General features: G+C 35.8%; 1 protein-coding gene across 4 annotated transcripts; it reads left to right on the top strand.

The window, feature by feature from the left end:
- The first annotated feature begins 14,136 nt into the window (after nt 1-14,136).
- Nucleotides 14,137-170,791, top strand: LOC116585046 (cytochrome c oxidase subunit 7B2, mitochondrial). 4 transcript variants are annotated; one of them, XM_032334216.1, is made up of 4 exons: nt 14,137-14,282; nt 77,690-77,745; nt 161,922-162,026; nt 170,362-170,791. In XM_032334216.1, exon 4 carries the CDS (start codon nt 170,424-170,426, stop codon nt 170,664-170,666), a length of 243 nt encoding a protein of 80 aa, XP_032190107.1. In that variant the 5' UTR covers nt 14,137-14,282; nt 77,690-77,745; nt 161,922-162,026; nt 170,362-170,423; the 3' UTR covers nt 170,667-170,791. The 4 variants fall into 4 exon arrangements, with proteins under 4 accessions (XP_032190107.1, XP_032190106.1, XP_032190108.1 ...); XM_032334215.1 differs by lacking the exon at nt 161,922-162,026; XM_032334217.1 differs by lacking the exons at nt 14,137-14,282; nt 77,690-77,745 and adding an exon at nt 126,196-126,304.
- The last annotated feature ends 63,861 nt before the right edge of the window (nt 170,792-234,652 follow it).

Genomic DNA, 234,652 nt, shown 5'->3' with positions numbered 1-234,652 from the left:
CAGTTTTCCTTTCTCAGTGTTGTTCGCGCTGTAGTGATTTTCTGCCCTTCTTCCTGTCTCTTGCATTCACACTAGTCACCTGCTTTACCCAGCACGCTATTTTACAGCTATCAAATACAATCTATCAGCAAACTTTTTCCTTATACCCATATTCCACCATTTGTGTTTATGTAACTAGAATTCTATAAAGACAGATTTTGTTTTTCTCTTGCCTGTCCATTGTCCATCTCATGGTGGCTTCGAACAGTCTTTGAAGAATGTCAGAGGACCATGACCCTGAGTGAAATCTATATCTTATCCAAGATATGTGCCAGTGAATGTCCTTTCTTCCATCAGGGCAAAATGTGACCCTGTTTGAAAGCTATTTATCACTGTTTGTTGCCAATTCCTTATAATTACAGATGTGGTTTCGTTTTTTTTTTTTTTTTTTTTTTTTCCAATTCTTCATTATTTATTTTTGGAAGGATTTCCTAGAAAAACAGTGAATTGTAAGTGCTTTTATTTCACCTTCTTCAACTGAATCACCATCTATCATTTGTATTTCTGTTTGGCTGGGGGGTTGACCAGAGTATCTTTTCTAACAGCCAGAGCTTTGTGGTTTTTCCCTTTTGTGTATCAGGCGTTACTGGAATCAGGGAAGAAAACTGGATTAAATCTGTGACAACACAGTTGATAGAATATACTTCCCTTTAAGGGGAGAAAAAGAAATTACAATAGTAGGAAATAAATATTATTACAATTAACCTTTGACTGACATATTCTTTTTCACTCTTGTATTTGTGAATGGTATGGTTTATTCCATTCTTGGAGATGTTTGCTGATAGAGTGGGGCATGTTTGTAATCATTTTACTGATTATGTATATCGTTTCCTACTTCAAATACACAATAAATCAGAACTTTCATTTTTTTTAGGTATGTAAAATGATTGTGGTTGATGAAGTAGAGTTTTATAATTCTAAGGGAGTTTTATTCAAAAATGAATCAAAATCCAGTTTTCAGCTAAAGCCATATTTTATGCTATAAGACATTGAATGGTCATAGTAAATAAGAACTTAAATTTTCCACTGGTTTCTTTTTAATGATGAAAACTCCTTTACAATTTTATGCTAGAAATGTTGAGAATTGAAGAAGGAATAAAGTATTCTGTTAGGTTTTTCAATTGTAATGTTGCACGAACTGAGGAATAAAAACTTACCTGCCTGCTCTTTGAATAATTTTAAATTCTTTGTTTAATTGCACAATTAAAACTATTCCTCATTATGGGAGTAAAGAAAAATATTAATACATATTTCATCATATCATGAAAATTAAATTTGTTATCCTTTGAGCTTTATTATTCTTGCTCAATCAGAATAGCAAATAATAAAGCACTTTATTTTAAACAGTATAAAATTTGGAGGAGACACAAGTGTTTTGATTTCATGGGAAGACAGTTTTCCTACAACGTAGACACTTCCTGAGCTTATACAAATCATATCTGATTCCCTGAGAATGATGATTTTTTTATTTAATATATTATAGTAAAGAATACACCGTCATGCTTTTCTTTTTGCAAATTTGTTTTTTCATTTTATTTACTTTTCCATCATGATCAGTATACTCTTTAATCCCCATGTTTTTGCAATTTGTTTAAAAAAAAGAGGGAAATACAAGTTTAGGAGTTGATTTTATTTTTTTTTTTAAAGATTTTATTTATTTGTTTGACAGAGATCACAAGTGGGCAGACAGGCAGGCAGAGAGAGAGGAAGGGAAGCAGGCTCCTCACTGAGCAGAGAGCCCGATGCAGAGCTGGATGTGGGGCTCGATTCCAGGACCCTGGGATCATGACCTGAGCCGAAGGCAGAGGCTTTAACCCACTGAGCCACCCAGGTACCCCAATACTGGTTTAGTATTTTAAAATAATTCATCAGAAAATGATTTTTAATGCCCTTAAAGCAAACTTCTCTTGCTTTCAAAGCTAAACCTAGTTATGATAATAAACTTCCTTTGCTTCTTAAAAAAGTACGTGTGTGTGGGTATGTGTGTGTGTGTGTGTGTGTGTGTGTGTGTGTGTGTGTGTGTATGAGCATAACATTCTGGAGTATTCAAGCTTCAGTTCTTCATTAATGGATGATTATTTATTTATTTATAAAAATATTTTATTTATTTATTTGACAGCAAAAGAGAGAGACAGCGAGAGAGGGATTACCAGTGGGGGAGTGAGAGAGGGAAAAACCAGGCTTCCCCCGAGCAGGGAGTCTGATGTGGGGCTCAATCCCAGGACTCTGGGATCATGATCTGAGCCGAAGGCAGATACTTAACAACTGAGCCACCCAGACACCTCTGTGGATGAGTATTTAAAATAAAAAGGACTTAAATTTCTATAAAATTTTATCATAGATACTTATATTTTAAGATTAATGTGTTGTAGCTAAACTCTAGAATTATTAAAATATAACTATTGTATTTAATGAATATTTTTCTATTTAAATTTAAAACAATAAACATAAATATCTTTGGAATTTTTTAGTTGAAGAACTTTTTTTGTTTGTAAATATAGTTCCTTTAAATTCGTCACAGTATTGTTTTGGACATGATATTTCCTTTTTTTTTAAAAAAAAATCTTACTTATTGACTGTGGACTTTGAGAAACAAGCTGAGGGTTTTAGAGGGGAGGGGAGTGGGGGATGGGTGAACCTGGTGGTGGGTATTAAGGAGGGCACGTATTGAACGGCACACTGGTTGTGGTTCATACACAATGAAGCTTGGAACACTAAAAAATAAAATAAAATAAAAGAACAAATTGATCACAGTATTGTTTGGACATGATATTTCACTTATTTAAAAAAAAACTGTTTTACTTATTTATTTATGGGGGGTAGAGAGAGAATTTCAAGCCAACTCCCCACTGAGCATGAAGCCAGACAAGGGGCTCAATCTCATGGTCTTGAGATCATGACCCAAGCCGAAGCCAAGAATCAGAGGCTTAACCTACTGAGCCACCCAGGCATCCCTGATACTTCACTTTTGAAGCCTTGCCTCATTCATTAGTATTCATAGTTTTCCCTTACTCTCATTCCCCACATGACCAATACCTTCATCTAGATTATAGTTTTGCCAAGTTTTCATGGCTGGGAAAATTCTCTGTGGGTGATATGAATGAAGAAGAGTGATAGGACCCATTATATTTGATGTGGTACAATGAATATGTTACATATGTGATTTTGCTTGATCAAAGGGGTATCAAATGTATATACATGTCTTTTTTATTCTGATGCATCAAAATGGATAAAGTAGAGCAACCTATGACTTAATTCTAACTTGTGAGACCAAAGTAAATGTCTTAGAAAGTCAATGAGGTTAACTTATAAAAATATGTGATCTTATGCTTTTCAATATCCAGTTCAGCATAGTAGCTGTATTTATTTTGTGGAGATGAAGGGTTTTGAACACTCTGACGCCTTTAATTAAAGTTTTGGTTTTGTTTTTACATTTTATAATGTATCATAAAATGTTTTGAACGTAACCCTTCTTGTTCTGAAACAACTGTTTTCTGAAGAAAAATTCAGGCTTGCGATTTGTACCTTTTAAAAAAGAGAACGTACCTGAGAGAAAAAAAAAAAAAGTTGATCACAGATTTTCCATAACACACACATATAGACACAGACATTCTTGTATAAATACATACTAACAAAATACATAGTACATGCAGTATTCTTTTTGTTGTTGTTCACTTTTATGACATATTAATTAAGTCCTTCCATATTTAACTGTATTTGGTCATTTATGGACTGAATGTTTGTATTTCCCCAACATGCATATGTTGAAATCCTACCCCCATATCATGGTATGAAGAAACGGAGCCTTTGGGAGATAATTAGGATTAGGTGAGGTCATGAGGATGGAGCCTTCATGAATAGGACTAGTGCCCTTTTAAGAGTCACTAGAGCTTGCTTCCTCTCTCTGCTCTGTGCCAAGTGAAGATACACTGAGAAATTAATGGTCTGCAACCTGGGAGAACCTGACCACCTTGGCACCCCACTCTAAGACGTCCAGTCTCCAGAAGTGTGATAAATACATTTCTGTCATTTAAACCACCTACTCTATGGTATTCTGTTATAGCAGGGCAAACTAAAGCCAATTCCTTACTCCTGTGAGAGCATTTCTATTAAAATATTAATATTTAAAATGCATAGCACCTTTGTTGTGTAGTGATTTCTGCTTTTTAAATTTCTTTTAAAAATATTTTATTTATTTATTTGAGATAGAGCGAGAGTGAGAGCAAGCGAGCGAGAGAGGGGGAGCAGCAAGTAGAGGGAGAAGCAGGCTCTACATTAAACAGAGATCCTGATTCAGTGCCTGATCCCAGGACTCTGAGATCATGACCCAAGCTGAAGGAAGATGCTTAACTGACTGAGCCACCCAGGAACGCACTCACCTTTTTTTTTTTTTTTTTTTAAAGTTCCATAGGTCTCACTAATGACCAGATCCTGTTTCCTGAATACTAGATAGAAAGTGTCTGCCTTTTATTTTCAATATTGATAATAGAGAATTAGAATAATGTAGGAGAAAGAGGAAGTCAAAATTAAAAAAAAACTATTTTCAAATAAAAGTATCAATAAAAAAGTAGGAAAAATAAGGTACTGGAACACGTAGAGGTATATGACTTTCCAAACTAGATTACTTTAATTTTTTATATGATGCTAATTTCATTTGTTTTAATCATTGGTGAAGAATTTCTGCATGGCTCATTTTTGAAGTAGAATAGTTAGAAGTTAATTTTCTTTCTGACTAATTGGAAGCCAGAGATCACTGCTGGCTGAATGATTATTAAAAACACTGAGGTGGTTCAATAATCATGAACTTATTTATAATGTTACCTAACCTATATCATCATGCCCTGTGCATTCTGAAAATTAATTTCTCTCACAAGGAAAATTGCATGTAAGTCTTACCATTATATTCGACTACGTTTTCTAAAAGTCAAATATACATCAATCCTTTGAGTACTTAAACGGTATCCCTCTCTTTTTATTCTGGAAAATGTAAAATAATGTCATTAGTGAACATTGATTTGGATAATGTTCTCATTTGAACACTCTTCAGGGTAACATTCCTCAGCTTGGTATCCTACTCAAATGGATTCATGAATCTGTATCATTAGTGTTAAGATAAATGCTAATTAGTGGCATCATTTATTAAGTAAGGACCATATGTCTGCTGTGGAATAATATTGTCAAGTTGCCCTATGTGGGTTTATCATTTGAAAACTAAACAGGCTGATACATGCACTGGAGGAAGATATCTCAACTGACACATTATTCCAAAATTTTGATACATTTTTATTTCTTCCTTGGCTTCAGTTACTTGTATTTTGCCTACTAGTCCTTGTATGGTATCAAAACTCCTTCCCTCGCAGTTTATGGTATCCTTACCAGTGCCACAGAGAGAACACAAATCCCTTTCTCTCTTGTCTGCAAAATGGAAAAGGTAAAGGCATCATTCTATTTTTGTGTATATTTCTTATTTTTTACATTTTCACATACATAATTTTCTAACAAATACATCGTGTAATATATGATAGTTTTCTATAAATGAGAACAATATTTTTTTCACTCGTAAGACTAGGTCTAGTGTTTCCTTTAGCAGAAAAGCAAATATTAGGTAAAAAGCTATTACTCTTTATTTTGGAAAAGGTTGCATTGTGAATAGAATAATACCTCTGGCCACTCTAAGAATAAACCATACACATAATTGAAAATGCCCTGTAGAGATTGTGCTAACTGAATTATTCAAATACATTCCTCAAAGAGCAGATGTAAAATGCTGGCATTCCTCGTAAAAGTGGAGTGATATGTAATTCATTTTCCATTACACAATTACTCCTTTCATTTCTGTTCAAGTGGTGGCCTTATTTCCAGTTCCTTGGTCTCATCTCTCCAGCCCCATCCATTCTACACGGGGATGTCATAATATTTCTGTGCATTTCACACTTGCCTTAGCATCTCTATTGTCTCTCCAACACTTCTGGGATAAAAAAGGAATTCCTTACCATGACATTCAGGTCCTAACACAACCCAACTATAATGTCACCTTCATCCTCTCCTTCCTTCTGTTTTATGATCTAGCCACCCAGAAGTACATGAAATTCCCTGAATATTCTCTGAAATTCTCTTCGTGCTTTTTCAAGCTAAATCCTTTGCCTCACTTACCATTTTCCTATTCTTGTTTCGTGATTTCGTATAAATCATTGCACTAATATTTCCACTAACTGAGGCCATCTCTGATATTCCTTAACAAAATTAATCCATGGCAATTTCCCATTTCTCCTATCACTCTTCTGTAGTATCTTTTATATGAAATTACGGTAAAAGATCTGTTTTATTATTTGTAAAATAAATAAAAATATGTGTTGAATATATTTGGGCAAAAATGAATAGACTATCTTCTTTGATCACAAGTTCACCGTTTTGTGACACCTGGGATCTCAGTCAGTTAAATATCTGTCTTCCACTCATGTCATAATCTCAGGGTCCTGGGATGGAATCCCCCGTCAGGCTCCTTGCTCAGTGGGGAGCCTGCTTCTTTGTCCCTCTGCCTGCCACTCCTCTTGCTTGCATTCTCTTTCTGAGAAATAAATAAATAAATAAATAAATCTATCTTTTAAAAAAATTCACAGTTTCATCTTATACATTTGAGAAGATTAAAATAAATAAGCCCATTGTCTGACAACAAACTGAAGTTCCTAATGTAATGCTTGTCAATTTGTAGGTTTATTTTCTTTTATTATTTATTTATTTATTTTAGAGAGGAGAGAGGGGAGAAGGGGAGGGATAAAAAGAGAGGGAGAGAGAGAATCTTAAGCAGGCTCCAGGCCCAGCACAGAGCCTGATGCAGGGCTTGTTATCATGACACTGAGATCACATATAGGTTAAGTGTATTGGGTAATTTGAATTTAGTTGAGTGCCAAAGAGGACAGATATGCAGTTTATTTGTGCATTTGATAAAATAATATTTAATTGTTTATGTGCAGTTTATTTCTGCATTTGGTAAAATAATATTTAATTGTTTAAAAGGAGTAGCAAAACAAATAACATTGTACAATTCGAATTTAAGATTGTGTACTATGGCCAAAACAACCATTTTTAATGCTTTTAACTGAAGGTATTATTATGGCTCTACACTTGTACTTTTGTCATTTACTTGATAGAAATGGAGGGGATTCAGATGTATATATTTCAAAGTTGTTGTAAGATTGTATATATTTTATTAAATAATAAATACGACTTTACCGATCTTGACTCTTTTCCTCACATACCCTTGATAAGAGAATATATAGAGAGAAAATAAAAAGGTTCAGCTTCACAGCATAGTATGGTCGAAAACTCTTTATACCCCTGAGAAATTTATTGTCATTTACACCCAATGTCATTTATGTCTTCAAATAAATTTGTCATTCTTTGACAATAATCATGCTTTGAATTACAAAACATGCCTTATTCAGACCATATGGATTGTTTTGAAATAAATGCTCAAATAAGTAATTGTGGGATAGAATTGATTCCACTAGTTTCAGAATTGACATTACATTGTTATTCTGTGAAAGTCTTATTTTTAGTAATAGTATAGTAGTGCACTGCTAATGGCACCCTGGACCAAACTCCCACCTATAGTAAGAGTAGGAAGAAAAACATGATATCAAGGAAATAAAAGGGTGAGAAAAAAAATGAAACAAAGGTAAAAAGTATTTCCAACGAAGTTCCACAGTGATTTTTACAATTGGCAAGGAGTACTATGAAATGAAGTACTTTACAAAACAGGGATGCCATTCCACTATTTCTAGATCAATTTTCAAATTTGTACGACCCCAAGTTAACTTTGGAACACAGAAAAAAATGGAGAGGACAGAATGGTGAGTCTTTTTCAATTAATATATGTGATATATATTTAAGCTTGTTGTTCTTATTTCTGAATGGTTTTCACAGAAACATAGATACTATTATGTACATAAATTCTGTTGTGTACATAAATAGCTACCTCTGTGGAGGGTTGTTGGTTTTCTGGATATAAATACAAAACTAAAACAATTTCTCTTACCTTATGACTGATTGACAAGAAATGACTTCCTTTGAATACCAATTGATCTTTATATTATTATGTAAGAATAATTGAAAGATGGAAAAGAAACTGTGGAAGTAAAAATAGAAGAAGGGTAGAAATTCTCTGAAGATATAAAACATATAAAAGCAAAATGAATACTTCCAATTTGTATCTCTTGTATTAACATGCCTTCTCTTTGAGAATTCCTAACTTTTCCTGGTAATAAACACTTCAGGAACAGATTACATGTAATCTAGTATTTTCTTTTATCTTTAATGTTTCCATGTTACTCTTAAAACTACATGATGTATGCCGGTAATATTGTATAGATAGGAGATTCTGACAAGGTGAATCTTATTTAAGAGTTAATATTTCTTCATTTTTCTCTTTTGAGGGAGGAAATGTGTCTGATAGTGTTTAATAAACTTCTTCAAGTTTTGGTGGCTTAAAACAACAATTTTTTGTTTATTTCATTGTTCTGTTGGCTCATCTGAGTGACTCTTTCTTGGAGTCTCTTATGTAGTTGCAGTCAAATAGCAGGTGAGGAGGAGTCATAGGAATTGCTTTCACTCACGAGCCTGATGCCTGGACTGAGAGAGCTGCAATCATGGTGGCTACCTCAGGATGTGTTTTCTTTATGCGGCTATCCTGGGATTTCTCATGGCATGAAGTCTCATTGGTCAGATTTCTTACAGGGCAGCTGGTTTTCCCCAGGACAAACGTTTCAAGAGATAGGAAGGAAAAATAGAAAGTCTTTCAATGCCCATCCTACAAATGGGCACAATTATGGCACTTGTGCCAAATTCTACGGGTCACAATAGTTGCAGAGTCTCTCAGATTCAGGTAGAGGTAGCACAGACTTAACATCTCAATAGGAGGAATGTCAAAGAACTGTAGCCATCTTTAATCTGCACCTGTATTAACATTACTAGTGACCCTATTTAGTCAGTGTCAATATTTCTTGCCTTCTTAATAGTTGAACTCCATGGAATTTAGCTATTTCAGCCCTAGATTATCCACAGTGAGATATTAAAAAAGGTCTTGTCATAATTTGCTTTATAATCAATACAGGGTTTCAGTTAATGAAAGATAGTTCAAGTTATTAGTCCTTTTCACCTATTTGGTGTGTTGCTGTGTGTACTGTTACTACCTAATAGTCAAACATCAATCCAGAAGAGATGGTATAGGAGAAGAGTCATTTATCCTTCAATAAAATCTTAGAGAATATATATCTTTACATTTGTAACACATAAAACAAGACTCTGAGAGAACTGGGTCACATATGTTTCTGTCAGCAAGGTGTAAGAATTAGAGGTCATTCAGGTTCCAGGGAAAAGAATTGCCAGCATAGACCAGCTTCTTCCTAAAGCTTAGCTAAAAATAGCAACACAATTAAGTAATGGGACTCTGAGCTTTGGGATTATGACAATGAAGATATTGTAGTCTTCTGCTAATATTATACCCTCCCATTTTTTGTCCCTTCATTTAGCTAACTTACTTCAGACCTGAGAGTAAGCTGGCCATTGAGCCAATGAAGTGGAAATTGAAGCAAGGAAAATTTTGATTTGGGGGGTACAATTTCAAAAATTCAGACATCCAATATGAACAAGTTCTTAGAAATAAATGGAGATGACAGTTCTGTCAAATACCCTCAAAACCATTAGTTTAAAAAGGAAACAAAACCAAAAATTTGCAAGGAAGCATAAAGTAGAACCTCTCAGAAAATCATGAAGTTGGTCAAGTTATAGGGATGTGTGAGTCTGGTATCATAGAGTGAACATGTTGTATAAGTGCTAATACAGTCAGATAATTATTTTAGAGTTGAACCATTTCTTGATCAGGGCATATAATTTTATGAAATTTTGTCCTAAATTCCACTGGTGATTGTTTTAACCCTATTGAAATCATAGGGTTACAGTATGGTGGTCAGCATCTAAAAGCAATGAAAAATCAACCTCCAAGTAGAAAAATTAATTTAAAAACTATGAAGTATATTCATATACTATAAACACTTCTTTTTCAAAAGATTTTATTTATTTATTTGAGAGAGAGAGTGAGAGAGAGATCAAAAGCAGGGGGAAAGGTAGAAGGAGAAGCAACTCTCCACTGAGCAGGGATCCCAAAGTGGGACTTGATCCCAAGACCCTGGGATCATGATCTGAGCTGAATGCAGACACTTAATTGACTGAGCTACCCAGATGCCCCATAATACAAACACTTCTTAACACTTCTTCCTTCTATGTCCTGTCCACTTACCCATGTTCCACTGTTACTTCCATATCCCTGCTTCCAAAAGTCTTCATAAATGTCTTTCTGAACCCTGTACCATGTACCTCTCATCTTTTTTACTTTTACTGCTTTTCTTTTTCTCAAGTTCAATTTTTCATCATATTCCATTATTAAGAAAAGAACTAATCTGACAACTGACAAGGTCTTCTTAAGAGGGTTCCAATCTTCCCTTCTCCCCAACTTGGATTTCTGAGTGACATCTAAACTAAGAAGTTGTGGGGAGTGGTCACTATACAGAGATAGAGAAGACAGAATTATGAGAGAAGAAGAGAGTTTAGCACACTGTGTCCCTTCTCACTTTTAAGATGAAGCTCTATGAATGAACAAAACAAGATATGTGTAGTTAGATGTAGCAACAATGGGAGGGAAGTAACCAAAACAAATGCAGTTGGGTTACAGAAGATTGTCTCAGAAGGAACTTGCTTCCAATCATCTAGAGAGTTCTGATGGTGTCAGGCTCATGGAAGCATGCCAGACAAAATAATGTATATCCTTTTCCTGGCATTTTGTCCAATACAGTAGCTCAGATATTTAATTTTTGTTGAAAAACTAGTTTTTATGTTTATATTAAAATATGTCAGGGTGAGTTTCTAAGATCTTGACCACCTATTTCTGGCTTCTGCCATGATCTCATTTAGAAATGCAGGAATAGTGTGTAGTAAACAAAATTTTGATGTTATTTGAAAGACAACTAATGGTAGTTATCTCTGGTCCTGATATTTCCAGATCCAACTTAACCAGTGTTTTTCTATTATGGATATTACACAAGGCAATTACTAATAAGGCAAAGATGATCTGGTTCACTAGCAACTCAGGATAGCTTGGAAAGATAACTTTTGATCTTAGAAGGGCCATAGGCATAACACTGCTGCTGTCCCCCTGCTGTTGACTTCGGGTACTATCCAATTGTGGTCTGGTCCATATACAGGCCTTTCAGATTCAAGGGGCCTATAGACCTAAGATGCCAAAAGGAAATGTTAATGAGATTTTATGTACAAAATCTCTGTTTTCAAGAAAATTGATAAATAGGATATAAAAAATTGTCAGTATTTATCATCACCATGAGAACATTAGTGATATAGCTATGAAAACCAGAAGACATAGACCTGCAGAAGAATAATCAGCATCTATTGCAAAGGTTACTAGTTATTTTAAGAGGACTGTGTGGAGAGATAAGAAATTAATCCATGGCTGCAGAGAGTACATGGATATATAACACTGTGAAACAGAAAGTTTTCTTTTAGAATAAATTAATATTTATCTCATTAGTTTTTCTTGATTTCAATCCCAAGTTTTTCAGTGCATGTATATTCTGTTATGATGGCTGTTACATAAGGCAAGCTTTCTATCATTGTTATCTAAAACTTCACATAGTAAATCAATTAAATAACTTACAATGTTTTTATGTTTTTGTGTTCAATTCATGGAATCAAATTGAAGCTTGGAAATTCATTTTTCAAAAGTAAAATATCTGCTATTACTGTAAATATTATTCATTAGCACTCAAAGGATTATATTTAAAATAAAACTATTCACAGTTTAACAGGAATTTAAATTGGATAGAGTCTAAGGTCATAGTAAAAAATAAAAAAAAATTCTTATTTAATTAAGAAACTATGAATAACTATATCCTTGAAATTAGCTGTGTTGTATATATAATTCATAAATGCAACCAACTGCAATTGATGTTGAAACTATAGTAATGAAAATTCAAAATGAAACAAGATGGGATCAGGAGGGAGACAAACCATAAGAGACTCTTAATCTCACAAAACAAACAGGGTTGCTGGGGGCATGGGGGTCGGGAGAGGGTGGTGGGGTTATGGACATTGGGGAGGGTATGTGCTATGGTGAGTGCTGTGAAGTGTGTAAACCTGTTGATTCACAGATCTGTACCCCTGGGGCTAATAATACATTGTATGTTATTAAAAAATTTAAAAAATAATGAAAATTCATAAAATTGTTATATATAACAGTTTGATAAATCAAAAAAATTATATTGTTATATATAACAGTTTGATAAATCAAAATCTTTTTTTTAAAAGATTTTATTTATTCATTTGACAGACAGAGATCACAAGTAGGCAGAGAGTCAGGCAGAGAGAGAGAGGAGGAAGCAGGCCCTCCGCAGAGCAGAGAGCCCAATGTGGGGCTTGATCCGAGGACCCTGGGATCATGACCCGAGCTGAAGGCAGAGGCTTTAACCCACTGAGCCACCCAGGTGCCCCCCAAAATGCAACATTTTAGTGATAAAACCAGAATTGAGTACCAACAATAACAAAACAATCTTCTCAAACATAACAGCATACGTTTTCTCTCTTCATTGCTCCTAAGTAGAAGTGGGAAAGTATTCTTTTTTTAAAAAAATACATTTTGTAAATAAATTTAAATGGTCTACAAAGGTACTGAACTTTTTATAAACAAAATTTAGAAAATGTTTCATTGTGTTAAAAATCATTCAGACATTTTTAATCAAACAATTCAAAAAATCTTATGCTGATAAAATTCAGATTTCAAGGCTTTTGCAGATTAAATAGTTATTTTAAAAAATGTGCAACAAAGAAAGACACTTAAATTTACCCCTACAAAATCAAGGAATAACCTTAACAAATTCAGTTGGACTTTTGATAATTAATGTAAGATTTAACCTTGAAATTCTGAAATTATACCTTAAAATATTTTAGCCCATACAAAAATTTTTTGATGTATCTCCCAATATAATTGAATAAATTTACATTTACAGAGAAATAAAATTAAATTTAAAAGACTCCTAATTTGCATAACCTAAATTTGACAAAACCATCAAAAGAATCATAAATAACAGAAAACTTATTTGATGAAGCTTGTGTCAAATATTTGCTGAAGACTGGTGCTCTGAATAGAGGCAAAAATGACAGTACTTGTGAAAATATTTGGGCTGAGAAATTTGTACATCAGTATGAAAAAGTAGAAGTGATATTTTTTGTTTAATTTCTTAGCTTATTTTATTAATATAAAATGGAATCTACAGAGAAGAGCAAATTGAAGGTGTCAAAATTTCCCATGTATCAAACATAAAGTACATATTTGAAAAAACAATAAAAAATGAAAAACAACAATGCCATATTAAAAAAGTAGTCTTCAGAAAAATATTAGTGACCCAGTATTATAGACAATTAAAGCTGAAACTCTAAAGTACATTAATATGTGCCAAGAATTATCATTCCATTATTTTTATATTAATACAAAGGCATTTTTAAAGTTTTTGCTTCAATGTACTTATTTTTTAATTTTTAGAAGTAACCTAATTTTACGAAATGATTTTTGAATTGTACTCTAACTCCACCAATACAAAATTTATAACTTTAATTAATTTTATTTTCTCCTAGTTGCCTAGTTTGGACAATGTATTCTATGGTTACCATGTAATGTATTGTCCACACATACGGCTGGCATCTTGAGGAGGTGAGATACACAACAGAATTGTAGATTGCTTTGGGTTTACATGCAACTCAAAGTCCCGTTGTGACCCACTGTGATGAAGATGCAACTAGCCAGTGAGCTTGCCAAAAGATTGCTGTGACATGGAAGTTAAAGATCTCTACATGAGAGATTACATTACATTGAGGGGTGGGAACACCTAACTCCCAAAACCGTTTCCTCCACTATGGAGTGACATATACAAGAAGAACGCGCCTAATGATTCTGTCTCTTCTTCCGGTGGTGGTGGCAATCAGTGATGTGATTGGTTGATTTGGAAAGCGAGCGTTGGCTTTGTGACCCGCCCCTTCCTTTTCTCTTAGGGAAGAGTTGCCCAGAGGACATGCCCACTTAGCTCCGCCCCTCCAAGCTGTACGTTGCTGGGACGGATTCTCCTGTGCGCAGTCGTCCGTTGGGCGCCATCTGTGGCGTCGTCGGTCAGTCTAAGGCTGAGGTAAGCCACGATCTTCAGTATTTTCTTTAGCAGTGATATAGGGATGTTTTGGTTTGCGTGCCGCTTCGCTCTTATTTCTCTCAGGGTAAAAGATGTTATGAGTCGGACTCTCTTCACACCCCAACATCCGGGGGATAGGGTGGGAGTAAAGAAAAAGTGAGAAAGAGGAATTCTGTGTTGTGAAGTGCGGAGAAGGCTCCATGTGGGCATGCTCCTGGCATGGCTTTAGTGGGAGATGTTGAGTTGGATGATGTTGGGCGAGGCACTAACCACGTTATTTTCGGTAGTGGCCGATTGTTACAGCCTACGGCCGTTTTTCCACGGGAGGGTGGCCGGTTTTATAACCTTTAGAAGCCTTTTTACGGAGGCAAGTGCGCATGCTCTCGGCAGTAAGCAAAGACGCGCAGCCTTTGGGGGACTCAGACTAGCAGTGCTGAGACATCCTTATGAAAGAGTGCTCGTCAAACAGTTGCTACTGCTTGACGTTCAATTCTGAACACACAATTTTTTTCTAAGTAGCCTTGTCCGAGACAAAGGTTCGCTTATAAAGCAAGTGTTTTCAAGTACCAGCCTTTTTTGAGGTGTCATCGTTTCTACCATATCCAGCCGTGCCTGCTGGAAATATTGAGTGCCAGGCCTAGGCTGGTGGCCTAGAAATTTCTTCGTCGATCCACTATTATGTTGTTGGTTTTCCCCCCCTTCCACTTCAGAGTCAAGGGAAGGAGTGTGGGAAGGACAGATCTAGGGGTCATATGACTTGTCTATAGGTTTAAAAGCTGCTCTTAATTTTTGATTTCAGGTGGCTCTGAATTTGATAATTCTGTATGGTCTGCCGGTGATTTTTGATTGCTGAGATTCAACTCATAGTAGGAGGTTGATGGATATTAAATTAAAGAAGGATTGGAGCCCTCTCTGTAAAGAATATATACCTTCTTAAATTGAGAATGAAAACAAGTTAATAAAATATTGCAAAACCAGTGGCTTAGAAAACAAACAAACAAAAAAGATTTGTTCTTGGAATGCTCTGGCTCTAATCATTGATCTTGCTTTGAAGTTTAAGGTGTTAGGGTAGTTTAAAAATTGTGCTTCAGGTTCATACAGAGTTACGGAAGCCTGGAAACAAAAGAAAAAAAAAAATTTGCCGGAGGCAATAAAACTGTTTTAGAAAAGAGCTAGAGAAACTAGGGGACGAACTTGACAAAGGTGACAGAAAATAATTCGAAGTTCAGGTAGACATCTGTGAGAGAGAAATGAGAATTCAAGGGGATCTAAATTCTCTTCAACAGAGTATTGGAAAAGGGATAGGTGTTCAGTTATTACATTGACAGAAGGGCCTAGGTCTAAAATTAATTAAAAAGAGAAGGAGGTAGGATCTCAAATGGAATGATTCCTTCAGAAACTAATGAGAGGTCACAGATAAGGGGTGATATAAAAGGCATTAGAAGAGCATCTTAGAAATTGGGAAAGACTAAAGATCTGTAGAATACACAAAGTATTATTAGGTGATTTTTTACAAAAAATGTTCATTTATTTATTTTAGAGAGAGAGGGTGCTTGCATGCCAGTGTGTTGGGGTGGAGGCCAAGGGAGAGGGATAGAATCCTCAAGCAGACTCCTGGCGGAGCATGGAGCCCAACCCAGGGGCTCGATTCCATGACCCTGAGATCATGACCTGACCTGAAATTAGAGGAGTTGGGTGCTTACCCGAGTCAGCCACCCCCGAGGCCCTCACTAGTTGACTTTTGAGGTAATACGGTAACTGTAGGTTTGTATATAGAAGTAGTTTGTGCTTAGAAGGAACATGCCCAAGAATTTGGACTCAAGTCAAGACTCGGCAAAATTGGGCATACGGAAAGGAGCCAGGCAAAAGGATAACTTGGGTCAAGCTTGGATGGGCTTGATGCTTGTCTGATGGGAGAAAAGTTCCTGTGTGGAATTATGCATCCCAGGGGAATAGAGGAGAAAAACAATTTTTTTTTTTTTAAGGAGTAGATGCTTTAAGTAAACTCATAATCAAGTGATTTCATTATTATTGATAGAGATGATTCTGGAATTTAAGAAATAGAGGAATATTTTAGGGAAAAAAACCCCTAATGTCCAAAAGAGACAAAAAAGGAAGGCAAGTACTCAGTTCTAGCAATCAACAATAATCCTCTGTGTTTTGGAGAAGAGACCAAATTAATAATAAGTTAAGCAGTTAGACTTAACCTATTTAACTTTCTAACCAGATTAAATCGTTAAAAAATTAGAACTCGCTGAAAAGTGTAGAAGAGAAGAAAATAAAAACTAGAGGCAGGGTTCATTGCTACAGAAAAATAGATTGCAGAAAAAAATGCTATTCAAGGTCTGAACAATTCAGTGATGAAAGACAGTGCCTGGAGGAGCACATGGAAGAGGTATTAGTTCTTATTGGGCCTCTAGGGGCTCGGGCTTCAAGAAACATCAATTGCAGCTTCAGTTCAGGAATCTGAACTGAGAGTGATTTTCCAGCCGAGACAAATGGGATAAGAGAGAAACCCTCTCTTAAGATGCAGGCTTCACTAGCTTTGCAATTCCATAACAGAAGGTGGTGGAAAGAGCCACTCGTGGTATAGGATTGAGAATATCTGCTTCCAGAAGACAGTAGCCCCTATTTCACAAGATAGAGTCTTCTTCAGCAGCACGAGAGTGCCAGAAACGGGGGGTTAAAGGAGGGAATGGAGATGCAGAGGTTTTTAAAATATGTTGCAGAGGAAAATATTGTACTCCACGTAAAATTTGGTGATTCTGGTTGTATGTTTTTAAACTTTTCTGGAAGGCAGGGATGTTTCAAGTGTCATTCTGTGAGAGAAGCAGCAGTATGCTAAGTGCATTTCGTTCCTAGATATGATGAATCTATAGTGTCAGAATTAATGTTTTAATAGAAATTTTCTGGAGTCTGCTACTCAAACTGACAAGCATCCTAATGAAGCTGAAACTAACAGTATTTCGAGGTCCTTTATTCCTTTAGATACCATTCAATTCTGGTTTCTAAGAACAGGGTTTTGGGGAATAACTAATCTAAGATCTGAGAATGGCTTTTATTTAAACTTTGTGGGTGTGGGGCCAATTTTGTTAAGTTTGTATACTCATTTACTATTGTTTTTGAACCACAGATCCAAAACTCAAGAACTAATAGTTCAAAAACTGAAGTGATATTAAAAAAAACTGTACATTGACAAATCTACTTCACGTTTAACTTATTTAACAAATTTTACTTATTTTGTAGTACTTAATAATCGCCCAGTACTGTCCTATGTATTTTGCAAATGATAACTCATTTATTTTCAGTATCAGACCTATTATGTAATAATTCCTATAATACCCATTTTATAGACAGGCCCAAAGAGGTTAATTGATTTGTAAGTGGCAGAGACCAGACCCAGGCTGTCTGGCTCAAGTTAGACTAGTTACATAAATGATTTAGTAGGTCCTATACTATATATGCCTCTTGTGTCATTTTTTAAAATGCAAATGAATGCAAATATGAATATATTTTCTTAATTTTTTCCATTTCTCTACAAAGGAAAGCAAACTTTATACACTGTCTGCACCTTGGTTAGTCTGTTTTGTTTTGTTGTGTTGTCTTGTGTTTTTTTATCTAACTGCATATTCTGGACATATTTTCATACCAGTATATAGAGAGCTTCTCATTCTTTTTGACAGCTGCATGGTATTAATAGTGTTATGTGAATGTGTCACAGTTAACTTAAACAGTCTCCTGTTGGTGGACACTTGGGTGACTTCCATTTTTCTGCAGTTAGAAATATTGTGGTAATAAACATATATATACTTGTCATTCTTGGCAGGTGTATCTGTAGTATAAATTCTTAGAAGTTGAACTGCTGAATCAAAGATATGAATGCATATGTAGTATTGTTTCTATATTGCCAAATTCCATAAGTCTTACCATTTCTCATTCTGCTTCATCATAGCCTCAAAAACAGAAATGTTTAGGTTTTTGCTAGTCTGATAGATGAAAAATGTTTTTTTAGTGTTGTTTTAATTTTTGTTTATTATTTACTAATAAGGTATTCATCTTATCATTGAATATCTTTTTATTTGTTGAAGGGCTATTTGAATGTCTTTTTATGTGAATTGGCTTTCATGTTCTTTGCCCATTTTCTAGGGAGCTTTTAGTGTTTTATTTCTGTTAGATATCTTCATATTTATTTTATTTTGAATGCACACATGAGGTGCTTTGTATCACTGACAGATTTTCTTTAATAATAGAAGCACCGCCTCCCTTACCTCTGGCCTTACCTTTGTGGTGACACAATGAGAGCTAGATCAGTTGTTCTACTCACTAGGTGAAGAATGTGAAAAAATAATTTTTCTCTGCTTATTATGGTTAGTGAGGCAGCTGTCTTTCTCCCTTCCTGAAAACGTCTCTTTGGAACATTATGGGCCTGATTCCTAACTATAACACTTTGGTCTGTAAGTTGTATCTCCCCAGAAGTCTGATAGCTCTGTATGTCTTACATCTAGAGATGTCTCTTAAGTTCTGGGTCTCATTCCTTCCTGAAATGTAAATAACTAGAAATAGTCTATCCAGTACTTTAACCCAGAACCAAGGTACCTATCCCCAAATGTAGCCTTTTGTCTTTGGGGAAGTTAAGTTTTATTATCCTTTTGGATTAGAGCAGCTAGCACTCTAGTTTGGGGAAGAAATGGCTACAGATTTATTCCTGTAATGTATGAAAATATTTTCTAGGTAACTTTAAATACATTTTCATGTTGCAGGAGGCTTGGACTTTTGATAGGAACAATACAAAATCCAGGAATGTTACATTTTCCTACACATAGATGATATAATTTTTTTTTATTTTTTTAAAGGTTTTATTTATTTATTTGACAGAGATCACAAGTAGGCAGAGAGGCAGGCAGAGATAGAGGGGGAAGCAGGCTCCCTGCTGAGCAGAGCGTCTGATGGGCTCTATCCCAGGACCCGGAGATCATGACCTGAGCCGAAGGCAGAGACTTTAACCTACTGAGATATAATTTTTATCATTTCTGCTGAATAAAACATTAATACTATATCTGGGGAATAGCAAATACTCCACAAATGATCCTTATTGTAATAGTAATCATGCTTATTATTTTAAGATATTAAAAATGCCTGTATCCATGTTACAGAAAGAATAAAATGGAAATTACTTTTATATTTATTTATTTCACTTTTGAAATGAATCTGTTTCTAAGATTTAGGTTGGATGGTGTCTGTCATGAGTCTTGAAATCTGCAGAGAGGAGTCTGCATTTTCCTCATGGAAGGCTATTTAGCTCAGAAATTATTTACCTTCCTTGGTAAAAGAGTACCCCCCCACACACATACGTATATGTATATATATTACATATACGTATGTGCTTTGGGTTTCTGTTTTCTCCAGAGCTTTATAAAAATGGATTTCCTCTAAGTCTCCAGAGCTTTATAAAAATGGATTTCCTCTAAGTCTCTTCCTCTTAGAGGAAGTCTCGTAGACTTCCTCTACGTCTCGGCATATAGACTTCATTCTCTACTAATAGCTAAACCTAGTAGTTGGGAGATAACTTATTTGCTGCCTTTTGTAACTCATCTTTTAGATTCTATTTGTAAGGATTCAGATTCCTTTAAATTTCTGTTTAAAACTATGATGGTTTTTCAAATATGGTACTATAATATCTATCTGGAAAGACAAAGCTACTTCAGATAAAGTACAATGTAGAATGTTGTGAATCTGTAGTAGTTGAAAAAGAAGGATCAGTATAGGTTGAAGTATTGATAATATTTAGTGGAGGATATGGTACGTGAGTTGGACCTTTTTATATGAAGTAAAGAAGATAATGTATCAGGTATGGAAACTAACATGAATTAAGGTTGTTTCTTGAATACATGTTAACTTTTTTCTTCTAGTGCCATACATCAGTCAACAAGAAGCAATGGAACAACCCTTCTTCATGATTTTATAGGATAATTTTAAAGTACACTGTGATTCATTAGTTATGTCTGTAATTAGGGAACAGAAGGAGATATGCCACCAGCAATGAACCTATCAGGTTAGAACAAAGAGTTTAAGATAATATGCTATGGGCAATGTAGAATCATCACAGTTTTTAAACAGGAAAGCAGAAGAATGAGCAACAGTATTTTAGGAAAATTGGTCATTGGTAAATTGAATGGAAAGAGATTTATGTAAGGAAGACCAATTAGGGAAATACAGGAATAACCTAAGCAATTAATGATGAGAACATATAATTTAATTTTGGCCTTTGAAACAGAGAATTTGAAAGCAGGATCAACAGTTTTTCTAGACTTAATTTATGAATGGAAGGAATAGGTAATTTAGAGGTAACTTCGGGATTTGGAAAAAAAAAAGAATATAAATTTGGAAAGGAAGGCAACAAATTATTTTTTATGCATATTTGGGTGTTGGCCAGTGACTATATCCAGAAGAAGAAAAATCTCTATATAGACATTGAACATGTATTACTGGAATTCTAGTTACGAGATAAAGGTTTAGAATTCATCAGTCTAAAGATGATAGCTGTTACTAGAGTGAGTAAACCTTCTGGGTCATAAGTCTAAAGAGTAGATTTTAGAGAAATAGCTCAAAGAGAGTTAGGAAAAACAGAGAGATGAGAACAGAGAACATAGCCAATATAGTTAGGGAAGCTGAAGAAATAGCAGTGTCGAATTAAGTGTTGATGTATGCCAGTCACAGCCTAGCATAACCAGGGTTTTGGCTTCACTGGCCATTGTGGTTTTTTTTTTTTTTTTTCCTTTTTTTAAAAATTAATTAATTTATTTTCAGCATAACAGTATTCATTAATTTTTCACCACACCCAGTGCTCCATGCAATCCGTGCCCTCTATAATACCCACCACCTGGTACCTCAACCGTCCATCCCCCCGCCACTTCAAACCCCTCAGACTGTTTTTCAGAGTCCATAGTCTCTCATGGTTCACCTCCCCTTTCAATTTACCCCAACTCCCTTCTCCTCTCTAACACCCCTTGTCCTCCATGATATTTGTTATGCTCCACAAATAAGTGAAACCATATGATAATTGACTCTCTCTGCTTGACTTGTTTCACTTAGCATAATCTCTTCCAGTCCCGTCCATGTTGCTACAAAAGTTGGGTATTTATTCTTTCTGATGGAGGCATGATATTCCATAGTGTATATGAAGCACATTTTCCTTATCCATTCGTCCGTTGAAGGACATCTTGGCTCCTTCCACAGTTTGGCGACCGTGGCCATTGCTGCTATAAACATTGGGGTACAGATGGCCCTTCTTTTCACGACATCTGTATCTTTGGGGTAAATACCCAGTAGTGCAATTACAGGGTCATAGGGAAGTTCTATTTTTAATTTCTTGAGGAATCTCCACACTGCTCTCCAAAGAGGCTGCACCAACTTGCATTCCCACCAACAGTGGAAGAGGGTTCCCCTTTCTCCACATCCTCTCCAACACATGTTGTTTCTTGTCTTGCTAATTTTGGCCATTCTAACTGGTGTAAGGTGATATCTCAATGTGGTTTTACTTTGAATCTCCCTGAGGGCTAGCGATCCATGCTCTTGGATCGGAAGAATAAACATTGTTAAAATGGCTATACTGCCTAGAGCAATCTATACTTTTAATGCCATTCCGATCAAAATTCCACCAGTATTTTTCAAAGAGCTGGAGCAAATAATCCAAAAATTTGTATGGAATCAGAAGAGACTCAGAATCGCTAAGGAAATGTTGAAAAACAAAAATAAAACTGGTGGCATCACGTTACCTGATTTCAAGCTTTACTACAAAGCTGTGATCACCAAGACAGCATGATACTGGCATAAAAACAGACACATAGACCAGTGGAACAGAGTAGAGAGCCCAGATATGGACCCTCAACTCTATGGTCAATTAATCTTCGATAAAACAGGAAAAAATATACAGTGGAAAAAAGACAGTCTCTTCAATAAATGGTGCTGGGAAAACTGGGCAGCTATATGTAGAAGAATGAAACTCGACCATTCTCTTACACCATACACAAAGATAAACTCAAAATGGATAAAAGAACTCAACGTGAGACAGGAATCCATCAGAATCCTAGAGGAGAACATAGACAGTAATCTCTTCGATATCAGCCACAGCAACTTCTTTCAAGATACCTCTCCAAAGGCAAAGGAAACAAAAGCGAAAATAAACTTTTGGGCCTTCATCAAAATCAAAAGCTTCTGCACAATAAAGGAAACAGTCAAAAAAACAAAGAGGCAACCCACGGAATGGGAGAAGATATTTGCAAATGACAGTACAGACAAAAGGTTGATATCCAGGATCTATAAAGAACTCCTCAAACTCAACACACACAAAACAGGCAATCATATCAAAATATGGGCAGAAGATATGGACAGACACTTCTCCAATCAAGACATACAGATGGCTATCAGACACATGAAAATATGTTCATCATCGCTAGCCTTTGTGGTTCTTATTATGGTTGCAAGATGCTCTCTGCAGTAACCATCAGGAAGCTTTGGAAAAAGGTTTATTACTTACAAGTCTTGTAAATTGCATGGCACACTTGGGGCTGCACAGCAAAGTCAGGTTGGGGGAGGGGAAGGAGGGAAAGTAGAAGGAAGGGAAGGAAGAAGATAGCTTGGGACTGGGTTTCTGCTTTTATTGGGATTGAGGGTGGGGGTTATAGGTTGGAGCTGCTTGTTAGTGAATTTACAATATATGAGTGGGAATTAAAGTGCAGGAAGAGAAAAACCAAGCATCCCTAATAAACAGTTACTGAAATCAGCTCAGATCTCTGAAACAAAGAACCCTAGGGCATGGTCTGGCTCTTTATCTACTTTTGTGGCTGACAGTGTGTTTGCTCAAAATCATCTTCGAAGGGGATGGTTCTTTGAAGCCTGTGCCTCAGCAATCAGAACTTAAGTCAGGCACTTGAATTACAAAAAACAGAAAGCCCAACTGTCAGGGCTTTATACAACATGTTAGCTATATCAAATTTTGATGTGAGGTAAAAGAAAATGAGGTCTGAGACATCCTCATTCATCTCTTGGTTTAAAGTATTATCCAGGATGGGGTGGGGTGTGAAATCGGGAAGCTTGAACTCTTATATCTATGTAAATTTGCACATTAAACCCCTATCACCCATTATTGCAGAGTGATTTGTCAGATAAATTGTGAATAAACTATTAAGTTTGAGCAGTGGAGGGGGGTAGGAGTGTGTGGTGATGGGAGAGCAGTGCTGAGTTGGCAGCCATAGGATTTATCCTTGAGGAGACAGAGTACTTGAAAAGGGACAAAAATGGGCTGGTTCCTAAATTATGTCTTCTGCTACTGCAGACAGTTACTACTCTGTTTCTTAGCAGAAGCACAGGTGATGATTGTTTAGTGGGGATCAAATAAAAGTAACACCAAGCTTTTCCTAAATGGGAGGGTGAATGCTCAGCCTTCTGTTACAGACACCAACTGAGATGGCATTGGATTGATAGTGTTAACGAGGATGAAAATGAGAAGAAATATGGAGAGATATTAATTCCTTTTCTTACTACAGACTTGAAATAAGAGTTGGTGGTAGGGGAAGTCAGAGGATAAGGAAGTTGGAACCTTAATTTTTTGTTTTTAAGATTTTATTTATATATTTGACAGAAAGAGAGAGATCACAAGTAGGCAGAGAGGTAGGCAGGGGTGGGGGGGGGCAGGCTCCCTGCTGAGCAGAGAGCCCAATGCTGGGCTTGATCTCAGGATCCTGAGACCATGACCTGAGCCAAAGGAAGAGGCTTAACGCACTGAGCCACACAGGCACCCTGGAACCTTAATTTTACAAAGGAGCTAGCAGTTCATGGTGGGGCCCACAGTCTGAGCGACCCTGTATTTCCAGACACTTGGCCCTGTCTTGACCCTGTTTGTTTCTGGTTCTGTTGTCTGTGCCCCTGGGGTGAAGCTAAGGACAAAGAACAATTGGGAAGCCAGCTATGACCTACAAAAATAAGCCTTCAGTTGTCATTTTAATGGGTGTACCATTTCACCTTAATTTAATTTTCCTACCTCTAAGAATATATCTTGTTTTGTAAGTTCGCAAGCTGACACATCATCCAGAGGGACTATTTATTTTCCCTTATATTCTTCACACAAAGGCTGAGATTATTCTTGCAATAGTAATCAAGAGCTTCTGTCTTTGGGTTGCAAAGAAAATGCATTCAACTGTACTTGAAAGAGAAAATTGAAATTTGGCTGCAAATGATAAAGCACTTTCAGTTCTTTCAATTCTGTCTGTTCATATCAGCTGAGCTGCATTAATAATAGCAAAAAGGTGCCTGTTGCTTGCTATTGGCAAAAAATACAATGTTCAATTGCCCTAACTGTGTATTAGGTGTGTTGAAGTTTACTCCTATTATAGAACCTTGCGCTTTTAGTCCATTTTTTTCTTTGTCAGTGCTAGCATGGTACGAAATGAATTAGGAAAATATTCCCCAGAGGAAGGTTTTTCCACCAGCTTTAATAGTGGAGCTACTGTGAATCTTCCAAAAAAAAAAAAAATCAAATCTCAAGTATAGTTGGCTTGTCTATCTGCCTGTTGTAACCTTTTTACATTACGGGTGTAATTGTTTTGGAAATAATCTTGTAGCCCTATTAGCATACTAAATGCTAGCTTCAATTATTTATTTTATTAATTAGGGACATAAGTCATGAAATTGCTACTGGATACATTTACCAGTAGCACAATCACCACAATAATACAAGGCATCCAAAAATAAAAGTAGGTTGGTGCCTCTGAGATAGATTTCCATAAACAAAGGGTATACATTTTTTCTTTTTCTCAATCAGACAGTCACATGGGCATGCCAATTGTGAGACCATAGTCAAATTTTAGAAATGCAAGGGTAAGGACAAAATAAAAGTTTATACTGTTGTAGACTTGATGAGTAGTTCTTTTAGCCAGCCCTATAACATGAGACTAATAGCACACATCTAGGCAAAATTGTGAAGTGGGAGTAGGTTATCTTTAGGTACTTCTAGCCTCTTTTATATGCCTAATAATATCCTTATCTCCAAAATCCTCATTGATTTTCTTTCCTTTTCAAAATTACTTATTTTCAAGAGAAGATGAAATTCATTTGCACTGAGGTTTAAATGATGAAGGTGGTAATGGTACTATATAGAAAGAACTCTTTGAGCCCAAACAGCCCTAGCTTCAAAGTCCACATATAATCGTTTTCCAGCTATGAGATTTTAATGAATACATTTTACCTCAGGGAACTGACGGTTTGGTGCAGACTGGGTTATATACAATTTGGGGGACCCTTTATAAACAAAGCTATGTGTGTATAGATTGAGGTAAGAAAATAAATATTTATAATTACACATTGAAAATGATGAACACAACAAAATTTAGAAAAATAAATTTAGCCATTCCCCAAACTTATTTACCCATGAAAAACTTATTTCTGCTGCAATAATAAAATCTTACCATAAAAGATATTGGTCTGGGGATAAGGTAATCTGTTTTGGTCCTTATTTTCTGAAGATGTGGGGGAAACTCTGATTTCTATCTTCTTCTTATGAGTCATTTTTTCAAAACTGGATGTGAGGACGAAGGCCAGGGTTTGGGGTGAAGGAGTCAGGCACCATTCAGTAAATCACCTCTTTAAGTGCACTGAGCTCTATCTTCCATACAAACTGCTGGCAGGTCCCCCACATAACTCATATACAATGAATGCATGCCCTTGTGTGCTTCAGTTTCTCTATCCTGGCCAAGCCATTATATACTTATTATAAGATGCATCATAAATTCCATCGCGAAATAAAGATACATGATACTGATTTAAAAGGTGTACACTTGTATTGTCTACCTATATTAACTCATGTGACATTCCTAATAAATTTGTCCCACTAACATTGTCAATACTATTAGTGAAGTCTGATAAAGAACACTTGTGATACTGCTCTTTTTAGTCTATACTGTAATCTATAACAGTAATACCAGTAATCCCTGCAGTCAGTACTAAAGTTAGGAAGACTCACAAGCTACTGGAGTTAGCAAGAGAGAATCTGATTATCCTAGGAGGAAAGGTGCTTTTTCTTGACATTGATGTGTTTAGTAGGCTGTTCTTTGGAACCTTTGGGTTGTACTCGATTATAGTCCTTAGTATTTGCCTCTCCTGAATGATGTCCAACAATAGCTAAAAATAAATTTAACTGAATAGGGTGAAAGAGTAAGGAAATAAACAAATACAGAAGAGGTCCTTTGCACAGAGCTGGAACAAAAGAGACCTGCTTACATGTGAGACTCATTTTCTCTTCACTGCATCATAATAACATGCCTGCAACTTAATTTTGTATTACCATGCTCACAATCAAACTCAGCTTTCAGGCTGTGTGACTAAAAAATCTCTGGTCTCTCTAGCTTCTACTTAATCCAGTATCATTTGCTAGTGACACAGACTGGAGAAGAAGGGGAAGAAGCAAGAGGGCTAAACAAACGAACCTGTAATGGGATGGCATGATACTCACTAGCCTACTACGTACATTTGAAAGGAATGGGACAGCTTAAATTGGATATAAGCTAATGTCTTTCTTGCTGGGCTCTGAGATCATAGAGAAGACAACAAAAATTCACATAGTTGTAGTATTCACAGTGCATTCTCTTAAATAATTTTCTTCAGTTGGGTTTGAAGACATCTTTTTTGTGAAGTCTCTGTCTTATTGCTGCTGCCTTTCAGTCCTCTCTTGTTCTGACTCTAAATGTTGAAGTACCCCAGGACTCTGACTCTGAATATTTCCTTTTCTTCAGATACATTCACTTTCTAGGTGGTCTTTGAATTACCATCCTTAAATTAAAGTTTCCCCAGGTTCTGTGACCTGAGTCTTTCCCCTGAACTTCAGACCCATATCTGTGGCCTAAACCTGACATATCCAGGCTTGAATTCTGGATTTTTCTATACCAGATCTGTTTCTAACACAGTGTATCTCTTCTAGTAAATGGTAACAGGTCAAACATTTTGTTGTCACCCTCCTTTCATATCCCATGTCAGCAAAACTGTTGCTTCTACACTTTGAAATTTATTCGGAATCTGACTACGTCTGTCCATTTCTGTTGTCATCAGCTTTCATTCAAGCCATCCTCATTTCTAGCTTGGACTGTTTGGTACTTTGTCCTTCTACCCCTTGTGTCTATTCTTGTTCCCATTTAGCTATACTTCACACGTGGTCGAAAGGACCCATTTAAAGTGTAAAAATGCAGTTACCCTCTGAATAAAATCCTCTAATGATTTCCCATTACACTCAATAAAATAAAAAATCCTCACTGTAGCCTAAAGGCCTTATATTATCTGATTCCAGACTAACTGCTTTCTATCCCTAGTCACTATTCTCCAGCTGTTCTGCTTTCAGCACTGGAAGGACTCCATTTCAGTGTTCGAACTACTGTTCCCTCTGTCCATAGTGATCTTTATTCAAATGTTCATATGATTTACTGTTGAACTTCTTTAAGTTTCTGTTTAAGTGTCAGTTTGTCAGAGAAAACTTCACTGCCTGTCTTGTTCAAAGTATCACCCTTCTTCATTTTTCTTTATCTCTTGGTTTATTGCCTCTATCTCCAAGTAGAATGTAAGCGACATGGGACATGACATGGTCCGATTTTTCTTCTTTTATATTCCCAGAGCCTAAAATGTCCTGGCATGGGGTAGTCATTGAGTAAATGAATGAATAAATAAGGCATCATTAATGTTCTACGGTCTCCATTTGCTTTAGAGCAGCAGCCTTCTGTTGGGATAGGTACAGGGAGTATATCCATGGTCAGGTTCATTTTAGTTTCAAGCCTGTTGCCAGACCCAGCTTTTAGCAGCTAATCTGTACTAGAATAAAAGCCATGTCCCTGTGATTATGAAAATAGGAAGGCCTAGACATAGGCTGCTTTTCTACTCAAACACATCACGCTAACATAAAGCTTCAGGATTCATTCCGCATTCTGTGTAGTGTGGGGGCTTAAGTCTGCTGTCCTCCTGCCTTCAGCTAGATCATTATTTCTAGAGCTGAGCTCAGCTGACTGTGCACGTTAGAGGTTTTCATGCTCAGGTGAATTTACTAGCATTGATGCTGCTGGCATTTTTTCCTTTGTATTAGTCATTTTTTCTATCAACATGTACTAGATTAATGAGGAAATATTGGAAAAACAACAGTTGCAGAAAAAAGCAGAAAAATAGTTTTTTAAAATTTTACTCCTCAGAAACATCCATTATTAACATTATGATACCAACTTTATTTTAGTGTGGTGTATGCGTATGTTCTTACACAGTTGGGGTAAGCCAATGATACTTATTGAGTAGTATTTATGTTCAGAGACCTTTGTTCCTGTCCTAAATACCTTAATAAAGAAAGATGAGGGGATTTGACTTTTTGTCCTCATTAACTACTCCCTAGAAGGCATTGTTTTCACATAAAATTAGACTTCACTCTGTGTTACCATTACCTTGTATTTGAATGTACGTTTGTCCTTTAGTCTCTCTGTCTCTCTCTCATACACACACACACACACACATATACACACACACACACGCACACACAGTACCTAGCCTGCTTGGATGCATCATATCTACATTGGAAAACAGAATTCAGTCAGTAAAGCAAGAGAGTTAAAGTATCTGTAAGTATCACTTACTTAAAGAAGAGTGACGTCGTATTATGGTGTTGGGTCTGGTGAATATGGGGAAGAATTCAAAGCTAAGACGGTGTGTGACAGAGCACAAATCTGGGTAGCAAGTGGCAGTCTCTTTCAGGACCACACTTTTTATCCAAGGCCAGACCTAGCAAGGAAGATGTTAAGTCCTAGCCAAAGAGAAGGTAGATAATAAGCATAGTTGGTGATGCGAATAGGGGGAATTTTTATAAGGATGGTTTAACTAACTAGTTCTACCAAAGCGCTTTTCTCCTGGGTTTGTTGAACTAATACTTGATCATTATGGGAACACTAGAAAGTACAGTATCTGCCCACTTACTGTAAAAAAAACCCTGTTGGTGCTTGCTTTATGGTATTGGAGGTACCGAGGGTGAGGGCCTGGGGGAAGAAATAGAATTGGAAATTGAAGGAAGTATAAACAAGAGATGAATAGGGATGATCTATCTCTACAGTTTAATATTTCAAGAAGAAATGTAGTAATGTGTCCTCTTTAGAAATATAATAACCTGTCTATCACTGTGACTTGACTTATGTATTTTTGTGATTTGAAACATACCTATTATTTAAAAATAATACTTAAATTCTTACATTGGCATTAACAGGCTGAAAATAGACCAGGATTCAAATGTGGCTTGTTTCCAGTCAGGAAATGACAGGTGTTGGCGAGGATGCAGAGAAAGGGAAACCCTCCTACACTGTTAGTGAGAATGTAAGCTGGTGCAGCCACTCTGGAAAACAGTATGGAGATTCCTCAAAAAGTTGAAATAGAGCTACCCTATGGCACAGAAAATACCCAATTACTGGTATTTACCTTAAAGATACAAATGTAGTGATCAGAAGGGGCAGATGCACCTGAATGTTTATAGCAGCAATGTTCACAATAGCCCAGATGGAAAGAGCCCAGATGTCCATCGACAGATGAATGGATAAAGAAGAGGTGGCAGATATATACAATGGAATATTACTCAGCCATCAAAAAATGTAATCTTGCCATTTGTGATGATACGGATGGAACCAGAGGGTATTATGTTAAGCGAAATTAGTCAATCAGAGAAAGACAATTATCATATGATCTCACTAATATGAGGAATTTGAGAAAAAAAACAAAGCATCATAGGGGAAGGGAGGGAAAAATGAAACAAGACAAAACCAAAGATGGAGACAAACCATAAGAAACTCTTAATCTCAGGAAATAAAACTGAGGGTTGCTCGAGTGGAGGGCGGTAGGAGGGGTGGGAGGGCTGGGTGATGGGCATTGGGGAGGGTGTGTGCTATGGTGAGCGCTGTGAATTGTGTAAGACTGATGATTCACAGACCTGTACCCCTGAAACAAGTAATACATTCTGTGTTAATTAAAAAAAAATAATGTGGCTTGTTTCCTGTAACTCTAAAGGAATTCATTGAAGTTTGGTGAGATGCAGTGTCTGTTACCTGAAGGCACCCCTCTGAGAACCAAAGTCTTTGCCTCAAAGCGAAGCACTAAATTCTGGTGGCACCTTCTAAGGGACATCACTTTGCTACTCCCGTTGTGCTCCTAATGCACAGTACTCAGCATGTGAGTTATTGCTTATCAGGGAAGTTCTGAGAGTCACTGTGAAATGTTGTTTTCCAGATGTTTGAATCATTAAGTGTAGTGTCAGCACAGCGAGCAGGCCTTCCACTCTGAACATCCGTGCCTTCAGCAGGGGTTGGCAGCCTACTGGCTCTGGCCTGATAAATAGCTCGTGGTAGGAGTGAGAATTGTCCAGGAGGTGGCAGAGGAATCCCGGGCCTAGGCCAAGTCCTGCCTTTATTTTCATCTCCAAGCCGCCTGCAGGGTGCAGTCTCCTAATTCTCTGGGAATGAGGCAATTGGGAAAGACTGCTTTCCTACTTGGTATGAATTATCAGATAAAGCTTCATTGCCTTATACTTTATGGGATATTTACTTTGTAAAGTTTTCCGTAAGTGATCTTAGAGGAAACTTTTGAGTCCTAGATGGTAGATTGTGTGCAGATGAAGGATATAAGGCAGGCTTTCATGGTTTTCACGTATGTCAAACCAGCTAGGACTAGAAGGAAGTTTTCCATCTTAAATGCGTCTATCTGCTTTTTGTTTGGTTGGCTTTTGTTTGTTTTGTTAATACCCTTAGGCTAGGAACGTAATATGTCTGGAAAATCATTGGAAGATGTGTCTCCTAAAATGTTTCTCAGGAAAAAAAAATGAACAAGCTGAAGCAGGATGATTAAGAAGAGATGGGATTCATTCCTTGCCTCCTTCTTTCTTTTCCTCTCTTCCTTCCTTTCAGTTGGATCAGTCCTTCTAGATGTGGGGCACACTGAATGATTCCTGCCTATTAGAATCATACTGCTAATTGTTAAAAAAAATTGTTTTCATGTTGCTGAGATTTCTGCCTAGAGTATAAAATACCTGTTTGTGATTTTTTTTCCACATCAATTAACAGTTCTGTCCAGTAAGTGGACTCCTTCATGTTCACAGAGGAGTTTTCTTTATTTTTTAATCAAATGTTCCTTAAATCTGTGAAAAGGCTTATCTTCACATTGAACTTTTGGTTTCACCAGTTTATTATCTGAGGCTGAAAATAGTTCTGAGACACTGCCTATTCCTGTTTGAGAAATAACTTAGTTTTTAATTCCTTTTTTTTTTAAGATTTAATTTTAGAGAGAGAGAGAGAGAACACACATGTGATGGGGGAGGGGAGGGAGAGAGAGAGAGAAAACGGGAGAGAGAGTCTCAAGCAGACTCACTGCTGAGTGGGGAGCCTAATGCAGGGTCCATCTCATAACCCTGAGATCATGACCTGAGACAAAATCAAGAGTCAAGACACCTGACAGCCACCCAGGTGCCCCTAGTTACTTTTTTTCTTTTCTTTTTGTTTCTTGACATTTTAATTTGTAAATCACGGTTCCTTTTCAGTAACTAAATTTACCATCTGACTGGAGTTTTACAAAACAAACTGCGTTTCTGAGCTTATATTCATTGTAATATACAAATATGTGAATAGTTATAATTTATATAAGACACCAAGGACTGGTAATTATATTTGTTGTAAGAACAGATCTTTTCATAGTCTCCATGGTTGTTTTCTTCATATCATTCTGTAGTAAATGATTTTTATAATGCATTATAACAAAGAATCTGGCACATGGGTCATTTGTAAGCCAGTCCTTGCTACTTATAATATTCAATCCCCTAGGCTCACTTGGAGTCGAGTAGTGTTTTGGCAATTTCTCTATGGTCCCTGGGACAAGTGCAGATTCTCATTATATGTTATCAGTCTACCTTTGTCCCTAAATCATTGCCTTTCACCCTTAATCTTTGAAAATCTTATATTACTATGGGCTTATAGAAACTGAGACATTGTCTGATTGACGAAAATTTCAGTGGTTGATTCAAGACATTTATTCCAATATGAAAAACAGCTCTCCACCTAGAACCCAATTTAGGAAAAGCCTCATATAGATGACCTTTTTGTGCTATTTTTCTGTGAGTAGGCCAATGATTATAGCATGCTACTTGAAACCAAATTTCCCTAACAATTCATCGTCTTCTGATATAGTACAGGTTCTACTTCCAGTGGAAGATTTAAATATGGAGATGAGTGGAGGGAAAAAAAGGGCAGTCTCTTTTCTGTATTATCAAGCCCAGTTTTTGGTGATTTTATTCTAGATTATACATTTGTTGAAAGAATTGTATCTTACATTGTCCTGCTGTCTGATATCAAACATGAAGGCATAGCTGAACAGAATGTATTCAGTACTTCAAAAATTGGAATGACTTGGATTAGAACCTTCTATTAAACAGAATAATTAAGGGTGTCATTATAGCACAAAAAATTATAAAAATCCACATACAGGTATTTAGGACAGGTAGATATAGTTTTGAATCATAACTGTTTTATTAGCTTTCTGACCTTGGGCAAATTACTAAACCTCTTTGAGCTTCAGGTTTCTCAGGTTCTAAAATGGGAATAGCAGTACTTAGAAACAATTGAGGACAAGATACTATATAATTTATCCAGTAGTATGTTTTGAAAGCTGAAGGCTCAAGCCCAGCTCTTCTGGTTTCTACTGTATAACAACTGAAATTGCCATTTTATACTTTAGATACTTACAGAGCAAGGACAGGAATTAGAACCCTCTATACTAGTCATGACCCATCGACTTTCGGGATGACACAGAAAGAGAAAAAAGAGAGTGCTTGAAACCTCATTCTGGAAGCTAATTAAATTTTAAGACCTTGCTATGTGGTCTGATTGTTAGTATCCCTTCCAAATTCGTATGTTAAAATCCTAATGCCAAATGAGAAGGTATGAGGTGGTGGGTCCTGTGGAGGATTCTTAAGTCATCAAGGTGGAACCTTCAAGAATTAGATTAATTGCTTTTATAAAAGAGATGCCATGATGCTCCCTAGACCCTTTGGTCACATGAGGATACAGAAGTCTGCAACCCCGAAGAGAGCTTCCTTCCACTTGACTATGCTGGCATTCTGAACTTGGACTTCAACTTCCAGAACTGTAAAGAAATAGATGTTTATTGTTTATAAGCCACCCAGTTTATGCTCTTCTGTTGTAGAAGCCCAAGTGGATGCAGACAGACCCCGACAAAAATTTTAAATTGATGTTCAGACAGTATAATTAAATGTTTCATATGATATCAGTTGGCAGATAAGAAATAATTTTAAAGAAAATTTTCATGCCAAAAATAATGTGCAGAGATAGGGGAACCTGAAAAGGACCAAATTGGAGAGATTATTTTCTAAATTAAGCCAAATGGTCAAACCATATATCAAAATACCAAATTTTACAAAAAAGTTTAAGAAAGCATAAAGAAAATAAATAGATTTAAAAAAATTGATTTTTTTAAATTTAAATTTTACTCATTTAACATGCAGTGCAATATTGGTTCTGGAGTACAGTTCAGTGATTTATCACTTACATTCAGCACCCAGTCCTTTTCACAAAAAGTGCCCTTATTAATCCCCTTCACCCATATATGCCATCCCCCCGCCCATCTCCCTCCATCAACCCTCAGTTTGTTCTCTAAGAGTCTCTATTTATTGTGATTTATTTCCTTCCCTGCTTCACCTTCCCATATGTGCATCTGTTTTCTTTCTCAGATTCCATATATGAGTGAAACCATATATTTGTCTTTTCTCTGACTGAGTTATTTCACTTAGCATAATATACTCCAACTCCATCCATTACATTGCAAATGGAAAGATATCATTCTTTTTGATGGCTGAGTAATATTTCATTGTAGATACATATACACCACATCTTTATCCATCCATCAGTTGATGGACGTTTGGATTCTCTCCCTAGTTTTGCTGTTGCTGATAATGTTGGTATAAGCATTGGGTGCCACCCCTTCAAATCTGTATTTTTGTATCCTTTGGGGAAATGCCTAGTAGTGCAATTTCTGTATCATAAGGTAGTTCTATTTTTTAACTTGTTGAGCAACCTCCATGCTGTTTTTCCAGAGTGGCTGTACCAGTTTGCATTCCCAACAGTAATACATGAGGGTTCCCCTTTTCCTGTATCTCCCCCAACACCTGTTGTTTCTTGTGTTGCTAGTTTTACCCTTCTGACAGGTTGAAGTGGTATCTCATCATGGTTTTGATTTGTATTTTTCTGATGATTAGTGATGTTGAGCATCTTCTCATGTGCCCATTAGCCATCTTGAAGTCTTCTTTGGAAAAGTGTCTGTTCATGTCTTCTGCCCATTTCTTAACTGCATTATTCGTTTTTTGGGTGTTGAGTTTGATAAGCTCTTTATAAATTTTGGATACTAACCTTTTATGTGATATGTAATTTGCAAATATCTTCTTCCATTCCATAGGCTGCCTTTTAATTTTGTTGATTTAAACAATTGGATTTTTTAAAGCAGTTGAGCTGATAATGTACTTCATGTGATTAAACATTTTCTTCTACAGTTGAAACATTTAACCCAGATATGATTTTGATTTAATTATGCCCAACATTGGTACTAATCTTACCTAGGTTTCAGCTTCAAGTATGTAAATACTAATGCACCTTGATTTTTTTAATCCAAAGTTAAAGGTAGAACAGGGACATGAAAAGATGTTCAGCATCACTAATTATTTGGGAAATACAAATACAAATCTAACTAGTGAGATCACCTCACTAGTTAGAATGGCTGTTATCAAAAAGACAATAACTATTGGAGAGGATATGGGGAAAAGGGAGCACTCATATGCTGTTGGTAGGCATGTAAATTGGTGCAGCCATGATGGAAAACAGCATGGAGATTCCTCAGAAAATGAATAGCAACTACTGTAGGATCCAACTATTCCACTTATCTGAAGAATACAAAAATGTTGATTGAGATGATATATGCACCCCTGTGTTTACTGCAACATCATTTATAATAGCTAAGAAATGAAAACAACCAAAATGTCCGTTGATGGATAAATGGATGGAGAAGACACGTTGTATCTACAATGGAAGACTGCTTAGCCTTAAAAAGAATGAAATCTTGACATTTTACAACTACATGGGTGGACCTTGAAGGTATTATGCTTAGTGAAATAAGCCCAAAGGAGAAAAGATACCATATAATTTCACTCATATATGGAACCTAAAAAAAACAGAATTAATGAACAAAAGAGAACAAAAATAAATTCATGGATACAGAAAGCAGGCGTTTATAAGAGGGGGTGGGCCAAATGGGTGATGGTGGTCAGCTATATGGTGACAGAGAGTAACTAGGCTTACAGTGGTGATCACTTAATAGTGTATATGGATATGAAATTATAATGTTTTATACCTGAAACTTACATAATATTATATACTTAGTATACACCAATAAACAGACCAAAAAAAAAAAAACCCTAAAACAAAAAAATAAAGTTTAGAGATTTTATTCCCACTACCTATCAAAAATAAGAATGGAACCTTATTTATATGAAATTGAACCTTCAAATTAAGTTACCGAAGAGCCCAATGTGAAAGATATTAATTAAATGCCTTTTCCCCATTCAGAAATTCATCAGAGGTAATGATGAATAGTACAGATAGGTAGTAATTATGATGGTTGCAGACAGAAAAAGAATTAAAAATTCTGACTACAGTACTATTCAAGGAAAAGACCACAGTCTGTTGATTCTATTTGATTTTTACCCTACCCTGCGGGCCACTATATAAAATGGCATTGAAAGGATTGTTTTCTTTTAGGCTCTACATAATATCCTTTTGGGCCTTTGCAAATTGCATGCTACACTGGAAAAACCTTCACTTACAAGATATCCTTTTCTTACGAAAGCAGAGGAAGTAGCAGCCCTAGGCTCCCTGCCTTTGTCAGGACTCCTCTTGAGATATTAATGTAAAAGTTCCCTAAACTAAAATTTTAATTATAACCCAGCCTCTGTTGGACCTATTAAAATGGTTTATGGTTCAGGGTAATTAATGAGATTTATATATCTGTTGGTATAGTTTATAGTGTCATATAGACCACATACAGGTGCAGTTGAGAAAAAAAAAAACCAATCTTTGTCATTCCTTGGTCAAGGATAGTGGAGAACAGAAGCCAAGCAATCCATTCTTTCTCTTAGAGCGTTTGGGATAAAATCGCAATTCTCACACGGGTGATATTTATACAGAGTTTAGAAAGAAGAGAGCTTTGGTTTTCAAAGAGATATTTTTGCTATTTTGGGATAAATGCATCTAAAATCCTAGAACTTTCAGTAAAAATTTTTGCATAAATTTCCATCAGTTGTATTAGCCACTTCTTCAGAACATCTTTTGATCAATAATACCCATGATAGTAGAAGAAAAGGAGAGAAACTTCGATATAATAGAGTGGAATCTGTTAAGAGATGTCTGGTTAGTGGCCTCAAATTTTCAACTATTCCATATTTTCTAATGTTTATTGTTAGACCAAGAATGCATATATTTATGGTAGTATTTTTATTTATTTAAACATTTTTATAACTCTTCTGGTTAGCAAGGACATAATCAGTCTATCGTATTTGAATTTCAGCCAGTCAGTACTCACGTAGCCTAACTGCCTATTTGAAATTATTTTGAAGAAACAGATTTGGAACAAGTGAAGTTTCACTATTGTCATCATTTGCATTCAGCCTTAATTAGGTGTAGCAGCTCTTCATAGAATGAACAATGGTAGATATGTTTTCAGTGTAGATAACACTATACAGTCCCTTTTGGTACTTGCATCAACCTTACCTGCTTGAGTTTATTTTATATACATGTGGATTTATATTCACATTTTAGCACCTTTAATAATTTTAAAAGTTATCTTAATAATTTTCTTATGGAATCCCAAATTTATGGAGAAATGAGCACAGTGCAATGTTTTTTTACTCCTGAACCATTTATGAGTAAGTTGCTGATTTGATTCCCTGTAATTCCCAAATATTTTGGTGTTTAGACCCTACAAACAAGGAAATTCTCCCACATAATTACGATACTACCGTCAAAACTAAGAAATCAGCTTTGATGCATCCAGAGAAATCTCATATTCCAGTCAAATTTTGCCGGTTATCCCAAATGCATCCTTTATAGCAAAAGGATCCAGCTCAAAATCACGTAATGCATTTGGTTGAATTTTGTCTCTTTTCACATCTTCAGTCGAATATTTCTACAGTTCTTCTTTTGATGCTCCTGACCTTGCTTCTCTTGAAGATTATAAGCTAGTTATTTTGTAGAATGTTCCCTCAGTATAAATTTGTCTGGTATTTCTGCACGATTATATTCAGATTAGGTATCTTTGCCAGGAAACCATAGAAAAAATGCTGTCTTCTTCTCATTGCATCCTGTTAAGTGGTGCACAATTTCACTTTGCCCCCTTATTGATGATAGTCATTTTGATTGCTTGGTTAAGGTAGTGTCTGCTAGTTTCCTTCACGGTAAAGTAACCCTTTTCTTTGTTGTAATTAATAAAATTTTGTGGGAAAGTACTTTGGAACTGTGTAAATACCCTGTTCCTCACAAATCTGTTTAATTTGTTAATTTTATCTGTATAAACTGAAGGTTTTCTATATTATTTTTGTGCTCAAATTGTTCTCAAATTGGCAGGCAATAGCCTACTTAAACTGGTTTATCTGTGTTTAGGAAATGTATCATTATTTGAGCACTCCTTGCTTTGTGGCTTATATTTAAAACATTTTTTCCAGCTTCATTGAAGAATGATCGACAGATAAAAATGGCATGTATTTAAGGTTGTACAATGTGATCATTTGGTATGTGTAGACATTGTGAAGTAATTATTACAGCCAGGCTAATTAACGTATTCATCACGTCACAATTCACTTTTTCTCCTATGGTAAGAAGACTTAGATCTACCCTCTCAGCAAATTTCAAGTATATAATATGTTATTATTACCTATAGTCACCATTCTGTACATTAGATCACCAGAATTTATTCGTCTTAAAACCGAAACTCTAGGGGTGCCTGAGGGGTGCAGTTGGTTAAGTATCTGCCTTCAGCTCAGGTCATGATCCTAGGGTTCTGGGATAGAGCCATGCATTGGACTCCCTGCTCAGTGGGAAGCCTGCTTCTCCCTTTCCCCCTTCCACTCTCCCTGCTTGTGCTCTCTCACTCACTCTTTTGCTCTCTCAAATAAATAAAATCTTAAGCAAAAAACCCCAAAACTGAAAGTCTCTACCCTTTGACCAACATCTCCCCATTTCCCACCTCATCAAGTCTTAGTAATCAGTCTTCCCCTCTGCTTATATGGATTCAGTTTTTTCAGATTCCACATATAAGTGAGATCATGCAGTATTTCTCTTTCCATGTCTGGCTTATTTCAGTTAGCCACAACGTCCTCCAAGTTCATCTGCGTTGTCACAAATGATGTGATTTCCTTCTTTCTGTGGCTAATATTCCATTGTATATGTGTATCTTTGTATCTGATGTACAAATAATACTTTAAATAATATGTTTTATATATAAAAATACTTAGAGATATGGATGGATGAAGAAAATTTGATACATATATAAAATTCTCTGTATCTGTTTGATGGACACTTAGTTGGTTTCATGTGTTGGTTCTTGTAAATAGTGTTGCAATCAACATGGGACAGTAGATAACTCTTTTGAGATACTGATTTTAGTTCCTTTTAGTATATACCCAGAAGTGGAATTGCTAGATGGTATGGTGTGTTCTATTTTTAATTTTTTGAGGAATCTCCATACTATTTTCTATATGGCTGTACCAAATTACATTCCCACTATAGTATTCTTTTTCTTTTTTCTCCACATAATCAACAATACTTATCTTTTGACTTTTTGATAATAGCCATTTTCACATGTTAGATGTGATATCTCATTGTGGTTTTGGTTTGCATTTCCCTATGATTAGTGATGCTGAGCACCTTTTCTTATGTCCATTGGCCATTTGTATGTTTTTTGAAAAATGACTGAATGGATTGTTGAGTCTGTTGTTTTTACTATTATTGTTATTATTTTGTTATTAAGTTTTATGAGTTCCTTACATTTTTTGTGTATTAATATCCCCATATCAGATCCTTTTAGCTTAGCTTACACTTTCTTTGTATCAGGCCCAGAATTGGCCATTTCTTCAAGTAGCCTGATTTCTTTTAATGGAAAATGGTAGAAGCTAAAACCCCAGAGTTATGTATATACCATTTGCTTTTGTAGTGTCACTGCTTCTAGGCCTTACAATGGATAGTTCTAGGACTATAAATATGTATAGTATACACACACACACACACTTATGCCAATAATTATTTCTCTCTGTGTGTTGAAGACCTTAAGTTCTCATTAGTACAACTAATAGCAGTCCCAAATGAGAGGATTCAATCTAGTTTTCCCCTTTTTGCATGCACAGTTTTCTTCTCTGATTTTGAGAAACCTGTCTTCCAGATTTCTCTCAGGAAGTATATTATCCTAATATACCAATATCCTGTCTTCCCTTTCAAGTCCTCCCCCACACAGATACCCTCCTTATCCTTATACAACTCTTGACTCTCCATGTGTGAATATTCACTCAGGATCCTGTGCTCTATCCTAATACCTCCTCACCCTGTTCAGACGGTGATATCTAGTGTTAGGCTTTCCTCACTTGCAAATGTCCTCTTTGCTCCATTTGGGATCTTGATTCTCCCTGATGGACCAGCCTACATTCTTGAAGATCATTCTCACCTGTTTGAGCTCTGACACTTCGTAGCAGACCACATCCTGGCATGGATGTTCTCCTCATATTGCTTAGGTGCTGACATGTAATATGAGGTCAAGCCACATTTCCACAGGGATCACTACTACTTCTGCTTGTTTTGAGTACCTCTGTTAGGTTTCTCCTCCTCTCTCTTGCTTAGATGCTTTCCCAACTCCCATCTCACTCCAGTTTGCTCTTCTGTGAGGATGCCTTTTCACCCTGTTCTGACTTTACACTCTGTCACAGGAAGCCTTTCTCTGTGAATACCTTCCTCCTTCAATTTGGACTCTAATACTCTTTTTCTGGGTTACTCTGGGTACCCTCTCACAGCTGGCAGATACGTCTGGTTTGCTCTCCGCTGCCTGTTTTTGTAATTTCTATTTCACAAAGTCAAAAAGCTTTTTTCTTGAAGGAACAGGACAGAAACCTGTGCTTGAAACTGAAAAGCAGGTGGTCCTCTTATCTTTATAAAGAGAGTCACCACAAGATTTCTTAAATCTCACCATTGAGTATAATTTATTACTTTAGTTATAAAAATTTGATCTTTAATCTTTTGCATAACATATAGCTTTGCACCATTCATATTTCTTAGTTATTAGGTAATAGTCCAAGTAAACTTGGACTGTAAACTTTTTTTTAAATTGCCATTTTGAGTCCACTTTGTGTTTTTGTGTATTTAGTGTGTCCTCAGCAATGAAAAAAACACAGTGGATAATAGGAAGGAAAGAGAATGGAGAATTCCATGACTTCAAGCAGCTTATGATCTGCTTGGGCTAGCAATAGTCCCAAAACAGAAATAGAAACAATGCAGTGCAGCATGTAAACTTCACTAAGTTACATAGTTGGAGGGTAAGTATAATGTAAATTCAGAGACTAATATGACTTGGGGGCTGGAGCCATTGGAAATTTTAATAGGATTTATGACACTTCAGTTTGTCCTGGAGGATAGATAGGATTTGGACAGCTGAAGAGTTGGAGGGAAAAGAAGAAATGAACAGGAAAATCGCTGAGGCAGACTAAGCAATAGCAAATGGAGAATGAAAACGGATTCATCCTTATGGGAGCGACAGTATGTGAGGAAGTCATAGGGGGTTAAATTGGTAACTAAAAGGTGGTACTGTTTCCTGGTCCTGGAAACCAGTTAGTGTAAGAAGTATGGGTTTTCCCCATAGTTACTAGAATCACAGAAAGATCTTGAACAAGACTGGGACATGATGAAAGTGATATTTTAGAAAGTTGAATCTAGAGGACGTTTGTAGTATGGTTTCAAGGTGGGAAAAACTGTCTTTTAGCCATTTTAAAAATGAGATGGAAGTGCTCACCGACTAGAATTGGGGTATTATACTGAAGAGTGAAAATATGGAACAACTCAGAGCTCTTTACAAGGACAACTAAGGACACAGGAAAAAAAAAAAAAAAAAAAGTAAAAGGTTAAAAGTGACTCCAGAAGATAGCAGGCAAAATGAGGGCGCAGTACATTCTCTGAAAGAAACATTGAAATTGAGTATTTTGCACTTGTCATTGGATTTAAAATGCCTTTCATTGATTTCCCAGTTCAGTAATTATTTTGTTCTGCGAATCTCCTGAAAATCTAAAAGATACCCATTAAAAAACAATTAAACAAGAATAATTGTAAACAATTAAAATAAGCAATTAAAATAAACAATTGAAAAGAATAATTAGTAATGAATGATTAAAACACATGTGCAGAATGTATTTCTGTATGCGCTATACCAGGTAGCCCATAGACAGGTATGTGTACTAGGTTAACTTAGGCAGTTTTAGTTCCCAGCCATAGTCCTAAAAACAAAGGGAAGATCTGAAATATTTTTATTTATTTATCTATTAAGATTTTGCTTATTTATTTGGCACAGATAGGGAGAGAGACCACATGCAGGGGGAGCGGCAGGCAGAGGGAGAAGCAGGTTCCCTGCAGAGCAAGGAGCCCATTGTGGGACTCAATATCAGGAGCTGGGATCATGACCTGAGCCTAAGGCAGATGCTCAACCGACTGAGCCATCCAGGTGCCCATTAAGTAATTTTTAAAAAGATTTATTTATTTATTTATTTATTTATTTATTTATTTATTTATTTGACAGACAGAGATCACAGTTAGGCAGAGAGGCAGGCAGAGAGAGAGGAAGGGAAGCAGGCTCCCTGCCGAGCAGAGAGCCCAATGCGGGGCTCGATCCCAGAACCCCGGGACCGTGACCCGAGCCGAAGGCAGAGGCTTTAACCCACTGAGCCACCCAGGCGCCCCCCATTAAGTATTTTTAATAAAGTTTTGGGAGACAGAACTAAGCCTGTAATTTTCAGAGAATACTTAGTAGACCAGTAGGTAACTAGAAATATGTTCAGGTAGGGGACATTTCAGTTAACCAGTTCTGTAGTTATGTCCATGTACAAACACATAGCATAAGAGAGGTGACCAGCATAGAATTGCATATGCCAGTCTTAGAAACTACACAAAAAAATCAGTGTTGAAAGAAATTTTCAGAAAACATCTGCTAGTTTTGCAGATACTTGGTCAAGTTTACAGTTTTTCAGGTATTTTTTAAGCATCATATCGAGGTATACACAGACAAAAAAATTCTATACTTTTAAAATGCATCAGGGACTATATAAAATATAGTCCATCAAAGCATAAAGTTGATTTTGAAATATGATTGATAATACCTGAGAATATATTCTGCCCTTGGAACAAAAAATATTCATTGAAGAATCAGTAGGATGGGCCATATGTTCTTTGGTAGTTGCAGACATGAAATCTGAAATGAAGACTAGATAGCTTTCAGCTTGTTTGTTTTTTAGTTTTGTACATTAGATGTTGGCGGTTGAAAAAGTATATCCCCAGTGAAGATTTCAGTGGGGAAAATGCTTACCAGGTCATTCCTTTGGGATCTTGTATCCACACTGCAACTAAGAACACTTCAGCTTTAACTTTAGTATATTGTGAGTCTTCAAAGTATCATGGATTTAAGCGAATTCTGACCATTTCCCCCTCCTAGATATGTTCCTCTTATTTGAATAAAACATAAAATTAAATACTTTATTTTGATCATATATTATAAATTATGCATTGGATTTAGATTTCACCGAAGTCTAAGCCAAATGTCCATGCCTTAAAAAAAACATAGATCGATAAACTGAAGTTCAGAGACTAAGAGAAGCCTTGCTTCAATTAGATTCGAGACACAAAGTGAATTGTAATCTGAAAGCAAATACATTTTTCTCTTTATGGTTTATAGTATTTTAATCCATTTACCCACCGGATATCAATTTCAGTCCCCTGATAATTCAACCAACAGAACTGACTGTGGTTTTCAATGAAGGGCATGATAACACCTTTGCTAACAAATAATGGCAAAATTTATTGAGCTGCTATTATATTCTTAATGCTTTCCACTTTATTTAACTTGCATTTAATTAACCAAAGTTCTATGGGTGTGGTAGCATTGCTATCCCATCTTAGACCCAAAGTTAGTAAATTGTGCAAAGTAACAGCTAGAAAGAGGTGTAGACATGAACTCAGACTCCAACATTCTGACTTCAGTTCATTTCCTTAAACCTCTGCTATAGAACTGCTCTGTTGGCTTAATATGTGAGGAATTGCCTTTCTGAAATAGAAATGAGGAAGAAGGTGGGTATTCCTAAATGTCACATAGAGGAATTGAGGGTATATCTATGTCATTAAACATGTGAAATTTAATTGCTAAGCTACGAGACAGACCTCTTAGGTTATCATATCTAATTAAATGTCTTTACTTATTTCCTTACCTGAGTACCATTTTCCAGATGAGAAAACTAGAACTCAAAGAAGTTAAAATCTTGTTCAGGACACAGAATTTTTGAATGATGTGATGAGTACTGGGTGTTATATGCAACTGATGAATCACTGAACACTGCATCAACAGTCAATGATGTACTATATGTTGGCTAACTGAACATAATAAAAAATAAATATAAAAAAGAACTTATAAATGTCAGATTCAAAATTTGAGCACAGATCTCTGATTTCTAAAATCTGTGCTCCTTTTTATTACTGTTATTACTGTTCTTTTAAGTTTTTATTTTAATCCCAGTTAGTTAACATACAGTGTAGTATTAGTTACAGGTATACAATAGAGTGATTCAGCTGCCATGCAGCACCTTGTGTTCATCATGACAAGTGCCCTCCTTAAGGCCCGTATTCTCTTTAACCCATCCTTCCACACCCCTCTCCTCTGGTAATCGTCAGTTTGCTCTCTATAATTAAGTCTCTTTCTTGCCTTACTTCTCTCTCTTTTTTTTTACTTTGCTCATTGGTTTTGTTTCTTAAGTTCTACATATGAGTGAAAGAAATCATACGGTATTTGCCTTTCTCTGACTGACTTATTTTGCTTATTAGCATAATGCCCCATAACTCCATCCATGCCATTGTAAATGGCAAGATTTCACTATTTTATGGCTGAATAATATTCCATTGTTTATATATACCGCTTCTTTATCCATTCATCAGTTGATGGACACTTGGGCTGCTTCCATATCTTGGCTGTTGTAAATAATGCTGCTTTTAGGTATTCTAGCAGATGTGCCATGATACCACACTGGAATTGTGATTTGCATTTCCTTGATGATAAGAGATGATGTGTGTGTTGGCTATCTCTGTGTCTTCTTTGGAGAAACGTCCTTCATGTCTTCTGCCCATTTGGGTAGGATTAACCTATTAAGCCATCTGGCCCCGGAGTTTTGTGTTTTTTTGGTTTTTATTTATTTATTTATTTATTTGTTTATTTTTGTTTTAAACCGACTGAGTTTATTTGCTGGTTTTTGACCTGTTCACGTTTTCTATTTTTTCCTTTTTCACCTACTTCAGTTTTGGTAGTTTATATGTTTCTCACTGCTTTCCCTATGTCTATTTTTGTTTTCCATAATTTTTTTTCTCTTTTGTTTTTGCTTGATTACTCTGTCTTTTGTGTCACTAATTCATTCCTCTGCTTTTTCCATCCTGTTGTTAATCCTATTAAATATGTTTCTTGTTTCATTTATTGTGTCCTTTATCTCTGCTACGTTATTCTTTATGTGTCACAGGTGTCACTCATGTCTTCCACTCTTTTCTCAAGACTGGTGAGTATTCTTATGGTCGTGGCTCTTAATTCTCTGTCTGGCATGTTACTTGTATCTGTTTTGTTTAGATCTCTTTCGGTGGCCTTGTCTTGTTCCTTCACTTGGGATACAGTTCTCTGTCTCCTCATTTTGTTTGCCTTTCTGTGTCCTTGTGTCCACATTCTGTTTCCCTGTGTTAAGAAAGTCAGCAGTGCCTTTTTCTCTTGAAAGTAGTGATCTTATAAAGATTACTTTATAATCTTGAGTGTTCCTGCAGTGCACTTCTGGAGAGTATTTTATGTGTATTGTTCATGCTTTGCTATTGCATCTGAATCACTTTTCCTTTTAGTGCATTTGTCTGCATTGGTTCTCTGCCTCTTGTGCTCTCTGCTTGCTCTGAGATGTTAATGAGACTTAAGCAAGCCAGTTTTGAGGGGACATTCCCGCTGGGAAACTTGGGACTAGATTGGTGTTGTTAGAAAATGTTGCACTGGTCTCCTAATCCTATGCCAATCCCCTGAAGCACTGTGGTGACTGGGCCCTGCGTGTTAGTGTCTGGGGGTATGGCTGGGCTCAGTGTGGCAGTTGGGCCCTACACTGGGCACTGTGCATGACAGCAGCTGAGGGTGTGTGGCTGGGTGTGGTGTGTGACAGTGACTGGGGACTGTTCCCAACTGGGAATGGTATGGCAGTTGTGCACCCGACAGCTGGGTGGGTCTCATGGGTGGCTTTAACAAAATTTTCCCTGAGCCCAGCACTGAGGCTAGCTGGCTTGGAGTGGGCATACTCCCAGAAGAACTTGTAGGTGTGCCACACTGCTAGTCGATTAGACAGCAAGTGTCTGTGTGTCCCAGCTTCTCACAGGCACCCTCTGTTTATTCTGGGAGTTGGGGGAGGAAAATGGCACCTGCCAGCTCCCTTGTGTTTGGGGAAGTCCCCCAACACACTTAAGAATAAGTTTAAACAGGTCTGTCTCCCATTTGTTCCTGGCATTGTGTAAACTGTATGAACTGCCATTTTTATATTATCTCTTTGTACAGTCTCTTTAAGGGTAGTGACCCAGCTATCACTTGCCCTCCTGGTTCACCCACTGCTGTGTCAGCTGACTTAAAAAAAATTTATTTACTTATTTTAAGTGGGGGAGAAACGGAGGGAGGGGAAGTGATTCCTCAAGCAAACTGCCTGCTGAGCATGGAGTCTGATGTGGGCTCAATCTCAGGACCGTGAGATCATGACCTGAGCCAAAATCCAGAGTCAGATGCTTAACCAACTGAGCTACCCAGTTGCCCATGTCAGCTGAGTTTTAAAGCTCCATGTTCCAAGACCCACTGGTTTTACAGGTTCACGGAATTCAGCCCCTTGGTTTTTAAAGCCAAATGTTAAGGAGTTTAGTCTTCCGCATGGGAGCCCTCTGCTGTAAGAGCCCATTTTTCTGTCTTCTTCACATGTGTAGCTCCCTTCCCTCTTATGGGCCTCCTTTTGCCTTTCTGACCTTTCTTACCATCTTTTATACATTTAGTTACAGAGCTTGTTCTGCCATCTTCAGATTGTTTTCTGGCATATTCACTTGGATATGGATGGTAACTAGTTGAAAACATGGGCTGCGGTGAGGTCAGGGTCCTCCTACTCTGCTGTCTTCCCCTACATTCCCAAATCTCTGCTTCCAGGGCTCCCCACAAGTGTATGTGTGCACATGCGTGCGTGCTGAGACAAAGCCCATAGTTCACACGCCTGCCTTTGAGTAGCACATTGTCCTAGTGACTACTGGTTACCCTGCCCTCTCTGAGATGGCTTCTGGGCCTGAAAAGGGCCTGGACACCTGATGCCCCTACTAAGGATGTACTTCCCCCAAAAGGAGCCCTCTCAGCCCTCTGTTTACAGCCACTGATATGTCTGAGAAGCATGTTGTTACTTTGTGTCCTTCCTGGAGAACCCCTGGGGGAGGTGTGAGCTTCCTCTTCCCTTTGTGGGTTGCTCCCAGGGTCGTGGCTCAGGGAAAGGAGGCATGTGTGTGAGGCATAGGAAAAATACCTCCATGAGGGAGGAGTCAAGATGGCGGAGAAGCAGCAGGCTGAGACTACATCAGGTAGCAGGAGATCAGCTAGATATCTTATCAAACCATTGCAAACACCTACAAATCCAACAGGAGATTGAACACAAGAAGAACAGCAATTCTAGAAATAGAAAATTGACCACTTTCTGAAAGGTAGGACTGGCACAGAAGTGAATCCAAAGCGACGTGAAGATAGACCACGGGGGGAGGGGCCAGCTCCCGGCAATGGAGCATAAAATCAGGACTTTTAAAAGTCTGTTCCACTGAGGGACATCGCTCCAGAGGCTAAACCAGGGTAAAGCCTACATGGGGTCAGCGTGGTCCCAGGGCCCATGGGGTCAAAGAAGGATCGGGGGTGTCTGAGTGTCGCAGAGTTCGCAGGTATTAGGGTGGGGAAGCCGGCTGCAGAGACAGAGCCGAGGAGTGAGCTCCCAGCTGGGGGTTACCTTGAACCGGTCGCAGGCTCGGTGAGCTCAGAGCGTGGCCAGAGGCCAAGGAGACGGGAGTGATTGGGCTCTTTTCTCTGAGGGTGCACTGAGGAGTGGGGCCCCCAGCTCTCCACTCCTCCGGGCTGGAAACTGGGAGGCCGCCATTTTCATTCCCGTTCTCCGGAACTCTAGGGAAAGCGTTCAGGGAACAAAAGCTCCTGAAAGCAAACCTGAGCTGATTACTCAGCCTGGCCCCTGGTAAGGGCGGTGCAATTCTGCCTGGGGCAAAGACACTTGAGAATCACTACAACAGGCCCCTCCCCCAGAAGATCAATAAGAAATCCAGCCAAGACCAAGTTCATGTAACAAGGACAGCAGCAGAATTCCAGAGGAGGGGAAAGCAAAGCACGGTACTCATGCCTTTCTCCCCATGATTCTTTAGTCTTGCAGTTAATTTAATTTTTTTTTAATTTAATTTTTTTCTTCTAAATTTTTTTAACTTTTACCCTTTTCTTTTTTAACGTTGTTTTACTAGTTTATCTAATATATCTATATATCTATATATATATATATATATATATATATTTCTTTTTTATATTTTTTCTTTATTCTCTTTTTTAAATTTTTTTTTCTGAACTTCTTTTTATACCCTTCTCCCCACCACGATTTGAAGTCTCTTCTGATTTGGTTAAAGTGAATTTTCCTGGGGTCTTTGCCACCCTTTTAGTATTTTATTTGCTCCTTTATATACTCTTATCTGGACAAAATGACAAAGCAGAAAAACTCACCACAAAAGAAAGAACAAGAGGCAGTACCGAAGGCTAGGGACCTAATCAATACAGACATTGGTAATATGTAAGATCTAGAGTTCAGAATGACGATTCTCATGGTTCTAGCCGTGCTCGAAAAAGGCATGGAAGATATTAGAGAAACCCTCTCTGGAGAGATAAAAGCCCTTTCTGGAGAAATAAAAGAACCAAGTTGAAATAAAAGCTATTAATGAGGTGCAATAAAAAATGGAGGCTCTTACTGCTAGGATAAATGAAGCAGAAGAAAGAATTAGTGATATAGAAGACCAAATGACAGAAAATAAAGAAGCTGAGCAAAAGAGGAACAAACAGCTACTGGACCACGAGGGGAGAATTTGAGAGAAAAGTGACACCATAAGATGAAACAACATTAGAATAATTGGGATTCCAGAAGAAGAAGAAAGAGAGAGGGAAGCAGAAGGTGTATTGGAGAGAATTATTGGAGAGAATTTCCCTAATATGGCAAAGGGAACAAGCATCAAAATCCAGGAGGTGCAGAGAACCCCCTTCAAAATCAACAAGAATAGATCCACACCCCGCCACCTCATAGTAAAATTTACAAGTCTTAGTGACAAAGAGAAAATCCTGAAAGCAGCCCGGGAAAAGAAGTCTGTAACATAAAATGGTAAAAATATTAGATTGGCCTGCTAATTTTGGCCATTCTAAGTGGTGTAATGTGGTATCTCAATGTGGTTTTAATTTGAATCTCCCTGATGGCTAGTGATGATGAACATTTTTTCATGTGTCTGATAGCCATTTGTATGTCTTCATTGGAGAAGTGTCTGTTCATATCTTCTGCCCATTTTTTTATATGATTGTCTGTTTTGTGTGTGTTGAGTTTGAGGAGTTCTTTATAGATCCTGGATATCAACCTTTTGTCTGTACTGTCATTTGCAAATATCTTCTTCCATTCCGTGGGTTGCCTCTTTGTTTTGTTGACTGTTTCCTTTGCTGTGCACAAGCTTTTGATCTTGATGAAGTCCCAGAAGTTCATTTTCACTTTTGTTTTCTTTGCCTTTGGAGACATATCTTGAAAGAAGTTGCTGTGGCTGATGTTGAAGAGGTTACTGCCTATATTCTCCTCTAGGATTCTGATGGATTCCTTTCTCACTTTGAGGTCTTTTATCCATTTTGAGTTTATCTTTGTGTATAGTGTAAGAGAATGGTCGAGTTCTATTCTTTTATATATAGCTGCCCAGTTTTCCCAGCACCATTTATTGAAGAGACTGTCTTTTTGCCACTGTATATTTTTTCCTGTTTTGTCGAAGATTATTTGACCATAGAGTTGGGGGTCCATATCTGGGCTCTCTACTCTGAACCACTGGTCTGTGTGTCTGTTTTTATGCCAGTACCATGCTGTCTTGGTGATCACAGCTTTGTAGTAAAGCTTGATATCAGGTAACGTGATGCCACCAGTCTTATTTTTGTTTTTCAATATTTCCTTAGCAATTCAGGTTCTCTTCTGATTGCATACAAATTTTAGGATTATTTGCTCCAGCTCTTTGAAAAATTGAAAAAAAATTTCAAAATACTTAGAATTTTGATCGGAATGGCATTAAAAGTATAGATTGCTCTAGGCAGTATAAACATTTTAACAATGTCTATTCTTCTGATCCAAGAGCATGGAATGGTCTTCCATCTTTTTGTGTCTTCTTCAATTTCTTTGATGAGCGTTCTGTAGTTCCTCGAATACAGATCCTTTACCTCTTTGGTTAGGTTTATTCCCAGGTATCTTATGGTTCTTGGTGGTATAGTAAATGTTGGAGGGGATGTGGAGAAAGGGGAGTCCTCTTACACTGTTGGTGGGAATTCAGATTGGTGCAGCCACTTTGGAGAACAGTGTGGAGATTCCTCAAGAAATTAAAAATAGAGCTTCCCTATGACCCTACAATTGCACTACTGGGCATTTACCCCAAAGATACAGATGGAGTGAAAAGAAGGGCCTTCTGTACCCCAGTGTTTATAGCAACAATGGCCACGGTCGCCAAATTGTGGAAAGAACCAAGATGCCCTTCAATGGACGAATGGATAAGGAGGGTGTGGTCCATATACATTATGGAGTATTATGCCTCCATCAGAAAGGATGAATACCCAACTTTTGTAGCAACATGGACGGGACTGGAAGAGATTATGCTGAGTGAAATAAATCAAGCAGAGAGAGTCAATTATCATATGGTTTCACTTATTTGTGGAGCATAACAAATAGCTTGGAGGACAAGGGGAGATGGAGAGGAGAAGGGAGTTGAGGGAAATTGGAAGGGGAAGTGAACCATGAGAGATTATGGACTCTGAAAAGCAATCTGAAGGTTTTGAAGGGGTGGGGAGTGGGAGGTTGTGGGAACCAGTTGGTGGGTATTGGAGAGGGCACAGATTGCATGGAGCACTGGGTGTGGTGCAAAAACAATGAATACTGTTATGCTGAAAATAAAGTAAAAAAATTTTTAAAAAGACTATATAAATTGAGGAATTAAGGGGAAAAAAATAAATGGGATGTGGCCATGAAAAAAAAAATTAGATTGGCAGCAGACTTATCCACAGAGACCTGGCATGCCAGAAAGAACTGACATGATATATTCAGGGCTGTAAATGAGAAAAACATGCAGCCAAGAATACTATATCCAGCTAGGCTATCATTGAAAATAGAAGGAGAGATAAAAAGCTTCCAGGACAAACAAAAACTGAAAGAATTTGCAAACACCAAACCAGCTCTCCAGGAAATATTGAAAAGGGTCCTCTAAGCAAAGAGAGAGCCTCCAAGTGGTAGATCAGAAAGGAACAGAGACAATATACACTAACAGTCACCTTACAGGCAATACAATGGCACTAAATTCATATCTCTCAATAGTTACCCTGAATGTCAATGGGCTAAATGCCCCAATCAAAAGACATAGGGTATCAGAATGGATAAAAAAACAAAACCCATCAATATGTTGCCTGCAAGAAAGTCATTTTAGACTCGAAGACACCTCCAATTTAAAGTGAGGGGGTGGAAAACAATTTACCATGTTAATGGACATCAGACAAAACCTGGAGTGACAATCCTTGTATCAGATCAATTAGATTTTAAGCCAAAGACTATAATAAAAGATGAGGAAGGACACTATATCATACTCAAAGGGTCTGTCCAACAAGAAGATCTAACAATTTTAAATATCTATACCCCTAATGTGGGAGCAACCAACTATATAAACCAATTAATAGCAAAATCAAAGATAACATCAACAATAATACAATCATACTAGGGGAATTTAACACTCCCCTCATTGAAATGGACAGATCATCTAAGCAAAAGATCAACAAGGAAATAAAGGCCTTAAATGACACACTGGACCAGATGGACATCACAGATATATTCAGAACACTTCGTCCCAAAGCAACAGAATACACATTCTTCTCTAGTGCACATGGAACATTCTCCAGAAGAGATCACATCCTGGGACATAAATCAGATCTCAACTGGTATCAAAAGATTGGGATCATTCCCTGCATATTTTCAGACCACAATGCTCTGAAGCTAGAACTCAATCACAAGAGGAAATTTGGAAAGAACACAAATACATGGAGACTAAACAGCATCCTTCTAAAGAATGAATGGGTCAACCAGGAAATTAAATCAATTGAAAAAAATCATGGAAACAAATGATAATGAAAACACAATGGTTCAAAATCTATGGGACACAACAAAGGCCGTCCTGAGAGGAAAATATATAGCAGTACAAGCCTTTCTCAACAAACAAGAAAGGTCTCAAATACACAGCCTAACCCTACACATAAAGAATCTAGAGAAAGATCAACAAAGAAAGCCTAAACCCATCAGGAGAAGAGAAATCATAAAGATCAGAGCAGAAATCAATGAAATAGAAACCAAAAACAAAAAAAAAAACAAAAAAAACCAATAGAACAAATCAATGAAAGTAGGAGCTGGTTCTTTGAAAGAATTAGTAAGATTGATAACCCCCTGGCCAGACTTATCAAAAAGAAAAGAGAAAGGACCAAAATAAATAAAATCATGAATGAAAGAGGAGAGATCACAACTAACACCAAAGAAATACAAACAATTATAAGAACATACTATGAGCAACTCTACGCCAACAAATTTTACAATCTGGAAGAAATGGATGCATTCCTAGAGACATATAAACTACCACAACTGAACCAGGAAGAAATAGAAAACGTGAACAGACCCATAACCAGTAAGGAGATTGAAACAGTCATCAAAAATCTCCAAAGAAACAAAAGCCCAGGGCCAGACGGCTTCCCAGGGGAATTCTACCAGACATTTAAAGAAGAGTTAATACCTATTCTCCTGAAATTGTTCCAAAAAATAGAAATGGAAGGAAAACTTCCAAACTCATTTTATAAGGCCAACATCACCTTGATCCCAAAACCAGACAAGGATCCCATCAAAAAAGAGAATTACAGACCAATATTCTTAATGAACACAGATGCGAAAATTCTCACCAAAATACTAGCCAATAGGATTCAACAGTATATTAAAAGGATTATTCACCACGACCAAGTGGGATTTATTCCAGGGGTGTAAGGTTGGTTCAACATCCACAAATCAATCACTGTGATACAACACATTAATAAAAGAAAGAACAAGAACCATATGATACTCTCAATAGATGCTAAAAAAGCATTTGACAAAGTACAGCATCCCTTCCTGATCAAAACTCTTCAAAGTGTAGGGATAGAGGGCACATACCTCAATATTATCAAAGCCATCTATGAAAAACCCACCGCAAATGTCATTCTCATTGGAGAAAAACTGAAAGCTTTTCTGCTAAGGTCAGGAACACGGCAGGGATGTCCATTATCACCACTGCTATTCAGCATAGTACTAGAAGTCCTAGCCTCGGCAATCAGACAACAAAAAGAAATTAAAGGCATCCAAATTGACAAAGAAGAAGTCAAACTATCACTCTTCGCAGATGATATGCTACTATACGTGGAAAACCCAAAAGACTCCACTCCAAAACTGCTAGAACTTGTACAGGAATTTAGTAAAGTGTCCGGATGTAAAATCAATGCACAGAAATCAGTTGCATTTCTCTACACCAACAACAAGACAGAAGAAAGAGAAATTAAGGAGTCAATCCCATTTACAATTGCACTCAAAACCATAAGATACCTAGGAATAAAGCTAACCAAAGAGGCTAAGACTCTATACTCAGAAAACTATAAAGTACTCATGAAAGAAATTGAGGAAGACACAAATGGAAAAATGTTCCATGCTCCTAGATTGGAAGAACAAATATTATGAAAATGTCTATGCTACCTAAAACAATCTTCACATTTAATGCAAACGTCCTATCAAAATCTCAACCATTTTTTTCAAAGAAATGGAACAAATCATCCTAAAATTTATATGGAACCAGAAAAGACCTCGAATAGCCAAACGAATATTGAAAAAGAAAGCCAAAGTTGGTGGCATCACAATTCCGGACTTCAAGCTCTATTACAAAGCTGTCATCATCAAGACAGTCTGGTACTGACACAAAAACAGACACATGGACCGATGGAACAGAATAGAGAGCCTAGAAATAGATCCTCAACTCCATGGTCAACTAATCTTCGACAAAGCAGGAAAGAATGTCCAATGGAAAAACGACAACCTCTTCAAAAAATGGTGTTGGGAAAATTGGACGGCCACATGCAGAAAAATGAAATTGGACCATTTCCTTACACCACACATGAAAATAGACTCAAAATGGATGAAGGACCTCAATGTGAGAAAGGAATCCATCAAAATCCATGAGGAGAACACAGGCAGCAACCTCTTCGACCTCAGCCGCAGCAACAACTTCCTAGGAACATCACCAAAGGCAAGAGAAGCAAGGGCAAAATGAACTATTGGGATTTCATCAGCAAAGGAAATAGTTAACAAAACCAAAAGACAACTGACAGAATGGGAGAAGATATTTGCCAACAACATATCAGATAAAGGGCTAGTACCCCAAATCTATAAAGATCTTAGCAAACCCAACACCCAAAGAGCAAATAATCCAATCAAGAAATGGGCAGAAGACATGAACAGACATTTCTGCAAAGAAGACATCCAGATGGCCAACAGACACATGAAAAAGTGCTCCACATCACTAGGCATCAGGGAAATACAAATCAAAACCACAATGGATATCACCTCACAGCAGTCAGAATGGCTAAAATTAACAAGTCAGTAAATGACAGATGCTGGCGAGGATGCGGAGAAAGGGGAACCCTCCTACACTATTTGTGGGAATGTAGGCTGGTGCAGCCACTCTGTAAAACAGCATAGAGGTTCCTCAAAAAGTTGAAAATAGAACTACCTTATGATCTAGCAATTGCACTACTGGGTATTTACCCTAAAGATACAAACGTAGTCATCCGAAGGGGCACATACACTGGAATGTTTATAGCAGCAATGTCTACAATAGCCAAACTATGGAAAGAACCTAGATGTCCATCAACAGATGAATGGATAAAGCAGATGTGGTACATATACATCATGGAATACTATGCAGCCATCAAAAGAAATGAAATTTTGCCATTTGCGATTACATGGATGGAACTATTGAGTATCATGCTTAGTGAAATAAGTCAACTGGAGAAAGACAACTATCACATTATCTCCCTGATATGAGGAAGTGGAGATGCAACATGGAGGGTTTGGTGGGTAGGAGAAGAATAAACAAGATGGGATCTGGAGGGAGACAAACCATAAGTGACTCCTAATCTCACAAAACAAACTGAGGGTTGTTGGGGAGAGGGGGGTTGGGAGAGGGGGGTGGGGTTGTGGACATTGGGGAGGGTATGTGCTATGGTGAGTGCTGTGAAGTGTGTAAACCTGGTGATTCACAGACCTGTACCCCTGGGGATAAAAATACATTATATGTTTATAAGAAATAATAATAATAAATAAAAAAAATTTTAAAAAGAAAAATAACTCTGCAACTTTGTTCCTCAGCTCTGCCCTCTGAGACAATAAACTGTCCTCTCTAAACCTAAAAAAAAAAAAAAAAAAAAAAAGATTAAGTAGAAGGAGCAGTTGAATCGGTTGAGGATAAGTGGAAGAGGCTGTACTGGTGGCTAAGGCAGTAAGATGAAGGAAGAAGCTTGCTAGGGCTGGATTCTGGGTATTAAGGTAGATACAAACTCACCAGTAGGAAGAGAGACATTTCTGGTGAGAGAGCATTCAACCATCTCAATCCTATTGTGGAACCCAGGGTGAGGGCTAGTTTATCTAACCATGCATTTTTCATTACACACATCCAGTATGATAGGGACAACGGCTATTCCTGAAAGAATATTTTTTCCACTCAAGCCAACATATCTAAATTTGAGGTTTTAGCTCTGCCAACTACTGGATAAATAGAGGAAAATCAATTGCATGTTTTTTTTTTTTTTTTAAGTGGTGAGTAGTATTTCTCTCTCCAGTTTGTGCTAAGAAATCCTCAGTGGTCATTGTGAAATGACTTTATGAAACTGGTCAGCCATGTCCTATTGTTAGTTACTGTTATGACTAGTTACCTTGATTTCCAGCTTTTTTTCTTTCCTTATATGTCTCAATAATAAGACCCTTCTCCATCAGTTGTGGAAAGCAAGGGATGCCATTCTCAATCTTTAAAACACCTGAAACCCAGACAAATATATACATGTGCACACATACACACACACACACACCCACTCACATATGTCACACATCAGAAACGTGAGGAATTAGAGGAAACAGAGCTGTGTTATTTAAAAAGGTCTCCTGTCCTCCAGAAATTCTTAGATTTTCCCCCGGGGTGTGCTGGCCTACACCAAACCAGATAATCAGGTCAACTTTGAAATTCAGTATATTAAAACTCTAGAATAATCTCTATAAATTTCTTCCTCCTTCTCCTCTTTGATGTTTAAAATGGATTTAATGTAGACCTCGCCTTTTCATGAATGAAAAAATGGCCTGAAATTCATTTGCTGCTTGAGTTATTATATTAAAATATCTTAAAATATAAGTGATGCTACAATGCTGTCTTTGTTGGGAAATTTGGGGGAGGTGTGCAGTAAAGAAAGTCAATAAGTGACATATATGTTTCTAAATTTTAATTGGCAGTCTCTTTTCTCTCTACTTTTATATAAACCATTTCTTCTGTTTAAACATTTTCATAGTTCTACCCCACTCAGTCCCCAACCTTGGCTAATTCCTACATTTCCTTTAGGTCTCAGCATACAGGTCAATGGCCTTGGAAGGCCTTCCCTCTTCTTTAAGACTGAGAGGGTAATTCCTCTAATCTCTTGTTCTCAAATCATCTTTTACCATTTTAATATTTAGTTTGCCTAAAAATGGCATCTCTGCATCTCTTGCTAGGCTTTGTCTTTGTGGGAAGGTCCTTGTTTGTGTTTGGTTTACTGTTGTATCCCTATTATAGTCTTTATCCAGAAGTTATAAGCCAGTGTTGGGGGTGCTGGTGAGAGGTCTGCAGTTTTTAAATTAAAAAAAAGAGAGAAGGAAAGAAAGAAAAAGAAACAGCCCAAATTTTAAAAATTAAGATACTTTACATTAAAAAACCACCTTCCAGTTTATTTGGAAGAAAAGAAATACCAGAATTTCTAGTAACACTTGTCCATTTCCCAAAGCTAATTATGAGACATGTAATATCTTTACTCAAGTTTTGTATTATTTCTGATTTTCCCATAAAGAGATAGCTGCTTTAATTGGGAGAGTACAATTTGGATTTTTAAAGGAATCAGTCTTCTTTTTGTGGGTTTGTAACTAAATGAGTTATTTGTTTAAGAATGTAAATTAATTTCTTTGCAGTGATCAAAGCGCTTTTATTTAGCTCCTTTGGGGGAGTAAATCGTATTCTCTGGGATGTCCGAGTAAGACATTTTGAAGGAAACTGAATATCTGCAGGTGAACATAAGGGATATAATTTATGGATAATTCATCTAGAAAGGGAGAGTAACTTTTTTTTTTTCAAATATGGGGTAACTGTAATTGGGGGTTGCTTTTGGATGTCTGAGTTAGGAGGACAGTACATCAGGTTATTTTACGTGTGTGTGTGTGCGTGTGTGTGCGCGCGCGCTTTTCACTGGTCATCAAAATCTGTTTCTCTTAGGAAAATAATAAAGATAATAAAGGATGTTGTTGATTATTGCTTGACATTGATAGTGCATTAAAAGTTAATAAGCTTAAGGAAATATACTATGCCCATTAAAACATGAGTAGAAAAAAAGTTTCTCCCAGCTTATTAGCTTTTAATGTTCTGTTTTATGGTAAATTTTAACTTAAATTTTATTTATGTTTTATAAATGATCCACTTTCTCTGAGTTTTCCAGTATGAAATATCTACTGTACCAGGCCAGTTTCCAAACTGTTCTTTAAAAATACCATGCTTATTCCCTCCTCTTAGTATTCACAAATTGCCTCTTACTATAAAACCATCTCATATTTCTCCCTTGGTTCCCCAAGTCTTACTTGCCTTCCCAGTCTAACATAAAGTTCTTTTTCATACATCCTTTTTTTTTTTTTTTGATAAAAAGAGCTGTAGAGTAGAAAGGGTATGGCCACTGGAGTTGTACAAACCTAGTTTTGAAACCAAATTTTCTGCTTATTGGATATGTGACTGTGTGGACCTTATTTAGTTTCCCTGATCAATTTCCCCATAAAATTATAAAAATTGGTGAAAAACATATGTTTATAAAAATAAAAAATTAAAAATCTCAAAAAGAAAATTATAAAAATTGGTATAATAGCCTAGGTTTTTATAAGAAGAGAATGTTAGAGCATGTTAGCCATATGAAGCATTGTAAAGTTTCAATAAATATTCTTCTATAGCACTTACTAAACCAAAGATTGTAAACTAGCAGCTCACACACTGCATATACCCCAGAGATGTGTTGGCTTTGATTTACACAACGTTTTAAAATTAGTTTCAAAACTAAAGAGAGAGAGAGAGAGAGAGAGAGAGATTTTATACCTCTGTTTATGTATACCTCTAGATTCTTGTTTCTGTTTAAAAAATGAGAAGATCTGGAAGTCCTGGGCCTCCATTCTTAATTGGCAGCAGTCTACAGGCACTTACTGAGCAGTTTTTGTGAGAAAACATGGGCTTAGTAGATACTGAGCCCATGCATTTGCCCATGCATTTATTTACTTAGCCTTCTTGGACCTGATAATTGTTTGAATTTATGATCCCTGAGTTAAGCCATTCATTTTTGTATTTGAATACATTCTACCTTTCATCTTTAACTCTGCATGTTATCTTATTCTATGGTATATGAAAATACCATGTACTTTAATGTACTTGATATATAGGCTTATTCTATTATATATATATATATCATATATGATATAGGCTCTTAGAGGTCAGATATAAAATTTGAAAAAATTCTTCGAAATCCTCATCTGTTTTTAATAGTTAATAAACTAAGTAAATTAATTATAAGTTAATATATACCAGTTAAATTGGATTATGAGGTTCAAAGATGTAACTGTGATAGTGGAATTTACTTTATCTGTTATTAGTATTACTTCTACCTGTCTACAAGGCAATGAAGAAGAGAAAAGAGAAAAAAAAAAGTCTTACTGCCTTCTTTCTTATTCCTCTGCTTTTCCCAAGACCACCATTGGTTTTTCAGGGCTTTTCTTGTGTGCACTGAAATTTTGCTACTGCATACATTCTGAAAACTCTTTGTTTTGATCAGTTTTTACTTCTTTAGTTCTCCCACTGGGAAATTTTACTCGCTCTTTGTTTAATTTAGCTGTTACATAAATATGTTGAAATGCTCCACTATTTCAGTTCCTACTGTGAAAATATTTTGTAAGCAGCATTATTAATACACTTTTTTTCCCTCCCAGCTGTATAGATCATAGGAATTTCAAAGCGGCAAGAGAATGTAAAGCTTACCCAGTACACCTCCTTATGACACCGCTGGGGCTTAGGAAAAAAAGGGTCAGCCCTCAGTTCACCTCAGGGTAGAGGAGCCTCAACTAGGGCCCAATATTCATAACTCCAGTTCAAACTAGTATTTAAATTTTATTTTATTTTTATTTTTATTTTATTTTTAAAGATTTTATTTATTTATTTGACACACAGAGAGAGAGAGAGAGATAGACAGATCATGAGTAGGCAGAAAGGCAGGTAGAGAGAGAGGGGGAAATAGGCTCCCTGCTGAGCAGAGAGCCCTATGCAGGGCTCAGTCCCGGGACCCCGCAGTCATGACCTGAGCTGAAAGTGGAGGCTTAACCCACTGAGCCACCCAGGCGCCCGTGGTATTTAAATTTTAAATACAAATTAGATTTTTATGGTGTTTGTAAGCTAAATTAAGATGAATTCTACTGAAGTGATTGTTCTGTACCTCATAATCCGCATCAGCTAGTACTTATTAAACTTACTATGTAATATAATGTTATTCTCCTTGGCGCTGTGTGGGATAAGTATTGTTATTATCTTGTTTTCACAGTGGGGAAATCTGAAGTATAAGAAAGGTTAAGTAACTTCTTGGAGCTTAGACAGCTAGTGATAGCTGCGATGTGATTTTGAGTCTTGCCATCAGACTTAAGCTTCTGTGCCTTTAACCACTAGACCACCTTCCTTGTTAATCATGTGCTTATCTTCTGTATTCTGTTTTTCACATGTCCTGTGTGTGTAAGAATGACTGTAATATTGACAGCATTTTCAGTCTTTCTACCTGTGATTACTTGAACTTCTTGAACTTTAATTTTTACAGTTAGAGGTTTATACATAATTCTGTCAGACCATATCACCATTGTTCCAGCTATTTCTATTCCTAGTCTCCTTTTCACCTATTTGTGAAAGTTTGAAGTTGTTACCGTTGTGATTTTCTTCCACTGCAAATATACCTTACTGAAGCTTTCCTCTTTTTTAAAAAAAAAAAATAAATAATAAAACTTTAGCTATGATAATATTGGATGGGAACAAAAATTGTTGTAATAGCTTTGTGCCAAACCTTTTTTCAATTACTCAAAAAATATAAATGGAAGAAATATATATGGAAGAAAAATATAAAAATATAAATGGAAGAAAAACTTCTAACTCATTCTAGAGGCCAGCATTACCCCCAAACCAGACAAAGACCCCACTAAAAAGGAAAATTATAGGTCAATATCCTTGATGAACATGGATGCAAAAATTTTCAGCAAGATACCAGCTAATAGGATCCAACAGTACATTGAAAGGATTATTCACCATGACCACCATCTTATCTTATTCCTAACTGCATGGGTGGTTCAACATCTAACAGCCAATCAACGTGATACACCACATTAATAAAAGAAAGGATAAGAACCATATGATCCTCTCAGTAGATGTAGAATAAACATTTGACAAAATATATGATCCTTTTTTGATAAAAACCCTCCACTATGTAGGGGTAGAGGGAACATCAACATCGTTTTAAAAGCCATATACAAAAGATCCACAGCAAATATCATCCTCCAAGGAAAAACAGAGCTTTTCCTCTAAGTTGAGAAACATGACAAGGAGGTCCACTCTCAACACTTTTGTTCAGCATAATACTGGAAATCCTGGCCTCAGCAGTCAGACAGCAAAAAGAAATAAAAGGCATCCAAATTGACAAAGAAGTAGTATGACTTCCACTCTTTGCAAATGGCATGGTACTTAATGGAGAAAACCCAAAAGCTCTACCAAAAAAATTTCTAGAACTGATAAGAGAATTCAGCAAAGTCACAAGATATAAAGTTAATGCACAGAAGTTTATTGCATTTCTATACACTAACAGTGAAGCAGCAGAAAGAGAAATCAAGGAATTGATGCCACTTACAAGTGCATCAAAAAACATAAAATACCTAGGAATAAAGCTTAGCCAAAGCAGTAAAAGATTTGTACTCTGAAAACTATAGAACACTGATGAAAGAAATTGAAGATGACACAAAGAAATGGGAGAACATTCTATACTCATGGATTGGAAAAACAAGTACTGTTAAAACGTCTATGCTACCCAAAACATTAAGTGCAATGCCTATCAAAATACCACCAGCATGTTTCTCAGAGCTGGAACAAACAATCCTAAAATTCGTATGGAACCACAAAAGACTCTGAATAGCCAAAGTAATGTTGAAAAGCTAAAGTAAAGCTGGAGGCATCGTAATTCCAGACCAAGCTATATTACAAAGTTGTAATCATCAAGACAGCATGGTACTGGCACAAAAGTAGACACACAGATCAATGGAACAGAATAGAGAACTCAGAAATGGACCCTCCACTCTATGGGCAACTAATCTTTGACAAAGCAGGAAAGAATATCCAATAAAAAAATTTCTTCAACAAATGGTATTGGGAAAATTGGACAGCCACATGCAAAAGAATGAAACTGGACCACTTTCTTACATCATACACAAAAGTAAATTCCAAGTGGAAGAAAGGCCTAAATGTGAGACAGAAATCTGTCAAAATTCTAGAGGGAAAATAGGCATCAGCCTCTTTAACCTTGGCCACAGCAGTTTCTTGCTAGACCTGTCTCTAAAGGCAAGGGAAACAAAAACAACAATGAACTATTGGGACTTCATCAGGCAACTAAATAGCAACCTACAGAATGGGAGAAGATACTCACAAATGACATATCACATAAAGGGCTAGTATCCAAAATCTGTAAAGAACTTAATAAACTCATCATCCCAAAAACAAAACAAAAAATTGGGCAGAAGACATGAACAGACATTTTTCCAAAGAAGAAATACAGATAGCCAAGAGACACATGAAAGACACATCATATCTTATTGTTAAGGAAATGCAAATCATAACTACAACAAAATATTACAGCACACCTGCCAGAATACCTAAAAGCAACAACAGAAGAAACAACAGGTGTTGGCTAGGAAGAAGATGCTTCTTTCACTCTCTGTGGGAATGCAAACTGGTGCAGTCACTGTGGAAAACAGTATTGAGGTTCCTTAAGAAGCTAAAAGTAAAAAAAAAAAAAAAAAAAAAAAGAAGCTAAAAGTAAAACTACTCTACAACCCAACAATTGCATGACTAGGTATTTATCTAAAGGATATAAAATGGTGATTTTAAGGGACACATGCACTCCAGTGTTTATAGGAGCAGTATCCACAATCAATAAAATATGGAAAGAACCCAGATGTCTGACAGATGAATGATTAGAGAAGAAGTGGTATACACACACACACACACACACACACACACACCCCTCAGCCATCAAAAAGAGAAGTCTTGCCATTTGTAATGACGTAGATGGAACTAGAGGGTATTATTCTAAGCGAAATAAGTCAGTCAGAGAAAGGCAAGTACCATATGATTTCACTCATTATGTGGAATTTAAGGAACAGATGAACATAGGGGAATGGAAGGAAAAATGAAATAAGACGAAAACAGAAAGGGAGGTAAAACATAAGAAACTCTTAACTGTTGGAAACAGGTTGCTGACGGGGAGGTGGGTGGGTGGTTAGGGTAACAGTGCTGGACATTAAGGAGGGCACTTGATATAATGAGCACTGAGTGTTACATGCAGTTGATGAATCACTAAATTATGTCCCTGAAACTAATAATACACCGTATGTAACTAAGTTGAATTTAAATAAAAAAATAAAAATTGTCTTCCTCTAAAAGTAGTTTTGGTCCTCAACTATTAATTTTACCCTTTCTATGAAAAGAGTGCCTGCTGGGATAAAAAACTGCATTTTCTATTCAAGAGAGAATGTTCTGTTCAACTTTTTTTTGAACATCTGTTCAAATGATTAAGTCATAACCTCTGCCTGGCTTTTATCCCTCATTGACCAGGAACTTGGAGGAACAGATACTTCAGAACTCCGTGTGTGTGTGTGTGTGTGTGTGTGTGTGTGTGTGTTGTGTGTATATACACACACACCATTTTTTTTTTTTTATGATTATAAAACCAGACTTAATGGTCAGGATTTTAAAACTAAAATAGTATGAAGAAAAAAAATTGTCCCCAACACCCCGGGAAATCCATTTTAAACAGGTAATTATCTGTTCTGTGGGTCCATGTATTTAATTGCCTAAACACCTGTCTGTTCTGTACATTATTTAAGTTCAACAAACTTATGATCATATTATCTATACAATTTTTAGCTTACTTTTCCTCGACCCATAAGTCAGAGTAACATAGTGTATATGTTTATTTTGCCATATGTTTATATTGTTCAAAACATGTTTTTATTTTGTTTTTTTTTTTTCCTAAAGGTAATTTTATTTGACAGGGAGGGCAAAAACTGGGGAGTGGCAGGCAGAGGGAGAGGGAGATGTAGGCTCCCCATTGAACAGGAAGCCATATGCAGGGCTGGATTCCAGGACCCTGGGATCCTGGAATCATGACCTGACCCGAAAGCAGACGCTAACTGTCTAAGCCACCCAGATACCCCCCAAAACATGTTTAATGCCTTCATTTTGTTTTCTTCCATGGTGATTGTCATGTTTTGTTACTCTTCATTTTTCATTAGGAATAAACATTGAACATTCTTATACAAAAATCTTTAAGTTATTTTTATAATGAAATAAAAATTATATAATTTTTAATAAGTAATGTTTTATTAATTTCTTTGGGAATAAATCCTAGATACAGGCTTTATAAATTAAATGTTTAAGCTTTGAAAAACAACGATAACCTTGATTTTTCTTAACACAAAATAAAACACATTATTATAAAAACTTTAGAAAATATAAATTGACAAAATGAGAAAAAAACATAATCTGGTAACTAGGTTTCATTCTAACTCTTTGTAGTGTTTATAGCTTCATATTTATCTCCCATTAAAATACTACTGTGGCTTATTTCACTTAACTATAGAACATAACTCTCTTTCCAAGTCATTAATTTTTTTTTCCAACACCCCTTTTACAATATTCCATTTAAAGACTGTATTATTATTTTGATGACTGTATTTTATTGGATATACAAGTTATTTCCAATGTCTTATAAGAATTTTGTAATAAACACTTCTTGTTACATGTTTATCTTGTATTTAGTCATTGTTATCTCAACAAGTGACATGTTTTGTCACTTGTCTTGTATTTAGTCATTCTTTTCACAAATATGTTTTATGTGCTACTGTGTGTTAAGGCACTGTGCTGGCACAGGAAAAGTAGCTCTAACCTCAGTGAACTTACAGAGTAGAACAGTGGTGTCCAATAGAACTTTCTGGAATGATGGAAATGTCTGATCTGTCAAATGCAGTTATTTTATTTTAACTAATTTCAGTTTCAGTTTCAGTAGCCATATATGTTTAGTGGCTACTTGGATTCTTGTGGATACTTGTCTTGGATAGAGCGACTGTAGAATTTACCTAGTCATATTCTCAAATCTGCTGACTATCTTAACTTTTGAGTTATAATTTCCCTTCGGTTTATACTGAGTTCCTTTCATGTAGTCTGTAAAGAGAAATAGCTTAAATAATTATATTTCAGAGGTTTTACTAAAATCAGTAACACTTTTTAAAAAACCCAATGTACTAGGTAGCCAGTTAACTAAAATAAATCTGAAAGCCCTAAAATGCTATATGTAAATATTTGGTGGTCTGTGTGTTAATATGGATTGTCTTGTATTTGTTCCAAATATTAAGAATCACTAAAAAGCTAATTACTAAATCTAATTTTAAAAAATTACTCTACACTCTACTCAGTATATCTCATTGCTTTGATTTATATGGGTTAATTTTTTTTTGGTTATAATAATTTTAAAGAAGAGTTCACTTGAATTATCTAAAGTAAGATTCTTATGCTTTTAAGTTTTCTCATTCCACCTATATGAAAACCTACAGTTATGTAGAACTGCGTGTAGCAAATACAGGTTCTAGAATTGAAATGGAAAACATTTAAATTCATAATTTGTAAATTGCAGTCAATTGAATTCAAATATACCATTAAAGACACTTCTATGAGTATATCTTTTTGTATAACTCTGACTCTTAGAATTATGGTGATATTTTCATATCCTCAATATAAAAATACATAAAACTAAAACAAAAACTAAAACAAAACAAAACTAAAACAAACTTGGGAGAAGCCAAAATAGAATATAAACTAAAAGATAAACCTAACTATATTAAAAATGAATAATAAAACCACATTGAAGATAGTAGGAAAGAAAATAACCAAAACCATTGTGGAAAATAGAATCTTAATTGGGTACTATATGGCTAACGACAAAAATAATGTACATAAATGCTGTGATCTAATTAGTAAAGGTGTTTCTAACAGGATTGGTATAGCAAAGCATGTATTTTCCCCCCATCTAATTCTTTTTTTTTTTTATTATGTTGTGTTAGTCACCATACAGTACATCATTGGTTTTTGAGGTAGTGTTCCATGATTCATTGTTTGCATACATATAACACCCAGTGCTCCGTGCACTACGTGCCCTTGTTAATACCCATCACCAGGTTAACCCATCCCCTACTCCCTTCTTCTCAGAACCCCTCACTTTGCTTCCAGGAGTCCATAATCTCTCATGGTTCGTCTCCCCCTCTGACATCTCCCCTTCACTTTTTCCTTCCTCCTTCTAACTTCCTCCATGCTATTTCTTATGTTCCAGGAATAAGGGAAACCATATGATAATTGACTTTCTCTGCTTGACTTATTTCACTCAGCATAATCTTCTCCAGTCCCATCCATGTTGATGTAAGAGTTGGGTATTTGTCCTTTCTAATGGAGTGTAATATTCCATTCTATGTGTTGACCACATTTTCTTTATCTAGTCATCTGTTCAAGGGCATCTTGACTCTTTCCACAGTTTGGCTGTTGTGGACATTGCTGCTATGAACATTGGAGTGCATGTGGCCCTTCTTTTCACTACATCTGTTATCTTTGGGGCAAATACCACAATTTTTTGCAATTGCTGGGTCAAAAGGTAGCTAAGTTCTTAAGTTTTGAGGAACCTCAACACTCCTTTCCAAAGTGGTGGTACCACTTTGCATTCTCACCAACAATGTAAGAGGGTTCCCCTTTCTCCACATTCTCTCCAATATTTGTTGTTTCTTACCTTGTCAATTTTTGCCATTCTAACTGGTGTGATTTTGATTTGAATTTCCCTGATGGTTAAGGATGGTGAACATTTTTTCATGTGTCTGTTAGCCATTTGTATGTCTTCTTTGGAGAAGTGTCTGTTCATGTCTTCTGTCCATTTTTTTTTTAAAGATTTTTTTTTAATTTGTTTATTTGGCAGACAGAGATCTCAAGTAGGCAGAGAGGCAGGCGGAGAGGGGGAAGCAGGCTCCCTGCCGAGCAGAGAGCCCGATGTGGGGCTTGATCCCAGGACCCTGGGATCATGACCTGAGCCGAAGGCAGAGACTTTAACCCACTGAGCCACCCAGGCGCTCCTCTTCTGTCCATTTTTTGACTTCATTTTTTGTTTTTTGGATTTGAGTTTGAGGAGTTCTTTACAGATCTTGTATATCAGCCCTTTATCTGTAGTATCATTTGCAAATATCTTCTCCCATTCCGTGGGTTGCCTCTTTGTTTTGTTGACTGTTTCTTTGCTGTGCAGAAGCTTTTTATCTTGATGAAGTTCCAAAAGTTCATTTTTGCTTTTGTTTACCTTGCCTTTGGAGACATGTCTTGAAAGAAGTTGCTGTGGTTGATGTCAAAGATGTCAAAAAGGTTATTGCCTGTGTTCTCCTAGGACTTTGATGGATTTCTGCCTCACATGTCTTTCATCCATTTAGAGTTTGTTTTTGTGTATGGTGTAAGAGAATGGTCAAGTTTCATTCTTCTGTATATAGCTGTCCAATTTTCCCAGCAGCATTTATTGAAGAGACTGTCTTTTTTCCATTGGATATTTTTTCCTGCTTTGTTGAAGGTTAGTTGACTATATAGGGACTATATAAGGATGAGGGACCATATCTGGCCTCTCTATTCTGGTCCATTGATCTATGTGTCTGTTTTTGTGCCAATACCATGCTGTTTTGATGATCACAGCTTTGTAATATAGCTTGAAATCAGGCAACACAATGTTCCCAGCTTTGTTTTTCTTTTTCAGCATTTCCTTGGCAATTTGGGCCCTTTTCTATTTCCATACAAATTTTAGAGTTGTTTGTTCTGGCACTTTAAAAAATGCCAGTGGTATTTTGATTCAGGGATGGCATTGAAAGTATAGATTGGTCTGGGCGGCATAGACATTTTAACAATGTTTATTCTTCCGATCCATGAGCATGGCATCTTTTTCCACTTTTTTGTGTCATCTTCAATTTCTTTTGTAAGTGTTCTGTAGTTTCTAAGGTATAGATACTTCACCTCTTTGGTTATGTTTATTCCAAGTTATCTGTTATCTAACAGTTTTTGGTGCTATTGCAAATAGAATCAATTCCCTAATTTCTCTTTCTGCAGTTACATTGTTAGTGTATAGGAAAGCAGCTGATTTCTGTGCATCGATTTTGTATCCTGCCACATTACTGAATTGTTCTGAGTTCTAGTAATTTGGGGCTGGAGTCTTTTGGGTTTCCTACATAATTTATCATGTTGTCTGTGAAGAGAGAGAGCTTAACTACTACTTTGCCAGTTTGAGTACCTTTTATTTCTTCATGTTGTCTGATTGCTGTTGCTTCAACGTAGTACTTCTAGTCCTGTGTTGAACCGTGGCAAGAGTAGGGATCCTTGTTGTGTTCCTGATCTTAAGGGAAAGGCTCTCAGCTTTTCCCCATTGAGAATGATATTTGCTGTGGGCTTTTCATTGATGTTTTTTGTGAAATTGAGGAATGTTCCCTCTATCCCTATACTTTAAAGAGTTTTAATTAGGAAGGATACTGTATTTTGTCAAATGCCTTTTGTGTATCAATTGAGAGGACCATATGGTTCTTCTCTCTCCTATTATTAATGTGTTCCATTGCGTTGATTGATTTGTGAATGTTGAACCACCCTTGCATCCCAGGGATAAATCCCACCTGGTCATGATGAATAATCCTCCTAATATACTGTTGGATATTATTAGCTAGATCTTGTTGACAATTTTGGCATCCACATTCATCAGGGATATTGATCTGAGATTCTTCTTTTTGATGGGGTCTTTGCCTGGTTTTGAGATCAGGGTAATGCTGGCCTCATAGAATTAGTCTGGAAGTGAAGCATGTATTTTATATACTAGAATTTTTATGTGTATATTAGAATTGAACAAATGAACTTTATTTAATGTTGCAGAAGGAAGTATAAATAAGGAAAGGGGGAAGGCTAAAATGAGTCTGGTAATGTTGGATGGAATATTAACTCATTGTGGTTTTTCTTTTTCTTTTTCTTTTTAACCAATATATATCATTTTAATAATATCATAGACTACTTTTGAAAGAAAAAGTAATACAAAGTTTGGAACAAAAAGCCATGTAAAAAACTTCAAAAGGTATAGAAATCACTTGACTACATGATTCTGTAAGGTACTTGAGACAATGAAAGATCTGTGGAAAAGGAGTGAAGCAAATCAGGCCAGAGTTGAAGAAACACCCATATGTCTTCCCTGGAACAATCTGAACTATTAACAAAAACTTCCAGTACTCAAAAACTTAACGCCAGCTTTCCTTTCCTTTCCTTTTCCTTCCTTCCTTTCTTCCTTTCTCTTTTTGAAGTTTAGTTGACATACAATATATTGGTTTCAGGTGTATGATAATAGGTTCAACAATTATATACATTACAAAAATTCATTGTTTTAATATATATTCAGATTGGGGGTGTGGGAGGATAGTAAATGTGTAGAAGGGTTTGGGAGATACAGGCTTCCAGTTATGGAATAAGTAAGTCACAGGATAAAAGACACAGCATAGAGAATGCAGTCAACAGTATTATATTAGCATTGTATGGTAACAGATGGTAGCTACACATGTGGTGAGCATCGTGTAAGGTATAGGGTTGTCTAATCACTATGTTGTGTACCTGAAACCAATGTAACATTGTGTGGCAACTATACTAAAAAAAAAAAGTTAAAAAAGGAATACAATCTATTCTTGTTATTCACAGTAGTTTTGATCTATGAAGTCACCATAAACACTGAGCTAGAGTATACCAAACCATTGCGCCTAGATGAAACACAGGATTAGGTTCCTCCAAGCCTCTGTTCACAATAAAAATGCTGGAGAGAATGTGGAGAAAAGGAAACCCATGTGCACTGTTGGTGGGATTGTAATTTGGTGCAGCCACTCTAGAAATAGTATGAAGTTCCTCAAAAAATTAAAAATAGAACTACGGTGTGATTCAGCAATCCCACTTTAAGGTATATATCCTAAGGGAATGAAGTCTTCTCCATAGGGAGAGATATCTTTACTCCCATGTTTGTTGCAGTATTATTTACAAAAACCAAACTGTGGAAAGAACTTTAAGCATCCATTGATAGAAAAATGGATAATGAAAATATGGTATATATTATACATACAAATGGTATACTATATAAAATATTATTTACCCATAAAAAAGAAGGAAATCCTGCCATTTTAACAACATGGGTGGATCTGGAGGGCATTATGCAAAATTGGATAAGTCAGACAGAGAAAGACAAATACTGTATGATCTCACTTATATATGGATTCTTTAAAAAAATGAACTTACAGAAACATAGAGTAGCTTGGTAGGATGCAGGGAGGGGGTGAGTAATGGTGGTCCAGGGATACACACTTCCAGTTACAAGATGAATAAGTTCTAGAGATTTAAAATACAACATGGTGACTATAGTTAATAATAATAATAATAATAATAATAATATCATATGCTTCAAAATTACTGAGTAGATATCAAATATTCTCCCCCCCACACATAAAGTGTTAACTATGTGAAGTTATGGTCATGTTAACTGCCTTTATTTTGGTAATTATTTTATAGTACATATGTATGTCTATGTACCACCTTGTATACCTTTAACTTACACAGTGTTATGTGTCAGTTATATCTCAGTAAAGCTGGAAAAAAAGGATAAAGGATTTCTTATTCTTACTATGTATTCTTATTTGAATACAGTTTGATTTGTATTGAACTGCACTCAGTGCTCTTTGGAGGCCACCTACCATCTTAGATCCTGTTACGGGCCAAAACACATTTCATGGCAACTCTATTGCTCTGTGTACCTGTATTCCCAAGTAACTTGTATACCTTTTTCTTTTTCCTCTGTCACTAATTAATTTTCTTGGAACTTTTTAGTTCAAATTCAAAGAGAAAGAAATAGATTGGCCCTAGTAATTTTTTTCTGATTAGACCTGCCCTCATCTGTAGTCACAACCAACCTAATGGATTCACTGTCCTTTGACTAGATGCCTATCCCAAGTCCAGTGAGTTCTGGTCCTGTGGGGGCATGGGCAAATGGTTTAAAATCTGGCTGCCTAATGATTGTATTCATCAGGGAATATGGCTTCAGCAGCTTGCTCTAGTATTGGCAGGCTATGTATTTGGCCTATATAGAGTAACAGTTTGTTCTCACTCATGTAACACTGGTAAATAACTATACTTCTTTACAATGTTAGTAATTGATTTACATTTTCGCAGTGTTTTACAGACTCAGTTCTGTTCACTTATATAACTTCAGGTGGTATTACACATTAAAATGAAGTAAAGCCTTACCCTTTTGGGAAGTGGAAAATAGATACTAATTTTGAGTAGGTTTTTCATGTGAAATCAATACTATGTGAATACATTGTGCATTTTGTAAAGTATAGGAAATTTATGTTCATTTAGCAGCCTTTCTGGTCTTGAAAATGCTTTCCAAATTGTCTTAAAAAATAATTATCAATGGATATATGCGTTGATGACACCAAGAGTGATAGTAGAATATCAGTATAAATTCTGGAAGGTGCTGTATATCTTATTCAATCCAATACCTTAATTTTAGCAATTTTGAATCAATTTATCCATCTTGCTTAGGATAATTAAGGAAGATATGTGCTCCAGTATTTGTTTTAATGATACTTGTAATAAATTCTTAGAGTTTACCATCCAGGAAAAAAAGTTTGTTTTTGCTTTGATAAAATGAAATACTTCATTTTGTTCAAAATAAGATTACACAAAGCTATATTTCTCTCTTTGTGATAGATGGGAAAGCAAAGGGTTAGATTTAATTTTTAAATATAGTCACATATGAATATTTTAAAGAATATTGTCTCCAATTTATTAAATTATTGAGTGAAAACTATGGTTTAAACATTATGTAGGCCCTTTTTATTTGGCTATAGTTTGTGTATGTTTATCTAGCAGTATATTTACATTTGCTTGTCCAAGTGTATATTTCTATTTTCATGCAGGCCACCTCAGTCATTTTGGAAAGTTGCTAATCAACCAAATGATGCTTATTGAGCACATACCATATGTTGAAAGGTATACTAGTAAAAAACTACTATGGGTCTCTCCTAAGGAAAAGCTTACATTTCAAGTGAGGATAGGAGAAAAAGGAGACTAGGAAAGCTGTTGCTAATAAAATAGGTTGAAAACTCCTTCATGCCATGATCTAGTTTTAGGCTTCCCCTTGCCCCACAGTGCCAGGGACATTACTGAGAATCATGAAGACTGCTAAGTTCACAGCCTGGAACATAGTTATTTAATCTTTCCACCTTGATGACAGAGCAAAACCTGGGGAAAAGCTGATGATGCAAGGGGCAGAGTTTTATTATTAAGTTAGGCAGAGTGTATACAGACAAATATAAATGTATACTGTATATATACAGACATACACAAATATTATATATAGTATACATATACACAGTATATATTTAGGCAGAGTAAATGTAGATAAATACATGCATATACATAAGTAAAGTAAATTGAGGATATAATAAGGACACATTTTGGATAGTTTTCTTATAGAAGAGGAATTTTGAATACTTTTTTATCCAATTTGCCCCCTGTGTACCTAAGTAAGTGCTCAATACATCTTCATTGAGTTAATAAATAGAGAAGAAATTGCTTTCAAAGCATTGTAGGAAAATGGGATGCTCACTATAGATAAATCTAGATAAAAGCTGAATACTAATCACATTAGGGCATAACATAGCCTTTGATTGTGTGACAGTGCTTTATAAATAGTATAAGTTTGCATACAAATTATACAAGTACACAAAGCATCACGGCAGCTTCTTTGAGTTATAGCTAGTTAATTCAGGGCCTTGCACATAATGCATGCTTATTAGATTTGGTTGTATTGATTAAAAAAATAAATTACAAGCCAATCTAAGCATGTCTAATAACAATGGAAAGTTTAAAAATAGGTTATGTGAGCTACTTAGTAATTAAAATGAGCTGACTTTGATGAGTATTAAATGTTAGCCATTTTTGAAGTACCGACTTTCAAAGCCTTACAAATAGTGAAGTAGCACAACTCTGGCACTAATTGGGTCTTCCAGGGAGCCTAATAAAACTGAATTTCATTTATTTAGCAGTGCCTCTTACCCTTTTCTCCTCAGAAAGAGACTGGAATTGAGGTAGCTCTTGGCTTCTTATGTCCCTTTCAGTCATGATTACCTATGAGCCTTCAGCAAGTCAGCAGACTCATCTCTCCCTTTGTTCTATGTCTCAGATTTCTCTGAGGAAGTTGGTGATAAGCCTCTTGGAGAAATGCTTTTCTGTTGGTTTTCCTCTTACCTCACTGGCCTCTTTTATTTGGTCTGTTTTTCCTGGCTCTTTCACATATTTTTTTAAGATTTTATTTGTTTATTTGACAGAGAGAGAGATCACAAGTAGGCAGAGAGAGAGGGGGAAGCAGGCTCCCTGCTGAGCAGAGAGCCCGATGTGGGGCTCCATCCCAGGACCCTGGGATCATGACCTGAGCTGAAGGCAGAGGCTTTAACCCACTGAGCCACTCAGGTGCCCCATGGCTCTTTCATATTTGCCTGGCCTCTAAATGTTGTAGTAACTCAGGGCTTTCCTTACTTTTCTCTTGTTGCATAACGAGTTACTCCAAAATTAGTGGATTAAAACAACACACATTTATTATCTCACAGTTTCTTTGGATGAGAAGTCTGAGCACAGTTGAACTAGTTCTTCTGCAAGACTACAGTCAAGGTGTCAGCTGGCGCTTGAGGTAGCATCTGAATGCTTGACTAGGGAAGGCTTTGTTTCCAAGTTTACTCAGGTGGTTGGCAGAATTTATTTCCTTGAGGCTGTAAGAGTGAGGGCTTCATTTTCTTGTCGGCTGGAGGCTGGAGACCTTACAAAGTGCCACCTAGAGGCTTCCTTCAGTTTTTTTTTTTTTTAATTAAGATTTTATTTATTTATTTGACAGAGAGAGATCACAAGTAGGCAGAGAGGCAGGCAGAGAGAGAGAGAGAGGAGGAAGCAGGCTCCCTGCTGAGCAGAGAGCCCGATGTGGGACTCGATCCCAGGACCCTGAGATCATGACCTGAGCCGAAGGCAGCGGCTTAACCCACTGAGCCACCCAGGCGCCCCCCCCCTTTTTTAATTAATTTATTTTTTTCAACGTAACAGTATTCATTGTTTTTGCACCACACCCAGTGCTCCATGCAATCCGTGCCCTCTCCAATACCCACCACCTGGTTCCCCCAACCTCCCACCCCCCGCCCCTTCAAAACCCTCAGATTATTTTTCAGAGTCCATAGTTTCTAATGGTTCACCTCCCCTTCCAATTTCCCTCAACTCCTTTCTCCTCTCCATCTCCCCTTGTCCTCCATGCTATTTGCTATGCTCCACAAATAAGTGAAACCATATGATAATTGACTCTCTCTGCTTGACTTATTTCGCTCACCATAATCTCTTCCAGTCCTGTCCATGTTGCTACCAAAGTTGGGTATTCATTCTTTCTGAATGGAGGCATAATACTCTATAGTGTATATGGACCACATCTTCCTTATCCATTCTTCCGTTGAAGGGCATCTTGGTTCTTTCCACAGTTTGGAAACCGTGGCCATTGCGGCTATAAATTTGGGTTGCAGATGGCCCTTCTTTTCACTCCATCTGTATCTTTGGGGTAAATACATAGGAGTGTAATTGCAGGGTTATAGGGAAGTTCTATTTTTAATTTCTTGAGGAATCTCCACACTGTTCTCTAAAGAGGCTGCACCAACTTGCATTCCCACCCACAGTGTAAGAGGATTCCCCTTTCTCCACATCCTCTCCAACACATGTGGTTTCCCATATTGCTAATTTAGGCAATTTTAACTGGTGTAAGGTGACGTCTTAATGTGGTTTTAATTTAAATCTCCCTGATGCCGAGTGATTATGAACATTTATTCAGGTGTTTGATAGCCATTTGTATGTCTTTGTTGGAGAAGTGTCTGTTCATATCTTCTGCTCATTTTTTTATATGATTGTCTGTTTTGTGTGTGTTGAGTTTGAGGAGTTCTTTAAAGATCCTGGACAATAATAATGAAAATACAGAAAGGGAAATTAGAGAATCGATTCCATTTACTATAGCACCAAGAACCATAAGATACCTGGGAATAAACCTAACCAAAGAGGTAAAGGATCTGTACTCGAGGAACTACAGAACACTCATCAAAGAAATTGAAGAAGACACAAAAAGATGGAAGACCATTCTATGCTCTTGGATCAGAAGAATAAACATTGTTAAAATGTCTATACGGCCTAGAGCAATCTATACCTTTAATGCCATTCCGATCAAAATTCCACCAGTACTTTTCAAAGAGCTGGAGCAAATAATCCAAAAATTTGTATGGAATCAGAAGAGACCCAGAATCGCTAAGGAAATGTTGAAAAACAAAAATAAAACGGGGGGCTTCACGTTACCTGATTTCAAGCTTTACTACAAAGCTGTGATCACCAAGACAGCATGGTACTGGCATAAAAACAGACACATAGACCAGTGAAACAGGGTAGAGAGCCTGGATATGGACCCTCAACTCTATGGTCAAATAATCTTCAAAAAAGCAGGGAAAAAATATACAGAGGAAAAAAGACAGTCTCTTCAATAAATGGTGCTGGGAAAACTGGACAGCTATATGTAGAAGAATGAAACTCGACCATTCTCTTACACCGTACACAAAGATAAACTCAAAACGGATAAAAGAACTCAATGTGAGACAGGAATCCATCAGAATCCTAGAGGAGAATATAGGCAGTAACCTCTTTGATATCAGCCATAGCAACTTCTTTCAAGATATGTCTCCAAAGGCAAAGGAAACAAAAGCGAAAATGAACTTTTGGGACTTCATCAAGATCAAAGGTTCTGCACAGCAAAGGAAACAGTCCACAAAACAAAGAGGCAATCCACGGAATGGGAGAAGATATTTGCAAATGACAGTACAAACAAAAGGTTGATATCCAGGATCGATAAAGAACTCCTCAAACTCAACACACACAAAACAGACAATTATATAAAAAAATGGACAGAAGATATGAACAGACACTTCCCTCAGTTTTTTGAGGCCACCCTCAATTCTCTGACAAGTAGGTTCCCCAGCACTACTGTTTGTTTCACAAAAGTAAGTCAGCTAGGGGGAATCTCTGCAACTAGATTGGGCTGTGTAATCTTATATACTGTAACAAACTAATCACAGTATCATTCATAACACATCCTGTCACATATATTGAGTTAGAAACAAGTTACAGATCCTGTCCACACTCTCGGGAATGAGAATCATACAAAGGCATGATCACCAGGTGGCACGGGTGATGGATCTACCTGAGTCTACCAACTTCCAGACTAGTCTCTGTCTGTCCTCTCTCTCCTCTGCACTCACTTTCTCTAGTATATCATGGCTCTAGATATAGTCAGTGAGTGGACAGCCCATAGTTTTGTAGTAAAGAGCTTGATTCCTTTCTCTAAACTCTGCACTGATTTGCCTAACTGCTTTATATGGCTCCTCTTGGGTATTAATAACAGACCTAACAAAATTCACATACCCAAAGTCACAATAATTATTTCCCCCAATAACCTGCTTTTCCCCGTTTCCCACTCCCATTAAATGACAGCAGTTGCTCAGCTAAAAAACCTTTCTGTCATCCTTGACTGTTTCTGTTTTCTCGTATCTACCACCCAGTTTTTTTTGTCTGTTTGTTTTTTAAAGATTTTATTTATTTACTTGACAGAGACAGAGAGATCACAAGTAGTCAGAGAGGCAGGCAGAGAGAGAGGAGGAAGCAGGCTCCCCGCTGAGCAGAGAGCCCCATGCGGGGCTCTATCCCAGGATCCTGAGATCATGACCTGAGCCAAAGGCAGAGGCTTAACCCACTGAGCCACCCAGGTTCCCCTCTACCACCTAGTTTATCAAAACTGTTCTACAAATTTGGCATTTTCTGATTAGTATCCTTGTCTTCAGGTGACATTAGGACCTTATCTAAATTATAGGTTACTTGGCTTTCTGGCAACCATTCCAGTCCTAGTGGGGAGTAAACTCTATCTCTGTTTTCCAGTAAGTGGCTCAGGACCTCCATGGACCACATGGAACCCCAAACACCACTGCTTTCTAACTCAGGTGACTTTACCATATGCCAGATTAGTTCAGGTCATTTGTTCCCTCTTACCAAACAAGGCTTCATTTGGCTTGGTGAACCTCTGGTAACTGTTTCACTCTGAAGATCAAGAGGGAGTAATGCAGGTAACAGTAGTTACCTGACTGCTAACATTCTCTTCCTGTAGGGTTTCTCCTCCGTAGCCTGACTTCTTTTCATCCTGTATTCTTTTTTTCTTCATTCCCCTTCATATTGTCAAAAATTGTATTAAAATCTACTTCTATGCAGGTAGGACTTCCCGTCATTCACATATACTTTGATGTAAAGTAATAAATAAATACACCTTTTTTTCCAGGTGTATTTTTACTTTAAAGCCTACTCTTGTTCTAGAATGAAAACTTTGCTCCTGTCAACAGGATTTGAGACATTAGTAACCTCATGAATTTCATTTAGGGTACAAACAGCAGGTCAGTCCATTCTTGTTTCCTTGAACTCACATCCTAGGTAGGAACCTGCTCTCTGTTCATACCCAGTTAATCTTGGTTAGAATTTTTCCTGTTTCATTTTAGGCACAAGTAGATAATACTTGTGGAGGCAGCTGCTAGAAAAAAGGGGGTGATCTCAACTACATGGGTTGGAAAAGCTTATAAACTCCTTCTCTACCACTACAGGAAGACAGGTAGCTATGTCCTTTTTCACAAACTTTATGATTCTTTCCTTTTGACTTTAAGTTATTTCTTAAAGTATACTTGTAATCAGATGTCATTTGTATAAAAATATTTACTATTGACGGGAGTAGTAGTAAATGGTGATTTCTCTGGGTAAAATATAGCCCAAACTGACCTTTTGCCTTTTCTATTTCCTTGAAACCTCACACTGATTTTATAATTATATTTTTAGGAACCTGAATCTTGAATTTTCTGAGGACAGCATCTAGGCTTCAGAGTTCTTACCAGGTAATGAGAAAATACAGAAAAAATCCAAACTGTCCAGATTAGAATTTCAGTGTGTGTGTGTGTGTGTGTGTGTGAATTTAGATGACCCCTTTTTACGGTGTGTATGTGTGTGGGGAGGAGCTGCAGGTTTGATAGAAATTTTACAAAAAATAAAATGGGCAGTAAAACCATTTTTTAAGTTTTATGTACTCTTAAGCACTGTTGACTATTGAGAATCAGCATAACCACCAAAAGAATAAGAGACAGATGCCAGTCTAAACAGACAAATGTTTCCAAAATAAGATGTTTCCTATCAGCAGAAAATGTTTTACTTGATAGACTAACTTGATAGTCTTAACAACGCAAACATTTGGGATGTAAAAGAAAATGTGTGTGTTGCCAGCAAACATTTTCAAAAGATAAGCACTTGTTGCAAGTACTATATGCCTAGAAAAAATCTCATTTTGGCCAACTGAGACCACCATGTGTTTTAAAATATGGCATCTATCATTTCAGTGTTAAGAGCGCCCCCTGGTGTGATTGTGTAATTATATATTTATGAGAAATTAAGACATTGTTTTTAAAAATCAGTTTGCTATTAGTTGGTGATGGGCCTTTTTTGATACTAGGTTGATTTGATCAGTATAGTGTGTAAGTATCCAGAAATATGCATTCAGTGTTTTTCTTGCCCTAATTTATGGTTGTATCTGGAGCCGGTGGTAAGCTTAAAAGTAGAATTTGAAAATACCTAATCCCTCAAATTCTTCAGTTCAAGATAATGCCAAATAATATATCATTTAGTAAGTGTGAAATTCTTACAACATAATCAAGTTCTTTGTTGGTAATAAATTTGTGAAATGGAAAATTGCTATGAACAGTTTCCTTTTGGTAAATGCATAGGTATTTTAATTAATAAACATGAAAATTCAGACATTACATTTTTTATTTTTGAAATCTACATCATGTGAAAAATAATTCAGGTTTTAATATTCCCTTACAAGCAGCTCCCCTATAGCTACAGAACTGCAAATATAAACATCCATGAATTAAAAATAGAGTTCTCATCTTTCCCCTGAAATCAGCCCCATGCCCACAAATTCTTATTCAGAACTGACAACAAAAAACTGTCATTTTTTGTTACATTTAATTTTTAGGTTTTTGGGAATAATTAAACCATTTTGCAAACTGAAAATGTGCATAATATTCTAAATTACATTTCTGTAAATTGGGTAGTTGCAATTATATTTCCTCCTACAGTCTCTTCTCCAGATTATGAATTATCTTGATTGTTTTAACCATTTCTCATAGGTTTTGTGTCCTAAACTTGATCATGTACAGGTCTGTAGTACTGGACTTTTGGAACAGACTGCTTTTGCTTTTATTTTCTTCTGTATTCTCCTTCTTTCACTTAATTCTGAAACCATAAGATCAGCACAATATTTACATTAAGTCCTGGCTTTTTGAAAGGGTATCTTCTAAAATGTAGAATTAAAAAAAATTGGGACAGTCTACTCTACCACAGTAGAGCTGTGTTTGAATCCTGATTCTCATATTTACTAGCATGGTGACCTTGAACAAGTCACTGAGCCTCTCAGAGTCTCAGTCTCTTCTTCTGTAAGAGGGGAGTACAAATCACTACCCCTGAAAGATGTTGTTAATCCCTTTTTTTAATGTTAGTATCTATTTAAGACTAATTTATGCCAGATTTGGGGCTGGGTACCTCATAAGCATTTATTTCTCACAATAATTCTGTGAATTAAGTGTCATTTTATCTATATTATTAATGAGGCTTAGAGAGGCTAACAAACCTGGTAAGTGCAAAAACCAAGATTTTGAGACCTTTTTAACTTAAAGTGACCTACAACCGCTATACTGTGTGTTTGTTTTAATCATACTCATTTCTCCTAATTTGCTGATTTTATTGTCCTTAAGATAAAATAGTCTCTGATGCACAAACATAGTGGAAACAAATCTCTTGAAACACAAGAGATGGATTCTTTAATATGGATGCTCTTCTTGTCTGGGAGCCTGAATTACTTTGGGCACTATTTGTTCTTCTATACATTTTTTTTTTTCTTCGAACCAGGCAGTGCATTAAGAGATTCCTTGTTACTAGCATGGTTGAGCTGGTAACAATAGTGACAAGAACTATTGGGTTAGTGAACCTTAAGGCACCTTTATGCATAATATAAAGGCAGAATAATAGAATGCTAGCTTTAGAAGCTGTTGCATGCTTCCAACACACCACATAGGTTGGTATTCTCTGGACCTGGGACTGTGAACCATAATCTGTTCCTGGGTGCCTTGCTATTCTATTCAAGTAAGGATTGGCCTTGTGAAGCCTGCATCATTTTCCTTATGGTTTAAGAATTTTTATCTGATATATTAGATATCAGAATTTATTTTTAATTGCTACAGAGACAGTATAATAAGTTTCTCATTTTGTTAATAAGTCATTTTGAAGGTTCTTAACTAACTCACTCTGGAAACAGTGTGTTGATCAGGTGTGTTTTTTGCTTAATAATATCTTGTGTTTTATATTATTCCCTAGGTCCTTGAGATTTGCTCTAGGAAGTAGGCTGTTCAACCAGGATTTAAGGGTTCATTGTTAGGTTTCTCTATGACAGAATGACTGTTTTCTTGGTGAGGTTGCCTCATGTTGTGCTTGGGTCACAAGTATAGACATACTATGAACAGGTGTGTATATTTTGTCTTACCTCAAACATATATCTTTAGGAAAATTGACTCAATCATCATTATTGAACCAGTGAAAGAGTGAAGAAATTGAAGTTGTCTTATTGTTCTGCCCTTATTTCTGCCCCACTCTATACTTGTTTCTCCTGCCTGGCCACCCCACCCCCCACATGGACACATGTACACACATCAGGATTTGGTAAATGTATTTTTAACTTTGACTTGTTTAATGTCTATGGAGTCAGGCAGTCTTTCTCTCTCTCTCTCTCTCTCTCTCTCTTTTTTTTTCCCCCAGTTCCTCTGGTACTATTTTGGGATGAGTCTTCATATTTTTCACTTGAATCATTGGAATAGTTCTTCAACTGAATTCCCTCTTCTGAGTGTTGTCTGTTTCCAATAAACCAGGAACCAGGAAAATCTTCCTAAAGCATGAAACTGATACCAGTTTATATTCATTTAGTGTCTCATTGTCTAAAAAGACCCTTTGGTTCTTGCTTACCTTTCTTCTAATTTCTCTCACTACCATTGTCTTTCCCTTTAAATTATGTGCTTTGCACCCCTAAAAAATTTACAAATCCCAGGATATTTTTTACTTTGTTTGCCTTCTGGTGCCTTTATGCACTAATACTCTCTGCCAGTAACATCTTTTTGCACACCATTTGGAGAGCTCCCCTTTCTCCTTCTGTGGCAGTTCTCTGACTCAATTCCCACTCCACAAGCACACACCCCATTTGAGTTAGGTATCTCTTCAGTGAACCACTGCATGACTCACTTCTGTTATTGAAAAGTTCAGTTCAAAGTGGACAGCTTGAAGACAATTACGTTATTTCACTCAATGTACCACAGTGCTAGATGCAGAGAAAGTGCTCAGGAAAACTTTATTTATGAAGCCTTGAAGAGGCTGAATGAAAAATAGAAGGATACTCTATTAGGATTCCCATGAAGCTTAAGCCTCAGTAGTGCTTTAAAACTTATAAATCAAAATGCCAGACCCCTGTCAGCCGTTACTGGGCAGGATGGTAATGCAGCCATCAGTTGACTTCATATGCTTTTATTTACTTTGACTCTCTTATGTTTGCATTTTCATTTATATTGACTATCTTCTATACTCATCATTACCCCTCTGACAGAGATTTCTGTGACTTAATATTTATTCTCCTTTCCTTCTTACTTATGGAGTCCCACAATTATTGCAGGCAAAAAAATTAAAAAAGAAGAGTAAAAAAACACAAGCCCTTCATTTTCTCATTCTTCTTGTTGTTATAAGAGATTAGTCTTGTATAATTTTGTCTAGTGAAATAGAAATCTGATGGCATTTCTGGGAAGGTTTTGCTTTCTTGATACGGATGTTACTTTTTTTTCCTTCTCTCCCTTTCCTTCTTCCTTATTTGTGTGAAGGTGCACATGATAACAGGACGTGGAGCAACTGCCTTATAACCTTGAAAGGCCAGGAGTATTATTGAGATTTTAGACATGACATCCTTGAGCTTACAAATCGATACTAGTAATGTTCTTCCTATAGAATTCTCATTACATGGGAAGAATTCAGCATGTTGTTTCAGCTATTGTTATTTGAATTTTCTGTTGCAGCATCTGACTCACTTCTCTAGCTGGTATTATCAGTATTACAATTAAAATAAATGCATAGAACAGAACTCCAGGGGTGCCTGGGTGGCTCAGTCGGAACAGCAGACGACTCTTGATCTCCCAGTTGTTTAGTTGGAGCCCCATGTTGGGTGTAGAGGTTACCAAAAGTAAAAAAAAAAAAGTAAATATATTAGAAGTTAATAGTTTGTTTCTTCCCTGTCCACTTATATTTTATGTTTATCAGCTCAACGATTGTATTTAGACCATTGTCGCCATGTGCCACCCTAGACAGTAAGATATAAGGACTGGAATACCATTCCTGTGCAAATGACTTACAGTCTTATGGGCGCACAGAAACAAAATTAATTATATCATACAGTATAAGATAGAATATATAATACGGTAAGTACCACAGTAGTATATGTAGAAAATCCTAAGGGTAAGCAGAAGAGAGTATTTGCAGTTAAACAAGCTTTCCTGAAAATATTAAAATTTTTGAGATTGGAGAAGTGAATCTGTCATCTGGGATTTCAGGCACCCTGGGCAGTGCTTTTTCAGTGAGGCAGTACATGTGGTCACTTTCGTACGTCAGCCTTGCTGCCTTGTACTAATAATTAAAATGCGCACAGTCTAAGAGACTAGAGATGGATTCCACACTTTGAACTGCTGACAGGCTATCTTTGGAAAATCAAATTGGTGAAAAGCAATCTGTGGAGAAGGAGAGGCAAGAAATGACACAGGGAGTTGCCAAGGATTCTATTGACACACACACTGAAGCAGTAAGCCAAGAGCTATAACAAAGAAGGCAGTAAACAAGAAACTGAAGCTTGGTGTTTGAAAGGCAAGAGTTAGTTAATGGAGAGAGACATCAAAACATCAGGCAGCCGACAGCCTGAAACAAACTCACAATAAGGGAGGGCTGGGGAACAAGTCTCCTCAAGAGAGCACAAAAATAGGCTGCTGTACTACAGGACTCTGGGCAAAGTCTGTGAGGAAAGCCAGAAGCAGACCATAAGAAGGACACTATTTATAAAATCACAGAGACTCAAAGGAGTAAAAATGAGAAAGTGGTCTTAAAATAAAGCATAAAAATTATAATCAGTTGATATTTTGAAAAAGCACAAAATGCTTAAGAACCTGATTCAAAAAGAAGGTCCAGGAATATTGGCATTGATTTCAGGGTTTGATCTTGAGGTGATTTTTTTTTTTGGTACAAATTGTGAAATGGGGGAAAAAAAAAAAAAAAAGCCCTAGGAAAATCAATGTGGAATAAAATTTCTGGGATTAGGCCAAATGCCATTCAGAATTCTAATGTCCTAAATTAAGTTACAGAAAGAAATTTGAGTATATTACCATTTCTTCTAACTGTGCCACACAGGGTTTTCCCAGAAGATGAATAGCAGGAAAGCTGCCAGTGATCCAGGTTAGAATAATAAGGATTGACCATCTCCACTCAACCACACACTTGAGAGAAGCTATAAATACCAATAAGGCATCAGGACATGTTTGTGCAATCACCTAATAGTCCATACTTTTGCTTTACTCCGTATTAATGGACCATATTATACTTTGATGCATGATCACCAGGGTCTGATAGAGAATTAAATAGTTTTCAATGGCACAAGTCCAGTCTTCCTGAAAAACAAAGAACTAACACATAGATAACGAGTATCTTGGCTTCTGTGACCATACTCCATCTTCACCCCTTCATCTAGTGAGGAATAATGGTAGTTACCTCATATGATGAAATTTGACTGATGGTAGTTTTCTGAAATATGTGTGCACTTTATATATCTTACATCTGAAATATATTAGATCACTTAAAATATTAAAAATGATCTAAATTATTTCCAGTGTAAGGTATAGTAATTTATTCATGACTTTTTTTTTTTTTTTAACTTTGAAAGTGTTTCCAGTGAGACAGTGTGATTGTTTGGCATGATTTCAAATGCCATAAAATAGAAACGTGACCTTAATACCTTTTAACTTTTTTTCATAATTTGACGCTTATCCAGAATATGTAAATTACCTAAGTTTTCCTTGAAACTATTTTGCTTGTAGTTGGCAGGCTGCTTTTTTCATTTGTGAAACAGAGTAATATACTTTCAAAGAATACACTGTTTTCTAGATTTATGTTTTAGGTATCTAGGATTTAGTAAATACTCATGTTTACCTTTTCCATGTCTTCTTTGTTTACAGTGATTTCAGTTTTTCACCCTCGGTCTTTTGGAATGAATAGTTCTGGCCTTTACTATCTTTCTTCATATAAATCTGTTCTATAGTTCATTATTATCATTGTCTTTCTTTAAATCCTGCCCTGCTCTTTGCTGTTTCTGAATTGTGGCAACAGGCAGCATGAGACAGTATATGAGCACATAAAGCAGAATATTAGAAAAAATATCCTCATGGTTACTTAATTGTCATTACTTTTCTAAGGGCCTCATCTCCTCCTGATGATGAATCCTATTCCTAAAATTATGTATTCCTGGTTTTTATAAACAAATGTATGATTATAGTGAGCCATTAATAGTTGATGAATATGACTTGAAGATTGCATTAGATTTCCAAAAGAGATCAGAGGACTGTAATAATCAAAAATCAGTTACGAATTTGCAAAGGAGTTGGATTAAAGAGTTTTTCTTTCTACTTTCCAATATCCTCCTTAGATTATTGTTTTTTTTTCTGCCAGTAGTTTTCATCTATAGAAAACCCAGGTTAATTGTTTTTGTTAGCATATCTATACTCACAAGTTTGGGTTGGATCTCATTTTTATGTTGCACAGGCTCCCCACATTAGTCTAATGCACACCAGTATATGAGGACACTGAAATATTCAAGAAAAGTATACAGAGTGACACTTTCATAATGAGATGATATTTCATAAATATTTTAAGTTTCTGTGTTGACTTCAAATTAAATATAATTACAAAGTATGTGTTAGGGACTGAATGTTTGTGTTCCCCCAAATTCACTTGTTGCAACCCCAACTTCTAATGTGATGAGGTAAAGTTTGAGAGGTAAAGTTTAGATGAGGCCAGGACAGTAGAGCCTTCATAATGGGCTATGAGTATATAGCCTTTTGTTGCTATGTACTTAATAGCATCAGAAGTATAAGAATTATAATTAGTATAAGGAGAGGAAGAGACCAGAGCTCTATCTGAAGACACAAGAGTTAGGACATGTTAAAAGCCAGGAAGAGAGCTCTCAGCAAGAACCAAATTTGCCAGCAGTTTGATCTTGGACTTCCAGTCTCTAAAACCGTGAGAAATAAATTTCTGTTTTTAAAGCTACCATGCTATTTCAGTATAGCGGCCTGAGAAGATTAATACAGTATAAATTGGAAGCCAGGAATAATTTTTAAAATTTCATATCTTTTTCTAACTAATTAAGGTTGGCTGCTAAACTCATAGTTGCCTTCAAGTATCAAAAAAGAATGGTAAGCAAGTGGCCAAATGGGCATTACTGAAAAGGTAATCTCTTAAGAAATAGGATGTTTGGAAAATACTGTGCAGATATTTTCTGTAATTAAATTACAATATAGAAAAACTTTGTTAGACAGAATGCTTAGGGAACAGTATTCTAATGTAATTGGACCTTTGATAAAAGTTGAGCTGAATGTTTTTTGTGATTCTGTTATTGAAAATTTTCTTTAATGTCATTCTTATCTTCTCTCCCCTGATACAGTGATACCCAAATCTTCCATTGTATTTGGAAACTTTTACTCTGAAGTAGATTTCTCATTCTGTAGTATTACAGAGGGATAAAGATGAAGGGGGTTACAAGCATTTGTTTATAATGGAACTTTGTATTACTAGCTTTTCGTGGATGTGATTTGCTATGTTATTAATGGAACACAGAAGATTCTAGATATCTAAAGTACCCAGTTATGATTTTATTGAAAAAAAAGACTGTTTCAAATCTTAGTTTTTTTAAGTATTTTTCAGTAGTTGAATTTATAATGAAGAGATTGACACTTACTTCATAGTAGCCATTAGTCTGGACAAAGAATGTAAAAGAGGATTTAGGAGATTGACAAAGTCTAAAATAAAGTATTTATAAAGTTTTTATAAAGTTTTATCCTGATTCCACACACTACTATTTGAGATTAACTTAGATCTAAACAGAGTTCTATCTTTAGTATATGTTCTCCATTTACCTCTACACAGTACTAAGTACTATTCTGTGTGAGGCATTGAGTTAAATAGTTTACACACACATATACACCCACAATATCATTGCTGTATGTCTTATGTAACTTAATTTCTATAACAGCCTAATAAAATTAATACATTTGTGAAATTAACATGTGCTTGACAGTATATGTGTGTTAGTATTCATAGCAAAAATGAAAAAGAAATCTGTTTTATTATCAAGCGGAACATATTTTCTATCGTTGTTAGTTAAGCCTGTTACATAACTGGAGGAAATAAAAACTTAATTGGACTCTCAGAATTGAAATACTTCAGATACAAACTGTAGGAAGTATTTTAGGATATTTTAGAATCAGGTAGAGAAGTGAGTTCATCATCTAGGCAAATACTAATCAATTATCTTTAAAATGGCTATCAGTAGTTATAAACCACTTTCCATACACTCCTTTTAAAAATTTTTTGTGGTTATAATATATATAGCATAAAATATCCCATCTTTAAGTGTACAATTTGGTGGCATTAATTACATTCTCAGTGTTGTGCAGTCATCATCATTATTTTCCAAACCCTGTCCATCACTCCAAAGAGAAAATTCTGTACTCATTAAGCAATAACTGCCCATTCTCCCTTCCACCAAGACCCTGGTAATCTCTGATCTCTTTGTGTCTCTATTAATTTATCTATTTTAAATATTTCATGCAAGTAGGATCTTGCAATATTTGTTTTTTTGTATCTGGCTTATTTCACTTAGCATACCATTTTTGAGATTCATCCATCTTCTTTTGACTGAGTAATAAATCCTGTTGTGTGTATATGTTGCATTTTGTTTATGCATCCACTGTTGGTGGACACGTAGGTTGTTTCTACCTTATTATTACTATTAAGGTATCTATATATCTTAAACTAAGACCTTTTGATTGAACTAAGTCTCAGAGTATTTTAAAGACCTTTAGATTCTTTTTTCTTTTGGAAACCCAGGCCAGCACTGAAGTCAACATGTTAAAATGAACTTATGTATCAATTAAATATTGTCGTAAATATGATGTTGAGTTAAATGATTACCTAATTGCCATGAAAAATTGTATAGGCATTTATTAATTCATTTTACTTATGTAGTTTTCATGCTTTAGTTTCAATATATTTATATTTTTCAGAACTTATACATTTTCAAAGACTTGAAAAAGTTTTTGTCCTAGGTACAAATGGACTAAGTTAGTAGCTGAATTTTTTTTGAAGAAGCTATAGCCCACACAGTCAGTTTCTTCAGTGAAAGCTGTTTCTTTCACTTCTTCTATATCACTAAGATGACGAGGCATGCTCACTGTTCCGAAATGCAGTTATCAGGCTATTCTTGCACTTCCAATTCTCCAGTGGTCTGCTTTCCTGAGTGTGAGTAAATGTGTGTGTGTGATGTGTTTGTATAATCTCAAAAGAGTTACTGGGTTTTTTCTTATTTTGAAAGCCACCCATTTTCTTTTTATTTTATTATTTTTTTAATTTTGTTTTCAGCATAACAGTATTCATTGTTTTCACACCACACCCAGTGCTCCATGCAATATGTACCCTCCCCAATACCCACCACCTGGATCCCCAAACCTCTCACCCCCCCCCCCCGCCCCTTCAAAACCGTCAGGTTATTTTTCAGTGTCCACAGTCTCTTATGGTTCACCTCCCCTTCCAATTTCCCTCAACTCCCTTCTCCTCTCCATCTCCCCATGTCTTCCATGTTATTTGTTATGCTCCACAAATAAGTGAAACCATATGATAATTGGCTCTCTCTGCTTGACTTACTTCACTCAGTATAATCTCTTCCAGTCCTGTCCATGTTGCTACAAAAGTTGGGTATTCATCCTTTCTGATGGAGGCATCATACTCCGTAGTGTATATGGACCACATCTTCCTTATCCATTCGTCCGTTGAAGGGCATCTTGGGTCTTTCCACAGTTTGGCGACTGTGGCCATTGCTGCTATAAACATTGGGGTACAGATGGCCCTTTTTTCACTACATCTGTATCTTTGGGGTAAATACCCAGTAGTGCAATTGTAGGATCATAGGGAAGCTCTATTTTTAATTTCTTTTTTTTTAAATTTCTTTTTTATTTTTTAATTTTTTATTTTTTATAAACATATATTTTTATCCCCAGGGGTACAGGTCTGTGAATCACCAGGTTTACACACTTCACAGCACTCACCAAAGCACATACCCTCCCTAATGTCCATAATCCCACCCCCTTCTCCCAACCCCCCTCCCCCCAGCAACCCTCAGTTTGTTTTGTGAGATTAAGAGTCACTTATGGTTTGTCTCCCTCCCAATTCCATCTTGTTTCATTGATTCTTCTTCTACCCACTTAAGCCCCCATGTTGCATCACCACTTCCTCATATCAGGGAGATCATATGATAGTTGTCTTTCTCTGCTTGACTTATTTCGCTAAGCATGATACGCTCTAGTTCCATCCATGTTGTCGCAAATGGCAAGATTTCATTTCTTTTGATGGCTGCATAGTATTCCATTGTGTATATATACCACATCTTCTTGATCCATTCATCTGTTGATGGACATCTAGGTTCTTTCCATAGTTTGGCTATTGTGGACATTGCTGCTATAAACATTCGGGTGCACGTGCCCCTTTGGACCACTACGTTTGTATCTTTAGGGTAAATACCCAGTAGTGCAATTGCTGGGTCATAGGGCAGTTCTATTTTCAACACTTTGAGGAACCTCCATGCTGTTTTCCAGAGTGGCTGCATCAGCTTGCATTCCCACCAACAGTGTGGGAGGGTTCCCCTTTCTCCACATCCTCTCCAACACATGTTGTTTCCTGTCTTGCTAATTTTGGCCATTCTAACTGGTGTAAGGTGGTATCTCAATGTGGTTTTAATTTGAATCTCCCTGATGGCTAGTGATGATGAACATTTTTTCATGTGTCTGATAGCCATTTATATGTCTTCATTGGAGAAATGTCTGTTCATATCTTCTGCCCATTTTTTGATATGATTATCTGTTTTTTGTGTGTTGAGTTTGAGTTCTTTATAGATGCTGGATATCAACCTTTTGTCTGTACTGTCATTTGCAAATATCTTCTCCCATTCCATGGGTTGCCTCTTTGTTTTGTTGACCATTTCCTTTGCTGTGCAGAAACTTTTCATCTTGATGAAGTCCCAAAAGTTCATTTTTGCTTTTGTTTCCTTTGCCTTTGGAGACATATCTTGAAAGAAGTTGCTATGGCTGATATCAAAGAGGTTACTACCTATATTCTCCTCTAGGATTCTGATGGATTCCTGTCGCACGTTAAGTTCTTTTATCCATTTTGAGTTTATCTTTGTGTATGGTGTAAGAGAATGGTCGAGTTTCATTCTTCTACATATAGCTGTCCAGTTTTCCCAGCACCATTTATTGAAGAGACTGTCTTTTTTCCACTGTATATTTTTTCCTGCTTTTTTGAAGATTATTTGACCATAGTGTTGAGGGTCCATATCCGGGCTCTCTACTCTGTTTCACTGGTCTATGTGTCTGTTTTTATGCCAGTACCATGCTGTCTTGGTGATCACAGCTTTGTAGTAAAGCTTGAAATCAGGTAACGTGATGCCCCCCGTTTTACTTTTGTTTTTCAACATTTCCTTAGTGATTTGGGTCTCTTCTGATTCCATACAAATTTTTGGATTATTTGCTCCAGCTCTTTGAAAAATACTGGTGGAATTTTGATCAGATGGCATTAAAGGTATAGATTGCTCTAGGCCGTATAGACATTTTAACAATGTTTATTCTTCTGATCCAAGAGCATAGAATGGTCTTCCATCTTTTTGTGTCTTCTTCAATTTCTTTGATGAGTGTTCTGTAGTTCCTCGAGTACAGATCCTTTACCTCTTTGGTTAGGTTTATTCCCAGGTATCTTATGGTTCTTGGTGCTATAGTAAATGGAATCGATTCTCTAATTTCCCTTTCTGTATTTTCATTGTTAGTGTATAAGAAAGCCACTGATTTCTGTACATTGATCTGGTATCCTGCCACGTTACTGAATTGCTCTTTGAGTTCTAGTAGTTTGGGGGTGGAGTCTTTTGGGTTTTCCATATAAAGAATCATGTCATCTGTGAGGAGAGAGAGTTTGACTTCTTCATTGCCAATTTGGATACCTTTCTCTTTGTTGTTTGATTGCTGTTGCTAGGACTTCTAATACTATGTTGAACAAGAGTGGTGAGGGTGGGCATCCTTGTCGTGTTCTTGATCTCAACAGGAAGGCTGCGAGCTTTTTCCTGTTGAGGAGGATATTTGCTGTGGGTCTTTCATAGATAGATTTTATGAAGCTCAGGAATGTTCCCTCTATCCCTATACTTCGAAGTGTTTTAATCAGGACGGATGCTGGATTTTGTCAAATGCTTTTTCTGCATCAATTGAGAGGACTATGCGGTTCTTCTCTCCTCTTATTGATTTGTTCTATCACATTGATTGATTTGCGAATATTGAACCATCCTTGTAACCCAGGAATGAATCCCACGTGGTCATGGTGGATAATCTTTTTAATGTGCTGTTGGATCCTGTTTGCTAGGATCTTGTTGAGAATCTTAGCATCCATACTCATCAGTTATATTGGTCTGAAATTCTCCTTTTTGGTGTGGTCTTTGCCTGGTTTGGGAATCAGGGTAATGCTGGCTTCATAAAAAGAGTCTGGAAGTTTTCCTTCTGCTTCAATTTTTTGAAACAGCTTCAGGAGAATAGGCGTTATTTCTTCTTTGAAAGTTTGGTAGAATTACCCAAGGAATTTGTCCGGTCCTGGGCTTTTGATTTTGGGGAGGTTTTTGATCCCTGCTTCAATCTTGTTACTAAATATCAGTCTATTCAGGTTGTCAATTTCTTCGTGGTTCAATTTTGGGAGTTTTCCAGGAATGCATCCATTTCATCTAGGTTGCTTAGCTTATTGGCATATAACTGTTGATAATAACTTCTGATGATTGTTTCTACTTCCTTGGTTTTAGTTGTGATCTCTCCCTTTTCATTCATAATTTTATTTATTGGAGGAAAGCCACCCATTTTCATCATAGGATGTTTACAAACTAGAGGAACATTTAGTTTGTTAACCTTGCAATTTTAAACAGCTTTTCAGTGAATAACCTTGTGCATACAGTTGTGTCTGTGCAAGTGTACCTGAAGGTAATATGTACATCTATAATTTTCTTAGATGTTGCACATTGCCACCAGCAGTATGTGAGAATATCCATATCTTTATACCATCCTCATTAACACAGAGTTATTAAATTTTGAGTCTTTACCAATTAGAAAAAAGAATGATGTTTTCAATACACTTATGGCTTTTATTTGTCTTATTATAATAGAGAATTTTCATTTTTAAGAACCACTCATTTCTGTTTTTATAAATTATCAGTTTATGTATTGCCCATTTTTCTTTTGAAGGGTTTTTTTCGGTGGATTTGGAAACTGGTGTATTGCTTGTGGTGTTAGTTGCCATTATTTTTCTCAATTTACTTGTCTTTTCATATTATTCCTCTAGGATTTTCTCATTCATGAATTTCTAATAAAGTTTTTTGTTTTTGTTTTTGGGGGGTCTGGTTTTGGTGAATAGAATGACTTCTGGGTGAAATGATTAAACAATATTTCTGTAGTTTCTTTTAGTAATTTGATGCACATTCAGTTTACATACTGAAATCTTTGATTTATTGAGAATTTGTCCTGTTGGATTGATGGGGCAAAGTCATAATCAAGGTGAAGAAGAAAAGAGCTGAGAGAATAATGAAAGTGCTTGTGAAAGAAAGATGGATCCAAGCAATCAAATTGGCAACTTAGTTATCCTAACATTTTTTATTGAAAAATCCATTTTTTTTTAACATGACCTTGCAGTGCCACCTTTATTATATATATAACTTCCAAGTGTGTTGGTTATTTTCTAGTTTTTTTTATGCTATTGACATTATATATCACGTTTAGCATTACACTGGTATTATAGCTGAAAATACGTTTTAACATTTGAGGAGAGTATCGTTCCCACCTTTCTTTTCTTGTCCTTTTTATGAATTTCCCAGTTTTTGGTGCTCATTTATTTTACCATCCAAATTCTAGAATCAGCATATTTAGTTCTCTGAAACAAAATGAAGCAGAATAATACCTGTTAGCATTTTTAAATTGGCTTCATATTACATAATAATGTGACTTAGGGAGAATTGTCAGTTTATGATATTGTTTCCATTCAGGAATATGTATGTCTTTCCATATTTTCATTTTATTTTTTGTCTTTCAATAATTTTAATGGTTTTTCATAAAAAATTCACATATTTTTATAAAGATTTTGTTGTTCATGTAATTTCTTTTCCTAGATTTCTGAAGCATTTTACTGCAGTTTTTTCCCAACTTGCACCTTCTTTATCTTTTCTGTGACCTTGTTTATCAGTCCTACAGTTTATAGCTATCTATTTATACTCTTATTTTGAACTGGATTTTAATCTTCAAACTTAAAATATGTTCATGGAATTCCAGTTTGCTGATTGAACAACATTCCTTGTAATCCACCATTATCTTCATCATTCAACATTCTTGTGTACACTCCTTTTTTCCTTATGTTGTTATTTGTATGAATACATGCTGGACTATTATACAACCATAAAAAGGATGAAATTGTGCTGTTTGTGGCAACATGGATAGACCTAGAGGGTCTTACGCTAAGTGAAATAAGTCAGACTGAGAAAGATCATAAGGTCATATGATTTCATTCATATGTGGAATCTTAAAAAAGAAAAGAAAAGAAAAGAAAAGAATAAAAACAAATAAATACACAAAAAGCAGAATAATACCTACAGAGAACAAACCGATGGTTGCCAAAGGGAAGAAGATGGAAGAGGGGCAAAATGGGTTAAGGGGAGTGGGAGACACGGGCTTCCATTCGTAGAATGAATAAGTCACAGGAATAAAAGGCATAACGTGGGGAATATAGTCAGTGATATTGTAACTGTTGTATGGTGACAGATGGCAGCTGCTCTTGTGGTGAGCACAGCACAATTTATAGAGAAGTTGAATTACTATGTCGTATACCTAAAATTAATGATCACACTAAATTTTTTTTAAAAATTATCTACATGGACTAAAGCTTTTCACATTCACTTATTCTTTTATCCATTCCTCCCTTTTCATGTGGTGTCTGCTCAGAACTATTAAGTCCACATGATTATAAAGTGAAATATTAGTCTCGGGTATTTATTCCCATCCATTTTTTTTTTCCCTGTGTTCATCTTCCTTGCCTCACTCTGCATGATTTGACACATTTTATTATCCATTCTTTCTTGAAAACCTTTCAGTAGGTTTACTGACACTGAATTTCTGAATCATCCTCTGAATCTTTATTTCATAAATAAAGTCTAAAAATATGAATCTAGGAGCTTGTGTTTTGATTCTGTTCTTCCTGTATTTAACTCTTTCATAATGTAATCTTTTATTATGCTTTCTACTCTAGGACTGTGTCTACCATGGATCAGATAAACAGTGGAAGCCATATGTTAATGGTGGTAGAAACTTTTCAGCCAAGGTTCCTACGTTTTTTTGAAGCAGACACTCCCTCCCCTCTTCTACACTCTAACTATACTGTATATGAGCAAGAAATAAGCATTTATTATGTAAGTCACTCATATGTTGAAGGTTGTATGGTATAGCAGCTAACATTACCTTGACTAATACAATTGCCTTTTGAACATATCCCTTTTTTTTTAATTTTTTATTTTTTATAAACATATATTTTTATCCTCAGGGGTACAGGTCTGTGAATCACCAGGTTTACACACTTCACAGCACTCACCAAAGCACATACCCTCCCCAATGTCCATAATCCCACCCCCTTCTCCCAAAGCCCCTCCCCCCAGCAACCCTCAGTTTGTTTTGTGAGATTAAGAGTCACTTATGGTTTGTCTCCCTCCCAATCCCATCTTGTTTCATTTATTCTTCTCCTACCCACTTAAGCCCCCATGTTGCATCACCACTTCCTCATATCAGGGAGATCATATGATAGTTGTCTTTCTCTGCTTGACTTATTTCACTAAGCATGATACGCTCTAGTTCCATCCATGTTGTCGCAAATGGCAAGATTTCATTTCTTTTGATGGCTGCATAGTATTCCATTGTGTATATATACCACATCTTCTTGATCCATTCATCTGTTGATGGACATCTAGGTTCTTTCCATAGTTTGGCTATTGTGGACATTGCTGCTATAAACATTCGGGTGCATGTGCCCCTTTGGATCACTATGTTTGTATCTTTAGGGTAAATACCCAATAGTGCAATTGCTGGGTCATAGGGCAGTTCTATTTTCAACATTTTGAGGAACCTCCATGCTGTTTTCCAGAGTGGCTGCACTATATGAGGCCAGCATCACCTTGATCCCAAAACCAGACAAGGATCCCATCAAAAAAGTGGACATATCCCTTTAAAGGTATCTTGGACACTTCAATCTCATTATGCCCAGAATACCTATTCTTCTATTCTGCTGAACATGATGTCTGGAAAGGAAGAGTCATATTTCCTGTCTACCACTTTTCTCTCCACCAAATGAGTAAAACTTTTCCCCACACTAACCAGTTCTCCAACATCACTGTGGTGTTCTGCAATTCAGTTCAGTTTTGACTCTTTATAAAGTTAACACAGACCCCACAGGTTAAGGGCTTAGTCCCACAGGATTCCTTCCTCCCTCCAGTTCAGAAGCCAGATGCAAGTAGCAGGTCCCCGGGATACCCACAACTTCTGTCCAACTTGGTACAAAATCAGAGGTTCCCAGACATCCTCCTTGTACTTGATAATTTGCTAGAGTAGTTGACAGAACCCAGGAAAACATTTACTTACCAGAGCCAGTTTTTTATAAGGGTTATCTTATAAGTGAAGGGCCAGATAAAGAGATGGATAAGGTGAGCTCTGGGGGGGTTCTAAGTACAGGAGTTCTGTCCCTGTGGAGTTGGAATGTGCCATCTTCCCAGCATGTAGATGTGTTCACCAACATGGACGTCTCCACATGATGTGGGCATGATCACTTATTAACTCGATATCCAGCCCCTATCCTCTCTCTGGAAAATTGGGGTTGGGGTTCAAAGTTCCAAGCTTCTAATCATGACTTGATCTTTCCAGTGATCATCCTTCATCTAGGAGTCCACCAAAGTTACCTTATTAGAACAAAATATGTTTCTGTCATCCAGAAAATTCCAACACATTTAGGAGCTCTGTATCAGACATTCCTATCACTTGGGATGTGAAAAGAGTTTTAGGAGCTCTTATTAGGTTAAAGACCAAATATTAATAGGAACCAGGGGCAGACTTATTTTATACCTGAGCTTCCTCCCTTTTCTTCTTCCTGGTAATGACTCAGTGTACTGATTGTATTACAAGATACTTAGTCGTTTGAGCTTATTTTTTAATCTCATTCACCCAATTGCTTCACATTTTCTCAAAAATCTTCCACACATACATTGTTCCTTTGCTCTCCATTTTCATAGCATCTTACCTCTTTCAGGTTCTCATCATGTCTTGACAGTTATTTCAACTTTCTAACCAATCTCCTCATTTCATGTCATGTCATGTCATTTCTTCTCCCAAGCTCTTCTTTTGCAACTGATTAATACTCCTGACTTCTTTCTGATATGCCATTAGCTTTTACCCAAATTGTATGTAGTGAAATTCAAATTCTTTTTCTGTGATATGCCTTTTAACTTAATTTTGCTGTCTGATTTTATATGTCCTCACTCTATGGTACAACATATTATGTGAACTGAAATACTTGCAGTTCCTTTACATACTCATTATTTTCCCACCTCCATTTGTTCTCTTTATTTGGAACATCTTGTTTCTCTATTTCAGAATGTCTGAATTCTTCCTAATGTCAAGGCCCAGCTCAACTGTTATTTCATCCACAAAGCTTCTCTAGTTCCTCATTTTCTAATTTCTTCATCTTCTAAAGGATGGAGTGTCATTTATGACACACTGCTTTTCTTACAGTTGTTCTGTTCCTTCACAGAGAAAGAGCTTCACGAAGACATCCTTTCATAAAACTATAACTAATTGAATTTTACCTGAAAATTTTGCAAATGGAAATAGAGGTTTCAGCAATTTTTGCAAAAGAATAAAATTGGGTGCACCTGAGGTAGAAAATAGATCTCTGGGAGATTTGTAAATAGATTATTCTTAGATAATGTAAGATGCACTTAACTCCACCATCACCAAATGATTGTTATGAAATGAGAGACATTATGACTTCATAATGTTCAACTAAACTGAATCATGGTTCTTGATACATTTTTCAATTTAAAACAAGGTAAGTCTTGGCAATATGACACACACCATGAAAAATAAATGTATTTGCTCTGGGGGGGAAGTAATAATAAAATGATCCTTTGAAGCTTCCCAAGGAATGCTGTACCCATTTTGATATGCAAAAGACAATAATCTAAAGTGCATGATTTTAACACTGCTATTGTCTTCATAGTTTAGGCTGTCTTTAAAAAGGAGTATTAGCTCAGATGTAAGAGTGAGGACACAACATTACAATAGTATTGAGTAACAATAACATGTATACATACATATTTTTCCCTTTATGAGTACAGATTTATACTTCTCTGATGTCAATCTGTGTAAGGCCTCTCTTACCTTTTTATAATTAACGTTTCTTAATTCCTCATCTCCCTCAGCATTTCTTTTTACTCATATTCATGTTAGACTTTGAGTTAAATATGTCTTTGAAAATTATATGGTATTATTCTTTATATGTATGTGCTCATAAGTTTTAAGTTTATATAAATCACTTTGAATCATCTCCTGTTTAATAGTTTTTCTACTCAACACTTTTTTATGATTTATTAATTTTACTCTGCGTCTAATTTTATTTTTATCACTGTTGCCTTGAGTTCTTATCTCATGCATTTACCACATTTTACTCATCTTATCCCCTGTAATGACACTTAGTATTACCAGAAGAGGGTTTTATAGGTCGCATGCACATGTAATTTCACTAAGTACTCCCTGATTGCTTGTGGGATGGCTGAATCAATTTATAGGCCTAGCAGCAAAACCTGGCAGCTTAAACCCTTATAGTTTCTAATGTTTGGTACTGTCCAACTTCCTCATTTTTGTCATTTTGAAAACTGGTAATTTGAAATTTGTGTTACTTTAGGACTGAGGATGAACTTCTTTTTCATACATGAAAAAGTCCACTCTTTCTTCAGGATTTCCTGTCTTTTCCTTGTTGATTTTCAGGAGTTCCTTGTATACACTCTATTAACACTTCATTAGTCTTAGACGTTGCAAACATCCTTCCTATTCTTAAATCTTTTAACTTTGCTTATAGTATTCTTCATTAAATAGAAATCTCTTATATTTTTCAAGTCCATTAGGTTTTTTGGCTTATGTCTTAAATTTAATAAAATAGAATTTATATATAGTAAAATACATCTATGTTAAGTGTACAGTTTGATGAGTTTTGACATATATATGTTTGTGTGCTCATCCCCACAATCAAGATGTAGAAAATTTCCATTACCCCCAAAAGTCCCTGGTGACCCTTTGTAGTCAATTAATGCCTTTGGTTCCCAACCTCAGACAACTAATGATCTGTTTTCTGTCACCAAAGATTAGTAGTCTTTCTTTTAGAATGGCATCTAAATAGGATCATGCCGTATATACATTTTGTGTTTGGCTTCTTTTATTCAACATAATGTTTTCCAAAAAAAGAAGAAAATATGTGTGTGTGTGTGTGTGTGTGTGTGTATACATACATATATATGGAGGGACATACATTTATATATACATACACAGAAACAAACATGTATTGTACATATATGTACAGCTCAAATGTCTTAATTATTTAACTGCTATTTGGTATAATTTCTCTTCTATTCCCTAGACTTCCTTTAAGCATTCCCTTTAATGCATATCTGCTACTAATAACTCATTTTCAAAAAAAGATATTTGTATTTCAATGTCATTTCAAAAATTAAAATAACCATTCATGAAAAAGATCCTCAACAAAGAAGGTTCAGAGGGAACATAACACAGTAAAGGCCATATATGAAAAACCTGCTGCTAATATCTTCCTCAATGGGAAAAGATGATGAGAGCTTTTCCTCTCCCATCCAGAACAAGATGGGATGTCCACAATCCCCTGTTATTTAACATAGTACTGGAAATTCTAACCTCAGCACTCAGACAACAAAAAGAAATGAAAGATATCTACATCAGCAAGGAAGAAGTAAAACTTTCACTATTTGCAGATGACATGATACCCTGTATAGAAAATCCAAAAGATTCCACCAAGAAAATTATTAGAAACTGAATAAAAAAATAAAGTATATTGCATTGATTTAAAAAAAAAAAAGAAACTGATGCAGGAATTCAGTAAAGTCCCAGGTTACAAAATCATTGTACAGAAATCTGTTGCATTTTGGTGCACCAGTAATGAAACATTAGAATGAGAATTCAAGAAATCAGTCCCATTTACAATTGCACCAAAAACTCATAAGATACTTAGGAATAAACCTAACCAAAAAGGTAAAAGATCTGTGTACTGAAAATTATAGAACACTGATTAAAGAAATTGAAGACAATAACAAAGAAATGGAAAGATAGTCCATGCTCACAGATTGGAAGAACAAATATTGTTAAAATATCTGTGCTGCCTGAAACAATTTGCGTATTTAATACAGTCCCTATCGAAATGCCAACAGCATTTTTCACAGAACTATAACAATTCTGAAAGTTGTATGGAACCACAAAAGACCCCAAATGGCCAAAAAGTAACCTTGGAAAAGAAAAACAAAGCTGAAGGCATCACAATTCCAGACTTATATTCAACTTATATTACAAAACTCTAGGTCAAAACTGTGGTACTGGCACAAGAATAGACAGGTAGGTCAATGGAACCAATGGAAAACCCAGAAATGAACCCACAGCCATGGTCAATTAACCCTCGACAAAGCAGTAAAGAGTATCCAATGGGAAAAAGACAGTCTCGTCAACAAAAGTTGTTGGGGAAATGGGACAGCAACATGCAAAAGACGGAAAATGGACCACTTTCTTACACCAAACACAAAACTAAATTCAAAATGGATGAAAGACCTAAACATGAGACCTGAAACCATAAAAATCGTAGGGGGAGAACACAGGGCAGTAACCTCTTTGACATCAGCCATACCAACTTCTTTCTAGGTATGTCTCTCAAAGTAAGGGAAACAAAAGCAAAAATAAACTACTGGGACTTTGTCAATTTAAAACCTTCTGCACAGCGAATCGATGAAACTAATCAATGAAACTAAAAGGCAACCTACAGAATGAAAAGATATTTGTAAATAACATTTCTGATCAGAGGTTGTTATCCAAAATAAAGAACTTATAAAACCCAAGACCCCCAAAATGAATAATTAAAATGGCAGAACACATGAGTAGTAATTTTTTCAGTGAAGACATACAGGTGGCCAACAGACACTTAAAAAGATGTTCATCAGAGAAGTACAAATCAAAACCACAGTGAGATACCACCTCATACATGTCTGGATGGCTAAAATTAACAACACAGGAAACAACAGATGTTGGCCAGAATACAGAGAAAAGGGAACACTCTTACACTGTTGATGAGAATGCAAACTGTGCAGCAACTGTGCAAAACAGTATGGAGGTTCCTCAAAACGTTAAAAATAGAACTACCCTCAGATCCAGCAATCACATCCCTAGGTGTTTATCTAAAGAATACAAAAATATTAATTCAAAGGTATATGTGTACCTGATGGTTAGCGCAACATTATCTACAATAGCCAAATTATAGAAACAGCCCAGGTGTCCATTGGTTGTTGAGTAGATAAAGAAGTGATAGGTAAATAGATATAGATACATAGATCTGTATCTATCTATAGATATATAAAATGGAATATTAACCATAAAAATTGAAATCTTGCCATTTACAATTACATGGGTGGAGCTTAGAGAGTATTATACTAAGCAAATAAATCACTCAGAGAAAGACAAATACCATATGATTTCACTCATATGCCGAATTTAAGAACCATAATAAACAAGCATAAAGAAAAAGAGAGAGGGTGGCAAACCAAGAAACAGACTCTTAACTGTAGAGAACAAAATGGTTACCAGCAGGGAGGTGGGTGGGGGAGTGGGTAAAGAGGTGATAGAGATTAAGAAGTGTATTTGCTGTGATGAGCTCTGGGTTCTGTGTGGAGGTGTTGAATCACTATTTTGTACACCTGAAACTAGTATTACACTGTATGTTAAGTAATTGGAATTTAAAGTCTTTAACAAAAATCAGTATTATTTTTGAAAGGTGGTGTTACTGGGTATGGAATGATTCTTATCTGAGGTTTTATGTTTTTGTTTTTGTTTCTTCCCTCCTATACTTTGTACATCTGTTGTCTTCTGTCCTCCACTATCTGTGATATAAAATCCATTATTGAACCATTGTTAACATCTTGTAATGTCATTTTTCCCTATCCGTGCTTTTAGGGTTTGCTCTTTATCTATAACGTTCAGAAGTTGACTATGAAATATGATTGTGTTTTTCTTTGTGTTTATCCTACTTGAGATTTGTTTTACTTCTTGGATCTGTAAGTTAATTTTGCTGTTTTCATTTCCTTTTTTCCTTTATGCTAATATGCTAATATTACAGCCCTTATTTCTTGAAATGTTTTCTTTCTTTCACTACTACTTCTGGGACTCCTGTGACATGTACATTTAATCATTTGATGTTACTCCACAAGTCTCTGAGCTTTTATTAATTTTTTTTCAATATATTTTTCTCTTTGTTCTTCAAATTTTATTCATTTCATTGATCTGTTTTCAAATTTACATATTTCTTTTTCTTTCTTCTTAAAACTGATGTTGATCCCATATAGAAATTTTACATTTCAGTTGTACTTTTCAGAACCAGAATTTCTTTTTCTTTTCTTTTCAAGTTTTTCTTTAAATTCCAATTAGTAAATGTACAGTGTAATACTAGTTTCAGGTGTAGAATTCAGCGATTGATCACTTACATCAACACCAGTGCTCATCATAAGTGCCCTGCTTAATAATCATCATTCATTTAACCCATTCCCCTCAGATTTAGAATTTGTATTTCATTCTTTTTTATAGTTTGTTTCTCTGATGAAATTCCCTATCTGTTCACTCATTGAACTTTATTTTTCTGTAAGTTTTGAATAACTCTATTTAATTCTTCAAACACCTTTATCTTAGCTTCTTTGAATTCTTTGCATGATATATCCAGAACTGATACCTATTCATAGTCAGAATTTATTAATTACTTTGTGACTAGGGGTCACATTTTCCTGCTTTCATTTTTATTTTGTTGTTTGCTTACTAATTTTTAGTGGAAAAGTGGACATGATAAATAATATGCTTAACATTCAAAAACTCCATTTTTCTTTTGTTGTTATTGATGAGGAGGGCGGGGGAGGATTTTGTTCTCCTTCTCATAAGTTAAGTTGTCTGGACTCATTGTGAAATCTATTTCTCCTACAGTATTCATATTTCTATTAAGGGTTTTTTTTTTTTCAGCTTCCAGCTGCTGTTACTGTCTCCCCCTCCTCCTTCTTTCTTCCTCTTTTGTCTAGCCTTCAGGCATCTTATCTGATCCTGTAATTTAGCGCTTAATCAAGGATTTTATGTGCAGAGTTTATACTCAGATTCTGGGGGACATGCAGTCTTTTAGTTTATTCATATCTTGACATAAATCTTATTTTTCTTTTTTGTTCTCTTATTATTGTGCATTACATTGATTGGTAAGCCAGCTCCCCACCCCCCCCAAAAAAAAACAAAAAAACAAAAACCAAGAGGGCAACCACCATTTCATAGATACAACTTTTATTTTTAATTCATTCCCACTATTCTCATTCTTTTCAATATTATTCTAATTTTTTAACCTACTTACCATCACAGTGAGATGTTCAGTACAACAAATTCCATAATAACCTTTTAACTTGAACTTTTTTGATGCATATACCTGCGTTTTCTTATTTATTTATTTATTTATTTATTTATTTATTTATTTATAAAATATTCATATAGAGATAAGCTTCAAAGTAATCCCTTTCCCCAATCAATGCTACCCCTATATGTAAACCAGTTTTAATCCCCCTTTATCTCTGGAAAGTTGAGTCCTTTAACAAAGATATCAAGATACATCCAGGAAGAATCAAAATAACCTTCCTTACCCACACTGAGCATTTATAACACCTTCCCAGCTTTCTCTTTTGTCAGTGTTTCTGTGTGTTTGTTTTTGTTCTGGTAGTATATAAATCTTATACTTGGGGTTCATTTTGGCTGGGTTCTTTTTTTTTCTTGTCATTTACTTTTGTTGGTCTTTTTGTTTGTCTGTTTTTCTTTGTATACTTTATAAATCTTACCTTTGGGATCCATTCGGGCTGCGTCTTCTCTTTTCTTTTTTCTTTTTTTCCCGTTGATTGGTTTCCAAATGTAAAATCAGTTCCTCTTTCTGAGGTAATACCTGTTTGCATATGATTTATTTTCCTTTTTATAAATTTTTAGATTTGATTGGCTAATATATTATTTTAATGTCGATTTTTGTGTAGTTTTTTTCTTTAATGAGGTCATAGTCTAGTTTTGATTTCAAGGTAATGCTGGTCTCAGAGAATGAATTATGATGTATTCCTCAATTTGTTTCCTGAGATTAAGAGTCTCTTAAGGTTTGTCTCCCTCCCGATCTTGTTTCTGTTTTTAGTAGTTTTTGTCTTCTATTTCATTGGTCAGTCTAGTTGGAATTTTTGCAATGTAATGTTACTGATTTTTTCAGTTGATTTTTGAGCTCATTAATTGTCTTCTGTTTTCTTATCTTATTTATTCCTACCCTGACCTTTATTATTTCTATGCATCCAATTACTTTGGGCTTAATTAGCAATTATTTTTAATTTTTTTCTTTTTAAAAAATATTTTATTTATTTATTTGAGGGAGAGAGAGAGCAATCAGAGGGAAAGGAGCAGAGTAGCTACACCTGGCTGAGCACAGAGCCAGATGCAGGGCTTGATCTCAGGACCATGAGATCATGACCTGAGTCAAAAGTGGATGCTTAACAACTGAGCCACCCAGTTGTTATAAAAATAGCACCCCTATTTTTAAATTCTTGAAATATAAACTTATGTTACTGATTTTATACCTTTTAAATTACAATTTTTTCCCTAAACTTCTTAGCTGCATCTGAAAAATTTTGACATGTCATTCTTCTTCAACTTGTGTGTGTCACTGACTTTCAAATATCTTTTTGCTATAATTTTTAATTTAATTGTGTTTAATCCTAGGAGATAATGTTTGTGATGTGAATCCTTTCATATTCCTGTCACTAGTCCACATTGTCCAATGTATGATTTATCTGATTAAGTGATTGTGATTGGATGGAGTGTTCCATAAATGCCAGTTAGTTCAAGCTGATTATTACACTTGTTCAAGTCTTTTATATCCTTAGTGATATTTTGTTTACTTAGTATGATACGTGCTGGCTCCTATACTAAATACATGTTTAACTTATCAAGAACTTGCCAGACTGTTTCCGAACTGGCTATTTCATTTTGAAATCTTCTGTTAATGAATAAGAGGTAATACTGTTTTATATCTTTACCAGATTTTGATTTGTCAAGGTTTGTTCATTTGTTTTAATTTTAGACATCCTAACAGTTATATAGTAATACTATATTGTGGTCTAAATTTTTATTTTCCTAATGCCTCAGGATGTTGAGACTTTTTTTCTGTGTGATTTACTACCTGTATATTTATTTTGGCAAAGTATATGTTCAGATCTTCTGCTTTTTTTTCTTTTTTAGTAATTCTTTGTTATTGTGGAGTTTTTTCCTTATTTTTACTGAGTTTCAAGAAGTTTTAATATATTCTATATATATGTGTTAATTAGCTGCATGATTCACAACTATTTTCTTCCAATCTGTAACTTGTTTTGCATTTTATCAAAATGTCCTTTACAAAAGCAAGTTTAAGATTTTAATGGAGTCCTAATTACCAAGTTTTTTTTTCTGTATATTTCTTAGTGTCATATAAAAATACTTATTACCAAACCTGAATTCTTACATATTCTTACATGTTTTCTTCTAGAAATTTTAATATTTTGCATTTATTGACTTATTATGAGTTAATTTTTGAATAAGCATGACCTGCATGTTGAGGTTCATAAATAGGGATGTTTGACTGTTCCAGCAATAGTTGTTAAAAAGACCATGCTGTTTTTATTACTTTTCTTTCGCACCTTTATCAAAAATCCATTGGCTGTATTCATCTGAGTTTACTTCCAGCTTTCTGTTCTCCACTAATCTGTATCTTTTCCCCAATACCATATTGCCATAATTTCTTTAGCTTTTTATAGTAAGTTTTGAAATGGAGAATGTGAGTCTTCTAACCTTGTTCTTCAGGATTGTTTGGTTAGTCTAGTTACTTTGTCTTTCCATTTGAATTAGAATCAGTTTGGAAAAATCCATAAAAATGCTTGCTGTGATTTAGTTGTGATTCTGTTGAATTTGTTGATCAATTTGGATAGAACTTATATAGAATAAGACATATATGTTGAATCTTCCAATACATGTACATGGTGTACTTCTTTATTAATTTAGATCTTTGATAGCTTTCCTTAGTATTTTAGAGTTTTTAATATATGGATTGTGATGGTTAATTTTATTTGTTAACTTGGCTAGGCCACAGTATCCAGATACTTCACCAAACTCCTGTCTGAATGTGATGGTGAAGGTATTTTTTTTAAATAATGTTAACATTAAAATTTTTTTAAAGATTTTATTCATTTATTTGAGAGAGAGAGCAAGAGAGCCTGAGTGTGGGTGGTGGGAGGAAGGGGGAAAGGGAGGAGAAGCAGATTCCCCACTGATCATAACCTGAACCAAAGACAGTGGCTTAACCAACTGAGCCACCCAGGTGCCCTGATAATATTAACATTTAAATCATTACACTTTGATGAAAGCAGATTACCCTCCATAGTGTGGATGGGCTTCATTTAATCAGTTGATGTCCTTAAGAGAAAAAAGACTGAGGTTCCCCAAGGAGGAGGGAATTATGTCCTCCGACTACCTTCAGAGTTGAGCTACAGCATCAGCTCTTGTCTGGGTCTACAGCCTGCCAGCTTAGTATGCACATTTTGGACTTGCGAGCTTCTACAAAGGAGTGAGCTAGTTACTTAAAGTCAGTCAATCTCTCTTTCTCTGTATGTGTTAGTATATAAAGAACAACCCTTAAGCAACATGGATTTGAACTGTGTGGGTCCATTTATATATGGAATTTTTTAATAAATGTGGAACAATATTATAAATATATGTTCTCTTCCTTATGATTTTCTTAATACAATTTTATTTTTTCTTTATTGTAAGAATATAGTATATAATACATGTAACATGAAATATATGGTAATTGCTTATCAGTAAACTTTCTGGTCAATAATAGGCTATTAGTAGTTAATTTTAAAAAAATATTTATTTGAAAGAGAAGAGCTTAAGAGGGGGAAGGTCATAGGGTCAGAGGGAGAAGCAGACAAGCAGAGCACTGCTGAGCAGGGAGCAGTAGTTAAATTTTGAGGGAGTCAGAAGTTACAGACAGATTTCAACTGCACGGGGTGGGTGGTCAACAATCCTAACTCTGGTTTTGTTCAAGGCTCCACTTTATAGACACACACACACACACACTCACTCTCTCTCTTTCTCTCACATTATTAGTTATGTTTCTCTGGATAACCAGCCTAATACATATATTTGGTTAATTTATATATAAATATTTTTGGTGCTATTACAAATGGGATTTTGTTTTAAAATTTCAGTTGTTCATTAATGCTATATGGATACTCAGTTCACTTTTATATATTGACCTTTATCCTGCAATCTTGAAGTCATTTAATAAGACATTTATTTTTATATTCTCTGGGATTTTCCCATAGACATTCATGTTATTTATGAACTGAGGTAGTTTTATTTGTCCCTTTATAATCTGTATGCCTTTTGCTATTCTTGTCCTTTTGCATTGGCTATACTTTCAATACAATGTAGGAGTGGTAAGAGAAGATTATGTTTGTCTTTTTCTTGATTTTAAGGAGAAAAAACTCAGTCTCTCGTCTCCCCTCCCTTCCCCACACTTCGTCCCTCCCTTCCTTCTAATATTTATAGTATACATTTAAAAATAATTTATATCCATCTTCAAATATAGTATGCCACTTCATATGTAGCATGAGGACCTTATGAACATATATTCTCAGTTCCTTTCTTCCATCCCTTGTGCCATTTTTATCATGGATTTTACTTGTACATATATATTAAAACACATACTATATTGTTATTGTTTATTTCAACAGTTACTTTTTTTTTTTTTTTTTTTTTTTTTTTTGGTATGCTCGTATGCCTAGAAATTAACACACTCTTCCTTCTGCTAAGCTGTAGTTTGTTTTAATCTAGTCAGGAGTTGTTCTGTATTCCAGTGTTATTTTACTCCGTCTTTGTAGCATGGTAGAGACGATTAGGCAAACTGGCGATCTTCTTTTATTTGATTAAGTCTGTTTTAGACTGCACTGTGAACTTGATTATATGGGGTGTGGTCTCCACAGTTCTTCTTGCACCTTCTTTTGATGTAATCCTGGAGATAGCACATACTGTCATCTCATTCCAGACCTCAGAGAAAGACTTCTTTTTCTTTTTTTTTTTTAATTTTTTATTTTTTATAAACATATATTTTTATCCCCAGGGGTACAGGTCTGTGAATCACCAGGTTTACACACTTCACAGCACTCACCAAAGCACATACCCTCCCCATTGTCCATAATCCCACCCCCTTCTCCCAAACCCCCTCCCCCCAGCAACCCTCAAATCCTGTTGCCATCCTCTAGCTACACTATCTTTGCACCAGTACCTGATGTTTTAGTTTTATTGTCCTTTCCTCTGTAGATTAAGGCTTTTTTTTTTTTTTTTCCTCCTGAGGGGTCGTAATGCAGGTGATGGAGTTTTGTTGTTGGCTACAGTTCTTTCTTCCAGCTGTCGTGGGTTTCCACTGGCTCAATCTGTCTACAGTTTTTATTATTGTTGTTGTTTTAATCTCCCTCTGAAGATAAAGGCTCTTGATACATCTGGATAGAATTTTTAAATGGCTTCTGTTTTCTCCTAGCTAGTACTACGGAGTAAGTTCTTTCAGGAATTTCCCTGGCTTCTCAGTTTGTATTGAGTGGGTTTCCTGGAGCAAAAGCCTCTAACAGCATGAAGCATCTCTATTTCTGTAGGCCCTCAGGGGCTGCACACTCCTAACACTGACCTATACTCAGCCTTTAGAAATTATTTAAATATTTCTAGCTGAAAATCTTACTAGCATGTATGGCATATGGTAATATTTGTACTAGGTAAGCAAGTGCTGTTCTTGTTTCACCTATGGGCACCTGTTCCCTTCCTGATTTTGGATTACTTGTTTTATGAAACTTCATTCTCTGATGGGTTAGAGAAAACTAATTTGCTGATCGTCTAATTTTTATTTTGTTTTTGTTATGTAAAAGTAAAAGTGGGTCTCTTTTGATCTCTTATTTTTTTTAAGATTTTATTTATTTGAGAGAGAGAGAGAGAGAGAGAGAACATGATGGGTGTCGGGTCAGAGGGAGAAGCAGACTCCCTGCTGAGCAGGGAGCCTGATGCAGAACTGGATCCTGGGACTCCAGGATCATGACCTGAGCAGAAGCCAGTTGCTTATGCTTAACCAACTGAGCCACCCAGGCGCCTGATCTCTATTATTTTTTTATTTATTAGTGTATTCAGTTATCTTACTATTTATGTTTATATTTGTGAATACTCTCCTGTAAGTTTGAGTCTGGATTTTTGCTAGGCCTATGAAATAAGGTGACAGCATCATTTCTTTCTCTGTAGGAATGTATATGAGATAGATATTAATTTGTGCTTTTTTAAAACTTGATACAATTATGAAAACATAATTGTCTAGGACATTTTATGTTTTGGTAAAGGAAGGTATTTATTTTAATGAAATTTCATTTTGCTTTTTTTAATATACTTAATTTTACTGTTCTGTGCTATGTTGGCATGGTGCTATTGCTTTTCTGTCTGTGACAGTGAGTGAAAAAATATTCATCTAGGTCGTGTGAGGGAGAAAAAAATACACAAATAGATATTCTCCCTACACTATGTACCATAGTCTTCTCCTCATCTCTACCCTCTTTAAGTTATTTTTTGTCTCCCCATAGGCACCTTGTAGTTTTTATGTTATTTTCTGGGCACTTTCAGTCATACCATCTCACTTTTGAAACATATCCCATGTTGGTTTTGTGGAAGGGATCCATTTCATGTTAGTGGCATCTCCTTCAGAACAGAAGTTCCCATATTTTTTATTAAAAGCAATTGAACAAATTGAGGTCTTCAAGTGTATTAAAGACTTAGCAGCCATTTTGGCAATGTAAGAGAGACATAGAAATTATTTCTCTTTCCTAGGCTTATTTTATAATACAGTTAATCAGCAAAGACTCTTTCAGTATTCCATTGTAATTCCAAGTACTTGACATTGATCATAAATATTTGTGACAATGATTATTTTCAACATACACACTTGAATAACACTTCAGAGTTTATGCAGTTTATACTCAGTATTCAGTTTGACTCTCCTTCTTGAGATGTGGTATGGGAATTGTCCACATATCCGAGATTAGGGAACTTGATGCTTGGAGGGATGAAATGATCTGCTTAATATAAAAAAGTAAATGGTACCATTAGGTCTGTGTATTCCAAATTGAGTTCCTGTATCTTTGAAAACACTGCTCCATGTGATCACCCTCCTTATTGTGTTGTGTCCTGATTCATGCACAGGCTATACCACATAGAGTTAAATATTTAAGGTTAATTTGGGATTCACTGAATACTTAAAAGAATTTTGCTGCCAAATAGAGTTCACGTTTCTTCTGTCAGAAGGAATGATCTCTGCTGTCTAATATTCTTTTCTTCGATAAGAGTGACTGAATACATTCTGGTGCATCTTTTGAAGTGTGTCTTATCATTTTTACCTCATGACTTCCTCCTGAATTTGTATGGCACTTGGTTAAAAAATAATTAATTGAAAGTCCGTATTTGAGTTGAATTCAGATTATAAAAGCTTCAACTAGAACCAACCAAGTATGAAGCTCAGAGGTATGTTTTAAGTGAGCAAAATCAGCATAAGACAGTAGATCTAACTTTAATATGCATAAAGCCTAGGCTTCAACTATAATAATTCTCAATTTTTAACTTATACCTTAGGTTGGACTACTTTCCAAGACATACTGCCTAACTGCTATTATGTGTTGGTAAAAACCAAGTCATTGGATTAGATAGAGGGTTATTTCAGTCTGAGTACCTAGTAGTAGTAATACCTTGCAGAAATGGTACAACTGCCTGTGGAAATGAAGGCAGTTAATGGAAAGGTCTGGAATTTGGCCTTTATTGTCCTAATCCCTCTTTGGGACTAGATCAGGATTTCCTGGTACCATTCTGCTTTACGGTAGTATTTTAGTATTTAACCATGGTTTGTAATTTTTATTCATTACTTTTATTGATTTCTGTGCCTCAAGATTGTGAGTTTCTTGGAGTGAGATGTTAGTTAGCAATTCTACTTCCAGCCTTTAGCACAGGTGCTTAAAACACATATGTAGAAATAATGAATGTAGTGTGACCCTGAAGTGGTAACACAAAAAGGACTTCTGGTGAGTAAAGGGGGATTGGGAAGTTCTCCAAATAAAATTTACCTTCATTTTACAGTTCTTTTCTATGAAAATTAGTCACTTAATAATCCCTGCTACACAAGAAACTTTTATCTCTTGTCAGCCTAGAGATGCTAACATGTTTCTTTTTTTAAGGCTTTGTTTTAAAAAGGGCCAAATTTAGGGTGACTGTGAACATGTCAACATGACTGAAAGTATTGTATTTATTGAGTCATTCATTAAAAAATAGTTTTCAAGCACCTGTAACATATATAGCACCGTATATTCATTAATAAGTAGAAATAGTGATCCCTTCATTCTTGACATTTACAGTACTGGGGAAGAAAGGCAGTCAAAGGAGTAATTAAAGTGGGTACTTTCTGAAACATTGGCAAGTCTGAAATATCACAGAACAGAGTTCTGTGTTAATGGCACAGATAAAACAAATATGCCATCTGTGGTACATTTCCTATAGATAACAATACAGATGTATGCCATGTCAAAAGGCACTGATTGTAATTATAAGCACATTCCGTATACTTATATAGTTTTTCATTACATTTAAAGGTGCTTAAAGTCTAAGAATCTGTCTTCTGTGTTCTGTATTTTTTACAGGGTTCGGTGCAATATTCTGAACTAGTGGACCTCTAATAAAAAACTTTGACAAACTGACCTTTCCTACCTTCTGCCAGATGTGCAAAGGATTATAAGATAGTTAATTCAGTAGTGGTTGCTAAGTATATACAGGGTCATTGAATATTTGAGAATTGACATATGATTTTTCTCTTTACTCATTCTCACTTGCCTAGCTATTCCGGATGTTTTCAGCAGTCCATTCTGGCATATATAACAGTGTAGTTACCTTTGTAACAAGGGCATGATAAGACTCACAAGAAGCCACTGTACAGTATTTTGGTAAAAAAATTCCTCTTTGCAATTTTGAGTGTTTCTGAAATTTAAATTTCTAATCAGCTCATTTTCTAAGTTCTGCTGAGAAATGCGTAGGTTCAAAGAGTTATTCAGATATCTCATATACAAAGCAACTTCTGAAGCTCAGAGAGAAAAATGTGTTTGAAGAGGGTCGCAATAGGGCGACCCTCCAACTCTTCTCAATACCAACACTCTGATCTCCTGAGATGATTAGAAAATCTAGCTTTTTTTCAGCTGCCCCAGTTTGAGGCTTTCCCCCCATCTCCTGGTTTCTTCAAATTTCACTGAGCCTGACTTTGCAACCAGACTCCAAGCCTCTTCGGGCTATTTTTGCTTTAACTTAATCATGTTTCCTCAAGAGGGGAAAGTATTTCAGAAAGTTCTATTTACTCTGTGACCTAGGATTATGCTTTCATTATGTAATTATTCAGAATGTTTAGAGCCAGTAGTTAGATGGCCAATTAAAGTTATCCAATTAAAGAATGTCAGAGAGAATAAGGGGGGAAAAAGTACAGTGAAATGTCAATATTCAGGTCATACTGGAGTTTATTCAGCAAGTTATAGTGGAGAGGTCATAGACTTGGGAAACTGATGGCCTGAAATGTGAACTGGCTTGGCTTTTGACCCTATAGCTGTACTTAAATCCCCAGATTCTCATCTTCTTCATCAGTAGGAAGAGGGATGATGATTCTACCTGTATCACAAATTGTTGTTAGAATTGAGTAAAGTAATCCATGCACATCATTTAGCAGATTGGTAAATATTGCACATGTTAGTTCCTTTCTAATTCTTTTTATCAGCCATCCATCCACAGTGCAAACAAAATAGGGATGCAGTCAATGCTATTGTAATACCATTGTATGATGACATGGTAGCTATACTTATAAGCATAGTGTAAGGTTGGGAGTTGTTGAATACATACTGTACACCTGAAACTAATGTAACATAGTGTGTCAACCATATTTTAAATATTTTAAAAATAAAGTACTTTTTAGAATAGACAAAAAATAAAGACTTCTTAGAATAGAAAAGAAGAGTAACATGTCAGTTAACCACCAAGTCTGTAAAATTAGGTTTAAAATTCAGTTGCTTGCCCTCTATTCCCTTTCTTTTTGTCTGTCTCTTGTTTTGACTTCTCACTCATGAACTGCTGCCTGAAAATACTGAGCTAAGACTGAATCACTCTTTCTCTCTATACTCTAAATCTAAAAGCCAAAATGAGGCAAAATCCTGAATCTAACTCCCATTTGAAAAATATTTCTGAGGTTCACAGACAAGCTACAGAGCGTTCAAAGTAGGATCTCAATCAGGGCATTGTGAGTGCATAACTGATTACTAACTGGATGTCTCTGATATAGGTCTACTTCTAGTCCACAGCCAGGTATGCAGTATAAACAAATCAGCGAGATATGTAATATTCAACTCAAGTGAATACTATGAAACTTACGAATTCTTTACCATTATGCAGTAGATTATTTTCTTCTAGTAAAAAAAAAAATTCTAATGCAAACAATATTATTTTAAAATTAAATATTTTTGAAATTAAATTGTATTTTCAACATTTCGATTGAGTTTCCTACTGTGTATAAGATATCTTACTAGAAATTGCAGAAGATTAAAAAAGATTCATATACCAATCATGGTTTTAAGGTTTTTATAATATAGTAATAGCTATGATAACTATTAATTATAATTCAGAGTAAGTCATTTTAAAAGTTTCTAATAATGTACTGTGAGAATTCAGAGAACATGATCACTTCAAATTGGGTTTAAGGCAAGGTGGAATTTTTTTGAAAAATGGTCACAAATTAGATGTCCATTAGGTTATAGATGACATAGAAAAAGGAATAGGAAAAAGAATGGGAATCTATGCCAAAAACTGGGGGCAGTGGGGAGACAGTTGGAGGCCAGAGAAAATGAAGTGTTTATTACAATGACAAATCAAGTATGCATGAGGCTTAAAGACAGAATATGAGATACATTTTGACTATATCATTAAAGACATTGAATACCAAGCTGTAATTTTTTTTTCACATATATTCATGAATACAACAATTTTACATGCTATTGTAATTGTCAGATATAATCCCAGTCTTGTATTCAGTATATATTTTGTATATATATTTTTATTGTCAGATGGAATGAAGGTGGCTGACATTGATGGAAAATATAAGGAGAACCTACATATTAATTTCTTCTGATACCATCAAGTTTTTATTTTCAATGAAATAGATTTTTTATTTATATCAAAAATCTAATGATCACAAATCTCATTTTACTCCTATGCGTGAGAGAGAAGAGGAAAGTGTTATGATCTTCTTGTGGTTTGACAAATCTTACAAGTCTTTATTTGGTACCTTTCCAAAACGACACAAAACAAGAAAAAAAGTGATGAATCTTGCAATATAATCTATGAAACCATTCGTTGCCAAAGAGCCTTATCATAACATCATCATTCACTAGTGTGAGTTTTAGCTTTTAATTTATATACACATATCTTTAAAGAAGGAAGCTTTTTTAAGGTATTTTTATTAAAAAATAGCTTGTGGGCTTAGTTCATTTTTCTTAAAGAAACATATTGTTTTATAAATGTTCTGCAATTTGCACTCAAGTCAACTATGCATATAGTAATTTTTGGAGAAAGATGATTACATCCAGGAAGGACACACTTAAAGAGACATTACAGATCCCTTTTTCCAGGTTGATCCACCTAAAGGAAAAAAGATTTATATATTACCTTGCACAAGGCAGCTTCTCCAATGAACTGGGGAAAACAGAATGGAAGTCTGGTTCTGAAATTTGTGATGCTACGAGTTTGATATCGAGTGACAGACCAAGAATTTGGAGGGGAGGGGGTGGGGGATTAGGTGAGCCCGGTGGTGAGTGTTAAGGAGGGCACCTACTGCATGAATCACTGCGTGTGGCGCATAAACAATGAATCTTGGAATACTGGGAAAAAAAAAGAATTAGACAAGTAAGTATTTTTTAAAGTTTGTCACATGACTAAAGAAGTGTCATTAAATCGACCTCAAAGTTCAGATTCAACTAATTATGTTGTTATGGTGATTGCTGATTGCTGACCAAAATCTGTGTTCTGATTTTTCTGGTCACACTGGTAGGCATTTGCTAAACTTTCTAGCAGATAAGAATTGGCTGTATGACTAAAGGCCAACTAGAGGAATGAGAGCAGAAGTGACACATGCCACTTATAGGCCTGAAAATGAAATAGAACTTCCCTATAAGTGCCTCCACGCCCATTGCTCCCTTTAGGGACTGGAATTGAGACTTCATTTTACTTGAAGAAGTTAGTCTCACCATTTATGAACAGGAATAATTTTCTAATGCATTTAACTTATATGGTATTTTGGAGTGTATTTGTTATAACCATGAGGCTTACAAATGTTTATTATGATAATTGAATATTGAATATTGAATCAGGTAGGGGAGCTACACAGTTTAGGTCCACATTTATTAAAAAGAACAAAAAACCAAAACTAACTTACAATAATTACATGAAATAATAGAAGAAAATTCCTTTTATTTTTTTTTTCATCATATGGAAAGCCAATCATTAGCATTGTGATTTTTACCTTTCCTAAGTCATGATTATTGTTATGTGATTTTTTGTGGGTATACGAACATGAAATATTAAAATGGTGTATAATTATCTGTAATTATAGCATGACTAAAAGGAAAAAGATTTCAAGGGAATATTTAGGGCCAGTGCATTAAAAGCCAGCATGAATCCATGTAACATAAGATAGCAGCAAAAAGGTAAGATGAATACTCAGTGACAATAAGATGAATTTGAACCAAACAAGCATTTCTTATGAGGCAAACCCTACAAGCATAGACAGTGGCTCTGAGATATGTGCATGCATGTGTGAATGCACTCACACCCGTCCATATTGATTAAGCATATGGGGTTTGCCAAGGATTAGGGAGGTAAAGGAAGAAGGACCAAACAAAAAAAAGACCTGGACCCCAGGTAATGAAATTATAAGGATATTCAAGATATTTTAGTAAAGGGCTTGAATCTTACCATCCCTTCACATATTTAGAGGTTACATGAAGACATGGAAAACTATTGTTTTTTTCTTGTTTTTAAAGCAACATCTAATAGAAACAGAAAGGAATACCAGTATGTAAAAAAAAAAAAAATATACTGATCTATGAAAATCCACAAAGTGGCTGAAAATACTGGGAGGAAAGGAGGATATTGTAAACAGAGAACCAAATGACAAAAAGAGGAGGGATACAGGAACGATATTAAAATACTAGATTTGAAATTTTTAAAAGTTGGCATTCTAGATCTCTCATTTGTTAGTCATTTAATCTAGTATTTCACCAGTATTAAGTCTCTGTGAAAAAGGAGGAAGCATTCTTTATGTATTTACTTTGCAGTATTGTAAGGCAGATGAAGTAAGATAATGGATGTGGAAGAACTTTGTAACCATATAATGAAGTCCTCATGCACATAATTTCCATAGTGTGTGTGTGTGTGTGTGTGTGTGTATGTGGGTGTGTGTGTGTATCTATACAGATATCTATATCTATATCTATATCTATATCTATATCTATATCTATATCTATGTTTTTTTAAGTAGGCTCCATGCCCGGTGTAGAGGCCAACATAGGGCTTGAACTTACAACCGTGAGATCAAGACCTGAGCCAGGATCAAGAGTTGGATGCTTGACTGACAGCCACATGGACAACCCCATAGTACATTACTTAACATAGATTTTGAGTCTTTTTAGAAAGACTGTAAAAGTAGCACACAGACAAGATTCAGTAGGAAGATAGCTTTAGACAATCTCATTCTGGCATTTTTTTAAAAATGAGGGGATGGGGGCATCTGGGTGGCTCAGTGGGTTAAAGCCTCTGCCTTCGGCTTGAGTCGTGATCCCAGGGTCCTGGGATCAAGCCCTGCCTCAGGCTCTCTGCTGGGGGGGAGAGCCTACTTCCTCCTCTCTCTCTGCCTGCCTCTCTGCCTGCTTGTGATCTCTGTCTGTCAAATAAAATAAAATAAAATATTTAAAAAAAATAAAAATAAAAATGAGGAGATGGCATATGTTGTGATGAGCACTCGGTGTTATACTCAGCTATCATTGAACACTATATCAAAAACTAATGATGTAATATATGGTGACTAACTGACCATTAATAAATAAAATATAAATAAAAAAATAAATGAGGGGATGGTGAAAACTGCAATAATTATTTTCTTTGTGGACAACTATATTTCTTGGAAAGTGGAAGATGTAGTCCACTAAATCAGCTTTATTTTTCCCAGTGAGTAAGAACAGTTGTGATATGAACATACTGGAAACATAGAAAGAAAGGTCTTAAGTTAGGAGAATAAAGACAAATACTGTATTTATAAGTATTAAACATTTGAGGGGGGCAGTGGGAGAAAAATGTAAAGATATAATTATATGATATGAGACTCTTAAAGGAACATTCGCTCAAGACAGATGGGAATCTTGAAAATATTGACTCTAATGAAATAAAGTATTTAATGGAGAACTCAAAAGCATGATAACTGGATCATGGTAACTGGACAGGGAATACTAATTGAACTCAGGTTTTAATAAAGGACCCAGAGAAAAGCTGAAATTAGGGCCAGTTAACCACAAAGTATCATGAAGGAATAGCCAACAGAGCCCAGAATGAGCTATAATTTAACAAAAGAAGTGGAGAATTTTATCTATAATAAAGGTAGGATAGAATTCTAGCAAGGTACAGATGTCATGATCTTAACATTTAAAGGCAAGAAGTCAGACATACTGTGGTCTTACTTAAATGTAAACTTAAAAACAATTCCATCTTTTCTAATAGGTAGAAAGTGGTTGAAACACAGAGTATCTTAACTCCACATAGCATATTTAGAACCAGTAGAAAAAGTTACCCCAAAGCAGATATAGGCACAGTGAAAGATGGGACACGCTAGAAGTTTGCAATAACTGAAAATCTGGTGGTATAGCCCAGGTTAAAATTTACATTTCTAGAATGCTTAAGTAAAGGTTGTGTTTTAGTCTCATTGTTAATTTTATAACTTTAATAATAAAAGCTTGAGTTAGAGTAATTCTGAATTCCCTACCGATGCAAAAAGTAGTAATAATAAAAAATAAATTCCTACCAATGTTAAGACTCTTCAGTTCTAATTGAGATTAGGGTCAGTTTATTAGAAAGTAGAGTTACCAAATTTTAACAAATAAAAATACAAGAAACCCAATTAAATTTGAATTTTAGATAAACAATGAATAATTTAGTATACCCCAGATATTTTATCTGGCTACATGACATTTCTTTCCAGTAAATTTCTTGCTCATTTTTTTTTTCTGGGATTAAGTAATAGTCAATGAAGAAATTACCAGCACAGCCAAATCTACTCAGAGACCTGACTTCAGGGATTTGCAAAGATTACTAAATGCTAGAATCCATAGACTCACAAGACTGAAAGGAATCCCTATATGACATTGGGGCAATTCTTTAATTTTAAGATTAGGGAACAATTGGGATTGTCTAAAATGGAAAGTATTGTAAAGTTATTTGCCATAGTTACTGGTTGGTAAGGAGGTTTATGGCATCTCTTTTATTATAGGTGATTCAAACCTTCTAAACGTAATCCTTCCTATGCATGTGGGAGTGCAAAGTAGACTTCTCCAGGCACCATTTAGCTCTGAAAACCTATTTTTAAGTCTTACCAGAATTCCTCTCAGGTAAAATCGCTTCACAGTTTTATGGACTAAGTTTTTCAGCTCATCAATCCCTGAAGTTCCAGTAACTTGACTGCAGATAGTTGTGGGGATAATTTACGTAAGTCTCGTATTCCTCCAATTTCCTTTTCCACAACTTCTCTACAAAATATACCAAGCATGAGACACTTTGCAAATGTGACAAGCCTAGTTTTCAGCCTATCCTTTGCTTAGAAGCTCTTGTGGCTGACCTTTGGAGAAGTCAAAGTAGCAATCTCTAATAGATTACAGTACTGTAATTCATTCTTTGTTGCTTGAATAATTTGTATGAAATGACAGTAATGTTCCTGGGGGGTGATTCCCTGTCTTATTATTAGAGTTGTGTGCCCAGAAGGGGGCATTCTTTAAAAACTTGTGAAATCCTGTATTATGCATGATTTTCTCAACATTGGCCTTTCCATAAAACCAACGTTTATTTGACATTTCTTGAAAGAAACTAGAAACTTGTTCAATAAGTAAGGTTTTATGCATAGAACATAATTTCCTTGTCCAGTCTTCTTTAAACTAGTGGACCTGCCCATGTAACGTATAACCCAAACCACTTAATATAACCCAACAATGATTTGGGTTCTGGGATTCTACTCATCACCCAAACACTGGCCTTTTATTTAGACTGACACACCTTCCTCATTTTTTATAATCATATAAATGGAGACCAGCACAGACTGTATTCTTTTTACAGAAGTACCTTTTATGGGTGAGAGTGCAAATATGAACTCCCAAGGGTTTGGATAGAGAGAGAGAGATTGAGGATTTGGATTGAGGAGAGAGATCAAATATGAGAACATCCTTGCATGGCAAGAAGTGGACAGTTTGGGCTTAGGCACTAGCCATCTAGTTGAGTATTAGAAAATCAGCTGCCCAGCACTTTGACATCTTGGGGGATGCCAGTCTCTTTGGGAGTTTGGAAGAAGGAGAGTACTTGATCCTAACTAACTAACTGCAGAAATAGTCCAGAGAAAGCTGCCAACTGTATTCACTAAACAGTTTTATCCAATGTGAAGTAAAAGAGATAAGTGGAAATCTGAATTTCAATCACGTCACCTAAAAATCTATTTTGTGCAAAATATTATTTTTGTTAACATTAGAATTAGAGTTACATGTTTCCTGCAACTCTGTTCAAAACTTGGGTTATTAATTAGTATACAGTGCTGGCTGCAGGCATTATGTCGCTAAGGCTAAAATGAAGTACCCTTATGAAATGGACTGGTGTTCACATGGAACTCCACTCTCACTAAGGAAGTTTTGGGAAAATTGGAAAAATCAGAATAGGCTAGGGTTTGATTCACAAGCAACAAGATCCAAGGGTTTTGTCAACGGAATAGAGGGTTAAGATGGTTCAAAATGATTATCAGACCTTTGCTCAGAGCTCAGCCAGTAGAGTCTACCTCAGCAGACCCCAGGAGAGACTGATAATATGTTGCTTTCTCTGGACAGATTTGTCTCTGGAATAGTAAGAGACTGAGCTTGGAAGTGCCAAAAGGATATAGGGAACTAGAACAGGTATGGGCTGAAAATAGAATGTATGGAAAGTTGGGATTCCAAAGGCAGGAAATATCGTTTGGGGTCAATCATTTGATTGTCTTTGAGAAGGCACAGTCTTGAACTGGGATAGTGGTAGTGACAATGAAAAAGGAGCAACAATAAAACAGACATAGCAATAATAAAGTAATGGATTAACCTATGTACATAAATTCATGTATTAAAAACAAAGTGAACAAACATTGATCAAAAAATGTCATTCAGAACACTGCAAATGTATGAATATGTATAAATAAAAACCTCAGAAGTCTGGCTTTACAGGGTCTATTTTTCTGTCCCCCCTCCAAATGAAATAAAACCCATACATTTAGGGTACAAACTGTGAATTATCTACAAAGCCTGGCCTTAGACCAGCGCTTAATAAACATTTGCTGAGTTAGTTAATGGAATCACAAAGAATATACCTGGCTCAGATAAATTGTGCATTCTATTCCTGCCTCAAATCTCCCTGTTTCAGGAAGCAGACATTGCATAAAAATGTGCTTAGATGACAGATATAAAAATTACAGACTTTATACAATGTAAAAGTGTGATTGATTTTAAGTTGTATCATTGTCTAAATCAGTATATTTTTGCTGCCTTTTTTAAACCTGTAAAGGTAGGTTTTTGATGAAAATATACAGTAACCTTTATTTCCTTTAGTTACTAAGTGGCAATTCCAGAGAGAGTCTCACTTTTCTCATGTTATTTTTAAAATTTCAAGAAGTGTCACCTACATTGAAACATTTGCTAAATCTGAACTTTCAGAATGCTAGTAGGATACACTTTAATTGGATCTATAAAAGTAATTCTCCAAAGACTGTACCTCTGACCAGTTTACAGAAACCAATTCCGGGTTTACAGAGGAAAAAGTGAAACACTGAAAAACTGTAAATGTTCCCTTGTTCAGCCTGATGTTTGGAGGAAAAACTGAGGAATGAAGCATTAGTAGTCCATTTGAGTGCACTTTATTATTTTTTTCTCTTGGGTTGGTTGAAATGTATAATCCCATTGCATTTTATGTGGTTTTCTTCAGCGTTCCAAGGTCATGAAACTATTAATGCCATGGATAATAATATGTTTACCAGATATCACTCACTTTGATTTCCATAGTAATGATAAACAGGAGTAGATCAGTGAAATTGACACATAACTCAAAAGGATCTTTTTATTCAGTTAATAATTTCAGTATTCCTAGAGAATACAATTTTTTAAATCTGTTTTCTGCTTTGACATTTTTATTTTTTTGTAATGGTTGTTTTTGACCAGCACTAACATTAACAAATTGAAAAACAATACTGATCTGTTATGTTCTATGATTCACTAGTCTTGTTTACTGCTTATTTTGGGTTTTCCTATACCCAAATCTTAACTGGTGGGAACGCAGGGGTAGACAATTGAATAGTCAAAGGAGAGGCAATCAAAATAAGAGAAGTAAATGGCCTTGATAATCCATACCCTAGCTAATCAACCTCCTAATTTTTGAGTGTTGATTGGATTCACAGGCCGTGAAATGGAGTCCTGTAAAGTTTTCCTAACTAAACCTCAACTTAATTTTGCTTCCTGGTAAAAAAACTCTGTGAAGTTTAGAAACCGAATACGAAGTTAGAGTACACCAGAGGTGACCTAGGACCCAAATTAGAGAATAGACCAAGCAGGTATCTTGGAAAACTAGCTGAGTAAGCATGGTACTTGTTAGAAATGGTAGCCTGTACACCTGAGTCTACAACCTGTGGATAAACAATTTTGTTTCATGAATTGTTCATGGACTGAATTACATCAACAGTTTTCTCCTTTGCACTAAGATTGATAAAATTATTTTCCACAAATTTCTGATTATTTTTCTGTAGCATTTTATGAATGTGGAACAATATGAATTTACTATTAGTTTTGTTTTAATTATATTTATCTTTTTGTGACTTTTTAAATAAGTTTTATTTATATATGCATATATGTATAAATAAATGAACATATTAGTTATATATAATGTGTTTTATGTTTATATGTATAAATAAATATTAACATTATGTATATATATATATATATAAAGGTGTTTTATAAATTCTGGTGATTCTAAGGATTTTAATATTATTATTTAAGGTTGAAGCATGCTGGCTAGAAATTCTTTTTTAAATTTCTAACTTCTTTCAAGTTTCTGACTCCTTAAAAATAACCATTTTATTTAATATAGGTTTTTAACTGACAAGTGAGCTCTAGACATTAAAAAATAGCACCAGTTTAACAAGATAAATCTTTTCAAGACACATAAATGTCACCAGAACTCTCAAAAGGCAGCTTTTGCCTTATATTATCCTGTTATGTATAATGTTTTGTCTATCATAGAAATAAAATTGGCTTTTTAATTTAATTTTTTTGTTGTTGTTATTGTTTTGTTTTTTGTTTTTAAAGAGAGAGAGCAGGGGTAGGTAGAGGGAGAGGGAGAGAGATAGTCTTAAGCGGGCTCCATGGCTAACATAAACCTAATGCAAAGCTTGATCTCACAACCCTGAGATCACAACCTGAGCCGAAATCAAGAATCAGACATTTAAATGACTGAGCCATCCAGATGCCCCTTCAATTTAGTTTTTAAGCATTATGTAATAGCCATGGTTACATTTTTGTTGATTTAAATTGGGCTTTTTCTGACAGTTATTTGCCTGGCATAAACTTTCTGGCTCCACTCACATTTTTGCAAATGGCAAGATTTCATTCCTTTTACGGCTGTATAATATTCCATTTTATATATGTGCGCTACACACACACACACACACACACATACATACAAACAATACCACATCACATTTTCTTTATCATTCATCAGTTGATGGACATTTGGGCTGTTTCCATAATTTGGCTATTGTAGATAATGCTGCTATCGACATCAGGGTGCTTATGTGGAATTTAAGAAACAGAACAAGTGAGCAAAAGGAAGAAAAATAGAGGGTGGCGACCAAGAAATAGACTCTTAACTGTAGGAAGCAAACTGATCGTTATCAGACGGGAGGTGGGATGAGATGGTTAAATGGGTGCTGGTTAAACAGTGATGGTTAAACAGTGTATAAGCCCCTGATGTTGTATGGAAGTATTGAGTCACTATACTGTACACATGAAACTAAGATTATACTGTATTTAACTAACTGGAATTTAAATCAAACCTTTAAAAAATGTTTAAAGAAGTTTCTTAAGGTAAATATATTTGGACCTAATGTAAGTGACCAGTGATATCAAACATGTAAAACTATGAATCTATGGACTTCTCTCCTATCTGATAGTTTGTCCTATGGTGTTATTCTATGACTTTTCCCTTTACCTTCCTTTCCCTGGGGTTCAGTTCATGGTTTTCTCAATCTAAGTCCAAGTACCTGCCTCAATTTGTTGAAAGCCTTATTCTCTGAAACCCCGAGCTTCAAGCAAGATTGCTGTAGGGTGAAGAGTTGGTATCATATTTAATAATATTGTATGGTACTTGGGGCACCTTGTTGGCTCAGTTGGTTAAGTGTCTTCCTTCAGCTCAGGTCGTGATCTCAAGGTCCTAAGGTTGAGCCCCATGTTGAGCTCTCTGTTCAGTGGGGAATCTGCTTCTCCCTCAGCCTCTGACCTTCCCTCCTGCATGTGCTTTCTCTCTCTCAAATAAAATTTAAAAAATAAATATGTATTGTGTGGTACACTTAAAGATTTGTCAAATTATGTTAAATGTTATTATTGAATTTTAAAAAACAGGGGAGAGAGATTTAAAAAAAAAAACAGTTGGAGATCATAGGCCATATACATCAAAACTTAAAAGCCATTTAAGAGAAATGGAGTGAGGAAGAAGACACACTTCAAATGAGATTACATGGGTTATCAGGAACAGGGTAAGTAGAAACTACTAAAACTAGAATTGACTGAAGCCCTAGAAAAAAAAATAGGGAGGAACACAGAGTATTAGAACCAAGGCAGGGTGTGAAAGTAATTGCAGAATTCCTCTCTAGCCTTCTTGCAGCTTAATGAAATCCTGTTGAGCAGGTGCTGAGGTCTTCGTATATCAAGATTCCTCCAGACACTGCCTCCCAGGATTCTCATCCTAGATGTTATGTCTTCAATAAAGGCTCTTCAGTATACCAAAAGCTATAATTAATATGTTCCCCCAGTACTTTACTGAATGCCTGCACTGTGCCAGGCATTATGCTAGGAAATTCCTTATCAGTGGTTTGGCCCCTATTCTCTCCTAAAATCACACAAGGAGAATTTTCAGTGACTAGAAGATGGAAGATGGTGCCTGATTCTTTTCTTTGTCATAGTTGTTAATATCATCATCTTTTCCAAGCCCACAATAGATGCTTTAAGTTTAGGGATTTTCTATGCTATCCTACATGTGAAGTGGGGGGGTTCTTTGCTAGGATTCAAATTTCTTAGATGTGTTGTTCTGTTACCATACTCTACATGGACTGGCCACTTCCTAAGAGACCAAACACTGCCTGTATTACCAGAGGGACTTAAAGACCTCTCTTTCTCCATCCAGGCATCCCTGCCTTACTGGTTTCCACTCCAGGATATCTGACATAATCTCCGCAGTGGTTTTAGGCTTTTTATAAATGACAGGCTTCTTTAACTGCTTCCATTTTCTACCAGACAGTGCATCCTCAGGGAAAGAATTATTAAACTAGATTATTTCAGTAATATAGGAAAAGGAGAAGAGAAAATACATCTGAAACTCTCAAAAATTTACTTGCCAGTCTAAAATGGAAGACAGTAATTATTGAACAAGTGACTATTATTGATAAGAAAAATGATTGTGATTATAGCTACCAATTTTACTTAGAGGATTTATTCCTCAAAAATAAACAAGCACACTAATATTTAACTAAATTTATGCTTATCACAGTATCATGTGTTTGAGAAAATAAATGGAATCAACATTAGTGCTCAGCAGTGGAAGGGTGGTAAAATAAAGGATGTATCTGTGCAAGTGTACATACATTGGTATGTATCTACAATTAAAATGATGTTGATATTGATATGAGAAGATTTGCAAAATATATAACTATGCACAAAGTACAGGTTACAGGAGTGCCTGGATGGCTTAGCTGGTTTAGTGCTAGATTCTTGATTTCGGTGCAGGTCATTATCTTGGGGTCCTGAGATCGAACTTCATGTCAGGCTTTATGCTCAGTGCAACGTCTGCTTGTCCCTCTTTCTCTGCTCCTTTCTCTCTCTGTATCTCTAATAATATCTTTAAGAAAAATACAGGTTACAAAGAACCTGAACACAGAACATCCCCCAAATTTACCATTGGTTCTGACTAAGTAATCTAGTTGGTGGGAATTCAAGAGTTTTTCATCTTTACTCCTTTTTGTTGTTGTTCATTTGCATTTTTTCATTTTTTCCAAGGAATGTGTATTTCCTTTTAACTGTGAAAATAAAGCTAAAAAGAACTATTTTGAATTTCAAAAAGATCTAATTGCTTTCATCTACTAAATGTTTACTGCATCAGTCACTTAGGTAGGCACTTTACATTAATTATTTCTGTTCTCACCAATACTTAAAAATAGGTATAATTTTTTTTTGTTTGTTTGTTTCTATTTTCCTTCTTTGTTTTTGGAAGAAGGAAGTATTAATCAGATTGACAGATGGAAGAGCCCTGGTTCCTACTCAACAGGATTGCTGTGTGATAACAGGCTCCTCTCTCATGGGCAGTCTATCTTCCACCCTATTCATTGGGTTAGGTGAAGAAAATCCACCCCCTCCAAGGCTTTTCTTCCCCCTTCTCTTTGATAATATCTTAGTATGCTTGTCATTGATGTTAATTTGGGTATAATACAGTGATGAGTGGAATCAAAAAGATTAAACTGAGAATGAGAAAAGGAAATCTGAATTTTAAAAAAGGAAACTTGAGGAATTTCCACACAACTTGCTGGATCAGATTTTCTGGAATTCTTTTGTATTCATTTCCCAACAAGATCAGACATTTCTCAGGAAAGCAGTAGTATGTTAGGTCTAAACATTTGACAGCACGTTGATACCATTCTTGGAATAACATTCCTTAACAGGGTATCATTTTCTAATTTAATGTGCATGTGAGTGAAGTTCTGCTGATTTTGGAATCAGTCAAGACAACTGCACAGGCAATGAGATAGAGTGATAAAAGTTTTTGTTTTACCTGCTGATTTTTAATGCCATTGAAATAGATTTTTAAAACTCAATGTAATGAAATAGATTTTTAAAGTTTATCACCATCCATTTACATTTCTTTTTCCTTGCAATTTGATGCCAGATTCTTTTCATGTGCTGTGAACATACTATGTTATGATAATTTTTCTCCTTAATTAATACTATTAGCTAATAAATAAATAAGAAAGTAACTTGTATGAATTTAAAGATAATCAGTATCAACCATCCCTTTGAGATGAAGGAGCTAATGACTGATGACCTTTAATATTTTATAAACATAATGGTGTTTATGAACAGCTCCTCCAGATAGTAAAGATAAAGCTAAGTAGTCAACATTGGTTGGTAAAGCATACATTGAGTCCTGAGGCTTATATGCTCTTATAACAGGACCATCCTGAGGTTGAGAATTCTATTCACTTGGTTTTCAATAATCATAGCTTCTTTTATTTCTCTAAGGATTTTCAGTTTTTACTATTATCTAAGGCTAAATTTGTGTTGTACTTCATCTTTTACAAAATAGTACTTTTTTCATAATGCACAGTTTGATTTTTGTCTACCTCATACGCGTTTTGCTAATAATAGTACCCTCTTCTTTGTACTTTGCCCCTTTCCTAACACATGAGGTTCTGCTAGCACCGCTATTCACCAAAAGAACTGGATTGTAACATTACTGAAGTCTGGCTTAATTGGGATGAGTATATAACCTAAGATGAGTGAGTTAGAAGCTTTTGATGAAATATCATATACTGACACTGGGAAATAGAAGATAAGTTCATGATACTGTCTCAGTGATGTCCTCTGCCAAAGAGAGGCCTTTAGTGGAAAAGAATGAGGAAGTAGTAAAGAGAGAAGTAAAGCTAACAAATTCAGAGAATTGATAATGCTTGATTACTTGATAATCTGATGTAGGTACCCCCCCCAACCTTTCCAGTTAAGAAAATATCTCCATATCTTTTTCTTTTTTTTTTTTCTTTTTCTTAAGCTAATTTGAGTTTGGTTCATATCATCTGCAAACAAAATGTAAATTGAGCTTATGAAATGGGCCCAGCATGTGTGGATTTTCACCAGCAAGACCTTGCTTCAAGAAGGCTGTAAGTAAACAGGTAGATAGGATAACCCACTTCATAGGTACAGTCATTCTCCTTCCTTTGTCAACGCAGGATTTATTCATAGGGAGCTTGTTTATAGAGTGGCAGAGTAGGGTGAGCATGGAAGTGATGGTATAGTCAGGGATTCTTTCTCACTAAGACTGACCTTCCAACTGCCACTGCAATTTTTCTCAGTCATTGGTAAGCATTAGGTTTCTGATATGAATTTCTAAGAGATCAGCTAGCTACCTGGCTATCGTTCAACTATATTAGGCTTTATCAGTTTTACAAAAGTAACAATTTCCAGTCTCCAAAGTACTTGTTTTGATTTTGATTTTGTTTTCATACCTGTATTGTTTTTGTTGGGTCTATTAGTCATAGGTTTACCACATATCCTAAATATGGTCATAATATTCCACACAAATAGTCTCTCATCTTTTGATTTCAGTTCGCAGTAAAACAGATAACACAATAGATCAATCCCTAGGTTTTTCATATACCCCACTTATGGTAATAGATTATAATTTATAATTAGCTTAGTAGTGAAAAAAGAACTAAGTCAAACATGGAATATGTAGGAAAGGATTGAAAAGAAGGCTTGCCAGGTGATGGATATTAAGGAGGGCACATGTTGTGATGATGAGCACGGGGTGTTATACACAACTAATGAATCATTGAACACTACATCAGAAAATGAACATAATAAAAAATAAACAAACAAAACAAAACAAACAAACAAACAAACAAAAAAAAAAAACAAGCCTTGAGATGGGCAGAAACCAGGGTAGCTCTGGTTTTGTCTCTAGTAGGTGAGGCTGACTGAGTCTCTAATGCACTGTCATCAGATCTGCTCTTTGCTAGAAGCGGAATTTCTCATACATTATCTGTACTGACTGCATCCAGTTGTACTTCTTCTATTTTTCTTAAAACCATTGAATTCAGGCTATTGCTCTCTCTTTCTCCAGTGAAATTTCCTTAAGTCCAGAGTCTTCCCATATTGCTAAATTCACTGGTCATTTTTCAGTTCACATTAACTTATCATTGATACCTGATACAAATAGTTGTTGTTTCCTTGAAATTTTTTCTGTAGCTGGCTTTCAGTTGACTACACTTTCCCTCTTTTCTTTTTCACTGGTAGCTTTTTCTCAGTCTCATTTACCGTTTTTCCTCATGTGGTTAACATTCTAAGGATAGAGTGATCTAGGACTCAGTCTTTGATAATTTCTCTTCTTTTTCCATACTCACTTATTTGATGATCTCATTTAGTCTTGGGGCTTTTTTTTTTTTTTAAAGATTTTATTTATTTATTTGACAGAGAGAAATCACAAGTAGATGGAGAGGCAGGCAGAGAGAGAGAGAGGGAAGCAGGCTCTCTGCCGAGCAGAGAGCCCGATGCGGGACTCGATCCCAGGACTCTGAGATCATGACCTGAGCCGAAGGCAGCGGCTTAACCCACTGAGCCACCCAGGCGCCCCAAGTCTTGGGGCTTTAAATACAATTATGTATCTGCGATAGATTATAACATTGCACTCATTCGTTCATTCTGTGTCTCTGTAACAAGATTTCACACTTTCCCTCTTTCTGTGTGACTAACACTGACCCGTGCCTCCTTATAGGTAGAGTTATGTCACTACCCCTTTCTTGGGCTTAATCATATGATTGATCAGGTTAGACCAATGAAATGTGCATGGAAATGACAGTTTGCCAGGTCTTAACAGAAGCTTTATTTATTAATACTCTTGCTCTTATTTTTTCATATAAAACAAGACTGGTATATCCCAGAAAGAGATTCTTCCTTCAGGCGGGTTGCTGGAATAAGAAAACAAAAACAGTATACGCAACATGAAGCCCAAATAGCAACTAAGAAGTAATGTGAGTGAGAAATAAATATTTCTTGTTGCAGCCCAGTGAGATTTGGGGAATAGAGTTGTTGCTACTGCAGAGCTAGGTAAAATACCATCAATGTGGTTTTTTTTTTTTTTTAAGATTTTATTTATTTATTTGACAGACAGAGAGCACAAGTACGCAGAGAGGCAGGTGGGGGGTTGTGGGGGGGAAGCAGGCTCCCTGCTGAGCAGAGAGCCCGATGTGGGGCTCAATCCCAGGACCCTGGGATCATGACCTGAGCAGAAGGCAGAGGTTTAACCCACTGAGCCACCCAGGCGCCCTACCATCAATGTGTTAATGACTCCCTAATTTCTACCTCTAGCCCAGCCTTTCTTTTGTACTCCCAACCTACATGTCTGAATGTTTACTCAGGATTTTTATTTAGATAACTAGTGGTCTTCTCAAACCTAACATATCCAAAACCAAATTCTTGCTCTTTTCCTGACATACTCCCAGCCCCTTCCCTGTGGATGCCACACTTTCACTTGCTGCAGCCGGCAAAACGTGGAATCATCCTTGATTCTTTTTATCATCATCCCCACATTCCAATCAGGAAATCCTGTTAGCTCTACTTTGAAAGTATATCCATAATTCTGCCACTTCTCACCACTTTCATCGCTACTGTCCTGCTCTAAGCCACAATTAGTTATTGCTTGGATTTAAAAGGAACCTCCTTCCTTCCCCCTTATTCCTCCATAGCTTCTTTCTGCACAGCAGTCATATTTTGAAATGACAATTTGAAGTTGTCTTTCCTTGCTCACTACTCTTTGTTAGCTGCCTGTCTCAGTCAGAGGTAGGCCAAATCTTTAAAATGGCTTATAAATCCCTATCTGGTCTTCTCTTTTACTTCCTCTCTAATTTCAACCTCCTTTCTCTCCTGTTTACTTCACCCAACCTCACTGGCCTCTTTATTGTTTATGGAACATGAAGATCACTGTCCTCTGAGGACTTTTTTACTTGCTTTTGCCTCTATCTTTTCTTTCAGTTAGCCATATGGTTTACTGTCTTACTTCCTTTTAAATCTCCGCTTAAATACCATATTTTCAGGGGCGCCTGGGTGGCTAAGAGGGTTAAGCCTCTGCCTTCTGCTCAGGTCATGGTTCCAGGATCCTGGGATCTAGCCCTGCATCGAGCCCTGCATCGGGCTCTCTGCTCAGTGGGGAGCCTGCTTCTCCCTCTCTCTCTGCCGGCTGCTCTGCCTACTTGTGATCTCTGTCAAATAAATAAATAAAATCTTAATAAATAAATAAATAAATACCATCTTTTCAGTGAGGCCTTTTCTTCAGTACCCAGTTCTAAATTACATACTCTCATTGTCATTCCCTTGCCCATCCCCTTTGTTTTTGTCATCAGCGTTTACTATTTGTTACATTATAGGATTTATTTTGTTGGTTGCCCCTCTCCCAATTAGAATGTATGCTTTAAGACTACAGAAATCTTTGTTTTGGTCCTTTCTATATCCACAGTAGTCCTAGAATATAGTAGGTTCAATAAATACCTGTTAAAAGAATATGTTGAGGTTTTTTGCAGATACTCTCATATATACTGTTATGAACTGAATGTTTGTGTTCCCCCAAAAACTCATATGTTGAAGCCTTAACCCCTAATGTGATGATAGGAGGTGGAAACTTTGGAAAGTAATTACATTTATATGAGATTATGAGGGTGGGACCCCCATGAAGGATGAGTATGTCTTTACAAGAACTTGCTCTCTCTCTTAACATGTGAGGGCATGGTGAAAAGTCAGAAAATTGAAAGCTAGAAAGAGAACTCTTACCAGGAACCAAATCGCACTTTGATCTTGGACTTCTCATCCTCCAGAATTGTGAGAAATAAGTGTCTGCTGTTTAAACTACATAGTTTATGGTATTTTGTTAGAGCAGCTTAAGCCAATTTAGACATAACACCTTCTTCTTTTTTTATAATTTTTTAATTTTTTATAAGCATATAATATATTTTTATCCCCCGGGGTACAGGTATGTGAATCACCAGGTTTACACACTTCACAGCACTCACCATAGCACATACCCTCCCCAATGTCCATAACCCCAGCCCCCTTCCCCCGAGCAACCCTCAGTTTGTTTTGTGAGATTAAGAGTCACTTACGGTTTGTCTCCCTCCCAATCTCATCTTGTTTCATTTATTCTTCTCCTACCACCTTAACCCCCCCACCATTGCATCTCCACTTCCTCATATCAGGGAGATCATATGATAGTTGTCTTTCCCGCTTGACTTACTTCGCTAAGCATGATACTCTCTAGTTCCATCCACGTCATTGCAAATGACAAGATTTCATTTTTTTGATGGCTGCATAGTATTCCATTGTAGACATAATACCTTTTTTTTTAATTTTTTATTTTTTATAAACATATATTTTTATCCCCAGGGGTACAGGTCTGTGAATCACCAGGTTTACACACTTCACAGCACTCACCAAAGCACATACCCTCCCCAATGTCCATAATCCCACCCCCTTCTCCCAACCCCCTTCCCCCCAGCAACCCTCAGTTTGTTTTGTGAGATTAAGAGTCACTTATGGTTTGTCTCCCTCCCAATCTCATCTTGTTTCATTTATTCTTCTCCTATCCTCTTACCCCCCCCCCCCCGTTGCATCTCCACTTCCTCATATCAGGGAGATTATATGCTGGTTGTCTTTCTCCGCTTGACTTACTTCACTAAGCATGATACTCTCTAGTTCCATCCACGTCATTGCAAATGACAAGATTTCATTTCTTTTGATGGCTGCATAGTATTCCATTGTAGACATAATACCTTCTTAAACTCTAATGAAACTTCAGTCTTTTAGGTTACCAAAATGTTTGAATTTCAGGATTATTTCCAAGTCATTGTGAGATAGAGATTTGAAACATCAAACAGAGATTTCCTGGAAACTCTTGATTTTTCAGTCATGTAACATTAAGTGAATTATATGACCTTGTCTTTTAGCCCAACAGATGGATTTCCTTTTGCATAGGAACAAGGGCCTCTTGATGTAGGATAATTCTATTAGATTCATGTTTTTTCCCCCATGGAGTAAATTAAAAAAAAAAAGTATAATTGTCAGATCCAGAAAATGCATTTTTAAAAAATATTTTATTTATTTATTTGACAGACAGAGATCATAAGTAGGCAGAGAGGCAGGCAGAGAGAGGAAGGGAAGCAGGCGCCCCACCAAGCTGAAACCCCGATGCGGGGCTTGATCCCAGGACCCTGGGATCATGACCTGAGCTGAAGGCAAAGGCCTTAACCCACTGAGCCACCCGGGTGCCCCTAAGCTAGTTTAGTATCCTTAGTTCCATACAGGACAAGCTTTTTTTGTGTGGCACAAGCTTACTAACATACATATACATCATACTTTGGATGATGTAGCAGTCTTTATCTTTAAAATGTTGTTTTTTGGGGCACCTGGGCGGCTCAGTCAGTTAAGCCTCTGCCTTTGGCTCAGATCATGATCTCAGGGTCCTGGGATTGAGCCCCACATTTGGCTCTTTGCTCAGCCAGGAGTTTGCTTCTCTCTCCCACTCTACTCCTCTTCCTGCTCATGCTCTCTCATTCAAATAAATAAATAAAATCTTTAAAAAATTTTAAAAAAATTAATATGAATCCAGTGGAAAGGTATAAATAGTAAGAGGAAATTGGGATGTTGACTTAAAAATAAGGTTGACTAGGACTACTTTATTGCCATCTCTTGAAGATTATTTGCTTTTTAACATGTAGGTTAAAAAATAAGTAAATAGTCTATAGCACTTAACGTTAAATTAGCTATTAGTGATCAAGAGACACCCTGGATATGTCGGATAGAATTCTTGGAAATCCTATTTTGCTTTTGTAAGATCTAGGTAAGAAGATCTAGATCTCCTGGGTGCATGGAAAAGTCCAGGTGCTAATTTTATTATTTATTTCCAGCTACTGAAATAAAATAGTTGAAGAAAGGAGGCAGAAATCCAAGAGACATTATTTCTCTTACCTTTCTTCTCTATAACTAATCAGTCACCAGATTCAGGAAAGGCTAATATTTATTGATCTTCTTCCCTTTTCTGCATTCCCATCGCCAAGTTCATTAAATTTTTAATCATTTCCCACTGAGTTTATTTCAACAGTGCTCATCTTACTACCAGATCTGCCCTTTTTCACATTGTGCATACAGTTATTTCTTCTGTAACCTGTGTCTCATCAGACTACTCTCCAGCTTAAAATTCTTTAGTGGCCCCTCATGGCCATCAGGATCTAGTTCAGGAAACAGCTTATCAGGAAATGGTAAAATAAGTCCAAAAAAGTTGTGTTTTTTGCTATAGTTATTTTGCTGTTTTTTAATATCACATGTAAATTCCCTTAAAACTTTCTTCCTCTCCTCCTCTCCCCCCACTTCTTCTTCTTCTTCTTCTTCTTTTGTCTCCTCCTTTTCTAATACTATAAACATAGGCTTTGCTGCTCTACTGAAGGTAGTCTTTCACTGCCCTGTACTCTTATAGAAACAAGGGCATATGCTTTTCAGTCTATCTAAAATCATTTGTTGTTTTCTCCAATGGGCTATAAGCTTCGTGAAGTCAGACATATGTCTTTGTCACCGTTTTATCTCCAGGGCACAGGAAAATTCTAATACACAACAAATACATATTTAGATATGTGTTCTTTCATTTAAGTAAATATACTGTCTTTTCTAAAATTGCTGGTAATTGGCATTCTCACCTTTTAACAGGGGTTTGAAAATAATGTTGGCCATTGTTGTTCTTTGTATTTGAATTTTCCACCACCATCAGGCCTCCTTGAACACCTCAGATAACAGGGACCTCACTACCTGACAAGGAAGCCTATTTCTTTTTAAGATAGCTTTAATATTTATAATTGTCTTCTTTGTGTTGAGCCAAAATCTACCTCTAAAGTTCTTTCTAATTTGTCTCACTTTTGCCCCATTGAACCTCATTCACTGTTATTGAAGACATAAATAATGGAAGGTTTTGGCTCTTTATGTGTCTTGCTGCCATAACAGATTTTACTTTGTATGTGGAGAAAAAAGACTTTATTCAGGAGTTTCTTATTACACATCTATACATAATGCAGGCAGTTGTTCATTGCAGCATGACCCAATTAGACAAAAGCATTTAAACAGTATATTTATCATTGAACAGTAAAAGATTATGCTAGTAAAGGTAGTGCACAGAAATGTGCAGTATACTTCAGGGAAATGTGGAATTCTAAAAACTGGGTATTAAGCTTTCCATGATAAAAGATGTTAAAGTCATCCTAAAGTACAGTGACTTCTTGCAATTGCCTTAGAGGACCAAACTGAATAGAGATGATCCTTTCAGCAATATATGACTATAACACTAAAACTTTTCTTCAGAAATCTTGATAAACTGGTTTGCAGAATATAGTGTTATAAGATGGGCTTTTTATAACATACTAGAAGTCATATTTATACTTCCCTATAAAGAATATAACTTGTCTTTTCTTAGTCATCTTAAGTAATATCAAAGAATCTGACTAGCAAATCTGATATACTTGCAGTTTATTTTTTTTTAAAGATTTTATTATTTATTTGATAAAGAGATAGCAAGTACAAGTAGGCAGAGCAGCAGGCAGAGGGAAAGGAAGAAGCAGGCTCTCCGGTGAGTAAGGAGCACAACATGGGGTTCGATCCCAGGACCCTGAGATCATGACCTGAGCCAAAGGCAGCCGCTTAACTAACTGAGCCACCCAGGCACCCCTCCAGTGTGTGTGTGTGTGTGTGTATTTACATACATATAAATATGTATATATTTAAAATAATTTATTGATTTGACAGAGAGTGAGAGAAGGAGAGAGAGCACAAGCAGGGATGCAGCAGAGGAAGAAAGCAGGCTCCCTGCTCCATCCCTGCTCCTGGGACTCCATCCCAGGACCCTGAGATCATGACCAGAGCCGAAGGCAGAGGTTTAACCCACCGAGCCACTCAAGTGCCCCGCTCCAGTATATTTTTAAGTATCAAGCAGTATCAGATAAAATGTCTATGCTTGAGGTTATTATGTAGTTGAAGTAACAAATCAGAATACTAATTTTAATTCAGCAGTGTGGGAACATCAGTGATCTGTTTAAGAATTAAAAGGTATATCTTTATTTATATTTAAAGAAAATATAAGTTGTCTTATATGGTGCTTTATGTTTCTGAGTGAATGACTTGCTTTGAGGATTCTATAGTGAAAATGTAAATTTTACATTTAATTAAATCTCTGACACATTCAAATTGTTTCTCTTTTGGAGAAGCAGAATTCACCCTAGGAGAAATGCCTCTTTACCACCAGTAAGAGGGCTTATTATCAGCTACCATCTTTATCCACCAACAATAAAATTTGAGGGGAGAAGAGGTATAGGTAAAAAATTTTGAGCTTTCGAAATGGATGGAGATATGATAGAGGGGTGTGTAGCATAGAAGGGGAAAAGATAGGTAAACTACATATAGCCATCAGTACCAACAAATGATACTTTCCACTTGGAATTAGGGAAATAGAGTCTACCAATGGAAGAAGAAGAAGGTAGACATCACCTTCCCTTTCATCAGGTACTTCACTTTGTACCATAGTTAAGACTATCTACAAAAGATTTAGAGTGGAAAGGTGATGATATGCATGAAAAATTAGTAAATAAGAGCATCGGAGCACTACTGAGTATAACCAGACAGAGAGTTAATGTAATTCTTCTGAATTTGAGGCAAGGTCAGGCAAATTTAAAATCCAGCACGGAATCTTTAAAATAGCCGTGAATAGAAGAACCAAGCCCTAAGGTAATGAGTTATAAATGTGTGGCTAGCCCAATAAGGAAGGTAGTGTTTTCAAAGAGTCACTTGCAAACATTGGAAGCACCTTCCAAGAAGTGAGTAACAGCTATTTGAAAACATTAAAAGGGTGGACCTCTTAATAGAAAAGTATCCATAAAAAGTATAACCTAACCAATTCTGTATCTGACTTTCTAGAAAGAAGCTGTTAATAAGCCATCCATGGATTACTTAAAACCAGAGCATGAGAGCAGAAATTCCTGTCAGCCCAAAGAGAACAACAGAAGGAGGGAATTATGAGAGCACATGTTTCCAGTTACTCTAGCTTTCTCTGGATCATAAAATTAAATGTAGTCATTGTCTGATGAAACATCTTTTAGTTTAGACTGGTGTAACAAATAGCATGCACTGAGTAGCTTATATGTAACAGTTCTGGAGGCCAGAAGTTTGAGATGAGAGTGCCAGCATGGTCAGGGGCATCCCCCTTTTGGGTTGCAGACTGTGGACTTCTCACTGTGTCCGTATCCTCACATGGTAAACAGGGCTAGAGATCTCTGTGGAACCTCTTTTGTAAGGTACTAATCCCAATCATGAGGGCTCCACCTTTAAGATTTAAGCACCTCCCAAAGGATGCTATATGTCAAATATCACTACCTTTGGGGGTTAGGATTTCAAAATAGGGGGAAGGGCGAGGCGCAAATACTCAAACCATAGTAACATTTCTCTAGATGAAAGTCTTAGAGAAGCAGGCCATGACTGAATATGGCCTTGGATGTGTTTTTGTTTGCCCTGCACCTTATTTAGAAACTAAATATCTTAAAAATCAGGGTATTTCACATTCATAACTTACATATTCAGCTCTTCTTTAAAAATTAGATCTGGAAATACAGCTCAAGTTCCAGCGAGACACAAAAGTCGAGTGTAATTAAAGAACATTATTTCATTAGTTCATAGTTTCCGACATAGCCTGTTTCTCTCAGTACTAAAGCTTAGCGTTCATTCTCATTTTTCTGTCATGCTTACACCATGGGTGTTGTTTGTAGTAGTAGAGAAATATTTCTCTGTGCCCCTGAGTCAGAATGGAAAATCAAATCAGCTTACAAATGGACATTGTATTTCCTGTGTTTTAAGAAAACAAAAAAATACATATATTTTTGCTCAAGTGTAAAAAATGCCTACCTGACTCTCAAGAAACCTTCAGCCCCTTTACCACTTTTCTATTATTTGTCTAGCTACTTTAAAAAAAAAAAAAGTTTTATAAATCTTACTTAAAGCTCACCATACAAACTCTTTAGATAATTTGTTTTCCTAGAGTCTTTGTTTGTAGGAGATAGTTACCCTGGATAACGGACTAAGTGGTTTTAACAGTAAATCATCCTGATGTGTAAGTCTGTGAGATTTGGACAGTATGATTTGAACATATGCACCCTAAACAATCCACATAAGTTGCTGGATGAAAGAAGGAATTTTTGTGAGGATAAAGATCAGGTACTGGATTATGATCACTCAAATACCTAAAATAGCTGACTGTTCTGTTCCTTTTTCTTTTAAGTGAAAAAGGAATTTTATTGTTTTGAATTTTTTGTGTCAACATTTCTAAAATTTATCTAATAAACAACGAATACATTTAATGTATTTAATGTACACTTATTGTGACAGTATTTTATTTTATCTGTAAATAATTGTTAAGTTGATAACATCTAAGCAAAGAGGAAATTAAGTAATACTGCCTTAAAATAAACACTTAAAGATACTAAATAGTAAAAAAAAATGCTTAAGAATTCTGGCATAGTAGCAGTTTGAAAAGGAAAACAGTTTTGGAAAGGTAATCTTTCAGATGACTTCAACTGACTCATGTAAGTGAAGCTGACCTGAGTGTGTTGTCATTGGATATATTGTTAATTCTAAATTACTTTCTGTCTTCTTTAATATCCTACAAGAATTTGAATTACCTTCCTCATGTTGTAAAGTTATAATCAGGGTATACAAGAGATTCAAATATGCTTTAGTAAAGCCTAGGTAGAGAATCAGTTTGTTGCTAAAGTCAGTCATCTTTTTGTTTTGTGTTTATGTGTAAATGCATATATGTTTATGTATACACATATATGGATGTAACTTCAAATACAAATGACATTTGAATTCTCTGATGGTTTCATCCTTAGTCTATATAATTGAAACTTTGATTTTTTAATTTAAGAAGTCTTATAGAACATAAACTCTGTACCTGCCTTGTGCTGGAGCTCTTGCCTCTTAAGTTAATAAATTATGATTTGGCAGGGATGGGGGATAATTATGTAAGTACATAAAGTCTGACTAAATAACGACTAAATTTGGTTAAATTATGATCATGTTCATGAACTCTGATAAAGATGGTCAGGAGCAGATAAGAGACCTTATTTTGTATATATACTACATGTTGTAGTCCTCTGCAAAATATCATCAAAGAAAATTTTGGAACCCACTAGACTACTTGGGTCACTACTGGTAGAAATAAGATTCTAACCTTGGGTCTGCTATTAAACCATTTAACATAAAGAACACACATGCACACCGCACCACACTGCCAAGCACATACACAAATAAGAAAATGGGAAATGTGTCTCCTTTAAGTTCATGAAGTTATACCCGCTTAAAAAAGAAAAATTGATACAAGGTATTTTATGTATATATTACATATTTTATGTAAATATTTTATATATAGCTATTATATGTATGTATTATAGATATGTGTACAGCTATCATGTACGTGTGTGTGTATTTTCATTTAACTGAAAAGACATGTACAAACTGTAATGCATAACACTCTTCTTACTCCCTCATATCTTTATCTTTTCCAGTATGGCCCTATGTCTGGATTCCTATCTTGACTTAGCTCTATTAGAATTCATTCATGCAGCAAATGTTTATTGAGAACTTTTATATGTAAGATACTCCATAGGAGCTAGGAATTTAAATATGAATAAAAGAATTTATATTCTTTTTTTTTCTTTTAAGTTTTTATTTATTTGACAAAGAGAGCAAGAGAGCACAAGCCAGGGGGAGCAGTAGAGGGGGAGGGAGAAGCAGGCTCTTAGTCAAACAGAACCCTGAGATCATGACTGGAGCCGAAGGCAGATGCACAGCCAACTGAGCCACCCAGGTGCCCCAAGTTCCTATTCTTAATTAGTTTACAATTAAGTGGGAAAAAAGGTCAGACAAGCATTGTTAAAAAATTCTGATATATGCAGTTAAGAGCTAAGAGCCCTTTTGTTCTTTGCTGGACACCATATTTTATTGTCACCACCTCCTCCTCTCATTAAACTTTTTATTTTTATTTTTTTAAGATTTTTTTCATTTATTTATTTGACAGAGATCACATGTAGGTGGAGAGGCAGGAAGAGAGAGAGGAGGAAGCAGGCTCCCTGCTGGGCAGAGAGCCTGACGTGGGGATTGATCTCAGGACCCAAACGGAAGGCAGGGGCTTTAACCCACTGAGCCACCCAGGTGCCCCTCATTAAATTTCTTATAAGTCACTTTTCCTTAGACTACAATAGTTATTATTATTCTTATTTGCATATGAGGAGAATGAACCACGGAAAGTTTGCTGCCTGGCTAAGGTCACATAGTTAATCAAGTTGCAGAGCTGAGACTAGAATTTCCTGGATCCTGCATCCAGGATCATACTGTTCCTATAGTTATTTGCAGCCTCACCAATGTGGTTTTATAAAAATATAGACAGTAGGCAGATGACAGTCATGATTAAAGAGATCAGTATGGTGCTTTAATGGATGATAGAATTTTTAGGCCTCTTGTAATTCACTCTTCTCAACAACTTCTGACCTATAGTTAGAATTTCTGATTTCTCCTGGGCTCTCTTGATTTTTAATCCGTAATACTTCCAAAGGTCTGAGAAGGGCATAACAAAAAGCAATTCATCATGTTGGCAAGCAAAGATCCATATTTCCCTGGGGCAAAGCAATGAACCTTTAAGTTTCAAACAGCTTGGGATATCAAGTCCAAACATTCAGATTCAGACATAAAACTAAAAGGAACTAATCACCTCTGAAAAATGTATTCTCAGCCTTAACTCTATTCTTACTTCCTCAGCAAGAAAGAGTGTTACCGTAATACATACAGGAATAGTTCAGCCATCTCTCCTGTCCTGGGACCAGGAGAGCACAGTAGGGATGCCGGACCAATTAAAGCAATATAATCTATATGTGGAAGGAAAACGAGACAGTGTATTTAGCAAAGGCCTTTTCTAATGTGCCTCTGGAAGCTGTGCCAGCTCTTTAATGGACACCTTGGCTGCATGAAAGCAGTCGGAAACTATTTTGCACTCCAGATGCTACCATTTAGATGGCTCCCTGCTACTGGTTCTGCTGACAAAGTACACGTAGGGGTAAGGGCTGTTTTTCAGAGAGCCCTGGCTTTGGCCTGCATAGGATCCTTTTTAAAGCCTTTTCTACTGAAGAAGGCTCTGATGAAGAAAGACCTGAGACACTTCTAAGAGAACACTTAGCCTGATATGTAACTCACCTACCTTCCAAGAAGTTTTCTTGTGTTTGATTTGCAGGCAGCTTAAGTGACTGAGAAATTAGGACTCAGAGTGGTTTCAAGGGTCAAAAGGAGGAGGAATTCCCTAGCCCAGTTGGAAGGCATATTTTAATGTAATTTGCTTCTGTATATACTCACCAATGTGATTCTCACTTTGCTTCTAGGCATCTGGACACATCAAAAACATTTTCTCATATTTTTTTTCTTTGTTTCTGTCAGCTAACTTTTGAATAATTTCCTCTGATTTGCTATCTTGTTCAGTAATTCTCTCTTTAGCTGTGACTGCCATTAAAACCATTCATTGGATTTTTTATTTTAATTATATTTTTAGAAATTGTACTTGGTTCCTTTTCAAATCTTCTAGTCATTCTTTGTAGTTTCTTATTCACAGAATATATTACAAAGTTTTTAAAAACTTCGAATATAATAAATATGTTTATCTTAGAGTCTGTCTCTGATAATTCTAATATCTGAAATACTTGTAAGTCTGTTTATTTTATTATGTCTTCTGGATCTTGCCCTTGGTGCCTTGTTTCCTTTATAATTAGTACTTTCTCTATAAACTGATCATTTTCCTTAGATTTTTAATTGCAGAATCCTGTGAGATCTGGGATAGAAGTGTGTTCTTCTGGAGAGGATTTACAGTTACTTCTGTAACTCTAGAATCTCTATATTCTCAACTTGAGGGCTTTCAGACTACCAAGACAGTGTGAAATTGGGCTGTAAAACCTGCAGGAGGGCCAGTTGGTGGCTCCAAAATCGTAATCACCATTTTTAACCAATGTTCTCCAGGCAGTTTCAAGGTTTAAGATAATTAGTTTTCTTGCAGTTTTCTACAGAGTGGGTTATTTCTGGTCTACACTTTCTCTAAAGATACAAACAACCCTTTGGAATCTTAGTTATAAGAAGATACATTTCCTGCCTTGTTATAAGAAGATAGGTTTCCTGCCTTAAACAAGTTTGAGTTTTGGTTACTAGTTTCTACACATAGTGAAATCATGAAAACTGAAGTTCAAGTTCACCTTTTGAGGAACAGATCTCAAAATAAGTGCAGGTTAAAACTGCTGCATTGTCTTGGTTCCTTTATCACTGAACCTCTGCTTTGAGAATAAACATACTTACATATGTCTTGCCATGTTACTACAAATAGAAATTTTAGTCAGAATCACACTAGGAAGAAGTTTTGGGTCCATACATGGTATGGACCATAGTAAATTCTTATAATTTACTTTTTTTCCTACTGAGGTAGAAAGTCCCTTCATTCTTTTCTCCATATAATTTCAGCTTTGTTACCTGCACATCTAGAGATTGGAAATACATGAAACTGACCAGTTTAAAAACAAAACAAAACAAAACAAACACAGACTGCCTGCACATTTAAGCACTTGACCATATGTAGAGGCATGAATTTACTGTTAATGTAACTCCTGCCCAGTATATGGCCAAGATAATGGCTAATTGAGACAGAGAGGGAGACAACTTTCCAAGGGCCATGCAGCCACTTACTTGTCTAGATTTTCTGTGCTCTTTGACTCTCAGTTTAGAACATTAGGAAAAAGTATATCTATACTAGTTTATCTTAAATTGTTATAAACATATTTTTAACCAAACTTTGCTTGAATAAATATTACCTCAGTTTCTATAAAATAGTATTATAAGAAATGGTTATACAGTGAAATTACAATGAAGCGTTATACTTACAAATAAAATGCAAAATCTTTGAGTCCTGTAAGGTTCTGCATTCCTGATTTCTTGTCGACCTTTTCTAACTTACCTATTGCTAGCTTCTCTAGTTCACAATGCTTCAGACACACTGAGCTTCTTTCAGTTTCTTCTTCAGGGCCTCCATGTGTATTGCATCTTCTTCTTAGAGTTAATTTTTGCCTCTTATACTGGAATATTTCTTTCTGATCATTGTATTGTCTCACCCTAAATGTCTTTCTCTCAGAGAAATTTTTTCTGCCTACAGAATATTAACATTACTCTTCTATTCCCATTTTTATAATACTCAGTATTTTATGGAATTTATCATTTAGTATAATTATAAAAGATTGTGATTGTTTAATGATTTACTCCCCCACTGAGCTTTGTAAGCTCCATAAGGGCTAATAATGCATTCTTTTACAGCTATTTCAATAAATACTCAAATTTACAAGTAATAGCATCACATAAAATTTTCTCATTTTTGTCTGCTCTAAAATGAAGAAGATAACTAACTTCTGTGTTTTCTGATGGACATTAAAAGATAATAAAATGCCCTTCAACGGACGAATAAATAAGGAAGATGTGGTCCATATACACTATGGAGTATTATGCCTCCATCAGAAAGGATGAATACCCAAATTTTGTAGCAACATGGACGGGACTGGAAAAGATTATGCTGAGTGAAATCAGTCAAGCAGAGAGAGTCAATTATATGGTTTCACTTATTTGTGGAGAATAACAAATAGCATGGAGGACATGGGGAGTTAGAGAGGAGAAGGGGGTGGGGGAAATTGGAAGGGGAGGTGAACCATGAGAGACTATGGACTCTGAAAAATAATCTGAGGGTTTTGAAGGAGTGGGGGGTGGGAGGTCGGGGTACCAGGTGGTGGGTATTATAGAGGGCACGGATTGCATGGAGCACTGGGTGTGGTGCAAAAATAATGAATACTGTTAGGCTGAAAATAAATAAAAAATAAATTTAAAAAAAAGATTATAAAATATTGATGTAAGAGGAGGATTCTAAAGCAGACATATAAATACTCATTAAACAGCATGCAATGCATTCCACCACCACCACCAGTAAACAAATTTGTATGTATGCTTTAGTAAAATTCCAAGTGATACATGACATAGACCTAATTTATTGCTTTTAATTAGTTGAAACAATAAATGAGGGAATATAAAGTCTTTCTCAGAACACTTTGAGCTGATAACAGGAATGAGTTAGAATTTCCTGCTATGAGAAGGAACTCAGTGGAGAGAAGAAATGAGTGTTTCTGTAACTAGAATGCAGAAAGTGAAGAGATTCGTGTGAGATGTTGCTTATTAAATGAACAAGAATCATAAAAGTCTTATTATAGGCCATTGTTGTGGACTGAATGTTTCTGTATCCCCACAATTCAAATGTGGAAGCCCTAGTCTGCAATGTAACTATGTTTGAAAATAAGGCAAGTGAGGAGATGGTAATGGTTTAATCAGTCATATGGATGGGTACCTCATGTTCTACGGCTAGTGCCATGAAAGAACAGAGAGAAGACATTAAGCTTGCTCAAATTCTTCCATGTGAAGACAACAAAGAGGCAGCCATTTCCAAGTCAGGAAAAGAGTTCTCACCAGAAACTGAGCCCTGACAGATCTTGATCCTGAATTTTCCAGCCTCAGAACTGTGAGAAAATAAAATTCTGATGTTTAAGCCATGCAAGCAACACCATATTTTTTTTTAAATGCCAGCCCAAACAACCTGGGCAATCATGTTAAAGATATTAGTCTTTATCTTAAAAGCAGTAAATTCCAATATCTAGTGATTACATGACTACTAAAGACAACTTATTAAATATATAAATATAGGTGATTTATTTTTGCTCCTCCTTAAAAAAGAAACTATTATGTGGTACTGTGTCCTGGCCTAAAAAAATTTGACTTTCAACCATTGGTCATGTCATTTTGGTTAATGTTTTTATACTCTAGTAGTTTGAGTAGGTTGTGTGCCTAATGGGCCTTAATATTAGATGGTATTTTGATGAAAGAAATTCTTAGATGTGTTTTGATAAATATATGGAATTAAGCAGCAAGAAATACAAGAACTTAGGTTCAGGCACTTTCTAAGGCATTTTAGCACACTTTTTACATTAAAGCAAATCTTTCTAATGTCAGGGGCAGCTACTCAGATAGTTAAATTAGATAACAGAATTCAGTACAGTGGAGAAACTTAGGACAAATAGAACTCTAGATCCAAAGGGCTGTATCAGGCTGCTATGCTTACGAGAGTCTCAGTTTTTATTTATGCAGCAACATTAGGCCTGATAAAACCTTTCTAGCTAACCATGTATTTTGAATACCAGTCATCGATTAAAAAAAAAAATTCTAACATCCTTTAGGTTAATTAACAAACCCTCTGATTATATTTTTTTAGTTAGGTTTCTGGTGCATGTGTATCCATCCCTAATGTGTGGATGTCTGGTTAGTGTACTTTAAATTCTAACTAACAAACCTTTGAAAACTAAGGTTAATTTATACACACGTCAAACTATTTGCATTGAAGTATTTTTAAAGTAAATCGTCTAAGAGTATAACAAAGGTCTTTCAGTGTAGATGTGATACAGGCATATTTCTGCATATAGAACATCAGTTGTGAAGAATGATTCTACATAAATAAATCAGTAATATAATAAATCACATTAATAGAATGAAGGATAAAAACCATATTGTCATCTCAATAGATTTAGAAGAAATTTTGACAAAATGCAACATCTTTTCACAATTAAAGAAAAAAAAATCAAGAAATTGGCTATAGAGGGAATATGCCTCAACCTAATAAAGGCCATACGTGATAAGCCTATAGCTAACATACTCAGTATTGAGAGTTTGAAAGTTTTTCCTCTAAGATTATGAGTAATACAGGAGTGCCCACTCTCACAATTCATATTCAACATAGTACTGTAAGTCATAGCTAGAGCAATCAAGCAAGAAAAAAGAAATGAAAGACATTCAGTGAGAAAGGAAGAGATAGAGTTATCTCCATTTGCAAATAATAGAATCTTATAGACAGAAAACCTTAAATACTCCACCAAAAAAACTGTTAGAACTAATTCAGTAAATTTGCAGTATATGAAACCAATAAGCAAAAATCAGCTGCATTTCTATCCACTGACATTAATAAACTTTTGGGAGGAGAAGTTAAGAAAACAAACTTATTTACAGTAGTATCAAAGCCAAAATTTTTAGAAATAAATTTAACCAAGGAGGTGAAAGACCTGTACAACAAAAAAGTGTAAGACATTAATGAAAGAAACTGAAGAAGACACACGTAAATGAAAATATGTCCTTTGTTTATAGCTTGGAACAATTAATATTGTTAAATTGTCCATGCCATCAAGATAATCTACAGATTTTATGGAATCTGTACCAAATTTTTAAATAAATAGATAAAAGCAATCCTAAAACTCATATTAAACCACAAAAGACCACAATCAGCTAAGTAATATTGAAGAAAAAGAACAAAGGTGAAAGCTTTATACTTCTTGATTTAAAGTTATACTACAAAAACAACAACAACAACTACAACAAAACGAAACTATACTACAAAGATACAGTAATAAAAACAGTAGGGAACTGGATGAAAACAGATACATACACCAGTGGAAGCAAATAGAAAACCCAGAAACCCAGTAGAGAACTGTCTCCCTACATATAGACAGTCATCTAATCTTTGAGAAGGGCACCAAGAGCACACAATAGGGAAAGAACAGTCTCTTCAATAAATGGTATTGGGAAAACTGGATATCCACATATTGAAGAATAACATGAACTCCTACCTTACACCACTCACAAAAATTAACTTGACGTGGAGTAAAGGCTTAAAGGTAAGACCTGAAACTATAAAACTCATAGAAGGAAACACAGGTAAAAAGCTTTTGCCATTGGTCTTGGCAATGATTTATGGATTTGACACTAAAAGGCAACAAAGGTAAAAATAAACAAGTCAGACTACATCAAACTAAAAAGCTTCTGCACACACAAAAAAACAAGTTGAAAAGTCAACCTACAGAATGGGACAAAGTATTTGAAAATCATATATCTGATAAGGAGTTAATATCCAAAATATATAAGGAACTTCTACAAGTCAGTAGGAAAAAAAGTTAAATAACTTGATTTAAAAATGGGCAGAGGACCTGAATAGATGACATTTTCCCCAAAGAATACATCCAAATGACCAATAGGTACATGAAGAGTTACTCAGTATCACTAATCAACTGTGAAATGCAATTGAAAACCACAGTGAGATATACCTCAAACCAGTTAAGATGGCTGTTATCAAAAGATGGGATAACAAATGTTGACAAGGTTGTGTAGAACAGAGAACCCTTGTGCACTGTTTGTGGGAATGTAAACTAGTATAGCTATTATGAAAAGAAGTATAGAGGTTCCTCAGAGAGTTAAAAATAGAACTACCATATGATTCAGTAATCCCATTTCTGTGTATATATCCAAAGGAAATGAAGCCTCAGTATCTTGAGTCCTGTATCTATCTGTACTCCCATGTTCACTGGAGCATTATTCATGAGACCTGGAAAAGACCTATTATTTGATGACGAATAAACGGGTACAGAAGAAAATGTGGTATATGTTTGTAATGAAAATTACTTAGCTGTAACGAAGAAGTAAATCCTGCCATTTGTGACAGAATGAATGAACCTGGAATGTGTTGTTAAATGGAATAAGTCAGATGGAGAAAGACAAATACTGGATGATCTCATTTTTATGTGGAATATATAAGAAACTGAACTTTTAGAGACAGTATATTAATGGCTGCCAGGGACGAGAGGAAATAGGAAGATGTAGGTCAAAGGGTACAAACTTCCAGTTATAAGTTCTAGGGTTCCAATATATACCACAGTAATTATAACCAACGGTACTCTTGTTCTTACCACACACCCCATAAGGCACCACACAAAATGGTAGCCATATGAGGTAATGGATGTGTTAACAAACTTTATCGTGGTAGTCATTTCACAGAGTATATGCCAAGTCATTACATTGTACACCTTAAGTTTACACAGCTATATGTGAATTATACCTTAATAAACTTGGGGAAAATATAAAAAAAAAAAACACTTGTGAGCAGTTGGGAGAATAGATGAGGGGTACAAGATGGCGGAGGTATTATGGGAACACCATTTGAGGAAAGCATATGAAGGAAATTTGGGCCATCATGGAGACAATTTGCAGAGGGTTTAGCAGATATGAGCTGTTTTTAGGGTGAAAAAAGAATCCAAAGGTGTATTAAATATTTTTTGGGAATTGAAGGTATCTAAAGAAGAATGATTTCTAACTTTTATTTGCTCTACTAGATGGATGGAGGTGGTATTTGCTGGTTTAGGAATGGAAGAGCATGGTTGTATACCATTAGCCTATTGATTTTATATTCAAAGATAATTTGAATATCTTAGAGTTTGAATTATCTTAAGAGAGATGCTATGAAGGCATTTTCATGTAGTGCCCTTGAATGAAGACAATGATTTATATTTGGAGATCAAATTTGGGGGATAGCTAATTGCCCATGATAATTAAGCTTGTTTAGGAATAACTAGAGAGCATATAAAGTGAAAATACAAGAAAAAACCTAAGGCATTTAAGAGCTTTTACATTAAGAACCTGTTAGAGGAAGATGGGTTTGTAAAGAAGTAGCCATAGAGATAGAAAGCTAAGGGAATATTCTAGAAGCTAAATGGAAGAGAAAGTTTCCAGAGGAGGATGCATCATTGGTGCTATTTTAGCTGAAAAGTCAAGACAGATGGTTTAAGATGTCCACTTTAGGGACAGAGAGGCCATTAATGACCTTTGTATTACCTATTTAAGTAAAATGATGGGATGGAGACTGGATATAGTGTAAGAAGAATGGATGGTAGCTGAGGAAATGGCCAGGGTTCATTTAGTAGTTGTTTGAAACTGGATCCTGTTTCCTTCCTTCCTTCCTTCTTTTTTATAATTAGTTTTTATTTATTTATTTTTATTTTTTTACATTTATTTATTTATAAATTTGAACTCCAGTGTAGTTAATCTAGTGTTATATTAGTTTCAAGTTTATACTTTAGTGATTCAGCAGTTCCATATATTCAGTGCTCATCAAAATAAGTGTACTCCTCAACCTGATGACCTATTTCACCCATCCTCCCGCCTACCTCCCCTCTAGAAACCATCTGTTTGTTCCTTTTAGTTAAAAGTCTGTTTCTTGGTTAGTCTCAGTCTCCCTTTTTTTCCCTTTTTTCATTTTGTTTTGTTTTTTTCCTTCCAGGTTTTTATATAAATTCCAGTTAGCTAATATCCAGTGTAATATTAGTTTCAGGTGTAGGATTTAGTAATTCATCACTTGCGTCTAGCACCCAGGGCTCATTACAACATGTGCCCTCCTTAATACATCATCATTTAACCCTTTCCCCCCACCTACCGCCCCTCCAGCAGCCCTCAGTGTGTACTCTATAGTTAAGAGGTGTTTGTTTTATGCTTTGTCTTTTTTTTTCCCTCTATGTTCATCTGTTATGTTTCCTAAATTTCACATGAGTGAAGTCATATGGTATTTATCTTTCTTTGAGTGACGTATTTTGCTTAGCATAGTACTCTCTAGCTCTATGCATGCCATTGCAAATGGCAATTCTTAAATTCTACATATGAGTGACATCTTGGAGTATTTCTTGTTCTCTGACTGGCTTATTTTTCTTAGCATTATGTTCTCTGGATCCATCTATGTCATTGCAGATAACAACATTTCATTCTTTTCTGTGGCTTGATAATATTCCACTGTGTGTGTGTGTGTGTGTGTGTGTGTGTGTTATTTCAACCAACAGTACACAAAGGTTCATTTTTCCCCACATCCTCACTAACACTTGTTCTTTCTTTATTTTTTTATTTTAGCCATTCTGAAGTTGGGAGGTGCTATCTCACTGTGGTTTTAATTTGGATGTCCCTGACGAGTAGAACATTTTTTCATGGTTCTGTTGGCCATCTGTATGTCGTCTTTGGAGAAATGTCTGTTCATTCTTAACTGGATTATTTGGATTATTTGTTTTTTTGTGTGTTGACTTGTGTAAGTTCTTTATATATTTTGGTTACTAGCCCTTTATTGTACATATCATTTGCAAATATTTTCTCCCATTCAGTAGGTCGCCTTTTGGTTTTGTTGGTTGTTCCCTTTGCTGTGCTGTGATTTTGAATCTATTTTTATGTAATCCCAAAGTTTATTTTGCTTTTGTTTCTCTTGTCACAGGAGATATATCTAGAAAGAAGTTGCTACAGCTGATGTTGGAGAAAGTAGGATTTTTATGGTTTCAGGTCTTGCATTTAGGTTTATAATTTGTTTTGAGTCTATTTTTGGGTATGGCTTAAGGAAGTGGTCCATTTCATTCTTTTCATGTTGCTGTTCAGTTTTCCCAACATCATTTATTGAAGAGACTTTTTCCAACTGCATATTCTTTCCTCCTTTGTTGAAGATTAATTGATTATATAAATGGGGATTATTTTGCACTTTCTATTCCATTCTGTTGATCTTTGTGTCTGTTTTTTGTGCTAGTACCATACTGTTTTGATTAATAAAGCTTTGTAATAATATCCTAAAGTCTGGAATTGTAATACATCTCTAGTTTTGTTTTTCTTTTTCAAGGTTTCTTCAGAATCTTTTGTAGTTCCATTAAAATTTTGGGATTCTTTATTCTGGTTTTGTGAAAATGCCATTGATAGCTTTTTTTTTTTTAAGATTTTATTTATTTATTTGACAGGCAGAGATTACAAGTAGGCCGAGGGGCAGGCAGGCAGGCAGGCAGGCAGAGAGGCAGGCAGAGAGAGAGGAGGAAGCAGGCTCCCTGCTGAGCAGAGAGCCCGATGCGGGGCTCGATCCCAGGACCCCGGGAACATTACCTGAGCCGAAGGCAGAGGCTTTAACCCACTGAGCCACCCAGGCTCCCCGCCATTGATAGTTTAGTAAGGGTTCCAATAAATGTGTAGATTGCCTTGGGTAATACAGACATTTTATATATTTATTTTTTAATGATATTGTTCATTTTAGCACAAGCAGGGGGTGTGGCAGAGGGAGAAGGAGACTGACATGAGGCTTAATCCCAGGACCCTGGGATCATGACCTGAACTGAAGGCAGAAGCTTAACCAGACTGAGCCACCCAGGTGCCCCAGTATAGACATTTTAACAATATTTGTTGTTCTAATCCGTGAGTGTGGGATGTCTTTCCATTTCTTTGATGTTGTCTCTAATTTCTTTCATCAGTGCTTTATAACATTTAGAGTACAGATTTTTAACCTCCTTGGTTTATTCCTAGGTATTTTATTATTTTTGGTATAATTATAAATGGGACTATTTTCTTAATTTCTTTTTCTGCTGCTTCATTATTAGTATATAGAAATGCAACAAATTTCTATATATTGATGTTGTATCCTGCCACCTTACTGAATTTGTGTATCAGTTATAGTAGTTTTTTTGGTAGAGTCTTTCCAGTATTCTGTATATAGATAGTATCATGTTATCCACAAATAGTGAAAGTTTTACTTGTTCCCTACCAATTTGGATGTCTTTGTTTCTTTCTGTTTTTCTGATTGCCTGTGTCTAGGTCTTCCAGTACTATGTTGGATAAAAGTGATGAAATTGGACATCTTTGTCTTGTTCCTGACCTTAGGGGGAAAGTTGTCAGATTTTCTCCTTTGACTACAGTGTTAGCTTTGGGTTTTTCATGTAAGGACTTTATTATTTTGAGGTATGTTCCCTCTAGACTTACTTTGTTAAAAGTTTTTATCATGAATGGAGTTGTACTTTGTCAAAAACTTTTTTGCATCTATTGAAATGTTACTGTTTTTATCCTTTCTCTTATTGATGGGATGCATCATGTTGATTAATTTGTGAATATTTAACCACCCTTCCATTCTAAGAATAAACCCTGCTTGATCATGGTGATTGATTTTTTTAATGTATTATTGGATTGCATTTGCTAATATTTTGTTGAGGAATTTGCATTTATGTTCATCAGAGATACTGGCCTCTAGTTCTCTTTTTTGTGGTATCTTTATCTGGTTTTGGTTATCAGGGTAATTCTAGACTCAGAATGAATTTTGAAGTTTTCCTTCTTCTGTTTTTTGGGAAAGTGTGAGAAGAATAGATATGAACTCTCCTTTAATATTTGGTAGAATTCCCCCGTGAAGCTGTTGGATCCTGGACTTTTGTTTATTGGGAGTTGTTTGATTACTGATGGTTTCATTGCTGATAATCAGTTTGCCAAATTTTCTGTTCTTCAGCTTGAGTTTTGGTAGGTTACGTATTTTTAGGGATTTATCCATTTCTTCTAGGTTTATCCATTTCTCCTAGGTTGCCCAATTTGTTGGCATATAACTTTTCTTAATATTCTCTTATAATTGTTTTTCTGTAGTGTTGGTTGTTATTGCTCCTCTTTGTTTCTGATTTTATTTTAGTCCTCTCTCTCTATTTTGGATGAGTTGGCTAGAGGTTTATCAGTTTTGTCAATTTATTCAAAGAACCAGCTTTTGGTTTCATTGATCTATTCTATTGTTATTTTAGTTTTCATTTATTTATTTCTGCTATAGTCTTTATTATTTCCTTCCTTCTGCTGTTTAGGGTTTTGCTTGCTGTTCTTTTTCTAGCACCTTTCAGTATAAGGTGGGGTTGTTTATTTCACAAGTGGGATTTATCCATGGTACGCAAGGGTGGTTCAACATTTGCAAATTAATCAATGTGATAGAACAAATCAATAAGAGAAGAGCGAATAACCACATGTTCCTCTCAATTGATGCAGAAAAAGCATTTGACAAGATACAGCATCCGTTCCTAATTAAAACGATTCAAAGTATAGATAGGGATAGAGGGAACATTCCTCAACTTCAGAAAATCTATGAAAAATCCACAGCAAATATCATCTTCAATGGGGAAAAGCTGATAGCCTTCCTTTTGAGAGCAGGAACATGACAAGGATGTCCTCTCTTGCCACTGTTGTTCAACATAGTATTAGAAATCCTAGCAACAGCAATCAGACAACACAAAGAAATAAAAGATATTCAAACTGAAAAAGAAGTCAAACTCTCTCTCTTTGCAGATGACATGATACTTTATACAGAAAACCCAAAAGACTCCATCCCCAAACTACTAGAACTAGTACAATAATTCAGTAATGTGGCAGGTTACAAAATCAATGTACAGTAATCAGTTGCTTTCTTTTATACTAACAATGAAAAATAAGTGAAATTAGAGAATTGATTCCATTTACTATAGCACCAAGAACCATAAGATACCTGGGAATAAACCTAACCAAGAGGTAAAGGATCTGTACTTGAGGAACTACAGAACATTCATGAAAGAAATTGAAGAAGACACAAAATGATGGAAGAACGTTCCATGCTCCTGGATCTGAAAAATAAACATTGTTAAAATGTCTATCCTGCCTAGAGCAATCTATACTTCCAGTGCCATCCCAGTCAAAATTCCACAGGTATTTTTCAAAGAGCTGGAACAAACAATCCTAAAGTTTGTGTGAAACCAGAAGATACCTTGAATTGCTAAGGAAGTGTTGAAAAAGAAAAAAAAAAAACTGGGGGCATCACGTTGCCTGATTTCAAGCTTTGCTACAAAGCTGTGATCACCAAGACAGTGTGGTCCTGGCACAAAAATGGAAACACAGACAAGTGGACAGAGTAGAGACTGGAACAGAGTAGAGAGCCCAGATATGGACCCTCAACTCTATGGTCAAATAACCTTTGACAAAGCAGGAAAAAATATCCAATGGAAAAAAGATAGTCTCTTCAATAAATGGTGCTGGGAAAATTGGAGAGCTATATATAGAAGAATGAAACTCCACTTTTTTCTTATACCATACACAAAGATAAACTTGAAATGGATAAAAGACCTCAATATGAGGCAGGAATCTATCAAAATCCTAGAAGAGAACATAGGCAGTAACCTCTTCGACATTGGCCACAGCAACTTCTTTCAAGACATGTCCCCAGAGGCAAAGAAAATAAAAGAGAAAATGAACTTTTGGGATTTCAAGATCAAAAGTTCCTGCACAGCAAAGGAAACAGTCAACAAAACAAAGAGGCAACCCATAGAATGGGAGAAGATATTCACGAGTGACACTACAGACAAAGGGCTGATATCCAAGATCTATAAAGAACTCCTCAAACTCAACACACACAAAACAGATAATCACGTCAAAAAATTGGCAGAAGACATGAACAGACACTTCTCCAAAGAAAACATACACATGGCTAACAGACACATGAAAAATGTTCATCATCATTAGCTATCAGGGAGATTCAAATCAAAACCACTTTGAGCTACCATCTTACACCAGTTAGAATGGCCAAAATCAACAAGACAGTAAACAACATGTATTGGAGAGGATGTGGAGAAAGGGGAACCCTCTTATTCTGTTGGTGGGAATGCAAGTAGGTGCAGCCACTTTGGAAAACAATGTGGAGATTCCTTAAGAAAGTAAAAATAGAGCTACCCTGTGACCCTTCAATTGCACTGCTGGATATTTACCCCAAATATACAGAAGTAGTGAAAAGAAAGGCCATCTGTAACCTAGTGTTTATTTGAGATGTTTCTTGCTTTTTGAGGTAGGCCTGAATTGTTCTAAACTTCCCTCTTGGAACTGCTTTTGCTCCATCCCAGAGATTTTGGACCATTGTGTTTTCATTTTCATTTCTTTCCATGTAACTTTTGATTTCTTTTTGACTTTTTGATTGACCCATTCATTTTTTGGTAGCATGTTATTTAACCTCCATGTGTTTATGCTCTTTCCAGATTTTTTCTTATGGTTGATTTCCAGTTTTATAGTATTTTGGTTAGAAAAATACACGTGGTATGATTTCAATATTTTTAAATTTGTTGAGACTTGTTTTGTGGCATACTACATGATCTATTCTGGAGAATGTTTGAAATGCACTTGAAAAGAATGTATGTTTTGTTGTTTTGGATAGAATTTTTTGTGTGTCTGTTAAATCCATTTGGTCCAGTGTATCATTCAAAGCTACTGTTTCCTTGTTGATCTGATGATCTAGATGGTTTGTCTGTTGATGTGAGTTATTAAAGTCTCCTACTGTATTGTATTACTTTCAATTATTTCTTTTGTTACTAAATGTTTTATGTATTAAGATGCAACCATGTTGGATGCATAAATACTTAAAACTGTTGTATCTTCTTTGTGGATTTTCCCCATTTTGTTTATACAGTGTCCTCCTTTGTCTCTTGTTACAGTCTTTGTTTTAAAGTCTTCTTTGTCTGATATAAGTATTGCTACCCTGACTTTCCTTTGACATCCATTTGCATGGTAAAATATCCATCCCTTCGTTTCAATCTGCTGCAAGTGTGTGTTCAGGTCTGAAATAAGTCTCTTATAGGCAGCATCAGATAGGTATTATTTATTTATCTGTTCTGCTACCCTGTGTCCTTTGATTGGAGTATTTAGTTCATTTATATTCCCAGTAATTTTGATAGATATGTATTTATTGTCATTTTATTACTTATTCTGTAGTTATTTTTATATTTTTTCTCTGATCCTTCTTTTGCTCTCTTTCATAGTTTGCAGCCATTCTTTAGTATTATATTTTGATTGTTTCTCCTTTATATTTTTCATATCTGTTAAGGTTTTTGATTTGTGTTACCATTAGATTTGTATATAACCTCTTCTGCATATAGCAGTTTATGGTAAGTTGATTGTCAGTTAAGTTTGAACCCATTCTTTATTCTTCTTCTCCCTATATTTTTATTTATTTATTTATTTATTTATTTATTACTTATTTGAGATAGAGAGAGAGTGAGCAAGAAAGCCAGAGTGCAGAGGGAGAGGGAGAAGCAGGCTCCCCGCTGAGCAGGGAACCTGATGTGGGGCTTGATCCCAGAACCTCAGGATCATGACCATAGCCAAAGGCAGATACTCAACCAACAAAGCCACCCAGGAACCCCTCCTCCCCATGGTTTACACATATGGTGTCCTGCTTTACATGTTTTTATTTTGTGAATCCCTTGACTGATTTTTACAGATATACTTATTTTTACTGTTTTTGCATTTCCTACTTTTCATACTCATGGCCTTTCTTTTCCACTCAAAAAGTCCCCTTTAACATTTCTTGTTAGGCTGCTTTCATGGTCAAGAACGCTTTTAGTTTATGTTTGCCTGAGAAACTCTTTATCTCTCCTTATATTCTGAATGATAACCTTGTTGGATAGAGTATTCTTGGCTGCAGGTTTTTTGTTTTGTTTTGTTCTGTTTTGTTGTTGTTGTTGTTGTTTTTTCCCCTTTTAGCACTTTGGGTATATAATGGCATTCCTTTCTGGCTTGCCAAGTCTCTGCTGAAAATCCACGGACAGCTTTATGGGATTTCCCTTGTATGTAACTGTCTTCTTTTCTTTGGCTGCTTTTAAAATTCTCCTTTATCACTCTTTTCTACCATTTTTAATTACTGTGTGTCTTAATATGGACCTCATTGGCTTGATTTTGTTGGGGATCTCTCTGCCTTCTGGGTCTGGATATCTGTTTCCTTCCTCGGATTTGGGAAATTTTTATCTATTATTTATTCAAATAAAATTTCTGCCCCATTTTCTCTCTGCTCTTCTTCAGGATACCTATAATGTGAATGTTATTTTGTTTGATGTAGTCACTGAATTCCCTAAGTCTTTCTAATTTTACCTGTTATTTTTTTGTCTCACAACTCAGCTTGATTACTTTCCATTACTGTGTCTTCCAGGTCAGTAATTCATTCCTCTGCTTCCTCTAGTCTGATATTTATTCCATTTCATGTTCTTTTAATTTTATTTATTGTGTTTTTCATCCCTGGTGGGTTATTTTTTATCTCTTTATTAAGTGTCTCACTGATGTCCTCCACTCTTTTCTCAAGTCCCATGAGTGTCTTTATGATCATTACTTTAAAATCTCTATGAGACATATTGCTTATACCTGTTTGCTTAGGTCTCTTACTGTGGTTTTATCCTATTCTTTCATTTGGGACACATTCCTCTGTCTCTTCATTTTGTCTAACTCTCTGTGTCTTTTGCTTTGTGTTAAAAACTCACTATTTCTCCTGCTATTGAAAGTATTGTCCTTATGAAGAAGAGGTCCTGTGGTACCCTGTAGTGCAGCTGTCCCCTGTTACCCAGGCATAGCATTTCAGGAGGTTTCTCCTGTGTGTATTGTGTGTGACCTCCTGTTGTGTCCTGGCCACTTTTGGTGGCCAGTTTTAACAAGGTGTACCTTAGGCTTCTACAAAGCCCTGCTGCTGCTGTTGCTGGCACAAAGTCCCCACAAAGCACACTGCATGAGAGATGCAGTGCTGCTGAGGTTTGCGCTATCTTCTGAGGGAGGAGGCCACAGCCCCAGGACTAAGGTAAGCATGACTGGAAAGGGCAGGTCTGCCAAAACTCGGGAAAGTAGCTTGGTGTAAGCAAGTTAGATAGTGCATGTCCTTGCAGCAGATGGCCCAGTGTTTATGCTTAGGATTGGGGAGGGAAATGGATCCTGCCAGCTCCTTTATTCCTGAAGGGGTCTTCTTGTGATCCCTGCCTTTCTAGGAGAGGCTCTGAGATGAGTATTTTGCTCTTTCCCCCATATGCCCTGAAACTGCTCCTTCTACATTGTGTCTTCCAGGGATTTTTGTCATGGTGTCTCTTTAAGGGTGGGAATTCAGCTTCCTGTTGCCGTTGGGGCTCTCCCAGAGAAGAGCCCCCTGATTTTTAAAATTCCAGGCTTTATCTCCCAAGGGTTGTAAGAACTTAGGATATTCAGTTGTTCCTGCTTTCAAAGCCAGATGTTATAGGGATTCATCTTTCCCTTGCCAGCTCCCCAAGATGATATTCTGTTTCTTGCCCTTCTTATACCAGTGGCTCCCTCCCTCCTGTCAACTCCCAAGGTGCATTTTGCTTCCTACAGCATCTTCACCCCTTCCTACCCTTTTAGTTGTGGCTTTTTCTCTACCTTTAGTTGTGAAGTTTGTTCTGCCAGTCTTCCAAGTGGTTTCCTGGATTTTTAACACTGATGTAAGTTTATTTAGTTGTATCCATGAAATATGCTGAGCTTAGGGTCCTCTTACTCCATCATCTTCCCAGCCTCCTTGGATCCCTTTTTCCATAGGGCAGTATATCCTTCCATACATTCTCACACTATATACAGTTCACAAAGTATAAACTGATATTTTGGCTTAAAGTGTTTTAATTGTTATTATGGGGCTATTCTTTGCAGTCAAAGAAATGAGTGTTGTATGTAGAGATTCCCAGAATTATCTAGCTGCTGAGTATATGTTTTATTAGTATTTTTGGACTTTGAACAATTATCATTTGTAGGTTCTTAGATAACATGTGACATTGGTTGTAAGCATACTTAAGGAAATACCTTCATAATCTAGCTTAAATTCAATCCCTTAGGAAGCATGGCTACTCTTTATTTCCCAGTATTAACTCCAAAATTTTCTTAGCTATTCTCGATGCCCCTTCAGTGTAAAGTATAAATTATAGATGATCGTCCAACATCATGAACTCAGAAGGTAATGCAGGAAATGGCTTGGATATCATTAATTCTGGACACAATTAGATGCTGATTATCTTAACTCTGATTGTTTTGTATCTGTTCAAAGTTATAAATTGCCAACATTTATTTTTAAAGAAGTTTTTCAGGCTTATTTCTTATTATTTTGTAGTAACATTAAAAGCAAATTTTTATGATGATTATGATATGTTCAATCAAGATGAAAATGTATTATAGAATTGGCAAACAGCCTGAGTATTTATTTCAGTGTGATGCTTGTGTGCAACTGTTACATGTTCTATTGTTTTGAATTTGACATTAGAGGAGACTCTCTTGATTTATATATGTTTGGACTGGAAGGCTAAACATATATAAATATTTAGAGGAGAAATATTTGAAAACTAAATTTTAGCGTTGATAGTTGGAGAAAAACCCTTAATAAATCTCTCCACCCCCATTCTTTTCATCTGGTTGAGCCTATTTAACAATTTAGCTCACCTACTATTAATTAAGGAGGCTCTTCATGAGCTCTTTGGATGGGGAAGTTACCTCTTATTTATGATGGCATAGTATCCTGATCATATCTGTTATAACACTTTTCACATTGAAACCTTATGATTATCTGTCTGTTATAACTGAGCATTCCTGAAAGAATGGGCCATACTTATCCATTTATGTAACATCGGTGTTTAGCAGGCTATAGTTAAATAAGAGAAACTGAGTTGAATCATATTTAAACAATAAAATAACCTCAATATTATTTAGGGTTTCTAGAGGATCTTTTATTATGCAAAAAACTCAAAAGAGCAACTTTCAGTTCTAGAAATAAATAGGAAGAAGAATATATATGTACCCATTCTCACATAGTTGTAATTCCTCCTAACATTGACTTCTCTGGGCCTGTGCAGTACATTTTTTTAAAGCTTTTTTTTTTTTTTTTTCTGTTTTGTTTTGTTTTGTTTTAATTTTTATTTATTTTTTAAATTTCTTTTCAGTGTTCCGGAATTCATTTTTTATGCACCACATCTAGTGCTGCATGCAATACGTGCCCTCCACAATACCCACCACCAGAGTCCACAGTCTCATGGTTCATCTCCACCTCCAATTTCCCCCAACTCCCTTCTATCCATCTCCCCATGAAGCTTTTAATACAGAAACAAAATAAAAATAGAAGAAACTAGAGAGAATATAATCCACTGGTCCCTATCACTTAATGAATGAATCTATGTTTTTACCCGTACCCTTGATGGACCTCTGGGACCTCAGTTTGGATCAAATTTTTCTTCCAGTATAGTGGACTTTTTTTTTTTTCTTTCACATTCAGTATGCATTCCTCCTCCTCCTTTTAACAGTGTCCTATTGCTCTTAGGAAGCCATCTATCACCCATTCTCAGCCAGTGTCCTGATTCTAAGAAGGTCAAAGGATTCAGGTTCCTCACCTATGTCTATATTTAGATCTTTGTGCCTTTTTCAAAACTAGCTTGCATTAGAAAAATACATACATGAGTTTGGTTCTCCACCTCTCCTTCAAACAGAATATGGATCTAGGAAAGAGTAGCTAAAGTTAAATATTTACTATCCCTTCCCCACCCTCCTATTTATATCCATGTTCTTCCTCAACATGTTTGTAATATCAGCTCATGAATGTCCAATCATCAATTACTGCAGATATTAAAAAACAATTTAAAGTGATGTCTGTGTCATTTAGATGTTATGATTTGGATTTAATAAATGTGATAAAATACATTATATAAAGAAACCCATAGTTCCATCATCGGTAGTGAGTGTAAGCTGTATAAATTAGATATGTAATCAAAATTATGGCCTAGTTGCATAGAAATCTTACTTTTCCAATTAACAAATATGCAAATGGTTTATTATGCTAATTTAGTTTAGAATGCCATTATCTGTGACATTTTAGACTCCATTAGATTAACAAAAGAGAAACTGAAAGTAACCTCTTTGAAACTAGAATTCTAATTGAAAGTTTTAGGATTTCAAAACAAAAATCTGTTTTCTGAATTTCTATTGCATGTGTTTACATGGGTAGCGTCTTTAGTGTCCTTCCCTTAGGAACTTAAAAAAAAAAAAACTAAAATGAAATATCAGTTCACTAAAGCAGGATCCCTGCCCCAAGGTTTGGCAAAGTGCATCCTGTCTCACTGTTTTTTTCTGAGGCTTTTACAAGGAAAAAAAATATCAGTTTACCAGAGTTAGCCCTCTGGCCAAAGTCTCTCTCAGTTCCAAGTAATGGATCCTAAATGAAAGAACAAGAAAAGGTAAAATGCCAACATCTTGTTAAAAGTTTTTAAAAAGTTTTCAAAATTTTATGAAAGTGAAAAGAAAAAAAAAAAGTGTACTGAAAGAGAGAACTGGCTTGGAAAAACAACTTGGAAAGTGATCATAGTTACTACTTTAGGGCTGTGAAGTGCTCTTCTCATCAAATGGAATTTCTCCACAAATGCTCCAAAAGTTGCCCAGTTGATGGCAAGAACAAAAGCCTTACTCATAAAGATTTTATTTACAGATATATTTTGAGCAGAATTTAGGAAGGCAGAGATAGTTCAAGTCATAAATTAAAAAATCTGGAGATTTTAAAACAAGGAAAAAAGGATTATTTTGCAATGCTAAATATTTCAGTCTGAATTTGGAATTTGATCTAAATTAACTTCTGGAGTAGACCCTTAATGACCTAATACCAGGTTAGAAATTAAAAACCATTTTCATGAAAAATGGAAGCATTCAGTTAAATGTGTCTTTCAGATTTAATATGTCTTTGACATCTAGAAATTAAAATTTTTAATTTTTACTATTACATATCAGTGACATAATCAGATTAACTGCAGAGATGGCTTGTACATTTTCATCTCAAAATTTAAATGAAAAATTCAGATTAAGCAATGAGAGATTACTGATGCAACTCTAATGGCCAGTGCAGCATCATACAATCTTTGTATTCATAGAGCATTTAATGAATAAAGGTAGAAGTGGAGAGGAGGAAAACATCTACTCAAATATTAAAACTGCAGAAGTTGAATCACATAATGAAAGCTGGAGTTAATTGCTACTATGAGTGCTGTTAAGATACCCTGGGCTTACCATGCACTCTGTGCTTCTTCGGTCATTTATGTTAAAAGTCCCCACAAGGAAGTGGTTTTGTTTGTGAAATGCCTTTTGGAACTATTAAACTATTGGAAATGAGTACAGTGGTGTAACAGCATTGAGAACACAGAGCCATTCTTCGGTGTTCCCTGAAGTGTGTTCTGGAAAACACTAATAATATGGTCCAGGAGAAAAAAAGCATGGCATGTTCAGCTAAGTTTGGAAAGCACCATTCACCATCCCTGTGAGAGAATAGCCATATACATTAGCACAATAAAGGTATGGAAAATGCTTTAATAAAGAAGCATTTGACTTTGTTATCTGCATATTGCCCAAACTTAGATGACTTTGAAACCCTTCTTATTAAATTTTTTATAAACATATAATGTATTATTAGCCCCAGGGGTACAGGTCTGTGAATCATCAGGTTTACACACTTCACAGCACTCACCATAGCACATACCCTCCCCAATGTCAATAACCCTACCACCCTCTCCGGACCCCCCTCCACCCAGCAACCCTCAGTTTGTTTTGTGAGATTTGAATCTCTCATGGTTTGTCTCCCTCCGGATCCCATCTTGTTGAAGCCCTTTTTAAAAGTAACATCTACTAACATCAAATAGAGCTAGGAAAATAGACACATCTTTTGGTGAATATTGATAGTAAGATCACTTTATGATTGAAATCAGCATCAGACTAGTAAAGCTAAGAGATAAATGATGTATTCCATTCACTGGAATGGAATATTTTTCTTTAGAAGTTAAAAAATTAATTCCCACATTCTAGTTTATACTCAAGTTCTGAGATCTCCAGGGGCATGAGGTAGGTATTCAGAGGCTGTCATCTTTAGGTGCCTGTACCAAAGAATTTTGTTCTGCCTCTGTAAAGGTGAGGATTGGATGCAGAAATATGATGACTGCAGAAATAAGAGACTGGCATATTTTGAGACTTTAATTGGATGAATTGTCCAAGTTCAAGTCTTATCATTATTTATTGGAGCATTTGCAGCAATCTTCTGCAAACTTTTCCCTTGTACCAGAGTAATGTCTAAGCTACATGTCTGACCATGTAATTCACACATATGATGTCTTTCAGTGACTCTGTATCATTTTCTCAATAAAATTTTCAAAATTTCTAAAATTTATTACAACCTTGATCATCATCTTTTCCAAGATTAGGTAGGATAAATGCTGTTATTTATCCAGATATTTTGACTTGCTGGTCCACTGAAATAGTCTCTTCTAGCAGGACCTGATTATACAGCAATCCATGAACTATGGAATGTAGTTAATATAAAATCTTTTGAGAGTGACCATGATTGTCCTTTAGCACTTAATACATTGCCTAAAATAACAAGACCACCTGTCTCCAATGTTTGAAATGGATCGAAATGTAAAATTAACATGGACACCCACCTTGAGGAAATTTGATGGCCTTATGAAAGTTTAATGGAAAATAAAATAAGAATTATTTTGCCCAGTCATGGCACTGACTTGCAGTGTGGCATTGAGAAAAGCCCTCAACTTTTCTGTGACTGTTTTGTTCTCTTAAACATAGCTGTTAGAAAGGGGGGAAATGAGTATAGTTGAAAGCACTAAAGATGAAAGACTAAAGAAACTATGATGGGTAGTTAATGAGTCAATCACATTAATGTGATAAAATCCATAAAAGGAAGTCTGAATGAACACTGTGACTATTCTCAGGATAGACTTTATGAATACTTTAGAATTCTATATAGGATAGAAATGGTCTGTTTATTTAGACTTCCCCCCACCATTTTATTTTTTTAATTTAAATTCATTTAGCTAATATACAGTGCATCATTAGTTTTTGATGTAATGTTCAGTGATTCATTAGTTGTGTGTAACACTTATTGCTCATCATATCACGTGCCATCTTTAATGCCTGTCACCCAAGTACCCCATCACCCCATCTACCTCCCATTCTGCAACCCTCAGTTTGTTTCCTGGAGTCTAGAGTCGCTCATGGTTTGTCTCCCTGATTTCTTCCCTTTCAATTATCCCTCCCCGTCCCTATGATCCTCTGTGCAGTTTCTTTAGGCTTTGTGGGAAGAATGTGAGGGGAGTACATACCTTATATCCCTTCACTTTTCAGGCAACATTTGCCATTCGAGGATATCAACTCACAAGATGTCCACTCTGTTACTTCTCCCTCCTCACCTAACAGTCACTACAGTGATCTGCCTCTTAATTTGTTCAGGTAACATCCATTTATGTAATTTTTTAGACTTAATAAAGTGGCATAAACCACAGCCTGTACCATTCATGAGTTCAGTGACTCAGGAGATGATGCCATTACATACGAAATAGAACCATTGTTGAGCATTTCCACCACCAACATTGCTGTTTGCAGGGTTCCCATATTTCCTGTTACAAAAAGGCTGAAGGCTTAAGTAATCATGATGGGAGACACTTTGCACTGTGTACACTTTAATCCTTCCTTGAGCAGCATAGTCTTCTGAGAAATACATAAATGAGCAGAAGACACTGCAGGTTATGTTCATTTTCATTTCAACAGGATTGCCCTTTTTCTTTTTTTATTGTTTCTTACTGTGTGTCAGTATTCTGAAGCTGTAAAAAGAAGAGCAGAAATAAAAGCAGGTGGAAATAAAGGTGTTACAATTGAGCAATGTAGTTAAGGAGCCTCAGCTTCAAAAGTGTATCATTCTTTATACAGCAAAACACCAGTATTAGTAATACTTTTAATGCATCTAAATGCTGCCAAATGTTTCTGTTGACTAGCTTATTCCCAAGGGGTTCCTATAGCTCAGGTCACTCAGGTACTGCTTTTTAAATTACCATGGTGGTGAATTCAATTACTACTGTACTCTTTCAGCGGCCTTAAAGAATAAATGGTCTTCCTAAAATGTTTTTCTCTTTGGAAAGGTCTAGAGTGTTAGGACTGGATGGGACCTTAGAGATTATCTGATTCACTGTTCCACAACCTTGTCTGATGACAAGACTCTTCTGAGAACTCTTTAAAAAGGTACAGATTTTCAGGCTACTCCCCTGGATGCTCTGTTACAGTAAGTTTGACATGGAGTCTAAAATCTACATTTTATAACAAAGATTCCAAATGACTCTTAGCATCAGGCCAGTTTGGAAAAGCCATATTAGTCCCACTTTTTTTTTTTTTTTTTTTTTAGAAATTTTCTAGAAGAGCAAGGGGATGCCCAGATAGATTGATTCTTCTAAGTTGTGTATTACACAACATTTTTAAAAAAAAATTGAGATTAGTTTATGAAAAAATGTTGATACACAGTGTTTATGCAGTCCATGGCAGGGAATGGGAGAATATATTTTCTTCGAATTTAAGCCTTTGTATTAAATAGAACAATGTCATTTAGAGGATTATAGGAGAAGTAACAGGAGACACTTTGCTTTGTATACAACAGTGGTTCTTAACCAGGGATGATTTTACTCATGAAGCGACATTTGAGAATGTCTGGAAATATATTTTTGGTGTCAAAACTGAGGGGAGGAAGGTACTTCTTATGTGTGTGGCACACAGGGGCAAAGATGCTGATAAACACACCGTAATGAACAGAATATCTCCCCACAAGAAAGAATTACTTGGACCAAAATATCAATAGAGTCCAGGTTGGGAAACCATGGTATTCGCTTAATCCCTTCTTGAGCATCATCTTTCTGAGTGATACTTACTAGTAATATTAGGCACACTTGAGAAGTAGGACACAGTTTATAATTTTCTCCCTAAAGTTAAATAGAAAATCTTATATCAAGGCTAAGCAGGATATTTATTGATGTGAGTTATGCTATACTTAGACTGGATAAAGTTGATTTTTTTTTCTTATGACCATACAGTAAATCATTTTAGGATCCCTTCCTTCTTCTATTCAAGTACCTAGACCTTTCTATTCCAGAGCACCCCAATTATGTCTGCTTTGGCCTTGCTTCATTGTGTTCCTAGATCATCCACACTCTAATTCCCTGGGATCAGCTACAAGCTACAGGGTCAATGTTGATTGATTTTTAGCAGAAATAGACAGAATTTTGGTCCAAAATGATAAACCAGAGGCTACATGAATGGACTTACTCGGTTTACTTAGAGTAACTTGTTTTCCACATCAGACTGATTTTCTTTTCCTAATATTTCTCAATTCTAGTTCCTTTCCATCTGTTTGATCAAAGCTTCATATACTCGTCATCATTTTCCTGAACCATTGAAATAAACACTTAATATTGAAATAACCTCCTACCTTTTCTGCAACTTTTGCCATCTTCCTACCCATTTTCCACCTAACGATTATCTTTGTAAAGCACTTTTTCTCCCAGATTTTTCCCCATTCCATCAGTGGTCTTTCCTCTATAAGCATGTTTCTTAAACTTGGGTTACATATGGAATCTTTTTAAAGGGGAAACAAATTCCTTTAGATCACTTGTCCATCTTGAATTACTTTATTTTAAAATCACTTATACATGTGTAAACATAAAACCAAATTTAAGATACAACTATGAAACCAAAACATTTTCAAATTTAAAATAAACCAAGCTATACAACAAAGAAATTCAAAAGTATAATATTAATTCAATATGACCATTAATATTGTCCAGAGTCTGTAACAGTGCTTGCTGTGGCCATGGTTCTTTTACTTTCAGATATGTGTTCTGTATAGTGAGCTGGAGCATGACTCAGTTTGTCAAATTCTTCGTTTTGTCCCTGGCGTGAACACATTATTTATATATGGAAGCTGCCTCCATTCTTTTCCCATTAGTCCAGGATAGATAAATGTTGTACACCAGTACAAGCAAAAAAAAAAAAAAAAAAGTACAGAACAAAGACAAATGCAGGCACCAGTAATTGATAATCTACATCATCCAGGTCTCATATTGTTATCTTATATTTCTTTTTTCTTGTTTTAAATAGATTTTATTTATTTATTGGAGAGAGAGAGAGAGAAAGAGAAAGCATGAGCAGGGATGAAGGGAGAGGGAGAAGCAGACTCCCTGCTGAGTAGGGAGCCCTATGTGGGGCTCAATCCCAGGACTCTGGGATCATGACCTGGGCCGAAGTAGGGTGCTTAACGACTAAGCTACCCAGGTGCCCTGTTACCTTATAGATCTTTAAATTCTGAAAATAAACTGGAGGGGACAGGGGAGGGCTAGTGTGGCAGGGTGATGGACATTGGGGAGGATTTGTGCTATGGCGAGTGCTGTGAATCGTGGAAGGCTGATGATTCACAGACCTGTACCCCTGAAACAAATAATACATTATATGTTAATTTTAAAAAGGTAGAAAAATAAATTGTGAAAGTAAAAACACAAAACTAAGAATTCTCATTATCAGCTCAAGAAAAAGGCTGTGAGTTTGAGTCCTCTTTTCTCATTAGTGAGAAATATTGATTTATAGAATTGAGTCTACATTCCATCGTTAGGCATGCAAAGTCCTCACTGTGCTGCTGTTCTTTCCTCATCCCTCCAGGCTCATCGGTGGGCCTTCACTTCTTCACTTACCACCTAGGGTTACGGAGCTCACCAGTTGCCCTGCCTGCATACTCTTTCAGCTCTCTGTGCCTTTCACTTTTGCTACTTCCTCTACAGTCGGCACTCCCAGGTTTGTTTTTTATATCTTAATCATCCTTCAAAATCTAGCCTAGGTGTCATTTCCTCTATAGCCATTTCTAGAACTCCAGGTTGAAAAATGTAACTCCTCCTGTGGACCAAGGGCACCCTGTGTTCATCTCTAACCGGTCTCCTCCTTTGTAACAGTGGCTTTGTTCATTCCCTCACTCTACAATAAGCTTTTTGAGAGAAGGCTTGGAACCACTGGCACCCAGTCCAGACCCTCACATACCCTAAATAGTCACTCAGTAAATATTTTAGTAAACCACCTCTGGTAACCATATTGGGTTTTTGGTTTTTTTTATTTCCAATAATCAGAATTGAATATACTTTGAAAAATGATAGAAAAATTATAGTTGAAAATGTACTAGATTTGTAAATGATGGGACTGGAATTCACATCTTGCCTGCCATTTATTCTTATGTACAGAATGGAGATAAATAATCACCATTGCACACACTGTTTTTGCAAATGTGCAAAATTCTGGCACAGTGTTTGACAAATAGGCATATAGTCATTTGATATTAGTTTCTTCACTAATTAATATATTACTGTTATTTCTTTTTATGGCCTTTAGTGATTTGAAATTATTTTTGTTAGCCATTAAGTTTCAAATATATATACTTCCTTATTGCACTTAGATTGAAGCCTAGTATTAGTTATTTTCCTAAACTGAGTTTCAACACTGCTATATAAAGGAGATGACACAATCAATTTTTCCTTTTCATCCTCACAAGATACTTCACTCTCTTTAACTATTTATATTTATTCAGAACATATTTCTTTTCTTTTATTGCCACAGGCATGAGAGAACCTCTACTTCGTTCTTATTACCTAGAGAAATCTTTCTTCTTCCATCTCTTTGTGGTCTGTTTTCATCAGAAAGCATCTACTTTGAGAAATATTTTCTTTATCTGCATTGTATTATTGAATTTTTATGCTTTCCTATGGATATTAGAGCCTATTGCTTCAGTTCTTGGAGTAGTAGGCTTAGGTTTATCAATAATATTAAATGTATCATAAAAGTAAGTTATATGGAATTGAACAGTATGGAAAGTTTCTCTAACTCATGGATTCCTAGCTCTTACTTTCTTTTATAAACAGAATAGATATAATGTAGATATGAAAGCAGTTGAGACAGATGTATCTGATGCTAACAAGGAAACACAAAAAGTGTGAAAGACTGCATTTTCTTTATTATGGGATGAAATGCAAGCTACAAACTATAGGAGTTCCTAAAAGAAAATTCTTAATAAAGGATACTTACTGGTACAAGAAAATTCAGGGTCTGTGAAAGAAAAAACCTTCACAGATATGGGGATAACCAAAAGATGAACCAACCTACAAAGCAATGTGATCAGCATCTGTAGAGATAAAGTATCTGAGTTTCAACTTAACATCTTGAGGATAGGAATAATGAAGTCAGTTTGATGTAAAGTAGCAGGCATGCATCAGTGACCCACAAGAAATTCCTGTTATCACAATTTTTCTCTGGTTTTATGTCATCCTATGTGCCACAAGTGTTTCGGAATTGAATTAAAATTGCACCTGTCATACCTTGACCCTTGCACCTTCAGCCTACTTTCTGATTTCAATTCAAATTAAAACCTTAGTGCATTTTGGTGGAGAGATTTTTGACTAACAGGAAAAAACAAAAACAAAAACTATTTAGAACCTCAGAAGAAAGGCATTTGGTTCTGTTTTTTTGTCCTCTTCATCACAATCATGAAGAGTACCACTCTACCATCTGGTCGGAAATAAAAGAGAACCTTAGGGTCTTGTTTTCTAAGTTGGGAATAAAGTCATTTGAGTTGGCAAATTTCAGTGAACAGTTATAAGTTTACAAGTATTGACCTCAGGCATTTTTGTATCCATGTTGCCTGCATTTGGACCACAGTTAACATATGTCATTTTTAGAAACTGAGCACTGTTTGACAGCTTGCACAAAGAAGAGAAATTGACAGAACTCCATGTGTTTCTGCTTCCAGATCTCTTGTTCAATATAACCTTCTGTTTAAAATATAAAATTATTAGGGCTGTTATGACATGTACATTTGATTTCGTGATTTTTTTGACTTGTCCTCGGTGTTCATTTAACTTCTTTAAGGTTACCAGTATTCACTTACATGTCAGATTGCTTTAAAAAAAAATAAAAAACAGGTCTGTGAATCACCAGGTTTACACACTTCACAGCACTCACCAAAGCACATACAGACCTGTACCCCTGGGGATAAAAATATATGTTTATAAAAAATAAAAAATTAATTAAAAAAAAAAAGAAGATGTAAAATACACACACACACACACACACACACAGGAATACTATGCAGCCATCAAAAGAAATGAAATCTTGCCATTTGCAATGACGTGGATGGAACTAGAGGGTATTATGTTGAGGGAAATAAGTCAGTCAGAGAAAGACAATTATCATATGATCTCCCTGATATGAGGAATTTGAGAGACAGGGCAGGGGGTCATTGGGGGGAGGGAAGGAAAAAATGAAACAAGAGGGGATTGGGAGGGAGACAAACCATAAGAGACTCGTAATCTCACAAAACAAACTGAGGGTTGCTGGGGGATGGGCTGTGGAGAGGGTTATGGACATTGGGGAGGATACATGATATGGTGAGTGCTGTGAAGTGTGTAAGCCTGAAAATTTACAGACCTGTACCCTGGGGCAAATAATACATTATTTGTCAATAAAAATAATTAATTTGACAACGAAAAAAAAATAAATAAAAAAAATAAAAAATAAAAAACAAACAAACAAAAAACAACCCGGGGGGCCTGGGTGGCTCAATGGGTTAAAGCCTCTGCCTTCGGCTCAGGTCATGATCCCAGGGTCCTGGGATCGAGCCCCACATCGGGCTCTCTGTTCCTCAGGGAGCCTGCTTCCTCCTCTCTCTCTGCCTGCCTCTCTGCCTACTTGTGATCTCTGTCAAATACATAAATGAAATCTTAAAAAACAAAACAAAACAGTTCTTTCTATGATTTTGTATCAACTATTTTGTATGCAAGGTTACATCCTTTGCTCTTAGAGACCTTAGAGTCTATTGGAGTAGAATATAATCTCTAAAGAAAATGATAAGACAAGCCACAGGCTGAGAGAAAAGTTTTGCAAAAGACCTATCTGATAAAGGACTCTTATGTAGGTTCATTAATTTTAACAAATTTATTAGCCTATTAAAGGAGGGGCAAGCTATGCGTGTGTGGGGTCAGCATGTATATGGGGGCTCTGTATTTTCCACTCACTTTTGCAGTGAACCTAAAACTATTCTAAAATGTTTGTGTAAAAATTTAGGTATCTACATTGAAAAGAATCTGGAAAACGTACTTAATTAGAGTTGAACATTAAGGGGTTCTTTTTTTTTCTGTAAAATGTTGTGTATGATACAAATAAAATAATAATTGGTAAAGTGAAAAAAATAAAGTCTGTTTTTTAAAATGATAAAGCCAATATATCATGTTAAATGTTATGAAACAAGGGTTATAAGAAGAATAGTAGCCCAGAGAAGAGGGGCTTTATTCAACCTAGGGAGATTTGGAGATTTCACAGAAGTGATAACCTTTGGACTGGGATTTAAAAGACAAATAGAATTTTACCTATAGAAAGGTACAAGGCAGGAATTAGAGGTAAGGAAGGAGAAGGGGAGAGGTGAGCAAAGGGGTTAAAAGAGAGGGGGAAAGGAGCAGCAGGAGAAAGTGTGACATACTCTGTGAATGCCTAATAATTCACACGGAAACCTGAGTTTATAGTAGTCACAGGTCATTGGACTTATCGTACATGTTGCAAATTTTCATTCTGTCTGTCATGCTGATGTATGTCATGTCTGACATGTAAGAGTCTAGGGAGCAAGCCATTGGCCGGCAAGCCATTTAGAAGAACAGAAAAGATACTGTGTGCTTACTCTTGTCGTTGTTAGGGGTGATCACATGGAATCTTATGTTACTGAACTCAAATACAGCTGCCCTTCACCTGAAAGTTCATCACTCAAGAGACAGGTTTTCATTGGAAAGAAATTTGAACTTTATTCAGAAAGCTTGGAACCTGAGGAGTAGGTGGACTCTTGTTCAGAAGCCAACTCTGAGGTTTCTGCCTGGCCCAAGGTTTTTTTGTTTGTTTGTTTTGTTTTTTTTATAAACATATATTTTTATCCCCAGGGGTACAGGTCTGTGAATCACCAGGTTTACACACTTCACAGCACTCACCAAAGCTGGCCCAAGGGTTTTTAAAGAGGCTTAGGGTGGTGAGTCAGTAGACGGAATGCAGCGGCCTTCAGTGTTTCTTGATTCATGCAAACTCAATGATGCCAAATATAAAAGTTATCTCATGAGAGGCGGTTGTGCAGGAGGGTCTGGTTCTTGTTTTGGGATGTGCTGGAGTGCTCTGTTCTCTCTGAAAAGAAAGGCACGGTCTACAGATGCACAAAGGGAGGTCCGTAAAGTCATCAGTGTGACTAAAAAAGAAAATAAAATTTTTGTGCTAAAGAACTGCCAGACTAATCAGAAAGCTGAGGTGGTTTCAAACAGACTTACTGGCTTCTGTGACCTAGGAAAGCTCTAGTCCTTTACTCCTCAAGGCCAGCGGTCTGCAAATCTCAAAGAAAGTAAATAGTTCTGTTACACATCATGGATCTTAGATCCACAAATTACGAATGTGGTAACTTGAAGCAAGTGAACCAGTAAGACCCACTCATATACTGTTACACAGCATTCTTTGGAGCTGGGGATTATTGTCTCAGTTTGCCATTGAAGAATCTAAGGCAAAGAGAGGTTAAGTAACTGCCCAGTTTCACACAGCTAATCAGTAGCAGAGCTGAGACTCAAATCCGGGCATTATGGTAGCAAAGTTATATGACTGGTCACACTCTAAGGAGTGGTGTGAGTGAAGCAGTCAAAGGGAGAAACTGAATGTAGATCAGATGTCATTGCTTATCTTTTTGTTTTTCCAGGTCTCTTTGCAAGGCAATAGACCAGCAGCTGTAATCCGCGGCAGTCCTGTCACACCTTCATCATGTTTCCCTTGACCAGAAATGCACTGAATCAGTTCAAGATTCGAAGCATTCAACAACTCATGTCAAGGCAGAGTCACAGAAATCATTCTCAAGATTTCCATGATAGATACGGTAACACTGTATTAGCCAGTGGGACGGCTTTCTGTGTTGTTGCATGGGTGTTCACGGCCACACAGATTGGAATAGAATGGAACCTGTCTCCAGTCGGCAGAGTCACCCCAAAAGAATGGAATGATGAGTAACCATCAAAGTTACTGTAATACAAAATTGTTTCAAAATTAACTTGTCACTTAAGCCCTCTGCTGCTCATTAAATATAGCATAATTGAAGAAATAAAATACATTTGAAACCTTTAAAAAGTTGTTGAAAGTACTCATTATAGTGCCTAGAAGCAAGACAGTAGCAGTGGGTATAGGTTATAGGAGATTATGAATCATAGATATTTGAAAGTAGAATTAATAATGCATGTGTTTTTCTGGCTTGATGATTTACATTAGGTATCCCTTAGTGGGAATACACACGTATGTACCTTACAAATTAGTTTAATTGTTTGGCCGATTCTGTTGAATCTTTCCTTAAAATATATTCATGATAAAAAAAATTCATGATCTTTTTTTCACATCCTTTTATCTTTCCCACCATGATCTGAATCACCATACTCTCACTGGGGTTACTATAAAAACTTTCTCACCAGTTTCCTTGCTTCATCACATAATGTCCCCCCAAACCTGCATCCTGTACTCCACCATACACAACTTTTTTTTTTTTTAACACAGAAGCCAGAATGCTCATTTTATTTTTTTATTTTTTTAAATTTTATTTATTTGACAGGGCCAGAGAGCACAAACTGGGAGAATGGCAGAGGGAGAGGGAGAAGCTGGCTCCCCGCTGAGCGAGAGCCTAATGCAGGGCTCCATCCCAGTACGCTGGGATCATGGTCTGAGCTGAAGGCAAATACTTAACCAGCTCAGCTACCTGGGCACCCCAGAATGATAATTTTAAAACATTCATGATACCACTCCTCTTTTCAAAACCCAGGGACTACGTTCCACTCAGAGCTAACGCCAAAGTCCTTAGAAAGGTACACAGGCCCCTGGATGCTGCACTGGTCAGTTTTATTCTTGCACCAGGACGCGTCCATTTGCTCTTTTCTCTGCTTGCAGTGTATTTAATTCAGATCTTGTATGACTCATTTCATCATACTTTTCAAGGTTTCATTTTTATGTCATATTTTCAGGGGAGGCCTCTGACTACCTTTTTTAAGATTGCAGCCCCTGCTTAGTTCGGGCTTTGTCTGTTCTATTTCCTTGCTTTATTTTTTCCATAGAAATTATCATCATCTGACATAAGATATATTTTGTTTATTGTCTGTGTGCAAAGCTCCATAAAAGTATAGTGTAGAAGCAGGATTTTTCATGACTTATCCCTATAACAGGGCATGATAGATTAGACCTTCAGTAATTATTGGTTGAATTAATATTAGTCTACCAGTAATAAATTTGTTTACCACTGTGGCTTTGCAATGATTATTGGAGAGTATATTGGTTATCTATTGCTATTTTATAAATTACCCTGAAACTCAGTGACTTAAAACAGTTATCATTTATTACCTCACAGTTTCTGTGGGTCAGGAATCTCAGTGCATCTTAGCTGGATATCTCTGGCTCAGGATCTCTCTCTCTTAAAACCTGAGTGTCAGGACAATAATCATTTCAAGTATAACTAGGATAGGATCTATATCCAAACACATATGGCTCTTACTGGCCTTAGGACCTCACTGAATATTGCCTGGAGACATCAGTTCCTTTTGTGTAGTTTTCTCTCTAGAGCAGCTCACAATGTAACAGAATAAAAGATACAGAAGCCAAGGTCTTTTGTAACCTAATCTAGCAAGTGACATTCCATCACCTCTCCAATATTTTGTTCACTAGAAGTGAGACACTAAAGGCTATAAAAAAGGGGAAAGGATTATGCAGGGGCATGTTTACCTCAAGGTAGTCATTAGGGAATACCTATCACAGTTGACACTGGAGACCACATCCTCCTAGATGACTAACCTCCAAATAAATGTATCTCAATGTCAAATATATATTAATACTGTTATTCTGTAGACAAAGGACATTTTGTGTTCCTTCCCAGTTTTACTATGTGAGTTCCTTTAGGGTCCTTCCTAGGTATAGAATTGGTAGTTCTTAGGGAATGCTCATTTTCAGCTTTATCTGTGTTGCTAGATTATTTCCCAGAGTGGTTAAATAGTTTACAGTCTCACCAATAGTGTCTACAATTTCCTTTTATTCCACATCCAAACTCACTCTTAAGAGTTTTCATACATTTTAATATTTGCTGCTTTGGTATGGGTATGAAATAGTAGCTCCTGTTTTAATCTATATTTCTTAAACCTAATTACTGATGAGGTCCAACATCCTGTGTTAGCCTGTGTGTGTGTGTGTGTGTGTGTGTGTGTGTGGTAAAGCCATATAATACAAAATATCAGATTAATTATGGAAATTAGAACTGATGCAATGGTGAGAGCCAGTGGAGGGGTTTTTACAAGGCTGTTGCCTTGCCATCTGGTACTGAGTAAGTTCTCAGTAGAGGAAGAAAGATGGATCTGAAGTAGGAGAGAGCAAAAACCAACTGGAATTGGGAAGAATGCCCTGGGATCATGGCTGTAAACTAGAACCTGTGTCTGTTTGTCACTGTAACTAAGATGATGTGGATGACTTACGGGAGAAGTTGGTGCCATTCACTGTGAAACTTAACATTCACCTGACCCAGTACTCAAAAAACCTAAAGAATTGGTAGAAGTTTAAAGAGCTATAGGTCCAGGTGTTGTTCCTTATCAATAGAGCAAGCCATAAGGTCAACGATGGCATATGCAAGCTGCACAGTGCTCAGTGATTTATGCTAGCCTTCCAAGTACAAAATGGCTGCTATTTTATGTCCACCATCCCTATATGCAAATCTCTCTGGTGGTTGACCCTAAGCTGAAACCACAGAGGGAAGGAATTCTGGAAAATGTTGTTGAATCCTAGCTAAATTGACACTTAGAAAGCCACAGTATTCCACCACTTGCCAATTTAACATAAGTGCACATCTTCCCTTTTTGTACTTCAAATAAAGACAATAACAAAAATATGCTTTTACCTAACATAACTTTCCTTCACGAGACTAATGCACTAGTCCTGTCCCTTAAAAAGTACATGAAATCCCTTTACAAACCCTGGCAGGGGGTCACTGTCAACTTCCAGTTTACTGGAGTCATTTATGTGATCCCCGGTAAAAGCCTAAGACCTCTAAACCAGCAAAACCCAAAGTTATAGGGGAAATTGGAAGGGGAGGTGAACCATGAGAGACTATGGACTCTGAAAAACAATCTGAGGGTTTTGAAGGGACGGGGGCTGGGAGGTTGGGGTACCAGGTGGTGGGTATTATAGAGGGCACGGATTGCATGGAGCACGGGGTGTGGTGCAGAAATAATGAATACTGTTATGCTGGAAATAAAAATTAAAAAAACAAAACAAAACAATCTGAGGGTTTTGAAGGGGCGGGGGATGGGAGGTCGGGGAACCAGGTGGTGGGTATTAGGGAGGGCACGGATTGCATGGAGCACTGGGTGTGGTGCAAAAATAATGAATACTGTTATGCTGAAAATAAAAAATAAATTAAAATTTAAAAAAAAAATGAATAATTCTCTAGTGGATTACTAGAGGTAATTGTGATAGGACCCACCGTCATCTCTACTTGTTGATTCGCAGACCAGAAATTCCCAGCTCTGGAAAATAGCACTATGTGTTTGTTGGACATTTAGAGCATGGAAGACATTACCTCAGCCTGGCAAGGTAGTGTTATCCAGCTGCTGTCCTAACTAACACTTTTAAAAGGTTATTGCACCATTCCATCAGTGATGGGAAACACGGTAAGATAAGTGAATTCCATAAGCATGAATCCATTAAAGTATTTCATTTGCTATAAAGTAAGTTTCTTGATCAGGATCCGTGCTTTGTTGTGCACCAAGATACTAAATAAGGCATTTAGCAAGTTCATGAATGATGGTATTCAGAAAAAAGTTGCAGGGACAGAAGGTAGATCTACATCATTAGTTAAGTGTCTGTTCAAATAAGAACAAACAACTGCCCTTTCCATGACTGAAGTGGTCCAAGGGGAATGGTCCTAAATATAGGTGCACTGGTGGCCTCTCCACTGGTAGATTGGGTGCACTCAGCAGTATCTATAGCCAGATTAGTCTTGATGGGTGCAAGTCCATTTTGTGAACCCGTACATAATCATCACTGCTGTCGTGATCACTTTGAGGGATTGAGAAGGCATAGGGTGCTGAGAAAGAGAGTGATAGCCATAAGAATGGGTCATCTTGTCTACCTGATTATTAAGATAATACTCTGCTGACTATTCTCTTCTGTGTATCTGTATGGGACCTGACTGCCTTCCCACTCTGCCTATTTATAGAAGTCTGTTCACATAATCTGTTCCCAAACTTGGTGTCACCAATTTTCCAGTAGTGTTCCTTGTAATTCCTTGAAGAGCTTGTCACGCCATTAGCTGGTCCCCATGACTTGGTATACAATTGTATCTCTGGTAATTTTTCCTTCCAAGTAACATAAGCAACTGTGTATTCTACTTAAAATATTGCCCACCATGAAGCTCTCCCATCTTCTTCGGTGTCAACTTAGAATTAAACTGTATTGCTGAAGCCCTCCACTTTCAGTTATGTCCAACCTATTTTGCAGAACCAGATTTGAATTTTTTCTTCTTTGGTCCACTGGTAATAAGAAACTCCCCATAGGGCGGTACACACCTGCAAACCCAACTAAGTTTAAAGTGAATGAATCTTTCCCAAACACACATCTTGTAAACAGTGGAACCAGGAGTCGATCTTTAGAACCTGTTCTTTTACTTCAAAATTACACTGTTAGTCTTTTTTCAGGTATACAAGTTGGAAGTTCTGGAAGGATTCAGGCTGGAACTAGAAGAAGATAGGGAAGAAATCACAGAATGTTGTGAAAACCTTCAGAGTGAAAAAGATTATCAAGAGAGTAGATAAATAAGGAAGTAGAGATAGGGAATGCATGGCTTGTAATGAGTTTTTTTAAAATCGCTGTTACTGGGTGCCTGGGTGGCTCAGTGAGTTAAGCCTCTGCCTTCGGCTCAGGTCATGATCTCAGGGTCCTGGCATTGAGTCCCGCGTCTGGCTCTCTGCTCATCAGGGAGCCTGCTTCCTCCTCTCTCTCCGCCTGCCTCTCTGTCTACTTGTGATCTCTGTCTGTCAAATAAATAAATAAAATCTTCTTTAAAAAAATAAATAAATAAAATGGCTGTTACTCTCCTCTTTACCTTTACCCTGAATATTTTCTGATTTGATATGGGGATGAAAGCCTCTATATGTGTATATATAGTAAGCCTGTGTGTGTGTGTGTGTGTGTGTGTGTGTGTGTGTGTGTAGAGAATGCATATGTGTATATATCTATATATATAGATACAGACATACACATCTGTATATACACACACATACATATAAATGCATCTTTTTAAGAATACAGTTATTCTAAGGAATGTATACATATATGTATATATACTTCAGATTATTGTGATAATAAAATTTGTGGCCACTGGTTTCTTATAATAAAATTTAGATATTGATCTTTTAGTTTTTCTAACCTTTCTCACTGGATATTATACTTTGGTCATATGTAAAACATTGCAAGCAAGCCATTTTGTTGTTCTCCGTGTGTCTTACAACTAACTTCTAGGTACATTTATAAAATTACCAGCCACAACAAAATTGTTGCATTGTCTCACACACTTCTTGGAAAACTGTATTATTATATATTATCATTTATGAGGAAAGTTTTCCTTTGCAGTTCTTGAATACATTTGCTTGCAGTCAGCAGAGTTGGATAACTTCATTTTGATACATATTCTCCCTTTATTTGGAAAAGCTGAGCTGCCATGGCTGTATTTTGCTACTGGGCTCTAAAAAAGTATGAATAAAAGTAAAAAAATGAATAATTAAAGTTTTCTATATCTATGTGGTGTTACAGCTGCTAAAGGATTGGATGTTTTTCTCATTTGAAATTGTAGTAATCCTATAAAGTCTGTAAGCTCGTCATGCATCTTGTTGAATGTATGTAAGCCTATGATTAGCCTGGATTGTCTAAGTGACATGGAAGTCAATTTAAAATGAAAACAGAATTCACATCTCTTGGCTTTTGGTCTACTGCTCCATTAGGAATCTCACAGAATTTCTAAGAAAAGACAACCCTGATCTAATCCCGGGTGGTGATGATATGTTGATAAATAAATGCTGTGGCCACATGCTGACTATTGAGAAGATTGGTAAATAAGAGTCAGGCTGGAGTATAGAGCCAAAGAGCCAAAGGGGTAGTATGGATTTGATCAGCCTTAAGTTATGTCCATCTACTTTAAATAGGATTTGAATTCGAGGCCCGGTATTTACTAGTTCTTTTTTCATAACACAACCTTATAGATAAGCTAGTAACAATGACAAATGTTTAAAACAATGCTAAAAATTCTGGTTTCAGTTATAAACAATAGATACCTCTGTGTCAGTTTTGACCTATTCCTTAACTGATTTATCAGATGCACTGTGTTCCATCTTTAAAGTTGTGATGTAAAAAAAGTGAAGTAGAAATTGCAAGCCAGTTATTAGTACCCATTGTTAAAACATTACAAAAATAAATTCATCCCCTTTAAAAGAAGTTTCTGTAATTTTGGAAATTAAATATAAAAATAGTTCCTCGTTTGTTACCAGTATAAAAAAGTGCATAGATGTACAACATGCATCTTCAAATCTTTCATGTTTTGCAGTAACAGCAGTTGCTTTCTTGTAGGGGGATGACATTAATTTGAGCAGTATCTCTTATTTTCCAATAACCTTTTACATTACAAAAAAATCTGCAACTTCATTTTCTTCCCCTATCTGGAAACCATAGAAACCAATGTGAAATTATAGCTAAGAAGTTCGTCACTGGGCTATCTCAAGCTGATCTCCATGGAAACATTTCACATTTTCTTGAAATGAAAGATCTTCCAATCAGGCACACAACCATAACTGATGGGTGTCTGACAAATATAACAACAACAACAGAGAAGTATATGGATATTTTATTAGATAATACATGCAGGAGAGTTTTAAAACCACTTCATAAATGAGAACATTTAAATGGTAAGTATGAAGCCAACTATAGAAATAAACATACAGTTTTGAAAACAATGTTCTGTCACTCTTTTTAAATGTTGTTCTTTCTAGATTTTTGCATTAAAGGCAACTTCCTAAAATAGTCTGGACTTTGAATTCAGAAAGATCTATATTCAGAATCTCGTCCTGCCCCTTAGCTCTCTGCTCATTGTTTCTATTTTCTTATCATAAAATTGAGGGAAATAATATCTGATTTATAGATTGCAGATTAAATTGAGTTAGATGCTTAATAAACAAATATAAATTTTATCTGGTAAAATAAGTATTGAGGTGGAGGATTTTAGTCCTTTAATAAATGGTTAATGGATAATACTGTCCTATATGATATATTAAATATGAATGCCACATTTCCAAATATCAGAGCTCTGTTATTTAACTGTGATAATACAAAGGATCTCACTAGTTCCAAACTTGGATAATTTCCAAAAATTCACTTTTGATATTGTTGTTTGGAGCTTGGGTCACATGAATAGGGATCCATCCGTTTGTAGGAGTGAGCTCTAAAATAAACCTGTGAGGTAAAAATATTATTTTCAAAATTAAATTACAAAATTGTAAACTCTTGGATTACATAATCAAAATTAATTACAGAATAGAGTTTATTATAAAGTTCAGTATTCATTTAATATATTTTCTCTTATATATAGAATGTATACAGTAATACAGATTTACCAAGATGTATACATGATTAATATCATTGTCCAGTAGTCCCAGACAGAGTGTGAGGACATTCCCTTTTGTGAGAGCAATGGGAAACTGAGAAACTAATCAGGAGCATGTAGAGCTACTGAGGAGAGCATTAGATAGAATGTTCTGTCCTATAGGCATTTGTTTATCTCTGTCATCTGTATCTATGTTGCAGTCTTTTAATTTCTCCCCAGTCTTCTCTGTTTGCTTTTCCTCTCTTCCTGTCTCTTTCTCCAAGCCTGTGTAATTGAATTTGATTAAGTTAAATATATATACATATATTATATATATATGTGTGTGTGACTCCTCTATATTGCTGTTAAGAACAATATTAGAATTAAAATTAAAAAATAAAAAAAAATTAAGTGCCCTTTAAACTTTTCCTGCTGCAATACTTGCTAAATGAGGGATATATTAAAAATTTCTATGGATGTAGCCAGAATTTGATTTTTTAAAAAAAGGGAAATAAAGCAATAGGAATGTGCATACTTTGTGGGTATGGAAGTAAATCCTTAGTGTTCTGAAAGTATTTTAAGCATACATAATTACATTGATTATAGAATCTCTCAAACTTTTTAAGGAAATAACTGAAGTTTAATAAGCTATATGATACTTTATATTTACTTCAAGTGTGTTAACTATATTGTAAATATTTCGCTTACCTTAGACTAAGATAGGCTTGCTGTTATGTCACCATTTGAAGAGCATTATACTTGGCCACACACATTCTCTCAATGAAACACAGTCAAATGTTTATATGTATGAGGGGCATGTACTAGGGAATACCTTAAATTCACTCCAATTTCTGTATTTTCTCTATATACCTGCCTCCCTACCTACTAGATAATTTGTGAGCTTGAGTTTTTAGTTGTTACTACTGTAGTAATAAAATATCCAAGACATTGCACTATTATTACATCACCTGATGCTGTCAGAATCGTGGTTAAAGTAATACACCACCCCGCTGAAGTTGGCTTAACTTTTGTGATCTATAAATTGTGGTGCCAGGAAAACTTCACAGTTCTAGTAACTCTAACGTGTGTGTGTGTGTGTGTGTGTGTGTACATATACATATACATATACATATATACATTATATATATATATATTCTCCCCAATAATAGTGAATAAGCAATCTAATCTGTCATCCCCAATAAAATAGGATAAGACTTTGACCTCATGCTCATTTAAAAAATGTTACTTAAAATTAATTGTGTTTAAATAAACTACCAACATCATATATGTGCAAATTCATTTTTCAACATATTTTTGAAGTATTTAATCTGAAATACAGATAAATCTGAGCTATGCTTGTTATTTTCCTAATGTGATAACATTAAAAATAATTATTTTACTTCATATTCATAGAACAAACTGCTTGAAATTTGGCCAGTGAAAGACTCTACCCAACAATAGGGAAATAGTTATTTTTATCTGCTTAATGTTACACAACTTCAAAGTGGTCAATTCTTCAGTTATCGCCTGAGCAATGAGGAAATTGCTTATGTAAAATGAAACAATAATATTATTAATGACACCTAAAAAGAAGTTTCCAATTAGGAGAAGAGGAATCTTATGTTCTTCACAATTACTTTTTCTCATGCATTGGATGCCATTTTTAAAAGCAAGATTATTTGCTTAGTCTTTACTTATGTGTTACATATTTATATAGCCATTTAACTAATATAGTGTTGTTATAAACTGAGGTGTTTGTGGTCCTTCATAATTTGTGTTGAAACTATATTCCCAGTGTGGTCATATCTGGAGGCGGGGCCTTTGTGAGAGAGAGTCCTCATAAATGGAATTTATAAATGGAATTAGTGCCCTTATAAAAGAGATCCCAGAGGACTCAACTGGCCTTTTCCACCATGTGAGAACAGAGCAAGAAAATAACTATCTATGAATCAGTATGTGGGCTCTCATCAGATGCTGAATCTGCTAGCATCATGATCTTGAACTTTTTGTCCTCCAGAACTGTAAGAAATACACTTCTGTTCCTTAGAATCCTCTCAGTCTATGATACTCTATTACAGCAACCCAAATATAATAAGATAAATATTTTATACTCTTTATTCATTTAAAGTTAGTTTATTGGCTTGTTTTATAAATCTCAGGATATAAGATCATTAATTAGTTTGTGCAATATAATTATTAGAATTTTAAGTAGTTGTAGAGAAGAGGGTGGCAAAATAACAAAGTATCTTTTATGAATTACTTCGAAATGTGTGGCACATTTTATTTGCATTAGTTGGAACTAACTGTTATGTAAAGCTGTCACTGAGCCAGTCTCTCTTCAAACTACAAACTTGGTAAGTTTGTCTCTGGTTATTTAGATAGAGTAAAGCTAACCTGAAGAAAGAGATCTAAAATGCAATCTCAAGAAAATAGAAGTTTATTTCTCTCTGATTTAGCAGTTCAGTGCAGGCAAACAATCCAGGGCAGTAGGTTATACCCCAAAGCACCAACTTTCATAAAACAGTAGCCACAGGAGACACCAAAGGCAGTTAGGAAGCATTTAATAACAGGAAAGAGAGTTACACATTTTTCAAGCCAATACAAGTTCCTTCTTTCTCCTAAGATAGGATGGTTATAGAAATAGTGTGTGTGTGTGTGTGTGTGTGTGTGTGTGTGTGTGTGTGTGTTTGAAATAAATAGCATAGCCATATTGCAATTAAAACCAAAAGCATTCCAAAATTATAAAACAGCCCCTTCCACCTGGAATTTTAAAAATAAATATATAAATAACTTGTATTAGGGTTATCTAGAAAAATATAACCCATAGGTTATATTTTAATCTCTCTCTCTCTATCTATATCTACTTCCCTGTTTTCTTCCTCCTCCTTCCTCCCTCCCTAGCTAAGCAGAGAGAGAGGGAGGGAGAGTTTATTACAGTGCGTAGGTTGCTTCATCCACTTATGCAGGCTGACAAGTCTCAAGATCTAAAAAGCGAGTCAACATACTGGAGATCCAAGAGAGCTGATGTGTAGTTTCAGTCCAGTTTGAAGGCCTGAGAATGAGTCGTCATGAAAATTCCAGGCTGAAAGTAAGCAGTCTTAAGACCCAAGAAAACCAAGTGTTTCAGTCTAAGTTCAAGGGCCAGAAAAGACAAATGGTTCAGATCAAACAACTACAAGGAAGAATTCCCTTTTATTTGCACAAGCTAGGCTTTTTAATTCTTCTCAAACCTTCAACTGATTTGGATGAGGCCCACCCACATGAGGGAGGACAGTCTGGTTTATTCATTCTACCAATGAAAGTATTAATCTTATCCTAAAAGATCCTTACAAACATACCCAGAATAATGCTTGACCAAATATCTGGGTATTTCATGGCCCAGTCAAGTTGGCACATAAAATTAGCTATCATATAACTCTTGGGTCAGAGGAAACCAAAATTTCAGATCATCTTGAAAATGGAGATTTATGAGAATACGATATGCCAGAATCGGTGATATACAGCTAAATTAGGTACTGGAGGAAAATTTATAGATTAAATGCCTATAACTAAAAATGAAAAGTGAATTAACTGCTTAGTAAAAGAAAAACTTTATAAAGAACTATATAAACCAAACAAAGCAGAATTAAAACTGGAAATTGAAATATAACAAAACATTATTAAAAACTAATAAATTAGGCATAGTAAATTCACTTATTTGAAATGACCACAATAAAAAACCATTATCAACCATATTAATTTTGTAATATGGGGAGAAAACATGAATACAGAAATTTAGAAATATTAAATATATATGGAAAAATAACAAATTAGTGTGCATACTTCTATGCAAATATATTGGAAAATCTAGATAATTGAATTGTTTTCTAGCAAAATACAATTTACCAAAATAAAAATTTATCATTTAATCCTAAAAGTTATGAAGTCTAAACAGATCAATTATCATGGAATAAACAAAATTTATTTTCATTTCATTTCATTTCATTTATTTCAATTAATTATTCAATTAATTATTTCAATTAAAAAAACAAGACCCTGTCTGGATCCAGATAAGAATTTTGACCAACTCTGAATATAAGACTAACCTATTCTAACTATTCAGTCTAGACTATTCCACAACAGAGAAAAGAAGGAAATATCCAAATTCATATCAGGAATGAAATGAGTGTATTATTAACCCTAAATATTACAAAGTTTGTACCAAAAATGAAATTACAATGCAGTCTCATTGGCATTGGACTAATACATGTTGATCATATGGATTTATTCTAGGAATGCAATGTGCAATCATGGTTAAATATTAACAAATGCACTTATATAATTCATTATATTATTAGAGCTAGAGGGATAAATGATATGCTCATATTCATACATACATAAAGATCTTTCAAAATGTTTGACATTTATTATGCTTTAATGACAAAAGTCTGATTTGTGTGCACATGCACACACACACACATCCGTACCCCTAAAGTTGACATCTTACCTAATGGGAAAACATTAGAGGCTTTCCAATTAATGTCAGGCTAAGGCAAATATATGTTTTATATTTATTTAAAAATGTTAAATATATTTAACATTTTTATTAGATGTATTAACTTATAAAAGTAGTCAAAACCACAAAGATATAAGAATTGGAAAGTAAGAATTCTATTTGCTGATGATAGAATTATGTATGCAGAAAACAAAAAAAATGATGGGGAAACTTAAGAATTTCAGGGTGATAGATTAAAAAATCATAAAATCAATATTCAAAAGGATGCAATGGATGAGACAATTCCATTTTACAAAAGATAAATACATAGAATACCTATGTATAAATTTATATACAACAAATAGGTGTGTCTATATAAACAAATGAAAACACATACCATATTCTTGGACAGAGAAACTCAATGTCATATAGAATTCAGTCTTCCCTGAAATAATTTATAACATTAAAGATTTTCCAAGAAAATTTGAATAAGCTATTTTTCTTTGGAGCTTGGCAAGTTAATTATAAAATTCATTTAACAGAACAAATAATAATCAGGACATGCAAATTCCAGAAGTAGTGACTGACTCTCTCAATTATTAAAACATTTTCCAGAGTCTCTATTTCTGAATCACTATGCTATGTGTACAAATGGAAGCCAGACCAATATAATAGAATAGGTAATCCATAAGTCAATCTTATTGCATATGGACATTTAATATATGATAGAGGCAGCATTTAAACAGTGAGGAAGAAGATGAACTTTTAATAAGTAGTGTGGAGGATAACTGATTAACCAAGTAGAGAAAAAAATTAATTGGTGTCCATTTCTGACATTTTACACATGATAAATTCTAACTGGTTTAGAATTTTACTATAACAAATGAAACTATAAAGCAAGAAGAAAACAGGGGAATTTATAACATGAGAGTGAGGAAAATCTTCTAAATAGGAGTTAAAAATCCAAGTGCAATAAGAAAAAATATTGGTAAATTTAAACATACTAAGAAATAACTTTGCATTGCCAAAAATCCAATGGCTAATGTGATAAAGTTTGAAAATTATGTCCATTTAAAGAGTTACTATCTCTAATATATAAAAGCCTTCTGAAGGCAGTGAGGTAAAATACAAATGGGCAAAGATATATGAACAGATAGTTCACAAAAAAAGAAATGCAAATAGCTCTTATATATATGAAAATATTCACGACTCTCCATAATAAGAGAAATGTGCTAATTAAAACTAAACTGAAATACTGTTTCTCACCAATCAGATTGGCAAAAATCCCGAAGTGTAACTAAATGTTGATGAGACTGAAGGAAAACTGGCATTGGCAAACATTGCTGTTGAGAATACAAAATGATGAATCTCCCTGGAGGAGAATTTGGCAATATTCTACGTTTATTCTTTGACCCAGCAATCTCATTTCTAGGTATTCATCTCAAACTGCACCAGCAAATATGTGAAAAATTACATGCAGAATGCTATCAATGGTAATTCTTTTATAAGAGCAAAAGACAGTAAACAGCCAGTTGTTAAACTCTTGTGTCCCAATTTCAAAACCCACCCATGTATAATTGACTAGATGGGCAGTCTGAGCCTCTACTCATCACATTTGTCTGTGCCCTGGCTTCAGTAAGTCTCTGCCTGTGGGGGGCATTACCACAACACTGAAGCTTGGAAGGCAAACTAAAGGATGCTAGCCTTTCTGTTTTGCCTCAGCTTCCTTGGAGTATCACAAGAGCAACAGTTCTTCACTCCAACAACAAGAATTTGTTCCCCACTGGCTTCAGTACCGCCTTTATCATGTACCTAATGCTTTTGTTGGGAGCTTGACATGTTGATTTTATAATATATTTAGAAGAACGGACAGTATCCAGGAAAACCTGGACTTTTTAATAAGTAGTATTGGACTCACTAGTTAAACCATAGGAAAAATAGATAAAACTGATTCCATTTCTGGCATTACTCATAGAATTGACCCCAAACTCTTCTGAAATTTAAATATTTAAAAAATCATATAATTGGGAGAAAACGGGAATGCTGACATATCACATAGGTAGTAACTATAGGAAACAATAACCACCTATGATGAGGAAAACAAAGGTGGAAGTGTTGCAATTATTAGACATTGGTATAACAAAGCAATCAACAGAACTGGTACCTAGATCTTGAAAGAAGGGGCACTCTGTGGCTGGTGTTGGCATCTTTGAGGTTGGAATCCTGCAGGGTTGGCCTACAGATCTCCACTGTGGGATGACCAGTAGGCTTGTTCTGGTTGGTATGTGTAATAGTTTAATATCCCTCTGTGAGAATTAGAAAAACTCTTAGATAGAATCAACTGTTCCCTTCAAAGAATATTAGGAAATCACCTTATTATTTCAAAAAGTAGAATACATATAAAAAAAAGAAGCTAGGATTCATTCTGCCTCTTCTAAATGAATTCTACCGAAGTGTAAAAAATGGAGAAGAGTTTCTTTTCATATTATTCTAGGTAATAAAGAAAACAATGAGAATTAGTGCCATTCAAATGAAAGATCTAAGCGATGAAAATTAGTGACTACTTACTTCACACAAAAAGAGAAAATCAGACATTATATACCTACTGGTGATGTACAAATACCATTTCTGAACAACTCTTGCCCAAAAAACAAATAATTGAATATAAATTTAACTACCAATTAACAGGAAATAAAGAGACAGAAATACTTTGGGCAACACTATGATGAGGCAGTAAACAAAATTCAGACTAGGAAACTCTTAGACAAATATCCAGTTTTTCATGAAAATAATGGCAAAGAAAGAAAAAGAAGGAATGGATAGGAACCTCTATATTAAATTAAACTTGAGACAAAATTAACAGATGGACCTTCATCAGATCTTGATTCAAAGAAACAAAAAATGTATGAGACAATAGGGAATTTGAATACAAACTGAACATGTGATGATTTTAAAGAATTTTTTTAGGTGTGATAATAATATTGGGTTATGTTAAAAATTTAAAAATGCTCATATTTTAAAGCTATACCCTGACACAATTATAAATACCATCTATGACTTCCTGCAAAACTATGCACTGTGTGTGTTGAGGGTGTGTGAGTAAATGAAACAAGAGTAGCCATTTGTTGAAAACTATAAACACCTAGAATTCTCTGCATGGGAGTTCACTTTCTTATTCTATTTTTGTACGTATATATATATTTTTTAAATTTCCATTGTAAAAATAAATACACTAAGTATATTTATTTGTAGTATATTTTGTTGATAATAATGACTAGTAATGATGACAACATGCCTTTCATTTGAGTACCACAATGTTTTAGTCCACATAAATGTACTTTAAATATATTATGTCTTTAGGGGTGCCTGGGTGGCTCACTGGGTTAAGCCTCTGCCTTTGACTCAGGTCATGATCTCAGGGTCCTGGGATCGAGCCCCATCATGTCTCTGCTCAGCAGGGAGCCTGCTTCCTCCTCTCTCTGCCTGCCTCTCTCCCTACTTGTGATCTCTCTCTGTCAAATAAATAAATAAAATCTTTAAATATATTATGTCTTTAAATCTATCCCCCAAACATGGGACCTTTGTATTATTCCCATTTGTTTGATTTCAGAGTCTTCACTCTTGCAACTCTTTACCTCTCTGCCATTCTCTCTAGTGAGTGGTGGAGGTGGTAAAAATTTCAGTGGCAAATTTGCCAGTGAATAAGATTTTAATATTAATATTTAACAATTATTACATTATAATGGTTAATGTTTATTATTATCATGTGCCAGGCACTGTTCTAAGGGCTTTGTATGTATCTATTTGATATTCCAAACCACCCCATGAGGTAGAACGTTGATTAGCTAAATACAGGGTTTTTTTAATTCTTGGAAAACTTGCATGATGTCACCTATCCAGAATTTATTTAAGTCATTTCTCTTGTTAGACATGTTTCTCCTTTATTGTTAGAAATGATACTGTATTTTTAAAAAGATTTTATTTATTTATTTGAGAGATGGAGAGAGTAAGAAACAGCATGAGAGGGGAGAGTGTCAAAGGGAGAAGCAGGCTCCCCCCTGAGCCAGGAACCCAATGTGGGACTGAATCCCAGGACTCTGAGATCATGACCTGAGCTGAAGGCAGTCACTTAACCAACTGAGCCACTCTGGGGCCCCTAGAAATGATGCTGTATTAAGCAACACACAATTTTGACTCTTCACCTTTGTTATTTTTAAGTAGAGTCTTATGACAGAAATAACTAGGTATAACCATTTTTAAGCTTTTGATATATATTATCAAAATGATGTTTAGAAAAATTTTGCCAGCTTCTACCAGTTGCACATAGCAGTTTTAGCATTATATGGAGTTCAGTATACTTTAATCCCTTTTAGTAATCTAAATTTTAAGAGGCAAAATTGAAAATGGAGAGCTGAGGGACGCCTGGCTGGCTTCATCAGTAGAGAACGAGACTCGATCTCAGGGTTGTAGGTTCAAGCCCATGTTGGATGTAGAGAGTACTTAAAAATAAAAAATCTTAAAAAAAAAAAGAAAAGAAAAAATGGAGAGGATGAGAGCACCACGTAATTTGCATGCTAATTTTAATTTCTTTATTTATAGTATCTAATATTTTTAAATGAGATCACATTACATGTGAATGTGTGTACGTGTGTATATGGATTGTCCATTATTTTCCTTCATCTTTTTCTTTTTTGACTGATATTCTTGTCTTAATAAACTGTAAGACTTCTTCATATAGTAAAATACCAGCTCTTTTCAGTCATATATGCTGCAAGTGTTTTCTTATTTGCTTTTTAAATTTGTTCAGGATATTTTTGACAGGTGAATTTTCAATTTTGATGTCGTCATTTAATCAATCATTTCCTTTGACCTTTCCCACTGAACTTTTTTGCTTGGTTGGGAAGTCTGTTAGGGATCATAATATCAGAGAAGCAGTCACAGACTTGTGCTTTAGTTGATTTGTTTTTGAGACTTTATTATTCCCTTTGACCAAAATGCTCTAGTCAACTGACTTCCTTTCATTATCCTTGAATCTACCAAACTCTTTGCCAGCTTGAGCTGGGAAAGTCATGTTGTAGTGCCTGCTCCCTATGCAGTTCAAAGCTGGACCAAATTGTCCAAAGCTGTTTTGTAGTCTAAATTGGTTGAAGAATCCTAGCTGTTAAAGAACCTGATCTCAGCAGGGAGTTCCTGGCATTGAACTGAGGAACATCATTAGCTTGAAAACTAGGGAAGCCAGCTTGTACTAGAGAATCACCAATGCCTTCTGAAATGAATGCATGACTTTGACGCAAATGGGTCATGAGTAGAAAAGACAGAGGATAATTAATTGAAAAGCATCAACATTAAAAAAAATATTTTATTTATTTATTTGACAGAGAGAGAGATCACAAGTAGACAGAGAGGCAGGCAGAGAGAGAGGGGAAAGCCGGCTCCCCACTGAGCAGAGAGCCCAATGCGGGGCTCGATCCCAGGACCCTGAAATCATGACCTGAGCCGAAGGCAGAGGTTTAACTGTCTTAGCCACCCAGGCTCCCCAAGCATCAGCATTTTTAAAGCAGGGTTTAATTTTTGTTGACACTATTTTTTAATTATGGAATAGGAGATATCTAGCAAAATGCTTGGAGAATTTCATTCACAGACACAGTTTATCTAAACTCCTGAAATCCTGAAGTTTCCTCTTAATATTTAACTCCCATAGAAAACATATTTGACTACAGAATTTCAATGATAACAACAAAATAAATCATTGCTGTTAATACTTTAGAGTTGGTTTCCATTTCTGCTTTCACTACTCAGAATTAGACTGATAGAGCAAGTGTGAATTTTAAAACCTGACTTTTGTTTGGCAATCTTATTTTGAGTAGGAACGTTTTGAAACAGAATTTTCCTGTTATTTTTAACACTTAAATTTTGCAACAAAGTAATATAAGTACATGGTTTTGAAATCTCAAGCAATGTAGATGGGCTTAAAGCAAAAAACAATAGTCAGAAAACAAAGCAAAACAAAAACCAAAGCAAAGCCAAAGCAAAACAAAACAAAAACCAAAACCAATAATCTTCCACACTACCTCCTTCTATCTTTAGCCTTTGCTTAGAACCATTTTACAGTTTTCTAATTGTTTTTCTAATTGTTCTTCTTGTATCTCTGCATCATTAAATTGATTTTTCTTGGTTAATTCATTTCAGCCGTTGCCTTTGATAGAGGAATATTTAGCAATTCCTTTCTTGCCACTATCCTGTTCTCATTTTGGGGATTGCAAAATCTTTTCAAACCTCTGTGTGTTTAGGGTTAACATTGCTTTTTTAAAAAGGTTCAATTCAATTCCCTATAATTGATATTTCCACTGTGGTAACTTTTTTTGTTTGTTAATCCTTGTGTTGTTACAGGTTTTTCTTCAATTTCTAGCAATGCTTGAATATCATTTTAAGTTGAGCATGACGGGCAATATTGGGTGGATACGTGGTACCCATCAACTGGTGGGCTTCATTTTGAATAATTAAGCATGAAACTGGAACTTTTCTGAATAGTAGAATTTGAACAACTTTGCTTCAAGGCGAATACCCACTGTCCCAGTTTGCCCACAGAGAGCCACCTCAGTTTCATTAGATAGAAACCTTTCTGCTCCTCACCCCACCATATTGTGTAGGGCTTACATTGCATACAGGTAGAAATAAATGGGGACTATTTCATCCTTTTTAAAAAAGTAATGCAAAAATGTTATATGTGGAAGTTCAAAGCCCTCCATTCTGGGCCCTTCTCCTTAAATTCTAGAATGTGTGTCCTCTTCTGTATATCATATATGATATCACATCTGGTATGATCATATATGATAAATGTTCTGTCTACTGAAAACCTGTCTCAGTCACTTTTACTTTGTTCTCTTTATTGTCTCTTTATGAGATTCTTGATATAAGAAAAGAAAAATATTTGGTTTTGGTCAAAGGACATCAACCAGGAGCCACAAGTTTTTTTTTTTTTAAATAAACTTTGTTTTCCAGCTTTGTTTTATTGTTGATTTTTAGTTTTGTACCAGTATGGTTGGAAAATATACTTGGTATAATTTGTCTTCTTAAATTTGTAAAATTATTTTGTTTCTTTTTATGTGATTAATCAAGGGATTCTTCAGTGTGTACTTGAAAAAAAGTGTATTTTATGTTTCTTGGTTGCAGTGTTTTATATATATATCTTTTAGAACCATGTATTCTGAAGTATGCTTCAAGTAAAAAACGTTCTTGTTGAAAAAAATAACTTTAACTGAGGGTACTCTTTAAAATAAAGCATACGGGAGTGGAGGTGGGTAAAATAGGTGAAGGGGAGTAAGAGAACACTTACGTGATGAGCGCTGAATAATGATGTATAGAATTGTGGAATCATTATGTTGAAATATACGGAATACTGTGTTAACTATACTGGAATTAAAATGAAAAACAATGAAAATAAACAAATAAACAAACTTCATTGTATTTTATTTTAAAAACAAATATGTAGTCACTGAAGAAAACTTGTAATACTCAGGAACACATAAAGAAGGAATTAACTATCAACAGCAGACTCATCATTAATGATAATGACAATTTGGTATTTTTTTCTCAAAACTACATCTATAGTTATAGTATACCTTTGTATTGAACTTTAATCACAATATTGAATCATAATCATGCAAATTTTAAAGGAAATAATTTTCCATTTTATTCATGAGTTTATCATATTATAATTTACTATTTCCTCATGGCTACAATTTAAAATATTTTCTTCCTTATCACTGTTATTAGGAAAGCTACAGTGAGAATTCTTTACATAAATTTTTACTCATATGCATGATTATTTCCTGGAAATTTTATCTTGAATATAAAATTTTTTAATCAAAGGATGTAAAAATATTAAATTTCACAATTCATGTACTAAATTGCTTTACAAAGAAGTATACCTATTGGCAGTATATAAGGGTCCCCTCTCAGCAATGACATTATAAAATGTAATATTAATATTTTTTAAAGTGCCAGCATTACAGATAGAAATTTCATCTTATTTACTTGGTTTTTCTTTCATCATTAACAAGATTAATGCTTTTAAATTTTATTTAGCTATTTTTGCCTTTTCTTTCATGAATTATCTGCTTTGATCCTTTGACAGTTTTTGCAATCATGATATCTAATGGTTATATTTTAGAATTTTGTAACAAATCAAAATGTGTTCCCTTATATATGCCACCAGTTTTGCTTTGTGAATTTTGTAGTACATAGCATCTCAAATGTCCAGTCAACATTTAAGTTTTCTTAAAACTTAAAGATCATCATCTACGTATGGTCATGCATGTTTCCAAAATTTTGAAAATAAACCATAAACACAAGAGATGGATAAAGAAACATATAGCAAGAATTATAATAGTTATATTCTTAGCACAGAAGAAATAATTGAAAGACAATTGCAAAGAATGTAAATAAGTGCCATATCTAGTATAGCACCTGTGAGAGGCTCTCACTCCGGAAATACTTGGTGAGTGGATCAGTCAAGGAAGTATGAGCAAACAGAGAACTGCAGACACAGCTGGTGATGAGATCTTCTCCTTCTTTCAGTCTTTCCCTGATTGGGGAAGTAAATAAGACAGACCAGGAATTATCCCTTTGTTTGGGTTTTTCAATATTACTGAAAAAAAACCTTACCTACAACATCTCTTCAGGGTGATGTTGTGGGCCCTTCTCCTTAAATTCTAGAATGTGTGTCCTCCTCTGTTGATCATACATGATATCATATCTGATATGATCATATAGGATATGGTGCTTGTTAGCTGGTGCTGTCAAAATGGTCTACACTTTTCAAAATAGAGTTGGACAAATAATTCTTATCAAGTTATCACAAATAGTGGAAACATTATTAATTCAAACCGAAGTCCGGTATATTCGTCATATTCAAGTCAGTTGCAGAAGTTAGTGTTTCTTTAAATAGCAGGTGATGTGGTTGTTTCTGTTACCTCAATATGTTTTTATTCTCTTTTTTGACCAGAATTTTCTTTTTCTAAAATATGTTTAACTGTGAGACACCTGGGTGGCTCAGTGGGTTAATTGTCTGCCTTCATAATCCCAGTGTCCCTGAGTGAGCTCCTCAGTGAGGAACTTGCTTTTTCCTCTCCCTTTGCCCCTCACCCCTATCATGCTTCCTCTCTGTCGCTTGATCGCTCTCCCTCAGATAAATAAATAAATCTTTTAAAAATGTTTCATTGTAGGGGTACCTGGGTGGCTCAGAGGGTTAAAGCCTCTGCCTTCCGCACAGACCATGATCCCAGGGTCCTGGAATCAAGCCCCACATTGGGCTCTCTGCTCTGCAGGGAGCCTGTTTCCTCCTCTCTCTCTCTCTGCCTGCCCCTATGCCTACTTGTGATCTCTGTCAAATAAATAAAAAATCTTAAAAAAAAAGTTTCATTGTAAGAACAATATTAGAATCATATTAAGGGGGAAAAAAGAAAACAAAATTGTTGCAAGGCACAGCTGTTAATGGATACATATTTGTTAGAGGCCATTGTGAACAGCTCAAACTGGGTATGAAAGTCAAAAATTTTTTTTAAAGATTTTATTTATTTATTTGACAGAGATCACAAGCAGGCAGAGAGACAGGCAGAGAGGCGGAAGCAGGCTTCCTGCTGAGCAAGGTGCCCAATGCGGGGCTCGATCCCAGGACCTTGGGATCATGACCTGAGCCGAAAGCAGAGGTTTGAGCCACCCAGGCACCCCGAGAGTTAACAAATTTTTAATGAATTTGATCTATATGTGCAAAAATAAATATGAAAATATAATGTGTTTACAGATAATTTCTGTATTTTGTATTCTGATTGTTGAAATACATTATTATGAACATTTTTGGTGACCCTACTAGAATTTATCTTTGGCCTTTCTACCTTATCTGTATCTCTTCCTGTGGTGGAGCTCTTCTTTCCTGTTTGTGAGATTCCTGGCTATAGGAGAAAGAACATAATCCAGCTGACCTGTAAGAATAGCCCTTACTGTTAGGAACAATAATAACTCCAGAACTTTTCAAGGGATTCATACAGATGTTACTAGAAAATGGTCATAATACTTTTGTGGTAGGAATATTTGGTATAAAGAAACAGTAGACCTAGAGCTCCCATCTTTGTTAAGATGTGGAAACAGTTTAAGAATGAAAAGACAGTAGCTTCTTCCTAACATTTGAATTTTTGGTTCCAGCCAAGCCTGAATCAAGAACTACCACATGTATTTTCTCATTAATTGAGCCAATATATTTCCTTTTTAGCTTAAGCTAATTTGGGTGCATTTTCTTTTTCTTATTAAATAATAGTGCCCTGATATTTTGTGTAGACACAGTGTATAGCTTTCACTTTCAAGTGAAATGAACAAAAATAAGTACTTGTCACATAGTGTGGATTAATGTAGATGGTGGTAGCCAACGCACAGAAACCCAGCTAAGTAAAGCAATTTTTGTAAAGGCATTAAGGTAAGAGAGATACTAGGACACATTAAGAAAATTAACAACACACTTGGGGGTTTCTGATCTGGCATCTAAGGAGCTTGGAAGTCACCACTCTGTTCTAAAAACAAGTAAAAAACAGAACAAACTAAAAATCCACCACTTTCCTTAGAATCCATCAGAGAATTGAGGTCACAGAGCAAAATCACTGCCTTCAAAGTTTGAGTGATAGACAGACACAGAGAATCAAAAGGTACTGGAGGAGAAACCCAAATGATAATTGACAAACTGCTAGAGGCTCAGTGTAGACAAGTCTTGGATTTTAAAACTCCAAGGGGGCCAGGATGGGCCAGTCTCACACAAACATAATCTTGGAGTATGACTGGTTTCAACTCATTTAGTTGGAAACGTGTCTACTAAAAAACAAAACAAAACAAAACCTTCACATGGATGTATTTTTTAAGATTTTACTTATGTATTGATTTGAGAGAGAAGGAGAGCACAGAGGAGCAAGGAAGAGGGACAAGCTGACTCTGTGTTGAGTCTGGAGCCCCACGGGGGGCAAATCCCATGACCCTGAGATTATGACCTGAGCTGAAATCAAGAGGTGGATGCTCAACCGATTGAGGCACCTAGGAGTGCCTAGGTGGATAGGTGCTCGTGGAAATTAACAGCACTTTTCATCATAACTGCCACAAATTGAGAGCAACCAAAATGTCCTTCATTAAGTGAATGGATAGATAAACTATGATACATCCATAAAGTGGAATATTATTCAGTGCAAAAAAAAAAAAAAAAAAGCTATTTAGCCATGAAAAGACATGGAACAATCTTAAACGCATGTTACTAATTGAAAGGAGCTGTAAGAAAAGGCTTCAACTGTATGACATTCTGGAAATGCAAAACAATGGAGATGGTAAAAAGATCATTGTTCTGGTAATCAGGAGAAGAGTGAGTGATGGGGAAGAGACAGAGCCCAGAGGATTTTTTTTAGGCAGCAAAACTACTCTGTATGAAAGTGATGGATACATGTCATTCTACATTTGTAAAACCCATAGAACGTGCAACAGCCAAGAGTGAACTTTAAGGAGGTTGGGTGATAATGGTGTGTCAACGCAGTTTTGTTGATTGTAATAAATGTACCACTCGGGAGCTGGATGTTGATAGCTAGGGAAGTTATTCATGTGTGAAGTCAGATGCTATATGGGAACTGTCTGTACTTTCTGCTTAGTATGACTGTGAAACTAAAACTGCTCTAAAAAATAAAGCCTATTAAAAAAATTAATGTCACCAAGAATAAGTTGTGTGAGAAAATGACAGATGACTAAATTATAGAAGTTATGCAGTGTCCTTAACTGTCATGATAACAGGTTTAGATTTTATTCAGATATCATTTGGGGCTGATTATGCATTTACATATTTTTTTTTTCATCTTTGAGATTCTGTAATATTGTTTAAAGTCTGACCCAATGCCTACCGTGACTGAGATATTTTCAGGCTGATAATTCTATCAACCACCACCACTACAACCAACACCACAACTTCCCCAGGGGAAGTTGGCTTAGATTTACATACTTTTTTCCCTCTGTTTATCTGTGCTGCTTCCTAATAATCACAGTATTCTTTTCTAAATGTTTACCAACTTCATTTTATTTTTATTTTCTTTTAAAGATTTTATTTATCTATTGGACAGAGATCACAAGTAGGCAGAGAGGCAGGCAGATGGGTGAGAGAAGCAGGCTCCCTGCTGAGCAGAGAACCCGATGCGGGGCTCGATTCCAAAACCCTGGGATCATGACCTGAGCCCGAAGCAGAGGCTTTAACCCATTGAGCCCCATAGGCACCCCTTCATTTAATTTTTAAAAGGATATTTTTATTGCTATGAAATTGTATATTACATTGTAAGTTTATAACATACACCGTGTTGACTGGATACATTTGCATGTTGCAATCTGATCACCACCATCGCATGACACGTTTATCAAGCCCATAACTGTAACTTCTTTTTTGTGGTGGAAACAGTTAAGAGGTAGGCTCGTAGCCCCTTTGAAGTTCATCATACAGTACTGTTGTCTATAATCATTTGCATTAGATCTCTCGGTCTTATTTATCTACTAGTTGCAAATGTGTATACCCTTAAATAATATTTCCTCAGTTCCCCTACCTACTAGCCCCTGGTAACCACCATTCTCTTCTCTGTTTTTACAGTTCCTGGCTGTTTTAGATGTTTTAGATTCCACATATATATGAGATCATCCAGTATTTGTCTTCTCAATTTATCTCACTCAACATGTCCTCAAGGTATTTAAGTATTTAAAGCAAGGTAATAACATCATTTGATATGTAGAAAAGCCACTCTTGGTATTCTGGAAAATAGATTTGAGGAGAGTGAGATTAGAGGAAATGGACCAGTTAGGGGGCTATTGTTATTAACCAGATTAAATCCGTGAGAACTGAGATAAAGAAGTATCAGAGAGGCAAGAGATTCAAGAAGCACTTTAGAGCTGGATTAACGGGATATGGTGAAGGGTTGGATTTGAGAGACAAGGGAATAGGAGGGAATTCGAAAGCACAGTCTGGCCCCTCACATTTCAGGGCCCCAGGGCATGAGCCAATGCAGGTCAACAGACCAGGTATAAATAAAGTTAACATCTTATTAAGTAAAGCATGTTCTATCCTCATCTTGAAAAATATAATTTCATACTGACAGATAAACTATAATATTAATCTCTGATTTTTATACAACAATACTGGCAAAATCCCAAAGATAGCTAAATTAAATTATTGCACATGTCTGAGTGTTCCGTTCAGCTTGTGAAAACAATGGCTAAAAAATTAAACAAAATGTAATTATACTGAAAGTATATATATTTTTTAATATATTTAAATAAAACGGTAAATTTAGGGAAATTGGAAGGGGAGGTGAACCATGAGAGACTATGGACTCTGAAAAACAATCTGAGGGTTTTGAAGGGACGGGGGGTGGGAGGTTGGGGTACAAGGTGGTGGGTATTATAGAGGGCACGGATTGCATGGAGCACGGGGTGTGGTGCAAAAATAATGAATACTGTTATGCTGGAAATAAAAAAAAAAATTAAAAAAAAATGACTTTTTTAAAAATTTTTTATTTTTTATAAACATGTATTTTTATCCCCAGGGGTACAGGTCTGTGAATCAGCACTCACCAAAGCACATACCCTCCCCAATGTCCATAACTTTTTATATTTTTAGGATTTTCCTTCCAAAGCAACCCAAATGATCTATTGAAATTAAGATGCAAAATGCAAATTATAGTGAATATTACAATTTATTAATTATTTTTTTATTAAAGATTTTATTTATTTATTTGACAGAGAGAAATCACGAGTAGTCGGAGAGGCAGGCAGAGAGAGAGAGAGGAGGAAGCAGGCTCCCTGCTGAGCAGAGAGCCCCATGCGGGACTCGATCCCAGGACCCTGAGATCATGACCTGAGCCGAAGGCAGCAACTTAACCCACTGAGCCACCCAGGCGCCCAGTGAATATTACAATTTAAAATATAATTCTAGCACTTAAAATCCATCTGGTTGTCAATGTAAAAAAGTGATATCATATTGTATGCATGTTTTCTCTAGAACTTTACGTATACAAATTTAAATCCAATATGAATTGTTAATATTGCTAAGTGCTATACAGTCTCCATTGCGCAGTTAGTAATGCACTACTCATTCTTGAATACTTCTGGAACTACAAAATAGACCACCAAGAGAATAAGAATATGGATGCTTGGCACTAATAAGAATAGATATTTAATTATTGCAAGAATCCACTGTATTCATGCTGTCTGAAGAAATATTTGTCAATCATTAATTTCTCTTTTTATTTACCAGACATGCCTACAGCTAAAGCTCCCTCATCCTTCACCACAGGGTTCTTCTCTGAAGTCCGTAGTCATACAACCCCCACACCATCCCAACATTCAGGAGTAATTTCTTTCTGTTTCAAGAATACAGGGCAAGAGACATGAGAAACATTTTCATGGAACCTGAGGGTACTGGTCAAGATAAAAGATATTAGTAATTACAGTTTGTGCCAGATCCTGAGTGACAGAGGTGCTCATAACCTACCTGTAGTGTCAGTACGTGTGTGTCCGTGGGCCTGCACGTGCATGTGTGTGGGATAGCCACGGTTGTCTAAAGTGTGTGTGTATGGCTCAGTGAAGAAGTTTCTCTTGCCTCAGTTCAATGATGCTTGGAGAAACACCATGACATTTAGACTTTAACTGTCTAGATGATTGGTGTGACCTTAACCAGAACAGGGATTATCACAGTAAGAGGAACAGATTCAGGAGAAAATTATTGTTCAGTTTGGGACAAGTTAATTTTTCGATAATGTTAGGATATCCAAATTAAGAGATTTAGTTAAATCAGAAATACAGTCTAGGCCTCTAAATATAAGACTAAATTTGCAATATGGGTTTAAGAGTTGGTAGCTTTGTAGTTTATGGGAAAAAGAAAGATTCTAAGGTTCCACGGTCACATTCTCCTTATTCATTCTGAAAAAGAAATCCATTTATCATATATGAAACACTGAACAGTCTGCAACAGCCAATGAGTGAAGTTAATCTGTGGGCTAAATGCAATGAGAGTTTCATTTGAATTTCTCTCTTGGTGGCCTCTATTCTAACAGTTCACTAATTTAGCTATCTCAACAGCCCTGGAGCCTACACTTTATCTTGCTTTGCATATCTTCTGCCTCTTCATGCCATAAAATTAGAATGTGATAATACTGAAAATCTGCTTTAGGTTGAGGAGGTGTGTGAGGAAGGAGAATTTAAATGAAATAGAGAAGGTGACAGATCCAACTCCAGAGGTCCCAGCTTAAAATGGTTACAAGCTTTGAGGTTTAGGGCCAAAAATAGCTTTTGCTGAAAACTTCTTCCTCCCTCTTGCCACTGTTGTGTATAAATCTTTTATGAGAAGGGTGACATAGTGTAGGCTAAAATTCAGTACCCCTGCATAACCTGTCTATCTGAGACTGATGAAACCCCATCGTAATAGTAAACGCAGGAATATTAGATATAAATATCCTATTAGTAATTGCATTACTGTGAACTAAATTAAAAATTCAAATGTGAACATCTGAACTCATGTGCGATAAAAAGAAGTTTTCATTCCAATCTGTGTCTGAGGTCCCTAATGTCAATACTGATAGGAGTGCTTTATTTTTCTGAACAATAGACATCAGGCAACATTGTTAACATCAGTGCATACACCTTTGTGCACATGTACACATAAGAATAAACTCCAAGAAGTAAAACGTCTAAACCAAAAAATGTGTCTTTTAAATTTTATTGTCACTAAATTGTTCTCCAAAGAGGTGGCACTGATTTACATTCCTTCCACCAGTGTATGAGAATGTTGGATTAATATTAAGAAACATTTTCATTCTTGTCAATCTGAAAGGCAAAAATGGTATCAAATTTTTGTTTTAAGTGACATTTTATTGATCTTGAGAGGTTTATAAGTTGGGAATATTTCTTCCTTATATAATCTACCCGTATTTTATTGAATTGTTGAGTTATTCTTTCAATGTGTAGAAAGTCTTTAAGAAACATAGTCCTATTATCAATTTATAATTTGCCATTTTTTATATTTTTCTGTATTGACATTTAATAATTATGATATATATAACTTCAGTAATACATACCTCTATAGTTTCTGGAATGTATGTCTCATGAAGAAAGTCATTTCCCACTCTAAGAATTGAATAAATGTACTTTTTTCCTATTTCTCATGAGATTAATTTTTATGTCTTCTACCTTGACCTCTTTAAAAGTATTTTGGTAAAAAGCATGATGTTGGGATAGAGTTTTATTTGTTCCCAGTGCCTAGCAGTCATTCTAAAGATTTTTAAGAAAGAAAAATCTGTCTTTTTGCTATTGAAGTGAAATGCAACCTTTAGCTCTCTGCTAAAGCTCATATGCATTTGCTTCTATTTCTGGTCTCTCTAGTCTGTTCCTTTGATCTGTCTACCTTTTTCACACCAAAGAAGATCAAGTGGACAAAAATTAGGAAATGTAAAATATATACGTGTATTCAATAAGGTAAATCTTATATAAATGCACATAGCTATACACAAATAGACATAAAACTAGCAAAGGTTATGTACACTTTATAGAAGAAAAAAATGCAAATATCTTATAAAAATTTGAAATATGCCCCAATTCACTCAGAATCAAAGACATGCATTTTAACATTATAATGACATTCTCTCTTTTTTGCCTATTATGTTGATAAAAGTTAAAATATTTGATTAACACAGGTACTCCCTTACTGTTAATAGAATGTAAATGGTCCTTTGTTTTGAATTAACTTAATAATTATCAAGACTTAAACTGTGTATAACTTTCAACCAATAATTTCCTACAGATAGGCTAGTATACTTTAAAAAATATATGTACCATGTCTGTGGTTATTTGTAATATCAGAAGACCAGAAACAATTCACGGTAAGGGATTTTTTCCAACAAAATTGTATATATAGGGGCGTCTGGGTGGCTCAGTGGGTTGGGCCTCTGCTTTCATCTCAGGTCATAATCTTGGGGTCCTGGGATTGGGCAGGGAGCCTGCTTCCCCTTCTCTCTCAGCCTGCCTCTCTACCTGTTTGTGATCTCTCTCTGTGTCAAATAAATATATAAAATCTTAAAAAAATTGTATATACATACAAAGTGATATTATCAGCCTTTAAAAAATGAGTTAGTTATGTATTAAGGAAAAAAAAACCCTAAAAGTATACTGTAAATGAAAAAAAAATTAATAATGTAAGCAAATACTGAAAAGTTTGTAAGCTAAGTTTCCCTGTATGTTAAAGGGTATACATCCCTTATATGAAAAAATATATATACATATATATGGATAGAACATTTCTGAGTGGATATATTAAGGCATGCTAATTATGTTGCTTAGGGTATGTGGCAGGATGGAGTCTTTTTAACAAAACTGAAAATGAGTTTATTATGTTTTTATAAGTAATAGAGGATACCAGCTACTCTTTTAAGTGGGCAAAGTAAACCAGTACACATTTTACAAAGAAAAAATTAAGTACAGTTGACCAAACTTACTACAAAATGTACACTGTTATGAAATTCCATTCTTTGCCCATCAGATTAAAGAGGTCTGACAATATGAAATGTTAACAGATTTTCTTCATAATTTATAACTTGGGTTCACCTTATTTCCAAGGATAGGGTGCCTGGGTGGCTCAGTCGGTTAAGCGACTGACTTTGGCTCTGGTCATGATCCTTGGGTTCCGGGATTGAGTTCCACGTTGGGCTCCCTGCTTGGCAGGGAGTCTGCTTCTCCCTCTGACCTCTCTTCTCTCATACTCTCTCTCTCTCTCATTCCCTTTCTCTCTCAAATAAATAAATAAAATCTTTAAAAAAAAAATTTCCAAGTATAATTGAATAGAAGTTTGTGTGTATGTCTCTGTGTGTGTGTGTACGTCTCTGTGTGTGTTTCTGCCAACTTTAAGCAGAAATCTTTGGTTTTCTGTCTGCCTTCACCCCCAACCCAGATATCATCTCTGACATCTTTGCACAGCACTGGTTTCCAGGAGGCTGACTTTTAGAGGTTGGATCCCCCAAATTCTTTGGTTGGCTTCCAGTCAAGAATGACCAAAAGGAGGCAATGAGATTATTGAAGAGAAATCAGAGAAAGATTGGTATATTTCTTTCTCCATGGTTCCTCTCTACTTGGTACTGCTTCTTTAACAGTGAATCTCTCTGCAATAAAAACATCCAGCACTTGGTCTCTCTTCCCTTGATTCCTATTCTCAAGGGGCTTTAAGAACAGTTTCTTCCCCTTCCACCTTCTGGCCCAGAGGTGGTAATGTCTGCCTCCTCTTTTGAGTTGTTGAGTGCTCCATTTCTTTTGTTTATTGTCTTAACTCTTCTAACACTTCTAAAAATGAAACAAGATGGGATTGGGAGGGAGACAAACCATAAGTGACTCTTAATCTCACAAAACAAACTGAGGGTTGCTGGGGGGAGGGAGTTTGGGAGAAGGGGGTGGGATTATGGACATTGGGGAGGGTATGTGCTTTGGTGAGTGCTGTGAAGTGTGTAAACCTGGTGATTCACAGACCTGTACCCCTGGGGATAAAAATATATGTTTATAAAAAATAAAAAATTAATTAAAAAAATACTCCATTCAATAAACTCTCTTTATTTGAAACATTAATACAGGAAGCACATGAAATCTGCAAATGCACACAGAGATACAAAATTCAGAAAAAACATTTATATACAAAACAATGAAAAAAGGAGTTCAAATTCTTACATTGAATAAGGTCCTATGTCAATGGGATCCATAAATACAGCAGAGTATGTGCATATTCAGTATCAGGAGGATATTGGTGACTTGTGAATGATTTCAGCAGAGGATTAGGGGCAGAAGCAATAAATGGAATGGATGGATATTGGAGAAGATATGGTTACTACACATTATGTAGAAGTTTTTTTTTTTTTTTAATTCTTTGTTGTAGTTATTTCAGATAAAACTGGACAATTCAGTCAACCAAACTGATTAAAATGTGATTTACTTAGTTTTTATTTGGACACAGCAGAATATAAATTTAAAAAAACCTGGCATGTGAAAGCTATAGAGAAAAGATTTAGAGTATTTTTCTTCAAGATTACTCTTAAACCATCTAGTCACCAATCTGTTTCTTAAGTATATCTAGAGAAGGCTTTTGTATAATCACTCGTACCTTTAATATAACTCCCGATAGAATAGTGCCTCCAAAAATTTATTATTCCTCACTGGAACTGAAGAGCATTCCGTATCGCTTTCATTATTATGAATTATTAATAACCACAGATCTTAATATTTTAATGGGAAGATGTCAATATCTAAAAATCAAACATCATTAGAATAATATGTACATTAGAGTTGATAAATAAAACATAAATAAACAACCTAATGGAACTAGCCAGTGTAAAGACTTGCAAAAAAATCCCCCCAAAACAAAACAAAACAAAACAAAAATAGCTAAATTTAACAGAGAATCATGTATCTTTTGCAGTGTTCCTGAGAAGAATTTTGGATAGTATCTTACTTTTGAGTTGTAGCTGAGTCATGTCAATTTTGGTACAATTTGCAGTATGATATATCAGCTTGTAAATATAAGGTTTTCTGAAAAATTAAGCACTAAAAAGAAATTAAAATCAAAACCTTTACTCAGGTCTTATGAAATGCTGACAAGATACTAGATTCTGGCATATTTTTTCAGTTAGAAGAATGTAGACATTAATTAATATCACTTTTTTAAGCATTTGTAATTTCGATGAAAAGCCATTTCCATTTGTTTTAAAATGAGTATTGACTTTATTTAATGGCAGTTAAAATTATCATCAGATGTAGTTGTGAAGAAAACATTCATCTTTAGAAGAGAGTCATTTTCCATACTGTTTAACTTGGACACTAGATCAGAACATTGTGTTTCTCACCACTCAAGTCACAAACATCATACCGTTTTATGAAAACCAAAGGGCACTGAAACTAAAGGTAGAACCAGAGATGCAAAAATCAGTTGATTGAAATGATACTGAGGGAGTCAGGTACAAACAGAACCCTGTTCTATGAGGAGAATAAAATCTAAATGAAACTGAAGGAAAGTTTTTCTGAATGATAAAATAATTGGACCATGATCAGTGGTCTAGTAATTCTGTTTTGCCATAATCTGCTTACCCAAAAATCTACCTGTGGCATGCCCAATTTTGTCAGGATAGAAAGTTGAACTTTCTACAAGGATATGAGATTAAAACTTCTGTTGGAACCTGATTTTTTCTACCACAGTCAGAATATTTCTGTCTATAGACATGGAAAGGGTCACGGTTTCCATAGAGTACAGGAGGTCTGGATGGTAAAGAGATGTGGAAACTAAAACCCAGAATAACAGAACAGAAACACGATGTTATATAATTTACAGTAACACAGGGAGAACCTATTTTCCTTACCTTGGATCCATGTTTCAGTCTCACTTCCAAAATAAATCTAACTGGGAAATTCCATGTTTCTCTCAAAAAGAGAGAGAGAGAGAGAGAGAGAGAGAGAGATAAGTGCTTTAATGTGTTTGCCTTTTCCAAAGACATCCCAAATTCTGTCTTTATAAATTATTGTGGGGCTGAATGTATGGTAAATGATTTTGTTTGGGGTACACTCTAAAATAAGTAACAATGTAGGGCAGTATTCATAAGGATGGGTTCCCCAATAAATTTAGCTGAAATTATCTTAAAGCAGTATGGTCCAACAGAAATATAATGTAAACTATGCATGTAGTTTTAAATATTTTAGTGGCCATATTTTAAAAAAGTAAAAAAAAAGTGAAAATAATCACAATAATAAATTTGAATTAACTTGACATGTCCAAAGTAGTATTGTTTCAACATGTATTCAATATAAAAATTGTCAGTAAGATACTTTAGATTCTTATTTTCATAAGAAGTATTTGAAATGCAGTTTTGTTTAGTTTAGTTTTGTTTTTTGTTTTTTCTTTGTATTTGTAAGGAACACCTAATTCAGACTGGGCACATATTATGTGTTTAATGGTTGTATGGAAATAATATCTGCTCTATTGCATAGCACAGCACAAAAGGATTAGAGGCAGAGAGAGGACAGAGGGGTAGCCTGATAGAGGCAAAAGATAAGATTCTGGACGTGAGGATTGAGGAATGTTAAGAGATTTTTTTCTCTGTCTCCCTATATAAACACACTTGCTATATGGCAAGATTTCAATGGTCCTGGCTGCAAAATACCCATGGAGGTCTGTAAGCCAGGATAATTTAATTTAAAATATGACATTTCTTGCAGTTGCTTATTCTTGGATAAATTTATACCTGTTGCATGAGTGTTCTCCCACCCCCATAAACAATTTTTTTTTTATGAAAGCTTCTAAATAGAGTAATATTCATGTACTTAATGCTTTTATTCCAAAACTACTCCCTGTGGCTCCACCTGATCTGGCCTAAATTCTACCTCTAATCCCCTGGAATGAAGAGGGTTACTTAAATCAGAGCAAGATTTATCATCAGAAATTGTCATGAAGAATTTGTTATCCCATTATTTTCTTCTACCACAAAGTAAGGAAGCTAGTTAATGGAATAAACTCTAGAATCCACGTAACTTGATATTTATCTAATACTATCTTACTGAAGATTTATGGGATACTCAGTGTAACTAAACCTGGGAGGTAAGATTAAGAAGAGACTGAGCAGAGCAAGCAGTTTTCATTTTATATGTTAACTCCAAAGATTTGGAAATGGCCACCATCAGTGTTTTGTGAATAAGGAATCTGGGGCTAAATTTCTCTTTTTTATTTCTTTTTTCAGCTTTATTGAGGTAAAACAATAAGATACTGAAGGGTACATCATGATCATCCAATAGACACACATTCAGAGGGGGTCCTCTCATCTAGTTAATGAAGCTGGGGTTGATTAGCAATGTCTGCTATGGGTTCAGGAGGTAGACTAGAGTAAATCATGTTTGGATTATATAACTAAGTTTTCAGTGAATGTCTTAGACTGTCTGCCTGCAGAAGTCGTAGGTAGAGAGTCAGTCCTACCCAAGAAGTGTTTCTGCCTCTTGTCAGCATCCAGACCTGATTCACTGCTTCTTTTCACTGCTGTGAAAACCAGAGAATGGACCGCACCAAAGTGGCAAGATTGTGTCATAGAATGCGAAGGGGCTTCAGAATGAGATTAATGTAAATTTGATGTAAATCTTAACTCTGCAAACTTTGTACACCTTTGGGAAAATCCATTTCCTCCTCTGTAAAATGAGGATAGTAGTAGTAATACCTATTTCACAGAAATGTTGCAAAGTCCTCCTTAGTGTATAAAGCTGTTGATCTTGTTGTTCTTAGCTTAAGTATGCTTTGGGACCACGGTGAGATTTTTAGAGGCAAGGACCATGACTTATGTTCTTTTGTACACACCTGGCATAGGTAATCAATAGGTGTCAAAACAAATCAAATGCCTTTAAGCTGCAATGGCATCAAGTTTTGCTTGGTGGGCACTTCAAAGCAAAAAGACAAATTAACTCCCTTTTTGGGTAGATCAAAGTATAAGCTTTATTAGAGACAAGATAAGATACCGAAGTGACGTCTTTGAGTTGCTTCCAACTTTTCTTTCTATGGTATCTAAATAAAAAGCAAAAAGGAAGGGCCTGCCCATAACAATTTTCAGCAGGGATTCATTGGTAGTCATTGTGTGGTTGTTGTAAAATACAGCTTAGTATTTTATGGCAGCTTAATCCACTTTGCCTTTCATCTGTGCATCTGTGAAAAAATAGTGACAACATGGAAAATATTCTAAATCAAACATATGGAGTGCTGGAGACTGCAGCCAAATCCTATCCTTACCAAACTGTAAGGAGAAATTCCAAGGCTGGTTTTAAATGCTACATGGTTGTAATGTACTCAAATAGCCACTCCCTCAAGTTGATTATTATTTTAAACTATCCCCCAGACAGGGGTGCTTCGGTGGCTCAGTCAAGTATCTGACTCTTGATTTTGGCTTAGGTCATGATCTCAGAGTTGTGAGATTGAGCTCCATGCTGGGCTGGAAGCTTAAGTAAGACTCTCTCTCCCTCTGCCCCTCCCAACCCTGTTTTTCTGCCTTTTTTTTTTTTTTTCCGCTCTCTCTCTTAAAAAAAAAAAAAAAAAAAATCCCCCAAATAGAAAGAATACTCACATGAAGCACTTTTTTCCTGATTTTACCAAATGTTAAAAAAGAACTTTCAGTGGATCCATGTATAAGAAACACTCATGTGCATGTACACACATACACACACACACACACACACAGAATATACATATTTAAGGAGGATTTAACACAAATTAAGATATATGGATTCAAAATGATAGAGGCTTAACATTAACATTTCAAAATAAGAAAAGTTGATAAAATCACAGTTTTTGTTTTTGTTTTTATGTTGTGCCTCATGAATACACAGAGAGGTAAAGAATAGAGTTCATGAAGTACTCCTGGCTCCTGAACCAGTGTTCTGTTCCTGGGACTATGCCATACACATCTGCAGGAGGGGCCAGTCACATCGATTATGATGTGAACAGCACCCCTTTGAGTTGTACGTTGGTGTAGCACCCAATCTAAAAATGCATCGACAGTAAGTGAACTTCAAACAAAAGGCTTTTTTGTTTTGTTGAGGCTTTGACGACAGTACCTTTAGCGTGACCATATGTTATGTTATAAACCACTTGATTTTCTATACCTTGTACAATGTACCTTACTTGGCAATGTTCTTCTAGAGAAATGTTCCTCAAATGTTAGCTGCACTATACTCATTGGAAGGCTTATAAAAACAAGGAATTCTGGACTTGATCCTGCATAGTTTCCAATTCAATATGTTTGGAGTAAAGACTGAGAATTTTTCTTTCAAATTAGCTCCTATGTGATACTGATTTAGCTGGTCCAGGAGTCACCAGCTGAAAACCACCTTCCTTGGAATTATGATTGTAAAAATATACGTATAAATCAATGAGCCAAGAAGCAAAATCGCATTTGTATTAATTTTTCCTTACAATCTTGGGCTGGGTGGATACTATAGGCAAATGATTTTTTTAAAGCATTCTTAGAAGAAGCCAGACTGGCTGAATCATAACACTATAAGTAAAGCTGGTGATTCATATGCTGATGGAATACCTAGATCATAGAGGGAATACTAATGGGGAAATAAATGGCCTCTTGAGAATGGGATTAAAACTTTAACATAAATTGATGGAATTGCAAGTAACAGAAAGTAAAGTACGGAATCCATGGAGGGAGCAAAATGCTTCCTGCAGTGAAGTAGTATTTCATATAGAGGGAAGTAGACAGGATGTCCTAGGAGAAATCAAGTACTTAGTACATTAGAACAGCCTTGAATTTTATGATGAATACCTTTATACTTCATAGTAATTTTGTTACACCTTTAATAATTCAGTTATGGAATGAAGAGTTTAACCCCCCAATGTGTAAGCCTACTAATATTACCTAGTTTTCTCTGGTTATGAATCTTTTGTTAAGTACTTACATATTTACTATAGAAAGCTTCAAATTTAGAAATATATAGATTTTATCTTAAAATTAAGCTATAAATTTATGTTATTAACCAATATTTAAAACAATAGAAGGAATAAAAACTGATCATATACCTTACCATTTCTACTTTTCACAATCTAAAATTTAACTTTTTTGTTCAATCACTAAAACAGCCCACTCTTGGTTTTGGCTCAGGTCATGATTTCCGGGTCATAGGATCCAACTCCAGGTTGGGTTCTGCACTCATTGTGGATCCTGCTTGAGGTTCTTCCTCTCTCTTTGCCCCTCCCCACATGTGCTGTCTCTCTCAAATAAATAAATACATCTATAAAAATAAAATAAAATTTAACTACTAAGTGGTTGGTGTTGAGAGTCATGACTCACACCAAATAACAAAACTCTCTTTAAGAACAAAACCAACAAGACGTTTTTATGTAGTTTTAAAAATAAGTTGATTTTAACTAGTTGATCCTTAATATTGACCATAATTATAATTCATAAGGGGAACATGCTTTTTCACCAAATGAAATTTTTCCACTTAACTATCCCTTAAGAGTTGATGAATTAGGGGCGCCTGGGTGGCTCAGTGGATTAAGCCGCTGCCTTCGACTCAGGTCATGATCTCAGTGTCCTGAGATCGAGCCCCACATAGGGCTCTCTGCTCTGCAGGGAGCCTGCTTCCCCTTCTCTCTCTGCCTGACTCTCTGCCTACTTGTGATCTCTCTCTCTGTCAAATAAATAAATAAAATCTTAAAAAAAAAAAAAAGAGTTGATAAATTAGCCAGACACATTAAAGGTCACAGATGATTTTCTATTCCCTGAAAAACAAAGTTCCCTTTTCTGTTATTTTCCCTGAAGAGCTTATATACTATCTTTATTGTCCTTCCTGTATATAACAATCTCTGTCTATACTCCAATGCCATGCATTACTTAGCTACCGACACTTCCTCATGCATTGGGTGAATAAAGTGAAAGAGAGAAGAATGGAAAGGTAAGTTGAGATCACATTTCTATGTTATCTTAGAGGCATTCTTAGGGCTTCTGGGCTTTTGATCCTTGAAATATGTCATGCCTCACATTTTAATTAATTAATTAATTAATTAGTCAATTTTTTTAAAGATATTGTCTTTATTTTTTTATTTTAATCCCATTATAGTTAACATACAATGTTATATTAGTTTCAGGTGTACAATGTAGTGATTTAACAATTCTATACATCATTAGTCTATGCTTTTCATGATAAGTATAATCTTAATCCCCTTCACATATTTTACCCATCTCCCCACCCACCTCCCCTCTGTTTATTTTAAACAAGCACCTTCAGTTAAAGTTATTTAAAGGAGCATTTCAGTAATCCAATTTCATATAGTGATGCTTTGGACCAATGCGATAGCAGTGGAGATAGTGAGATTCGGTTTCTGGAAATATTCTGAAGATAGAGACAACAGGATTTTGTGACAATTGAATGTAAGACATGAAAGAGAAAAAGGATGTAAGAATGTGTTCAGGGAAAGCTGGAGTGGCTATTACAAGAGATGGAACAAGCTGCAGATGGAGAACATTGGGGGAAAAGCATATCAGGGTTAGTCTTGGATATAGTTAAATTTGAAGTGGATAGTAAAGCATCTAAGAAGAGGTGATGAGGAGGAGTTTGAATTCTACAATTCTGGAGTCTAGGGGAGATGTCAAACTTTGAAATAGACATTTTGTAGTTTTCAGTTCAAAGACGAGATCATCTGGCGATAGTGAGGGGGCTCTAAGGACAGAAACCTGGAGCATTACAACACCAAGAGGTTGAGCAAATGAGGAGGAAGAAGTAAAAGAGACTGAGAAAAAGTACCAGTGAGGTTGGGAGAAGATTTTTAGATCATCATGTCTTATAAGCCAGGAGGAAGAAATATTTCAAAGTGGAAATAGTAAGCAAATGAATCAAACATTGCTGATAATGCAAACAAGAAGTCTAAGAATTGATCTTTGGATAAATAATAAGAAAAGAACATCTTTGCTGATGTTCATAAGAAGAGGTTCTCTGGGTAGATGAGATTGAATGTATTACTGAATTGCACTCAAGAGAAAATGAGAGTACAGGAGTTGGAAAATTGAAGAGTTTTGCTTTAACAGAGCCAAAAGAAGAGATCGGATGACACAAGGAAAATTTTAACAAGATAAAAAGGAAAGGGTTTTTTTGGTTGCCCACTTCTCCCTCCAACAGAATTGATTCAAATCCTGATTGATGATACCACAAATGTACCAAAAAGTTATTTAAAAGTTTATTGGTCATATAATGGGGCTATTTGGTGATAGTAGGGCAGGCACAAAAACTGGAGAAAAAGGAGGGAACTTTGTTTTTATTTTGGCTAAAAAGTAGGAGTAAAGGTTCTTGTGTGAGCTCAGTTCAAATTCCTGCTTGTGACAAAGGAGGTTGGAAGAAGACTTTTTTATTGACTTTCCAAGCTGTAGGGCAAGAGAAGGGAAAAGATGGGACTTGAAAACTGTCAGTGGTCATCCATAGAAAACAGAGTCAGACTGTAAAAAAAGGACTTGATGACAAATTTTGCATGAGGCTTTAGAGAAGTGATGAAGATGGTTGTCTAATTTGGAACCTAAGGATTGATGATAATGCCAGTTTTAACCAAGACAGGAGACATCCAGTGAGTATCAGTCCACATCTGAGAATTCCAGCCCATTCCAACCAAAGGGAAGAAGAGGAGAAACAGTGGGAGAAAGGAAAGCAGAAAATTGAGATATAGTAGTAAATGCTGATGTTGTGAATTTTGGCATTTGGGTCTTTGAAGAAATATTCTCCAGAATATTAGTTTCTCTGTATACAAAATAGTTCTCGTTTAGGTAGGGTCTTTGGAATATGATAAGAACTTTCTTATTTGATACATTCATGATCAGAGATGGTCACTCAACTGAAGGCAATTAATTTAAGGCAGAGTCATAAAAATGACATATAGGTGCTGCTTTACTTTGGGTCATTAGACACTTTATTAGTATAAACCATATGGTGTGGCCTGAGAGGCCCACTGTGAATAACAAAGACATTTCTATCACTTGGGAAATTCCAAGACTTTAAGAGGTTACATCCCAGGAGCCTAGGGCAAGTGCAAGGACTCTTTTTGAGCAAGACTAAATTTATTACTGCACAGATCATAATTATAATAATTATACAATAAAATAAAAATACAATTGTAATGTGCTTATCTGACATGAATGATTCTAGCAACCAACACAATCGTCCCTCTGCAGTACTAGTGTTCAATTCTCGAGAACAAAAATGCATGTATATCCTGGGAAAAGCCTAATAGAGAGAGAATTCAGTTTCTCATTATACTTTTAAGGCACCTATCAATATGTTTTATACCAAATGAAGAAATGAGTGAGTTGAGGTCATGAAGATCTTCTGTTGTGTTTTCTATTTTTTTTATAATAACTGTAAATTCCTTGAATTATAAATATGCTTGTTTAAAAAACTATTAAAATACTTACAAGATAATTTTTTTGAGTTTTGATATAATTAATGAACAGAATTAAACAGTTATAGTTTTCTTTGAAAACAGTTTATTTTTAATTATATTATAAGTATTTTTTTTCTTTTGACCCATTATTTATTGTTTCTTTACCTCCCAAGTATTGTAATACATATTGCTGGAGGTAGAAAGATCTTCAAAGTCCCTTGTTTAGGCTATTGTTTTTCAGAAGAGGAGACTAAGACTTTAGGTAACTCATTCAGTGTCAGATTCTGGCAGAGCCTTCACTGCTGTTCATGGTTCCTGAGTGCAGTCCTAGGCTCCTTATTTAGAGTTGAAAAAGCAAAATTATGGCAATTGCTTATGTCATAATGGAGAGAGAGCATGAAACAGTGAAAAGAGTTTCATTTTTTAATCAGTTTTACAATGATGTCTGAGCCCTGTTTTCATTGGCCAGGTGCCTTTGATCAAATTACTTAACCTATCTAACTATAGTTTTCCTTCAGTTTTGGAATTATTAGGTAAGGTATGTTCCATAAAGAACCAGCATCAGGAGTCCTTCTGTGGATATTTGTGTTGTATGCCATTTAGTTAATAAACATATAGTAATTTCAGACTTTTTCTATTTCTCTATGAACTGGAATATGAGCAGATATTATACATTTCGAATCCGAGCCCTTCTGATTTCCAAATCCAAACATTGGAGTTCGTGCTTTGCAGTTCATTGCTTCTTTAACTCTCCCATGGAGACTGTTATTGCTGCATCATTCAAACTTCTGAAATGAAAGATTTCCATTCTTCTGTAGTGTTTTATAAATCACTAAGAAAATTCACTGAGGCTTAAAACTTTGCAAGAGTGCTCAAATACCAAGACAATTGTCTCATGTGAAATCTAAAATATATTGAGGTAAAAATGCAGAAGAGTGACTGAAAAGAAAGATAATATTATTGAAATGATTTCTTAAATAGGATACATGTAAAAAGCAGTATTTTTTTTCATTTTCAAAAAGCACTTTAAAATTTTAGCTGAATGCTGAACTATCAGTTGAATAAATTTTTAAAAAAATCATATACAAGTAATAATATCTCACTTCTGTTCCTTTTGTCAAGTCAAAAACTATTTAGTATAACATCTTGTCCATATTCCTCTCTTTCTATTGCTATCTTACTCTCGCAATGAATTTATGATGTTAAAAACAACTGGGAATTATGAGCAGTGACCATAGTACAAAGTTCAAAACATAATATGTGTAAAAAATTATATCATCTGTAATGGTATCATTATTTAATTTAAAGACATAAGTAACCTTGACTTGAATTCAACAAATATATTTCGTGTAGGGGGGACACTCTGCTAGTAACTAATATAGAAGTGAATAAGACATGATTCCTTTCTCCTGAAATTCTCAATTTAGTGCTGGAAAATTGCATCTGTCCATTTGCCAAGGGCAATTGTTTCTCATTTACTGAGATACATGATGATTAGGAAACTTCCAAACCTCTGGTGTAAACAATATGATGCAGACTTTGCAATTTATCTAATTATGTGTGGTTGAGAGTTACCTAAAGCCCTGCTTCTGTGTATCATGTGATTAGTTTCCCTTAAAATATTCTTTCACTTTGGCAGAAGGGATTGTTTTCTGAGACTCTGAAAGGGAAACTAATTACTACAATAATACACTTCCACAGTATATTTTGAAGCTCTAATTGACATTGCTTTGAGGTACCCAAGAAGATGTTTTGGGAATCAGTCAGATCCCTGAGCCATGCTCCCAAGCATACAAACTGCCCAGATCATGAAACCAAAACTTAAGACATGGTTTAAACTATGTTCTTTCCCTGACAGAATTTTATTGAAACCGTGCACATAAAAAGATGTTGCCTCTTTTGTGATATGAAAAAGATAATCAAGATGGAAGAAGGCATAACTCAGGTACTCTATGCTTTGAAACCGCAACCACAGACAGTCTGAGATGAGTAATATGACTTTGTTTCACAAAGGGAGCAATATAATTAGAGGGGCTAAGGTTTTCAATGGCAAGGATCAAAGGAGCTAGAGCACACAAAAAAGAGAATACCATGGCCATCACTAATAGATTTCCGGAAGGCTAAATTACATGGCTGGAACACAGAATTACCAGGCTTAGAACAACAGTTCTTGGACATATTTTTAAAAGAAAGAAATAATAATAATTAGATTTTAACCTGAAAGAAAAAGAAAAACAATGACATTTTATCAATAAAACAATTGAGACAGAATTTGAGATGGTAGCCACTTCCCCTGAGACAAAGGATATGGAATGATAAAAATGTATTGCGATTCATGGATAATGACAAGGAGAAAGTAGACTTACATTTCTAATTATAAAAATCATGTGTTTATGCAAAGGTCTAGTCATTTGTGCTACAGTACTCTGACTCACTCAACACATCAACACATAGCCAATTTTGAAATACATTTGGGAGTCAAAAAGCAATCATTTGGGGTTTGAAATTATGAAGGAAGTAATTGTAAACAATTTTCAAGTGTTTAGCTATTGTTAGAGGAAAGCTACATTTGAAATAAGCAATTGAGTAAAAATTTAAGCTGCATTATAAAGTTTGTGCATTTTGTGTTGTTTAAAGCATAAATAAGAGACAAGGATTCTACCAGAAATGTCAAGTATATTAGGTACCTGGGCCAACTGAATAAAAGGATTTACCAGTTATTATTTAAAGGCTACTGAAAAAGGAAGTATAAGAAATTCCATTTTTAATTTGCATAAAACTAAACCTGGCTGACTTTAAGGAGAATAAAAAAATGATTCTTCTGTAAAAGGCAACTTAAATTGCTTTTATTTTTTAAAGATTTTATTTATTTATTTGACAGACAGAAAGCACAAGTAGGCAGAGAGGCAGGCAGAGAGAGGAAGGGAAGCAGGCTTCCTGCTGAGCAGAGAGCCCGATGCAGGGCTCAATCCCAGGACCCCGGGATCATGACCTGAGCCTAAGGCAGAGACATTAACCCACTGAGCCACCCAGGCACCCCTTAAATTGCTTTTAAATTAAAAGATTCTTTTAATTTCTTTTAAATCCTTTTAATTTTTTTAAAAAAGAATTTAAAGAAGAATTTAAATTTTTTTTAAATTCTTTTAATTCTTTTTAAATTGTTAATTTAAAAGAACTTTAAACAATACTCACACTGTATGATGAGGGTATACAATTTACTTCTCTACTGTATTTAAGACTTATGCATGAGTAGAACTATAAACTTTACATGAATTATTGAGATGAAAATAAACTGGATCTAATAATTTCTCAGTGAAATATGGAATGAAGCAAGTGCATTTAAAAATAATAGAACATTAGGGGAGCCTGGGTGGCTCAGTGGGTTAAGCCTCTGCCTTCAGCTCAGGTCATGATCTCAGGGTCCTGGGATCGAGCCCCGCATCGGGCTTTCTGCTCAGCAGGGAGCCTGCTTCCCTCTCTCTCTCTCTCTCTCTCTCTGACTGCCTCTCTGCCTACTTGTGATCTCTCTCTGTCAAATAAATAAACAAATAAATAATCTTAAAAAAAAATAATAGAACATTACACTCATGGAGAAAAATGTCATGTCAGGATTGATTGGTGGTTTAGATGCTTCAAAGTTTTGGATTCCATCATAATTCCACTGCATAGGCTATATTATTCTGAGGAAGGCAAAGAAAAAATTTATAACTTATTTTTTGCATCTGTGCACAGAATATAGATAAAAGGATATAAACACTTAAGGGAAGTTTCCAGTGTCCTTCAGTGCTTATAATCTTCGCTGTGGTGTTTAGTGACAATAAATCTTTTCCGTAATGCATGCTGGATCAGATCCAGCCCCCAGAGCATCTACTTTGAAAGAAAACAGAATGTAAGGATACTGAAAGGTTTCAGAGGCCCTGTAAACCACCTCCTTCATTTCGTAGGCATGACTTGGAGCTTTGTTACTCAAAATGTGCCCCACAGACAATAATGTCTGGGCGCTGTTAAAAATACAGACTCACAGGTCCTACTACATCCTTAGTATACAGGAATCTGCATTTTCACAAGATCCTGGATGATATATAGCACAAAAAAGTTTAAGAAATCCTGGTCTAACAGAACACATAGACCAATCCTAGATCGTAGAGCTGGTGTCAGAGATTGGAATGGGGAGCCATATACTCATGACTATGTGATGCCTCACTTAGATATTAGTTTTCAAAGCATTGCCATTGGAGTACCATGAGATCTGGAACATGACTTACGGTTTAGAGGCGCAATGGGATATTTAGTTATTTATGTTTCTTTCTCCCTGAGTGATATTCTTAATCTTTTTTTTTTTTTTTAAAGATTTTATTTATTTATTTGTCAGAGAGAGAGCGAGTGAGAGCGAGCACAGGCAGACAGAGTGGAAGGCAGAGTCAGAGGGAGAAGCAGGCTCCCTGCGGAGCAAGGAGCCCGATGTGGGACTCGATCCCAGGACGCTGGGATCATGACCTGAGCCGAAGGCAGCTGCTTAACCAACTGAGCCACCCAGGCGTCCCTCCCTGAGTGATATTCTTCAGCTTTCTGATTAGTTCTTTTTTTCTTTCAGTTCCATTTACATATATTATAAAAGTCTGTGTTCTAGTTAAGTTGTGATGACACAGGTCAATGTTTTCTTGCTACATCAGATACACTTAGACAGAAGTTGCTCAAGGCAAGAGGATTGGAATTGTTATAAGCATATTTATCAGAAGTGAGTGGTTTGAGGAAGGGTGATCATCTGCTATGTTTTGTAATGAGATGGACTCACTTTTAGCAGATCCCTAACATAAAGATAGAAAAAGTCTTAAAAAAAAAAAAAAAAAAAAACGTGGAGGGCAAAAAGCCAGGGAAAAGAATGGTGAGTCACACCATTTTATGCAATACAAGAAGAAAGAAGAATTTAGGGTAAGATAGCTGGGCACTGAACATAAGTGGATTGCCAAGCTTCAGTAAAAGTAAATGTGATAGCATTTCTTGAAATAAGGGCCAGTAGGGGCTGATGTTGAAGTAAGGGAAAAGAGAAACACATTGTCAAGTCCAGAGTTGGGCAGATCTTTTCTTTAGACCTGGAACACTTCAGACACCCGGGTGGCTTAGTCTGTTAAGCATTTGTCTTCAGTTCAGATCATGATCCTGGTGTCCTTGATCAAGCCAATGTGGGGCTCCCTGTTCGGTGGGAAATCTCCTCCCTTTCCCTCTGTGCCCCACCCCAGTTCGTGCTCTCTCTTTCTCTCTCGGTCTCTGACAAATAAATAAATAAAATCTTTTTTTTTTTTTTTTTCTTAAAGGAAAGACATAGGGGCAATTAATACATGAGAACTATATCTAGGAAAAACTTCTGGGAGTGGTTTATGACCATGAAAGTAAGTGGAAAAAAAAATAGATAAGGTTTTTGAGGCAATTATGTTGGCTCTAAATTTTTCTAAGTTTTTTTGACAGAACTGAATTGTTAGAGAAACCATGAGTCTAGCCAAAAATAACTTGTGACTGAACCAACTTAGTCTACACTTCCAATTTGCCATGATAGGAAGCATCCTGAATTTATGTACCTTCCCATTTTCTAGAGACAACGAACTTGTCTAACTCCTCCAAGTGGGCGGAACCAAAACCTTCTGAGTATAATGGACGAAGTGTTTACTTCAAGATAACCAAACCCAGGCCTAATCAAAAAGCAGAGGATTCTTCAAAATACCCAGCCAGCAGGATTCTGTTAGTGCATTATATGAGTGACTGCTGTATGTTTCCTATTTTCACTTTTTTGAAAGGAAGTTTTTAATGGGCATATCCTGGCCCTGCTTGATCATTGTATATTGGCTTGTTTGTATTAGCTGGGGATACAGCAAGTTTGCCATTCTGTTTTATATGTTGCTATACCGACAAGGAATCTTATAAAGACTTAAGGAAGAGGATAGCACATTACCTAAAGATCTTAGACTTTGAGCTGGATTCAGTAACTAGATGGGATTTTGGATTGTTTCCCTTCAAGATAAGATTCATGTTACCATAGAATGACTGTGTCTCCTTAAATTGTATGTAGAAACCTAATCTACAATGTGATGATGATGATGTCTGGAGGTAGGACTTTTGGGAGGTGATGAGGTCATGAGACCAAAGCACTTATGAATAAGATTAGTGCCTTTAGAAAAGAGATCTCCCAAACTCCCTTGTCCCTTCTGCCATGTGAGGACACATCAAGAAAATGGCAGCTTATGAACTTGGAAGCAGATCCTCACCAGACACCAAATCTCCCAGTACCTTAATCTTGGACTTCCTAGGCTCCAGAACCATGAAAAATAAATTTCTCTTATTTTGAAGCCCAATGGACTAAGGTAAGTGTCTTGTGAGACTAGAAAGAAAAATTAAAATGGATAATTGGTATTAAGAAGGACCATCTATAGCATTCATCCAGTCAGTGTCTTCTTTTTCCTGGGTATACAGGCTCCTTTGTAGTCAGGCATATTTGTGTGACTGAGCAATAGTCAATGGAATGTGAACAGAAGTAACTTTCACAACTTAATAGACATGGCCCTTAAAATCTTGCATACTTGAAACTTCAGACTTTTCTCTTCTTACTTGTTGGATTCCTAGGTCTTCCAGGACCTAGGCGAGGGTAGAGCCACCATATTGAAGAAATGTGGATTCTAAGTTGCTATGTGGAGGAAAGTCCGTTGTACATCTGGAAGTAGAGGACAATAGAGAATAGTGCTTAGGAGCCTGGAGTTTGGATTCATAGTTGAGTCCTATTTCCCCCACTTACAGTCTGTGTGTCTTGAGGTAAGTCAGTCATCTTCTCTAAACCTTCATTTCCTTAAAGTAATGTGGAGACAATAATAGTATTATCTTTAATACTATTAAAGCATCATCATCCTTGAGTCTATTATCTTCCATAAGTTACATCATTCATTTTACTTATTATCTGAAAGATCCGATGGAACAGTCTGATTTTATTCTCTTATGCAATGTGTAAGTACAAATCAACAACAACAACAAAAATAATCAACAAGTAAATACATTGCTCTTCATGTTTTAACTTTCATTGAAACATCAGTAGTAATTGTAGTTGATGATGATGTTTACCTATCTAATAAAAGTATATTAAAAATTATAATTGAAAAAGCTTAGTTCTAAATCATACCTATGACCATAATCATAAACTTCTGATCGTTATTCCTATGTTAAAAAAAAAAGTAAACATTTTTTAGTTCCATCAAAGCAATATGGTTTATGTATAGCAGAATTTTTTTGAACCTTGACACTAATGACTTTTGGAGTAGGTACTTCTATTTTTAGGGGGCCTGTCTTTGCATATTTGTAGAATGCTTAGTAGCATCCCTGGCCTCTACCCGCTAGATGCCAGTATTATTCCTGTGCCCCTCATGAGACAAATCACAAGTACTTCCGGACATTGTCAGATGTCCCTAGGAAACAAAATCACTCCTGGTAAAACCACTGAGGTACAGCTTTCATATATTTATTTATCAAGTAATTAAAATGACTTACTGAGCATTTACCCTGTGTTTGGTACTGTTCTAACACAGGGAGAACAACAGTGAATAAAACAGAGAAGTTTCTAATAAAACTTATATTATGGAAAGATACATATATAATAAATAAATAAAACAATCCATAATGTAAGATTAGATGGGGGGAGAGGATATGAAGAAAATAAAGCTAGGTATGAGGATTGTATTAATTACATCATTTATTTCCTGTGTTGTGATGTATTGACAATGTTGTTCTTTACATTTTCTTGCTGGAGACTAACACTTGACTAGATCCCTCATTTTGCCATATGTCTCCTTGACCAATTGTTTTCAGGCAAGGTTGAGACATATTTGCATTTGCAAAACCAAAATAAATTGAATGGACCATGATGATACTAGAAAAAGAATGTTTCATGTGGTAGAAACCACCAAGACAAAGGGTAGAGACAGAAGCATGCATGTGTCCAAGGAAAAGCAAAGAGGCTGATATAATTGAGGCACAGTGAATGTGAGGGATAAAGGGTGAAATTAGAGAGGTGTCTAGGGGCCAGACTCTGAGAACCACTGCAAGATCTCTTGACTTTTAGCTTGTGTGATAGGAAGCCAATGTGGGCTTACGAGCAGGGAAGTACCTCATTACCTCATTTGATTTGTTCTCTAAAAAATTTCCTTTGGATGCTATTCAGAGAACAACATGTAGAAGGGGAAAGAGTGGAAGCAAGGACACCAGTTAGGAGGAGGTCAGACTTTATTGTGATTTGAACTAGGGGACTAGCCAGTAAGGTGGATACATTTTAAACATACAGGATCAATAGGGTTTTCTGTGAACTAGATCTGCTGTGTAGGAGAAGGAAATTATTAGTCTGAGTGACTATGGGAATAGTGATGCCATTTGCTGATATAAGGAACAGTGTGGGTGTACAGCAGGTATGAGAGGTGAAACCATCAATTCGGCGTGGGGAATGTGAGGCTTGCGGTGCTTATTCAGTATCTCAATATAGATGTTGAATGAGTGATAAACATTTCTGTGGATGTGTGCGTGTATGTGTGTGTGTGTATCATTGCTGTCTCAAGGAATGGTAGGGGCTGGTGGTATAAAATTTGGATTCATCAGTGTAGCTACAGATAGTATTTAAAACCATTGGGATAATAGAGATCAACTCATGAGAATACACCTGGTTATAGATACAGAACAATGAATGATAATAAGTAGTGTCATGAGTTTGAATTTGAAAAATACGACACATGAACTGTTATAAATATAATAACGAATAAAGGAAAGGAAAATCCAATATAATTTTAGGTACTTATTTAGTAACCAACAATCCTTAAAAAAAAAAAACAAAAAACCAACAACAACAAAAAAACCCACTTCAGTTGAGTCCTCTATAGATTTTGGCTGCTCTCAATTTATTTCTGCCTTTGTTAAAGTATAGATTTATTGAAGGGGAGAATCACAAAATGGGATAATAATATTTTCCCCTCCTCTTCCATATTTGTAGTTTTCACTCTATCAAGTAAAAGGCATTTCAGTGTTTATTTATTTTAAATTCTTAACCTGGCTTATTACCACCCCATCCCCCTTTTTTAATTTCTGCATTTTGGCAGGATGTGAGACAACTGCACTCATGGTAATGCATGAAGCAATATTGACTCCAATTGGTCTGTGTGGATTAGGATAATAATGGGTCCACAATAAACTCTGACTACTATTCTTAAAAGCACACTGCCAGCATAAACACTAATGAGTCCTTTGGAGCCATTTTTTTGCTTCTGTCTTTGTTAGAGGCGAACTCTCAGAGTATAGTCTGCTGAATTTCTTGATCTATCCTAGTTCTTGATAAATTCTCAGTATAGAAATTATAAGAATAAGAAGGTTAATACATGATTATACAATTATAAAATATATTTTTTGATTTGTATTATATATGCATTTTTTAAAGATTTTATTTATTTATTTGAGAGAGAGAGAGCACCAGGTGGGGTGGGGGGCAGAGAGAGAAGGAGAAGCAGACTCCCTACTGAGCAGGAAGTCAGTCATTGGGCTTGATCCCAGGACCCAGGGATCATGACTTGAGCTGAAGGCAGATGATTCACCAACTGAGAAACCCAGGTGCCCCTATATGTCTTATTTGTGTTTACCTACATACCTATCTAATGACCTGACTTCCTTTCTATTTAATATAAATAATGATGGAAAGATCATCTATTGATGTCTAGTTTAAGAATAAATGTTTTGAAGGTCTTGGAGGTAATTAGGAGAATGACAAAGACTTATTTCATCTAACAAGCTTTCCTACAGGGCTAATAACTGCCAGCAACAATAGGGTGGGGAGATGCAAAACTGAGGAGGTGAGTCACCAAGGAATGCATCAAATTGTGAACAAGATGTATATAAATTGAACAAAAAGGCAAATCCAGAAAAGGAAATCAGGGAGGGGTAAAGCAAATGGACTATTGAAGATGCAAAGTAAGAGGTTATGTAAAATAAAAACCAAATAATTTTATAATTGAGATGACTTAACAGGGAAAGCCTAGGTTCATATGTACTACTGGAAAGAGAAATTTAATTTTCATCAGAATAAGTATTCAGTTATTCTTAAATGCACACAGGGGCATACACACAGGCATGTACCTTTCTGTACCATAGTTTATAGTTACAAAATATCTGTTGTAAGTGACCCTCTCTATGGTTTGCCAAGCAAAGAGACATTTTAACATCTGGGTGAATATGGATAAAGTATCTCCAGGTAATGTTGTTCTTTACATTTTCTTGCTGGAGACTAACACTTGACTAGATCCTTCATTTTGCCATATGTCTCCTTGACCAATTGTTTTCAGGCAAGGTTGAGACATATTTGAACTTGAGAAGATGATGTTTAATTTATAAGTGAGCTATTTGGTGTAGTTGAGGTAAAATTCTTTCCATTGCCAAAGGCTTTAGCAGAGATGTGGTTCTCTCTAATTAGTTGTTATATTTCAAAACTAATGAGTGAGAAAATCTTACCAAATCAACAAAGGTGCCCTTGGTTGTGTTAAAGCAAAGACCCTTTGGTCAGTTGTTAACAAACCCACTGAATCTTCAACCCATTTCATTCCATATAAATGCAGTTGCATGAAAAGCAATCTGCAGACACTCTGAATAAATGCAGCCCTTTCTTTTATTCTCCTTGATCTTTGAGCCATGAAAGTTGGTTAAGCATTAGCCCATTAATACCACGAATATGTTTTATGTTTGCATGCTACAATTTTTATATCATCATAGTTCTGGGTTGCTCTTATTATGATTAACAATTTCCATTACAATTATCACTATCCTGGCTGATCTGTAACATCTGCTCTCTGCAGGTACAGCAGAATTTGAATGCATATGGGGAATGTCAAATTTAGTTCATAATTCAACTGGTGAACACCCATTTCCTGCTACTATTTCCCTTTGGGTAATTTAGGATTTTCTTGGGAGTTAGAAGGGGATAGGTGATATGGAAAACAATAGAGCAGGCTATGTGGGAACATGAGTGAAGGGAAGTTACAAGGCTGATGAAAATTTTAAATGGGATAGTCTAAGTGGGCCTAACTGATAAGGTGGCATTTCAATTGATATGAGGATAGAAACCATGCAGACATCTGGGAAACGGGCTTTCTAAGCAAAGTCCTTGGTTACCAATATTATCTCCTATATATTCCCACTTCCTGGATTTTGTTTACACTAACCTTTGTTGGAAATGTAGATTTACCAGTATTCCCACAAAACACAGGTATATCTGACTTCCTATCACCAAGCATAACTAACTGTAGAAAGACAATTACCTTATATAACAAGGCTGTGTGCTACTCTCTGTTTTTAAATTTTCTAGCTGAGATGAAATTCTCCTAAAATCTTAGTGATGTCCACAAGAAGTTAACAGTACACTCTAATACTCATGTGTTTCTACCAACTTCCCTGAAGTGCTAGCATTAATGGACACAGAGTTTGAATCTTATATAATAGATAAATATTTAGCAGATTTTTGCTACCACTTAAGGATTTATTAAATTTCAGGCAGGAAAATGGAGCTCTATATGACCTCAACCTGCCATGTTTTGTGGTTTATCTCTTTTGATTCTCTATTCCTGGTATCAATTTTTAGAACAGGCAGAAAAATGACAGCCTCTGCAGAATCGTGGAGTAGAGAGCACTTGTTCTAAAAAGAAAGAGATTCAGTGTAGACAAGAATAAATGTTCTTACCACAGTTGTTCACTAATAATTACTTTAGCTTTTTATTTCATTTTAAATTCACTGAATTTAAAATTCAAAATTCTGAATGCAGTGTTCATGATGATGAAGCACTTCATGATTTTTAAAATTTTAATAGCTTAGAGATTATTTTCTGTGTCACAATTTTTATTTCACCCAACACAGAAAGGTAAATAAATGACTTTTGGTTTACCACCACACAACTCAGAGAAGACATAATTAATGGGTTATAGCAGTAGTTCTTGAAGCTTAGCATGTGTGAAACTCCTCTAGGGAGTTTAGTCAAATACAGATTACTAGGTCTCAGTCTCAGAGGTCTGAAGGTGCCATGCTACTGATCAGGATCTACACTTTGAGAACCAGTGGAGCACTCTTCCCCACTGGAGCCTCAGAATCATTTGCAACACACAGTTACAGGCAATTATCAGAACATTTTTCAATCTTAACATAGAAGATTATCCCTATGTATTGTATACAGATTAAAAAAATAATCTGAATATTTTAAGGAAGATCTCTACCAATTTTGCTAAAATCAGTATCTATGCTTCTGAAAATTTTTACTAGCTAGAACCTTTAGGTCTTTCAGAAGTTGCTATTAGAGTGAAAGTATACCCTTAAGATTTTAGAAAGATCCATTATACTACATCTTCTTCTCTTCCCATAACTCCCCTGCCTTTGCCATTAAGTAATTAACACTTAAGATTCAAACATACCAATATTTGGCAGAGCAATTAAATGAAACATTTAAGCTTTAAGCACTATTTGCTTCTAAATTATAGTAAATTCTTTTTGAAGATGTGTAATGCAAATTATGAACTAACTGGACTTGAATCTTAGAAAGGTGTCATGGGAAATATTTTAAAGACTTAAGATGCTATAATCCAGGATTCTTGTGCTCTATAGATGCGAATATATTTGAATTGTGGTTTTCTGTCTTTCCATTAAGAAATTAGCAAGTATGGAAAACAGCAAGAAGTAGAGAAATTTCTTGTACACTCTAATATATTTTTCACTAAAGGAGAAAGCAGTAAGGACTCAGAACTTACAAATCTAAGCAGGAAATGAAAATGAAGGGTAATCATGTGAAGAAAAGTAATATGACACAGTTACACTGTCAGAACAGAGAGCTAGATACAGAAATAGATCAATGGACAGCCCTAGTCAACCAATTAGAAATGGCTTTTAAATATGCTTTTTCTTTTGAAAACCAAAACATCCTATAGTTGTGTAATAAAAGGATAGCCCTGCTCAACCCAAGCATCTTCAAAAGAATAATATTATGTTAAAACTTTGTAATCTGAATGCAGAGAGTTTAGCACAGAAGAAAAGCTTCAAGATAGAGGAGTCACAGTGTTGATGAGGGTGGAAGATAAATATTCTCAATGAATAGGTTCACTGTCAAGTGAAGTTGATAGTTTATCCCAGGGTCAAGTACACTACTCATACATTCCTTAGGTGTTCACCTGCCTGACCCAAATGACCTTGGGAAGGTATGCCTGGAAGCATTTGACAAAATCAACCTCAGAAGCACTGGGACACTAAAACTCTCCAACTGAAACCTCCAGAAATAGGGAAAGGGGCATGATTTGGCTGTTGCACTGAGCTTGAGAAGGATAAACAAATGAACAAACAAACAAATACCCTCAAGCATGAATGTCTTATTCTAATACAGTCCCATAACTTTTGCTGGACCTACTGCTGCTTTTGTAGTTAAACTATGGGCATTTTTTTTTTTTTTTTTTTTGATGCCAAGGATTTCTGGTTTAGAATCTTGCAAATTTTGAATAATTATACTCATAAAAAGATTATTTGCTAACCTTTAACATAGATGATTTAATGAGATTGACACATATACACCTTCTCTAATTTATAACATAGCAATAAATAGAAACAGCGGATTAAATTTAAGAAGATTGGAACATCAAGGTGACTGATAGGATTTAAGACATACAACTGGAATTATCAATTTTCTGACACTACATTTAAACATTTTTAGAGACGGTAATGTAGATTATAATGTCAAATTCAACAAATTCTGATCTCCATGGCAACACTTGGGCATGCTAAAGTCCCTCACATGGTCATGAAACTTTCTGGTTCACCTTCTGTAGTCAGAGTTTAATCAGTTCTCTATCCTATGAGGAATAGGAAAAATAGGGGGGGAAAAAGGGAGTCTGTACCTACTGACAGTTGTAATCTGTCACTTCCATTTTCCTGAAGGTTAAATAATAAAGACCTTTCCTGGACTAGAGATTGGCGTTTCAAGCAGAAAATTATCTCTTTTGCTAGTTCCAACAAAATGCCACGAAACTTTCTTAATATAATTGGAGATAACCCTTAGACAGTGTCAAAGAAAATTCTCCTTCTCCTGTTCAGTTAAATTGTATCATTTTCCCCCATGTACCATAGATCTCCACATTGATAATAGTTATTTAACGAAGCTGAGATTATACTGGACAGATAGAGAGAGATTATTTTAATTTCTATTCTATTTATCATACTTGTTTTCATCATACTTCCTTTTTTCAATTTGCCTTATTAGGTAGTTTGCCAGTTAGAGCAGGATCATGAAATATACTTTATAGCAAAGAGGAAGTCACCATGATATTTTGTTATATTAGTATGCTTTTCATTTTATAGGTTGCAGATAAGGGCCTATGCTTGATTTGTGTCTGAAATATTATGTCAGAGATTTTTTGTGTGTGACCAGCAGACAAAGTGGGATATTTCTGTCATAGCCTTGTGACTATGGAAATGGCAACCATGAACCATCACAATCACAAAGATCTGAAATAAAGTGAGCACTAGTTTGTTAGGTTTGGGAAATTATAACTTTGGAGAGTCCATAAAATCTCACTTAAATTTGCAGTTTATACAAATACTCAAACTATGTTCAAACTTGATAATTTTACCTGCAACTAATAAATTAAAGCAAATTATATACGTAACTTCAGATATGCTCAGGGTCATAGAAAAGCTGCAACCTTCTATTAATCTGTAAGTGTCAAGTATGAGTCTTTAGAGAATAAGCATATGTCTTCAATATGTTTCTAGCAATATTCAAATTTTCACTTAGGGTTTAAACTCCTGAGTTTCTTCCCCTTCCCGCTATGACTAGCTACAATGCTTCATTTTTATCAGCAGTCTCAGTGAACCCCTTTCAATAATTTAATAATTACAGGATTTCCAATAATGGTTCCAGAAGGAAAGGTGATTCCCTTCTGTAGAAAACAAATATAAACAAGTGTAGGAAAGGTCTTAATTATTTAGTCTTTAGAATAAAATGGGTAAAATGATTTAAAAAAAACCCAGCCACTTAAGGTTATTGGATACTGACTGGAGGCATATAATAAATTAAAAAGTTTTTATTAAAAAAAATTACAAGAGGTGCATATAAGAATGGTGGAGACAATGATTTTCTTGCCTAGAAAATCTATATCCCCTCAACACACATCCAGCTCAATCTGGAAGAACTCTAACTTTACCTTAAAATAATGGGCTCTTCTGCCAGAGGTGTCAACCACAGTTCTGGGTGGAGAGTAAAAATTTGCAAGTTTGTTCACCTTAACTGGCAGATTTGGCTTAAAATCACAGAGAAAATCTGAAACTATGCTAGCCCAAGTTTACATTCTGGTTTGTGGCAATCAGCAGGTCAAAAGTTTATGGGTGAGAATTTACACATAAAAGAAGCAGAAAAGGAGTAAAATAACCTCTCACTCCTAAACTTTCTCATCTGAAGCAGACTAGAAATCCTGTCAAAATGCAAAAGGCAAGGGAGATGGAGAACAGACTATAATTTTTTTTTTAAAGATTTTATTTATTTATTTGACAGAGAGAGATCACAAGCAGGCAGAGAGGCAGGCAGAGAGAGAGGAGGAAGCAGGCTCCCCACTGAGCAGAGAACCCGATGCGGGGCTCGATCCCAGGACCCTGGGACCATGACCTGAGCCGAAGGCAGAGGCTTTAACCCACTGAGCCACCCAGGTGCCCCCAGACTATAATTTTGAATGCTTCTCTCTACCCACATACTGCTCCATTGGCAGAGACTGGAAAGCTTACATATTTGAGGTGTTTGAGCACAACTTCTGCATATCAAAATCAAAGCGCTAAGTCAAAGGCAAAAGAAATATCACTGAAGCTACAAGTGTAAAACAACTCATTACACATGGGGCATGCTATCATGATTTCCCATTAAAAACAAGGAGGGTCAAGAAGGCAATATCATGGTATGATCAAAGTGCTAAAAGAAAAAAATTTGTCTATCATGATTCTTTTCCAGCAAAACAATCCCTCAAAAAAGGCAAAATATATTGTCAGATAAACAAAAACAGATAATTTTTAAAAAAGATTTTATTTATTTATTTGATAGAGAGAGACGCAGCAAGAGAGGGAAAACAAGCAGGGAGAGTGGGAGAGGGAGAAGCAGGCTTCCTGCTGAGTAGGGAGCCTGATGCCGGGTTCAAACCCAGGACCTGGGATTATGACCTGGACCAAAGGCAGACACTTAAAGACTGAGCCACCCAGGTGCTCCAAAAACACATAATTTTACTAGCATTCACTATTTTAAAAAAAAAAAAAAGTTTTCAGGGTAAAAAGAAAATTGTAACTTTTAATCACAGAAAAAAAGTTGAGGAGCATCAGAATATATACATATTCTGAATATAAATACAGCATGAAGCAGATTGAATCAATGAAGCTAATCTGATTTGAAGTTGTTAGATTTTACCAGAATTAAATTACTATTAACCAGAGGTAGGTTGTGATGTTAAATATAGATATTATAATTAAAGCAACCACTCTAAAAAGCTTGAAAATATGAGTAAAAAACAGTAGAGTAAAGTGCTATAAAAATACTTGTTTACAACTGAAAGAGGAAGTAAAGAAGGATCATAGGGACATAAAATGATGAAAGTTATAAAAATCAAATAACAAAATGGCAGATGAAAACTGAACTTTATCACTAATTACATTAAATATGAGTGAACGAAACATTTTAATCAAAAGTCAGAGATTGTCAGAATGCCTGGGTGGCTTAGCTATTTCAATGCCTGACTCTTGATTTTGGCTTGGGTCATGATCTCAGAGTCATGGGATGGAGCCCCACATCATGCTCTGCCCTCAGCACGGAGTCTGCTTCTTCCTTTCCCTCTGCTCCTTCTCCCACTCACAATGCTCTATATCTATCTCTAAAATAGATAAACAAACAAATAACATCTGAAGAAAAAGAAAATGTCATATTGGATTAGGGGAAAAAAAGAAAAAAATGAGATCTCACTGCATGCATTTTTTAAGTTAACAGTTTTTACTACTTTATCTAACCCATTCTTTGTTTCTTTCTTTTTTTAAGTAGGCTTTATGCCCAAAGTGGGGCTTGAGCTCTCAGCCCCCAGATCAAAAGTCTTGTGTTCTACCAACACAACCAGGTGCCCTTGTATGCTTTCTTAAACAAACTTACAGCACTAGATAATAAGGAAGTGCTCAAAACAAAAACGAAAATAAAAATCACGATGATGGGCATATGTCAAAGGGACTCAGGAATAAACTGGAAGAATTCTTAATAGCCATATCTGGAGCAATTTGATCAATAAAATAAAATAGAAATGATTATAACTCCAAAATATAAAATACTATTCATGAATCCATACTAGTATAAACATACGATTGACTAAATTAATATATATGGGAGGGGGCTAGTCAAATCTCCTATGCAGAAAAATTCCAAATAACTTATCTAGATACAAGCATACCTTATAGATATAAGGGGTTCTAGACCACTGCAGTAAAGTAAGTCAAAATTTTTTGGTTTCAAATGCATAAAATATGCACTATACTTTATGTTTACACTGTATTACATTCTCTTAATTGTATAATAACATTATGCTTAAAAAAATGTACATACCTTATTTAAAATCCTTTATCAAAAAAATTAAAAATTAAAATGAAAAAAATTAGCTAAAAATGCTAACCATCATATGTACTTTCAGCAAATCATAATCATTGATCACAGATAACCATAAATAAATAATAATGAAAAAGTTTGAAATATGGCAAGAATTATAAAAATGTGACAGAAACATGAAGTGAACAAACGCTGTTGGAAAAACGGTTCCAGTATACTTGTTCAATCTAGGGTTACCAAAAGCCAAATTGTAAAAAAATGCAGTATCTGCCAAGCTGAATAAAGTGAAGTGCAATAAAATGAGATGCTGGGGTCCAACCTCAGCAATCCAGGTATCCCCGAAGGAGGTGTGGTGTTGGTGAGATGAATGGGAGAGCCACACAGCGAGTTCTGCTCAGTAGTCAGGCATCTCATCTTTATTCTGATTTTAGACCTTCTTATACAGGCAGTTTACTTGGGGTAGGGGGTTACATTCGTGCAAAGGACATTAAAGGACTCAAGCACTCATCAGGTAATTTCTCTTTGTTCAGCACATGTTATTCTAGTTAAGCTATAATGGGTACAGATTGGCTCCAGAGATGGGGGACAGGGTCTTGGTTCTTGAGTAATCATGTCCCTCAGAAAGCCATGAGAGGCAGCACAAATATGTGCCTTTTAGTAACTTATTCTGGGGTCTGCAGGAAAATAGGATATAGGCTAATGGAAAATGAGAAGCTATAGGGATGAACTAGATAGTAAAGAACTGTAGGAAAACAAGATATAGGTTAACGGAAAATGAGAAACTTTCTGAAGAAACTAAGTATACAGGAGAGAGGTACAAACGAGAAGGCATTACCTTTGCAGAAGAGAGGCTGTATTTTAATGGCTCGGCTTGTGAAAGCCTTAGACAAACATCAGCCTAGGGTGGTACACATCTAAAGTTCTCCATAGTCCCAGGTACAGAATAATTTACCTCCTTGGAGTTGCTCCCACCCACAAGCCTGAGAGATGTTTGCAGCAGATTAGCAAGGGGCTCTTTGTTTGAGAGAGATACCGGGATCAGAGGAAAAGGCAAGAGACTAACAGACCATGCTCATCTATCCTGCCCTCGGCAGGATTAGGCCTGCATTAGTTCAAACCTTAACCTAGTGGGGCAATGCCATCCACCAGGCCTCATGGCTCCCAACAATGAGGTATGCCTATATGCCACTTCATAAATGTAGTCTGCACCTAGTAACTTCCTTCCAAAGAGTACAGGGTAATAGGTGGACTGGGAAAGTATAAATTTAAAATAAGGAAATCTAACAAACAATACTTCAGCCAGGTCATCAAGGTTAACATTGATAGTGATATCATGCTGATAGTGTGTAACCGTAAGATGACATGATGAAAACAGCACTTTACCCTAGTGGTCTTATTTCCCAAAACCCAAACTCCCAGAGAAAAATGTCAGATAAATCATCATTGAGGGGTATTTTACAAAATTCCTGACCAGTACTCCTCAAAACTGTCAAGGCCATCAACAAGGAAAGTCTGAGAAACTGCCACAGCAAGAGAGGAAAACAGAGACAACTAAATGTACATAATGTGGTACCTGGATGACATCCCAGAACGGAAAAAAGACATGAGGGGAAAATTGAGGAAATCCAAATGAAGTACAGACTTCATTTAACAATATATCAATCTTGGTTCATAATTGTGACAATTATGCCATAATAATGTTAGGTGTTAATAATATCAGGGATATTGAGTGGGGGTACAGTGGAATGCTCTGCTTCTTCTTTATAATTTCCCAGAAATCCAAAACTATTCTAAACTTTGAAATATAATTTAAAAATTATTAACCTGATCTAAAAATTTAAATGGAAATAAGCCCAGAAGATACAAAACAATTTAAAAGAGTAGGACAAAATTGAAGGTCTTACCCTCCCTGATTTCAAAACTTACTTTGAAGCTACATTAGCTAAACCAGTGTAGTATTGACATAAAGACTGACAGAGAGATCACTGGAACAGAGCTGAGTTTTGGTAACGTTGCTAATTCATTGTAGAAGGGTCTTTTCAGCAATTAGTGTTAAAAAAGTTGGTCATCAATATACCTGCATGCAAAAACAAAGAAAAAGAACTTTGGTACATCACACCATACAAGCATACAAAATAAATTAACCTTGAAATGGATCAGGGATCTAAATCTAAGAGGTAAAGCTATACAAGTGTTGGAAGAATATGTTAGATGTAATTTTTATGATCTTGGGTTGAGGCCAGAATAGGGTATAGGGAAATTCTGGACTAAAAGATATTTTGTGTTTAATAGTTCTTTGTTAATCCAAAGTAGAGACACTCTACCAGCCATTGGTCATATTCAAAATGTGTTGTGAAGGACCCAGCATGAGTACCAGCAGGTTCGGTTGGGTTCTAATCTTTAATCCTAGCAGAATATCACTCTATCCACCATCTGAAACAATGGCTGATATGTCTATTCCAATGTTCATAATTCTGCAAGGTGTATGCATTTCAATACCCTTTTAGCCACTTCTTGAGTAAAGAACAGGAGAGTGAGAGAAGAAATAGAACCATATAGTTGACCAGTCTTCAAATGCTGACTGAAACCAAAAGCAAGGGTTTGGGACAAGGATGTGAGGGTTAGGGGAGATGCAAAAGATACCAAAACACCTCCTTTATTCTGCCAAAGTGTGAATTAAATTCATACAATATGTCTTAAGTGCTTTTAGATAACATTTCATTCTTTCATTCATCCACATGCTGGTGCTCTGCATAAACAGGAGGGGCAAAATAAATATGAACAAATACAATTAAAGTTGCAAGAAGTCTTCTTAAGTCAGAATTCTGATTCCGTCCCTTGGCATGTACACATTTGTCCCTTTGCTGCCATCCTTCAGTTTTTGGACCCTCTGATATCTCCTGGACCTTTATTCAGAATCTTTTTTTTTTTTTTTTTTAACTGTATGGTGAATTTCAAACCTGGTACACTTATGATAGCCAGATTTCATTTTGGAATTGGTTATCGCAATGTTGGTTGTACATTCTGACCACATCTTTAAGTGGGCTCTTCTGCCCAGTGTTGTCCCTAATAAACCTATGTTATACTTGATTACCCCTCGTCTAGGGTTGCCTGTCCTCTGACTGGGGATTGGTATAGTGTGGATTAATTGACATGACTGATGGTGTATTTATTTTCTAGGAAATCCCAGTGCTGCAGATTAGAAAGCAGATGCTAATTTTCTCTCCTACTTCTATCATATCTCTCTTTTCATCTTCATTTATCTTCTTCTCAGCATGTAAGTTTAGCAGCCATTATCAATGTTAGCAACAAAAGGGTCTCTTGGATAGGTTGATGGATTTGGTAGCAGAGCAGCTTTAATTTTGTACACTCTGAAGACATCTATTCTTTTCTTTTGTATTTACTGAGATTTTAAAAGTAATGGTGGTTGGGTTTAAGGAAAAGAGATGTTGTTTTGTTTTGTTTTTTCTTGTTAAGAAGTAGATGGGCGATAAAGAGTTGAAATAAAGCTAATAGATTTATTTTTTTAACTTCATTTTCTGATATATTGAAAATTACTCAAAGTGGAAAGAAAGATTGTGAAGCCTGTCCACTCTTATTCTTCTATGCTTTATTTTGTCCCTGCTTAGTAGCTCAGCCTATGCTTGGTACGTTCATTGTATCAATCTTCAGTATCCAAATAACTAAATAACAAAAGATTCTGGCATGTATAAGTTCTGGATCTTATATTTCAAGCGAGTTTTTCATAGGATAAGTTTAGTTTGGAAGGTGTTAAATGTAACTTGTTGGGGAAAAAAAATCAGTACTTTGAACATTCTTTTCAAAAAATGAATAGTTACTGTTGTGAGTAGATGGCAAATTTGCTTTTAGATATCCAAATTCTTTCTGTACAAAGCTCTCTTTAATTTTCTACAAAGAAAATTACTAAGAAAGTATTGATACATGACTTAGTGGAGAGCCCTTGATATCAGAGACACTCCTAATGGGAGCCTTTATTTATCTTTTATTATTAACATACAATGTATTATTTGTTTCAGGAATACAAGTATGTGATTCATCAGTCTTACACAACACACAGTGCTCACCACCATACATGTCCTCCCCGATGCCCATCACCTGGCATCCTATTCCTCCATCTCCCTCCCCTCCAGCAATACTCTGTTTCCTGAGATTAAAAGTCTCTTATGGTTTGTCTTCTACTCTAGTTTCATTTTGTTTCGTTTCTCTCTCTTCCCCTGTGATCCTCTGCCTTGTTTCTTTTTTTTTTTTTTAAGATTTTTATTTATTTATTTGACAGACAGAGATCACAAGCAGGCAGAAAGGCAGGCAGAGAGAGAGAGAGGAGGAAGCAGGCTCTCTGTTAAGCCGAGAACCTGATGTGGGGTTCAATCCCAGGACTCTGGGATCATGACCTGAGCCGAAGGCAGAGGCTTTATCCCACTGAGCCACCCAGGCACCCCCTGCCTTGTTTCTTAAATTCCCTTTATCAATGAGATCATATGATAATTGTCTTTCTCTGATTGACTTATTTTGCTTAGCATAATACCCTCTAGTTCCATCCATGTCATTGCAAATGGCAAGATTTCATTTTTTTTTTTTGGATGTCTGAGTAGTATTCCATTGTATACACATAATGCATCTTCTTTATCCATTCATCTGGGGTCTCCCCATAGTTTGACTGTCTGTGGACATTGTTGCTATAAACAGAAATAAAATGCATCTGAATCAGCAAAAAAGAAGTCAAACTCTCACTCTGCAAATGATATGATACTTTATGTGAAAAACCCAAAAGAGTCTAACCTAAATCTTCTAGAACTCATATAGGAATTCAGTAAAGTTGCAGGATATAAAATCAATGCCTGGAAATCAATTGCATTTCTATACACCAACAATGAGACAGAAGAAATAGAAGTTAAGACATTGCTCCCATTTACAACTGCACCCAAAACCATAAGATACCTAAGAATAAATCTAACCAAAGAGGCAAGGGATCTATATTTAAAAACCTATAGAACACTCATGAAAGAAATTGAGGAAGACACAAAGATATGGAAAAATGTGCCATGCTCATGAATTGGAAGAAAAACTATTGCTTAAATGTGTATGCTACCTAGAGCAATATACATAGTCAATGCAATCCCTATCAAAGTACCATCAACTTTTTTCACAGAACTGGAGCAAATAATCTTAAAATTTGCATGGAACCAAAAAAGACCCTGAATAGCCAAAGCAATGTTGAAAAAGAAAACCAAAGCTGGTGGCATCATAAATCTGGGCTTCAAGCTCTATTACAAAGCTATAATCATCAAGACAGTATGGTTCTGGCACAAAAACAGACACATAGATCAATGGAACAAAATAGCTCATAGATGGACTCTCAACTCTATGGTCAACTAATCTTGGACAAATCAGGAAAGAGTATCCAATGGAAAAAAGACAGTCTCTTCAACAATGGTGTTGGGAAAATTGGGCAGCCACATGCAGAAGAAAGAAACTGGATCATTTCCTTACACCGTACACAAAAATAGACTCAAAATGGATAAAAGACCTAAATGTGAGACAGGAATCCATCAAAATCCTTGAGGAGAACACAAGCAGCAGCCTCTTTGACCTTTGTCCCTTGAATATGATGTTATTAGGAGGTGGGGCCTTTGGGAGGTTATTAGGTCAATGAGGGTGGAGCCCTTATGAATGGGATGAGAGGCCTTATAAAAAGGACCTGAAAGAGATCCTCCACCCCCTTTCACCATGTGAGGACACAGGGAAAAGACACCACCTATGCACCAAGAAGTGAGCCTTCAATGGAATGTGACCATGCCAGCCCTTTGATCTTAGATTTTCCTGCTTCCAGAGCTGTGAGAGATAAATTTCCACTGTTTATAACCCAGCCAGTCTATGGTATTTTGCTATGATAGTCTGAATGAACTAAGACACGTCCCTTGGAAAAGATTATGATTGAATAGAGAGAACTAAAACATATAACAGCAAAAACAAGTAGAGTAAGACAAGGGCCATCAACAAAGTAGAAATCATATTAAAGAAGTGATCATCATATTCATATGACTCAGGAATAGTTTCATTAAAAATAATACATTTGAGGGGCGCCTGGGTGGCTCAGTGGGTTAAGCCGCTGCCTTCGGCTCAGGTCATGATCTCAGGGTCCTGGGATCGAGTCCCGCATCGGGCTCTCTGCTCAGCAGGGAGCCTGCTTCCTTCTCTCTCTCTCTCTCTGCCTGCCTCTCAGTGTAC

The sequence above is a fragment of the Mustela erminea genome, chromosome 2 (genome assembly GCF_009829155.1).
Source record: "Mustela erminea isolate mMusErm1 chromosome 2, mMusErm1.Pri, whole genome shotgun sequence".
NCBI classification, from domain to species: domain Eukaryota; kingdom Metazoa; phylum Chordata; class Mammalia; order Carnivora; family Mustelidae; genus Mustela; species Mustela erminea.
Note: the sequence above shows the minus strand (reverse complement) of the source record. Positions and strands in the feature narration are given on the sequence as shown.

Bases quoted from the DNA above. Each gene is read 5' to 3' on its own strand.
- LOC116585046 (XM_032334215.1), top strand. From the start codon at position 170,424: ATGTTTCCCTTGACCAGAAATGCACTGAATCAGTTCAAGATTCGAAGC.